Source organism: Vipera ursinii (assembly GCF_947247035.1).
Source record: "Vipera ursinii genome assembly, chromosome: 1".
In the NCBI taxonomy this organism is placed as follows: Eukaryota; Metazoa; Chordata; class Lepidosauria; order Squamata; family Viperidae; genus Vipera; species Vipera ursinii.
In genome coordinates, this window is record NC_139512.1 from 66146967 (window position 1) to 66401049 (window position 254083).

At 39.4% G+C, this 254083-nt stretch overlaps 7 protein-coding genes and 1 long non-coding RNA gene across 13 annotated transcripts; 5 read left to right on the plus strand and 3 right to left on the minus strand.

The window, feature by feature from the left end:
• The first annotated feature begins 23769 nt into the window (after positions 1-23769).
• CHAC1 (ChaC glutathione specific gamma-glutamylcyclotransferase 1) lies at positions 23770-26700 on the plus strand. Its single transcript, XM_083365980.1, has 4 exons — positions 23770-24147; positions 24579-24614; positions 25158-25550; positions 25988-26700. Exons 1-3 carry the CDS (start codon positions 23887-23889, stop codon positions 25548-25550), a joined length of 690 nt encoding a protein of 229 aa, XP_083222106.1. The 5' UTR covers positions 23770-23886; the 3' UTR covers positions 25988-26700.
• A 1369-nt stretch (positions 26701-28069) lies between these two features.
• On the minus strand, positions 28070-123942 carry INO80 (INO80 complex ATPase subunit). 6 transcript variants are annotated; one of them, XM_083365790.1, is made up of 37 exons: positions 123520-123942; positions 107669-107855; positions 106252-106418; positions 105897-105964; positions 104176-104334; positions 103584-103704; positions 102995-103209; positions 102323-102376; positions 101066-101269; positions 99504-99699; positions 99147-99214; positions 98425-98634; positions 98018-98098; positions 96985-97080; positions 96684-96743; positions 96340-96482; positions 94884-94968; positions 94457-94574; positions 91738-91823; positions 90065-90232; positions 88639-88772; positions 88186-88253; positions 87065-87158; positions 84988-85165; positions 84134-84271; positions 76542-76767; positions 74372-74499; positions 71858-71952; positions 69280-69352; positions 68247-68405; positions 65413-65515; positions 61676-61764; positions 60534-60689; positions 59133-59292; positions 57414-57629; positions 56695-56889; positions 28070-28316 (listed from the first exon to the last, which is right to left on the minus strand). In XM_083365790.1, the coding sequence occupies exons 2-37, from the start codon at positions 107809-107811 to the stop codon at positions 28171-28173; spliced, it is 4800 nt and encodes a 1599-aa protein (XP_083221916.1). In that variant the 5' UTR covers positions 107812-107855; positions 123520-123942; the 3' UTR covers positions 28070-28170. The 6 variants fall into 6 exon arrangements, 5 of the variants coding, with proteins under 5 accessions (XP_083221916.1, XP_083221914.1, XP_083221915.1 ...); XM_083365788.1 differs by lacking the exon at positions 28070-28316 and adding an exon at positions 39719-40045; XM_083365789.1 differs by lacking the exons at positions 28070-28316; positions 123520-123942 and adding exons at positions 39719-40045; positions 123234-123299.
• A 2528-nt stretch (positions 123943-126470) lies between these two features.
• EXD1 (exonuclease 3'-5' domain containing 1) lies at positions 126471-165652 on the minus strand. The gene is given in 13 exon segments (XM_083366053.1): positions 126471-129886; positions 129888-130036; positions 131396-131587; positions 135918-136061; positions 136411-136491; positions 136632-136736; positions 137162-137248; positions 140549-140616; positions 149482-149612; positions 151912-151975; positions 155547-155615; positions 161928-162096; positions 165577-165652. Coding segments are annotated over 12 exon segments (1371 nt in total). The 5' UTR covers positions 162061-162096; positions 165577-165652; the 3' UTR covers positions 126471-129738.
• A 4748-nt stretch (positions 165653-170400) lies between these two features.
• Positions 170401-200411, plus strand: CHP1 (calcineurin like EF-hand protein 1). Its single transcript, XM_083365992.1, has 7 exons — positions 170401-170694; positions 179494-179566; positions 188449-188529; positions 189187-189314; positions 196913-196974; positions 198074-198196; positions 198927-200411. Exons 1-7 carry the CDS (start codon positions 170628-170630, stop codon positions 198978-198980), a joined length of 588 nt encoding a protein of 195 aa, XP_083222118.1. The 5' UTR covers positions 170401-170627; the 3' UTR covers positions 198981-200411.
• Positions 189668-194236, plus strand: LOC310632452 (uncharacterized protein; the record flags this gene model as incomplete). Its single annotated transcript, XM_083349673.1, has 4 exons — positions 189668-189815; positions 191187-191220; positions 192683-193652; positions 194068-194236. The coding sequence occupies 4 exons, from the start codon at positions 189668-189670 to the stop codon at positions 194095-194097; spliced, it is 1182 nt and encodes a 393-aa protein (XP_083205799.1). The 3' UTR covers positions 194098-194236.
• Positions 200412-204378: 3967 nt separating the features above from the next.
• LOC310645708 lies at positions 204379-220995 on the plus strand. Its single transcript, XR_014493568.1, has 4 exons — positions 204379-204599; positions 208014-208135; positions 209178-209260; positions 212861-220995. It is a non-coding gene; the product is annotated as an uncharacterized lncRNA (long non-coding RNA).
• Positions 220996-223057: 2062 nt separating this feature from the next.
• On the minus strand, positions 223058-233614 carry OIP5 (Opa interacting protein 5; the record flags this gene model as incomplete). The annotated part of the gene is made up of 5 exons (XM_083355111.1): positions 223058-224390; positions 225537-225618; positions 227745-227864; positions 228965-229031; positions 233341-233614. 5 exons carry the CDS (start codon positions 233612-233614, stop codon positions 224253-224255), a joined length of 681 nt encoding a protein of 226 aa, XP_083211237.1. The 3' UTR covers positions 223058-224252.
• A 378-nt stretch (positions 233615-233992) lies between these two features.
• Positions 233993-252094, plus strand: NUSAP1 (nucleolar and spindle associated protein 1; the record flags this gene model as incomplete). Its single annotated transcript, XM_083355235.1, has 12 exons — positions 233993-234085; positions 235436-235498; positions 236684-236857; positions 239285-239423; positions 240503-240598; positions 242936-243045; positions 249411-249476; positions 249564-249754; positions 250102-250286; positions 250580-250693; positions 251118-251208; positions 251564-252094. 12 exons carry the CDS (start codon positions 233993-233995, stop codon positions 251649-251651), a joined length of 1410 nt encoding a protein of 469 aa, XP_083211361.1. The 3' UTR covers positions 251652-252094.
• Positions 252095-254083: the final 1989 nt, after the last annotated feature.

A 254083-nucleotide genomic window follows, 5' to 3' on the forward strand; every position in this document is an offset into this window, starting at 1 on the left:
CCCAAAGAACATGGACAACGGTTGGGGAGGGCTGATTTAAGCAAGGATCTGTAAAGTGATTTTACTGATTCTTTTGCAAAGAGTAGAGGTACTGTTGTTGTTGTTATTAGCTGCGAAGTCGTGTCTGACCCATCACGACCCTATGGACAATGTTCCTCCAGGCCTTCCTCTCCTCTACCATCTTCTGGAGTCCATTTAAGCTCGCGCCTACTGCTTCAGTGACTCCTTCCAGCCACCTCATTCTCTGTCGTCCCCTTCTTCTATTGCCCTCAATCTTTCCCAGCATTAGGCTCTTCTCCAGTGAGTCCTTCCTTCTCATTAGTTGGCCAAAGTATTTGAGTTTTAGCTTCAGGATCTGGCCTTCTATCTTAAAGAAGCAGCTGCAGAAACTGAGATTCTTCAGATATTGTTGCACTTCAACTTCCATCAGCCCTAGTCAGCATGAAAAACAGGGCAAATGAAAGCTATACAAACAATATTTGAAGGATCCTAGGGTCTCCATTCTGGCTGGAAAATATCCGTATTACTGCCCTAAAGATGCATTTTGTCTTAGTTAAGTCAGGAGAATTTTTGTAAGGTGAAACAATTGATACAAACTTTAAGGGATGCCTTCTCCTCTATAAAGGGACGCGGTTGCTCAATGGGTTAAGATGCTGAGCTTGTCGATCAGAAGATTGGCAGTTTGGCGGGTCGAATCCTGAGTGCCGCGTAGCAGAGTGAGCACCTGTTACTCGTCCCAGCTTCTGCCAACCTAGCAGTTCGAAAGCACGTAAAAATGCAAGTAGAAAAATAGGGACCGCTACGGTGGGAAGTTAACAGCGTTCCGTGCGCCTTTGGCATCCAGTCATGCCGGCCACATGACCATGGAGACGTCCTCGGACAAGCGCTGGCTCTTCGGCTTTAAAACGGAGATGAGCACCGGCCCCTAGAGTCAGAAACGACTAGCACGCATGTGCGGGGGAACCTTTACCTTTACCCTTCTCCTCTATAACTCTTGCTTATAAACTGAGATTTACCTCAAAAGCTTTTTGGGCATGGCACTGTTTAATATGCCATTAGTCTCTTAAAGTCGGGGGAGCCTAATTTAATCTCTGAGAAATCTGAAACAAATTATGTTTCAATCTCTGCCTAAAATCATCCCTCAAGAAATATCTCACACAACATATCATCTATCCCAGGATGTAATCCTGTTGCATTAGTCAATTGTTCTTATTATCAAGAAATTTCTCCTAGTGAAATCTACATGATAATGTTTTATCTACTTTCTTTGCAGTAAGCAATAGGAACTCCGCAGAGCTTACTTCTCAGTAGATGTATAAAGGATTGTATTGTTAGCAATTTAAGCCCTTTATATCTAATTCTACTGTAACGCTCTCTACATGGGGCTGCCCTTGAGATCCACTCGGAAGCTTCAACTGGTGCAAAGTGCAGCGGCACGGACACTTTTGGGAGCCTCCCGATACTCCCATATCACACCTCTCCTCCGTGCGCTGCACTGGCTTCCAATTGCCTTCCGTGTGAAGTTCAAGGTGCTAACAATGACATACAAAGCCCTACATGGCATGGGTCCGGACTACCTACGGGAGCACCTTCTGCCGATGTCAACACCCCACCGCCCTGTGCGCTCCCACAGAGAGGGCCTCCTCAGGGTACCACCGCTCAAGGAATGTCGACTAGTGGCGCCCAGGGGGAGGGCATTCTCAGTGGGTGCGCCAGCCCTCTGGAACTGCTTACCAACTGAAATCCGGATGGCCCCCGACCTCCGCACCTTCCGGCGCGACTTAAAGACTTACCTATTCCAGCAGTCCGGCCTGGCCTGATAGCTCTGACAGCTCTAATTGGGGTCCCAGTTTGTTTTGCTTTGATTATTGTTTTTCAATACTGTTTCATTTTGTTGCCTGTCCTACTCTGTACACCGCCCCGAGTCCCTCGGGAGAAGGGCGGTTTATAAAAACAAATAAATAAATAAATAAATAAATAAATAATTCTGCTTTCTGTGCTGCAAAGAAAAAGGTTCTTTTTCTTCTGTCAGACAGCTCTTCAGCTATTACTGAATCTTTTGATATCTTCTTATAGTTGTCCTTCCTCTTGAAGGGATACATATTCCTTCAATGTAAACCTTACTGAACACAAGGAGGTTTATTTCCAAGTTCATAAACCTATATAGTGTAAGTTTGCCGATGTAAAACTGATGTTTGACATCCAACGTAAAAATATCCTGCAGAAAGATAACTAATGGACTTGTCCAAATGAGCAATGTTTTGCTTTGGTCCTGAAAGCAAAAAAAGCTAACTGGCTAGGAACACCCTAGAATGCATTACTTTGCCAAAAGGACTGTGTTCATTACTGCTGTTCTGTTCCAGTTGAAAATAATCCTTCAATTAAAAGGAGGGGGGCCTGTTTCTAATGTGATCATAAAAAGATTTTTCCCCTTCTTTCCTTTTTTCTCAGGCAATGTATCATGTAATAAGGAGAAATATTCCAGATTCAAACATCAATTCTCTTTTTTCTTGCAGAGCAGCTACTTCTGAACTTCAACCTTGACTGCTAAACCCATACTAACACGGCCTCTCAATCAGCAGGAACCGTTTCTGAAGTGTGATCTTTCCCTTTTTGTATCATAGTTTGTGGGCCAATAGCCATATCTGACATTTTAACCAAACTAAGATCACATTCACAAATGGGATTGAATGATGGGAAAAGGACAAGTCACAAAGGAGCTACTTACCTTGTGCCCCTCCTCCTCCTCCTAGCATTCCCCATCTTCTCCATTATTCAGTTCACCTTTATGTTTTCCTGAGCAGTTTCAGACACAAAGTCCTGAGTTACAGCTACCCATTATTTATTTTCAAAGAACAATAAGAATAGCAATGCAATCTGTATGAACCCTGCTGCAAATGGAGATTATGCCAAGACAAATACTTTGCTTTTCAATTTAATAGCTTCACATTCATGCCTCAGATAGAAGTATCTGGTCAATATGAGTGGGGGATGCTGAGCTTGTCTATCAGAAGGTCGGCAGTTTGGCGGGTTGAATCCCGAGTGCCGCGTAACAGAGTGAGCGCCTGTTACTCATCCCAGCTTCTGCCAACCTAGCAGTTTGAAAGCACGTAAAAATGCAAGTAGACAAATAGGGACCACTACGGTGGGAAGGTAACAGCGTTCCGTGCGCCTTTGGCGTCTAGTCATGCCGGCCACATGACCACGGAGATCTCCTCGGACAAGCGCTGGCCTTCGGCTTTGAAACGGAGATGAGCACCGGCCCCTAGAGTCGGAAACGACTAGCACGCATGTGCGGGGGAACCTTTACCTTTTTAAGAAAGATGTCAGCAGGCATAATACTGGCTCTGAGAATGCTGAATGCAGCTGGGTAGTGCAGGGTAGAGTCTATCAATGCTGTGAGGAAACTTCATGCATTCTTGGTAATAAAACAGCATCTCATTAAAAACAATTGCTTAGAAGAGCCTAATACACATTCAGACTTTAAGTGCTGAAATTAAAGAGGGGAGGAAAGTGTACCTGTAAACATCTGGGAGCTGTTATTTTAACCCAGAACTTGTACAATATGTACAGCTGCAGGAAGATAGAAGCCTTGATTAAAATATAACCATAGCCATGAAATCTCTGAAATGCCTCACTCTCAGCTCCTGAGCTTTTCCACAGAAACAAACTTCAGAGGAAGCCTTGGATCTCGAGTTACCAGCATAATGTGTAATTGTCCTTAATGCCTTCACTGTCCTCAGCAATTTTGTGGTGGCCAGTATTTTATGGTGAGGAAAAGAGCAGAATAACATTGTCTAAATCATGGCATGAGGTAAAAATGGAGTTGGGTGATACTGAAGTTAGGTAAACATAAAGACTATCTTGCCCACTAACTGCCATTTCACAATAAGAATATTAATCACTTCACTGAATTGTTCTAAATTAGTTTTTCCCCATCAGTCTGATGCATGGGAAATTCTAGAGTTATTAATCTAAAAGCATCTCAAATTAAATAACAGATTTCAAATATCAGCAGAACATGTTTGGAGACTAATTATCATTCTTTCAATATAAAACTTCCTTAAGAAGATTGTAGAAATGCCACGGACCTAATACATCTTAATTTCAGAATAGCAATGCCAAAATTACCTCCATGACATTGTGATTTGGATAGCTTAACAATTAAATGGATGCATAGGCAAAAAACAGGAAGAGTCTAGTAGCATTTTTTTCTCTACATACCGTATCTCTTTTTTTAAAGGCATCAGCTTTTGTAAGCTGTGGCTCGTTTCATCAGATCCACTGTCTACCATACAATAACATGGATATCCTCTTACAATGCATACGTAGCTGGCTCAGAAATGTACTCATCTCAATAGTTCCTCATCAAAGAAGAGGCTGAGGGGATTTTTATTAAGATTTTTATATAAAATTTTAAGGGGACCAGGGAGGGGGGAGGCTTTAGGGATCCGGAATGAACTTGGGGGAGTTCGACCTGGACAGCAGTCCAGACCATCGGATGGTTGCGGAGAGGGGAGTAGGGGTTTGGGGGCAGACTCAGCTCTGAGTGCGGAGGATCTTCCTATCCTGACGGTGATTGGGAGGGGCAGAGTGTGTGGGAGCAGAGGGCTCTATCGCTATCGGGGAACGGGCCACTGCTGTCTTCAAGTGGTTGCCTGTTCCCGACCTCGTTGCTCTTCTCACCTCCCCGGGGGCATTGGATTGCAGGACCCTGGGCTCAGGTTGGTTTATTTCAATGCCAGGTCCGTGGTGAAAAAGGCTCCCTTCATACATGATCTTATTGAGGAGGAGAACGCGGACCTGGCCTGCATCACGAAGACCTGGTTGGGCCAAGAGGGGGGTGTCCCCCTCTCGGAACTATGCCCACCGTGCTTCCGGGTGCTTCACCAGCCGTGGGCCCAGGGCAGGGGTGGTGGGGTGGCGGTTATTATTAGGGAGAGTCTTTGTCCGTGAGTGGCCACTGTCCCTCAGATAGGCGGGTGTGAGTCTCTCCTTTTGAAGTTGGGTCTTAGAGTTCAGTTGGGCCTATTGATTACGTACCTGTCTCCCAGCTGCGTGTCATCGGCCCTGCCCAAGCTTCTCGATGTCTTGCCCGGGTTGGCGATTGAGTTCCCCAGGCTTATAGTTCTGGGGGATTTCAATCTGCCCTCCACAGGTGAGGCACCTGAGTTGGCCCGGGAGTTCATGGCCTCCATGACAGCCATGGACCTGACTCAAATAATTCAAGACCCGACCCATAATGGAGGGTACACACTCCACCTGGTTTTTATCTCTGGGCAGTGGATTAATGATCTGGGTAGAGGGGATTTAACTATCCAACCCCTGTCATGGTCCGATCATTTTCTTCTCTGGCTAGACTTTCAGTACGCCACCCCCCTGCCACTGGGAGGTGGAACCGACCAGGTGGTTCCGCCGCAGGCCCCTTCTCAAGAAGCCTGCTCTGGACCCGGCCTCCTTGAATAACTATCGTCCTGTCTCCAACCTTCGCTTTGTAGCGAAGGTTGTTGAGAGTGTTGTAGTGTGTCAGCTTCCGCAATTCCTGGATGAAACAGACTATCTGTACCCGTACCAGTCTGGTTTCAGACCCAGTTACAGCACGGAAACGGCATTGGTCGCACTGGTAGATGATTTCTGGAGGGCCCGGGACAGGGGTTGCTCCTCTGTCGTGGTCCTACTTGAACTCTCAGCAGCTTTTGATACCATCGACCATGGTATCCTGCTGCGACGGCTCGAGGGGTTGCGAGTGGGAGGCACTGTTTTACGGTGGTTCTCCTCCTACCTCTTGGGCCGTTCGCAGTTCGTAGTGGCAGGGGGGCAGAGATCTACCCCGAGGCCCCTTTCTTGTGGGGTACCCCAGGGGTCAGTTCTCTCCCCCCTCCTTTTTAACATCTATATGAAGCCGCTGGGTGAGATCATCCGTGGCTTTGGGGTGAGGTATCTCCAATATGCAGATGATACCCAGTTGTTTATCTCCACCCTGAGCCAACCCAGTGATGCCCTTGACGTGATGTCCTGGTGCTTGGAGGCGGTGTGGGTCTGGATGGGAAGGAACAGGCTCAGGCTGAACCCCTTCAAGACCGAGTGGTTGTGGATACCGGCATCTTGTATTGTCTAACATGCTCCATCTCTTTTGATGGGGGGGGAGCTATTGCCCTCCTCAGAAATGGCCCACAACTTGGATGTCCTCCTGGATTCACGGCTTAATTTGGAGGATCATCTAACTGCTGTGACCAGGGGGGCCTTTGCACAGGTTCACCTGGTGCACCAGTTGCGTCCCTTTTTGGACAGCGATGCCCTATGCACGGTCACCCATGCCCTTGTCACTTCTCGCCTGGATTACTGTAATGCTTTCTACATGGGGCTGCCCTTGAGGTGCACCCAGAGGCTTCAACTGGTGCAAAATGCAGCCGCGTGGGTGCTTATGGGAGTATCTTGATACTCCCATGTTACACCACTCCTGCGTGAGCTGCATTGGCTTCCGGTTGCCCTCCGGCTGCGATTCAAGGTACTGGTAATTACCTTTAAAGTCCTACATGGCTTAGGCCCGGGGTACTTGCGAGACCACCTGCTGCCAATGTCTACTTCCCATCGCCCAGTTCGCTCCCACAGAGTTGGCATCCTCAGGGTGCCATCGGCCAGGCAATGCCAGCTGGCAACCCCCAGAGGGAGAGCCTTCTCTGTGGGCACGCCGACCCTCAGGAATGAACTGCCTCCGGAGCTGCGGACGGCCCCTGACCTTCGATCCTTCTGCTGCGACCTGAAGACATGGTTGTTCCAACAAGCGGGCCTGGACTGATCACGGTTTTTTAAATTTGGTTTTTATCGACTTAAATTGTCCTTTATTTTTTATTTATTGTTTAATTCTTTTTTAATCTTTGTATTCTATGTTTTTTAAATTTTTTATTGTTGTGAGCCACCCTGAGTCCTTAGGGAGAAGGGCAGTATATAAATTTTAATAATAACAACAACAACAACAACAATAACAATAATAATAATAATAATAATAATAATAATAATAATAATAATAATAATAATAATAATAATAAATAAAATAAAAAAACTAGAAGATGCCACAGGATTCAATAATTTAAGATTAAATTTGGAATAATTGAAGGTTGGAACTCATTCCCAAACGGACTGAGAGGAGGAAAATATCTATTTTTGCTTGTCTGGAAGTTTGAGTCTTAGAAGAATTGTGCATATATAGTAAAGCTACTTTCAAGCAAAAGGGTAACTCAGCTGAATTCAATGCTTGCCCCAGGCTAAGGTTCCTTTGGGAGACTGTCAAGGATCATAACATGATGCAATTCTGACTCTATTGTGTCACCTGGGATCAGCAAGCAGGACAATCATCCATATGCTCAGGCAACACATTCCAAGATTGCTGTTATGTAATGCTATGCTTGTTTTTTGTTTGTGTTGTGACTGATGTTCTATTATGAGCATACTCAAAGTTTAAAGTGTCCTGCCACTTTAAACCATCAGCTTCCAGCTGAAATGTTGGTGGAGTAAGGGTAAGACTGCAAGGAAGGAAAGAAATAAGGATGGACAGATGACACTTGGTTTCTCAGAAGTTCATTAACATGCAAAACCATCAAGTGATTATTATTTTTTTTACAACACGGGAGTATAATTTAAGGGGATGGCTCAGAATGTAGGACACAGGCAGGAACCCAGCTGTGTTTCCAAAACACCATGCATTCATTGACTGTGGAATAAGGGAGGCGATCTTTGTCCGTTGGGGTGGGCAATTAATTTTCCCAAGGGGCCCCATGAGAAACTGGGACTGTCGTAGAGGGCAGAACCAATAGCCTGAACGTAATTCCGCTCAATATTAATTTTATCACTTTATTTAAAAAAAAACCCAGTAAATTATATGTTTTTGATTAGCTGCTACTGGTAAGAATATGTAGTTACGATGTGGCTATGAAAATGCAGAATAGGTCAAACAGAGCAATAAAAAAATAGTAAAAATGCCGATCGCTATATCTGTTTCATTTCATTTTTAACATACAATTAATCTTCACAAAAACAATTCTGAAAATGTTCATGTTTTGCAGTATGCTAAAGACCGGCAATTAACTTTATCCAAAAAGGAACAGCCTTCAGTCTGTGTATTTCATTCTGTACTTCAACAATACATTCAACTGCTTCCTGTTGCTCTTTGTCAGAAATGTTAGCCCCCGCCGTGGTTGGAATTGAGCTCCTTCTTGGTCACTTTGGCCACCAGTGCTGACATGTTGGGGGAGGAGGGGGCATAGAGCCACTGCTACCTCCTCAGGCTGGTCCAGGTGAGAGGTGAGCGCTGTATAGGTGAAAAAAAGAAATTTCTCTCCTTGCCCCCTCGTGGCTATCAGTACAGAGTTGGACCCAACTCGGCTACTTCTCCCACGCACCCACCCCTGCGGGGTGCTTATTTACATTTGATTTCTAATTCCCAATTGACTTCACGCGTGCTGGACAGGGGCAACCAAAGGTTGCCAAGGTTCTCCAAAATGATCTCTACTGACCCCCCCCTCCCCCCAAAGGTCGATGGGGCTTTCCAAGAGGTCAGTGTTGTTATTATTTTACTCATTGTACTGTTAGTTAAAGTAATACTATTTTAATATAATAATTGTTTGCGGGGGGTGTCGAACAATTTGAAAATACCTAAAGGAGTCAATGAGCTGGAGGTTTTTAAGAAGAGACTGGACACCCATTTGTCTGAAATGGTATTGGATCTCCTGCTTGAGCAGGGGGCTGGACTAGAAGACCTCCAAGGTCCCTTCCAGCTTCTATTCTATTCTATTCTATTCTATTCTATTCTATTCTATTCTATTCTATTCTATTCTATTCTATTCTATTCTATTCTGCTGAAGAATAGGAAGACCTCTGTTCTAGGCAATATATTGTTTTCTTTGCTAGTAAGAGCTGAAAAGCTTCATGGCTTACTTTCATGGCTCACCATCCTCCCACCAAAGTAGAGTTAAATCCTTGTGTTTTGCTTGCCACTACAAGAGAAAATGCTACTGGTTACCTCCCCCTGCCCCCAAATTTAAAACAGACTCCTCCAATCTGTGGACCAGCTAACTTATCTACCTGCTTACTTGCTTCCCATATTACATTATTCACCATACTGTATACAACTAAACTTCACCATCCTACTAAATGCAAGTCAACAAAATGCTGGGTTGGCAGTAGGGAACAACATCAACAACAACAATACAACAACAACAATAATAAAGTTGGAAGGGACCTTGAAGGTCATCTAGTCCAACCCGCTGCTCAGGCAGGAAACCCTATACCATTTCAGACAAATGGCTGTCCAGTCTCTTCTTAAAAACTTCCAGTGTTGGAGCATTCACAGCTTCTGAAGGCAGGTTGTTCCACTGGTTAATTGTTCTGTCAGGAAGTTTCTCCTTAGTTCTAGGTTGCTTCTCTCTTTGGTTAGTTTCCATCCATTGCTTCTTGTCCTGCCTTCAGGCACTTTGGAGAATAGCTTGACTCCCTCTTCTTTGTGGCAGCCCCTGAGATATTGGAACACTGCTATCATGTCCCCCCTCATCCTTCTCTTCATTAAACTACTGTAGCTCAGGGCTAGGCAACCTTGGCTCTTTTATGACTCGTGCACTTCAACTCCCAGAATTCCTGAGCCAGCTATGCTGGCTCAGGAATTCTGGGACTTGAAGGCCACAAGTCATAAAAGAGCCAAGGTTGCCTAGCCCTGAACTAGACTTACCCAATTCCAGCAACTGTTATTCATACATTTTAGCCTCCAGTTCCCTGATCATCTTTGTTGCTCTTCTCTGTACTCTTTCTAGCATCTCAACATCTTTTTGTACCACAGATGGTCCTCGATAATCTATGATACAAGATACTTTAAGATACTTTAATCTGTATTTTGCAAGCCATGCATTCTATGCAGTCTTTTTACACTTTGGTACACAACTAGTTGGCATCATGTCTACATAATTCTTTTCTCCAAGACATTCTGGATCAACCCTGCTAAGCTTAAAAAGCCCATCATATTAACTCTGTGTCCCTTGTTTTCTCCTGCACACAACCCAGTCAGCTGAGTGCCTTGGCAAGAGGTCAGTCGAAGCTGAGGCCACTGAATTTGAAGTGTGATGCCCAGTTTTCAAAGCCAACTCCCAAGAGCTACATGGTAAGAGATATTCAGAAAAACAGACTTTGTATATGTATATCTTTTCATTAGATATATAACCAATCCTTTTTCAATGTGTGCATGTATATGTAGGGAAGGTGGCATAGCAAAAGTTGTAGTGTCTCCCCCAAAGCTTCCTCTTTCAGTAAATAAACAAAGAAATTAGGTGGCTTAGTTTTAGCTAAGAGCAGGCTCCATGACACTAAAGCAATTGGGACTTTATATAATTCTGGAATGTGCATTGATGGTCAGAATGCATATATTTCTGGACTGTTATAGACAAGCACAGTCAAGCATGAAGATTCCAACTCCTTGAATTGTAATAATTTTGGACTTTCTTCTTCTTTAGCTTGACTCTATCTCCCATTCCACACCCCCACTGCCAGTCAGAGATGAAACACATTTCTAACAGGTTTCTCGTACAATTTTGAAGAAAACATGGAGAACTCAAATACCTATTCCATTTCTTTTTCTATCTACAGCAACTTCTCCATGATGGTGAAAGCAACACATTGAGCATTTAGGGATATCAACACAAATGGTGCATTATTATTGTTCTCTTCATGTCATTGATTTGTGTTTTTCCCCTCTTTCTTTTTAAAAGCAGAAGAAGTGACCATTGATCCTCAATCTAGAATTGAATAATATTCTCCAAACACAGGTGAGAAGCTCAGATCACTTAGAAGAATTTAATATACCCAAAGGAGATGTTATATGTGATAACTTAGGCAACCTTTTCCTATCCACTTCTTTTAAACAACCAAGATGCCTATAATCCTCAGTAAAACAAATCCCCTGCCTTGCGTATTTGGGCTGGGGATTGTGAACCACAGTATAGTCCAGAAATGTCAAACACAAGGCTCGGGGGCCGGATCCGGCCCGCGAAGTGGTTTCATGTGGCCCGCGAAGCCATCCTGGAAACAGTGAGAGAACGGCCCCCACTGCCTCGGCCCTGGCCCAGAGACCCTCCTTCTGCCAGAGACCCTCAGATCTGTCCCACTCCTGCCCAGGCCCCCATAGGCACCCTTGATGAGAACAATGTAGAGCTGGCCACGCCCACCCAGTAGGCCATACACACTGTAGCCACACCCACCCAGTAGGCCACACCCACCCAGTAGGCCATGCCCACCCAGGCCATACCCACCCGGCCCCCTGAGGGCAACCGCAATGCTGATGTGGCCCTCAATGAAATTGAGTTTGACACCCCTGGTATAGTCCATCATATACAAGGGACATTAGCTTCAAGAATTCAGGTGTAACATTCACTGATGAAAGCGAAGAAGAGGGCAACCAACAACAAAGTAGATGGATTCAGTTGCAGTGGCTATGTACACCATTGGGGGTCCTGAAAGAGCAGGTTAGGGATAGATCATCATGGAGAAAATCTATATTAACTTGTCTGTTTGTATCCCGCCTTTATTATTTTTACAAATAACTCAAGTCAGCGAGTATATTCAAGACACCTTCTTCCTTTTCTTTTCCTCACAAAACAATGTGATTACTAAGGATAAAAAAATGACTTACTGACATATAATCGATCAATTAATCAGTTCAGTTATGCCATCCAGTTAGACAATTTGTACTTATCTGCAGTAATTTCATTTTCGGAAAAGCTTTGAAAGTACAATTCACAACTTCTAGTTGCCCCATGTACAGTACCAAGGTAATCAGAAGCCTCTCTCCTGAGGATAAGACAACATTTCTAAAGTAAAAATGACAGCATTCTTCCTGAGCTCCAACTTTCAGCTTTAGTCAACTCTAAGAAAGTATAGTTATACAAATTATATAGTAGCTTAAGATATATGTGCCTAATTCTAGCCCTCTTCTTAATTCTATAGTTAAGAAAGGGCATACATGAATTAGCTGCAAGATTTTCTGAACTTCCAGATTGGTTCAAGTGATGATGTTTTGGGAGCAAAACCCCTCTCTTCTCTCTTCGGCCATCTTTAACCCCACCAAAAGTTTTCTGCAATGAGTACTTTAGGTTCTACTCCAGGTTTCCACAGACTGAGGAAAGAAAGATAGCCTGAGGAAAGCAATACCATAATGTTGCGATGCAAGTCCTGCCCATTTCTATGTCTTGTGAAGTACCGCCGCCGTGTGTGGAGCGAGGAGCGGCGTCTGCCTCCCCGCTGCCAACCCCGGGCTGCGCAGGAGGATGGCACCCCGGGGCCTCCGGGGAGGGTACGTGCCCATCGTAAGCTGGGCAGCCGCTGGGTCTCGGAACGTGCGCTTCTGCCCCTTTGGGCCTTCGGATTTTCTTCCGTTGGGTTTTCCCGCTGTTCTTTCCCCGCCAAGCGCCCCCTTCTTTGTTGACTCAGCCGCGTGTGGCAGGTTAGCCGTGCCTGGGAACCTTGCCTCCGTTAAGCGGGCCAGAGGTCGGCTCTGCTTAAGGTAGAGCTGCAGGGCGCTCTGAGCCACAATAATTTTTAACTTTAACTGGGGTTTTTATTTTTCTCTCAGGGATTGATTTAATCTTTTTAATTGTTTTTAACTTTTGTATTGATTTTTCTTTTAAATATCCTGTAAACCGCCCTGAGTCCTTCGGGAAAGGGCGGTATATAAATCCAAATAATAATAATAATAATAATAATAATAATAATAATAATAATAATAATAATAATAATAACAACAACAACAACAACAACAACAATAACACCCATGCACAAAGGGGGCAGAGCTTGTGATTTAACTACACAATGCTGCTTCCAGTATTCTGATAAAAGCAGAAAGCTCCTACAAACAACAGTCCCTCCCCCCACTCCTCCTCTTCTTCAGTACTCTTTCCATAGACCATGCCTTGAACACTCCAGACCACTAATGAGCCTTTAGCAGCACAAACATCACCTAATCCATATTAGAATGACTAGCCCTCCTTGCTCTGGACTGAAACCAGTGGTCCACCTTCAACAACCACTACAACCAAGTACACGTAAGCCACAAGAGGTCATTGGTGCTCTCTGAGCTTGCTTGTTTTCTCGCTGATGTTTCATTACCCAAACTAGTGCTAGTGCTAGTAATGAAACATCTGCAAGAAAACAAGCAAGCTCAAAGAGCACCAAGTACCCTTCATGTCAACCTGAGCTACAGATCTTCTCCTTGATTAGTACATGTAAGTCATGTTAGCTACTAGCTATCATCTCCTTGTCAATGCTGCTTCTTCCCAAAATCCTTCTTGGTGAGCATAGAGCCATTCCATATCTCCAGTCTCCCACACACCCACCCACACCCACACACCTTTTGTGAGAATTATTTCCTATCAGAGTCTACTCTCAATTTCCTATCAGTAAAACAAAGGCAAGATGATTTGTTTGGGTGTCTGTATGATGAGTCAATATGTGAAGATCCAGCAGGAAGCTATGACTGAAAGAAGGCTCATCGTAAACGGAACCAATAAGAAAGAAAATACGCCATGGTGAGTACAACCAACATTAGTGGGCCTTAGCAAGAGGTGACATTTTTTTCCTTCCAATAGTGGAGTCTTTGGCGCTCTTTGAATTTGGTTGTTTGTTGCAACCCTTGTCATGAGAACATCAGAATAGCCCTGTTGAATCCAGTCAAAGGCTTATCTTGGCCCACCTTTCTTACAACAAAAGCCAACCACATCTCTATGAGAAACCGAGGAACAGAACTCAGTTTCTTATGTTTGGTGGCATCATTAAGATTAGAACTGTCACCAGCCTTCTTCCTCGTGAATTTGCTCCTTCAAAGCTATCCACGTTGGTGGGCCATCTCTATCTCTTGTGATATCCCACCCACATTGGGGAACCTTTTTCCTGGTGTAAGCTGAGGCAGACCTTAACAGACGATCTTAACAGACGATATAGCCAATTTTCTGGCCTCCTTCAGCTAACAATATATTGAAAATTATTTCCTTATAATGAAAGTAGTATTTCAGCCAGTTTGCACCACTTCGGCAGAACCAGTAGCTAATTTTTTGTTGCCCAGGCCCAGAATGGTTGTTCACATATTTGAATCCCACCACTGGAGAGGAGTAGATGACAAACAGAGCTTGTTCAGCTGTACTTTATGTCTCTAATTGAGTCCAACGTCTCTCGCTGTCAAGGAGCTGGGCCCAGGTTTTCCAGACTGATGCAACCTTTAAGTCATTCATGTTACTAGTGACATTTATGAAAATGAGCCATAAAAATGTGACATGCCAGAACAATAACTCCCATTCTCATTATGCAATGGCCTATGGTTTTGTGGCTATGCAAGAGCATCTCATTATTTTTAAAGAAAAAATAGATTAAAAAATAACAATGGCAACAAACTTAATTTAACAGCATAACAATACAGGTATGATAGATATGGGTTTTTTAAGAGAGAGAGAGAGGGAGGGAGGGAGGGAGGGAGGGAGAGAGAGAGAGAGAGAGAGAGAGAGAGAGAGAGAGAGAGAGAGAGAGAGAGAGAGAGAGAGAGAGAGAGAGAGAGAGAGAGAGAGAGAGAGAGAGAATGCCTGGAAATTTATATTACAAATACATCTCAGAAATTTATCAGGTTTTGAAATGGATCCTTTCCGTCAGTTAGACATCAGAGGAAACACTGATTTTGAATGTGATCCAATATTTGCAGTGCTTTGCAGAGAAGTGAAATGTTTCTCATTGCAGGCTCTGTTGTGTCCAGTACTGTGGTTTAGATGCCACATAACAGCCTTAGAAAATATGATTCACCCTACCAATAATCATCTGTTCAGAAAATGGTTGTCAAACTAGCAAGATACCACAAACGCCACCAAAATGCAACAAGCTGTAACATTCTGGTCCTTTGAAAGGAAAATAATATCACTGTATATTTTAACAATGGCACAAAATCAAATATATTCACAATTCAAAGTCTCCAAGGGCAAAAGAAAAAGAATATGAGTTTTATTTATTTATTAAATTTATATGCTGCCCATCTCACTTACAGGCAACTCAATTACTGTATTAATATTTCCCAATAGCCTAAAGCATGGTTGCTTAGTAACATGTCTGAACTTAGCCACATGTGTGAACTATAAACCGTTGTTGAAGCCTTAGCACAAGGTACAATCCCAGACAAACGTGTTTTATTTAATAGCTTATTACATTATGATTAAATTGTAATTGCCAATTTTAAATTATGAATAAATTTTTATTCACAATATTGTGGCTTAGCCCTACAACATTCAAAAGTTGAACCAGCTGACGAAAAAGTGATATGGAGTTTTTCTGAGTCTCAAAAACCTCCTTTCAGGGCAAAATCACCCTAAAATACCACGTCAATAACTTGTCAGCCCATCAATGAATTGCTGCTGGCTAGTAGGAATCAGAAGGCATGATCTGAGATTTATGGTAATATATGGCCCCTGCTTAGAAGGGACGCGGTGGCTCAGTGGGTTAGGACACTGAGCTTGTCGATCAGAAGGTCGGCAGTTTGGCGGATCAAATCCCGAGTGCCGCGTAACAGAGTGAGCGCCTGTTACTCGTCCCAGCTTCTGCCAACCTAGCAGTTCAAAAGCACGTAAAAAATGCAAGTAGAAAAATAGGGACCACTACAGTGGGAAGGTAACAGCGTTCCGTGCGCCTTTGGTGTCTAGTCATGCCGGCCACATGACCACGGAGACGTCCTCAGACAAGCGCTGGCTCTTCGGCTTTGAAACGGAGATGAGCACCGGCCCCTAGAGTCGGAAACGACTAGCACGCATGTGCGGGGGAAACTTTACCTTTACCTATGGCCCCTGCTTATTTTATTTGAGAGATAAACATTAGTTTCAGTGCCAGACATTTAACTGGCAGAGTTATAATTTCAAGCACCAGGCATACTGCTTTAGTGAAAGAAGTTTGCCGTTTCCATTTAATATAAGAGGGAGGGGAAAAAAGGAAATAGAAGCTGATTGTTGTGAAGGAATGTATGTGTGGCCTCAGGAATGGGGAAGGAATGAACAAACTGTGAGAAAGAAAACCCAGTCCTAAGGAAGAGGACTGACTGAATTTAGTATAAGGTGGGGCAGAGAGAAACTCTGACAGGCTTTCAAGATGATGTTATTCTACAACAATAAAGAGCATTCCCAGAACCCCCTCCGATGCCTGTGCCTTGAGCCTGCCTTCCTTGAAGGGCTGACAACTATATATTATCCATCCCCTCCTCCAAATATTGCCTTTTTAAAAAAAAATGGAAAATACGATAACCTCACCCATGTCAGAGGCTCGACTACCTTTCTATAAAGATTTTAGGAGTTTGCATGAATTACTTTAATTATGATGATGTTTACTCAGGCAATACAAAACTCTTTGCTTTATCATCACAATTTACATTTGGGCCATACCTCAGTTCAGTTCTACCCTGTCTAAGCTGTAAAACTCTAAATGACCCCTCGATGCAGCAAAAGAAACAGGGAAAACCATACTGTGGTCATCCAGGTTTTAGTAGACTACAGTATATGTTACCTCTCCAAGATGAATTTTGTTGAATTTTGCCTTTTCATCATAATCATTTTCTTTGCCTTTTTCCCCAAAATCTGCAATGGGATTTCTTCAATCCTGTGTATGTAGATTAGTGAACAAGCAGCAAACATTTTAGTCATTCAGTTCAACAGCCACAGAGTCACCCAGATGACCCAAATGAAGCCCTTTCGTGTTTCTTAGTTGCTCAAATCGCTAATGTGAGACAGGATTCATTGCAAGAGCTCTGTTTTTAATGCCAGAGGAAGATAGTAACTCTGAGGAGAGATAAAGCATTTCGCCTCATTGCTGTGTTATCAGAGCTATCCCCAGAGAGTGTGAATGTATCCAATAATTTTCCAAATCGCAGTCATTCCTTGGAGTATCCATGATTTTTGGCATCTTTTGAAGTCTTCCATGAAAATGGCCTATGTGCTATAATCCTGGTCCATGGGGTCGCGATGGGTCGGACACGACTTCCAGCTAACCACAACAAAAAGCTTGCAAATAGCATTTGTGTTACACACAAGCTGTTCTCAAGATTTTTCGGAAGTGGCAGGTGAAGTTTTATGAACACTGCTAGCGGTGCTGTCACAACAACAACTTCTGAAATAATGAGGCTTCATGAGCTTAATTTAGACTGGCTCCAGAAAGTTTTATACTATGGTCCAGACTCCAAACAATGCCAACCTAGAAAGTAATTTTCAAGACAAGTACATTTATGGAGAGTTCCTTAAAAAGGCTTGAACATCCCATTGAAAGCTGGCTTAAGACAAGCAAGCCACCTTGAGGTTAGTTGGCATTGCACCTTTCCCAGTGTGTGGTGTGTTGTTTCAGGGATTTTGCTTATTTTTTTTATCTGTACAGTCTTTTGGCTGCAGCATCTTCCAAGACAGAAGACATGTTTTCCAGCTTGCATAGTTAACAGGGCAGCAGAAGTTGAAATGAGATCATTGCCTTTAATACAGTTTGTTCCTGTGTATCACCTTTGCTTTGCAAATGACCTTCTAGCTTGACTATGACTCATCACTGAAAGAAACCATACCTGGGCATATGCACTGGTCATCTGAGGCTAACGGACAATATATTCACCCTGGAGGCTGTTTACTAAGCTAGTGCAGTGGTGTTATTTGTCCATATAATTTCTGCCTGGAAAAATAATTCTTTCTTATGCCCCCCTCTTCCTCCCTCCCTCCCTCCCTCCATGGCTCTGTATCTATCATAAATCTTATTTCAGACACTCTTAAAATTAACTTTTGAATCCATTGTTCCAAAATATCTATGTGCAATGTTAAAATATTTTGTTCGATTCCATATTAGTAAAGTCAAAAGTAAGTATTCTTCACCTTTAACTGTAATCTTTAGCTCCTTCTTTCCCTCTAAGTGTCTAACCTTCAATGTCCCACTCCATCGTTGTTTTTTTTAAGAATTCCAAACAAAAGCACTTTTCCAAAGAAAGGATTCATATGATTAATTCCAGAATCTTATTTTAGTTGGGAATTTATATACAAAACAATTCTTTCTTTCTTTTTAGTTGCTGGTGAAATAAATTCTTCACCCAAGTTTTTATAAATTAACTATTTTGTCTCTCTTTTTCTAATAGTGTTTCATGTAGGCAAATTATATTTTGTTTTTAAATTTGGAATAACATTTTTTTCCAGGAGAATTTGCTACATTTATATTCCACATTAAACATTCCTAATCCATAATCGAGCCAAAAAATTAGAAAAGTCAATATATGTAGGACCTAGTTCAGTATCACCCCTTTCAATTTCCTGTTAAAATTTTAGGGTAGTCTCCTCCGCAATTGTTTTTATTGGGTATTATTACAGACTGTACTGTTATAGATACTAAGTTGATGTTGAATTTAATTACGGCAGCGAGACTTTTAGTAGCGCAATATTGGAAGAAGGAAGAACTGCCGACTATAGAAGAGTGGACTTTAAAAGTTTCTAACTTGGCGGAAATGGCAAAGATTTCAGCGTATTTGAAAGACCAATCGCAACAGAGATACATTGTGGAATGGAGGAGATGGATTGAATATATCCAGAATAAATATGGGACTAAAAAGTTTCATTTAGCATTTGAATAAGTAGTGGATCTATATGATGTATAATTAGTTAGTAGTTATTTTATTAATATTTTGACGATGGAGAGTTAAAGTGCGATAGAACTTAATGTTTTATTGTTGTTAGCATATTCTAGATTATGCTTGTTTGTATTTTTATACCCTGTATTCAGCTCTGGGAAGTCGGGGAGGGGGGAGGGTAGGGTAGGGAGGGGTTGGGGAGAGGGGAGGGGGAGGAGGGGGGGTGTTGTATCCAAAAATGTACTGTAAAACTTTTCAATAAAAAAAATTAGGGTAGTCTCATCTGACCTCTCTGTCTGAAACTCCTTAAATTCTAGAATTTCCTTTGCTCTCTGGATGAAGTCAAAACCTCTGCACATTAAAAATAAACACACTTTCTAATTTATCTCATAGAAATGGAATAATTTTTTTTATTAGATTCTAACTGGAATTTGTTTAAGAACAATTACATCTTTATTATCAATCTTCAGCCTTGTATTAAAATGCTTCAAAACCTGATCTCGTGACTTCTTCCTGGAAAAAATCTCTTGGAACATTTCTGATTTTCACAAATCATGTATTTATCCTATATACCTTATCAATTTCTTCCTATGTATCCTCCTTATCTCAATAATTTGCAAAACTTTTAATAACATTTTCTCTAATATCTTTACCAGATTCCTCTGAAATTGCTCTAAATCTCAGGGCTAGCGGCAGCAGCTAGCGCCTGTGCAAATGCGGCCACTAGCGTGCATGGGGGTTGCACGGCTCATTTGCATATCCACATGGGTGCTAGCAGCCGTAGCTAGCACCTGCATGCATGCACAAACAGGGCCACTAATGCCATGCAGGTTGCACAGCTCTGTTTGTGCATGTACCCAGGCACTAGCAGTGGTGGCTGGCACCTGCATGCCTGCACAAATGGGGCTGCTAGCGCCGTGCAGATGCATGTGGCCCCGTTCACACACAGCTCCATTTGCATGCATGCACGCGCACACACAAACTTCCCAGCTGCTCACTTTCCCTCTGGGCTGCCAGCATGAAAACACTGATGACCACTGATCTAGAGAGCAAATTGGTGATCTCATGATCTTTCCTTACCCAGAAAGTTTGTGCTGACCAGAATTGTCCTTCTGGTCGCTGATCTCCACCATAGTGCTGCCCTCATTCTTTCAGGGATATCTAGTGCACTACAGATCCTCATCTGGAAGCTAAAGATCCACTTAACAAATGTGGCAAGAAAAGTCATAAAATGGGGCAAAGCTCATTTCACAAATTTCTCACTTAACAACATAAATTTTGGGTTCAATTGTGATCATAGGTTGAGGACTACTTGTACTACAGAACTGTAGGCTGACTGGTAAAATAAATTAGCACTGACATGTCTGAGCATTTTGGTTATTCCCACTATAGTTAGATTTGCAGAAGCTCTTTTCTCACAGGATCTTTTCCACTGCCATTTGTGAATCTGTCTCTGAGCCCAACTAGAATCAAGGAATACAGAGGCTGCTGCTCCATCTCACAACTATTTTGGCTGCCTGCTTACTTAAAGAAAGTTGGTGGAGGAGAAATAATAACGTCCCAGAACTGGCCATGGTCTTCAAATTAGGCAGAAAAGCTTCAAATTAGGCAGGAACCTGAAGGTGCCAATCCCAAGTGCTGCTCAGCATACCAAATATTTGAAACACATCAGAACTGCCTACTTTGCATGATATAAGCAGATGAGATACAAGAAGTCAATGTGCTGAATTCCACATCACAATCACAGCTGGGAAAAGGGAACACATGATACCATATCTCTCCTTTAATTATCTGCTGAGGATAAAGATTTAATGAGTCTCAAAGGTTCTCGCTTTACTTAACTGGTTCAGGAACGTTACACATTCAAATTTAGTTCTCATAAACATCTCTATGAGGTAATTAAACAGAGAAAAAGAGAGTGATTTCTCTCCAAACGACTCTGGAAGCGTTGGAGTATACCAGTGATTTGAAAGTAAGTCCGCAATTTTCAAATTAAATAGTCCAACTTGAAATGGAAATATAACTTCTGAAATATCTTGGTTTAATTGCAATTTAATGACTGTTAAACGGCTCATAAACACTTATTTTTTTTTGAATGACGCATTTAAAAATGATTCAGAGCTCATTTGATTTAATGGGCTCTGAATTATGTAAAACATACGTGACATCCTTGTTACATCTGCTTTGGTGTCCAAAGCTAGCTCCTTGAGATTAAACAAGTAAGAATAACATTTTGATTAATTAAATTAGGGAAAGTTTAACAAAGGGATTGGTAAACTGGTATCCTTGAGATTTTATATTGCAACTTCTATCAAGTTTAGGTAGCATGGCCAGCGACAACAGATCATGGTAGATGTAGTCCAAATATATGTGAAAAGAAAGCTAATCTACAGTATTGCCTCCTTCTCAGGTAATATGTATTGGCTATGAAAATTCAGACAAGGGCAATCTGAGTCATAAAAATCTTCATAGTGATAACCAGCACCTAAATTGGACCCAGAAGCCCAATGGCAGCTCAGCAGAGGTTATTTTACCTTCTACAGCTAAACAGTTGTATTTTGCATCAGATGCAGTTTCAGATAACCTTCAAGGGCAATTTCATGTAACTAAATTCTAGTAGTCTAGCCAAGGGGCGATGACAAAGGCATGAATCATTGTTGTCAACATTTCCTGGTCCAGAAAAGGCCAAAGCTATCAAAGACTCTCTTGGCCATAGACTCTACCAGGAATGATGGAGTCCAGAAGAAGGCTTAGTTGTTTATGGCCTTCTTGGAGGGAAGTGCAGGTAATCCTTGACTTACCTTTCATTTATTGACCTTTTGAAGTTATAACTGCACTGAAAAAAGGGACACAATCAGTTTTCACATTTACAGCTGCTGCAGCATCCCCAGGGTCACATGATCAAAATTTGGGTGCTTGGCAACTGGCGTGTATTTGTGATGGTTGCAGTGTTCTGGTGTTACGTAGAACACCTTTTCTGACCTTCTGATAAAAATCAATGGGGAAGCCAGATTCACTTAGCAACCATGTTACTAACTTAACTACAGTGATATCACTTAACAACTGTGGCAAATAAGGTCGTAAAATGGGGGAAAACTCAATTAACAACTGTGTTGCTCAGCAACAGAAATTTTGGACTGAATTGTGCTCGTAGGTCAAGGACTACCTGTACAATTTTGTCAAGAACTATGGATGAAACATCCTGGTCCATGAAGCTTCTGTATACAAGAACTTTGTCTTGTCACGATTTAATCTCACTCTGTTGTACGACTATAATTTTGATGAATTTAGGTGCATGGGGCCCAGCAGCTCCTTGTGTAATTTTAAATGCACTCCTACGCTAAATCTGTGCCAATGGGTTTATCTATTCTTTGATAGTGCAGCAGTCGGTAAGCACGGTGTATTGTAAACATTTTGTTCAATCCATCAAGCAAGCTTTACTAATCACTCCCATAATTTTTTTGTTAACGTGTTCAGGTTAATTTTTGACTCCTTGCAACTGCCCTAACTAGTCCATGCAGTTTTCTGGACAAGGTTTTTCAGAAGTGGTGGGCCATCACCTCCTTCCTAGAGCTAAGAGAGAATGATTGGCTGGAGGTAGTCCAGCTGCCTATGTGCCTAAGGAGGGACTAGGGCTTGGTTTCTAGCCTGGTGCCTTAACCACTAACACCAAACTGGCACCCTACTAATTGCACCTTGTAAAGCTGAAGTGGAAAAGTAAGAAGGGTGGTACAAAGCAGAAGGCAGATGATGATGCTTTAGGGATAGGCGGGCTCTAGGCGCCCTCCTAGGTATGTATTTTTTAACCACACCCTTCTCAAGAAGCCATAGGCAGGTCGCTATGCTATCTAGAGACAGAATTTGTTTGTTTTGTACTATTTATATGGATGCCGATTTGACAGACAAGTGGGTGCTAAAATCAAAAGAAATATTATGGGAAAGAAAAGAGAAATGACAGCTGATGATGGATATGCTTCATGTCTTTCCCTCCTTCCCTCCCTCCCTGACGGCATTAGTGGGTGGGCTGGAAGTAGAATCTACTTCTTCAGGATCCTTTAACTCCTTCATTTGTCTTTAATCTCTTGGCAGGTGGTGGGGGGGGGCAAAGATTGGTCACATGGGCCTGATCCTTTGCCTAAATCTGAGAAAAGCATGCGGACTAGAGGGCTGAGGGGCCACTGCTGTCCTCACACGCATATATATTTCTACCTTCACGATGAGACCCCTTTTCAACAGTGGTTCAAAATGAATATTTTGATATTATTATTATTATTATTATTATTATTATTATTATTATTATTATTATTATTGTTGTTGTTGTTGTTGTTGTTAATAATAATAATAATAATAATAATAATAATAATAATAATAACAATAATAATAATAATAATAATAATAATAATAATAATAATAAGAAGAAGAAGAAGAAGAAGAAGAAGAAGAAGAAGAAGACGTTGGAAGGGACCTTGGAGGTCATCTAGTCCAACCCCCTGCTAAGGCAGGAAACCCTATACCATTTCAGACAAATGGCTGTCCAGTCTCTTCTTAAAAACTTCCAGTGTTGGAGCATTCACCAGTACCGCTTTCACGATCGGGAAGGAATCCACTTCAGTGTATGCATTACATCTGTATCGGCATACGTGAGATGTAACGCTTATTTGCATTCACACCTTCAGGAAAACTGGAGCAAATCATAATCTCGAAATGCCCGACAGAGTCAATATAAACGTATCTGCATGCCTTACGACCAACCCACAAAGCCTGTTACCTCCGACCGAACCCTCCCCTCTTCTTCCCACCAAGCTGCGCCCGAGGCGAGAGCAGCCTGACGCAATCAGCTGCCTCTGTTTCCCTCGAAAGCTCCTTGGCAAGTTGCATCATCTGGGTTTTTTTGAGACAGTGGACCAGAGAAAAACCAATCAGCGGGCGCGCTCTGCTCATACGTGACAGACCGCTTTGACCAACCCGATCTTCGTAAGCCGTTCTCAAGGCAGGACTATTTGCTTCTGAAAGCGCTGATTGGACAAGAGACGGCGGGAACCGTCATACCGTGACAACTGGGCGGGGTTTTACCGGCAAGCTGGTATTTAAGCGCTGGAGACCTCGGCAGTAGTGCAGTTCCTGTTTTCGCTTTGGGTGTGTTTGGGTGGTCGGTCGCCCCTCCCTGTGCCAAATCCCAGACTGAGTTTATCCGTCAGTCCATCCCCGGAGATCAGATCCACCAGCGCACCTCCTCCTGCGGAGTCATGAAGGGGGATTCGCATTCTCGGCACCTTTCCAGCGGACCGGAGCATCCGTCCAGGCTTCAGAAAGACGAAGAGGAAGAGGAAGAGGAGCCCCCTGGTGCAGAAGAAGGCTCGCCCAAGTCTCCACTCTGGGTCTTCGGTTACGGTTCGCTGGTTTGGAGACCTGATTTTGAATTCACTTCCCGCAAAGTGGGCTATATCCGGGGCTACAGCCGCCGCTTCTGGCAAGGAGACACCTTCCACCGGGGTAACGAAAAAATGGTAAGGGCTGCCCTTTCCACGTGGGACTGAGTGGGCGGAAAAGTGGATGATCCTAAGTTGTTGTTGTTGTTGTTGTTTTTAAAGGGATGTTGTGCTTCTCCTGGGATGAGAGATCCCACCGGTGTAGTGGAAGGGATGATTGGGTGGGTGGTGGAACTGGAAAATAAGAGATAAACCAAGAATTTGGTGTTTCGGGGAGTTAGAGGGGGGGGGGAATTGTAGGTTCAACTGAGTCCACAGAGGTGAAGTCTATTGATTACCCTTGGCTTGACATTGTGCAGAATTTGGAGAGCCCTCCAATGCTGAGGTAGTAGGGAACGGCTGGACTGCACCAATGATGCTTCCTTGAGATGGTAGGACTTGTGCTTCTGATGTTGGTCTGCAAAACAGTACTGCATATTAAAACTGCCTCTTTCTCTCCCTTCTCTTAGCCTGGAAGAGTGGTCACCCTTCAGGAAGATTATAATGTAAGTAGTCTGTACCTGCATTCTTAAGCATGCCTATCAAAAGTTCTTTTTGGAGGGAGTGAAGAGGGCTTAAAACCAAGTAATTATTTTGAACTACCCACCTTTTGCTGTAGGGGAAAGGTGGAGAAGTGAATTGTATCATTGCAGCTGGAGGCTTGGTAATTCTGTTACTTGACATGCAGCTGTAATTATCCAATTATCATTTGGATGAGTGGTTATTTGATCAGTAGAATAATGCTTATCTAGGAGTCCAGCCAATGTTTATGAATATAATTTAAATGATAGAAAGCTGAGATCTTGACAGTTTTGGAGATAAGGTAGCACTGCTGAAAAGAATTCAGCACATGGCTAAGATACTGTGTTCATCCTGGCCCTTTTGCAAAAGTTAGTAGTATTAATTGCTCTGTAGATAACTCATTTGGAAGGAATGAGTAGCCATTTCAGAACTTTTTTTTAATCACAAACCTGACTTTTAGCCTAACTAATAATTCTGTTTAACGAAGCAGACATCTAAATAAATTGTAATTTGATTTTTGATTGCAGGGGTGCACATGGGGTGTTGGCTATGAACTTCATGGGCATCAAATTGCTGCTGTCCTTAAGTATTTGAACATGCGGGAAGCCGTGCTTGGAGGCTATGACACCAAGCTGGTAAAGTTTTATCCCCAGGAAGAAGAGACAGATGAGCCTGTTCTAGCCCTTGTTTATATTGCAACACCCCAGAATCCCTCCTATCTGGGGCCAGCATCTGAAGAGGACATTGCAGCTCAAATTATAGTCTCCAGTGGGCGTGCTGGCCACAACATTGAGTACCTTCTGCGGCTGGCAGAATTCATGCGCTACTGTTGCCCTCAAGTAGAGGATGAACATTTGTTCTCGATTGAGGAAGCCCTGATCTCTACCCTGCCCTGTTTATATCCTGCTGAGGACCCCTAGGTACAATGAATTTGACAGTATTCACGAAAATGATTGGATGGACACTTTTTAATCACGGTCATGACTGAATACGTGACCTAATGCAACTGAAGCCAAGTTTAAAAACCTGTAGATGTATAGACAGTGGGAGAGAAAAGTAGTGGAGCAACGGTGATAGAACTACGGTTTAAGTAGCATTGGACTCCTGCCTTGAGTAGAGATTGGAGACATCCATTGCTAGTCTACCAGCTGCCGGCAATACAAAACTGGTTGAAAAATACTTCCCAGTCTGACTTGTACACTACAGAGATTAAGTCCTACTGAATTTAATAGGGCCTACTTTCAGAGTTCATGCAAGTGGGACTGTGGCTGTTTGCACTTATTCACAGTGTTCTTTGAATTGTTGAAGAGAAAGGGGGATGAAGATAAAATATGTTTTCCTTTGCATGTTTCTGCAGCCCTCTTCATCCAAAGCAAGGCCATGACTATAATGCTATGGGCTTTGTTCTACCTCACAAGCTGATGCACATGTGAAGTTGTGAAGATTCTCAAAGGTTCCTCCAGCCTTGGTCACAATATCCTCATGTTTGCTCGTATGCTGGGCTTTTAGTGGAAAATGAAATTGATTTTAAGACTTTGGTGGGGCCAAACCTCCTTGGACAGTTAGTGTACTATTTTTATAACTTGAAACTGTATTTATTGTAATGAAGATGCATATTTCACGGAGAGAAATATCCAAATGTCCTGCAGAGCGGGGCAGGTTGCTAGCTTGAAAGTTGGCAGGGGAAATTGGGTCTTCTGGTTTTAGATATATTTTTTTTCCTCTTAAGAGGGGAGCTTCAGACCAGGGCAGCTGCTACAGGGTTACTTGTTTGAGACAGCTTTCTGTAAATAAAACTGTTGCACTACCTACACACAATAGATGCTTTTTACACTACAATAATATTTTGTGTCTGCTTATATAACTGCAGGGTGTATGTTTCTTGGCATACCATGCTCAAGTACTGCCTGCATTTCAAATAACGAAGTGGGCATTTAATGTCTGGTTCTCCAAAAATCACAAGAGATCAAAGTTTCTGAAAATATTAAATGTGTTCATGGAAAGAAAGATCTGTGCTGAATACTGTAGTTTGAAAGACACGATTCAATAAAGCCAATAATTGCTTTCTGATACAGCCTTTGGGAGAGACTTCATTCTGGAATTACTTTAACAGATCTTGGAACAAAATGGAAAACTACTGTTAAAAGGAACTATATCTTTTACGTATCTATAAATAAACTGAGTCTGAAGTTACATGGTTTGAATTTTTTTTCTTTGGTTTTCCATTTGAACAGTATTAAAACTATTTGTCATGGGATTTCATTTAAATGTATAGAAATGGAATTAGTTTAACCACAGCTGTTGCAATTACCTTCATAGTGAATAACTCAATGTTTATGAAACTATTTCCAAAGCTTTGCATCAAGAGTAGCCAAGTCATAGCTTTACAATCTGTTAGATTCTGCAACTTCCTATAGTTTTTGTGAACAGAATGTAAGTGAATCACTAAATGATTCTAGTTTTGAAAAGCAGCATGGTCAAGCTTGCTTCTAGCTGCATCATCACTAACATGTCTATTAGGGCAGGGGTCTCCAACCATTTTGTTTTGGTGGCCAGGTAGGAGAGGGAGGAGCAGGCGCCTTACCTGTGTAGGTGCAAATGTGAATGTGGCCATATATGCTGCGCACGTACAAAGAGGCTGCAAGCATGCACACCATGTAAATGGGGCTGCGAGCATGCATGTGAGGCTCTCACTGACAGCAGTGCCTGTGAGAGGCTCACAATGCTACCACCAGTGCAAGGCTCGTGCCGTGGCCTGCAGCGATGCCACCCCCAGGTGAGGCTCATGCTGTGGCCCACAGTGATGCTGCCTCGGTGTGAGGATTGTGCTGCTGTTCCCGTGCGGGGGTCACACTGGCCCACCTGCCGCTTGCAGCGCTGCCACCATCCATGCAATACTAGCAGTACTGCTGCTGCTCTCACAACACTTGCAGCAATGGTGGCACAAGGTGTGTGCGTGTGTGTGTGCCCAGCTACTCATGTGGCCCAGCGGCCAAGAGGCCGTGGCCTGGTACTGGGCCGTGGCCCATAGGTGGTGGACCCCTCTGTATTAGAGCTATGCAATGCTCTGGAGATTATCTGAAAGATACTAGTTTAAGTAGCACCTTCTTGCACCTTTAAAGCAGCTGCATCTTCTCCCAGAGTTCTGTAGCTCTTGTTGCAGTAGTCTGCACTGCAGTAGCATAAATACATCTTGTTTACGCCGACTTTGTGCTCTCTAGATGTTTTAGACTACATATGAATTTTCTAAATTGAAACCTTGAAAGGCTGATCAGAACAAGTGATGAAAATAGACTCCTTGTACATGCATTATGGCCTGTGGGTAAAGCAGCCACATTTTTGCTATACAATCGTAACACCTGGTGCTTCATTCAATTTTGGAGCTACAGTTAATCCTCAATAGCCCTTGGCTGTGCTGCTGCTGGTTGATCACCTGCCCTTTCCAAAGTAGAGACAAAGCTGCCTCCTTTATGTGGCTGAAGTACCATTTGAATTTCCAATTGCCATGGCATTCTTAATGTTAACTGGTGGCCATGCTGGCTAGGGATGATTGGACGTTGGGGTTGAACTGAGGTTAGGCACATTGCTCAGCCTCAACTGAAGTCTTCCAGAAGAAAACAGCAAACTGGTCACCCAGGGACACCTTACCCAAAGGAGCTGACACTGGCAGCAAGTGGCATGGAGCCCTGTAAACAAAATAGAACCATCCATGACTGTTTTTATTCTATCAAAAAGGCCCCCTCCTTTTAGAGCATTAATAAAGAGTTGGGTTTCTTTGCAGTGGCTTTAGCATTTTGAATGTTGGAGGCAAGGACAGGAGCTGCATTTTGCAGGTTCAGAGTAATAGCGTAGAGAAGTCATGCTCTGAGACCCATATTGCAATAATGAGGTCTGGCTCACTAGCTCATTTTGGTCCCTAAGTGCCCTATGGCAGACCTGCTTCAACCAGGATGGCTTATATTAAAAGAAAGGAGGTCACTGGTGTGCAATTTCATACTCCCCCTCCCTCTTTACACCCCCCCATTATGTTTGGATGTCAATTATAATTCGATGGAATGATCACAAGGTTGGGTTCTTTCAGCCTTTGCCCCAAAAAACTTATGTGACCTCGATTATTTTGTTTACTTTTTCATACAAAATCTTTCAGATGTTTTACACACACACACACACACACACACACACAAAATATCTAGAGACTGCCCATCTCCCTCATAGTTGCATTCTCAGGATTCCAACAAGTCCTCCAGGAGTCAGTCATTTGAGGACAGAGGCCAAGTTTAATCACTTAATTTTATCCTGACAAGGATGCCAAGGAAGGTTTGCAGGAGGGCGACAAGGAATTTCCAAGAAACAAGGGTGGGGAGAGGGAAGCGCCTTGCTGTGCATCTTCCTGCTCCTGTGAAATGTGATACATCTGTTTTCCCAAACTTTAAATGGTGGACCCACAACGAGCAACTGAAATCACTGTAGAACAAGTGATTTCAATTACATTTACAGTATTTATAGTGTATAGGCAGAAAATGGGTCTTCATTCCTTCTGAGGTAGGTAAAATGAGGACCCAGATTGTTGGGGGCAATAAGCTGACTTTGTAATAATGCCACTTGGGGGGGAGGGGCGAAAGCCCTAATAAGCAGGCATATACATAGAATGAAGGCTATTTCTAAGCACATTGGTTTGTGCTTTAGATTGTAAGCCGCCCTGAGTCTTCGGAGAAGAGCAGGATATAAATGGAATTTTAAAAAAAAGTTTTCAAAAGAGTTAAAAGCATACAATTCACAAGCTCCAGCACTGATATGAACAGCTAGTCAGCCTATTAAGGAATATTTACCATGAAGATGCTGCAACAGACAAAAAGCTGCCAAATTGGGGAATGAGCAAACACACAAACAAACACTTGAATAACAGAAAAAGAGGTACACACACAACTACAACATTCTGCCCAATAATAATGCTTATATATGTGTGTGTGTATACAGTATATATGTGTACGTAGGGGTATGTGTATATGTGGGTATATACCACATACTGTGTATGCAACCTAAACTTAAGAGGATAGAAAGGAGTAAAAACTGCAGGGAAAAATTGAAAAAAACTAAGACTATATAGGAAAAGAAATATATAAAGAAGTGACTTCCAACCTTATCACAAGTATAAACAAATTTAATGACTCTTCACTCCCTCTAAGGCAGGTGACTTCGAACTTGGCCCTTTTATGACTTGTGGACTTCAACTCCCAGAATTCCTCAGCCAGCATGCCTGGCTGAGGAATTCTGGGAGTGAAGTCCACAAGTCATAAAAGGGCCAAGTTTGAAGACCCCTGCTCTAAGGCATTTGTCTGTTCATCCCATATCCCCTCTCTTTTTTGCAAATAAATTCATAAAACAACATCTTCTCAGACCCGGTATGAGCAGAAAGTGCATTGGATTACAGAGGAAACAACATAATTGTTTTAATCTTGATCATATAAGACAACTTTATATTTCTTCTTTTTACTTCTAACAGTTATCACCGTTCATTTACTATTGTCATAGGATTTGATTTAATCTCTTCTTTGTCCTACTGCAGAGTTCTTTAAGATTTTAACAAGCATCTTTTGTAAATCCAGTAGGAAAAAATATATCCAGGTCATTCTTTTGGTTTTTCATTTGTATTTCCTTTTTAAATTTTAAAGTCTTAGACAAATTCTTTGATACATCCAGCAAAACACTTTTTTTCTAAGTTACTCTGTTGCCTGTAATCCCATTGTCAACACTACCGCTATTTTGTCAGCTAACTTGTTTCACATCTGTCATTTCTTCAATAGTAACTTTTATACTGTACATAATCAACCCAGATGAGCTGACATCATTACTGACATTGTTGATATTGTGGCTACTATTTTCTGATTACATTTTCCAAAAGTCATCTTCAATATTTTCATTGTACAGTGGTTTTGCAGGTTATACACCTTTCGTCTACCCAAATACTTTAGTCTCCTCTAGTGTCCAGTTGTTGAAATCATGAAGTTATTTCTTTGTTTTGTCCTGTAAAAACCAAAATTTATTTCCAAGAAGCTATTTGTGCTTTGTAATTAATCCCAAAATCATATTGTAAAAGTTTCAACATTCCAATTTTACCTGGACCTTTAATCTGTTTACAACTTTATAAGCTCAAAAATTTGTTTAGCCCTTTGCTTCTGCCAACCTAGCAGTTCGAAAGCACATAAAAAATGCAAGTAGAAAAATAGCGACCACTACAGTGGGAAGGTAACAGCGTTCCATGTGTCTTTGGCGTCTAGTCATGCCGGCCACATGACCACGGAGACGTCCTCGGACAAGCGCTGGCTCTTCGGCTTTGAAACGGAGATGAGCACCGGCCCCTAGAGTCGGAAACGACTAGCACACATGTGCGGGGGAACCTTTACCTTTACTTTATTTCATTAAATATTTTTTTAAAATTCTTAGGCTTATGATTAAAATTTTCTTTCAACTAGGATTGATGGCAGACTAACTTGGCATTTCAGATTTATCAGACCAAAGGTTTAGAAGTAATGAGCAATTTTAGAGTGATCAGAAAGTTAGATTTGCAAACTTAGTTTCTTTTAAAAAGCTCTGTCATAGTTATAAGCAAGATAGCTATTTCTGCCATTTCACAATGCTCAAATCTGTTTAAAACCACTACCCTGTAGTCTCCTCATGAGGAGCAGCCTTCTGGAGCATACATGAGCGATTTCCCATGCTATCTTTATTCTCAGATGGTCCACAGAAGAGTTCTACTCAGCAGTTTCTTGTTCTTCGTTGTGGTCATTGGTTCTTTGTTGTGGGGCAAAATTCACATAATGAATGTCTCGCTTAACAACAGAATTTTGGGGTCAATTGTGGTCATAAGTCAGGGGCTAACTGTACATGTTCTTGTAATTTAAGAGTGATAGAGAATGTCCATGTTTTATTCTAGTATATCTTTTATAGAAACTACAAGCCTATCTAAAGTACATTACACCTTTCCTATGTTTCACCATTACACCTTTTCTTCCAGGCCAATCAGTTTTAGGATTCCCTACAATTATCAGACAAAAATTGCTTCATTACATGTTACATCACAAGATGTTGTGTGATAGCAAGTAGAGCCCAGCTCAAGAATATCTAAGCCACTTTTTTGAACCAACCATTTGACTGTGGACTATTCAAGTACAATCTAATTTTTATCCTGTCTTTGAGTGCTTTTATCCTATAAATATGTTTGTGTCTGGTTATATATACAGATTGTGCTGGTGTATTCTTTAATAAGAGATTCACTGTTTTTATATTATTGCTCAGTATTATTAAGCACTTTATCAGCCTGGGCTTTAGCTGTAATAGCAATATTTTATTTCAAGAACTCCTCCACATATCCTGCTTATTCTGGTGTAAAGATGTCACTCCACCCATTTGTTGAGAATATGAGTGCACAATTGCATCTTCAACCCATCCCTGTCCACAGTGAAGGCACTTTCTGTCCATCTTTTCTTGCTCCAAAGTTTTTCAGCTTCTGCCAGCACAAATTGTCCCAAATACTCAGTCTATAGTGAATTGTTGTGTGAAGTAAGCAAGTTGTGGACTCAACCTGCTCCTATTGGTTACTTGAAGCTAAGTGGGTGTCCCCCACCGCCAGTCCCTGACCTCAAGTTTTCAAGGCCATTTACTTTTTGTTAAGGAAAGACTTAGGCTCTTCCAGTGGCCAAAAAGCCATTTCTTTTCTTGACAACCCATTTATGGCAACAAACTTGGGAAGAGAAGGAAAAGGGTTCCTTGGATACCAGGTCTCTTGGCATAAGAGGTTTTAAAACTTATTTTCTTCTGAAAGTTATTATTTTAACTAATAGAGCTGCTGCTGCGCAGACACTTTCCATTCTTTGTTTGTGCCAGAACTAGTTCCAAGAAAAACTTGTTTTTTTATAAGCTTTTTATTGTTTTTCCCCTTCTACATACATATGTTAATTTTTCAAACAGCATGTGATCTGAGTTCATAAAACCAAGAAAAACTTGTTTTGTCTTGGAATAGGAACATTGGAGGACATCTGGTTTTTGTGCTTTCCAAGAACAATTCATTCATACTGATCTCAAAATGTTTGGGTGGTGTTGTTTTTTGCTACCATTCTTGTATTAAAGTTGTTTTTCCAATAACTATTGCTACTATTGCAACCTTAGCTATCTATAAAATATTGGTGGGAAGGGAGCTTCATCTGTTCTTTCATGATATGCACATGAAGAAGAGGATCATTTCCAAAATATAAAAAAAGAATTTGTATTTATGAGTGGATTTAACTTAAAACAGAAGCTCCCAAATCCTCTCTTTGAAAGAAATTGCTAGAAAAATGAAGCTACCACCTTACTTTGTTCTAAACCAAATGAATTAAAATAATATACATCCATTTACCTCTTTTGAAGATGGACAAAAAGGAAAACAAAAGATCTACTCATGCATCTCCTACCTATACCCAGGCGACTTGAGCAAGGATGGTGTTGAATTCATCTGTATGATTTCTGAGCTCAAAGATTGGGCAGTCTACTGGGCGGACAATGGACAAGGTACTTTTTTTTAACCTATCTGCCCATCCTTTTCTGAATGCAATCATGTGTGTTTAATAGATGTGTGTATTTTATGTTTGATCATTTTTGCAATAAATAAAAAGGCAGTTTGATCTCTAGTATAGGTAATCCTTGGGACCTATACAATTGGGACCAGAATTTCCAGTTGCCAAATATTGATCACATGGCTGTTTGGGTGCTCTGAGAGTTGTATGTGCAAGGACTGGTTGTAACTCATTTTTTCCCAGTGCCATTGTAACTTCAAATGTGGTTAAACAAATGATTGTAAGTGAAGGACGACCTGTATTGTTGCAAAACAGCTAGGAGTTTTACCAGATCACGCACAAAACAAAGTATGAAATAGTAGGATTAATCAGTTACTACTGTGAATTAATTCTAACAAAATCAGAAGCAAACAGCCTGAAAACAAAATTTGAATTTGCTATGAATGGGCTTGCATTTGATAGTCATCTCCTCCTCCTCCTCTTCTTCCTTCTTCTTCTCTCCCCCTCCCCCTCTCTGCATCTTTGAATGCATACTTCTGCTTCCTTCTAAATTTAGTGTTTGTCAAGAGAAGACTTGTATCTGTCATAGCCCAATTCTTTCTGAGGTGTCATTGTCCATATGTGTCCAAGACCCTATAACCAATACTCAAAGAGTCCTGCAGGGTCCCGCACAAACTATGTAAATGTTATGTAAATAAAATTCCAAAAAAGAGGGAGAGATCAGTGATCAATCTTAAGAGCTGGTATATCATGGCAGCACCAATATTTGTTCCATGCATCAGAAAGAAGGGATGCCATAAGCACTTACAGTGCTGAATTCCCAATGACAGAACATTGCTATAAACAAGAATGGGAATAAATATTTACCACAACTAAGCAGCAAACCTAAGATTGAATGAAGGAGATATATCTGAGATAACAGGAAATGCTCTAGAAGTACAATCTGATTAAGTGATGAAAAGAATAAATAGCCTGGGGAACTAAGGGGCCAGTGTCCTGGCAATGCTCTGAATCTAGAACTTGAGCTATGCCAGCCCAGAGTTTTACAAAATTTTAATTTTCTTACAGACTCGGTAGTAGAAAAAGAAATATGCAGATATGAAGACAAATTGTTCCAAATCTGTTTAAATCCTATTAAATATTTCTCAGCACTATTATTAATAAGGAAATGGGTGATTAAGATATAAGATAGATAGATAGATAGATAGATAGATAGATAGATAGATAGATAGATAGATAGATAGATAGATACTCCAGGCTTACTCTCTTATTTAAAAATACCACTTTTCAAATGGTAGATTGCAATAGCTAGTCATTATATGTTCACATTTTCCATCTACTTTTGAAGATTATGGGGAAGAGTTGTCCACTCCAGGTGAAGCAATAAGGGGAGGGACCCTGAAGATGTGGAGGCTGCTAGCAGCAGGTGTGGAGTCTGTTGCTGCAGTGTTGATTACCTGATCAGTGTTTGGCGGTCAGCAGTGCAGCATAGCAGCAACAGATGAAAAACCATGTGTTATCATGTTATATGCTACGTATGACACTGGAGAGTTCTTACCAACTCCTCTCCCCCTCAGTTGACATCTTAAAACAGTCGGGGTCTGCCATATTCTATAAAATAATTTTGCAGACATGGAGCCCTCAAAATGCATCTCCAATCCATCACTCAACTATATGTATTGGCTTTGGCTTGGCTGTCATTTTACTGCTAGATTTATAATTGATGCTCCATTAAAAATGTATTTAAATTTAAACTTGCCAGTTGAAAGATGATATCTGAATTGGCAGTATAACTCAAAACTGTTTATGAAGTATGAGAGAGAAATTAGAAAAATGTTGTGCCATGCTAATTCAGCTTGTAAAATCTCACCAATACACCCAATTGCTACCCACAGCTGGTGCTTCTTCCACTTTTAACATTATGGATGCCCAATAATCAGATTCCATAAGCCAGCCATTGCAGATTATATTAAATATATAGTCTTCTTTTAATGTTTCTGGGCCATAGTTAGCAGATTTATTTAGGATCCCACTTTCTAGACGTCTTTTTTCCTTCCCCCCTCTATAGTAGTATCATGATTGGAAGAATGAGTAATGAAACACAGTAATATGCTGTATTTTTTTTCTCTTTTTGCAAACGTAACATAAATCTCTTCATAGCCATGCTTAGTAAGAGATACAGGGGAAGCTTTACAGGTTGTGTCTGATTATTGCATTATCACTTTCATTTCCTGAGGCCTTTTATCACAGCTTGTAACAATTAAAATAAGGAGAACAATATACAATATACTTCCTAGTCCAACAACTGAAGAGGTAACCTAAAGCCAATGTCTTCATTAGCATGTAGAGATACCAGACATTTTGAGCCTTGGTAGCACTCTAGGCATGCTACACATATGTTCCAAAGGGCCCATTGAGTGTCATATTCAAGAGTTTCTCATAAATTGAAGGAACATTGTCTGGATATTCTTCTTTTTTATCTGTAATTGTCTTAATTTGTACTTTATGAAAAGTTTTGACATTCGCAATGTCTAAGGAACCTCTTAAAGAAGGTGAGACAGTGTAAAAAAATGGTCTGTGACTAAAAGTAAGATTATGTCAACAGGCAATGCCAACCCAATGCAAACAGTTAAAGAAATTGAAATAGTTTGAAGTTGAAAGACAGACTTTGTCTTTCTAGGTTCCAAAATTTACACTGTGGTAATAGATATCAAATGAAGAGCTGTCTGCTACTTGGGAGAAAGACTATGAGAGATGCAAACAAGCTATTAAAATACAGAGAGATCCCACTCACAACAAAGTTATGAACTGTCAATGACATAGTTTTCCCAACAATAACATATATTGTTTTGAATGCTGGAATACTAGAAAGACTGAATGAAGAAAAAATGATATCTTTGAATCATGTTGCTGAAGAAAATTTCTGACAATAACTTGGATCAAAAGAAGAACAAATAATTCAATATTAGATGAAATAAAACTGAAAAAGTGCTCATTGGAAGCACTAATAAAGACTCTAAAGCACGGGTGTCAAACTCAATTTCATTGAGGGCCGCATCAGCATTGCGGCTGCCCTCAGGGGGCCGGGTGGGTATGGCCAGGGTGGGTGTGGCCTACTGGGTGGGCGTGGCTAGAGTGCGTATGGCCTACTGGGCGGGCGTGGCCAGCTCTACATCATTCACATCAAGGGTGCCTATGGGGGCCTGGGCAGGAGTGGGACAGATCTGAGGGTCTGTGGCAGGAGGAGGGTCTCTGGGCCAGGGCCAAGGCAGTGGGGGCCCATTCCCTCACTGTTTCCAGGATGGCTTTGCGGGCCACATGAAACCACTTCGTGGGCCGGATCTGGCCCCTGGGCCTTGTGTTTGACATGTCTGCTCTAAAGCTTAAATATTTTGTACACATAATTCAGAGTCATTAGAGTAGACTGTGATGCCTGGAAAAACAAGGACAATTTTGAAAAAGATTGACAGAAGACAACATGCCTAAGGTATTAGATAAATGGCACAAGTATGAGCTTTTAATAACTCAAGGAAGAGGTTATGACAGATAAGCTAATGAAATAGTATCCCAATGGATCACTAAGATTTGGAAGCAACTTAATGATTGAAAAACAACAACAACATAACTTGACTGTTTTGGGTTTAATTTCAGCTTGTTTTTCATAATCCAGCTCACTACTTAGCAACGTTTATAAGTACTAATTGCTTCCTTGGGGTTAGAGGGTATGGAACATCATGAAGGAATTCCATCTCAGATTTCTGAATGACCTCCCCCAGCAGGTTCAGGTAAACACTATTGAGGATAAGGTAGATTCTTGTGGGACACCATAGGTGAACAACCTAGATGTTAAACAGTAGTTCTCCAGCATCACCTTCTGGATACATCCCAACTGAAAGGGATGTAAAATAGTGAACTTAAGGTCATCCCTGCTAGATCACCAGAAGAATACTATGGCTGATAAAAGGCCACCACGGTTCATAGGACTGAAAGCCCCCATGAGGTTAACTAACTAAATGTAACTAACAGGGTTACATTTTCTCTATCTGGTTTCCAGCATAGATCATTCACTAAGGCAAGGGCTTCCATAGCATCATGAATAAATGAACCAGGAAATTCTTCAAATGCAGTAGAAAACCCTTCAAACCCATCAAGCACATGGGTTCGACCAATTAACTTGCCATCTAGTCCTCCAGAGGTTTATATCAGATGCCAGTCCATGACTACCTAGAGAGTAATGTTTATGATACCATAGAGAGCTCCCCTCTTTCAGAACACTAGCTCTAGCCCAGGGGTAGGCAACCTTGGCTCTTTTATGACTCGTGGACTTCAACTCCCAGAATTCCTGAGCCAGCATGCTGGCTCAGGAATTCTGGGAGTTGAAGTCCACGAGTCATAAAAGAGCCAAGGTTGCCTACCCCTGCTCTAGCCAAACAGGATACCTAATTCAGTGTATGCACCTTGCTGTGTGTGGGACAAAATACCAGTCAGTGCAAGTCCATGATTCTCATGAGAAATGTGAAATCTTAAGCCACACTTGATTGGCCAAGCTCAGAATGGGCTTTTAAGTCCAGAAGGACAAGACTGAGTAATCTACCTATCACCATTCTGACTAGCTCAGGAAGACAGACAATTGTGTAATGAGTGAATTGTACACTAAGCGAATCTTTATATTGTCCCAGCCACAGTAATATTTAAAATCAGTACATTATTATTTCAAACGTTTGATTAGGGAAATGGCATTCCTAAAGACTACAGCCATGCCATTTTTCCCACCCGCCAGTCCTCGCTTGCTGTGAACAAAACATATCTACATATTCCCCTCTCAGTCAGATCTCTGTAATGCATACCAAGTCAGCACTTTCATCCAGGAATAAACCCTGCACAACAGATTTTTTTTTACCAGCAATGATCTGACACTGAAAAACCAAACTTTCATGCAGTATGACTCACTTCCACTGTCACCTTGATTTCCCTGACAACTAACAGTCAGATTGCACAGAGTTGGTGTAGAAGTGTCATCACCATGCATTCTTCTTCAAAATGGTTGATACATATTAAAATAAATGAATGTTTGTGTTAAACAGCAATTATACTTAGTATAATTATATAAACTATACTAAAAGATAACCTTGGCCTTAAGGAGGATCTCTCTTTCTCTCTGTCCGAGGAAAGCAGCAGATACAATTTTAGATGAGTGACAAATGCATAAAATAGATGGTCTCTTTTTATATTTCGCTTCTGTATAATACCCTAAAAAAGAATGTAATATCAAAACAGAAGATGAATTAAATGCTGTAGCCTCTAAACCCAGAATAGATATCTTCCTTCAATTGCTACCATGAATTCTTTTACTGTAAAGAATCCGGAGGCCTGCACCAGTGCATTAGGTTGCAAGAGAAAGCATGGCCAAATATTTGCATTTGCTGCAGCAAGACAGGGGCATTTTCCTGTGCACACACACACAAAGTTCCCCAAGTTTGGAATTGAGGTTGGGAGGGGGGAAATTTCTTACACTCCCTTGTCATCTCTCCAGTTGCTCATCCATTCTGCCAAGTGAATGGCTGGGCTGTATGTTTATGCTTTGCAGTTCCAAAAATGTACTGCCAGTACCTTGAACTTTGGAGAACTAAAATAAAGGGCAGACAAACTCGGTGACAGGGAGATGTTTACTGAGCATCTGAGACTTTCACCCTCTCCTGGGGACACCAAGAACAAGACATTTCTCCCCTTGGTATTAGCTATCTGTTCTTGTTTAAAGGGATTCAGTACTTTCCATAAATGCAGTGAATTCATCTATTTGTTGATCAATATTATGCTTGCAAAGCAACACAGGAAATAAACAATGAACAGATTTCACAAGTGCTATTGATCAAGACAGCTGTTACTGAAGATGGGGTGGGACCCCCTCAATAGAAATATATTAGTACTGTTGGGAGAAGCAGATCTTTTTAACATCAATATTTTGAACTGAGCATCAGGCAGAGCCAGTATGGTGTTAAGAGATTTTACCGAGCCGCTAAAAGTAACAGTGCAATCTTACAGCATGTCTATTCAATGTCCTAATTAAATCAAGTTTACTTTTTAGGAAGTATGCTGTTAATTACGGCCCATATTTAATTAAATCACATTAGAACAAACTAAATACGTTCTTGTCCTCTTAAGGTAAGTTTTAATCTTCCAGAATTAATTTCTGAGCATTAAAAACAACACATTCAAGACTAAAACTATACCTTAAAGAACACAAAATTGCTGCAGAAATCAGCCCTTTTCCTTGAACCCTCCCTTCCCTCTCTGTAAGAAAGGCAGAAGAACTTGAGTAAGCTCATCTTCTAGCTACTCCAACTGGAGTAGTCAGTAGAATAAGATACTTGGAATTGTGAGTTAGCGAGAAATGGAAGGCACAAAGCCTCCCAATCCTGCAGTAATGCCTAGTACAGTTTTCCTGAATTCTTGACATCACTGTAATTTGCCTCTCCTTGTTTTTCTCCCAGAAGTGCTTAATGATATGGAATAGAAGCCGAGGAGTGCACTTTGTCAGGAAAATGAAAAGTTGAATAAACCACGACAGAGGAAGAGAACAGAGTTATCTTTTAATGGATGTTATAATTCTGTATAAAGAGTGTTTCTCTACTTCTTTTCAAAAACCAGGGAACCGAGAGTTGTAGTCCTGCCTTAGGCGCAAAGCCAGCTAGGTCAATCACTTTCTCTCAGCCCGAGGAAGCAGACAATGGCAAACCACTTCTGAAAACCTTGCCAAGAAATCTGAAAGGACTTGTCCAGGCAGTCTTTGAGAATCAGACATGATTGAATGAAATAAATAAAAAAAGTACGGTGACCAGGTATCTGAACAGGCAGAGAAGGACCTGGTGAATGGGAAAGGAGAACAAATGGGAGAAGACATTAACTGTTTTAACTTTCTTGGTAGCTGCAACAAACATTAGTGGAAAACTGCAAAAAAAAATATGGACGTAGTCTTACATGTATATAAAACGACTTTTTCCAGCACCAGAAATATTTTTTTCCAATTGACAATATTTTCCCAATCAATATTTATTTTCAAGAACACAGGTTAAAGCTTTTTGGATTAAAATCTGGTGGAACATGCAAAAGATATTTAAGAAAAGGATAAAGTTTTGTCCGCAATTGTTTTTATTGGGCATTATTACTGATACTACTGTTGTGGACACTAAGTTGATGTTGAATTTAATTACGGCAGCAAGACTTTTAGTAGAGCAATATTGGAAGAAGGAAGAACTGCCAACTATAGAAGAATGGACTTTAAAAGTTTCCAACCTGGCGGAAATGGCAAAGATCTCAGCGTACTTGAAAGACCATTCGCAACAGAGATATATTGTGGAGTGGAAAAAATGGATTGATTATATCCAGAATAAATATGGGACTAAAAAGTTTCATCTAGCATTTGAATAAGTATTGATGTGATATTTATATTGCTTGTAGTTATTTTATAAGAGTTAAAGTGCGATAGATTTAATAGTTTATTGTTGTTTGCATAAGGTAGATTATGATTGTTTGTATTTTTATACCCTGTATTTAGCTCTGGGAAGTCGGGGAGGGGGGAGGGGGAAGGGAGGGAGGTGTTGGGGAGGGTTGGGGAGAGGGGAGGGGGTTGGGAGGGGTTTTGTTTTGTTAAAAGAATGTATTGTAAAACTTTTCAATAAAAAAAAGAACACAGAAATCATTCAGAATCAATAATGACACCTTTTCAAATTTCACCATAGAAGCATATGACAAGTCATGTGGTTTATATAGATCCCAGTGATGATAAATATAAAGTCGTTGCCTGGAAGCTGGCAGCTAGAAGCAGGAAATAAATAATGCAAATCTAAGCTGTTGAGTCTGTTGATGGTTGAAAGAAAAAAAAGCAGACAATTTACAAGGATAGGGTTAGGGTCTTGTTTTTTTTTTTTATAAGAATGCAAATGTAGTGAAATATTCTGTAAAGGCAGTTTTTAGGATAACTTGTGCCATTAGATGGTAAGTTAAAATGTTGGAAATGAAGAATGAGAACTTTGATTTTTGAGTAATTTTTTAAATACAGAAATACTGGAGTGTGAAATACATTATCATACTCCCCTCGGAGTACCATTATCAACAAACCACACTTGCAATGTTCCATTAGTTCATCTGAGAAGCCGATAATTTTCAACTTTCTACTCTGGTTGAGCATCACTAGATAAATTCCTAATAAATATACGAAGGTTTGGATCACATAGAGATGTTGCACTTGATTTTTTATTGTCTCTAGCTTACTGAAATTTTCTAACCAACAGTTAAGTTTCATTAACAGGATATACTTAGTCTCATTAATTTGGGGTATTTTATGTCTTGTTTACGTAAAAAAGCAGCTGTTTATGATTGATTATCCTCCTAGCGAGGCTTACGATTCAGGCATAATTAAATAAGAAAGTATTAATAAGGGTGTGAGATCTGTGATAACTTATTTAAACATTGTTCCATAACAATGTTCAGCTTCAAAATTCATTCCATACTTATGTTCCATGTTTTTATACTAAGGAGACATAGATAATGTTTCCTTTTCCAAATGATCCCCACAAAAACCTTGTGATATAGGATGTGCGGAGTAATAATGAGTGGTTTTAAGTCACCCAATTAGTTTTTGTGGTTGAAGGTGGAGATGAACTTGGGGCTGTCTTTTCCTAAATTAGCACTTTAGCCATTAGATTACTATGGCTAAATTGATTCTACACAGTATTTTATAATAATTAAAAATTAACTTCCATTCAATTTTTCTAAGCTGAATAAAGTTGATTCTATAGAACGGTGGTTTAAGCAACTCAGAAATTAATAACACGTACTTCTAGGATTGTTTTCCCAATTTCACTTTGATCCCAGTTTGAAGATTTATTATTCCTAGAGGCTTTTTGTATTATTTCACTGCACTCCCAGAAAATAATTTCTTGTTGATTGTTTTAGTGTTTGCATTTACATTCCTAAATTCTCTCCAACAGCCTTTTCAAATATGATGTAATTAAAGTTGAGATCATATCAAAGGCAGTTTCGGTCAGGCAGGGAGTGCTTTTACCGAGGATCAAGGATAGATATTTTTCTAGGTCACCGAAACATAGACTTCATGTATTAGCACTTGGATGATTGATGCAAGACCTCTACTTGTCTAATAGCTAATAACACACAGTTAGTCAGAATAGATGTGGTTTTGCCACAGACTTACCAACCACTTTATTTATGTCCTAAGACTAATCAACCTTCTGTGTGCCTTTTCAGCACCTTCTCATTTTACAGAGGGCCTCTTCCTTATAGTAACGAGACTGGCCTTTTATCAGGCTGGAAAACAACATCTTCTGTGAAATCTCGTATTGTTGCATTAAAAAAAATTGAGAACAGGAAAGCGGAATCTGGGAGGACACAAAGGGCTGGCTTAATTGAAGGTTCATTTCTGAAACCTGGAAGAGCTGTAGAAGCTTGACGGTCTGGATCGAACAATATCCAATATAGTATAAATCATACATTTTCTCCCAATGAACTTTTAATTTTCTGATCATGAATAAGAGTTATATTTTTAAACCCGTACATTTATAGCATATATATTTTTCATTTCTCTATTGGCATGTCTTTCGACACATTGTGCAAGAATCCTCTACTGTGGGGAAAGGGAGGGAGAAAAAGAAGAGGACAACCAGAGACATGGTGGATGTGCTCAGTCACCATGGTTACCCCTATTGTTAATCCCTATCCTATTTCTGTGATGCGATTCCTGGTGGCTGCCAAGTGGTATTTTCCTGTGTTACAAAGTGATTGTTTTATTCTTCTGGCTTTGTGGTTCTTTTTCAGTCATTAGCCAATACAGGATACATCCAAAAATCAGGGATGGATTATGTCTCGATAATGTCTTCCATAGGCCAGCCTGTGAATTCTGCCTCACATTCTCTGTTGCAAGGCCTAAATTAAAAAGCAGTGAAAGCCAGATTTATCAGACCTTAGTGCAACAGTCTTTCATGGGACAGTCCAAATTCCCCCGTAATTTATCCCATTTAAATCATAACGTTAAGCAAATAATGCAAATTACTGTGTATCAACTGGATCACCTTAATGATGATGTCATAATGCAAATGATACTAAATTGCTACAATGACTTATTCAATTCAATTTACTGGGCACCTCTTCTATCAGTTAGTCTATTATAAATGGTGGTTTTACTAGACAGGAATGTGAAATAAACCCATGGAAAACAAATAGGGCCGGAATAGCCCAAAAGGAGAAGGCAGGAGCTGCAAAGATTGTACCACCAAATAGGTCATGTAGACTGGCTGATTGGCTTAAGTTGCAGGGAAACACCTTTCTTACTTCATAGAAGGGGAGAATAATTGAAATGGGACAGAGGAAGAGATGTTCCTCCACTGTTTCCTCAGAGGAAACAAATGAAAGGCTTCTTCTACTCTGCTCTGAGGTATTAAGAGTTGAGAATAACATAATACTTCAAAGTAGGGGAGGCCTGATGTCTTGTGATGACCTGGTGTCATGTGATGAAGATAACTTAATAGAACAAGGCAGAAAATGTAGACCTGACAGGGACGGCATTTACCATTTTGCTTTGAGGAATCTCTCATTTTAAAAATCAAGCAATGTGGATAATTATGCAGGACCTTACTACAACTTGGTAGAAGAGGTCATGGAGTAAGTAAGGAGGATGAGGAGGATCCAAACATTCAGATGTCAATGGAGCCTAGGCCTAGAAGGGTATTATATTTTTCCCAAGCTTGACTCTAGGGATGAAAAATAGCAACCTTCCACAGCAGCAAGGAAATGGTCCTTTTCAATGACGCCCCCAATCTGGTCTGGAATGCCCTCTCCAGGGAAATACATCAGATACCTACTTTACCTTGTATTCTTCCATAGCATATATATTTGTAAGTTTTTTAGATGTGTGTGTATGCACACACACACACACACAAATTGAGTCCAAATATAAGCTACTTAAAGGAAATTCTGATGCCTGCATGTGGCTCCAGTCTGGAATCCTACTGTCTGCATGAGAGAAAACTTTGATCTTACTACAGTATCATCCCATGGGGGTTATTTAGAGATCCCCAGGTTTTGTTTAAACCCATATCTGCTACTATCACCAGCAAGGTTAGGATGGTTCTTTTGACTTTTATAATGAAGGAGTCTGCAATTTGAGCTGACATTTCCAACCCTCATCCCCATTTGCTTTTCTTCCCTATACTTTTCTGCACAAGAAATTTTGTCTGATTTAAGTGACTTCCAAGACTGAAATTCAATCAAGGAGAAAAGCACAATGGAGAACAAAGAAAGTCACATGCAGTCGATAGGATTTCATAAAATTGCTCTCCATCCCAGTTCTTGTTTTATATGTGGATTAATCATAAGGACTTATTGCCGTGTCTTTAGTTTGGCCTTCACACACTGGTTAGGTCAGGGGTAGGCAACCTTGGCTCTTTTATGACTCATGGACTTCAACTCCCAGAATTCCTGAGTCAGCATGGCTGTTTCAGGAATTTTGGGTATTGAAGTCCACAAGTCGTGAAAGAGCCAAGCTTGCCTACCCCTGGGTTAGGTTTATTTATTTATTTATTATTTTGACTTCTATACCGCCCTATTCCCATAGGACTCAGGGCGGTTTACAGGGCAATTAAAACTATACAATACAAAAGTTAAAATAAATTTAAAACAAGTAATTAAATTTAAGCCCAAAAATTAAAACTTTAAAACCCAATTAAAAAGCCCTCAGTCTAGGCCAGACAGCTCAAAGAGCCAAGTTTTAAGGTCCCGGCGGAACGAACAGAGTTTGGGGGCAGTCCTAAGTTCCATAGGAAGTTGGTTCCAAAGGGCAGGCGCACCCACAGAGAAGGCCCTCTCTCTGGGAGTCACCCACCGGCAGTCCTTCACCGGCGGTACCCTAAGAAGGCCCTCCCTGAGGGAGCGCACAGGACGATGGGGAGGGAGTTGATGCCGGCAGCAGGTGTTCCCTCAAATAATCCGGACCCAAGCCATTTAGGGCTTTATAGGTCATCACCAGCACCTTGAATCTCACCCAGAGGGCAACTGGAAGCCAATGCAGCTCGCGGAGAAGAGGCATTACATGGGAGTATCGGGAAACTCCCATCACAACTCACGCGGCTGCTTTCTGCACCAGCTGAAGCCTCCGAGTGGTCCTCAAAAGCAGCCCCATGTAGAGAGCATTGCAGTAGTCTAGCCGGGAGGTCATGAGCGCATGGGTGACTGTGCGTAGGGCATCTCGGTCCAGATAGGGCTGCAACTGGCGCACCAGGCGAACCTGGGCAAAAGCCCCCCCTGGCCACGGCTCCTATATGATCTTCAAAACTGAGCCATGAATCCAGGACGCCCAAGTTGCGAGCCCTATCAACAGGGGGTAACACCTCACCTCCCATCATTAACGATGGAACAAACTGGTTAACCCGAGATGCCGGTATGCACAGCCACTCAGTCTTGGCAGGATTGAGACGAAGTCTGTTTCTCCCCATTCAAACCCAGAACAAACCCAGGGCATCACTGGGTTGGTTCGGGGTGGAAAGAAAAAGTTGGGTATCATCAGCATGCTGATGATACCCCACCCCGAAACCACGAATGAGCTCGCCCAGCGGCTTCATATAGATGTTAATGCTTATTCCCCAAAGGGACACCATTTCCTGCATTCACTGGTATTTCTGATCACTGATATATGCTTGGCAGAATTGCCCATGGTTTGAAGTTTGTCCTGCCAACACAAAACCCAGAGCCATTCTCAGATAAAAATGATTCAGCTTTGCAATCTCAGTAAGATGCAATGCAAACAAGGTTTCAAAAGGAAGCAGAAAGCAACAGTAACAACATAACTAAGAGGATAAAATAAATGAAACATTTAGACTAGATACTGATTGACTAACTATAGTTACACTGAATACTGTACCTAAAACTTGTCAACACCAAAAGCAACCTAGACTTAAAGCTGGCTCGAGAAGTCAATACATTATTTATAGACTGAATATATATAATTACACATTGCATGGGTTGCTGGGAGTCTGACCTACTGCTGGCAAACAGTTTAAGGACAAAGCTGTTGCTGCTACTAGTGCAAACTAGAAAAGGTATTACAAGTTCACAGAATATACTGAGTCAGGAAAAACAAGTATAGCTATAACACTATTTCTAAAATTAGAGAGCAGCAATCCAAGCGAAAGGAATGAAATAAAACAATAGCTTGAAAACCCCTACACAATGTTTATACTTTGTGCACTTGGGATGAGCAAAAGCACAAGTTTGTCAATGGCAATTTGCAAAGGCTGAATCTGCCAAGGAGGCAATCAGTAGTTTCCAGGCTAGAAAGGATTATGGTCTTGTTTGGTTTAAAACTCTTTTCCTGAGTAATCCAATTTCTAAATAAGATTTTAAGTATGTGCAGTGCCTTGATGTGAAATCTGATACCACCATTAAAAAAACAAAGATTCCGAGGAAAAAAGCTATTCTAACCTGTTTTGAAAGGTTCTCCAAGAATCCATGAAAACAGCCCAAATCATAAATTATCATTATGATCCTTACAGTCTAAGCAATGTATAAGAGCCCTAACAATCCTTATCTGCAATTTAGCTTTCCTAAATTGCACCCTCTAGGTCTATCAAAATTATATTTTCCAGAATTATCAATCTAGCCCTTTTGTGTAGAGATGTAATCTCCACCATCTCAAAAGCAAGAATATGGGGGAAGACTGCTAAGGGTGGAGTGAGGTGGGCCAGTTGATTAAGAGGAACTGGGACTTCCTCAGGGTGGGCAATGGTCAGGCCCAAATGCTTTTTCGGCAGTTTCTGTGTGTATTATCAAATTTTGATGATATGATTGCTAAAAAACCAGCAGAGAATCAGTGTAGATCAGTGGTGTCAAACTGCCGGCCTGCGGGCCAGATGCATCATGCCAAAACCGTGCCCACCCCATTGCCGGCAATGGAAAAAAAGTCGCGATATGTCGCAACACGTCACGTAACGTTGCGAGTTTGACACCCCTGGTATAGATGGTGAACTTCACATTTTAACATTGGCTAAATAATGAAAGAACAAATATCCATAGTCACCAACCCCCAAACAATCATCATCAGTGTGCTGCAGTTGCCAAAAAAAAGCCAACACAGTGCTAGGCTGCATTAACAGAGGGAAAGAATCAAGATCACATGAAGTGTTAATACCACTTTACAATGCCTTGGTAAGGCCACACTTGGAATACTGCATCCAGTTTTGGTCACCACGATGTAAAAACGATGTTGAGACTCTGGAAAGAGTACAGAGAAGAGCAACAAAGATGATTAGAGGACTGGAAGCTAAAACATATAAGGAACGGCTGCTGAAATTGGGTATGTCTAGTTTAATGAAGAGAAGGACAAGGGTGGACATGATAGCAGTGTTCTAATATCTCAGGGATTGCCACAAAGAAGAAGGAGTCAAGCGCCTGAAGGCAGGACAAGCAGCAGCGGATGGAAACTAATCGAGAAGCAACCTAGAACTAAAGAGAAACCTTCTGGCAGTTAGAATAATTAACCAATGGAACAACCTGCCTCCAGAAGCTGTGAATGGAAGTTTTTAAGAAGAGACTGGGCAGCTATTTGTCTGAAATAGTATAGGGTTTCCTGCAAGAGCAGGGGGTTGGACTAGATCAGGAGTAGGCAACCTTGGTTCTTTAATGACTCATGGACTTCAACTCCCAGAATTCCTGAGCCAGCCGCCATGCTGGCTTAGGAATTCTGGGAGTTGAAGTCCATAAGTCATAAAAGAGCCAAGGTTGCCTACCCCTGGACTAGATGACTTCCAAGGTCCCTTCCAACTTTGTTTATTATTATTATTATTATTATTATTATTATTATTATTATTATTATTATTATTATTATTATTATTATTATTATTATTATTTATTATTATTATTATTATTATTATTATTATTATTATTATTATTATTATATTAACAACCTTGCCTGCTTTGATTTTTGCATCTTGAAAACACGTTACACGTGATCCCTGGACAGCAAAATGGTTGCCTTGCCCTTAGAATATTTTCACAGTTTTCTGTGACAATTCACTGAGCTGTTTATGTTAGAAGCCTTGCCTGGATGTCACAAGTACCTGCGTGAGAAATGGAAGGTGTGCATCTCCAGGCATTCCATTTAATGTATTAATCCACGCTAGTCATCGAGGTATGAGGGAATAATTGCAGTCACATGAGAGGTTTTGTATCATTTTAAAGCAATTACAAACACAGAGGTCTTAACACTCACAGCATTGACACTCAATGGTTCCTTTTAAAGTAATAATTCAAAGGAATTCCAAGAGTCACCAAAGTGACAACTGCCAATTTACATGGTAATTGGACATCAGGAGAAGATCTCTTAGGCAGAAGTGTGATAATATCCATAAAAAGAGGTGCATGTGATATCAGCATCTGATTTATACTAAATAAGTAAGGAAATACAAAGATGGCATTTCACTCATGTTTTAGCCAGCAGTAAATATCTGAAACTAATCAGTAAGGAACACAAATCCTATCACTGCTTCCATCTTCAACAAAAACTTTATAGAACAAGGCAACTATAATGGAATTTTATTTTTTTCTATTTATTATATCAAACTAAGATTTATATATATATATATATATATATATATATATATATATATATATATATATATATATATATATATATATATATATATATATATATATATATGTATATATATATGTATGTATGTATGTATGTATGTATGTATGTATACACACACACACACACTGGACATCAGACCTAGTGGCTTTTACTGTTTTGCAATAGTCAAAATTTGTTGTTTCTGGAATGAAAGTAGTATCCTGTACATAATCAGAAGCATTTGTTTTTAAATAGAGCTTACTTCCTATTAAGTGTAGGACTACAGCCTAAATTTTATGTGGTTATTTGGAAACAGCAAGTTTCAAATAAGCATGCTTATGACTAGGCTGTGAGCCATACATCACTCAACTTTTCTAAAAGAAGACCAACATATTAATGTTTCCTTTGAATGTTTTAACAGTGCAATCCTAGATATATAAGTTTAAAAATAATTCCCATTAGTTTAGAACTTAATTCTCAAGAGTATTGTAATTTACTTTTGCCTATTTATCCTGGCTAACAATTAAATCTTTAATTCAGTTTTAACCTTAATGATTAAAATATTAGGCAGCTAATAACCCCCAGCATATTTTTTTTAAAAAGCCAATATTAATGGGCAGTAAAATAATTTAATAATTAAAAGCCTGGTAAAAAAGATGCATCTTTATAAATCTTCTAAATGCTAAAGTTAGGACAAAATATAGTTCCAAAGAACTGAATAACTTAGGAATAACGCTGAAGTGTCAGAAAAGTAGACCTGTGCAGATCGGCAATCTTCAAAGGGACTTAATAATGTTCCCAATGGAAGTACCTTAAAATAGTTAAGTCCCAGGCAAATTAGGGCTCTATAACACTGTGCTTGAAAATTAGTGAAGTTTTTTCAAGACAGGTATTAATGTTGTACATTACAATAAATTAATACAATAAATACTGTAATATTACCCCTTAAATCTTGCATAGTTAGCAGGCAATCTTTTGTAATTTGCATCAACTGCAGCTTTCAGTATTATCCCACAAAACAAGTAGAGTGTGATATTCAAGATGGAATATAATCAAATATACTCTCACCAGTATGATCGCAACTGACACTGCAGATGTAATTGTGCAAAAGATAACCAGGTATAGGATCGCAAAATGACGAGTGTCTACAGCATCCAATTGCTATAATGGTCATCATATATTCTTCTCAAGCCCACACCTGCATTTTCTTTGGGCAGGCACATGGATGTGACGCTCAACATACCAAACTTAGATCTGCTTGGGGAATTAAGTTCATTATAGCTGTAAGCCAGTTTTCAGCAGTATATTGTATCCAGAGAACTCTGCCTGAGGCTACGCAGCATCTTTTGTGATACTAACCAAGGTATATGCTCTATTTATCCATTTTTTAGCACACTGGCTGAGAATAAAATAGAGATGTTGGATTGCAAGTTTGATAATTTTGCTTGGGATTTTGCCCTATAATTATTGTTAGTTTCCCTGAAAGTAGTTTCCCTGAAAGTTTTATTCTTACTGCACATAAACAATCAGATTATTTAAGTTATAATCAAATACATCTGAAAGACAATAATTTGGGGAAGGCAACCGCAAACTCAGAAAATAATTTAAAAACCCAGTAAATTAAAGGTGGGTGCTTAATTCCTGAAATTTTGCTTGCTGCAGGTACTACCAGTTACGTTCAAACCAAAAAAGTAATGAGGCATCTACTTAAAAAGTCTACAATAGAGCTAAAAGATTTGTAGCTATTTCAAATAATTATTAAGAATCTTTTCCTAGCTATACCAATTTCCATTAGCTAACTTGGATTATTCAAGATTAAAATAATGGTAAATTCTACATGCTCATATATCACATAATCTTACAATGATAGGAATATAAATTTAAGAAGCTAAATTCCCACAAGTACAAATTTTGGATTATACACACAGAAGCCATGAAAGGCATCAGATGTTTCTACAGTTGGAGGAAATGAAAAACAAGCATCTAAATTTTGCTAGAAGTGAAACCTGACATGCTATTGGACACCAAACAATAGAGCACTGAAACCTCAAGAATTTTACTATTAGGAATTGTTTCTGCTTATCAAAGTTGACTAAGCTCAACTGCTTGTTTCTTGTTCTATCGCCTGTAACAAGTCTATACAATTCTGCCCCATCTTCAGTTTGACAAACCTTCAAATACATTGTTGACTTAAATTCCACTTGTGATCCCCCAAGACACCCAAATTATTTGCGCTTGTCCTGCTGTCATTATATCACTAGCCAGACCCTCTGCGGATTTCAGACATCCAAAAAATTAGCTACCCAGTCTGACCGTTGCCTAGTCCTAGAAATAGAACACAAGCAGAAATATTTAATGAAATCATTAGGCAGACAGTCAAAGAGGGGAAAGTTCACTCAAAGTAGGTTATATTAGTAGGTAAGAGAGACCTGAAGGCTACTATATACCAAAACAGTTGCCAAGTTAAGATTCAGAGATTTACGAACAAAACTCATGTTTAAATCTTGATTGCCTGGTGCAGAAATAGTAAACTTTAAACAACTGAACAGTTTACAAGGAAAGACAATAACCTAAACGTTTGAAATGGCTGAAGGAAGAGTAAAAAGTCTAATACAGGGGTGTCAAACTCAATTTCATTGAGGGCTGCATCAGCATTGCAGTTGTCCTCAGGGAGGGCAGGGGGTGTGTGGCCTGGGTGGGCGTGGCCTACTGGGTGGGCATGGCTAGAGTGCGTATGGCCTGCTGGGTGGGCATGGCCAGCTCTACATCGTTCGCATCAAGGGTGCCTATGGGGGCCTGGGCAGGAGTGGGACAGATCTGAAGGTCTCTGGCAGGAGGAGGGTCTCTGGGCCAGGGCCAAGGCAGTGGGGGCCGTTCCCTCACTGTTTCCAGGATGGCTTCGCGGGCCGCATGAAACCACTTCGCGGGCCGGATCTGGCCCCCGGGCCTTGTGTTTGACATGTCTGGTCTAATACCTTGATGTGAAGATTCCTTTAGTTTGAAGGGATGCGGCAATGGGTTAAGGCTTCCATTGTCCAATAATTTTGTGCTGGTATTCCTTTCTCTAGGTCAGGGGTAGGCAACCTTGGCTCTTTTATGACTCATGGACTTCAACTCCCAGAATTCCTGAGCCAGCTGGCTCAGGAATTCTTGGAGTTGAAGTCCATGAGTCACAAAAGAGCCAAGGTTGCCTACCCCTGCTCTAGATATATTACAATAGATCATAACATATATTAAAATGAACTGAGGAACCTAAGGTGATAACAAATTTATCTCAGCTATATTTTTCATTATAGTACTAGTACTTTTAGGCTGTCTTTTCCAGGTTCATCCTGGGTGCAAAAGCCAAAACAAAATCCAAGACTCGGATTGAAAGCGAAATTAAGAGGGAAATAAAACATTGCTCAGCTCTCTGAAAAAGATGTCAATAAACTAAATGGTGAGTCCAGAATCCTCAAATAATAGGAAAGCCTTTGCTATTAATTTTAGGATGTTGTGGTCCGGGATGCCTGCAAAACACTTAATTAGAAGAAATCTTTGTAGTAACTGATCAATGTTCTGCTTATTTACTCTCTGAAGACATGTGCAAAACAGTACATTAGTTGGTAATTTGCTCATTATCATGGGTCAGAAAAAAATGGTAACCCTTCTCCCCCAAATTCAGTCTTTGGAGAAGTATAAACATCTGATTTGTACTGTTTAATAAAATGCTGCTGGGGCTTCAGGGGGGCACTGAGGTTTTGCTCGGGGGCTTCTTGCAGCCATTTAGCTGCAGTATCGGAAGCAGGCCCAACATTGTGCAGTTCTGGGCTGCTTACTGCCCCACAAGTTGCAGGGCAGTTCAAATGGCAGTGATGTGTGTGTGTGTGTAAAGATAGGGAGAATAGATAGAGTTGAAGAAGAGCACTCCCTGATCTTACTGAGATTTGGGGATGGGACCAAACCCAGAATGGTATGAATTCAGGTGGATCCCTGGCTAATGATTGGTGGAATTTAGTTAACAAAGATGGGGAGTGTTGTTGCTAAACAATGTGGCCATGTGAAGTCACGTTTACAACCTCAATGCTTAGCGACAGGCATTCGAGTTCCAATTGTGGTTGTTAAGTCGAGGACTACCTGTGCAGATTTTAGTACGAAATAGAAAAATATGAACTTTTGATTTGTGGCTTTGATGACTTTAAAACAGGGGTCTTCAAACTTGGCCCTTTTATGACTTGTGGACTTCAACTCCCAGAATTCCTCAGCCAGCATGCCTGGCTGAGGAATTCTGGGAGTTGAAGTCCACAAGTCATAAAAGGGCCAAGTTTGAAGACCCCTGCTTTAAAACATTAGATAATAGACAAAAGAAGCTATTTTTTTGTAACTATAAAGAGATAATCTGGTAATCAGACTTTTATTTCCAATTTCCAAAAGAAACTGGAAACTTGTATTTTTTTTCTTTTCTTGTTGCATTTTCCTTTATGCCGGTTTTTACTATCCTTTTTTACTTTTAATAAAATTTATATAAAACTGTGATCTAATAAATCAATATTTTTATTTTTTAATATACAATGATGCAAGGCCATTGAGAGAGGAATTTAGCATGATCTAAATATTATATGTGAACTATTTTGCTCCACCATTATTTAAAGAAACTTCTATTATTAGTTATTTTACTTATTTATAAAATTTATTGGCCACCCATCTTACCATAGAGTAACTCTGGGAGGCTTAGTTACATAAAATCTAAAACATAAAAAGTTAAAAACAAACATTAAAAACAAAAACACATGAGGGATTGGCACAGCCACGTCTTTAGGCCCTTACAAAACAATAGGAGGGTTGGGGCCTTAAAACTATGAGAGGGAAAAATCATGGTGCTGATTGGCATCCTATTCAGTGATATAAGTTTCACTTTTTTGGCCCTTTATTTGATGTTTCTAATGATACTTTCTTAATAGTGTATCCAACTTTTTAAAAATGAGCTTATGTATAACAGCAATGTTGAAATCTGATAAAGATGCTGCTGAATGTACAAGCTATTGCCTGTTTTGTTAAATAGTGGTTCAAAAATTCTGAGAACTGCCTTGGGTTTGTAGATTACAGACATCATCATCGTCAACGTTTGTTTTGTGCAATCTGGCTTTATAAAATGCGTCAAACATTGGGTAATATTAAACCACTAAATGATATTATGGTCATATGTTTCAAAAAAAAAATAATCTCCAACTGGCACTGGATGTAGAAAAGGCAGGGTATAGTGGAAACATCTGGAGCACATTTTTGTTAAATATGGATTTCTTTATTCACTGGACTTAAAAGCAGCAGTCTAATTCTTCAGCCACGATTATTACAAATAAAAATTATTTCTTCACTCCTCAGTGGAACTCTGTCAAGATTGGGGCAAAGGCCACGTGGGTCATACATATGTTGATATATTGAAGAGATTGACCAAAATTATTTTGTAAAGCCATTCTCTGTTTTTCTAATATGTATTATTAATTCACTGATTGTATTTTCTTTGGGAGTTTCTGATATTCTTTTAAAATTTATTCTGTGTTTTAAAGCAATGCAATAATAAGACAAATGGTTAGCTTTGGGAAAAGGATAGCGCTCTTCAAGGCGATATCTGAAGGGTTGTCATTGTTGAATATTAATTAGAAATTATTAAGTTCAAAAGCAATTTAAAAGGGGGGGACTCCTCTTTGCTGGATATGTTTAAGTAGAGCTGAGAGCTATTTTTTCAGAGATACTTTAAATTGGATTTTACAAGAGCACTTATGCAAAAAGAACGTACACAATCACATTAAAAGATTTAACAATGAATGCTAGTATTTCTAGTACTCCTCTAACCGCTCTAAACCTCTTAAAGCTTTAAAACTGGGGAACCCCCATACTGAATATCATGTACCTAAGATGAGCAGAGAAGAAAGTCACCAATGGGCCTGGAGTCACAGGTCATTCCATTTCACCAACAGTAAGAAATAGTCTATGGTCTCTTATACTCGACTAAAATATTCTTCCGCACGTGTGTGTGTGTGTAATGAAAAACATTTACAGAGAATATTGCTATATTTACCGGATCATTTTCTCGTCGGAGACAATAAACCACAGAAGCAGAATTTACATAAAATTAGCTTGCTCCATTTTATTTAAGATTCTTTTCTCCAGTTAGTAAAAGAAAGATGTGTCTCTTTTTATACATATATACAAGTTCAGTTATAAAAATAGACAGCACATTCAAAGAGGGGGGAAAAAAAGGCTTGGCATTTTTCTGATTCCCTCTAAACACTGTATATACACATGTGAATCTGAGGGTGGCGGGTAAAATCTTCATGATTTAACTTAAATATCCCTCCCCACCCAATTAATCCCTCCAATTTTATTTTTGTTCTTAAATCAATCTAACTGAACTCATTTCTGCTATTTTCAGGTGTGCAAAATCAGAAGCAAAGTCAACAGGAAGCACTTGCTCTACACTGAGGGATGCCAGGCAAGGTGCGTGAGACTGAAAAATCCTTTGCTGACTTAGCTAAGATCTTCACCTCGTAACCTGGTTCTCCCTTGAAAGGTGAAATGCCCAGAAAAAAACAACAACAACCACTTACTGTCAATATGAAGACAAGAGAACTGCCTCCCCTCCCTTCATCTCAGTGCAATGAGGACCATAGACATATCATGCTAAAGTAGAGGGTTCATGTGCATCCAGAATGGAGTACCAGAGCAGAGTTGCACAAATGGCACCATTAATCTCTTACAACTTTGCTAGTTTTACAGAGTTTTCATACGGCGCCAGATCACCACAGTGGAACAACCCAACCCTACCGAAGGATGTGGACACTGTTGACAAATAAGACCAGCTATATGCGCATACACATATGATGAATTGGAATGAAAGACGTTTTTCCTTTAACTAGGACCAGAAGGGGAAGAAAACAGCATCGCTCATCTTGTGTAGTTACAGTGAACAGTGGTACCTAAATCATCGTCCAAAAGCTCTTCTGTGGCACAGTGAGAGGAAAAATAGTGATGTTTTCTCTCTCCCAGGTTTATTCCTGTTTGAAGTCATTCACAAATCCATTTTAAAACCTTTAAACCCGTATCAACGAATTTGGGGGCGAGGGAGCTCAAAAGATGTTGATGCATCTGACTCCTGCATATTATGACCTTAAAAAGTTTTTTCCAATCTACGATTACAGAGCTGGCAATGCCATTACAAAGAGCTCTAACCTGTTTTACTGTTGGGCTGACTAATAAAACAGTATTCTAGTAATCCAGAAGCATGATATTGACAAAAGAGCCTTTTTAGGACACAGTGCAAAACTCTCCTGTTACCTGAAGTCTATTCTTTACGGTACCTCACTATTCATCACATTAGAACCATCCAATTATTTTTCCACAGCTTCTTCCAAAAGACGCAGTGCGGAAGGTTCCTCTGAATCTACAGAGCACCTCCAAAGTTTATATGCTGATCTCTTTTATTTTAAAACCAAGCTGAATTCCATGAAACCTGAAAGATGAGGGCAGAGAAGGTGCTGGTATGAGTAGGAATGAAGGGGGAGATCTTGCAGCCAGTCTCCTATGGAAGTTGGATTCTTTCCCTGCATGATTTGTAAGATGCTACCCAAAAAGAAAAAAAATCCTCAATGGAAAAGTTAAGCCCAAGCATCCCTGTGTGTCAGACCCTCTTCCTCACAATTCTGCAAAGGGTAGTAAATCTGGACTATGCATGAAAGTGCACATAAAACACCTCTTGACAAGTAGTGCAGTAATCTTCACACCCACATGGGATGAAAACAAGGCATCATCTATATACCCTTTTGCTGGTAGGCGTGGGCTACTTTGAAAGCCAATATGAACACATATAGGTTCCAGGGATTCAAAATTACTACCGCCCACCTGAAATATGGGTTCCTTTATATTGTTTTCGAATAGGGGTTTCTGGTGCCAAGGAGCTGGCTAAGCTTAAGTTCTTAGAGGATCCACAAACACTGTTTCCTTTGCTCAAGGAGGAAGAGGCGCTTGATAATCCAAAATCTGAAAGTCCAGCAGGTCGGATAAGTGGAGTCTGGAGAGGACTACCTGAAGGTATACCTAGCCGGGGGAAAAAAAACACACCACAAAGTAGTAGTAGTAGTAGTAGTAGTAACAATAAATACTTCCTCAACAGATTAGTCCTGAAACATAACTATTTAAGTGAGCACAGTAGTAAACCTGCGGGCATTATAATTAACTATGACTTTTAGTGAAAAGAAAGATAGCTTCTAACAGTTGAAGGGGGGAAAAAAACAAGCAGATTTCAGAATAGTTAAGTGTGAGGCTTCTGAGCCCGTTCATTTTAACGCAATTTAAAAAAAAATACCACAAAACAAAATGTTGTCTGTTCATCCGTCATCTACCTCTGTGACAGAAAATATCATTAGTGCAATGTGATTCCACAATGGGGGTGCTTTCCCATTAAAAAAAATTTGGTAATAAAAACCAAATTGGAAGACTAGGCAGTTGTACCCAACTGTGTATTTCTCTGGAATCAAATATAAATTTTACATGATATTAGGGATTCCTTCAGGAAGACACGACTGGGTCTCCTCTGACAACTCCACAAGAGCAGAGCCTACCTTTAGAAACGTTGTACCCATATGCTGCATATGCTGCCGCTGAGGCCGCAGCTGCTCCTGCTTTAGCCCCCGCCATGGCAGCTGCACTTCCTGCAGTTGATTTCCGGCTCCGACCTTTTGTTGCACTTTTGGATCCACTGTTTGAACCTTTGGGCCGACCTCGACTTCTACCCGAATGACCTCTTCCTGTTACAGGCAAATCTTGTACTGAAATTCCTTAAGGGAAAAAAAAAGAAAAGAAAATGTGTAAACATCTAGCACTATATCAGAACAGAACAAGCATAATTAGATTTTCCTTTATGGATAAACAGTGTATAATTTATTAAAGATATGTCATTCTCCAAACCAGCTTATTAGCAGATATACCACGTTCTTAGATAAGAAAATGTTTGTGGCAGGAATGCTTCCTTCATGCCTGCACTCTCTATTTCCATTACGAATTATTGTTAAATTTATAAGGACAATGAACAAATGTCTTGTTTGCCTGAGTTATCACTGTAATATCTCATAATATTCCATAAATATTTTATATCAGCAGCTCAGCAGCCATCCCACCATCCCTTACTGTTATTTAAGATTTGTATTCAAAATTAATGAGTTCTGTGCATAAAAGCTTAGTCAGTCTGCTTAATAAGTGTAGACTTAAAAGAATCCAAAATATTAATATTCTTTTCAAAAGAACAGGCTCAATAAAAATACTCTCTTTACTAACTTATCTATACCAAGTCTCAGCTGTTATAAGTAACCCCCCCCATCCCCAAAATACTTACAGCCATATCATGGCCCAATAAAGATACTGACCCAGATGTCCCAAGTTTCAAAAAGGGCAAATGCCACATTAGGAATCATTTGGAAAAGGACTGAAAATGAAATTACTGTCATGCCCTTACACAAACAGCTATGTGCACAGTTCTGGTTGTTTATTTGAGAAAGGAACTAACAGAGGTGGTCGACTCCTTAAGTAACACCAGCTGCCTGCAATTAGTGCAGGTTCGAGTCCCACCAGGCTCAAGGTTGACTCAGCCTTCCATCCTTCCGAGGTAGGTAAAATGAGGACCCAGATTGTTGGGGGCAATTAAGCTGACTTTGTAATAATGCCGCTTGGGGTGTGTGTAAAAGCCCTAATAAGTAGGCATATACATAGAATGAAGGCTACTGCTAAGCTTGTAAGCCGCCCTGAGTCTTCGGAGAAGGGCGGGATATAAATGGAATTAAAATAAATAAAATAAAAATAAATTGACACTGGTGAGAAAAGGCTACCATGGTTGGGCACTTCAGCTTAGCAGAAAACTTGGCTGAGCATATGATTGAGGTGTATAGAATCATACACAGCATGAGAAACAGGACAGAAAGGTTTTTTTTTTATCCCACCCCACCCCATTTAAAACATTTGGACTAGATGATATTCAAGGAACAGCCCACAAAAGAGAGATGTGGCAGAAGGCACCAATAATGTCTTAGCCAAGTTGAAGAAACAATACAGCTCCCACTTCTCAGTCACTGTAGACACTTGTATTCTGAATTTAATTTAAAAGTAAACAAACTCAAGCATATAGATAATTATTCAGGACATACAGTTTTACTGACCTAACATATCTGAATAAGACATTCTTTTCTGGATTGCCTCTCGTCTAATGGTTTGCAAATCTCAGAACAATATGCAATGTATGGAATTTGCATCATGTATTTCCTAGGCCAAGGTTGCAGATAAGTACTAACCATTCACATTATCAGAGACAGAGCCAGTGATGGAAGCTGGGGAATTAGTAGCTCTTGACTGAGGTGCAGAAGATGCTGGATCGTCTACAATTACAAGCATGTCATTGCTGCTCTCATCAGGGGGGATGGAATCCATGTGCAACTCACTGTTGATGGAAATCTAAATCATACACAAACAAAATTCTGTACGTTAAGTTTAAATGACATTAGTAAATGAAACATGCTTCCTGATAACACATCGACTCAAAGCTTCTTGCAAAAGCCTCTGTTCCAAAAATATCCCTCTGAGCATCAATGTTTTAGCCTAGTTTTGCTTTCCTTAGGCACTACTTGTATCTTCTTCTCAATGAGAAGAAGTGTATTACCTCCTACTTTCAAAGAACACAGATAAGCTATTTTGTAAGTTATTTGTATATGCTCTGTCTCTGACATTCGCTATATTTGAGACGGGCAGATTATAAATGGGAAAAAGAAACAAACAAATTCACTTCTGGAATTCCAAGAGGCCATAGCAACATAACGTACTGGTATGCCGCTTCATAGTACTTTACAGCACTTTCTAAGCGATTTACAGTGTCCGTATATTGCCCCCCAAAATCTGGGCCCTCATTTTACTGACCTTGGAAGAATGGAAGGCTGAACTCCTGGCAGTGGGCAAGAGTTAGCCTCCATACTGCATTCCAACCACTGCACCACTATGGCCACGATGGGTGCTTTCATAATGGTTCTCCCCGGATGGCGGGGGCTCACTACAGGGATTTATGTAAATCACACAACACACATTCATCAGAAGACAAGCTAGTGGGCTTGCTACCCATCACCTGTTCTATCACGCCTGCTTACCTCTGCTTTTGTTTCTTATTTTGTGTTTCTTCCTAAACTGGCTGCATAAATGTTTATTCTACTACATGTGAAATATATGCATTTTATTTATTTTATTGAATTTGTATACCACCCTATTCCCGTAGGACTCAGGGCGGTTTACAGGGCAGTTAAAACCATGAAATACAAAAAATTAAAATCAATTAAAACAAATTAAATTCAAGCCCCAAGAGTAAATCTAAAACCCAGTTAAATTAACAACCCCACAGTCTGGACCAAACAGATCAAAGAGCCAAGTTTTCAGGTCCCGGCGAAATGAGCGAAGGTCGGGGGCAGTCCTCAGTTCCGTGGGTAGTTGGTTCCATAGGGCAGGCGCACCCACAGAGAACGCCCTTCCCCTGGGAATAACCCGCCGGCATTCATTAACCGGCGGTACCCTGAGAAGGCCCTCCCAGTGGGGGCGCACAGGATGATGGGAAGATGATGCCAGCAGCAGGTGTTCCCTTAGATAGTCCGGATAATAAATAGATACCTGATAATAAATTTATTGATGAAGTCGTTTCCTAAAGAGATCCTTACCTCACTGAAAGGGCTGGGCATGGCAGACTCTACACTAACAAAAGACTCATCGCCATCAGCTGAAAGATTTGAATTATCTGCAGATGGAATAAACGGGACCACAAGATTGATGCCTTCTTTCCTTTTTCTCCCATCTAACTCATCTTCCTTCTTTTTCTGCAGTTAAATTAAAAAAAGAAAAAGAAATTATGAAGCTTGGAAATATACCAGAGCCCTAGAAATTAAGCTAACAATATTCACCAACTCAATACAAAGCAGTAAGATTAAAAACAATATTGCCTGATATGTGACTTTCATATTAATTTAAGAGTCCTGGTAGATCAGACCAAATAATCCATCATGTCCCACATCCCATGCTGGGATGAGGTACTACTAGAAAAGCTACTGATAGTCCATGAAAAAACAGACCTCAAACTTAATCCTTAGCAATTGTCCTTCAAGGGATATAACCTCTAAGTGTGAAAAAACTTGTATCATGATTATTAAGTACAGATAGTACTCACTTAGCACCCATTTGTTCAGCCACATTAATTTTTGCCTAACGACCACATCGCTTAGTGATGGAAATTCTGGTCCCAATTAGAATTGTTAAGCGAGGATTAGATTACCTTGCCAATTCCATATCTTTGATTATATTATATTATCATACAATTTACTATTACAATTAAGTTACATTATCTAACATGTTTTTTATAAAAATATTTGCATGAAAATAGCTGCACTTTTATAACAAGATACTTTGTTTGCTAATGTAAAACTTTTAGTTAACTCTAAAGTTGGGCAAATTTTATTTAAGAAAAATTCCACTTAAACAGAAAAATTGATCTTATTGATAAATCTTCCCCCCACTGTCTCTTACTGTCTTTAGATTACAGCGTTAACTGAATTATAATGACCAGATACTCACCCCTTTCTATGAAGGAGTTTAGCCTTTTATAAACCTTGAGGTTTGAGTGCATGTGCAATACATGAAAAACAATGTTTTAAAAACTATTGGTGGTTTCCATCACTTTGTGATTTTACATCAAAATATATTCTGGTTGCGTTGCTGGCTATTAAGTGCAAGCAAAAAATGAATCTGAAGACAAAAATAACATTTAATGCTATAAATATAAGCAATGGAGAAGGAATATTCAAAATACCTTTTCAGCATACTTTTCCCTTTTACGTTTACGCTCTTTGACACGATTTGTTTCTTCCTGTTGCCGTTTCTCCTCTTGACGTTGACGCACTGTGTTAAGAAATATAGGAAAAGATCATAAACAGCACATATGCAAATATACCGTATATACTTGAGTATAAGCCAACTCGAGTATAAGCCGAGACCCCCAATTTCACCCCCAAAAACTGGGAAAAGTTGTTGACTCGAGTATAAGCCGATCCGCCGTTCTGCAAGCCTCCGCCGCCGGCGGAGGCTGGATCCGCACTCTGCAAGCCTCCGCCGCCGGCGGAGGCTGGATCCGCGCTCTGCAAGCCTCTGCCGCCAGCAGAGGCTCGATCCGCCATTTTGCAAGCCTGAATACACAGGAATACCCTGTGTGGCCGCGGCTCTCGGGGAAGCCCTGGCTGTCCGCTTCCTCGCTCCACGCTGCCATTCGGGGCCCGCACGTTCCCCGGGCAAATCGCGGCGCCCAGCAGGCGAGGAAACACGCCCGCTCCAGTCGCCCCCCCTTCCCTCAGGAGACGCGAAGCAAGTGACCGCCCGGAGCTTACCGAGGACTTGCGTGCGGCCGAGGCTTCGGTGCTTCCAGGATCGCGCGCACCTCTCCCAAGCCGTCGCCGTCCGGAGACCTGCCGAAGTTTGGGGAGGTTTGGGGAGGTGCGCGCGCACCTCCCCAAACCTCCCCAAACGTCGGCAGGTCTCCGGACCTCCGCGCCCTGCCTGCCTGCTTCTTTCCGCTGTGGAAAGAAGCAGCCTGCCTGCTTCGTTCCGCAGCGGAAAGAAGCAGGCAGGCTGCTTCTTTCCGCAGCGGAAAGAAGCAGGCAGGCTGCTTCGTTCCGCAGCGGAAAGAAGCAGGCAGGCTGCTTCGTTCCGCAGCGGAAAGAAGCAGGCAGGCTGCTTCGTTCCGCAGCGGAAAGAAGCAGGCAGGCCTCTGTCGCCGGCGGCTGGATCCGCGCTCCGCAAGCCTCTGCCGCCGGCTGGATCCGCGCCCTGCCGCCGGCAGAGGCTTGCGGAGCGCGGATCCAGTGGGGGGGGAAAGCCCTTTAGCAGGATTTGCCTGCATGCCGGCAGAGGCTGGATCCGTGCTCCACAAGCCTCTGCCGCCGGCTGGATCCGCGCCCTGCCGCCGGCAGAGGCTTGCGGAGCGCGGATCCAGTGGGGGGGGAAAAGCCCTTTAGCAGGATTTGCCTGCATGCCGGCGGAGGCTGGATCCGTGCTCCACAAGCCTCTGCCGCCGGCTGGATCCGCGCCCTGCCGCTGCGGAGCGCGGATCCAGCCTCCGCCAGTGGCGGAGGTCTAGGGGTAGTGGGGGGGGCTCGCGGACATAGATGGGCTCAAGTGGAAGCCAAGCAGCCCTCCCGAATCTGGGCTTCTGGACGGAGCAGCCGGTGGTGCGTTTCAAAAAGCCAGATAAGGCAGACAGGGAGATGAAGAGTTCAACCGAGTTTCCTCTTTTGTTCAGGCTCCCCGATCAGACAAAGAACTAGCCAGCGGCAGGTTTCTCCCCTTTTCCCTCCCATCTCTCTTCCCCCAACCCTTGGGTCCCACAGCAACTCACGAACTCCAGCCGCCCCTTCTCCTTCGAAAGGTCTAGATCCCGAGATAAGATATATACAGAAATATACATAAAGAGAGACGGACGCAGGCTGTTGGTTTCTCGCCTCATCCCACGCACGCACGAGGGGGAGAAACAACGCTCTAGGCGGCAGAGTCCTGGAGAAGGAAAAATCGGCCGCAGCCTCGGGGTAGGCTTCTCCGGGGGCGCCACCGCGATTCTGCAGGGGCCAGGTAGGGAAAACGGGTGCCGTTGCAGCGCCCGGCGAGTTTAAAAGCAGCGGGTGCAGATGCCTGAACAAAAGAGGAAACTCGGTTGAACTCTTCATCTCCCTGTCTGCCTTATCTGGTCTTTCAAGAGGAGGGTATTCCTTTCACTTCTTGAACTTTCCCAAAGACTTGCAAACTTTTCCAACCATTACTTCCAAGGATCTTTGATTTTTATTTTTCCCCTTGCAACCTAGAGGAAATGAAGGTGAGCTGTTGATCTAAGTTTCTCTCTTCTTCCTTTGTAATTAAACTGGAAGTTTTACGTGTGGAAGGGGTAATCTGATTTTTCCTTCTCCAGGCCTCTGCCGCCCAGAGCGTTGTTTCTCCCCCTCGTGCGTGCGTGTGTGTGTGTGTCAGACAGAAACGGGCGGCAGAGGCCTGGAGAAGGAAAAATCGGCCGCAGCCTCGGGGTAGGCTTCTCCAGGGGCGCCGCCGCGATTCTGCAGGGGCCAGGTAGGGAAAACTCGCCGGGGAAAACGGGTGCTGTTGCAGCGCCCGGGGAAGCGTAGCCTGCTTGACCCATGGCCTCTGAAATGTTCAAAATCCAACTTTTCTGCTTTTTGAAACGCACCACCGGCTGCTCCGTCCAGAAGCCCAGATTCGGGAGGGCTGCTTGGCTTCCACTTGAGCCCATCTATGTCCGCGAGCCCCCCCCCACTACCCCTAGACCTCAGCCTTGGTCCCCTGTCCGACCCGGAGGAGTATTTTTTTAAAAAAAAACTTCCATCGGGATTTGTTCCTGGAGTTTAAATCCTTGCAGTCCGAAGCAAGAGAGAAAGCCGCGACCTCCTCCTGCGGGAGATTCTCTGCCGGCTCCGAAGAGCTCGACCACCAACGCCGGGGCAGCAGAGGCTTGCAGGGCTGGCAGAGGTGGCGGCAGTCCAGCATTGTTTCTCCCCCTCGTGCTCCCCCTCGTGCGTGTGTGTGTGTGTGTGTGTGTGTGTGTCAGACCCGCAGGAATGGCTAGTAAAGGTGGCGGCAGTCCGGCATTTGCGTTTCTCTGTGTGTCAAGCCCCGTGGGCTCGACACACAGGAAGGGGGGGAATGCCGGAATGCCGCTTCCCTACCAGCCATTCCCGTGGGTCTGACACACACACGCACGCACGAGGGGGAGAAACAACGCTGGACTGCCGCCAGCTCTGCAAGGCTCTGCCGCTCCCTTCTCTCAGCAGCCTGTTCCGAACGAAGGGACAGTTCTTTTTTTTTTTTTGTTGACTGGAGTATAAGCCGAAGTGGGGGTTTTTCAGCCCAAAAAGTGGGCTGAAAAATTCGGCTTATACTCAAGTATATACGGTAATTGTAAAATATTAGAACACAGTGTAATGTTTACAAAGCAGGTCTGTATTAGTTCTTTAACTGCAATTATTTATCCTAGTTCTTTAATTACATCCCTTTCAAATATAGCACATCCCTTCCTCCAAGAAAATGTTTTAATTAGCTGATATGAGATGCAAAATGCCTCTCGCATAAACATTTACCAGTATGCAAGTGATAGAATGGAATTATAGTGACAGTCTTTTTTTTGCTACAGTATTTTTGGTTTCATTATAAATGAAAAACTGTTATTTTTTCTGTTTTTAATGTTTTAAAGGAGAAAAATGCCAATTTTCATGTAAGAATCATTCTTGCTGTATTGCATTGTTAAGTTTTAGCTAGATAAGGAGCAGCGGCAGCAAATGTCCTCCTTTTTCTCACATTCTGTTTCAAACGTAGAAATTTTCCATGGTAGTGCGTGAATGCAAATTTTGATCAAATGCCAAAATAAGATTTAACTTTGCAGCAAATTAAAGTTAAATTAATCCACCTCAAATTCTAGTACTTGTTCAAAACACTAAGCAAAAACAGCAACATTGTCATGCAGATGTATTAGGAAGGAAAGAGGATTTAGCATACATTTTTTTTCAAGTTCCTCATCATCCAAAAGTAGACTAACAACTTCCTTTGGTTTCAAGGTGTCTGGTTTGAAATTGCCACCCGAAATCACCATCTTTTGAATCTAAAAAAAGAACCCAGGGTATTAATATTGGAGACAGTGTTTGAATTGTAAGGGATTATTGAGAGACCACAACAGAACAAAGCACCTTTAAAAATGTATTGTAGACTAAACTGGTATTTATGAATACAGAATTTTCTGTGGGCCAGTCACTTTCTTGCAGCCCACCTCACCTCACAAGCTTATTGTTGTGGGAAAAATAGGAAGATGGAGGAGTGTTGGATATATTCACCACTTTTAATTATTTGCAACAATAATAGGTAAAGGTAAAGGTTCCCCCGCACATGCGTGCTAGTCGTTTCCAACTCTAGGGGCCGGTGCTCATCTCCGTTTCAAAGCCAAAGAGCCAGCGCTTGTCCGAGGACGTCTCCATGGTCATGTGGCCGGCATGACTGGACGCCAAAGGCGCACGGAACGCTGTTACCTTCCCACTGTAGTGGTCCCTATTTTTCTACTTGCATTTTTACGTGCTTTCGAACTGCTAGGTTGGCAGAAGCTGGGACGAGTAACAGGCGCTCACTCTGTTACGCGGCAGTCGGGATTCGACCCGCCAAACTGCCGATCTTCTGATCAACAAGCTTAGCATCCTAACCCACTGAGCCACCGCGTCCCTTCGTAACAATAACACAAGGTTACAAATAAATAAAATAAAAATAAATTTGAAACAAATAAAAATATTATTACTATTATGATTATCAATATGTTGAAAAATGTTTTCTGTACTAACATTTTCTAACAGTTAAAACAATTAATCAGTGGAACAACTTGCCTCCAGAAGTTGTGAATGCTCTAACACTGGAAATTTTTAAGAAGAGATTGGACAACCATTGTCCCAAATGGTATAGGGTTTCATGCCTGAGAAGGAGGTTGGACTAGAAGACCTCCAAGGTCCCTTCCAACTCTGTTATTATGTTAAAATCAACTGCAGCTTGATTATATGATCCAAATCAGTCTAGCACATATTGAAATATGCATATAAATATCCATGACTAAATACAGGCTCAAATAAAAATAAAAGGAGACAGAGAATTGAGAAGTCAGTAACAATTGTGAGACCATTGTGACAAACCCAATGAACAGGAAGAAACAAAATATTCTGGTAGTTGGTAAGAGCTCCTTCTCATTACTATAATAATGTGAGTCTGTAATTTCATTCTAGTCTTATGAAGAATCCCACTTTAAAGGAAAACAGGTATACAACACAAAAACAATGGGACTTTGATGTTCTGAACAACCTACTCATTATACACATTGGATTGTAGCTATCACCATTTCCCATCAGCACATCCATTGGTTATTCTGGCTGAAGGAAACAAAGCCTATAGTTCAATAAAACTGAACTAAATCTGGAGTAGTCTGAAGGGTACAATTCAACCACCTTGATAAAATAAAACATTTTTCAAATTGGTGAGTGTCAAAATTGGAGTTCAACCTTAGAATGTTATATATATATATATATCAACTTTTCTAACAGATATATAAAATAGAACTATATTAAAAATGTTAGTAATAGAGAAAGAAATTGGTCATTACTGGAGATCACACCTTGTTTCTCTTGTTCTGAACTTGCCTTTTTCTTACTTTACATATACAAGCAAATATTTACATACACACAAAATGACACAGCTGTTTTTGCACATGTATAATATATATTGTTTAAGACTTAAGATAGCTTATGCAAGAGAACTAGTTTGGTGAAGTTAGAGCCAGAAACTGGGAGAGTGTTAAGTTCTAATCCTGCCTTGGGCACTAAACCAGCTGGGTAACTAGGTCAGTTACTTTCTCAGACTTATGAAGAAGGTAGCGTCAAAAATCTTGCCAAGAAAGCTGCACCAATTTATCCAGGCAATTGCCATGTTCATTATGCAAAGTACCCATATTTATTCTCCTTCTTGTTTAGTCAGAGCAAATCTTGCTGGATCAGTGTTGTTATAAATCTCATAGTATTGGCCATCTTCAGTGACTCACTCACTTATGGTAACAAAGAGAGTTATCCTGCTTGTGCCACATGTCTTCTGCTGGCATCTGCACTGTGCACAATTCTTTCACAACCTCTATAGAAAGGCCTCTTGGTAACGCAGTGGATACTGCTGGACAATAATACTGCCTCACACTTGCTGCTTGAAATCTATAAGTAACATTAGCTTTAATAGCATAAATGAAAGGCTCCTTCACCAAGACCATGAAAGAGGTATATATAACAGATGCAACATGAGCTAGTAACAAACTAGGATGACTCGCTTTATCACCAGCTGAGCAACTCACTCTGTAAAAGCAAAGCTGCCATGAAAAAGCCATGAAGAGCCCAGGAAACCTAGTAAAATCTACAACTGAGAAAGGAGGAGGAACAGATATACCCAGGGGCAGTTGACCATTATGGGAAGAACAGCTTGTGGAAAGAATAAAATGGCCACAGGGTCCTAAGCCTAAGATCTTGTAACTTGCAGTTATCTGCTACTTTATATAGAGAGAAAACCCTCTACTAGGAAAGCAAGGGCTCTACTAACTCTAATGATAACCAAAGAAAAGCCAGAAGACTTTGTCAAATAATAGGTTTCTGCACAGCAGTTTATGTAAGTCAGAACTTTTAAATAAACTATACTTTTCTTTATAACGTGATTGTCTTTCTATCAGACGTAAGTTTTTCTCCACAGAGACAAATGGCTTCCATTCTCAATACCCACAATTCCACTTCCCAGCTATCTCATATATAATTAATATTCTGGTCTCTTACCTCACTTTTTTCTTTAGCCCTTTGCAAGATGCGCTCCTCAATAGTGCCTTTACAAATCAGTCGATACACAGTGACTTGTTTTGTCTGACCCAACCTGTGAGCTCGATCCATAGCCTGTTGATCCACTGTTGGATTCCAGTCACTATCGTAGAAAATGACCTGTCAGGACATTTTTTTAAACAAGTTACATATACAAAATTAACTCAATATTACAGTTTGCTACAGGGATTATGTTTATAACAGTTCTTTAAAATGAATCATAAGGATACTGGCCCATTCAGTGAGTTTTTAGGACAAAACTTTATTGTTTGATACAAGGAAGATGCAAGTTGCTACCCATCTGTTATTTCTTCTATGACATATTTGTCACTTCAGAAAAAAAATCAAGGTAGATCTGTGATTGTTGTCAGCAAAGAACTTATTCTATCAGTTCAAAAACATGAAAAATGGAAGAAAAAGAAGAAGAGCATTTGGCTACATGATCTGTGGTGTTCACTTGCTGGAGAGAAAGATCACGAGAACATTACTTATCTCTTCACCTTGAAGAAATTAGTTGGATCTAACCGTACAAATAAACAAGAAAAAGGAGTTTTTATAGCTGACTCTTACGATATTAAGCATTTTGTTACTACACTGACTCTACAAGTTCTGGGAGAAAATATTGAAAAATATTGAAAAATTGTTCCTTTTCTCATCACAAGCAAAAATAAATCTTATTTTGCCTTAATGTAATTTGTAACAGTGTAATAGAGATGCTGGAGAAAAAAGTGTATTACTGAGAAATGGGTAAACTGAATGCATAGACGTCCTCTGCAGGGCAGTTCTTTTTTTAAACTTCCCATTTTTGTATTGGTGTAATTTGATACTATAATTCACATAAAGCTATAATAGAAATAATGTACTACACTAATGAGACAAATTCCAGCTCTTATGTGGAAAAATCTAGGTCTGCACCCTTAATTAATGGGATTTCTTACTTTAATGTAAATTGATTGCAATTATCGAATATTATAAAGCCAATCTGTTTACTTACTGTATCAGCAGCTGTAAGATTAATGCCTAAACCACCAGCTCTCGTGCTTAGTAAGAACACAAAAATATCATTCCTATTGAAACGGAAAAGAAACATAGCTGTAATCACTTTATTGCACAAGCATTATATCATGATAGTCAGAAATCAAAATATTATATATATTCTTTGAAAAACTGTACTTTAAAGGCTAGAGTTCTAAATACATGTAAAGAATCACATTTTGCATCAATATGTAAAACAAAGATAGGTAATGGTAAATTCTAAGGACAAGAGGCCCCACATTTTAAAATCACGCTGCAGCAAAATGAGTATTTTCAACAGTGCAATTCTTTAAATTTTGAAAAACCAATTAGGAACTAAAACTTCCAACAGAGTGAACGCATCTATTCTGAGCAAACATTCTCTCCATCTCAAATAACCACTTAAAGCAGGGGTGTCAAACTCAATTTCATTGAGGGCCACATCAGCATTGCGGTTGCCCTCAGGGGGCCGGGTGGGTATGGCCAGGGTGGGCGTGGCCTACTGGGTGGGCATGGGTAGAGTGCGTATGGCCTACTGGGTGGGCATGGCCAGCTCTACATCGTTCGTATCAAGGGTGCCTATGGGGGCCTGGGCAGCAGTGGGACAAGATCTGAGGGTCTCTGGCAGGAGTCTCTGGGCCAGGGCCAAGGCAGTGGGGGCTGCTCCCTCACTGTTTCCAGGGTGGCTTCGTGGGCCACATGAAACTACTTCGCGGGCCGGATCCGGCCCCCGGGCCTTGTGTTTGATATGTCTGACTTAAAGTAATAGGTTTAAGTCTTCCTGTGATATTCTGTCAAATTTTAATGAAGTTCTCAGACATCAAACAGAGGTTTCTCTCTCTCTGTACAACAAAAAATTTATGTACAGATATGCTTTCATTCCACTATAACACAACTATCCTAGTCCAGTATATTTTAAGCTGCCTGTATCTGGAAGACTGGATTCCCTTCTTTTATTTCCCATTCTTTTCCTTTGTTTTACTCTTCACAAGGAAGCATAAGAACTTTCATTTGTTATTCTGAAAGATCCATATGGTAGGCAACCAGCCAATGGAGGCCATGGGGGCTGCGGTGTGATGGCAGCACAGGTTGATGCTCCCCATAGCTTCCATATCTATAATACCTCACTAGGAGGAAAGACAGTAGACCTGGCAAATGTTTTCACATTGTTTTGTCTAAGAGGATAGCTTGTACTGTACACATGGGAATAGAACACGTCTAGTTGGCAGAAGTACATGTAGCAGTCTTCTGAGATGCACTTAAGAGTGAGCATTACCTATACTGTTCCAGGTCTATTGCCTGTGGCAATAGCTACATATTACAGCAGTCCTCCACTTATGACCACTTTGATATAAAATTTGGAACCAGAATATCTATGTAACTGGACCCGATTTTATCATCATTTTTACTGTGGTCATAAATCAAATCACAGTTGTTAAGCAAAGGAATAGCACTGGATGGACATAATTTATCAGAAAATGATTATAGGAAATGGACATTCTGTGTTGTGTGCAGAAACCATATGGAAAATATTTGGGGATTGTTATGTATAAACAACTGCTTATATATATTTTTTATCCTTGTTAAAGGATATCTTTGTTACATTAGATTGAAAGCATCCTAATGCAATGAATAACTATTGCAGTGTCTTTCATTAATTGCTTTATAACTTGAGTTCCCATAATGAAACATTTTTATTTATTTATTTATTTGGGGGGGAGGCTTTTAGTGTTGTAGGCAGCACAGTGACATTGCAGTGATATCAACAGAGTGGCCAGTCTGAAATGTTGGCTACTGTGTTTCCACGTTATTTGTGCTTCTGATGGAAGATTCAAGACACAAAATATTGTAGATATGCTAAGCCAGACCAAAACACATTTATTTTTCTTATTTCAACAGAAACAAAAATGGGGCCGGGGGGGGGGGAGAGAAATGCACTATCCAAATGAATTGTCATCAGGTTTTTGTGGCAAGCTCAAAACAACAATCTCAAATCTTGAAATGGGGCATTTCAAATTTACAGTAGTACTAAATTCAAATGTTCTTCATGCCACTATTTTAGTGGTTATGCAATCACTGGATTGGTTTATGGACCTTGGCTGCACGATTTTTTTTTAAAGTTATAGCTCTGTAAATCATATTTTTGCTAACATGCTGACCTTCCTTTCTTCTCAGAGGCTCTCAATAGTCACAATATTCATGTTTGCTGTTAGAATGATTGATAATGTAATAAAAGTGGGGAATCAGAGAAGCTCTTTATGTTAATGCAGGGGTAGGCAACCTTGGCTCTTTTACGACTGGTGGACTTCAACTCCCAGAATTCCTGCTGGCTCAGGAATTCTGGGAGTTGAAGTCCACCAGTCGTAAAAGAGTCAAGGTTGCCTACCCCTGTGTTAATGCAATAGAACAATGAGCTTTGGCCCATTCGGCAAACTGGAAAAAATCTCAATACAAGGGCAGGATTTTATGTATGGGTGGAAACTTCTTCCTTGGGAGCTAGATAAGCACTTGTCAGCACACATTATTACTATATTTAAATGGGAGGAGGGGGAACATACCTGTTCTGAAAGTCAGCTACCATATCTCTTCTTTCTGAAATTTTCGAAGAGCCATCTAGCCGCATGTATGTATGCTTCCTATAAACCATATATTCCTAAACAACAAAAAACAAGAAGCTCCACTGCATTTGAAATTTGTAGCACTTATAGTTGTTCCTTGAGAACGGAGTTGCATGCAATATTATGAGTATCTACGCTGCAAAATGAAACCTGGCTGCCAAGAACACAATAGGTTTTTTTTGTATTTTATGTACTTCAAATGTATGATCATAGAAGATGAACATGTTCTATCGACTAAAAAAATCCTTCAATGACAAAACCTATATTAATGGTGTTTAGGGTACATTTTAAAAAAAATTAAGGTCAATATTATGAGATACTGAAACCAGAAACCCAAAAAGAAAAACAAATTGTTATTTAAAATCAAAACTACAAGATTGGATTGAATATGATGTTTCCCTTCTAAAAGTAGATTTGCTTTAAAATTATCCATTTTAATAATTAACTTTGCTTACAAGTAAAACAGAATACTGGATATAGAATTTTACTGACATTCCCAATTTCTGCCAATTGAAGCTGCTGTTTAGTGCTACCATTACTAAGGACCCACACCAGGTACTCTTGGTGTCTCTTTTCCTAACATTTGAATAAAAATTAGTCATCTTCTTGTAAAGGTCAAGGTATGCCTATACAATATTTGGTTACGGGAGGACCCAACATACTGGCTAAGTACCGTATTTTCCGGCATATAAGACGACTGGGCGTATAAGATGACCACCTACATTTCCTGTTAAATTATAGGGTTTGGGCTATACTCGCCGTATAAGACTACCCCTCTTCCAACGCACACTAAATAAAAATTAAAAAACATCAGATTTGATTTTAATATGGTAATTTTAATTCAAATGCTTATGACATGCAGGTGCTTAGTAGGAAAACTGTCACTTATAAACATAAGGCTGTTTGTCATCAAACATGTAAACATAAAACAGTGCAAGTGGATTAAACAACAACAACAACAACAACAACAACAACAACAACAACAACAATAATAATAAGTTGGAGGGGACCTTGGAGGTCATCTAGTCCAACCCCCTGCTAAGGCAGGAAACCCTATAAACCCTGTAAAAAATCACAGACTGCAGCTTCTTCTCCAATTGGTCCTGCTTTCCCTGCGCAGACTAAATGGGAGATCCGCTCCAGGTTTTCCAGCCAGCCCTGTCCCTAAATTTTCAGCACCCGGCGTATAAAAAGACCCCTGACTTTTGAGAAGATTTTCATGGGTTAAAAAGTAGTCTTATACGCCAGAAAATACAGTAATTATTTCAGATCTTTGCACATCACCTAGCAAATAAATATAAGTTTACAAAACCTATAGGGTTGCCTGATTACATAAAGACTCTGTACAACATGCATTATTAAAAACAGAAAGAACCAGTATAACAAATAAAAGAATTAAGGGCTCCAAAACAGAAAAAAACATTCAAATTAACATGTGGACGCCGATAAGCAGCTCATCATACACCCTAAACCACAATCAGGTGGAAAAGCCAAAATTTAATTTTAAGCAGAATCAGGGCAGAGACCAGATGGATCTCCAGGGGAATAGTGTCCCAGAAGGCAGGCACTGCATGACATTGTTTAATTTTACAGATTCCAAAAGATACCAATAAAATATTAATAGCATGCTTCTATTAAAATCACTTGAACCTCTTTTCACTAAGCCTGTTGAGTAGAAGCGGTCACTGTGACACCAGAAACACTAATTTTGTAAAATAATAACATCCATCTTAAGTGGAAAAAAATTGTTTACTGAGGCAGCTAAAACACTGAGTCATCCTCTGATCCACTGGGAATGACAAAGACAATAAAATCTGTACACTACCCACATATTCAACTCAAAGACAAATACCTGAATTTTCATCAAAGCAATTCTTTTAGAACATAATCCATTGCCTCTTTAGTAAAAAGAAAACATTGGATATATGAAACATAATTACAGATACAGGTCAATTTATGACAATTCAGCCCAAAATTTCTGTTGCTAAGTGAGACAGTTGATAAATGAATTTCGCCCCATTTTATGACCTTTCTTGCTCCAATTGTTAAGTGAATCACTGTAGTTGTGAAGTTAGTAATATGATTGTTAAATGAATCTGGCTTCCCCATTGACTTTGCTTGTCAGAAGGTCACAAAAGGTGATCACATGACCCTGGGACCCTGCAACCGTCATAAATATGGATCAGTTGCCAAGAGTCTGAATTTTGATCAAATGACCACAGGTATGCTGCAATGGTCATAAGTGTGAAAAACAGTCGTAAGTCACTTTTTACAGTATCGTTGCAACTTCAGTCACTAAATGAACTGTTGTAACTTAAGGACTACCTGTACTATTAATTCCATTGTAGTAGCAACTAACTCTCTCCCAGAAATAAGACAGCTCTGCTAATAAATCACTGTGCTTTTTCTTAGCCGTGAAGTCTAACATTCCCACTGTAGAGGTGATATGCCTACCTCCAATAAGTCAATCATCCGTGTCATCTGAGAGTAGATAAGGACTCTGTGTCCTTGAGATTTTAGCCTTGTCAATAGAACATCAAGAGCATAAAGCTTTCCACTGTCTGTGATCAAGCTCTCTTTGTCTAAAGGAAGAAAGGAAAATACATCGATGATTTTGTCCGGTTACATACACTGCAATTAAGTTTACAAAACTCATGTCTTAAATCTGGAGGCAGCCTTCAATGAGCGAAAAAAACCTTCTATTTAGGGAAGGCTTTATCCTTTTGACCCTATTTTATCTGCTTCCAGTAAAGAGGACTTCTGTGTAGCTTTTCGGTGTAAAGATACACATTATAAATCAAAGATCTTTTGTTTTCTGTACAATACTTGTAATAGTTGACAAAGAAAATCTATCTGCCTTATTGACACAGATTTGTATTATTAAGTAATGACTCAGTCTGTCTTTAGTTCATTCAATGGAAGAAGCACTTTAGCTGGGTTTAATGAAACTTGACTGTGATATTAGGGGGAAATTAGGCTGTTACTCTTTGTGCAAAAAACACCATTAAGAATAATGTAAAAATAGATAGTCAAAAATGCTAAAACTTGGCTTCCAACAATTGCCTTCCTCTCATAGTGGTCTGCAGGGCACAATGAGGTCAGTGAGGGACTAGCTAGCTCTCATAGTAAACAGCCAGTGAAGTTGGTGCTTTTTATCGATGCAAAAAGGACTCAGACACTTCCTGCCATTTAATCTAAGACCATTTTTCTTTCAAAGAACAGGAAAAGCTTTAAGAGATTCCCACAGTGATCGTAATAGGGAACAGTGATTGAGAGAGAAGGGCAGAGTTAACTGCAACAGCAGCTGTTTTGCTACTCACTTGGATAATCACTGCAACTTTGCAGCTTGGGTTAAAAATCTACACTAAATTGTTCTTTAATTCAATTTCAAAACCAAGCACAATCCCACTGATATCAGAATTTTATTCGATACTATTTCTTTCTTAATAGTTCTTTATAATTGTCAACAAACATCTATAAATTATCTCCACATCCATCAACTTGTGCTAGCTTAGTATTTTTGCTGTTTGCTTTTCTTTTCTCTGCAGTTTTATTATTTCAGTTTTGTACTACACATATGTTTTGAAATATCATGAGAAAAATATGACTGGAGAATGTTTATTGAAAGTTTCTGTTTTACTCAATGAAACAGAAAATAAGACCTTCCAACATACACTATTTAGTGTGGTGTACTTATGCCTTTTAATAGAATTTGTTAGGTGGAAAAGGTGCTACCAAAGGTGCCTGATATTTTGCCTCAGTTTTAAAAAAAACACATCTAAAATGTGCCAGCAATAAACTGGAGATAATTCTGTGCACCATTTTTAAAAATTTTCTTTTTTGATTTTAAGACACATTTATTCCATTCTTGGTTTTACATCTATGATCATTATTCAAACCCACTTATTCCAATTGCTGGAAGTTCATCTTTATCAGCTACTATATATTCATTGGTCTGCAGTGATTAAAAAGCTGCAGGAGTAATTTGACATTACAAAAAACATAACATAAATTTATGAACATTTCAACCTTTGATTTACTAACGGTGATATGTGAATGTGCATCAAGAAACATCTCTTTTCAAATTCATTGTGTATTTGCTCAAGACAATGTTTATCCTATATACAGCTTTGAGTAGACTTTGACATGGAAGGACAGAATGCAGATGGCAAAATAAATAAAACGGAATGTAATGAACTGCATGCTGCTTTACTTATTCATCTGCACATACTGATATATGTGCAGGTTAGAAACAACGTACACCTTTATTTGTTCTATAGATTTATCTGCCAATGATTAAGGATATACCAAAATCTTTATTAACCACAACTTCAAATAAAACTAAAATGGCAGGGACAATTCATCAAAATCAAGCCAAAAAAACAGGGAAAATTGGAACACAGAAGAGTGAAAAGAAAAAAAAAGTTTGTAGTATCATAATGGTAATGTCAGAAGAGAATAATGTGTCAAGTTATTTTGATATTTTACCTATCCTTATAAGAAGCCTCCCCCTAAAAAAACATAATTCATTTCCTAACTCAGTTATTGTTATGGTATAGGACGGGCAATAGTTTCTTTTCTTAGCTATAATAATATACACTGAATTACAAAACTGCAAAACCACCTGGTATCCTGATGAAAGACCAGCCGTTTTGAGGTTTGAGCCCCAACAGTCCTCCTGGGGGTACAGGAAACAACTGAGAGCATCGTTTTAGCCAGCAGGTTGCTAATTCAGGAGCTCCATAAAATACACATTGCTTTGCTTCCAGAGTTCCTCCTTCTTTAAGTGCTTTACGCTCATACTCTGCACTGCGATCATTGCAATAGAAATCCAATGGAACAGCTGTTACCTGTGAATCAAAAGGCTAAAGTTATTCTAGATTTTTATATATATATATGTGTGTATATATATATATATATATATATATATATATATATATATATATATATATATATATATATATATATATATATATATATATATATATATATATATATATATATATATATATATATATAAAAAGACTGGTCCTTAGAAACAGAATGCAGAAGTAATTATGTGATAATTGAAATGCTCTCTAGATCTTTCAAGATGAATAATTCAAGTGAGAGCTCAAGCAAGAGACATTACAAAATATTAGACTAAGGCTTGATAAAGGTGTTTTTTTAATGGAATTCTTTATTTGATGCTTATGAGATTTCAGTATCTAATTAAGCAAACAGAATCCCAGATTATATATTTCTTACTCATAGGTTTTATAATATACTGAAAACTACCAATAAAGGTTAATATTTGTAGCTCAGGGTTGAAACTACAGAACGAAGAAGAGTTTGATGAGCAACATATTAAATAGTAAAATAATAACATAAAAAGAGATGTAATAAAATCAGAAGAAAATTATTTTGAACATGAAAGCCGATAGTGATGGAAATACTGAGTAAAATTGCATAAAGCCTATGAGGAAGAAAGGTTTCAAGAATGACATATGTCAATCACATTGTTTTCTGAGGCATGTCTTGTTATTCAACAAAGATTACTTAAGTGATTTAGGATCCTGAATTGCTCTGGTCAGTTCTCAGTAGGACCATAGTCTCAATATGATATAATTCAGCTTACAAAAACATGCCTTACATAACTGTGATCTGAGCTGAGTATGACACAGTCAATAAACAGCAAGAAATCTTTGTCTTGGCTGCAATGAACTTTCTAAAACCCGACAATCTTATGAATAAAAAACTTTTGTAAATAAATATTTTGTAACAGCAACACAGTCAATATTATTTATTTATTTATTGCCAAGTGATCATACCCTATTATGAAATCTTTGGGGAAGTACTGATCTATCTCCTGTAACTTTGCAAATACTGTTTTAATCAACCTGTTTGGCTCGTACCTTTATCTTCCAAAAGGCACTGAAAACCTGGTTATTCTCCCAAGTCCCAGGGTAGGGTGGTTACAAATTTTATGCCATTTCATTTGGGGGACAGGGAATCTGTTTCTTTATTTTATTGTTCTGACTAATTATGTAAAGCACTCAAAATCATATGGAATCAGCTGTTCTTTAAATCTATGTAATAAATAAGTTGGAACAGGATTTTATCTTCCTGTACTTACAACTTTCTTCGCTGACAACTTCAGTGTAAATTATTTAGCTAAAGTAAATGTATTGCCAACACAGGAATCTAACTTTATATCAAGCTAACCATCTTGGACCATCTCCATTCTTTTAATCTTTGGCTAACATTCTGCTTCATCCAGATAGCAGCAAACAGCGAACTCTCCAAGTGGCTGAATAGTCTCCAGATAAGGAATATGTTCCAGCAGACAAGATTGCTTGTATTTAAAACACACACACACACACACACACACACACACACACACACACACACCCCTCTCTTATCTCTGTTCAACAGGCAAAACAGAAAGTCTGTGATATCATCCTGTACAACATGTTATTGTTCCCAAACACATATATTTTCAAAGCTGAAGGCCAAAACAACAACAAGATGGATATAAGATGCAATGACAATGATAAAGAGAACAGTGGAAATTGAAATCAGAATTAGAATCTATATTTATATATTAGCCAAGCAAATGCAGGATATGTTTCTCATATGAAAATCTGTTATTCATCAAAAAAACAACAACAATGGAGTCTCTTGTTTACATGTCAAAACAGATATATAAATACTTTAAATTAGAATGCTATTTTTTTAAATTATTCCATTTTGCATACAACAAAATAACACTCATGACCAGAATTAAAAGAATTTATCACATATCATTCAGTTATTTGGATAAGAAGCCTTCTTAAACTCACTGAAACATGTTATGAAGAGAGATAGAAGAGGCAAGCATTTACTGAAAATTAAAATAAAGAGCCAAAGTTAGGTGGACAATTTTTTCTCCTATTCCAAATAATGTATGGCAAAGAGAAGCAAAACAGAATGCAGAAGAGAGGCTCACATGTGAAATCGATAATTGAAAAAGTGATCCTGCCCACTAGCAGAATAACAGACTCCCTGGCGATCTTCTAGACCAGGGGGGTCAAACTGCCGGCCCATGGGCCAATCACATCATCAGGCAGACGCGCCCACCCCATTGCTGGCAATGGGAAAAAAGCTCCGATACATTGCACAACGTCACGCGACATCGGAAACCCTATAACATTTCAAACAAGTAGTTGTCCAATCTCTTCTTAAAAACCTTTAAAAAACTACTTACAACCATTAATGAAATTCATTCTACTAACAGAGCTTCCTTCCTTCCTTCCTTCCTTCCTTCCTTCCTTCCTTCCTTCCTTCCTTCCTTCCTTCCTTCCTTCCTAATAAAAGATTTCTGTTGCTACCTTCCTTAAACATCTCTGGGTGGTTCATGACAGCAATAAAACCAATAAATTCAAAACATAAGCACGGAGCAATAAAATGGTAAAACGATAAAACATCCCATTAGGATGCTCAGGAGCAAGCTCCGATTATCCTTATTCCATTTTTCCTTCCTGTCCTGTCCTATCCCAATGCCTTAGTAAAAAGCCAGGTTAAAAGGGTGGGATCTACCAAATCATGTGGAGGAGGGCTGTTCCATAGGGCAGAGGCAACCAGGAAAAAAGGTGTACTTCCAAGGTTCCATTAGGTAGCAGAATTTCAGGGAACGGATCTGGAATACTCCTACCCTATCTTTACCTCGAGACAATACGTTTAACTGCACTGCCGGGACTACATAGTACAAGAAGAAATACTGATGCTCCTTACTTTCCTGAGAAAATGCAATACCATATCTACCAATGAATGAGGCAGAGTATATAAACAAATTTTCATTAAAATTGAATATAAGCTCCAAATGACTGCTATTCTCTATCAATAGCTGTCATCTGCAGGCACAGTTAGCCATGATGGTGCCAAAATAATATGTATGTCATGACATCGTGCTGCACTCTTATATTTGCATTGTAACATTGATTACAAGTATGTAAGGACAAAGGTTGTATCACTACACTTTGGTGTATCCTACACCTCTGGATACCAAGCAGTTTCTAATAAAAATCTGTACTGTACTGTTTACAATGTATGGCTGTGAAAGTTGGACCATAAGAAAGCTGAGCGCCAACGAATTGAGGCCTTTGAACTCTGGTGCTGGAGAAGACTCCTGCGAGACCCTTGGACTGCAAGGCGATCCAACCGGTCAGTCCTAGAGGAGATCAACCCTGACTGCTCTTTAGAAGGCCAGATCCTGAAGCTAAAACTCAAATACTTTGGCCACCTAATAAGAAGGAAGGACTCACTGGAGAAGAGCCTAATGCTGGGAAAGATTGAGGGCAATAGAAGAAGGGGACAACAGAGAATGAGGTAGCTGGATGGAGTCACTGAAGCAGTAGGCGTGAGCTTAAAGGGATTCCAGAAGATGGTAGAAGACAGGAAGAGCTGTAGGAACGTTGTCCATGGGGTCGCAATGGGTCAGACATGACTTCGCAACTAACAACTGTACTGTACTGTACTGTACTGTACTGTACTGTACTGATCTCTCTCTCTTTCTCTCTCTCTCTGTGTGTGTGTGTGTGTGTGTGTGTGTGCGTGCATGTGTGTGTAATGGGGAGGAAACGGGACACAAGAAGAGATTTCAACCGAACTAGTCTCCTGAATAGAGAAATTCAAAAAAGGTCACAGAAGAGCTAGTTTCTGGTGAAATATGTCCAGACTAAAACATGTACGCTATGCTTTATGTTTAGGACAGAAGTGATTTTCTTTTTGGCAGGGAGGGGAATTCAAGGCAGTCACAACACTTAAGGGGATGAGTGACATGGTGGCCTAGTAGTGAAGACACTCGCCTCCCACTCGGAAAGTTGAGAGTTCGCTCCCAGGTAGCGGCAGATGTTTCTCTCCTAAGGCACAAAGAAAAAATATCTGCTGCAAACTCGGTGTAGGCGTCAGGAAGGGCATCCGGCCAATAAATGCTCGCATCCATCCAGCTGCCCTGACTCTACCCGGGATAGGGAATACAGAGTTGGGAAAAGGGAACATAACAGTTACGGGGAAGGGAAGTATAATGCTGGGAAGACCAAAGTGGTGGTGGGAAGGTTGGGTACATCATGCCAATAGCATCTAACACATCTAACAATACCATGGGGGCGGCAGCTAAGGGAGGGGAAGGCAATTAATTTTCCCAAGGGACCACATGAGAAACTGGGACTATTGTGGAGGTCTGAACCAACAGAAATGTGAAGGGGTGTAGGCACGCATGCACATACTTAAAATTGAAAAAAGTAGCAGGCGCCTTCAAAATAAAAGCCATGCAGTTCTATTCTGTGCAAGGCATAGACTTAATTTACATTTGGTTTCTAATTTCCTATTGACCTCACATGGACTGGAAAGAGACAGCCAAAGGACCGGATGTGGCCCGGTGACCATAATGATCTCTTTGATCTAAGGGAAAATAGGGAAAGGCAGGTTCTGGAAAGTTATATTGATTCTTTAAGCACAGCATATCCAACCAATATGACCACTCTTGATTTTCCCAGACTTCTTTTCCCTTACAAAAAGAGTTCTAGGAAAATAAAATGTGTGAGAAACAAACTCAAAATAACATGATTGCATTAGTTGAAGCTGAGAGGAGCTTTAACAGACTTTGAATATTTTGTTGATATCTTAACCACTTTAAAATACATTCCAAGACTCCAAGTAACATCCGTGTTCTGATTTTGAACCCTACTTTGACAACCCTACTTTGAAGGGTTGAGAGCTGGGAATATTAATGTGGGCACTGACCATGGCCCTTGCAAAACAGAACACAGAGATGATACCACCCCTTGCCCTATTATGATCTCTCTGTATTTTGTTTCGGCCAAAGCTTGGAGCCACCCAAATATTCTGGGATTTTGTTCTGCTTAACTATGATCTCCCTAGAATAGTTCAGTACAGCTTTCAAGTTACAATACGTTTAGTTTTGAGCTTGAAAAAAAACCATCTTTTTCTTTGTGAATACTTCTACTCCACAGCAGAAACTCTTTCTTAATACTTTGATGAAATGTAATCAATGTAAATCAGTGATATTTGTATCATGAGACTCAAAAGTAATCTAAGTCGGACACAGATAAGTTACTGAGACTTCAAGTCTAACTTACAGTACATTTTAACTAGGTATGGAATTATTATGTTGTTTTTTTTGGAGAAAAAGTTTGGACGAGTATTCAGATTGTGATGGGACCCGAAGGTAGTTCAGATGCACATAATATTTGCACGTGAACCCAGAATTAATGTAGTTCATGAGCCCTTAGCCATCTGACTAATGAATTGAGTCTGAATGAGCTTCCTTTTACAACCTGCAACTTAAGCCCCATCTCTAACAGAAAAATTGTTAGGATGCAGAATTGAATTTATTTTTTATTAGGAACTAATGTTTAAAAGCAGCTAATAAAAATAAATTTAAAAACATAACTTAAAGCAACACAACACAATAAACAAATACACAATTATGGATCCATGATATTAATATTAAAGTTAATGATTACTGTCAAATTCCCAATTCTTTACATATCATACTACATAACTTATAGCTCCCAAAATAATTTCTTCACATATTTTTTTTTCTAACTTTGGAAAAATAAACGTTTTAGTGTGGCAAATTACAGTGAACATATCTTACATATTAAAAGCCAAAGTCATCTACGGGTTTGATGCCCTTTTTTTGTTTCCTGATTTTAGAAGCATAGATTAGTATTATGGATCACATTTTATTCAACTTTCTCATTACTGACAGCTTGAAAGCAATTTCTGGAGAATTTATAGATATTATAGAAATAAAAAAATATCTTAAAGGGAATTTTAATGAAAAGGATGGTGAGAAAAAAATTACTTCTGGCTCTAAACCCAGAACTGAAGAAAGTGCATAGCATCTGGCAATACAATGCAATACTGCCATCTACAGCTAAGAAATTAGAACTTCAAAAGGCTTTCATAAACTGCATTAAGATCACAACTTTCCAACTGAACAATGTGACCTAATTATTCACTATGAAAAAAGAATCAGAATAACATTTCAGCATGACAGTTTTTTTCAATATATGTGAATGAACAGAGATTATATCTGAAACAGGAATGCTCAAATGTTTGCTCAAGACAGGACATAAAGAACAATACACGACCACTCATTTAGCGACCATTCAAAATAACAGCGCTGAATGAGTGATACCTATGAATAGTCCTCAAAGTTAACCAGCTGTCCCAGCACCACTGCAGTCATTTTATCATGATTTGGGTGTTTAGCAACCCACTTGGCCTTATGATGGTTACAGCGTCCTGTGGTCATGTGATAGCCATTTGCAACCCTCCCTGCCAGCTTCCCACAAGCCAAGTCAAAGGGGAAGCTGGCAAGAAGATCACAAGTTGCTCAAATCCTCATCCACCTGGCCAGCAGCCACCTCCAGCCATCATATACCTCAAGGAGCATTCACACCCAGTCTGGTTGTATTTGGGTGGGGGGTGGGAGGCTTGTACACCCACCTCCCTTCTTCGTTCCATCCCACTCATGGGTCCCCTGTAAACGGAGCTATCCTTCCAGAGCAGATTAAGAACTTCAATTGTATTGATGTAAGGAGCTAACTAGGTACAATGTTAAATGCTACAGTCATAAAAAACTATTTTAGAAATTGATTTAAAACTGTTATAACAAGAAAACAGAGATAACATATAAAATGATTGATTGGTGATAACTGAACAAAAACTAGCTTTAAAAAGGATCCTGAATCTTATGGAAATCTGTGTGGATTATTTTCCTATTTTGAGGAAGTTAAAAACTTAAGATACTTAATATAAACTCTTATATGTATTTGCAGATGTGCATAAAAACATGGCCTTAGTCATAGTCTTTACAAATGCTAACTTTACATATGAGCAAATGAGCAACGGGCAAATTTTAACTGAGCTGAGTATCTCAACAAAAGTATCAAGGGTTTGTGAGATTGTTGTGAAAAAACTCAGCCTATTACAGAAGGACAGTACAAGTCTACAAGACCCTTAGAAAACCACACAGTAACCTGTGTATGGCCCATCTGAATGGATAATCAGAGCAGGAAGAGGAACATAAAATGGCCACCAAAATGATCAAAAGAATGAACCAGCGGTCTTTTGAAGAACAGTTATAAGATTAAAAACACTGAACGTAGACAATTCCTTGCATAGAAATATTTCAAAATGGGTTAAAAAGGATTAACAAAGACTTACCTGTGGGCTCACAACAGTCAGAAAGGGCGGCAGCTCTGTGATTTGACAATACTGTTTCCATGAGGTAGCTGACTGTTGATGAATGATGTAATCCGAGTGGCCAATTACTGCTTTACAGTGGCTTGTGAATACAAGGCCCTAAAAAAGATAAAATTTAAAAAGGTTTCCAAGATTCGGACAATGTTTTGCCACAGCAATTCTGGTCTAAGAAATGACAAAAATGAGCAACGATCAAAGATGTTCATTTGAAGTAGGAAACTTCTATCTTGCTCTGACATTCTGAGGTCCCCAGCCTCCGTTTATGTTACTTTTTTATAACAGATGAAGAGCTCCAAGAAATGGAGTGACGTTACAATATAACATTCCTAAAAAAGTGGACCTGTTAGGAAAGGTATTAAGATTCTTTGATACAAAAGCAATAAATTCTTTATTTAAGAGACATATTTTCAGTACATATGCATTAAAACAGATAGTAGAGAGTTATGGTTCTTATGTCGTTCCATCTGCCTTGGCTCCCTTGCTCCATGCTGCTAGGGACCATGACACCTAGAAGGTGAACAATGAATATTGAAACAAGAGTTGTTTCACCGTAAGCACTACTTAGATATACTCAGTCTGTACAATGAATAAGATGGCAAACTAAACTATCTGCAACAGCTTTTTTTTTTTAGTTTATCATGCTGAAGTTTCCTAGAGATCAGATTATTTAATTCTGAGACTGCTGGAATGCCTTAAATTTATGAGTAGGAAAAAATTTAAGACTGTTAGAGGATACTCCCTTATTAGCAGGAATTCCTGATGGTTTGCTGAAGAAAAACTATTTTTCCTTGCACAGAAATGAAGATGTTACACACCTGCAGCAAAGTGCAGTTGTGCAAGTTGGGTGGGGAGAGCGGGAAGCTGACATCCAGCAGAAAATCTTGATTCTTCAGATACCGAGACTGATACTGGTTTTCTTTTTCTGGCTCTTTCCAGAATCGAAAGTGGTGGAGCCTGTAGGCGGCTTTCAGAGACAGGAAAAGAGCTAACCATCTGAAGAAAAAAAAAACGATAAGAGTACACATTCATACCTTTTGAACAGGAGTGTAGTAGTCCTTGACTTACAATCATTTGTTTATTTTTTTTTATTTTTTTTATTTTAATTCCATTTATATCCTGATTTATGACCGTCTTTCATACTTACAACCATTGCAGCGATCAAAAGTTGGGCACTTGGCAACTGGCCTGTATTTATGACAGTTGCACTGTCCCACGGTCACGTAATCACCACTTGCAGGGCTAGGCAACCTTGGCTCTTTTATCACTCGTGGAATTCTGGGACTTGGAAGTCCACAAGTCATAAAAGAGCCAAGGTTCCCTACCCATTTGTAACCTTCTCAACTGGCTTCCAACAAGCAAAGTCAATAGGGAAGCCAGATTCCGTTAACGACTGCATGATTCCCTTAAAAATTGCAGTGATTCGCTTAACAACCGTGGCAAGAAAGGCCATAAAATGGGGCAAAACTCACTTAACAACTGCCTTGCCTTGCAACAGATATTTTAATTTAATTTAATTTAATTTTAATTCCATTTATATCCCGCCCTTCTCCGAAGACTCAGGGCGGCTTACAAGCTTAGCAGTAGCCTTCATTCTATGTATATGCCTGCTTATTAGGGCTTTCACACACACACCCCAAGCGGCATTATTACAAAGTCAGCTTAATTGCCCCCAACAATCTGGGTCCTCATTTTACCTACCTCGGAAGGATGGAAGGCTGAGTCAACCTTGAGCCTGGTGGGATGCGAACCTGCACTAATTGCAGGCAGCTGGTGTTACTTAAGGAGGCATTAGCCCACTGCTCCACCAAGGCTCTTAATAATTTTGGGCTTGAGCTATTAGTAGTTACTGTTGTTGTTAAGTCAAGTACTAAATATATGCAAAAAGGGGGAGAATTGCTTAATGAAGCACTATTTTTAAAACATGAATATGAGAGAACAGTAATTTTGGCATAACTTTTCACCATTCAATCTGTCCTCCTTTAATTCTAAAGCCCAACTCCACACACATGAAATGTTATACGCATGTCTTATAAGCAGAAAGGTGATTTTAAAACTAGCAAGTAGTGAATGATCAATATTGTTTAGCTAACAAATGGTTCTACAGAGAACAGTAAATCTTTGATAAGAAATAGACACAGAATGGTTTAGCTTGATGCAAGCAAAAGCCTGGAAGCTTAATTATTTAAAAAGAAACTATGCAGGATAGTTTCTTGCTTGTGTAAATTATTCCTTTTTTGCTAAGATCTACAGGGACATTAGTACACAATTGGTATAATTGGGTTACATTCATACTGCACACTTATTTGTTCAATTTCAAGAACTGTTCATTCAGATACAATTTTTTAAAGTACAGGAAATGAGGGGTAGAAGTTGTATCTAAAAGGTAAAGGTAAAGGTTCCCCCGCACATGCGTGCTGGTCGTTTCCAACTCTAGGGGCCGGTGCTCATCTCCATTTCAAAGCCGAAGTGCCAGCGCTTGTCCGAGGACGTCTCCGTGGTCATGTGGCCGGCATGACTAGATGCCAAAGGCGCACGGAATGCTGTTACCTTCCCACCGTAGTGGTCCCTATTTTTCTACTTGCATTTTTACGTGTTTTCGAACTGCTAGGTTGGCAGAAGCTGGGACAGGTAACAGGCGCTCACTCTGCTACGCGGCACTCAGGATTCGACCCACCAAACTGCCGGCCTTCTGGTTGACAAGCTCAGCGTCCTAACCCACTGAGCCATCGTGTCCTTATAAGTTGTATCTAAGTATTTGTAATAAATATTGTTCATGAAATGGGTATTTCTGCTCCCTCCCCCGAAATTGCAACAGACTCTATTCGTAATTTTTTAAAAATTCATTCTTACACTTACTTAAACCAAATGTGCTATTAGTTCAAGATTTCTCACCTCGCTAGGTGTCCTTTATGCATCAGGTTTGCCAATTCTGCTGGAGAAACATCAATAAACCGTAGGAAAGAGAAACAACTCCCTTTCTCAGCACCTATTAACATATAAATAACAAGATTAAAATGAGTTGCTGCAAAGAACTGATGCCACGCTGACTTTATAAAAACTGAGATGTGGAAAACACAATTTGGGCTTGTATATGAACATCTGCATCTCTCCCTTGTTTCAAATTCTTTATCTTTGGTAATTGAAACAATTTATTGCTTGAAAGACAAATAAGATGCAAGAGGGAACATTAATCACAACCTTGTCCTGTTCCAATTACAGGTAGTCCTTGTTTAATGGACCATTTGCAGTTGGGACAGTGATGAAAAAGTAAGTTTGCCACTGATCCTCACATTTATGACATTCTCAGATCGATAAAGCAAAAGAATGATGAAGGAAAACCACAAGCACAATTGTGGCTTCACTTAGCAACTGTTTCACTCAACAAGAAGTTGAGTTTCTGGTCCCAATTACGGTAGTTAAACAAAAAGTAGCTGTAGTGTACCTTTTCTCTAGAGCAGAAAATCACATGAGCCTGAGGTTATTATGAAAATTAATGTTTTCTGAAAAGCAGTGATACTGGCAGCAGGAACATTTAAAACAAGAAACAAACAGGAAAAGTTCATTGGTAAGGAATAATAGAAAATGGTTAAAGAAGGAAGAAGAGGGCCAGCGAATAAGAACGAGATGCATGGAAGAATAACAACGTGTTTAAGTATTTCCTCATTATCTTATTTAGCACTTCAAAAAATAACCTCAAGAATAATTTTGATCTTGAAAGAATTTTAAAAAAAGAAAGTTGTAAATATTGAAAGGAAAATTAGTATGAGGAAAATCTTGAAAAGGACAGAGATAACATAAAAGACAACTTTTTAAGATTTAAGTAATTTGAGTATTTAGAAATGCTAAAGTAGAAGTCAGTTCAATTATGAACTAAGCTAATTAAGATGTTTATACCATCATTGTCTATACAATATTAAATATAAGTAAAGAGAAAAAAAGCTAAGTTATTGTCATTTTATGTAAAATGATACGCATTAAATTCATCCTAATGTTCTTCTAGTACTTTAACTTACCCCTTCTATGGAACAGAGATTGCTGGATGTAGTCTGGCGCAAAAGGAGATAATAAAAACTGCAACCACCTGAAATTAAAAAAATTAAAATCTGAGGATGTAAATATTGATTAAATTGAATTCAAACTTGCTTTGTCACCTACCCTTGCTCTAAGAATTCAAGGATATTGTTGTCTTTAGGCTGCTAGCCAAAATCATTCTCTTGAGAAGCCCAGAATTATATACTATACATATTGTATTCCTATACAGCTAAGGTGTACCCTAGGTATATACCTAAAGTATATACGTAAGGTATATACTGTACTCCTATACATCTAAGCCATGAGCCATTTTATCATAACATTAGAATGGGCTGAAGGTACTACAGATGACTTCTTAAGAGCAATAGCTGAAGAGGTTCCCCTGACTTCATCAGTTGCATTGAAAAAACTGAATAGAATAGAATACTGCTTACCTGTCTCGTGAATGGTTAAACACCCTGATCTGTCCATGGCGATAGAGAAACTTTGAAATCTGATATGGCTTTAATGAAATGTGAAATGGAGACCATGTTTCTTGTCGCTCAAAGAGCTCTGGATGATTGCAGACCTGTACCGAAATGTAATAATTCATTTCCTTAATGGAAAAAATAATATTCTACATATCTGGAAAAATACAGGAACAATTTTCAAGGTTTAATCTTTTACCCTGCTTTTCCTCAAAACAGACACATTAGCATATGTGTCTTTCTATCCTCATAGTTACCCTGTAAAGCAGATTAGACTAAGAGACAGTTATTCTTTCATCAGTCTTATATGCCACTTTAGTCACAAACTACAAGTGGCATACATACCGTATCAATAAAAAAGGAATAAAACAATGCAAAGCAACATACGTAACCCATATTTATGTCTAGTATGAAAGGTTTCATACAAAAACTTACAAAATCCTGATAAACCTGGGAATTCTTTAATTTGGGGGGAATGTTGTTCCAGAGAAGGGGGCCATAATAGAGAAGGTTTCACTTTTGCGGCATTGAAGACAGACTCCCTCAAAGTAAAGTCCCAAAGAGAGCCCTCTCTCCTGATCTTTCTGGAAGGGTAGATACTGCTGTGAGCAGTAAGATATTTGAGCTTTGGAAGTGACCACCAGTGCCTTAAAGCCAAGGGTCAACCTGTACAATTCACAGAGTAATAGTATTAACTGGCTGAAGCAAGAAGCGCCTGCAAGTTCTTGAGTCTCTGCCTTCTGGACACTGTAGTTACCAGATTGATATTCGGGGGCAGCCTCATACACAGCAAACTGAAGTGATCCAACTGAGAGGAGCCAAAGGATAAGTAACGATAGACGGGGCCTCCTGATCTAGGAATGGCTGCAACTGAAATGCTGGAATGCGCTGCGTAATGGTCCCCGTGGCTACAGTTGCTACCTGCTTTTTAAAAAGGAGCTGAGTCCAGGAGATTCCCAATTATGAACCAGTTCTGAAGAAGGCAATGCAATCTGTCCAGATATTGGGCCACAGTCACTCAGAGAACTTCACAACCAAACTGAAATCTAAATCTGAGTCTTTTCAGTCATAGATCAACATTTAACCACTATTCTACACTGACTGTTGTAAACAATTTGTAAACTATAATCTGCAACATACATTCTTTTAGAATAGCACAGTTGCCTTTTCCATACTCATATATTATCTTACCAAAACACTCTTATTTTCCAACAGACTATACTGTACTACTACAAAATGACAAGGTTTACCTTTGCAAATTATAAAATAAAGGAGGAAGGGCTTAAGTAAGTTAAGCAAATGCAACCTGTTAATCATGCATTATGGAATATGGGTATACAGCTACGTTTTCTTGAGACAAGCATTTCAGGATAATAGGTTTTCCTAAACTCACCTTCCTGAACTGCATGACAAGGTTCATGAGGCTACTAGTAGTGTTCTGAGCTTGCTGAGTAGTGCCCATGGAGGATTGTAAAAGATCATCAATTGAAATCTTATTCTTCAGAGCTTGATATAATAATTTCTGTCGACTGGTCTGCTGGCAATACATAAGAATCTCGATCTAAGAGAGAGGAAAATAGATTAAGCCATTGCCAATAGAAAATTATATTAAATCCCAGTTCACAAACACAATCCATAAGTAATCTTGGAGAATAAAGAGGTTTTTCCCAGAAATCTTCATTGTAATGTCAGGGATGCAAAATAAATATTCTTAGCTACAAATATTCAGATAGGAAGAACCCCTGTCAAAAATCTATGGAATATTACTATATAACATGAGATGTAAAAGTTCTCTTTAAAAAAAACTTTCAAAATTACTTCTTCACCGCTTTGTATGATTTAGCCTAGTCTAGAAGTGACACGTTTTTGTTATGGATTTGTGCATCATACTTTATGTTCATCAATGATTGATATATTTTCTGAAGATTAAAAATAAATTGACTCAGAAAAATACAAATATTATTTGTACTGTTCAGAACTGCATACAGGTATAAAGCTCAGGAATATTCTCAGCTATTGATACATGGAACTGGATGGAGATTTTGCTCATTTGATTAATTTTTGCTCCTTTTCTTTCACACAACTTTTTTTCTTACTCTTACGATTTATTTTTCTTGTTGCTTAATTTGCAGTATTGGTTTGCTATTATTCTTATTACAAATTTTACAGCCTTGAATCCTTGTCAGAGACTAACAAAGTATTCCGGCATCCTGTAGAGGATTTTGTATGAGGTTTAAGTCCAATTTGGGAGATGGTCAGCTTGTGTCAACCTTGCCCCACTTTGCTATGCCTCAGTAGAACAAGTGCAAAAATCCTACATCAAATGCATTCAGTTCATGGGTCAAGAATTCCCCAAGGATATAATTTATGGAATAATCCTCATGCATGACATTAAATGATCAAAACTGTGCATATATTGGATAATTATGTAAAATATTATCATTGCACTGCAATGATAAATCACTACAAAGAAAAATCAAGTACTTAACAAACACTCACAAACAGAACTACCACGACCACAATCATATGTGAAGCACTGAAATGCTTCCGGGTTGAAAGTATTAGCCGGTGGCATCCCTGTCTTTGACTTTAAGGTGTTTATTATTCTGATCTATTAATTTTATGGTCAGATATATTTATTTATGCAGACACACGAAGTCTGAAAGTAGAGAAATATTATTTCTCTAGAAAGGATGGATCCCGAGATGCACTTTGGTCAAATGAAGTAATTTTCACCCATTTTCTTTTCTTTATAGCAATTCCCAGAGCTCCCTGGAACCAGTTTTCGGGGAGTACTATAGTTCCCTAGAGTACTATAGAGAAAATATAAATTAAATGCAATTAGCTTTCCCTTCTTCTTTTAAGAGAGCAGATTATTTAGCTAAAGGGATAGCTTTAGCTGAAGCAGATTATTTAGCTGAAGGGATGTCCACCTTAAACCCAATAAGATATTGAAAAAGCATTTTTAAGAATGCAGATTTCACATCAGTTAGAAAAATTACACAATGGTGTATAAGGAAAAAAACTCAAGAGGACAAAAGAGTTTATTGTAGTTTTGACTGGCACCTTGTCTGACAATTCGTTTTCCACATCTTTCTTTATTCTTCTCAACATAAAAGGTTTCAAGATCATGTGCAAACGTGACAGTTGATCTGGAATTGAGAGGAAAAATAATCCATAATCATTTATCTAATGTTAGTAATGCTCTGTTACAAATGATGATTCAAAACAAGGAATCTTCCATAGTTACATAATGGCACTTTATTTAACTTATGAATAGAACAATAGTAGAGCAACTGGAATTAAAATGGATGGAAGAAACTTCAACTATGTCAGCTATGTGTTACCCCCCGTTGATAGGGCTCACAACTTGGGCGTCCTCCTGGACTCACGGCTCAATTTTGAAGATCATATAGGAGCCGTGACCAGGGGGGCTTTTGCCCAGGTTTGCCTGGTGCGCCAGTTGCGACCCTATCTGGACCGAGATGCCCTACGCACAGTCACTCATGCGCTCGTGACCTCCCGTTTAGACTACTGCAACACTCTCTACATGGGGCTGCCCTTGAGGACCACTCGGAGGCTTCAACTGGTACAGAATGCGGCCGCGCGAGTTGTGATGGGGGTTTCCCGATACTCCCATGTAACACCTCTACTCCGTGAGCTGCATTGGCTTCCGGTTGCCCTCCGGGTGAGATTCAAGGTGCTGGTGATGACCTATAAAGCCCTTAATGGCTTGGGTCCGGGATATTTGAGGGAACACCTGCTGCCAGCATCAAGTTCCCTTTGTCCAGTGCGCTCGCACAGGGAGGGTCTTCTCAGGGTGCCGCTGGTAAAAGATTGCCGGCGGATAACACCCAGGGGGAGGGCCTTCTCTGTGGGTGCGCCTGCCCTCTGGAACCAGCTGCCCGTGGAGCTCAGGACTGCCCCTGACCTGCGTTCATTCCGCCGGGACCTGAAGACTTGGCTCTTTGAGCTCTCTGGCCCAGGCTGAGAATTTTAACTGGGGTTTTATTTTCAGGGATAATTTAATCTTTTTAATTGTCTTTTAAAATTTGTATTTTGTATTGGTGTGATTTAAAAATGCCCTGTAAACTGCCCTGAGTCCTTCGGGAAAGGGTGGTATATAAATCTAATAAAATAAAATAAAATTAAATTATATTGACGATTCTACTTTGATATCTGGAAGTGAGGAAGACTTCAGGAGCAATCTTAAGGAATCTCATGGCGAAGGTGAAAAGGGGGGGTGTCAAGACTGATTTGCACTTTCACCTGTATTCCGCTTCACTCGCAGCTTGACAAAGAAAAGGGAGGAGATGGGTGGAATGCGAGGGGAGGGGGAATTGCAGACGAGCATCATTGGTTCCCATGGGACAGGGCTCCAACCCAAGGATACATCAAATGGATGGCCTAGCGTGGCTCACTGGTTCCCATAACAAAATGAACAGAAGTGATTGGTGGACTAAATGGACTGTGTGTGACCCATAGGGAAAGGGGGAAATTAACTATGCTAGCTTTTGTGCAGGAAACCGAGAGTTGGTTTCGCTTTATGGTTTATTTAGTAAAGTTTATACTCTTAATAAAATAAAGTCCCAGAAGTTTCTTTTTCTGGATCCACCAACTAGACAGTTGGCAGCGGGGTACAAAAGTGCATCTGCTGCTCAGCAATTTTTTTAAAAAAGTCCCAAGCTTATGTTGACTGGTAATGCCAACACAATGCATAGTTGGAGGAAAGAAGCTGAGCGACTAACAACTTTACCTTCCTAGAATCAAGTGTTCATAATGATTATAGCCAGTGCCTTTTTTGTTAAAAAAAAAAAGGGTGCCGGAACTCACACACATCATACAACCCACCTTGCCTACCCTACAAGGTTCCATCCAAAAAAGGTGCCAGAACTCCGTTCTGGGCGTTCTATGACCAAAAAAGCCCTGATTATAGCTATGAAAAAAAGTAACAGCTACAACTTGGGCTGAAAATGGGAAGATCTTGTCAAAACTTATATAGACAAAATATTAAGGTGTGGAGATATCACACTGACAGTAAAGGCATGTGTTATCAACACCATGGTTTCCCCAACTGTAACATGGTTGTGAACAGTGGACGATCAAAACAGCTGAACAAAGAAAAACAAATGCTTTTGAATTGTAATATTGGAGAAAATGATTGACAATACTGTACACAGCAAGAGCAAATAATTCAATATTAGCTTAAGTAAAACTGGAAGACTGCTTATAGAAAGCATTAACAGTGAAGGTGAAGCTTAAGGATTTTGGACACAGAAAAGGGACACTGGAGAAGATCATATACTTGAAAAAAATCAAAAGCAGTTGAAAGAGAGTCTGATAGATAGTGGATAGATATTCACACTGATGGCAAAAGCACGAACCTATAATAATTTAAAGAAGCTCTAATAATCTTGATGTAATAATGTCCATTGGGTAATGGTCAGAAGTGACTGAACAACCGTCAACAACTTACGATGGGGCTGTGAGTCATAACCACCAAATATTACTTTAAATATTTGCAGCAGTAAATTTTCAATACTAATTGCCACAGAAGGTGAATGGAACAGTACTATTACATAAATGCCCTGGTTGTAAACTTTCCATGGGCATCTAGTTGGCTACTGAGAGATCAGAACAATGAGCTGTCTGAGCCTTTAATTTGATTCACTGCAGTTCTTCTAATGTTCTAAGCATTCTATAACATCTGGCTCTAATACATGTGGGCAATTCTGCTCAAGTTATAGAATTTGAATGCAAAGTATACTGAATCGTGCGTACTCACTCTCATCAATGGCAGATTTATTTTCCGCATGGCTTTCAATATCTTTAGAAAACCATTCATTGAACTCTTCATGGGAATCAAACAATGTTGGCATAATGAAATGAAGCAAAGCCCAGAGCTACAAAAGCAAAGAAAACAGTAATAAATATCCCACTAACTAATATATCTTAAAACTCATTTCTTACATATACTGAATAGGTTCAAGGAACTTTCTTTCCAAAAATGTCAACATGGGTCATCTGGACTGACAATTCAGAAAACCTTTCAGTAACGATGACAGTGAAGACTACATCAAAATCTGATTAACAGATTGAGGAACGCCATTTTCTGAGTAAACAGAAAGAGGCAGGCAAGACTATAAGTTATATCTGTGAAAACATTAGATTGCTACTATTTATAGAAACCAATGAGAACAAAACATGCATACCTCAGCCATAGTGTTTTGGATGGGGGTTCCAGTTAGCAATAGTCGGTTTCTACATTGGAACTGAAGTAAAATTTTCCAGCGGACGCTAAATATCAACAGATTTTGAAGAAACTGATTTAGCAAATGGCAATAAAGAAACAAATTGCTACTTTTGTTTTTATAATGTTAATTCATAAGACTTCTAGGAAAAATAAAATACTATACAGATTTTACTGCCATTTAATCTGTCTCTAAAAGCGCTTCTACAATGTGACACGATCAATTTATAAGCAGTTTAAATATTACTACAAATAATACTATTTGTTGAAAGAGCCAGCTTGGGAAACCTTAAGCCACACAGCTGATGGCCCTCCTTCTTCTCTGTTGACCTTCTCCTGCACATGCTACTTCCTTGGACACCTCTGCTTGCCCAGAGAAGAGCATCTGATAGATTTTCAAAGCCACCGCCTAGACCAGGGCTTTTCAACCAGTGGTATGGGTACCACCTGTGGTACATTGGCACCTGGCAGGTGGTACGTGACCATCCTAGAAAAGTGGTAGCAGGGAATGAGCTGAACCGGTAGCAGCACCGCACAAGCCAGAGCGAGAGATGGCTGGAGTTGCAGGGCTGTCAGGGCTCAGCAGAAGTGCCAGGATCAGAGCCAGGCTCCAGCTGGAGCTCAACAATGATCCTGCCACTTCTGCTGAGCCCAGAAGAAGCACCGATCAGCTGGAATGTTGCAGCATCTCCAGGGTCTTGTGATTTACATTCAGATGCTTGGCAACTGATTCATATTTATGACGGTCACAGTGTCCCAGGGTCATGTGAAGTGACCAAAACCCGCTGCACCCAGCGGGGGGGGGGAGTAAAAACCAAACCCCCCCCTCCCACTGCCAATCCTCAACAGAAATGCTCACAACAATGAAAACCTCGGACAGGAGGAAGAACGCCGCCGGGGGGGCAGGCAGGTGTCTTGCTCGGCTGTGGCTTGGGAGGGGGCACTTTTTCAGTGCCATTGTAACTTCAAACAGTCACTAAGCAAACTGTTGTAAGTTGAGGACTACCTGTACTTTATCACTTTTTTCCTTTTTTTTGGTCATCAAGTTTTTGACCCCTTGCTAGGCGGCTGGTGGTACTCGAATGTTGCCATATCCTAAAAGTGGTACAATGGGCGAGAAGGTTGAAAAGCCCTGGCCTAGACAATGGGAAATAGGAGAAACCTGGTTGTTGTAACTTCTTTGTTACTGGAAATAGTCCTGGAGGGGCCCATGGAACCTAAATATACTTGGTGCTTCTAACCTAACCACTTACAAAAAAAAATTACAAATCCTGAAATCCTCATAACTATGAATAAAACAAAAATACATTTTAAAAAGTGATAGCATTTTAAAAAGTGACGCTACAATTAATTACTGCAACTTAGCTTCCTTTTTTTCACTGGTAAAATAGTTTAACTCTTTCTACTACATAAAATACCTGGAACTACTCTTGAGTGCCTGTGCTTCGTCCAGCACCATATATTGCCATTTCACCCGCTGAAAATACTTGACATCTTGGACTACAAGTTGATAACTGGTGATCACCACATGAAAAGAAGCATCCTGAGTATACAAAGTCTTCTGCAATCAGGGGAAAAAAATGAAGTTTTAATCACCTTAAAGATAAGTATTATTATAAGAAAAAAGATGTAGAGGCAAGTACTGAAGAGAAGACAAACATTAAGATAAAAGTAACAAAACTTATGATTAAAAATATTCCCAAATTCTATTACAGAAAGACAAGAATACATTAATTCATTAGATAAATGGGAGTGATAGTACCTGACTCCAGAATTTCCTGATCACTTTTCGGTCATTGGGATTCCCCCAATATGGTAGCACCTACAACATATAAAAAACACTCCATGTAAGTACTTGTTATTTTTATAGAAGTCCTTTAGTTCTTTCAGACTTTTGCCATTCCTTGTGAACCAGATTCAGATTTCTGGTCTTTTACATAAGGCTTCCGAACTTGGCAGTTCCTAACTCCTAGAGTTAGGAAAGTAGGAAGTAATATAAATCTACAATTTCTTTTAAGAATTTAGGAAAATTGAATTTATGGAATGATCATGTCTGCAGTCACCTTAAATCTAGGAACAAATCTGGCGAACTCCTGATGCCAGTTGTTTAATGTGGAAGCTGGTGAAATTATTAAAAAGGGCCCCCAGATGTTCTCTCTCTGGAAGGAAAAAAATCTTAATTAAAGAATGTTTAATACACTTTAAATAAATATCAAATATGATGAGTAAAGAAAATATACAAGTTGTAAAATTGCTTTGTATTATACAGGTGTTTTGTATGTTGTTCAGAAGCACACATACTAGGGACATAACATATACATTGCTTACTGACATGCCTTTCCCAAACATACTATGGTAAAGCCAAACAAGCAAAGTAATGCATGCAATTTATATTGATTTCTTTATTCATAAAATAAGACAAAAAGGAAGAGCAAAAGTGCCTGAATAGTTCTTTAAACAGAATAATTACTTTGAGGTATTTATTTTATTATTTTATTTTATTTTATTATATTTATATACCGCACTTTCCCGAAGGACTCAGGGCGGTTTACAGGGTGATTAAAACGAAAAATACAAGAGTTAAAAACAATTAAAAAAATTATATCAATCCCTCAACAAACAAAAACCCCAGTTAAAATTAAAATTAAAATTAAAAGGGTATGGCAGTAACAAGCACGGATAGCAACCTTTGCTTTTTGTTTTCAATACAAAAGTTGTGCTTGTGTAACTCAGGATATCAAATGTGGTACAAGTGTGGCACAAATCCCTTCACAGGCAACCTGGGCTTGCAGTTCTAAACAGCCAAACCAAAGGTAAAAGAAGAATACTTTGAGTCAGGCTGTAGTAGAGATGAAATCTGGGGAGGGTCAGTTAGCATCAGGAAGCATAAGAGATTTTGAGTACCAGAAAAGACTTTGGAATGCAAGAAATGAAAGCCTCAATTCAATTATGCACAGAAAGGAAATGTTATTACACACACACACACACACACACACACACACACACACACACATTAAATACACACGGGCCTCATTTCAATCATGCAGTAAGTGCTTACTTTCAGCCAGAGGTTTAAAGCACAAAGAATCCACTTACCTCAGCCAGATGTGCTAATAAGGCAATACTCTGCACAGTTTTACCCAGCCCCATTTCATCTGCTAGGATACCGTTGATGCCCTGAAAGAAACGAAACTGAAAACTTCAGTCTGGGTAAGGCATAAAAATAAGCATATATAATACCCTAAAATCAATTCAACATTAAACTTCATTTGTCTTCCAAAAGCATGAAATCAGTTCTGGAAAGTTCTGTAATATTCTCCTTTCCATAAAAAATATACCAGAAAGTATCTCTGAAAATATACCCGTATTCATTTCCATAGATGACATTTTAATTTTAGGAGCATGGACACAATATAAGTAACCATAGTTCAGCCCTTCTTTTTGGAGCCATGCCAAGAAGTAATTTGTTTTAAAGATTTTGCTTCAAGGGAAAAAAATCACACCTGCTCATACAGGTTGGCTAGCCAGTTCATGCCTTTCAACTGGTAACCTTTTAATTTGCCATTGAAAATGGTAGGCTGTGGAATGTCCTCTCCTGCCCGGATGGAAGGGTTGGCAAGGCTGTAGCTCTCTCCAAAGCCAGTGCCGGATTTATTGGCAGCTCGAAGCGCAGCTGCCCGGCTCTCCTTAGCATCTTCATCAAAAGACCTGGTCTACACAAAGGGAGGAGAAAACGGTTAGAAGGGTAATCTTACACAAAATGAACAAGTCCGAATCCCAAACTTACAACTGAATAAAGACACATAGGACAAGATACATCTTCTTTCATTTGTTAACATGATCTCATACATATGAGAAGAGTAGAACTAAAGTAACAGAAAATAATACAGTCTGCATATGAGAAGAGTAGAACTAAAGTAACAGAAATTAATACAGTCTGCAATCTTCATCTTAAGTTTTACTCCTGATTCAATTTCTGAAATACTTGAAGTACCTTATCATGACTATTCCTCATACAATTCCATGGGAATAACATTCACTTAATATCTATGCCATTCAGATTAATCCTAATAAATACATTACCTAATTATGGACATCTTTATTTTTTTAAAAGAATAAAGCTAGTAACTTACAAGAAATATTGAAAAGTTGCTATGCCAATTCCAGACATTTTAAAATTTAAAATACTTTCCAATTCACATTATACTTTATTGTACACACTTACTTGGGCCTGATGAATTCGAAAAGCATCTTCAGCATTTTTCAAAGCCTGAGCCTTGTAATAGTTACTATCTGATAATAAAGCAAAATTTAAAAATGAAACAAGGATTCCATTACAAAACTCTACTTATAAGCAATTCACAAATTTCTGAAAAATTAAAAGTTTGAAATGAAGCTGAACACTCTTCACTTACCCAGAAAAGTGCCTCTCTTTGTCTTGCTCTTTGTGTCTTTAATTAAGGGTTTCAAAGAGGCACTTCATTTGCAAGCAATCAGCCCCAGTTCGTAATTCAGGGAAAGCATGCCATATAGTAATGATAGGATTGTCCTAAATCTCAGTAGAATTTAGTTTCATCCTTACCATAATCCTCTTGAGTAATGTTGACAACAACTCCTCCACCAATATCAATCTGCCTCTGGATAGAACTGTCTTCAAGTTTCCTTAGAATTTCTTCCTGAATTCCATCATGTCCTGTATCTCGTTTGCGACTCATGAAGTGGGCATACAACTCGGTTTGGGTTATCAGGAAGTTAAGTTTTCTCTGCTGCCTTTTAGCCTAAAATAATTTATAAGTAAATAGAATAAATACTTTCACCTATAAAGATTCGCATAGAATAGATTCACAACTGAGGAACTAAAACGATGATTTCCTGAATGATGGCTATTTATGTATTGAGTAAAAAATACAACTTCCAAAATATCCAATAGAGCTGTATCCAACCTACATGTTCTTGCTAATTCAAAGAAAATAACTTATTAAAATAAGTATTATAAAATAGATCAGTTTGACTTTACAAAAATCAAAAGATGAGATGTGAACACATTCAAAAATTACAACAACTTTAATAGATAATAAAACATACAACGAATCTTGTATTTTGATCTCTCAGAGAGGAGAAAGGAAAATTCTATTTTTCAATTAAAGGAGAATCCTAGTGTTTTAAATGTAGGCTCAGCTTGGAAAATTATGTCACACAGGCTAAAACAACATATAATTTGTTAGGCAAACTTTAAAAAGAATTTAAATTAATATCAAATTTATGATTTGGATAATATTAACCAGAACGTTGTAGTCTAGATTTGGAATAGTCAATAGGATGGTCATAGGCAATAATTATTTGCATGCACCTTCCCAGGTATCTGTATCTATTCAGAGGTACCTTGCCCTGACTTCATGTATTTTTAGATTCATTTAATTTAAAAAGAAATTAATAAATGGGCAACTAGCAAGCTGGAAATTAAATCCCTAGCTTCTAACATCATCTTTATTTACAGAAATGTTTTTGGTTCTTACATAGATCACTTTAGAGAATAAAAATGGTAGATGGCTACATCTGTCCAGAGGAGGGAAAAAGTGGGAATGTTTGAGAGTAACCCATAGAGCTAGGAAAAAAAAGCAAGTTTATCAGTTTTTTTTCTTAGTAAATGGCTGGTCCATAAAAAAACAAAACTATACAATAACCATTTTGTGACAGCCTTCAGGACCAGCCCTCAGAATTTTAAAAGTGCCTAGCAGCCTGAAATATTGCCTTTCCTTCCTCTAGAAAATTGATTTCAAAATTCAGAGTTAAATAAAAATTAGATAATCCTACACAAGGAAAAAAAATGGATACGTTACATTTCAATGACTCTGTAGGACAACAAGAGCAATGTTGGCAAAAAGTAAGATGTCTGGTAGCGCCTTTTCTGACTAACATATTTCATTAAAAAACAAACTCCAATGAGCTGCAGCTCATTTCATCAGAGGCATGCACATCAGTTGCATCTGATGAAGTGAGCCTCTTAATGAACTCTGTTAATCAGAAAAGGTGCTACCAGATCTCTGTTAGTCAGAAAAGGTGTCCCAGTCTCCCTCTGATTATCTGCTGCAACATCTATTTTGTTAATATCTAGGTTTCTTTCCCTAAATGAACTATTCTTACTTCTCTCATCTCCTCATCCAATTTGCGTTGTTCCAATGCTTCTTTCTCTGCTCTTTTGCGGTGCTCTTTTTCCACTTTTTCATATTTTTTCCAATACAAAAGCATCTCCTTTGTAAGTCGACGTGCCCTTGGTAGAGTTTCCTTGCAATTCTTTTGGGCTTGAATAGCTGCTCGACGCACCTCTCTCATACACTGGTGAGCCAGCTAAAACAGAAAAGAAAGGGGGGGGGAATTAGAATTAGGCAAAGAGAGAAAAACCAGGAAGAAAAGTTTATATTCTCAAGTCCTGCACCGGAAGCAGTGTTCTTGATTATCTCCCAGTACCAAAGCCGAAATTCACAAATGCTGCTTTAATAATACTTTGCTCGTATCTTAAATACTTTCTTTGTAAATGAAATCCATTTAAGATAAAAACAGAAATCTGTCCTTCTGACAGAAATGATGCTTTCTTCTTATTGGAATTAAATAGATTATGGAAGTTAAACTGGGAAAAACTGAGTACAGATATAGCTGTTATTATTATTCCTGTTTAAATATGACAATTACAGCAAATACAGATTCTTAGAAAATTAATGTCTGGGTAAGGTGATGAACTTGATGTGTGCCAAAAAAAACCAAATTCAGTCCAGACAAGACACTATAATTATCTTTCACTCTTGAGGCTCCAAAGGAACAGATCCTAGTCCGTTCAATTTTCAAAGAATTACAGGTAGCCTTCACTTGTTTAGCCAACTTCGCTGTCTGCTGTTCTCCTTCCTAGCCCAATTCAAAATGTTTGGTGTTTTTTTTAACCTTCAAGGAACACTGTTCCAAGAACTGTGATTCCCGAAGCGATTTCCCTTTGCCTCCACACAAGCCTCTCTGTATACTAAGGTAATTATTAAAGTCCATTTCTGGATTCCCTGCCATCTGAGGTAGGCTTTTATAATGCACAACTGTGAAATGTTCTTTTTTGGTCATTATTTTTTATTTTTAAGTTTAGAAAAATAGCTTTAGTCTTTAAAATTCTGATGATTAAAAATGTTTTAATTGCATTTTTAAGACCACAATCAAATTCCAACTAACGATATTAGACTCTTATCAACGCAATACATTTTCCTTCTGCCTGGAGGAATATATCACTGTGCCATTAATACCAAAAAATAGGTAATTTATGGTAGCTGAAGGACAAGATATAAATTCTCTTAACGTTAAAACATTTTTTAAAAAATCAACGTATTTCAGTGCCAGTACGGTACAAAATGTTGCATAGTATACCTTTCTGCTATTGCTCAAGAACAAATTTCGGGCAGAGACTTTCTGCTTATATGCCTAAAAAAAAAAAAGGAGGGGCGGGGAAAGGATACATTATTATATCATACTATAACAATTATTTTTTTCACACAACTAAAAATACCAACTAGAAATATCAAATGTGATAGTCTTGCTTCAAAGATGTAATGATATTCATTTGAATTTGTTATTTAAATCAGGGGTCCCCAACCCCCGGGCTGCAGCCCATTACCGGGCCGTTACTTATTTGGAATTGGGCCATGCGAGCGACTGGTTGGAGCATGTGCTTGCGCAACTTGCTGCATGAGCGGCAGGCTGGCCCACTGTTTGTGCAAGTCGAGCTGCGCATGTCGGCCTGCAACTCAGGCAAGGGGTGCATGCACTTGGGACTGCTGCTCATGTGGGCCAGTTCCCCTTCCCACTCCCAGCCGGGCTGCCCAGCTGCAAAGGCTGGGGACCGCTGATTTAAATCACATCAGCAACTCAAAATAAATGTTTTCTGCCTTCCTCTCCTTTTGCTTCCAACTGTTCACTATGTATGCAGAACACGTTGATTCAGAAAAAAAATAATTTTATATCATTTGCCATTGAATGTAATTTTACCTCATATGATTTCTGTATTCCTACTAGTAGTACATTTCAGTTTGCAGAGCCTACCTTGGGCAGCTCCTTTTTAGCAATGCTCAGCCATACTTTCCTCCGGCGAGCATTTAATTGTTCAATGGATAAATGCTTTTTCTTAGACCCTGGTGGGGGGGTGTCCTGAGAAAACTTGGCAAAAACTTTGATCTGGTGGTGATGGCGTCGTGGTGACTCCTCAGACGAAATGTCTTCATCCCTTCTTTTCTTTTTTTTCACCTTTTTCAATTTTGCTGGAAGAGGGCAGCACACAATATAATCAGTTTCCTTCCATAATCATTTGAATTCATAGCATTAACTTGCAGCTTATGAATGTATTCCATCCAATAATACATTTGCCCAGACTAGGTCTGAGGATCTTTTACCAGCTTCAGTGTGATTTAGTATGTCCAACTCAATCTCTAGCATTTGAAAGTTCTTTTTCACTTTACATGCAAGGTTTTATTAAGATATTGATAACTGCTTTGAACCCCCAGTAATAGTAGCATCTATAGAAGGTATGGAAGTAAGAGAAAGGAATATACAGCTAGTAAAATTTCACAGCCTGGTGGCAAATACGTGATACAAATCAATGCTTAGAAACGAGTGAGTTAGCATAAAGATGCACCTTTTAATTTTTTTTCCTCTTTCAACTTCTTTTTCTTCGGCCCTATGAGATGACGCTGTTGCTCGTAATAAGGGTCATATGTAGACAGCAAACCTGTACTGTAATACTGATACTGCTGTAACTGAAGCAGACATAAAAAAATTACTTTTTTAACATTAAGGCCTAATTAAGTAAGAAATATAGCTTGGTGGAAAGTTCAAGTCACTTCAAGATTGTTTTTAACGTTTGATAATTATTGAGTATATTAACATGACACGCTTAGCTATAAAATGGTAAGATATAATACAAAATCTGAGGAAAAGAATAGAAAGAAATACAATGCCTTTCTTTTAGTGAAAAGGCTGGTTTTTGTAAAAAAAAAAAGAAAAACCAGTTACTGTATAATATTGGGCCAGGGTCCCTCTCAACCCAACCTACTAGACAAGACTGCTAGGGGGATAAAAATGTGGGATAGCCCCATCTATGCTGCCTTGAGCATCTTAGAGAAAGTGTGGGATATAAGAATATATCTACATAAGCAGGCACAGCCAATTAGGTCTACTCTCCACTATAGTTTGCAGTTGATTAATTTCTTTCTGGCGTTTTTTTTTACCTCTTTATCTTTGCTGTATTTATTTTGATGCAGTTTTTTGTACTTGTGCAATCGCAGCATATTGTGAAGTTCTTCTCTTGAAAGAGTGAATTCTTCTCCTTCCCCATCTTCATCAGCTACTGATTCACTGTCACTGGAGTCATCACTCAGGAGAACGCTCTGCCAACGAGATCATTTCAATTTTCAACAACAGTGAGCAAAATGACCAGAACAGGAAATAAAAATTTCTGAAACAGGCCAATGGGATTAAAGCTTCTGAAAAGGGGGGGGGGGGAACCTAACAACATTTATACACATAGAAAAGTTTCACGGTTTAGCATTTCCTACTGTATCTTCCTCCACCACAATATTAACCATCATGAAATCTTTTGAGGCTGCTTCAGCGAATGGTGCACACATAACATTTCTGATTTCTTCCTTTACTGCTTTCATGTATACATTTTCTCAAAATCACTGCCAGATAACCTTCATTTTAGCCTTAGGAACATCACATTTCTGTTATCAGTAAAACATTTCTTGCAATGTTTTAACAGTGACCTGTTCTATATGGTCAGGCAAAATAGACTATGAAATTGACTTGTTGAAATTAAAAATAGTATTAATCCACACGTCTTTCTGGCCAACAATGGGTATGGACTCTTTTCTACAAATTTGCATTGGCATACAATGTTAGTAAACTCTTGACAGATCTACCCTATATAGGTAGTCCTCAACTTATAACCATTTGTTAACAACCATTTGAAGTTACAACAGCACTCTATGGCCAGCCCTAACACTTATAAGCATCCCCATAGTTACATAATCAAAATTCAAGTGCTTGGCAACCGGCAAGTATTTACAAGGGTTGCAGTGTTCTGGGGTTACGTGATCAGCATCTGCGACCTTCCCAGCCAGCTTCTGACAAACAAAGTCAATGGAGGAAGTTGGATTAGCTTAATGATTGCACGATTCCTTTAGCAACTGCAGTGATTCACTTAAAAACCGTGGCAAAAAAAGATTGTAAAATTGGGTACAATTCACTTAATAACTGTCTTGCTTAGCAACAGAAATTCTAGACTCAACTGTGGTCATAGGTTGAGGACAACTTATAATCATGTAGATGTTCCTCACCCTCAAACCCACCCACCCACCAACCAACCACCCATTTACCTAAGCTACAAATACATTGTAGAGAATCAGCAAGCTATGCTTTCTTTAAGTAGTGGTGGAAGGAGCTGCTATCATCTGGACTGCAGTGGGAAAGGAACAGAGAATAAAAGGGAGCAATTACGTTGTTCACTTCTGCATATGGAACAATAAAGCTGAAAGAATAACATGGCCACAGACCATCTCACTGCTGCTTGGTAAACCCATTAGATCAGCAAAAAAGGAAGGAAAAGATGGGGATTTTTCACCTCAGGTTTAGCATGGCTGAGTACAATTAGATGGAGGAGTAAAACCAGGAAATGGACACTAGAAAACCTGGGGGCGGGGAGTTCTGAAGGAAGCTAACATATCAAAACTGGACGCTGTGCATTACAAACCTTGAGAACATGAGTAGAATTAATGGAAGATTAAAAAAAACCTTTAACTTTTACCACTTATAAAATGTAAGAGCATTTTTTATTTTTTTTAAAGAAAATGTTGCAGTTTTTAATAGATTGTAAGTTTATAGATAGATCAGAATAACGTAACAGAAGGATCACTAAGAATAGATTTGGATTTCAGTAACAAAAACTCACCTTTAGCCATTTTCTGCTTTTCTTCAATTTGGAAAAGTTATATAGACTCCCTTTTTCTGTTTTTGGCTCTGTTTAAAGAACATATCAAAACACTTATATTGTGCAAACAGTTCAACGTAATGATACTTTCAACAGAGAAAGCATTTACTCCAAACTGAATTACCATTGAATCATTTTGCAATCTGAACTACAAAAAAAAGGAATCTTCTGATTATGTCTGTTAGCCTATAAGCAGGTCACATTTTCGATGAATTATTAATCAAACCCAATTGCTCCTGGATCCAAGTGATATGCAAAACTAGCCCACATAATTATTATCCAAGGCAAACTAAAATTATTTTTAAAACTCTCTTACCAGATTGTAGCACTCCATTGAGTGAATGTGTGTTTAACATTCCTGAACTTCCTGCTCCGGAAGGTTCTCCAAGCAATGAGGTTGCAGGCTCTTCTTTCACTTGCATCAAGGGACTCCCAGGCTGAGGAAGCAAAGGATTGTCATCCAATCCATCCTCACTTTCATCACTACAAGAAAAATAGAAATATACATTTTAGCATAATAACAGGGTTAATGCTGTAAAAAATAATTATGCTACAGAGCAACTTTTCATTTTCCTCATCTCTAACACCAGGAGGTGGTGAAACTGACTTCAAATCCTGTGGATACACTGATGTAATGCAGGTATTTTGGTAATAAAATGGAGTGGTTTGCCATTTCCACCTTCTTGGATGTTTTTTCAACTTTAGGTAAAGGTTCCCCCGCGCACGCGTGCTAGTCGTTTCCAACTCTAGGGGCCAGTGCTCATCTCCGTTTCAAAGCCAAAGAGCCAGCGCTTGTCCGAAGATGTCTCCGTGGTCATGTGGCCGGCATGACTAGACGCCAAAGGCGCACGGAATGCTGTTACCTTCCCACCGTAGTGGTCCCTATTTTTCTACTTGCATTTTTACGTGCTTTCGAACTGCTAGGTTGGCAGAAGCTGGGACGGGTAACAGGGGCTCACTCTGTTACGCGGCACTCGGGATTCGACCCGCCAAACTGCCGACCTTCTGATCGACAAGCTCAGTGTCCTAACCCACTGAGCCACCGTGTCCCAATTTTTCCAACTTTAGTCTAGCCTAAAACCCTGATATTCTCTATGGTTTCCAAATACTAACAAAGCCCAATTCTGTTTAGTTTCCATACTTATAATTGTTGCCACCGCCTGACACTCTATCCCAAGGGTACTGGTGTGGGGCCCATTGGGAACCTGGTCTTGCAAGCGGCTGGCAAGCATGTGAAGCTCCATTTGCATGTGCAAAACTATCCCCACTCCCCACTGCTGCTGGTTCATGGATCAGAAAAGGTTAGGGACCACTGCTCTAACCCTAGACGGATATAATGTATTAGATGTCTCATTAAGATAAAATCAAGTATGATTTTATAAATATTAACATATTTAAAATACTGTTATATAAAGTACATTTTTCCACATTCGGTATTGTATAGGAATTTAAGTTCTGTATATTTTTAATTTTCTTCCATTTTTTCTAAAAATCTTTTTTATTCTTCCATGATTTCAAATTTTCCAGTTCACATTAGAAAACAATTTATGACTCTGGCAAACTTAGTATGTATATTTTAAAATACCCTATGCTTTCAGAACTAAATGAAAAATAAATACATACACATGGAGCTCATTTGCCCCCATTACTGAAACTTATGTTAGGAATTAAAATAGTTGGAATATGAAATGTCTGCTTTTTTAACTGAGCCCACATCAAAACGGTTTTGATACCTGGATGCAGTCCTATTGAAAATGGCAGAAGTCTGTCGTAAAAAGTGATCCAACCGCAGAGCTTTCTCCAAATACCGCAGATAGAGAGGTGTTGCCAGCTCTGTGCAGTTGCCATCCTCTCCTGAACCCAGCTCTGAGGCCATAGAAAAAAGTCTCTCTTCATGCAAAGATGTCTCCTAACGCACAGCTGTTTCAAAACAGAATGTAGTAGTTTAACATATCATTCCTATTTTCTGAATTTTTTTTCAGTGGTGGGATAAAATACATTATTTTCCTACATCACATTTCACACACGGCAAGCCCAAACAGAATATAGTTAAGAAATCAGAAGTTGCAGAATTGCACACTTATTCTACATAAAATTAATTCCACCTGAAAGAGAAAATATGGAGAGGGTGCTGGAATAGGCAAGTAAATTACATCCTCCCCACATGTATTTTCCTGAAGAAAAATTATTAATATCCAATTATTTATATTCTCGTCAAATCACAAATTATAACCCCATAAAATTGTTTGCCATATCGTTTAAATGCATAGTGTGATTTGTACATCTCCCTACACAGGGGTTGCATCCTATCTATTTTAGGCTTATCTTTTGCCTCCAGTATCACAACAAACAAATCTGTGCTTTAATGGAATTGCGTTCTAATCTCTGGTTCACATAGTGTGGTGGGATGGTTTGTTGTCACTGTGTGTTGGGGGGAGAGAGCACGGGGGGAGGTTCAGCTAATCTCAATGTACACATGTTGTACTTTGACAATAAAGGTTTATTATTATTAAATACATTTCTAAAAAGTCTCCTATACTACCACTCTTTCATATGCCACTGACAGCATTATCTTGATATGGATCGCAAGTGAATTTCTGAATCCAGTTGCAATGGCTAATGACAAGGACCTAATTACATGAAAACAAATAGTTATAGCAGACTGAGGATGTGCATAGACAACAAAAGCTAGTCTATAATATTCCACTGTTGGATGGTTACCAAGTATAATCTATCTCATCATTAACTCAGAGTCAAAAAGACTCTATGTGCATCTCTTTTGTGTTTTTTCTAACCCAGGGCTTTTCAACCTTTTCACCCATTGTACCACTTTTAGGATATGGCAACATCCGAGTACCACCAGTTGCCTAGCTCCAGCCATCTCTCGCTTAAGCTTGTGCGGTGCTGCCACCAGTTCAGCTCATTCCCGTCCCCCGCTACCACTTTTCTAGGATGGTCGCGTACCACCTGCCAGGTGCCAATGCACCACAGGTGGTACCCATACCACTGGTTGAAAAGGCCTGTTCTAACCAACTGAATTTAGTATAATAAAAATGAAACCAGACAATTGACTGAATAAATAGTGGATGGTATGATACAATACAATAAACCTGTTCAGATTAAATTCTCCCTGAAAAAAAATCTGGTATCTTTGGGTAATCTCAAAAGTGTTTTTCAGAATACAGGTAGACCACAACTTACAACAGTTCATCTAGTGACCATTCAAAGTTATAATGGCACTGAAATAAGTAAGCTATGACCATTTTTCACACTTATGACCATTGCAGCATCCCCATGGCCATGTTATTTATATTTGAATGCTTGACAACTGATTCACATGTATGACGCTTGCAATGCCCTGGGGTCATGGGATCACCTTTTGCAACTTTCTGCCAAGCAAAGTCAAAGGGGAAACCAGATTGACTTCACAACCGTGTTACTAATTTAACAACTGCAGTGATTCAGTTAACAAATGTGACAAGAAAAGTCGTAAAATGGGGCAAAACTCAAAAAATTTCTGTTTAGCAACATAATTTTTTGACTCAATTATGGCCATAAATTGAGGAACACCTGTAATATCTAATGCCAAAGCATGGGCAGGATATGCAAAAATGTTATTTTTTTAAGAAAACATTTCAGGAAATATAGATGAATTTTGCCATATGACAAATTTATTTCAAGTTTTATTATTCTTTACAAAATTGAAGGCCATTCTGTGATGACTTCTCTTAATACAAAGAAAAGGCAAATCTGTCTTTTTCATTTTCAAAATGATTTCTTCTATTTCTTTTTTCTTCTCTCATGATATATACTGCATTTTACATGATATATATATTGCATTTTTACAAACATTTTCTTCACAGTATAGTGAATTTCTATGTATACTTTGCTTTAATATGCATGTTGTTTGTATGACCTTTCCTTAAATACATGTTATAGTACGTATTAGTGAAATTGCAAACTAGTCTAAACGCGCTAACAATTTTACATATATCGTATATAACAGGGGTCAGCAACCTGAAACAGTGAAAGAGCCACTCGGAACCGGTTCCCTCACAAAAGGAAAAACTGGGAGCCGCAAAAAAATGTGTTCACATGCGCGTACATGCGCGCATGCGCAGAACAGGGTTTGACTGAAGAGTGGAGCCAAGGCGAGATATGCACCTACCCTGCATATTTGAATTGATTGGTTGAACTTTTTTAGTCCCACTTTTTTTTTTTTTGGACTGCACATGGCAGAGGACTGGGAGCCGCAGGAGACGGCTGAAAGAGCCGCATGCGGCTCCGGAACCGCGGTTTGCAGACCCGTGGTATATAACATACAGATGGTCTTTTGTTTAATTGTTCAAACCTGTGACAAACCTGGTTTAACAAATAGTAGTTAAAACCAGTCCTTATGGTTAGAGCTGTCGCAAGCTGCCCGCGGTCGCATAACTACAAGAAGTAGTTGGCTCACGATATTGCAACCTCCCCTCAGTCACATGATTACAATTGTGACTTTCCCTGCTCCTAAGCAAAATGAACGGGGAAGCTAGAACAAAGTCACAACTCACAATCAAGTGAGATCCTCACTTAACAACAGCAATCAGGACTGCTAGAACTGCAACTGCTAAGCAGTGTAGACACATTGTTTTCTGACTTATGACTGAAGTCCCGATTAGCGCCATTAAGCAAGGACCACCTGTACCGACAGCAAATAATAGAATGTGTATAAAACTATTCCTCTGTCTTTCACTGTTGAACAAGGGATGTGATCTTCCAACAGAGTCTGAAGAAGATGAGAAACGAAACGTCTTCTAAGAAAAACAAGAAAATCCATTTGCCTCATGAGAAAACATCTTTGGGACAACTACGACCTGGATGACTGAGAATCTCCATAGTCAACAGAGTCCTATGGAAACCAAAGGCTCTTTGGAAGTTTCCTGATGCTATCACTAATGAAAAGAAACTGGTCTCCCAACAAAGAGAGATCACAACCCAGACTACAGACAACCAGCTTGTACTTTCCATATTTATATAAGAGCCAGTATAGTGTGTTTCGAAGAGGCAGAGGTCAAATTGCCAACATTTGCTAGATTATGAAGAAAAAAAGGGAGATCCAGAAAAAAAAATCATCTTCTGCGTCATTGATTATGCTTAAAGCCTTTGACTACGCAGTTCACAACGAAGTGTAGCAAAGTCTTAAAGAGATGGGAGTACCAGACCTTCTTACCTGTCTCCTGAGAAACCACTATGCGGGTCAAGAAGCAATAGTTAAAACTGGACATGGAACAACTGATTGGTTCAAAATAGCAAAAGGAATATGACAAGGCTGCATACTGTCACCCTGCTTATTTAGCTTATATACAGAGCATATAATGTGAAATGCCAGCTGGATGAATTATAGGCTGGAATTAAGATTGCCAGGAGAAATATCAACAACCTCAGATATGCAAACAATATCACTTGATGAGGGTGAAAGAGGAGAATACAAAAGCTGGCTTGAAACTCAACATTAAAAAAACTAGGACCATGGCATCTGGTCTCATCATTTCCTGGAAAATAGAAGAGGGAAGAAATGGAAGCAGTGACAGATTTTAGTAATGTATGGATGTGAGAGTTGGACCATAAGGAAGGATGAGAGCCTAAAAATGTATGCTTTCAAACTGTGGTGTCCCTTGGATTACAAAGAGATCGACTCAATCAATCAATCCTAAAGGAAATCAACCCTGACTGTTCCTTGGAAGAATAGACACTGAAGCTGAAGTTTAAATATTATGGCCACCTAATGAGAAGAGAAGACTCATTGGAGAACACCCTGATGTTGGGAAAGAGTGAAAGCAAAAGGAGAAGGGGATGACAGAGGATAAGACTGTTAGATAGTGTCACCAATGCAATGTACATGAATTTGGGCAAACTCCAGGACAGTAGAGGAGGGGAGGAAGGCCTGACACTCTATGGCGAAGAGTCGAAAAAAACTTAGTGACTAAACAACAACAAAATAGTGGTTAAAATGCTGAAGCAGGCACCAGGTGCCCCAGGTTCTAGTCCCTCCTTAGGCATGGAAGGGGCTAGGTGTCTTTGGGCTTCCCCTAGATTGGGAAATTGAAAAATGTCTATCTAATAACCCCTAACAGGACCAATGTGGCAATTATGGTCTATAATAGTCAATAAAGAGGCAAATAAAGTCAGCAAAATCAGATGGCAGTTACGACTACTATATTGATGTCTGGCCCTTTTTTATATGTACCGAGGTCACATGCACATAAAAGGGATGGGGCTTTGATTGTGTATGAGACTCATTGGAAAAGGCCCTGATGTTGGGAAAGAGTGAAAGCAAAAGGAGAAGGGGATGACAGAGGATAAGACTGTTAGATAGTGTCACCAATGCAATGTACATGAATTTGGGCAAACTCCAGGACAGTAGAGGATGGAAGGAAGGCCTGACACTCTATGGCGAAGAGTCGAAAAAAACTTAGTGACTAAACAACAAAATAGTGGTTAAAGTGCTGAAGCAGGCACCAGGTGCCCCAGGTTTCTAGTCCCTCCTTAGGCATGGAAGGGGCTAGGTGTCTTTGGGCTTCCCCTAGACTGGGAAATTGAAAAAATGTCTAACTAGTAACCCTTAACAGGACCAGTGTGGCAATTGTGGTCTATAACTGTCAATAAAGAAGCCTTCATCCTGCAGAATCAAAAAATAAGATATGCAGCAAAATCTGCAGTTTCAGACAACTGAGCAGACTTGGCCATTGCACAGCAGGAACTGAAAACTCTAACTTTCATAATTTTGTTTCTACCACAAACTAAAATGTATGCTAAAATGTTTTGGTAAAGAGAAATTTTGAAGGAATTAGTACTATGCACACAGGGATGGATAATCAGAAAAGCGAAGATAATACACAATCAAAGCCCCATCCCTTTTATGTGCATGTGACCTCGGTACATATACAAAAGGGCCAGACATCAATATAGTAGTCGTAACTGCCATCTGATTTTGCTGACTTTATTTGCCCCTTTATTGACTATTATAGACCATAATTGCCACATTGGTCCTGTTAGGGGTTATTAGATAGACATTTTTCAATTTCCCAATCTAGGGGAAGCCCAAAGACACCTAGCCCCTTCCGTGCCTAAGGAGGGACTAGAACCTGGGGCACCTGGCGCCTGCTTCAGCATCATGAATGTCCTTGCTATGGGCTGACTTGGTTATATTAAGCCATAATATAATTTGATTTTCAGCTAACGTATGTTTACAGACTATACTGCATTTTGCTGAATAAATGCATCAAAATGCAATTTATTTCACAGATTGTATATCAACAGGTCATTAATAAACAATAAATAAATCCAGATTGGATCTGCACAGCGAATAAACCATAATTGGCAAGTTAATCTAATGTAATCATTCAGAAACCATGGCTTACATGTTATGGCACAGGATGTGTAAACTAGAGACACCAAATTTGATGCAAAAGTCTAGGGAGCAGCAAAGAAATACGGAAAACTCTGGTTTTTGCTGCCATCTCAAAGGTCATTCAGAACTGTTTAGGCTAGATGCGGTAAACCTAATGTAAACCAGGTCTCTACTGGAGTTCCTTGTGCAGATGGTTGGCCACTGTGAGAACAGACCATACTCTTATTAAAATATTTAGCATATGACGCAGTGCTATACTAACCAAGCATTTGGTTCTAATTAAATGCGAAATTGCATTATGAAGGCTGTAGTGCCTTTCAAAATATTAGCAGGTAACGGACTACCCTCACTTCAGGAAGTGGGATATTCCAGAACAGGGGAGCTGCTACTCTCTTGACCCAGACGTAGTAGGCAGACAGATGCCACTTGGTTCAGAAGGTGGAAAGGACCTGAGGTATAAATTAACACCTTGGACTCAGAAACGATCCAGTAATCACTACAAACCCCATAGTACTAATTATTCTATTATATCACTGTTGACCAACCAGTGAACGGCAGCTTTATTTTGTATGTATTAGCTTCCAACGAAAGTTCAGGGCAGCCCAATGCAGGATGAATGACAGTAATCTGACTGCAAAATATACACAAAATCAAATGACTGTTTCAACCCCACAGAAATTTGGACTACTTGCTCATTTTATATCTCCCTCAGTATAAAATTATTTTCTTTCTTCTTAAAGAATTTTTTTTTAGCAAAGAACTATTATATTTCTTCTTTGGAAGGAAAGACACTACAGTTAGAACATTGTCTCAAGACTTTTACTCTCATGCTGATAGCAATGGCTTTTATCTCAGTTACCAAGTGTAGCAAATTAATATGAATAAAGTTCTATAATTCAATTGAAAATATCTGTAAATTATTGTGTGCTCAATCATCTTTCATAAATGCTCAAGACCCTATTACTGGCATAACAACAACAACAACAACAACAATAATGGAAGGGACCTTGGAGGTCTTCTAGTCTTCTATTAATGTTCTTTAACAAACAAACAAGCACCTATAAGCTAACCAGGACCAAACATCAGCGAATCCAATTCTTATCTAAGCCATTCATCCCTCAACAAGGCACAAGAACCTTGTTAGAACAAAAAGCTGGCAATCCAGTTAATTTTAGCTTCAAAAATCACTTTCAAGGTTTCTTTAATAAAAATTCTGAGCAGTTGCAACTTTCTCTGTTAGAGTTAGTAAAACAGGATCTTTTCTCCAACTGATTATTCACTTCAACTGCCTAAAAGAAGGGACCCACCACTGGGCAAAAAACATACACATGCACAATACAAGGTATCAGAATTTGGGTTTTACCCAAATTGTATCTGTCAGTGTGAAAAAAGGGAAACTTTAAAAGAGCTTAGAGCATTAAGGATGACATCTGAATGGGAGGTCAGGATAATGCCTAACTAATAGTGATGTTCCATGAGGAAGTATTTATCAGGTGTGGATAACCAGACTCACATGTGTAGATTTTGAGCTAACTACTTTATTATGTTCTGCTTACAATACAGGAATCTCTCCAGTCTGGCAGTCTACTCCTGGGAACAAGTAGACAAGGCTCCAAAGTACTTGTGGGGGTCGGACCAATCTCTTGTAGCAGTGCAGTGACTCCAAGATAGCTTCATCCCTCCTCCCTGCCAGGCTGAATACTTCCCCACAATATTAGAATAATGATGGCAAATTTGTTGGACTTGGTGTGTTCAGAAAATGCCTAATTTGACTCTGCTGACACCCCCTTCCACCAGACAGAATAATAATAAGAGCAATAAATTACATTTAAATATATTATTTAATAAATAGATAATAGTATTTTTCCCCAAAAAGGACTACCCCAGGTAACTCCAGGTTGTACAAGGCCTGGAAACCTCAAAGAATTGTCTTGTGTGGCTTTGCAGCCTCCAAAAAAGAGCAAGGAAACACATCCGAATTTGGAGATTCCAGAGGCTTGGTGAGAGTGGGGTCCTCTCACATGACTTCCAGAAAGTCTGGTGGCCTGGCATGTCGCCTTTGATACCCATGTCATAGGTTCATCATCAACATATTAGATACAAGCCAGATAAATGTGTCATTCTTAGATGATGGAGACTAAGCACAATAGCAAGCAACTACAGATAAATAATGTGGTAGGCATTTAGTTAAACAGAGTTCTTAAGGGACTTCCGGTGGCTCCGCAGCGACGGAGGGAGCCTTCCCGGGCTGCCCGCGGCTCAGCTGTTGTTTTTTCGCCCGAAACAGCGTCGATCAGCTGTTCGGGCGAATCCGAAGCCCCCTCCTCGGGAGAAGAGGAGGGGGCGAGCTCCCAGGTAGGGGTAGAGTTCTCCAGGGCCGCCTGAGCTTATGGCTTGGGCGGCTGAAGGATTGAACTCCCCCGTAGCCTGGGCTGCTCCCAGCTGGCCGTCGCCTCTGCTCCTGACTTCTTGGAGCAGAGCCAGCCGTCTGCGACCACCCCTGCCTGAAGGAATGACTATGATTTAAAGGAGCAGGCAGAGCGATACAAGAGGAAATGGTAAAGAGGATTACTATGTTTTACTCTCCAGCTTGATGGACTTTTTTGGATTACAAATCTGAAGTGAAAGTGCGTCATATTTGGTAAAATATGGCGGCTAAACCACCCCCTAAAACTCTTCGGAGTGCTGGAACTTCTCCCGTGCAACAATCATTATTGCAGGCGCTGCATCCTCCTGATGTATTGACATCAAAGGACTTACAAGATGCTCTTGAAAAACATACCCAGGTAATTTTGGAATCAATTAATATTAGATTTGCACAGATGGAGGAGAAATTGGAGAAATTGGAGGAGAGAATGGAGGAGAGGATGGAACAGAAGCTCAAAGCGATGAGGGTAGACATCTTGACTTCAGTGTTTAAAGTGGCTCGGTGTGTGGAAGAATTGGAGGGAAAGCTAGAAGACTTGTCTCAAAAGAATGCTATATTAGAAGCAAAACTATTGGAGAATGAAAATAAAATGGAAAAGGAACTGTGTCTTGCTCAATATTTCCAGATGCAGTTTGCCATTAGAATTAGAGGTTTAAAGGAGAATACTAAGGAAGATCTAAAGCAGCTGGTTTCTGAGGCTTTTGAAATAGTGTTGAAACAGCCAGCATCTGAAATAAAAGGAGGAATGGACAAAGTGTTTCGTGTGAATTCATGGATTGCCAGACAGAGAAAGTTGCCTAGAGATGTGGTGGTATATTTTGCAAAAAGGGAAACTAGAGATGAAGTTATACAAGCTGCTTATGATACTAAAGTTATGATTGCTAATCCAGAAGTTTTGGTCTTAAAAGAAATTCCTCCAAAGATTCTAAGGAGAAGGAAGGATTTTACATTTCTTGTGCAAGAGCTCAAGCAGCGAGATATAAGGTTCAGATGGGAGATCCCAGTGGGGTTGATGGTGACGCACGAAGGTAAAAAGTACCGTTTGGTTACTGTGATGCAAGCGCGTGATTTCTACAATAATGTTTTAAATGCAACGCCATTAACACTTTTGGAAGCTGGAAAGGGATCTGGAGAAGGAGTGCATCAAGAGGCCGAAGATGGTCAGATAGAAGACAACGGTGTTGGAGGAGATCAAGATACAACCTCGTCGGATGAATCTATAAAACAGAGGGTGACGCGTGCTGCTGCAAAACGATCTAAGAAGAGAAAGTAGCAGGAATTGCAGAAGTCTATGGAACTTTTACGATATAGTCAAGTAGTCAAGTAGGGGAGGGGGGAAAAGATTTGGGTGTAGACGCAATATATTTTTATATTTGGTGGTTCTGTGGAAAGGGTGAGCTTTTTTGGATTGTGGTACTGGAAGAGGAACGGCCGATTACAGAAGAGTTGACTTTAAAGTTTTTTGATTTGGGATCCTTGGTTAATTTGGAAAATTATTTGTAAGAATGTTATATCATGGAATGGATAAAATGGATGGAGTTTATTTAGGATAAGTATAGGGTTGAGAAGGGGTTTTTTTCTTCTTTTTCCTTTTTTTTTGTCTTTAATATATATTTAATACTATTAAGGTTTGTTCCATTCTATATAAGCTAGAGAGTGTCCTTTTCTTATTCTAGTTTTTTTATACATATATTTAATATTGTTAAGGTTTGTTTTATCCTATATAAGCTAGAGAGTGATGGATTTTAGAATTTATAGTTGTTAGTATATGGTTGCTTAGGTTTGCTTTTTTTTTTTTTTTTTTTTTATTGAAAAGTTTTATAAAATACAATTTTCCTTTAAAAAAACCCACCTTCCCCCTCCCTCCTCCCCTCCCTACCTCCCCCCTATCTCCCCCCCTCCCCCTCCCCCTCCTCCCTCCCCTACCTCCCCCCCTCCACTTCCCCTCCTCCCCCCTCCCCCCCCCCGACTTCCCAGAGCAAAATACAAGGTATATATCTAAAAGGCAATCATAAACAATCATATACTAACAATTATAAACTCTAAAATCCATCACTCTCTAGCTTGTATATAGTAAACCAATCCTTAATAATACTAAATATATATAAAAAACTAAAATAAAAGAAAACTAGCATCATTCCCATCTATATTCTTCCACAATTCACTATTACCTTAACATATTCTCATTTGCACATTAATAAATAGTTCTTACACAAATTAACCCACATTAACCCACAAAACTTTCTTCCTCTTCCTCTGTAGTAAGTTGTCCATTAATTCCAAATTAAAAAAAAAAAAATCTATTACCATACATAGCATCCCAAAACTTTTTTTTTTTTTTTTAAAAAAAAAAACACAACTACCACTTAACTATAAATATTTTGTGGAAGTTCCATAGATTTCTACTGATCTTATTTTTTTTCCTTTTTTGAGCGTTTTAAGGCAGCACGCGTCACCCTCTGTTCTCTAAGATCATCCAAAAGAGTTGCAGCTTGAACTCCTCCTGTACCCTTCTCGTCTATCTGTGCATCTTCATCCTCTTGATGTTCTCCTTCTCCAGATCCCTCTGCAGCTTCCAGAAGTGTTGATGGGGTTACTTTCAAGACATTATTATAAAAATCATGCGCTTGCTTCACATTACTCAAACAGTACCTTTTGCCATCATACATGAAGCTCAACCCAGCTGGGATCTCCCATCTGAACCTTATATCTCTTTGCTTGAGCTCTTGCACAAGAAATATAAAATCCTTCCTTCTCTTTAAAATCTTTGGAGGAATTTCTTTTAGAACCAAAACTTGTTGACCAGCAATCACAACTTTGGTATCGTAGGCAGCTTGTATAACTTCATCTCTAATTTCCCTTTTTACAAAATAAACCACCACATCTCTAGGCAACTTTCTCTGTTTAGCAATCCACGAATTCACACGAAACACTTTGTCCATACCTTGTTTTAATTCAGATGCTGGATGGTTCAATACTCCCTCAAAAGCCTCAGAAACCAGCTGCTTTAAATCTTCCTTAATATTCTCTTTTAGGCCTCTAATTCTCACAGCAAACTGCATCTGGTAAAATTGAGCCAAGCTCTGTTCACTGTCGATTTTGTCTTTTAAATCTTCAATTTCCAATACTTTTGCTTCTAATAAAGCATTCTTTTGAATCAAATCTTGCACTTGATCATCCAGCACCTCCACACATTTAGCAACTTTTTGCACTGAGGACAAAATGTCTACCTTCATTTCTCTAAGTTTCTGTTCCATCCTTTCTTCCATTCTCTGCTCCAATTTCTCCAGTTTCTCCTCCATCTGTAGAAATTTAACACCCATTGACTCCAAAATTAACTGGGTATGTTTTTCAAGATCCTTCGATGTCAATACATCAGGAGAATGCAACGCCTGCAGCAATGATTGTTGTTGCACCGGAGAATTTCCAGCACTCCGAAAAGTTCTAGGGGGAGGTTTAGCCGCCATCTTTTACTTACAATTGTGACGCACTTTCACTTTAAGTTTTAAGCAAAGTCCATCAAGCTTGAGAGTAAAATAAAATCTTCTTCATCTCTTCATCTTTCCCTCTTGTACTGCTCTGCCTGCTCTTTCCCTTTCATAGTCTCTCCTTCAGGCAGGGATGGTCGCAGACGCCTGGCTCTGCTCCATGAAGTCCGGAGCAGAGACGCTAGCCAGCTGGGAGCAGCCCAGGCTACGGGGGAGTTCAATCCTTCAGCCGCCCAAGCTCCAAGCTCAGGCGGCCCCGGAGAACTCAACCCCCACCTGGGGGCTCACCTCCTCCTCTTCTCCCGAGGAGGGGGCTTCAGATTCGCCCGAACAGCTGATCGGCGCTGTTTCGGGCGAAAAAACACCAGCTGAGCCGCGGGCAGCCCGGGAAGGCTCCCTCCGTCGCCGCGGAGCCACCGGAAGACAGGTTTGCTTTTTTTTTAATATATATATATACCTTGTATTCAGCTCTGGGAAGTAGGGGGGGGAGGGGGGAGGTAGGGGGGGGGTTAAAGGAAAATTGTATTTTAAAACTTTTCAATAAAAAAAAACAGAGTTCTTAAGAACACAAGGTTTGGGTTCTAAAGGAATATTTTATTTGCTTCTTTTTTCCCATTGGAAAGAATTGATAGTCAATTTAGGATTTTTGCATTCTGGCAATTAACATGCTCCGAACACGTAAGAGAAATAGGCAATTGTTATGGGAAATATAACAACATTCATTTTCCTTGACTTAAGAAGGCAAGTAACGAAGTTGTTCTGTCTGAATTTAATGTAACATCCAAGAAGCAATTCCTCTTCCCATCCCTAACAAAATATCTATCTTAATATAAGCAATATTTCACAATATACTCAAAACTAATCTTTTCCAAGCATTTTCTATTATGTCTTCTAAAGTAAACATTAGATATTGTTATTTAAACTGAAATGTCTACGTCTTGTGCATCCACTTTTCAATCATTTTTATAAATGATTTATGTTTTTCATCCAAGAATATTTGAACAACCTGTAGAGAACGCTGCTGTGCAGGCATGCTTAATACTGTACTTATATTAAGGACCCAACAGGATTTCGGCAGCTGCAAATGAGAATATTATGGTGGTGGAAGGAGGAGACATAGCAGGCATTACAAATACAGTCCATCATTACCCTACATCAGAGGTGTCAAACTGCTGGCCCACGGGCCAGTTGCATCATACAGAGGCCATGCCCAGCTCCGGCAATGCAAAAAAAAGTAATGATACATTGCGGCACATCATGTGATGAGTTTGACACCCATGGACTGATTTTTTTTGCAACTTATAGCATTGGGTAAAATATCACCAAGCTACAGTAACTGTTTTAGGTCGATTATATTGCCAAGGAAACGTGTCAATGCTACTTTAATTAAAGTAGTTATGTTTCTGTTTTTTCTTTTATTGCTAGCTGTATATAGCACTTTAGCTACACTAATGTCAATGTCCCATAGCAGCATACGGCCATTTGTATATTTAGCTACACTAGGGTTTTATATAGAGAGAAACCTCAATCATACTTCATTCAGGGAACTCAATTTTCCACTTTCTTATGATAGGCTAAATCATGAACCCTGAGTGGTGTTAGTATAACATTTTAGCATAAAGCATGACTACGCAATATGCTGAACCATAAAATATCTGTACAACCTATATTTTGGGGGGCATTCACATATCATGGCAGGCCATGTTACCATTCTGTATTTACAGTCAGCACCATATATAAAACATTCAAAAGCTTGTAATGCTTTGACAGAATTTCTATAAAAATATTATTTGGAAGTTCATGTGACTTTTTACTGAATTCTAGCACAGGTTCAGGAAAGGAAAACTGCAAGCCTCAAGAAAGAACATGCTGCAAAGCATCTAATTCCTACCCTAATTCATGATCTGAAATGCATTCAATTGTGTTCAATTATGGCTCTTTAAAATTTCCAAAATATTAATATTGCTAAAGGAATGTATTTGGGGAAAGAACCCCAAAATTTAGGAGAAATGAAACTATATGCATGATTGCTGAATTCTAAGAAATATACCATCTTTTTTATTTTTGGATGTTTAATAGAAGCAGGCAGACAAAGTTAAAATGCAAACAAAAGTCCATCAATGTTATAATAAAACAAAGGAAGAAAGTGGGATATGAAAGTGGATTATTTTCTTCCTCTGCATGAAATACATTAATTTTAGAATACTGAGAAAGGATACTGGGACAAAGCTTCTAAAAACACATTCTGCAACAAGGAAAGTTGTATAATCAATCTTATTTTCTGCATATGAAATGCTGGCATGTCTACATTTTAGATCCTTTTGTTTTTCTTAATTTCATGGATTTCAAAAAAATTGGAGCCAACTTCTCTTTCATGGCAGAAAATTTTTATTTGATGCATTTTCAAATACAGCTCAGTTTCTTTCACGTTTAACCATTTTATGAGTTCAGAATAAAATATGAATATTTATTTTTATTAAGTTTTATTATTTATAAGGCACCCTATCTCCTATGGTATTTCTGAGAAAAACTTTTTCTTTGTGCTTTCATACATCCTGTATTCCAAAAAATTTAAAAAGGCAAAACAGCATATTTGAACAAGAAACTCAACGAAAACCCTAATATGTAACTGGAAAGGTTACAAGTGTAATAATGAATTAATGCATTTCCTTTTCAGTATTGTAAAAGCCATTCAGTTTTGAGGAAAAAACACCAGTGTGTTCTGTCAGTTAGACATAATCACAAATGCTTGGTATGTTTTCTTGCAAAAATAGGAGGAAAGTATGTTGGATGTGTTCATTGCCTTGAGTTATTTCTAAAAATAATAGACAGCATATAAATAATCAAACAAATAAAAATAAATAAATATGCATTGATATGTGACCAATGGTACGTCAATCATGTAGAAGAATATCTAGCTAAGGAATAACACTGATGATAAATACATTTTTCTCATAGATTTTTTATTACCATACAAAACACCACATCTCAAATAACATTTCTAATTCAACTTCATTGAATAAGGTGCTTCAGTGCTTAATCAAACTAAAATTGATTTAATATTATGAAGGATTTTATTAAAGCCAATAAACACTTCATTAGGTTTGTGGAAGACTTGGGAAACACTTCAGAAAATGTGCTTTGGAGAGCATGGGAACAAAAACTTGAGTACCTTTCTGTAATTTTATGATGCAACCACATCTTTTTTGAGATCACAGTGCTGAGTTTGCACTTCAAGCGTTCTGAATCACCTTTTTCAAATAATTTCTCAAGTGCAGCTTTACTAATTCTACTTTACATACCACAGTTTCAACTCAAATTTGTTTAAAGATCAGAAACACTGAAGTCCTACAAATCAACTTACCGCAAGAAATCTATCTGATAATGTAGAGGATGCATGCAATAAGGGGTTAAAAAAGTGATCAACTTCTACTGTGCTGTATGTTATGCTGCAGTGTTTGGTAAACTCGTGTGTTTAATTATAAATTATACAGTGTCAATTATAATTCAGAGGCAAAATTGCTAGCCATTAATCTCTATTAATTAGCTTGCAAAAAAAAACGTTATTTTGCATAATAATCAACGCCAAAAGACACTAAAGCACCATCTAATTCGTGTGATATATTCCACGGAGCATTTTTCTTAAAGGTATCCTGATTTATATAATAAACACGTACGGATTTTTCTGATTAAGAAGACCTAGATGCAAACTGACACTCCGTGCTCACTGCTCTTTGATGTCATTATCCTTGACAAACGGCCATACCTGGATCTCAGATTCATTCAACATTACCAACATGAATCTCTGCCAAGTATTCCCACAACTAGAAATCCTGTATCTTAGAGGACACTCGATGAAGCCAGGCGGCTTCCTCGTTTTCTACTGCCAGGCGCTGAGCAAGCGAGGTGCGCACGTGTGACCGTGGACTGGGTGTGACCAAGACACAGACAGACACAGAACACACACACACACACACACACACACACACCGCATGCTGCCCGAGGCCAGAAGGTAGCGAAGCATCGCCTGAGGAATCTCCCTCGCCCTTCTGAAGCCTTGGGTGGGAAAGGGGAGACCGCTGGAGTACAGCACCCTCCCCACTAGCGCCCCCCCCCCAAGGAAACATCCTGTCCCTTTAAGAGTAGGCCCGGCTGCCGGGGCCACTGGTGAGGGACTGCGAAGGAGTGGTGGGACGGGGGCTGATCCCGCGGCCTGGTCTAACGGGTCCCTGCTTTGGTGCCACCTGCCCCGGCCCGCGAATCACGGCGTCTCACCTGTGCGCGTAGCTCGGCTTAGGCCGAGAGTAGCTCCCCGAGTTGTCCGCCCCGCTTTCCCTTCCCGGCCTCTCGGCCCGTGCTGCGTTGGCGCTGCCTGTGTCCTGCCGCGGCGCCCTCGACTTCTGCTTCGACAAGATGGCGGCCGCGCTATTGCTGCTGAGAAGGAGGCGGCGGCTGCGGGCGCTGGGACGGCGGCGGCGGCCACTTTCGCTCACTGAGAGGAGAGGAGCAGGGACACGGGGAGCCATGGCGGGGGGGAGGAGAGGCGCCATAGCCAGGCCAGAATAATCGAAAGCGGCACCCCCAGCTAGTGCTCCGAGCCCAGACACACAAACATTCCCCCAATGGGCTTCGCCGCAACTTTCGTGCGGGCCTTAAGTTCATATCCCGCCTTCAGTCCCCGTACAGAACCCAAAAGAAGTAATCCAGAAACGATTCGTTTATCACTCGATTGGTTGAGTCTGAGAGTGACGGAAATTGCCGAGTGCTTTCGGCTCCCAGAAACTAGCGTGAGTTAGCAATTCTCGCGCGAAGCTCAAATAAAGAGTCGCGAGACTGATATGCCAACGGGACCTCCCTGGAAGTGACGTCTTGTTTCTACTAATCTTAGCTAGACATAAAGGAGTAGTTGTGGGCCCAGGTAGGCCTCAACTTTGATTAGGATAATTAGGTTTTCAATTATGGACACAATAGGTTTACGAACACCTTCGGAAATCCACTCTTCCAGATAACTGGGCTTTTCCCCCAGCATTGTCGCTTGCCCATGGCTGTAGATGGCTACTTTAAAGCTTAACCGTGTCAGACAAACATACCTGGCACGTTTTAAATTGTATTTTTTTTTTCTGGCAGCGTTTGTTCCAATTCAGTATCGAGATTATTATTTTTTTGGAATTGGTGAAAACTACAATATTATTTTCATTGTAAGGATACCCTCGGAGACTAAAATTAGCTTTGGGGATTTTTTATTTTTTTTTTGAGGTGGAGATGTATTCAAGTCAGCCTTGATTTTTTTTTTATTTTAATTCCATTTATATCCCGCCCTTCTCCGAAGACTCAGGGCGGCTTACAAGCTTAGCAGTAGCCTTCATTCTATGTATATGCCTGCTTATTAGGGCTTTCACACACACACACACACCCCAAGCGGCATTATTACAAAGTCAGCTTAATTGCCCCCAACAGTCTGGGTCAGGGGTAGGCAACCTTGGCTCTTTTATGACTCGCGGACTTCAACTCCCAGAATTCCCGAGCCAGCTATGCTGGCTCGGGAATTCTGGGAATTGAAGTCCACGAGTCATAAAAGAGCCAAGGTTGCCGACCCCTGGTCTGGGTCCTCATTTTACCTACCTCGGAAGGATGGAAGGCTGAGTCAACCTTGAGCCTGGTGGGATGCGAACCTGCACTAATTGCAGGCAGCTGGTGTTACTTAAGGAGGACATTAGACATTGGCATCTGCTTAGCTAAGTCTCTCAACTTACTGGGTGACATTTTCAGAAGTGGTTTGCCATCGCCTTTTCTGGACTGAGACAAAGTGACTGGAGTAAAGTCACCTAGGGGGCTTCATGTGGGAGGTGGACTAAGACCTCAAAATATTCCAGTTTCTAGCCTAGTACCAAATAGGCCTTGGATGTGTCATCATTATATTTCTTGGCATTAATAAGGGGTGTATCATTACAGGAATGACATGAATAAATCCCAAATTACTGTTGTGCCATAAAATTGAATTCGGTAGGTAGACCTCCATGATGTTGGTCTCCAAATGGGGCCTTTGGGTCAGTGCCACCATTCCCTTTATAATCAAATTTATCTTCCTTGATGCTGATGCTCTTCCTTTTACTTTTCAAGAGAGTTATTTTTAATGAATTACAGAATAAGAGAGTTGGAAGGGACACCGGAGATCTTTTAGTCCAACCCCCTGCTTAAGCAGGAGACCCTATACCATTCAGGATTAATGGTTGTCCAATTTCTTCTTTAAAAACTCAGGACACAGCACCAACAACTTCCAGAGGCAAGCCGGTCCTCTGATCGATTATGCTCACAGACAGAAAATTTCTCCTTAGGACCAATAGCAGATCCCCTGCCCAGCCTGCTCCCTCTCTCACCATCTTTTAGTTATAGTTTGTATTTTTATAGTGTGTATATGTTTGTATGGTTTTATTGCTTTTAATATTGTAACCTGCCCAGAGTCACCTTGTTGCGAGATGGGCGGGCAAACAAATTTAATAACAACATAAAAAAAATTAAAGAAGACATTCTTTGTTTTTCATGTCCTGAAGAAAATGGTCTTCTACTAAAAGTGTCCAATTTCAATCCATTTCAACTTGCAGATACCTAAGGTATTAATTTGTACATGTTCACGTTTTACATTCCATGTTCCTACTGTAATTCTTTGCAGTTTGAGATTTTCTTTTCCTGCATGGTAACATCAGCAATCAGATAGCCATAGTATTAGTACTCCAAAAGATACTCAGCACTTCCTCAGTAGCATGTTGTGTGGCACCAGGAGTGGGGGATGGCAACATCTAGCACTGTATCAGTCATTTTATATTTACTACTCATGTGCAATATTAGCATGTGTATCATATAAGCAGACCATACTATCAACAATTTGGGCAAAAAAGATAGTGTTTACCTTCTTTCTTAAAGTTTAAAAGATGGCTTGGAAGATTTAGATTTCCTAAAGCTGAAATCTTAACAGTCTGCAATGAACATTGTATTTGGGGATATGTTTGTCTGCAAGATGTGCATAAAATGGACACTCTGCCCATTTAAAAATGAGTGCTAGCTACTACTTTACCACCTCTAAAATTATAATTCCCAAACTATATTCACTCACACACAATAACACATAGAATCCATTGCACTACTTCCCTTGGAAATCAGCAATTTTATTACTGCATCCATACTACACAAATATTTTAACAAATCTAAAGTTTTATTTTAAACAGAACATCCCAACTGTTGGAATGAGTGCAATGTTGTTGTTTTTAAACAAATTAGAACGGATTATAGAAAGAAGAGTAATGATGTAACTTTTTTTTTAAAAAAATGCCAACAGCATCTCTGTGTTTTTGATGGAGCTTTGAAAAGTTTTGCAGAGAGGGTGCTGGAAAGTTTTTCGGATGTTGAGATTGGTATGTGGAAGCGGAGTGTTTAGCGAAAGCCAAGAGGGAGACAGGCACAATAAGTTTGATGAGAGGCTGGAGATTTGGTGGAGAAACAGAGAAGTGGAGAAGTAGAAAGGCCAAAAGTCTGAAGAGTGGAGAGATCAGAAAGGGGCAGCTGGAAGGTGAGACAGAGAGGAGTGGGTGATTTATGACTGTGTGGCTTCCCTGGACTCCCCTGGACTCTCCTAGACTTCCCCTGGACCTTCTGTGTGCTGTGAGTTGGAGCTAATCCCTAGCCTGAGAGCCCAAGAGCTGCAGCTCTGAAAGATGGCATGGATTCTATGATGGAGACGGAGCTGACCCGGCCTTTGTTAGTAGCTGGACCTATGATCTGTGGCAGGAGCAGGATGGGGGTAGTGCAGCCATCCTTGCTCTCCTTGACCCCTCGGCAGCTTTCGATACCATCGAACATGGTATCCTTCCGGAGCAGCTTCGGGGGTTGGGATTGGGGGGCTTTATGTTATCCTGGTTCACTTGTGGCCTCTCTCAGTCGGTGTTAATAGGAAGTGAGAGCCAGCCCTCGCGCACTGCTGCGCAGGATCCCGCAGGACTCGGTACTCTCTCCGCTTCTATTTAACATCTACAAAAAAGCTGTTGGGCGAGATCATCATGGACTGAGATGTCATCAATATGCTGATGGTACTCAGCTGTATGGCTCAGCCTGTAGTCAGTTAAGCAATGCTGTGACCTTCCTCTTGTAGTGCCTAAAGACTCTTAGGGGTGGATGGAGAGCAACAGGTTGAAACTGAACCCTGGCAAGACCGAGTGGCTCTGGGTTTGGTGTTCTTTGGCCCACGGAGAATTGCCACCTTGGGTCTTGGATGGGGTGGTACTGCCCCAAACAGACTGTGTGTATTATCTGGGGATTCTCCTGGACTCGCAACTCCTGCTCGAAGAGCATGTGGAAGTCACGTCATGCCCAGGACTTCGCACAACTGCTAGTTATGCCGTTTTCTAGACCAACAATCCCTACGCACGTTCACTCATACCCTAGTCACTTCCCATTTTGATTATTGCAATGCACTCTACATGGGGCTGCCCTTGAGAAGCATCCAAAAGCTCGTTGGTTCAAAATGTAGCAGCTTGCATGGTTTTGTGCAGAACTCGGTGTACACATGTCAGCTCTCCTATGGGAGCTGCACTGGTTGCAGATTTGCCTCCGGGTGCAATTCAAGGTGCTGGTTGTCACCTTTAAAGCCCTTATGGCTTGGGACCAGGTTATCTGAGGGACTGTCTCTTGCTGCTGGTCACATCCACCCAATCCACTACAGTTGGAAGGTGAGGAATGTTGTGGGTCCTGTCCCCTACGGAAATACATCTGGTTGGACCCAGAAGAAGGGCCTTCTTCATGGTGGCTCCCTCATTCTGGAACATTATCTCCCCCCCACCCCGAGACTCTTTCGTAAAGCCCTGGAGATGTGGTTTTGCCAGTAGGTCTGAGGAACTCAGAGTGGGATGGAGTCCATTAAATGGCTGATTTGACTGTGTGTTATCACCAAATGGGATGGAGGGGTTATTTTATTATTTATTTTTTTCTACATTGTGTTGTTATTGTCTGTAAGTCATCTAGAGTTGCTGTGAGTAGGCAGCTATATAAATTATCTAAAATAAATAAGTAACTTTATAGAGGTTAAATGTATCTGTACTTATCACTGCTGTGAAGAATATCAGAAGCCATTTCTTTTATATATTTTTATTTTACATTCTTTTCAATTTTTCTTTTCTTGTACTTTTTGCTTTTTCTCTGATTCCCCCCCCCTTTCTTAAACTTTCTTACATTATATGTTTGTGTTGATTTTTATTTTTGTGTTTAAAAGTTTTAATAAAAATTACATATGGAAAAAAGAAAGAGTACTGCATTTGTTTTTTAAATCAGAGGTTCTCAACCTTTTGGGCACCATGGACTGAATCCATGGAGACAGTTTTTTTCCATGGACTGGAGAGTGCGTGATTTTGTGTGCTGCCTGCATCCCGTGGATGGGGCTTTGCTTGTTTGTGCGGACTGGTTGCTGGCATGCTGTGGCCTGGTACTGGTTCATGGACCGGGGGTGGGGGACCCATTTTAAATCATACCTTCAAATTGATAAATCTGTACTTGCTCAAGTACACCTCAGGCAATAGCTGGCCAATTTTTAAATCTGCTACAGTGGTACTATATTTTTTTATTTATTAAAGAAATGTATATGGCTGCCCAACTCACACATGGTTATTGGGTGGCTTACAACATTAAGAACCCAGAATCTTAAGCAAACCCCCCCCTCCAATTACATGATTATACACCTTTTCTTTTTAAACTTGGACCACATATTCCATACTTACTGTTGCTCACATTAATTATAACTATCCAGAAGAAAATGACGACATAGATAACTTATTAGAAAATTACAAACTACAGTTATCCATGCCTATACCCTGTGTAAATAAAATAGTTATCCTAAGCTGATAGTATTCAGTAAATACACTTTCAATTATATAAAATTAACAAATGGAACAAAAACAAGATTGAAAGCCTTTTCCTATCATGCAATTGATGAACAATCTATCTGATTATTAAACTGAAAAGAGTGGGCCCTGAATCTCCAGCAAACAAATAGTCAACGAATAGGATCAACTGGGTTACATGAGAGGCAATTCTGCACTGTAGATAAAAAATACTGAATCCCATGTTTGTTGTTGTTCCAAAATGAAAGCCCTCATCTTTAAAAAATGCAATTTCTATTCCTGGCCTCTAGAGTTTAATGATCTTAGCTGGCGGTTAAATCTGGAAGACCCCTACTTTTTCCCCGCTTAGGAAAACCAAAGACGGTGGTATGACTTGCTGGATGAGATTCCAACAGGTTCTGACAGGGATTGGCAAGATAGCCCTTAGTAGGCAAAGGCAACCTTATAATTCGAATTCAGGTGTATTATTCATTTTTGAGGTAAAAAGCTGGGCATAGTTTATCTATTCATGCTTGTCATCTTTCAAAATCTGCCTCATTTTTTTCTGGAGAAAAACTGAACTTTCTTTGTGGTTATTTTCCCCTTCACTTTAGCCTCTTTCAATGTCGGTTTACATGAAATGTCCCCTTTCCATTTTAGAGTCTATCTCATCATCACCAACTATAGGCTTTTGGTTAACATGGTTATATATCTCTTCTTTTTTAAAGATTGCCCTGGCTATTAGAACCCCGGGCAGTATTGTTTTAGGAAATTGTTCACTCTGCCTTTTTTCCTCTTATTGCCTCCACTTGTTTTCTGATAAGGAAACCTTCCTCACTCAGCTGGAACTTTTGCACTGCAGTTTGTCTTCGAATGTTATAAAGATCTGCCAGTTGCCGTAGCTCTTCTGGTAAGTCCGTAGAAGACATCTGATTAACACAGGAACACAATAGATGAGAGCAGCACTTGATTGTCATTATTTCTTTGAAGTACTATGTCGTATCTATGAATGAGGTAAATATAAAGAATACAGCACTTTGCACTGAATTTAGAAGTTCCCTCATTTCTTTAAGGAAATTTTTTTATATTTTTGTTTGAGGAATATTAGTATGTTTGAAGGGATTTTATAAGGCTGTGCAAGGTGTTTGACAAAGGTAATTGGCAAAGTTTGTTTAAAGCCCTATTTTCAAAGCACTAAATCAGCTCTGGTTTTCAATTATTGGCTACACCCAGCCAGGTTTTTCCATCCCAGCATTAAAATAAGGTTTGCATGGATGCACATATAATAAGCAAAGTTCAAAGCTGCAGCTGCTTGCAGACTACCTGTTTTGAATCCTTTGTACACACTGAGTATTTATTGCATATTTTCAATATGAAATTCACAAATATTTCCCAAAATACTAAGGCAGTGATCATTAGGTATATTACAATATCACTTGTTCCTTGCATGTACACTGAGAGCTTATGCACTGGAGGCAAATTCCTATTCTACTCTACTCTACTCTACTCTACTCTACTCTACTCTATTCTACCCAAAGGTAAAGGTTCCCCCGCACATGCGTGCTAGTCATTTCCAACTCTAGGGGCCGGTGCTCATCTCCATTTCAAAGCCGAAGAGCCAGCACTTGTCCGAGGATATCTCTGTGGTCATGTGGCCGGCATGACTAGACGCCAAAGGCGCACGGAGCGCTGTTACCTTCCCACCATAGTGGTCCCTATTTTTCTACTTGCATTTTTACGTGCTTTCGAACTGCTAGGTTGGCAGAAGCTAAAAACTGGTGTTGTACCTATTCCGATACTACTATTATTTTGATATGAGGTGAATACTTGTTAATACTTCCAGTTGTATTTTATATTTTAGATATTAACCTTGTTTGGCATCAATTCTGATTGATTTAACTTACTATTACATTTTATTTAATGTTAATGAACTGCTCTTTTACTAATGTCCTAGAAAGCAAGATATATAATAAAATAAATACAGATAAAACAAATACTTTTCACAATTAAATATATAGTAGGAAGAAAGAATCAACAATCATTTTTAGTAGACATGTTCTGCTGTATGAAAATTCTGAATTCATATGAATATGAACATCCAACTCAATAAAATGTAAAGCATGTAGTGAAGTTTTGCAACAGCAATTCTTCCACATAATTAAAACAAAAAGACAAAACTTCATTAATGCCAGATTCAGTGCCAATAAAGTACTTTAGTGGTTAATAGCTAATAACATTAATAAATTAGATGATCCTACCCAATAGTGTACAATTGAGATGTAACTTACCTTGATGCTCCCCAGGGGGTCTGCAGATCCTTGCCGAAATGCATTCAAGTAACTATCTATTAATGTTGTTAAATCAGACATAATTTCATCAAGCAACAGCAAACGGAGAGGGAGGAGATACACTGCTTCCATGGCTAATATATTCAACAATACAGGTGGGAGGGGTCGCATAAACCAGATCTCAGGATTTTCCTATATGAAAAAGTACAAAACAGTATTTTCAGTATTCTTCAAAATTGACTTTGTTGGTAGAAGTGCAGATATAGTCTAATAGAAAAGAAACAAAAGAAACATTGAAAGAATTTTCACTCTGTATTAACTCAGTGGTTAGCCTGGATGACCCATTTACTCTCAGTCTTATCCTAGATGTTAACAATATTTATCTATTTATTATTTATTGGTTGTATAAAAATACATCAAAATCTGCCAAAGACTTCTAGTCTTTGATTTCATCAAAATATGAAAACATTTATGAATGTAAAATTCACAAAAACCTAACAATAAAACTATCTGCTATGAGTCACAGATTATATCAACGGAAATAGAGAAGTTCTATTTCACCCAATTTCCAGAATGTCATCAGGATAGCCACTAAACTATTAAGAGCCCATATTAGGGTTTACTTTGTGACAATAAAGCAGCAGAATGTCATTATTTCTCTTCCATTATTGAATTCATCAGCAGCTGCCCAATGGCCCTCCTGAGGGCGATCAAGTCTTTGCTAGGCAGGAGTAGGCAATGGGTTCTAATGTATTAGGAATATTCTGATTATTTGGTGGATAAAGTCACACACTCCAATTGGCTGGGTTCATCTGAGATATTGGGGAAGTCTGATATGATGTAGGATATGTTTGAGTTGGTGAACCTTGAAAATAATAACAACAATAACAACAACAACAACAACAAGACCTGGCAATGGCTAAGAGCAGGAAAGTTGAAGAAAGAGACTGAGGGACTAATTCTGGGTGCACAAGACCAAGCCTTAAGGACAGATGCATACAAAGTCAAAATTGAGAAGACAGCAACAGACAGTAAGTGCTGCTTATGTAAAGAAGCTGAAGAAACAGTGGTAAGCTGCTGCAAGAAGATTGCAAAGACTGACTACAAGCAGCGGCATGACAAAGTAGCAACAATGGTGCATTGGAAGATCTGCAAGAAATATAGTTTGCCTGTAAGCAAGAACTGGTGGGATCATAAAATAGAGAAAGTCATAGAAAATGATAAAGTTAAACTGCTCTGGGACTTCAGAATTCAAACAGACAAGCACTTGCAACATAACACCCCAGATTTAACAATTGTTGAAAAGAAAGACAAAAAAAGTCTGGATAGTGGATGTGGCAATGCCTGGAGACAGCAGAATAGATGAGAAAGAACTGGAGAAGATAACAAAATGCAAAGTCCTACAAATAGAAAGACTGTGGCAAAGGCAAGCAATTACCTATAGTAATAGGTGCCTTGGGTGCAATCCCAAAACAACTGGAGCACCCATTGGCATTGACAAATTCCCTATTAGTCAATTGCAAAAGGCAGCCTTACTAGGAACTGCTTCCATTTTGCGATGATATCTGTAATACCATCAAACGTCCACATCTGCCTATCCCAGTTCCTTGGTAAGGACTCGATAGATAGACACAGTCTGAACATCTGGCTGACTGTGCGAATAATAATAATAATAATAATAATAATAATAATAATAATAATAATAATAATAATAATAATAATTACATGGGGTAGCCATGGGACTACTTTAGGTGATTCACAACCATAAAAAAGTTTAAACCAAGCACAAGTAAAATAATAGAATAGAATAAACAAGGAATAAGAAAACAAAGAAAACACATTGATATGACTAGTAAAAAAGATGGGTGTGTGGTGAGCAGACAGTGCAGGGGGTGGGGAGAGAGAGGTAGAGCCTGCTGTAAATCTAGCAGCCACCTCCAGACTCGAACTCTCCCGTTGGGAAGAAATTGACATAATTCTCTGCACTATTATTTCAGCCACTTGTCTGCTGTACCGAGGCTGTTCCTGTTGTCAACCTCTGGCTGAAAAGCCCAGCCAAGAAAAACACCAGAGCCATCAAGTCCTCTAATGTAATCTTTACTGAACAGAATCATTTCAGTAGGTTCAAAGTGAAAGCTAGTTCTGAAGAAAAAGTGGGAAACAAGTAATTAACTCTCTGACAGTTCAAGTCATATTGTCCAATACATTTCGCAGTAATTATTATGGGGAGAAACTTTGGTTCACCAAAACAACTCTTCCACAGCTCCGGCTTTCTCATGATGATAAGAACACCTGTGGATCCAAAGCATTCCCCGTCTCCCTCCCCACTCTGTTGGCAAGCTAGAAGCACAGAGTGGGCCTAAAGGCAGTAGGGTCCATAGCTTGACACCTGTCTTGATAAGGCAGCTAGGGAGATGACTGTAAATGAGTTTATGTGATGGTATTGGCCTCTTTGAGGGACATGGTGGTGCTGTTAGGCTTGAAGGAGGCTGTGTCATGTCCCTTCCTCAAGAGGCCATCTATTGCCCAGTCTCCAAACTTCCCTTTTTAGGAATGGTTGTTGAGAAACTGAGGATCCTATAGCTGGAATTAGGAGCACTGAGTTAAGTGATTGTGAAGGTATCACAATCACTTAACTCAGTGCTCCTAATTCCAGCTATAGGTATCACAATACTGATCACAATCAGTTCCGGTCAGTGTTGGGTGGGGGACAGAAGTTACCTCCCTTTGTGAGGTGCCATAGGGCTCACACTCACTCCTCTCTTGTTCAACATGTACATGTTTAAATGTTTAAATGTGTATTATGTATGTGTACACTTTCTGAGAGCAAGCAACTGAATTTCATTTTTAATGTGTGCCATTGTGCCCACAGTAAAAAATGACAATAAAGGCTATCCATCCATCTATCTATCTATCTATCTATCTATCTATCTATCTATCTATCTATCTATCTATCTATCTATCTATCTATCTGAAAACACTGGCTGAGGTCATTTATTAGTGTGGGCTCCACTGATAAGCTGATGATATCTAATATTATTATTTGACCCTCAGTCAGCCAAGTGAGGCTATCAAAGCCCCATCCCTGTGCCTGGATGTGATGATGCAGGACTGGATGGGAAGAAACCAACTGACTCAATCCTACCAAGACCAGGTAGGTATGGTTGTTGAGACTGGCTAGATCTGTGGGAATTTCCATCTTTACTTCTGAATGGTGTAGCGCTATTCCTTCAATCAGGAGTGAGGCACAACTTGAAGGTCCTCTAAGACTCAGAACTCCCCTTGAAGGTTAAGAGGACCTCGATGCTGGCTGTATTCTTTCCTGAATTGAGTGGCCCTTCAGATGGTCAATCATGCTCTTGTCACCTCACAGCTCAACTACTGCAATGTGCTCTGTGTTGGGCTATCTGGAACATCGTATGAAAACTTCAACTGGTTCAGAATGTAGTGGCCGAAGCAGTGATGGGCTTGCCTTGTCAGGCCCACATGGTGCCTCTGCTGCTGCACTGATTGCCAGTGTGCTTCCAGGTGAGAATCATGGTGTTTGTTGTCAGTTGTATAGCCCTACATGGCATAGGGCCAGTTATTTAAAGGAATGCCCATCTCTCATGGTTTCTACCTAGCTGGGATAGTCAAACATAAGAGTGTGTGCTCCAAATCCAGTCACTTAAACAATTTCATCTTTCAGGATCCAGGAATCACATCAAAATCTAATAAATTAACATTAATACTGATCAGATATTTTCTTAACTAACATCAAAGTATGTACATTTATGCAGCAATGAGCGATAGTGAATTTAATAAAACTTGCATCAAAATAAGAGTCTGTTGGATTGCCTAATATCCCATATTTGCACCAAAAATTAGAATTCAGGTGGTCCTCAATTAACGACCATTCATTTAGAGACCATTTAAATTATATATATTTTATACATTATAACGGCAATGAATGAGGGGACTTGCAACTGATCCTTGAAGTTGCAGCCATCCTAGCATGCCCTCATGTGGTCATGATTCAGGCACTTGCCAAAGGCTTACAATTAGGATGGATGCATTGTCCTGCGACCACGTGATTGCCATTTATGACCTTCACTGCTGCTTTCTGACAAGCCAATTCAAGGGGGAAGGATGCAGGAGGTTGCTGTCAGGGATGGTGCTAACGGTGGTGGTGCAATGGACTGTAGTGAGACAGCAGTTTCCAAGGAAGACAGTAGCATACTCCAAGTGGGGGGAAGTAAAGGAGGGGGACAATACAGTGTAGAAATTAATTAATTTCATTTCGAAAGGCTACAAAATATTTCACACTACACAACATAAATTCTACCTTGTTATCTGCAACGTCTAGCTCTGTATGAAATAAAGAAAAATCACGGATAAGTATTCAGGATAAATATTAAGTGTATGCTATTTTAGGCATAATTTCTGTTACAACCTTAAGAAGGTATAAAATAGATCATGGGCTATAAGCAGATCTGATTTCCTTCCGCTCACATGATGATGCCGTCAGAACTAACCATCTTACCTCAATTGCTTGCTGTTTGTATTCCAAGAAAGAAATGCATTTGTCAGGCAGCCTCAAATACCGCATTAAACACTCTTGTAAAGTGCTGATCCTGTGTGGAAGGTAGCCACCTGTTTCCACTGAGAACTGTAATACATCAGCAACCTATGGGAGAAAAAGTGAAAGGATCAATTAGTCACTTCTGACTAATTGAATATAGAGAATTATTCTTCTGTCACTATCGTTTTAATATTAATCCAACAAATAGCTTTTTGTAGATTTAAGAATATTTTTCAGCAAATCAATGGTATGTTACTATGGTAGGAAATAGAAAGGCAATAAAAGGCTGTTAGATGTAAATATCTTGACTGAGAAACTTAAGTTGTATGGGATGTTTTATGCATATATATTAAGGACAGAAACCTTTCAGCTACGGTATTACTTTATGGGGTAGTAGTATATTAAGCTACTTTCTCTCAAATCTGGTTACATACAAGGGTATTTGACAAGCTACCTGTGTATCAAAGACATTGGAGAGTACAATTCCATATTGGTGAGAAAGACAATCTGAGAGCCAACGGCAATCATGGATAACCTAAGAAATATGAGGAAGAAGCAATATTATTTTGATTAATTAATGTAATAAAATTAACATATTTTCTGGCCTTTTAAAAAACACAATTTCATGTTTCACCTCCATATGTTATTGGATATCTGTTCTACATAGAGACATACTTTCAAAATATTCTTGTCCTCCAGTATCATGTGTAGTCCATTCTTGAACACTTGAGCTCCCAAAACAAAAATGTCAAATAAGAAAACCTGACGTTCTGTTGCAACCTATAGTAAATATGTACAGGAAAAAAAATAAAATTATAGATCTGCTGAAATTCAAATATTAATATTAGAATATGGTTAGAGTATCAATATTTTTGACTTCTCTTAATTCTAAAGATGTCACAGTGGCATTAAACTCATTTAAATTGATGCAATCTGATATGGATAGATTCTAACTAACACCTTCCATAATATCTTGATGTTTTAAAGCAAATTACAACCAAAACACCTAGTACTTTCTATAGAAATTGAGAATTGTGTGAAGGGCACCAGATATAAAAATAGCAAAATATAAAACAGCAAAAATGAGGAATTATACCAAAAGGCAAAGATAGATTATTTTTATTCTTAGACCATTTTTGCTAATAAGAAAACTATTTTTTTATATATTTACATTCCAAACTGCAAGGCATATTATGTATTCTTACTTGTAACCAAGAAAGTTTTCCATGCCGACACAAATTGACACCCTCTGCTGCTATACTACATACCCTTTGATTTTTGATGTGCATCATCTAATAAGGAAACAAAAAAATATAGTTGAATATGGAAGACATGTAAAACAACATGAAACTAGTTGTTGTATACAAAGTTAAACTGCTTCATTTAGATGTAGGAAGATAAAAGGTTGATCAGCACAGTGTGTGACAATGTCCTCTATGTACCAGATCCATACTTTGGGTTCTATGTGTAGGAGTGCTATAGATTCTAGACAGATCAGTAGATAAGATGACATTCATGAAAACCAACTAGCAGTCAGAAGACATGATGAAAACTCCTTCCTTTCACAACATATGGACAGACTTAATCATAATTTCAACTGGGAAACTGTGAGCATCCTAGATCAAACCTAATTCAAAAATGCTAGAGAATTCCTGGAAGCCTGGCACTCAGAGAAATCACTCATCACATAGAGATAAACAACATCTACATCCATTCAAAAGAGACAACCCAAAAGGAAACAAGAAAACCAAAACACCTCCTCACCAGCAATCAACACCCAGATGAGAGATTAACACCAAGATAAACACTAGAACAGCAATCAAGGTAAACAATATCCCAATCAAGGAACCACCAACTCAGACAAATAAGCTAACAGCAACCACCAAGACTGCTCCCACCAACATTGATAAGGCAAGCCATTACTATATAAAAGGAGAGCAAATTCCACTGTCTTCTAGCACTGATAACGTTACCTAGTTTGGTAATAAAATGTCTGCAAGAAAACAACCAAGCTCAGAGAGCGCCCAGGGCCTGACATGCTATAAGCAATTAAAAAGTGTGCCATAAATAGTGTTATCTTACAACAGCTGGGTTTATTCTTAATTTAGCTCCATAAATATGGCAACCTTTTGAAAGTGGGGGGGCATAGGGAAGAAAACTTTGATCCACTGAAGGATTCTTCTGCTGCAAATGGAGAAGTTGCAATACAGGGAAAATCAATACAGATTTTGCCACTGTTCAGGAAAATTCCATGACTCTTTGAAATAGTTGTTCAGTGTGACTGGATCACACACTGAAAGCCTCACTCATAAAGCCTCACTCATCCACATAGCAGAAGAGTAATGGCCAGAAGTAGAGCATCAGCTTGCTGATTTCACCATTTCCTAAGGATGCTCCCTAAGGTAGTTCTCAACTCACAACATAGCAGACCAAAGGACAGCAGCATTCCAAGCTCCAGATCAAGACATCACTAGTATCTTAAATGGGACTCAGAGTGCAGCCATTCTTCAATTCACCAAGCCTGGATGTACAGCTACACTTTTCACTTTAAACAAGAGGGGTGGTGACTATGGGAGCAGACCATGCTTTAGCTGTGATGGCCAGTGCTTTTTTTTTTTTTTCATAGAACGCACCAGAACAGAGTTCCGGCACCTTTTTTTTGATGGATTTTTCCAAGTTTTAAAAATAACTTTTGAAAATTTGATGTTTGGTCCACGTGGACTTGAATTGCCTGGTTGAGCGTAGTAGGCTGGCGGCAAAATCATTAAAACGGTGCGTGCGGGTTGCTTGTGTGTCGAGTCCGATGTATGCGTACTTCACGCTGGTTGCGATGGTGCTGCTCGGCTTGTGGCACTACTTGGCTTGTGATTGGTTGTGTGGTCACGCACTGAGCGCTTACTGTGGGAGGCGACTGTTATGTTTCGTTACACAACTGACAAGTGTGGGTATGTGTACAGTAATTGACTGTACGAAATCGTTGGTGAATTGAAAATCTTTTTTAAATTTTTAGTGTAAAAGTGTGACCGCAAATTTTTTTGTTTAAAAAAACCCCAACTAATTACTTCTCAACCACTGGTCCTGCTAAGAACTGAATATATATATATATATATATATATATATATATAAACACTCTTGTAAAGTTGACTAGTTCCTGTGGATAAGCCCTGAGTCGGGCCAAAACAGGAATGAAAGAGTTAATTAGCAAGGTCCATTCAAAAAGCCTTGACAAATACTTAAACATACATTTGCCTTGCCTTCCAGCTAATAAAAGAGAGAAAGAACCCGTGGCTCAGGAAGTTAAAACACTGCCTGATATATATAATCAGCCCAGGTTCGAATCTCAGATAAAGGGTATGACTAACTGATGAGAACATAAAGAGTTCGAAATGATCATCTTAGCCTCCCAAATTCTTTATTAGCAATTTGAATAATTTGCACAAATAATGAGCTGTCATAAGTTGACTAGTTCCTGTGGATAAGCCCTGAGTCGGGCCAAAACAGGAATGAAAGAGTTAATTAGCAAGGTCCATTCAAAAAGCCTTGACAAATACTTAAACATACATTTGCCTTGCCTTCCAGCTAATAAAAGAGAGAAAGAACCCGTGGCTCAGGAAGTTAAAACACTGCCTGATATATATAATCAGCCCAGGTTCGAATCTCAGATAAAGGGTATGACTAACTGATGAGAACATAAAGAGTTCGAAATGATCATCTTAGCCTCCCAAATTCTTTATTAGCAATTTGAATAATTTGCATATATATATATATATATATATATATATATATATATATATATATATAAAATAAATGATTAACGAGATGTGAATTCCAGCACCATTTTTCTTACAAAAAAAAAAAAAAAACACTGGTGAGGCTAGGAATTCAGCTGCTCCTTAGCCTGCCCTGGCCAGTCCAGAAACAGACTTGTTTCTTCTCAGCCGATGATCTATAGTACCTGATTAAACTGACAAGCTGCGACCTATTTCTGGCAGTCTCTTCCCTGCTAGGTAGGCATGGAGCGAGGAGTTTCCTATTCTCTCTGCTGTTAACAAAATGGCAGCTTCTTTTTCCTCCCTCTTCGTCTCCATCAGATCTTAAACTTTAGATCTCTGAAGGCACACTTCAGTTTTACTCTTGGTCTGCAACAAGGTAAATCTTTCATGCATTTTATGAGAAAGAAATCTAAATTTCTACCCCAACACAATTTTCTGAGTAAGTGGATTATTTGAATTTTGGATCCCAATTAGGTGATCTGGAGGGAAGACTGGAATAATTTGGTTACCATATTTAGGCTCAAATATCATTCAAAACCACAAACAACCATGCTTTTCCATTAATTATAAGCACAAAACCCTAAATTGGAATTGCTTTTTCCTATGATTTTTTTAATGTATGAAATTTACATTTTAAAACATAATGCTATTTTCCCCATTTTTTACTTAAGATTTTTGTATCAACATATAAAAGGGCTTCACTAATTGCAGCCCTTGAACAAATCGTCTTGAGATATTCAGGATGATTTGAGTTTAAGACCCCTGGGATATAGCAAAATAATAAAACACCCTTGAGAAGAAGCAACAACTTCTACTTACAGCAGAACCAAATGTCTTCTGGAATTGATTGATAACAATATATTCTATGTTTTCCCCGTTATCTTCATCTGTAATACAATTAAAACAACCTCTGAAAGTGTTAACCTTATCTGTAATCACTATATAAGGTATAAAATAGATATGATGCTACAAAAATAGATAAACTAAGATTAATAATTCAAACCAATCAAGATAAAGCTGGTTTTTCAAAGCATCCTCACATAGGAGGCCTCTAAGACCAAATTATTCAGTTGGATTTCTGGTAAGCAGTATTTTGCTAGCCACTTAACAAGATAAAGAATCCTTTCTTGTTTCAAATGATACCTATTTTGAAAAAAGATGCTAATTTGGATGATTGGCAGAAGGGTATTAATAAATTTATCTGGGCGGGGAAAAAATCAAGAGTTAAACTTAAGATTTTACAAGACGCACGGGAAAGAGGAGGACTTAAGGCGCCTAATTTGAAATTATATTATGATGCGGTGGTTTTAACACTGGTTAGTGATTGGCTTAATTTAACAAATAAAAGTATACTTCATCTTGAGGGATGGGACTTATTATATGGGTGGCATTCATATTTAATTTATGATAAAAAAGTTGACAAGGCTTTTAAATCTTATATTTTAAGAAGTGCTTTATTGCGTGTCTGGAAAAAGTATTATTATAAGGTAAATTATAAAATACCAATCTGGGGGATTCCTGGACACGCGATAGTGTATCTATGGGTGTGAATTTGGATATGATTTCTTATAAGGAATTACTTAGATTGGTAGGGAATGATTGGCAATTAAAGTCGTTAGCTGAGTTAAAACAAGAAAATATTGTACAGTCCTGGTTTCAGTATGCTCAATTGCAAGCTAGGTGGAAGTTAGATCAAAAGGCTGGTATTACATTAATGGATGAAAATTTGGTAAAACAGATTAAAGATCAAGATTGAGCGCATATAAAGAGAATTTATAATGCTTTAATAGAATTGGATTCGGAAGCGGAATTAGTTAAAGATTGCATGGTAAAGTAGGCCCAAAATATTCAAGAACCGATCCCTAGAATATGGTTAGAGTATAGCCATTAATGATCCCTCTACCAAGCCACCTGGTTTTAACCTGCCTCGCACTGTCTGAATGAAATTTAACAGAATTAGGTGTAATGCTGGAAGAAGTGCTTCTGCCCTGTACAGGGAAGGATGGCAAGATTCCCCTTGTTGCGATTATGATGCTAATATACAAACTACATTGTATGCACAATTATTAGGCAAGTTGTATTTTGGAGAATTAATTTTCTTATTGAACCAGTATAGTGCTCTTGGTCAATCCAAAATGTTAATAACCCTCAAACCTGAATATTTAAGGAAGTAAAAGTGATGTTTCGGCTTTCTTAGGAGAATATCTATGTGGGCACAATTATTGGGCAACTATTAAGTGTGCAGAATGATTATACAACTAAATGAAAAATGAAATGTTACCCATCTCACTTGTTTATTTGCATCTATTAAAGTGAGAATAAACAAAAAACTCAAAATGTATAAACATTTCTGACATTTCAAAACAAAAAAATCAGTGACCAATATAGCCATCCTTCTTTTCAATAACAGTCATAAGCCTTCCATTCATGGAGCCTGTCAGTTTCTTGATCTGTTGAAGATCAACATTTTTTGCAGCAACCCTAGCCTCGCAGACACTATTCAGAGAGGTGTGCTGTTTTCCTTCACCATAAATCTCCTGTTTAAGAAGGCCCCACAAGTTCTCAACAGGGTTTATGTCAGGTGAGGAAGGGGATCAATATTCTTTCTTTAAGGCCTTTACTGGCTAGCCACGCAGTTGAGTACTTTGATGCGTGCAAGGGAGCATTGTCTTACATAAAAATCATGGTCTTCTTGAAAGATGCAGACTTTTTCCTGAAGGAAGTGTCTTCCAAAAACTGGCAGTAGGTTTAGGAGTTGATTTTGAGTCCATCGTCAACCCGAGAAGGTCCAACTAGCTCATCTTTAATAATACTAGCCCATACCAGTACCCCACCTCCACTTTGCTGGCATCTGAGTCAAAGTGGAGCTCTGTATCCGTTACTGATCCAGCCACGAGCCCATCCATCTGGTCCATTAAGAGTTACTCTCATCTCATCAGTCCATAAAACCTTTGAAAAATCTGTCTTCAGGTATTTCTTGGCTCAGTCTTGCCATTTCAACTTATGTGTCTTGTTCAGTGGTGATCGGGTTTCAGCCTTCCTTACCTTGGCCATGTCTCTGAGCACTGAACACCTTGTACTTCTGGGCACTCCAGGTAGGTTGCAGTTCTGCAATTTAGGATGGGACCAATGGAGAATAATGGGTTCCTGGTAGCTTCATGTTTGATTCTTCTCAAAACTTTGGCAATTAATATGTGTCTTTTTTATCAAGACTTTTCTTGCAACCCTATTGACTATTTGCAACAAAATGTTTGATGGTTCCGTGATCACACTCCAATAACTTGGCAATTCCAAGACTGCATCCCTCTGAAACACTTTTTACAATTTTGACTTTTCAGAGTCAGCTAAATCTGTTTTTTGGCCCATTTTGACTGAGGAAAAGAAGCTGCCTCATAATTTTGCACACCTTGATATAGGGTGTTGATCTCATTAGGCCACACCCTCCCTCATTACATAAATAAACATCACCTGATACGCTTATATCCACTAAGCCAGGGGTGTCATGCCGAAACCATGCCCACCCCATCGCCGGCAATGGAAAAAAAGTCACGATATGTCGTGACACATCACGTGACGTTGCGAGCTTGACTAAGCATTCAAGTTTATACAGCTTGGAGGTGGAAAATATGCATGACGATGATACAATCAAAATACAACCCTGCCTAATAATTGTGCACACAGCGTATTACACATATTGCCCACAATATGTAATCTCTGGTTCCCTAGACCAGCCCGAAACAAAGCCAGAGGATAACTGAATTGGACATTCAGTTATGAGTCTACTGCTGTATCCCCATAGATGTTTTGTATATAATTACATGGATTGTGTGTATATTTTTACTTCTCTTTTGTCATGTTACCATTATACGTTAAATAAATAACTCCTAATATACAATTTTTGTACTGAAAGATTCCATTTGGCTTTATTATTCAATCTATATATATCTATGAACAATTTTAATAAATATACGTTTTGTCATTTGAGCTACTATGGGTGGTTGTATAGGAACATTCCATATCTCTTTCTTCAGTTACAAATGGAGTCCTATACTTATAAAGTATTAAAATATATCTTTATTTTTTCCCCATGTTTTAAAAAAATACATTAGGTTCCAATCCTATATTTAATAGTATACAGTGGAAGCCATGGTAGTTGAAAATCAATGTCCTCTTTTGCTCTGATGGACATATTTTATGCTAATATGAAGTTAATATTTGAGATGTTTATATATTCAATTTATATACTTGCCCATCTCATATTCATGACTCTAGGAAGTTTACAATTAAAACATAAATATTACCAAAAATAAGTCATACAAACAATAAAAACATATATACTACTAAATTATATTATACTGTTTTGTTTGTTTTGCAACCTAAGCTGAGCATCATTGTGCAGAAATTTGAATCAAGGTAACTCATATCCACCAATTTATAAAATGCATATAAAATCTGGGACTCAAATCCATTAACTTATATAATGTATATAAAATCCAGGACTTATTACTTCCATGTAATTAAAATTTTAAGCATCTTCACACCAAGTTGTTACCACTGCAGCATCGTGGTCATCTGTGGTCATGTGATCGTGATTTTTGATGTCCCCTGCCAGCTTTTCCAGAAACAAAATCAATGGGGAAGCCGGAAGGAAGTCAGAAATCACCCCCTATGATGGTATATTGTGGGCAGGATTCCCAGGAGGGAAGGGATGCGTTCCAAAGTAAGAATAGGATAGGATACGATAGGATAGGATAGGATAGGAATAGAATAGGAATAGAATAAAGAAATAGAATAGAATCTGGAAGACCTTGGAGGTCTTCTAGTCCAGTTTCAGAACCTATACCATCTCAGACAGGTGAATGTCTAGTCTCTTCTTAAAAAACTCCAGTGATGGAGCGCCCACGATTTCTTGGCGTAAGCTGTTCCACTGGTTAATTGTCCTCACTGTCAGGAAGTTTCTCCTTAATTCCAGGTTGCTTCTCTCGTTGATCAGTTTCCAACCATTGTTTCTGTCCTTCCCTCTAGTGCAGGGGTGTCAAACTCAATTTCATTGAGGGCCACATCAGCATTGCGGTTGCCCTCAGGGGGCCGGGTGGGTATGGCCAGGGTGGGCGTGGCCTACTGGGTGGGCGTGGCTAGAGTGCATATGGCCTACTGGGTGGGCGTGGCCAGCTCTACATCGTTGGCATCCAGGGTGCCTATGGGGGCCTGGGCAGGAGTGGGACAGATCTGAGGGTCTCTGGCAGAAGGAGGGTCTCTGGTCCAGGGCCAAGGCAGTGGGGGCCGTTCCCTCACTGTTTCCAGGATGGCTTCGCGGGCCACATGAAACCACTTTGCGGGCCGGATCCGGCCCCCGGGCCTTGTGTTTGACATGTCTGCTCTAGTGCTTTGGTGAATAACGTGACCCACTCTTCTTTGTGGCAGCCCCTCAAATACTGGAATAACTGCTATCATGTCTCCCGTATTTCTTCTTTTCTTTAGACTAGCCAAACCCAAGTCCTGTAGCCGTTCTTCATATGTTTTAGTCTCCAGGCCTTGCTCTTCTCTGAATTTTTTCCAAATTCTCAAAAATGTTTTTGTAATATGGTGACCAAAATTGGCTGCAGTATTCCAGGTGTGGTCTTACTAGAGTTTTATAAAGCGGTACTAATATTTCACTAGATCTTGATTGTATGCCTCTCTTTATACAGCCTAGGATTCTATTAGCTTTTTTGGTTGCTGCTGCACACTGGTGTCTCATAGTCAAGTGATTGAATAAGAAGCAGTTCAGTTCAGTTCAGTTCAGATAGTTTGTGTGAGACAAAGTGAATGCAGATAGCCCCTCCATAACATTTATCAGAGTTTATGCTTGATATAGACAATAGGGTGCTTCAGTTTTGCAAGTTTCTGTCTACAGATGTGGAACAGTAAAGTAAGGAGGAATCAACTCTTTCTTTGTTTGGTGGGCCTGACACTTCTATTCCCATTGCTTTTGTGCCTGCCCATGGTCATTTTACTTCTTTATGTAGGTAAGAAATATTTCTGAGATCATGGGTTGTCTACTTTACAAATAAAAGTCTTAGAGGATCCCAGCCACCACATTGCTTTTCAAATACTTAAACATAAAATTAGAAAATCAATAAAACTTAACCCAAGATAAACAAAGAACCACTTCTGTTTCTGCCATCAAAATCCACCCTATCATAAAGCTTACAATAAAGCATTCCTTAGCACATGTATTAGTTCTGTATTATATTTGGACATTCCACGGGGGATCAAGTCACACAGTGTATTCTCCCCAACAAAATGTATTAATGATCACCAGTAGTAAGACAGTAGGACCATATGCTGTTTTTCTGTTGCAGCCCCTATGTTACAGACAGCTACCATCCTGAGGTGAGTTTATGGCAGTCCCAGTAGCCTTCCAGAAGCTAGTAAAAATAAGAATTTTTCAGTGAGTATTTGAGGAATGGTGCTTAGGTATTATAAGTATTGATGAAATGTATTATTAAGGTATTGCTGTTTTAGTTTAAATATTGTTTTATTATTGTAAACTCCTGGGAATCCAAGCACATTATTGCAGCATGTGTATCAATATAAATATATGTATATGTGTAGATAAATATCTCAAAAAAATGGAAAATCCAATATGCCTTTTAGCAATATGTGAATGCAATGTATGTTTGTTGAATAAAAAGAAAGATTATAAAAGATCGTATTTATAATACCGTATTTTCCGGCGTATAAGACGACCCGGCGTATAAGACGACCCCCTACTTTTAAGAAGATTTTCAAGGTTTTGTCTTATACGCCGGAAAATACTTACATGCCCTGCCCGTCGCAGAGGAGGCGAAGGCCCGACTGGCCCCGCCGGCCCTCCCACTGCTCCCGTGCTTCTGCCGGCCCCCGAGGCGCAGCGTTTCCCAGGCAGCAGGCAGCGCCGGAGACCCCTCCTGCTTCCCCCCCCAGGCCTTGAACTTCTCCCATTGGGCGCAGGGCGAAGCAGCTCCACCCGCAGCCTCTTTTTTAGAACTCGTGTGCTTCCCTCTCACTGTCGGCCGAGGCATGCTCGGCCCGGGCTCCCAGTCCCTCTTCCCGGCCGGCTTCCTGCCCTGCCCCTCATGGAGCTGGACTGGGCGTGCAGCCTCTCGGTGTGGCTGCTTTTCTTGGGCAGCCTGGCGGTGCGGCTCCTGCGCTCGGACCTGTTGCTGAGCCGGCGGCTGTTGCTGCGCGTGGGGCTGCTGGCCGTTTTGCCGCTGCCCCTCAGCGCCACGCTCACGGCGACTGCCTGCTGGCTCAGCTTCTCCTGACCTCGGTGGCTCGCACTCCTAGTTGCAGCGCATTGGAGTAAGCGCCGGCAGAGGCTGCTCTTTGGTCACCCACTGGGAAACTTGCTAAACCGGGAGAGCGACTGCCGCGCCCACGCCCCACCTGGGACGCCGTGCCTGCCTGCCTCTTAAAGTGCTCACCCTGCATCCCTCTGGCCAAGGCAAAGGCGGCTGATGAGGACACCGACCTCGCTCCACGGGTGGCGGGAAGAGCTGCCACGTCTGGGGACTCCTCCTCCTCCTTCCCCCCTCCCGCCGCCCTCTCGCCTCACGAAACGGCCTCTTAGTCCGGCGCGCAGCTCCGATCCCGGCCACCAGGACAGCACCGCCCGGTGGAAGCGCATCCCCGTGGGGGGGAGAGCAGTGCTGGTGACAGGTGAGTCCGGCGGGCGCGAGGCCCTCCCCTCGGGCCAAGAGTCAACGGGCAGCGCCGCCTTCACGTGGGGAGAGCCGCCCGACGCTCCCACCCAGCCGTGTCCCGGAGCCGCGCCGGAGTTAGCTCAGTTGCGCGGGGTGGCCTGGCTTTGCAAGAACGGGGACGCTCGACTGATTTGTTTTTTTCCCGGCGTATAAGACGACCCGGCGTATAAGATGACCCCCCCAACTTTTGAGAAGATTTTCAGGGGTTAAAAAGTCGTCTTATACGCCGGAAAATACAGTATGACTAGGAAAAAAGAAGCCAAGTATGCGCTAATTGGATGTTTTACTTTATCCCGAGTGCCACGTAGCAGAGTGAGCGCCTGTTACTTGTCCCAGCTTCTGCCAACCTAGCAGTTCGAAAGCACGTAAAAATGCAAGTAGAAAAATAGGGACCACTACGGTGGGAAGGTAACAGCGTTCCGTGCGCCTTTGGCGTCTAGTCATGCCGGCCACATGACCACGGAGACGTCCTCAGACAAGCGCTGGCTCTTCGGCTTTGAAACAGAGATGAGCACCGGCCCCTAGAGTCGGAAACGACTAGCACGCATGTGCAGGGGAACCTTTACCTTTACCTAAAGGTAAAGGCTTCTTTGAGTCAAAATCAACATTTGATGGCTATATACGCTTATCAATGTGGTGTTTTTGGGAACAATTAAAAAATGGTTTACGATTCTCTTTTTCTGGGATGTTTTTTCAGCTTCCCCATTTGCCCTGTAGCCTTGGGATCTCCTTATGCTCTTTCATCAAATGAGACAAGATCTAAGCCAATTTAGTTGTGAGGACCAAGCCAGATTCAAAGAGCCTGAGACTTCATAGGCCTATTACCATAATAGTCACAAACACCAATTATTCCTTCAACTTAAAATCAACCAGAGATATAAGATTTTAACATGGGGACTGATTGGAAAAGAGAAAGAGGGGGACCAAATGGCTTTAGGCTTATAAATATCCATTACTAGTTTTCTTTTCTAATATTAACTTTTCTAACATTTGTAATACAATTAGCTGCATTGGCTTCCGGTTGCCCTCCGGGTGAGATTCAAGGTGCTGGTGATGACCTATAAAGCCCTAAATGGCATGGGTCCGGGATATCTGAGGGAACACCTGCTGCCGGCATCAAGTTCCCTTCATCCTGTGCGCTCCCACAGGGAGGGCCTTTTCAGGGTGCCGCCGGTAAAGGACTGCCGGTGGGCAACACCCAGGGGGAGGGCCTTCTCTGTGGGCGTGCCTGCCCTTTGGAACCAGTTACCCATAGAGCTCAGGACTGCCCCTGATCTTAGTTCGTTCCGCCGGGGACCTGAAGACCTGGCTCTTTGAGCTTTCCGGCCAGGACTGAGAATTTTAATTTTAACTTATTGTAATTGGGTTTTAATTGGAGCTATAGGCGTTTTATATTTTACTCAAGGATAATTTAATTATTTTAATTGTTATTAACTTTTTGTATTTGTAGTGTTATTTTAATTACCTTGTGAACCGCCCTGAGTCCCATGGGAGAAGGGCGGTATATAAGTTCAATAAATAAATAATAAAAAAATAATAATCAAAGAGCTGTGTCCTTGAATCTCCACCTAGTAGCTCTTAAGTAATGATTGGAATAAACGTGGCAGTAACTTTTTTTCAAAAACAGCCAGGGTTGGTTAGATGTTGCTACCTGTTGATACCTTTTAAGTCCATCTAAAACTTAATATAACTGTTTCTTCCTGACGTGAGGAAAACTTAATTTTTGTTAAATGGAGGTTTGCCACCAAATTTCAGTAATACGTGATCTTGGGTGTCTCTGGAGGTTTCTAAACACTAAGACGATAATAGAAGTGGTATCAGCAATCCATGATAAACCAAATTGACAAAACACAGGTAATATCCTCAGACAAATGCAGCCATTACATATTTGTACCCCTTTATTTGCATGCCATTGTCATCACACACTTTTTATCATTTGCCATCCTGTTCCATGGATGCTCATGCTTTGTGCAGGACATAAATGATTTCCAAATTAAGTACCGAAGTGAATTTTTTGATAATTACCAGGAAACTTATACTTAACATTACCCAAACAGAGTTGCTGGCTCACTTGGGAAACAACATTAGCTCTCTGGGTGTTTTGATCCAGCAGTGATTCTTGGTCGATTTCAGACAACTTAGTAAGTGGAAATTCCCTGCAGAAAATATTATTTGAATTTCATTTAATAAAAGTTAAATTGTTGTCAGGATGCTGGTTACATTTTAGCCAACCCAAATTACACTGTTTTACGTACAGTAATGAGTTTTATCAAATATGCTTTTGGCTGCAGATGTTAATTGTTCTTTAAACCTGCCTTTATCAGCTAATTACTCAAATGTCATTCAAAAGAGAAAAGTCCTTTAGCTTTAACTGAATGCATTACCAACGGCAAGGTCAATCATAAAGATTATGATACAAAAAGAAATTTAATGCATCAAATAAGGCAGCATCTGAGGCATGGCTAGTGGGTAATGGAGCAAAAAAGCTAGATCTAAGGAATTGAACTGTAGTACTTATATAGACTTTGTCCCAAAGACAAAGGAATGTAAAATAAATGGCCACCTATAATTTTCTTATTTATATTTTGTTTTTTGGAAAAGATAAATTCAGTAACTAAATGGCAGTTTTAATGCAACCATCAGTTAAAAGTTGCCTACAATACAAAGTCTTCACAGTCATAGCCACTCCTTCTCTGGAACAGCACTGCTCCCAAGGTTAGATTGGCTCCCATCCTTTTGGGGTTTTTTTAGAAAGCTATTTAGTCTGCTATTCCATGGAGTCCTAGAAGCAGAGTTGTGATAAGGACGACCCTTGTACTATCAATCAATTTTAATCAGAAAAATTATATTAAAAATAGCAAAAAAAGGAAAAGTAATAATATATAGATTTGTATCATTTGTTGCCACATTTTCATCACAGTAAGACCAAATTTAGCTATAGAATTGGTTTATAGAATAATTATCCATCCTTCCTGGGTTGACCTTCCTGGACACTGAGGGATAAGATGTAATTATCCCAAATATTCCTATAGAAGTTACAATATAAGAGTTTACAGTGAATTGCTTTTATTTTTCCATAGATCTACATGGGTGGGTAAGCTTCATTATAGGTAGTCCTTGACTCACAATCACAGCTGGGAATCAGAATTTCCATTGCTAAGCAAGGCAGTTGTTAAGTGAGCGGCACCTGATTTTACAACCTTCTGCAGTTGTTAAGTGAATCATGCAGTCATTAAACAAATTTGGCTTCCCAGACTTTGTGCGTCAGAAGCTAGCTGGGGAGGTCACAAATAGCAATCATTTGATCCTGGGTTATTGCAACTGTTGTAAATACTGTACATGCGAAGTGCCTGAATTTTGATCACGTGATGTTGGAGATGCTGCGGTAGTCATAAAATGATGAATAGTCATGACTCACTTTTTTCAGCGCCATTGTAACTTTAAATGAATAGTGATGTCGAGGACCACCTATAGTGAGGTTTTATAGTACTATCCTACAAAGTGAAGATCTTCCTGTTATGGTTTGATTTCTGTTGTTCCTCCTTGGTGGGAGCTAACAGTATACAACAGCCTAATCAAGGAACCACTAAGAACACTCCCACCAACACTGATAGGGTAAGCCACGCTGGCTGAGAATTCTGGGAGTTGAAGTCCACAAGTCATAAAAGGGCTAAGTTTGAGGACCCCAGCACTATTATATAAGAAGAGAGCAATAGTACTCCCCTTCTAGCACTGATGATGTTACCTAGCTGGGTGATGAAATGTCTGCAAGAAAACAACAGTGCTGAGAGAGCACTAAGGGCTCCACAGTAAGATGGGTGTCTTAATCCAACATTTGTGGATTCAATCATGATTAAGCAAAACAAGGCTTAGCACAATGCCTGAATCTAGACTGAATCTCTACTTCAGCTAATTTCATTATTTCTGACAAGTATAGGGAGGAGATGAGCTCTAAAATAGGATGCTAGGAAATTGACTTCTTAGCCAGAAATTTACATAATTTTGGGGTGAAGATCTTGAAAATACAATATTTAGAGCAGCCTCCTTATTGATATTAAAGTAAAGCAGGTTCATGACAAATACATATTTATAGTATGATAGTATATAATAGCATTTCTTTGGCTGGAAATAATGGCATAGCACTTCAACACTTAATTGGAGAAGGCTATATTACATATAATAGATACACATATTGTATATTATAGCATTTCTTTGGCTGGAAATAATGGCATAGCACTTCAACACTAAATTGGAGAAGGCTATATTATATGTAATAGATACACATACTATATATACCTGAACATTATCAAATAATAGTGGGCAGCCTTAATTTCCTTATGTTCATGGTCCACTGTTTGATAGATCACTAGTATACAAATAAGATTTTCCACTGACAATACTTTTCCTAATAGCCAGGATCTCAGTAATTTCTCATAACAAAAATCTCATGTGTACCTGGATCCAGTAGGAGTGAAATTTCTTTCTGGAGCAGATTGTTCTAAGTCATCAAGCAATTCCACTGAAATATAAAACAGCTCCTATTAAGGATTTAAAGTTCAACCAGGAACTATACTTAATAGCCAGACGAGATAAGTTAAAAGTGAATACAGACATAGTAACAAGTAAACCTGCTAGGATTAGAGCATGATAGAAAATAGGTTTAATCAAGTAGCAACAAGCTATGAAATATGCATGTTACATACCACAACAGGATTACATAATTTTACATGTAAGCTTTATGCAAATAGAATATAGGCTGCAAGGGTTTATTCTAAATTAACTCTCTTAAAACCAACCATTTTGGCTTTGTCGTCAAAGAAACTCTTTGCAATAGCAGCTTGTTGTTTAAGATTTTGCAAATATGGCAAATTCAGAAGAGTGGAACTTTTCAAGGTTTTGAGATAGATTAGAAATAGCAGACAGGGAAGAGAACAAGCAAACATGTTTCAAAAAAAACTACACGCAGGTCATTTTCTGCAGCTTATATACTCAACACAGTCCTAAATATTTTTCCCCAATAAACTGGCTCTTACTTTATTAGCACAGATAGGATTAAAAATGTGAAGAAAAAGACTTCCAGCGATACCTCAATTTTGGACACTTCTCACTACTACTATTATGATCCATAATTAGAACACGGAACACAGAACATAGAATACTAGGACTGGAAGGGTCCTTGGAGGTCTTCTAGTCCAACCTCCTGCTCAGGCAAGCAACCATTCCAGACAAATGGCTGTCCAGCCTCTTCTTGAAATTCTATCTGCTGACCTGAACCAGAAACAAAAGTCACTCTCCCACCCTCAGCTGCTGCAGGTCCAACAGCAAAGTTCTCTTATTTTATTTATTTATTTTTATTTTTATTCCATTTATATCCCGCCCTTCTCCGAAGACTCAGGGCGGCTTACAAGCTTAGCAGTAGCCTTCATTCTATGTATATGCCTGCTTATTAGGGCTTTCACACCCCCCCCAAGCGGCATTATTACAAAGTCAGCTTAATTGCCCCCAACAATCTGGGTCCTCATTTTGCCTACCTCGGAAGGATGGAAGGCTGAGTCAACCTTGAGCCTGGTGGGACTCGAACCTGCACTAATTGCAGGCAGCTGGTGTTACTTAAGGAGGCATTAGCCCACTGCTCCACCAAGGCTCTTCGCTCCTTATGCCATCTAAAAAGAAAAAATACCCCCTTCCCCATCAGCTGAGCCCTGAGGCTTTGCATATTTGATCTAAGGTACAAAAGAGGGAAATCCAAAACCGGCATTTCCTTTTTGGGATCAGAAGCCAGAAGATGAAAGGAATGAATGATACAAGAGTTCTACGTAATGTGAAAAATTGATTACAGCAGTTTTATAAACTATACAGGTAGTCCTCGACTTACAACAGTTCATTTATTGACCATTTAAAGTTACAACAGCACTGCATGTGTTTCCTACTTAGCTTTTAAAGTTACAATGGTTGTAACTATGTTTTTGATACTTACAACCGACCGTTGTAGCATCCCCATGGTCACCTGGTCAAAATTCAGATGCTTGGCAACTGACTCATATTTATGACTGTTGCAGTGTCCTGGGGGAGGTCGTGTGATCACCTTTTGCGACCTTCTGACAAGCAAAGTCAATGGGGAAGCCAGATTTGCTTAACAACCTTGTTACTAATTTAACAGCTGCAGTCATTCGCTTAACAACTGTGGCAAGAAAAGTCGTAAAATGGGGCAAAACTCACTTTACAACTCCTTTCCTTAGCAACAGAAATTTTGGGCTCAATTATGGTTGTAAGTCGAGGACTACCTGTAATGCAGTTAATTGCGAAGAGAGCACCAACCACTTAGGTCAATACCAGCTGGGAATCCTGATACAAAATCCTCATACGAAAGTGCTCTTAGCATGCATAGTATTAGGCCTAATTGCTTTGACAGGTTAGCTTTCAAATCCTGTTCATCTGTGAACATTCTGCTTTAAAGGAAATGAAGATTAACAGAATCTCAGTAAACTTTAGAAATAATATGTGGGAAAAACAGTCCAACCTATCAAAAACAGTACCATAAAAAACAGATTAGAAACACACGTTCAGATAGGCAAGAAAATGATAAGTGAGCACCTGTCCACCCTAGATGAGTTCAAATCACCAGGACCTGATGGATTATACCCCAAGGTTCTCAAGGGACTGGCAGATGTGATCTCAGAACCACTCAACTATATCTTTCAACTATATCTTTCCTGGAGCACTGGGAAATTACCAGGGGACTGGAAAAGAGCTGATGTAGTTCCCATCTTCAAAAAAGGGGAAAAAATAAATCCAGGAAACTACCGACCTATCAGCCTGACCTCAATATCTGGGAAGATTCTGGAAAAGATAATAGAATAATGAATCAGTGAACACCTAGAGGCAAAGTCATTACTATGCTGTGGATATAATTTACTTGGACTTCAGTAAGGCATTTGATAAAGTAGATCACAACCTACTACTTGATAAGATAAAAAATGTGGGTTAGACAGCATCACCACCAGATGGATTCGTAGCTGGCTGACCGAATCCCGAGTGCCGCGCCTGTTACTCGTCCCACCTTCTGCCAACCTAGCAGTTCTAAAGCATGTAAAAATGCAAGTAGAAAAATAGGGACCACTACGGTGGGAAGGTAACAGCGTTCCGTGCGCCTTTGGCATTTAGTCATGTCGGCCACATGACCACAGAGATGTCCTCAGACAAGTGCTGGCTCTTCGGCTTTGAAACGGAGATGAGCACTGCCCCCTAGAGTTGGAAACGACTAGCACACATGTGCGGGGGAACCTTTACCTTTACCTTTTATGTTTAATGAAAAGAAGGACTAGGGGTGACATGCTAGCAGTATTCCAATATCTCAGGGCTTGCCACAAAGAAGCTATTGCCACAAAGAAGCTATTCTCCAAAGTGCCTGAAGGCAGGACAAGAAGCAACGGATGGAAACTAATCAAGGAGGGAAGCAGCCTAGAACTAAGGAGAAACTTCCTGACAGTTAGAATAATTAATCAGTGGAACAACCTGCCTCCAGAATGCTCCAACATTAGAAGTTTTTAAGAAGAGACTGGACAGCCATTTGTCTGTAATGGTAGGGTTTCCTCCCTGAGGAGGGGGTTGGACTAGATGACCTCCAAGGTCCCTTCCATCCTCATCATCCTCATCATCAATATTGGAACTTACCCAGTAGACCTTTATTATAGTCTTACAAAGTGTTTTGTGAAACCTGTATGAATATGTCTATAGATTCCAATGGATCCAAAATATTTTATATATAATTAATTCTCAAAAAGACCCAATTCAATAAAATCAAAGCAATATAATTGCAATATTTCTTGAGAAATAGTTTTATAGTAATTCTTTTCACCGTTTTGTTCTAAGGCTTAAGATAAAATTAACGATCTAATGAAAATGTATTCAAAAATATATTTAAAACTTTTTTCATACTTCAGTCAGTATCAAAGAATATGTGGTAAATATTGTCAGCTGGAAATTTGAGATTGGAAAAGATTCCTAATTAATATGAGGTCTTGAAATTATCAGTTTACATTATATAAAATATCAAATATTTTCTAAATGTAATTGTAAAATATTCTCACCATTAACAATTTCATGGCCAAAGAACTTCTTTATTCCAGGCACACTTCTGCCGTTTTCCAAATTCTTAACTGAAAGAAACAAACAGAATCAGCGTCATCTCTTTAGATAAACAAAAAAATTGGTTTAATACTAAAATTTATTACAATAAGAATAAAATATTTTTGAATACTGTAATATAGGCTAGTATTAGGATGTGACAATGCTCAGAAATAATTATTTCCTCTATAAATAGTTATACATAGTTATAACTTACTCAGAAATAGTAAGTTCCCTTCCATGAACTTCTATTTTTTAATTAACTAAATATACACTAATATTACTTTTGATAAAGCTGTCTTCTTTGCTAGCAATCTTTTACGTACCAGTTCTAAAACATAATACATATTATAACAAATACATTTAAATAAAATACATTGGTAAAGCTTTGGAATCAATATGAAGAAAAGTATAACTAAAATTATTAGGAGACTAAAATAGTTAAAATGTATTTTTCAGCTTAGAGCAAAGGCTTGTATGGTGAGACAAAGGTGAAAAAAATGAGGTCAAAAAGAAGTTTTTTTCTCTTTCAATGAAACGGAGGGTCATCCATTGAAATTAAATATGTGGAGATAGTAGATCAATAAATAGTAGCACAACTTCACTCAGAATATAGTTAATCCAAATAATTCACTGCATCAAATATGGTTGTAATCACCAATTTAGATTGCTTTTAAAGGAGGGTTAGATAATTCCAAGAATAGTGGCCCCTCAATTTATACTATCTTCTAAATCATAGATACCATACTTTAAATACCAGCAACAATGATAAAATGCAGTTACCATCTGTTCTGCTTGAAATATTCCCACAGTAATCCAACTGGTTGCTTTATAATATTAGAAGATACTTTGGCTTGATTCTGCAGGGTGAGTATATGTCTATGGGGGTCAGCTTTTATTGTTCTAAAAGTATAGTAGTGAATAATTTGAACTCTACTCTTAATATTTCTGAGTTCTAAACAGCACTTGCAGATTTCCCTGGAATTTAAAATATTGATAGATTAATCCAGAAATAGTTGTAGAAAAATGTAGAAGTACTGTGTAACTCTTAACTTGAATGTTCGTCCTTTGTCTTTACCCTTGCTATCACAGAATCAGTGGACTTTAATGTGTTTTCAGCTTCAGAAGAGCAGGCTGCAATCTGCACATCAAATAAATCAGAAAGTATTTCCGTTTATATGCATCAAATTAAGTTAACTGAAGGACCGCCTTCTTCCATATATATAGTCTTCGTTAGGATTTATGTTGGAAGGAATGTTCTGTGCCTCTGAGATTTGACAGATGACTACTAATAAAATCACCTCTTTTCTACTGGCCCTAAAACTATAAAACTTCTTGCTAAATTTTATTTTCAAGCACATTTAATTATTATATTTGTGGTGAGAAAAACCCAGTCTGTTGTTTCAAACTTACTATTTATATACTACTCTTCCTTAGAAGCCTCAAAATAATTAAGCATAGAATAATTGTAAATAAAGCCAAAAAGGCAGCAAAGATATAAAAATTAAATCAAGGTTAATATTTAAAAAGCATTTAAAATGCATTTAACATAATTACAGAATTTTCTTTTAATCTGGAGAATTGAGACTTATTAGATTTTGTATATTTATTTTATGCATGTTTTAAAATACATAACAGTATTTACTATTATTAAGTACCTTGAATGTTCAGCTATAAAGGGTATACATTAAAAAAATTGCTTGAACTCACTAATGTTTTCATTGTTAAAGCAACACGCTGTTATCTTAAAAAAAATCAAGTTTTTATAGTACTTCTCTTTTCCAACAAACTAAATCCTTTCCTGAAATTTATTTATTTAGCGTATGGCTGGTCACACACAGAATTAAAAGCACTTCATATTTACAAGTTAGAACAGTTAAAGCATTTTTTTTAAAAACAGAAGCAATTATAAAACCTAAGAGGAAAACAGAAATAACATTTCAGAGTTTAATGTCGAGTTTGGAGATCCAGTCAGTAGCTGCCGTTGTTACGCAGAGGAAGTCCTTAAAATCTCCTGGGTATCTTCTATTAGTGCATTCCCTCACTATATGTTGGATAGTCTGTCGGGGAGCCCCGCAATCACATTGTGCTGAAGGTGTCTTTCCCGATTTATACAGAGAATCGGTACAAACCCCATGAGTCGTTCTAATTCTATTGTATGTCACCCATATGTGTTGGGGTAGATTAAATCCTGGAGGTATTCTATTAGGATTAATATGCTCAGAAATATCTTGGGAGGTATAGCTACTCCATGCTTCCATCCACTTTTGTATAGTGCTCTGATGTTCGGCCAGCAGCTTAAGTGCTGTGAGGAGTGGTGGATTTCTTGACTTTAATTGACATCTTAAGAGATCAGAGGTATAGGCATGAATGGGTAGAGAGGAGTTTAGCAGGATCTTATTATACTCCCGAATGAAAAAGAAGCTTAAGCTGGTAGACAAAGTGCAGCGGGAGGAGCTTTTTATACACATATTGTATGTAATGACTCATTCCTATCAAGGTGTGAAGTGAGTACTTTGGAATTTATCAATAGATGGCAGATACTGAGTAATTTGGAGGCACAGATTTTAGCCTCCTTCTGCTATTTAAAATCTGAGTGTATTTTTGTTTCTTAGGTTCTGTTGAAATTCAGTCTTACACATACATGACGACTTATTTATTCACTCTTGCACAAGATACATATTGACTAAGGATTGTGCAAAATTTAGAAATCTCAAGCCGTTTGCCCTCCAATGTGCTACTAATACATTTATCATAGTGACTATAAAGTATAACTTGAAAATAACTGCTATGAACTTTAAATCATGAAATGAATTCTATTATGAAGTATTAATGAGCATTAAGTAAGGAGTTATTTGAATCTAATCAGACTGATAACACTCAGATGCTGGGAGAAAATTTCAATGGACCCAGAGGGGTAACTATTGCTAATGTGTTAGCATCAAAGGAGATGGATTATAAAGATGGAATGTTGCTAATATAAAGAAATAAATTTTTATTGATGAGTTAGTGACCATACTAGGAAACTGTAATAACATGAACTATTTACCACTGAGAAGTTTCAAGAAGTTCATGAAACATATTTTGGTTGGTTCTGGATGGGTTCTGCTACAGAGATTAAGAAGGCTAAGTTTTCAGCTTGGTGGTGTTTAAAATTGTCCAATATTTTAAGTTCATATCTCCAGTTAGAAAGAATAAGCATTATTATAATTTATCCAATTCTTTTGCTAATCATCCTATATCAAACATTCATAAAAATTACAGCAAACAAATTATTAGGAAGAGAGGAATGTTGCTTTGCTAGTATATCTGCCAAGAGCTCACACCACAAGTATAATAGCTTCGAGTACTGGAGTTATTCATTTCCTTCTCAAATTTCAGGTCTCTCTAAGAAGTTGGAATTCAATCCAGCATTTTTTACTTTCTTTTTTTTTGTATATATTTTATTGATATTTTTTAACATAACATAAATCATTCAGTAATTTGTAAACAGTATGTTGTCTGGGTAACATTTATAAGACAATCTTTAACAATTGATTTCTATAATCTATATTCAATATGTTAATTTCATTTGATTTCCCCTTTCCCCAAAGTATCTTTCTTTGGAAAACATTTGATTAAGACAATTCTCATTATTTTGATTAACAACAATTAAGTATATAATTTTTCCAATAATCCTATTTGTCATTTTAGTTACCTTATCGTAAATCCTGTTACCGTGCTTATTTCAGCTTATTTTTCCCCCCAAATTCTAAATATTCTTACTAGTGACAATTTTTCAACAATTAACTACATTTACATTAGTGGATTTAATTCTATTTTTTCATATAAGCCCTCTCATAAAAGAGGAGAGAGACAAAAAAGAGGGGGGAAAAAAGACAAAAGCACTGAGATACAAAAAATAACATACAACTTAAAATATGTATCCCTCCTAATTTAATATATATTTATTCCCTCAATTTCTTATTCTTTTTTACCATAGCTGAGTGTATTTAATCTATTTAAAACAGGGCTTTTCAACCAGTGGTACGGGTACCACCTGTGGTACATTGGCACCTGGCAGGTGGTATGTGACCATCCTAGAAAAGTGGTAGCGGCGGAGGGGAATGAGCTGAATCGGTGGCAGCACTGCACGAGACGGCTGTAGCTGCAGGGTTGTCAGGGCTCAGCAGAAGCACCAGGATCAGCGCCAGGCTACAGCTGGAGTTCGGCACTAATCCCGGTGCTTCTGCTGATCCCGGAAGAAGCACTGATTGCAGCATCTCCAGGGTCTTGTGATTTACATTCAGATGCTTGGCAACTGATTCATATTTATGATGGTCACAGTGTCCCAGGGTCATGTGAAGTGACCAAAACCTGCTGCAACCACCCAGCAGAGGGGGGGGAATAAAAACCTCGGACAGGAGGAAGAGCGCCGCCGGGCGGGCAGGCATGTTGCTTGGCTATGGTTTGGGGTCATTTTTTTCAGTGCCATTGTAACTTCGAACAGTCACTAAGCGAACTGTTCTAAGTTGAGGACTACCTGTACTTCATCACTTTTTTCCTTTTTTTTTGGTCATCAAGTTTTTGACACCTTGCTAGGTGACTGGTGGTACTCGGATATTGCCATATCCTAAAAGTGGTACAGTGGGTGAAAAGGTTGAAAAGCCCTGATTTAAACTTTAAACATTCCATTCAGTAGATCTAATCATCTAATCCTTTAACTCTCATTCAAAACATATTTTTATGCTTTTCTTATCATCATCACATTTAAATAACTAAAACGTTTGCTTTGTTTAAATCATTTCAATTTCTTTTTACAGAAAAGAAAAAAAGCACATTGTATTTGTTAAGAAAAAATTCATCCCTCTAAGAATAATATATTTCAAAGTTTTTCCATTTCTTTAGCCATATTCAAACAAACGTTTCTTATTGTATTTGTTAACAAAAAAAAGAAATTCATCTCTCTAAGAGTAATATATTCCAAAGTTTTTCCGTTTTTAGCCATATTCAAACAACTGTTTCTTTTTTAAGTATTCTCTCTGATAAGTCCCATCATCTATTTTCTTGATTTCTATTTTAATCTTTTTTCTCTGGCCATTGCCTTTCTTAATCAATGTATTTTGCTGCATCATTTGTTTCCCTGTAAAGTTTTTTTCCTCATTCTTTTCCTTATCTTCAAAGTTGCTTGAACGTGTTGAAATATTTCCCATTTGAATTAAATCATGATTTTTTATTTTATACAGTTCCATCTTTAAGTCTCTATCCTCAGAATTATGTTCAGTCATCTTGGAGTGAAATTAAGTTGGAGATAAGTTGATTCATACTCTCAAGGTTGTTCTGTATTTCTTTGTAGTTTAAAATCATTGTCCTTTGAAATTGTTGCTGCTTATCATGTGTTTCCTTTAAAGTATTCATTACTTCAGATTTGTTACTCTCACTTTGTTTACACAGCTGCATTTTCTAAGAACTTTGAGGGTCAGAGAGAAAAAAAAATCCTCACCCACCAGTAGGTGTCAGTGTTTGCTCATTTTTTAGGTCTTTCTAGTCTTTTTTTCCCTCTCTCTAAAGGGTAAGTTTCGCCGCTTCCGGTAACCAAAAGGAGGGAGTAAAATCCCCCTCCTTTCCCCCCCCCCCGGAGATCTCTTATTTTTGGGACTTTCTTTCAGGAAAATAGGTAGGATAGGATAGAGAAAATCAATATTCTTACCCAGATTCAAGCATGCTGTTTAAAATCCGCCTAGTTTAAAAGCTTATGACTTCCGTTGTCACCAGCTATGGCTGAACATGAAGTTAGCCAGCCTTTTCTTCTGTTGGTTTCTGGGAGGTTTCTTCTGGACCGTTCAGGGAGACCGCTGTCTCTCCTAAGTCCCTGGGATTTCCTTCCTTCATGCCACCCCTTTAGGGTGGGTTCTGGCCCCTTAGGGTTCCCAACAAAAAGAAATTTCAGCTGAAGGGTTTGGCATTCCAAATCTTCAGACTGCTCACTGGAAAACAGGAACTGTAAGTCCCAGCATTTTTGACTTTCACAGCCAATCCAGATTTGAACTTTTAAACAAGCTCTAGAGAAAAAAGTTTGGAGCTTGAGCTCTAAGGAAATAACATTAAATCAAATGTTCTGGAAAGTGAGACATTAATGTTGGGAATTTGGTGATGGGGTAGGGAGATACAATTACAAATATAATATTTATTCACATACTTCATCTTTTTGATAACCTGTGACCAAACTATGTTTTTATTCCACAAGACAATCTAGAATGACACTTTATCGTATAGAAATTAGTCATATTGACAGAGAAAATACATCAAATCCCACTACAAGTTTCAGTATAAATGCACTGAATTTTTTAAAAAAGCAGCAATACCTCTGTTTAGAAAGATACACTGACTGGAATCCACATGTTGCAATATTCCCTGGAATGTGCCACATTTCAATGTGATGTGTACAGTTTTCCCCAAAACACGATGAAGAAAGTGATGATCACAGCTAGGATCCATTGTGGATTTTCTCCTGCAAGGAATCGGGCCTTCAGCCTAAATAAAATAAATAAATAAATCTTTGGTTATTTATTGAAATATGTAAAAATACACTAAGGAGATTATAAAATTAAAACCTATTCTGCATAAAGTTTAATTTCTTAGAAGTAAGTTATACATTGTCTGGCTTTTAATTAATCACATAATTAAACAATAACAGAAATGCAGACTAATAAGTGACCTGTAGAATGATCTTGCATATAAAATTCATTATAAAAACAGATGACTCAAATAAGTCATCAATGAATGATACAATTTAAGTCAAAAATCTAGGTCCATATAATGATTATAGATCCAGGACAACTGGGAAAAAACAATGTGATTATTTAAGAAAAGACAATGTCTTCAGTTTTTAAGAAAAAATATGAGTTTGTGGACATGTGCTTTGTCTGAACTATAAATAAACCAGTATATATGTATTCCACAATTTACAACTGCAACTGGGACTGGCAATCTAATTATCTTGACTTACAACCATAACAACTTACAATTGGATTTCCAGTCTCAAATTCTTTTCCTTATCCCTGTTGAAAAGACTAGTTTAAATGTTAAGAAACAACATACAGTATACTAGCAATCTGTTTCTTTAAATCAGGTGTCGATAACTTTAAGAATTCTTTTATGCCTGGCTGGTGCTGTTCTACTTCCAAGTCCAATTCAAGGTGTTATCACCTTTAAAGGTCTCCATGGCATAAGACAGGTTACCTGAGGAACTGACCCCAATTACATCAACTTGTCCCACTTAGTGAGGTAGCGAGAATATGTTATGGATTCCATTGGTTAAAGAATTTCAATCGACAGAGCCTAGGAAGAGAGCCTTCTCTGCCGCTGCCCCTGCCTCACCTCTGGGGGCAAGCTATTCCATAGGCAGGGACAGTGGCAGAGACCTTCTAGAAGAACATGAAGACCTGGCTCTGCCAATTGGAAAGGAAGAGTGGCATGCAGCCCAGGGGGCACTTGAGAGCACTCCCTCTCCCTCTGCCTCCCTCTGCCTCTGTTTTTCACTGTTTTGTTTTTAATTATGTCTTTTTGAAATGGTTTTATGGTTTGCATTGGTAAACTGCCTAGAGCAGAGGTAGGCAACCTTGGCTCTTTTATGACTCGTGGACTTCAACTCTCAGAATTCCTGAGCCAGCATACTTGCTCAGGAATTCTGGGAGCTGAAGTCCACGAGTCATAAAAGAGCCAAGGTTGCCTACCCCTGGCCTACAGTCATTTGGATTATGAGATGAGCAGTGTCTAAATTTCATAAATAAAAGTGCAATGTAGTAGAAATAACAGAGATATAGCAAGACAGAGCGAGCAAGAGAAAGAGAGTCTGTAAAGACACTGTGGTTTATAAATTAATCTACTCTCTCTTACTGGGGTAGAGAACTATCAGCACATGGACTATGTCCACTGCGCAATTTCATTTACTCACAAATATTCCTTTTTATTTATTTATTTATTTATTTATTTATTTATTTATTTTTTATTTATTTTATTTTATTTTAATTTTATTGGATTTATATAACGCCCTTTCCCGAAGGACTCAGGGCGGTTTACAGGGCATTTAAAACAAGGAATACAATAAAAAAAATTACATCAATCCCTGAAAAAATAAAAACCCCAATTAAAATTAAAATTAAAATTCTCAGCCTGGGCCAGGATATGTTGATATCCTAAGGAGGAAACCAGCCCTGTCAGTGCCAAATAGCTTCTGGCAGTGCTGCCTTATTGTTGGACAAAGCAGGCAGCAGAATCCTCCTCTTCCTTCTTAGTGAGCATCTCCCTGTTCACTTCTCCACTGCTTTGCTTGTCTTCATCTTCCACTATCCTGTGCTGCATCTAGTTTTGCATTCTGTGAATCAGAAGCAAACTTAATAGACATTGTTACTCTAGTCTAGACTATTTATAGAATATACTGTAATATATTGTACTGTATACACAATGTATATATTGCAATATACTGTAATATACTATTATATATACATATACATACTATTCTATACTGCTTATAGACTATACTGTGATACTGTACTGTGTATATACACAAATATACTGTAATATACTGTAAGTAATACACATGCACACACTATTCTATATTCCTTATAGAATACACTGTTATTCTATTCTATACTGCTTATTCAGGGAAACAAAATATGGCTGTTTCTCATACCGCCCTGAGTCCTCAGGGAAAGGGCAGTATATAAATGTAATAATAATAAATAATAAAATAAATATCTATATAAGCTGAAATGACGATCAGACCTTCATCAACTCTGCAGCTGAAGAAATGTTGAAGAAAGATAGTCATGCAGTGTCTCTCTCATTTGTTGATGAAGATACCAATTCTATTATTTACACTTTCCTTGTCCTCTTTGGTTCCAGAAAAGACATTGGTTTTTTTCCTCTGGTGCCTTTTCTCTTCAAGGTTTCCTATAGGGTAATCAGCTGCTTCACAGCTTTCTTTTTGAATGCAATACTAAACACTACAAACTGAGAATATGAGTTTATATTTCCCAGAAATTCACTATTATTATAGATTTAAATCCCACAGACGTGGGCTTTAAGAAGCAGCAGAGCAACACAACTTTCAAGACTTAGGCCACAGCACTTATGAAGACTCAAGTCTATAGTTGATAAAATAATATAACTGAGTATGAGCGTCTTTTTACATTTGTGTTTAGTTTTCTTTGTACTTGGTGCTTTAAAGTTCCAACTAAATAACATATAAAAGGTATTATACTATTGCTTTTCTTGGGGCAATCTGTAAATCTATAATTTGATGTTGGTTAGTAAAACATGTTTTTCCCCTTCATCTAAAGCCATTAATAAAGTCTCTAAAAGATAAAAAAATAAAATTATTGGAACTATGTTACCATAGAAAATTTGAGTATACCTTTAAAATGAAGAGATAAATCATCTACAGAAACTCAGACCAAGTCTCCCCTTTTAATAGAATTTAACATTTAAGCAATGTTATCACATCTAACTCCATTACCATGAAAGGCAGCATCATGATTATATCTGCATTTTGCAACACAATTAAATCTCTCTCCTAGATTTTAAAATTTACATATAAATGCAGAGCATCTGATTCAACCAGTGTGGCTAGTTTCTTGATCCCTCAGGCAGGACTGCAAGATAGTTAACTTTATGGATGGTCTATTTTTTGAAAGGTTTATCATTCCATTTAAACCAGTTCTGTAAACAATGAGAAACCACCTTTCAAAATAAGAAGTTGTTGATTTTCCAGTGTTTTCTTTTGACTTTAAAATCTGGTCAATCTATATGGTAGGTTTTTTGGACACAAGTGCCACTCTGAAACTAGAAAATGAAACAGTAAAATATTTAAAGACAACAAAGAACACAAAATATGATGATGATGATGATAATAATAATAATGATAATAATAATGATAATAATAATAATAATAATAATAATAATAATAATAATAATAATAATAATGATAATAATAATAATGTTGGAAGGTACCTTGGAGGTCAACCCCCTGCTCAGGAAGGAAACCCTATACCATTTCAGGCAAATAGCTGTCCAGTCTCCTCTTAAAAACTGCATTCATAGCTTCTGGAGGCAGGTTGCTCCACTGGTTAATTGTTCTAACTGTTAGGAAGTTTCTCCTTAGTTCTAGGTCTTTACATAGTAAAGCTGAATTACAAGAGTACAAATATCTCATTGGTACTCAATTTAGTATATTCCTAATGTACCGTATTTTCCGGCGTATAAGACGACTGGGCGTATAAGATGACCCCCGACTTTTGAGAAGATTTTCAAGATTTTTCGTCTTATATGCCAGAAAATACGGGTACATGCCAGTTGCCAAGTGTCCGACACAAGCTCGATTCAGCCCCGTCTGATGCAGATGGTGCAAAGCCGCCCTTTTCAAGCCCAAAGAGGCTTTTCCTTCCACCCACCCTTTGGAATACACGCAAGAGCTGCATTCACACGATGTGTTCTTCCAGGCCAGACTCTGCAAACGGCACGGCAGAAGCCGCAACCACCGCGGGAACTCCGAGTCCCCACCTTTCGGCAGCCTGCACGGCCGAGCGCAATCCGGCTTTGAGAGTGCATTTGCAGATGGAGCAGCCGCCACGTCTGCAGCCAAGCCCCGCCTGGGAGATGGTCGGCCAGGCGGCCCTGGAAGACACGCTGGAGAGCCAGGCTTGGGGCGGCCATGCCGAGGCCGGCTGGTGAGGGCCGCTGTGTGGTCTGCAGGCGAGAGGGGTGCCAGGCCGCCAAGTACCGCTGTTCAGGCTGCCAGGAGAGATAGTGGGTAGCAGGGCGCGCTCTGCTTATGCCCAGATGCCGCTTGGGCGAGGGGGAGGGGCTTCCTGCCGCTCCCCGGGTCTGGCATTTGCAAGGGGGAGGGGAAGGGGCTTAGAGGGTCTTGGGGGTGGGAAGGGAGGGTTACGTTGGAGGGGGGACTGGACTAAGGAGGCTTGAAGTTGCTTTGCAAGAACGGGGGCGCTTGATTGATTTATGTACTATTATCCGGCGTATAAGACAACTGGGTGTATAAGACCCCCGACTTTTAAGAAGATTTTCATGGGTTAAAAAGTCGTCTTATATGCTGGAAAATACGGTATGAAATTTCTTACACAATTTCATTTTTAAAACAAGTTAAGGCAAATGAGTTCTAATACTTTCAGTTCCATGGATCTTCCCTTCACTACCAGCCTCAATAGAAAGACATTTAGTCTCCATTTGGAGGGACATCTTCAGCGCAGTTTGAATTGTGTTCAGTTTGTTTGGAATGTGTGTGTGTGTGCATACACACATATACATACATACATATAGACACACACTCTCTCTCTCTGTATGTGTGTGTAGTACTATAAAAAATAACAAATAAAAAATAGGATATTTTATCAAATCAGTAATAGTTAAGTTACTACAAAAGCTACATCTAACTTACTTAGATGTTTTGTATCTAACATACAAAATAAATAAAAACAGATTCAAGTAGACAAAGTTTTCAAATGTGTATAAAAGTAAGCCATGTAGAAGGATCCCTAGATCCTTAACATGGTACATCCAGTGCTATTGTTAAGTACATTTTGTTAGAAGTCAGTCCCATTAATGGAAGTTACTATTTAATGCAGACATTTCTAAAACTTCTTGGAAAAAAATAACCAAAGAAGTTTTAAAAAGGACCATGGCTGCTCTTCCATTTACTATGCTTTACATTTCACACAAGGTCAAGCAGTAATGCTAAAAGACAAGAAAATTAAAGAAATTAATAAAAAAATAGGTACAGGTCTAAATTCTAAAACTCATTCCACAGAACCTATAGCTCTGTCCTTCTAATAGTAGAGAGCATATTTAACACAAGATTGAACTGTTAGGCTCTTGGTGTTTTCCAGGTTTGGCTGTTTTCCCACAGATGTTTAATTACCGAGCTAAGTAACATCATCAGGACATGGTGGAATAATCTTGCTGGTTGGTTATACTATATATAGTAGCTTATCAGCAAACCTCACTCTTCCATGCCCTGATGTTACCTAACCTGCAAAAGAAACATCTGCAAGAAAACAACCTAATTTAGAGAATACCAAGAACCCAACAGTTGTGTTCATTCAAAATCTTTCCTTTTCAGAGATTCACACCCTCAACACTTAAGATCAACTCAACTCTGTAACTTACTTTTTCAACTCATTCTCACACACACACACACACACACACACACACACACACACACATATATATATATATATATATATATATATATATATATATATATATATACTGAATTGAAGCATCACACTTCAATTTTAGCATGGTAGTTCATAAAACAGGACTTATTGCTTACCATGTTCAGAACTGTTACTTGTGGTATATTCCACAAATCATTTAAGACTTAAACTTAATGTAATATACGCACCTTGCCATACACTGATATTGTCTAGCCAAGAAAAAGGAAATCAGAATCTTCCTGATTTTTATTGCTACCTTACTCATTTTTTTCCTGAATGGTGAGGTTTTCATTTCTGATCACATTTGTTCTTTCTCCTCCTTCTCCTACCCTTTATGTTAAATTGTCTTCAATCCACTCCTAGCCTGTCTGCTTGGTGTTTGCACATTATTAAGTCACATAAACCTCTACCAGTTTTCCTGCTACTAAACCAGAACCTCTATTTTACCAGACAAATGAATGTGCCTGCATCCTGCTTCAAAAGGAAAAAGAACTGGCACAGGTAGTCCTTCATTTATGACCACAATTGAGTCCAGAATTTCTGTTGCTAAGTGAGAGAGTTAAGTGAGCTTTGCCCCATTTTACAACCTTTCTTGCCACAGTTGTTAAGTGAATCATTGTAGCTGTTAAGTTAGTAACCCGGTTAAGTGATTCTGGCTTCCCCATTGATTTTGTTTGTCAGAAAGTCATACAAGGTTATCACATGACCCCAGGACACTGTAGCCATCATAAATATGAGCCAGTTGCCAAGCGGCTGAATTTTGATCACACGACCATAGGGATGCTGCAACAATCATAAAGTGTGAAAAATGGTCATAAGTCATTTTTTTCAGTGCTGTTGTAAACTCTGAATGATCAGTAAACAAACTGTTGCAAGTTGAGGACTACTTGTACTAAACAGCACTTCTAAGAATACTGCTGGAGCCAAATGGCATCCATTGTAATAAAGATGTGTTGACTGCCCAGACAAGCCCCCACAGTTTGCTTGGAAAGATTTCAAAAATCTTCACCTTCTTCCTAGGACCGAGAGAGAAAGGCTAGCCCAAAGTGATCCAACTGTTTTTATCCACTGGCAGAACTAGAACTCATAGTCTCCCAGTTATTAGCCTGATCCCTTAACCACTACACCCAGCTATCTCTCAATAAGGATTGCCAAAGACCCTTATTTTTTGACTGCTCCCTACTACCTCCATATGTCTTTCTAAATTAAGCACATTAATCTTCACGGCATTTCAGGGACCAACATCATATTGCTCACTCTCCTCTTCCATTGTTTGCGACTGCTAATATTACAGTCACTTTCAGCGTTAAGTGCTCAGTGACCTAATCCAGATGAAATAGCAAAAGCTTCTATTTCCTCTACATAGGAGCTATCGAAAGGCCTAACACAGTGATGGCGAACCTTTTAGAGACCGAGTGCCCAAACTGCAACCCAAAACCCACTTATGTATTGTTGGGTGCCGAGTGGGCGTGGCCCATTGGGTGGGCATAGCTGTGGTGGTAATGGCAGACAGGGTGGGACTAAAAAGTTCAATCAATCAATTCCAACTTTGCAAGATCTTTTTTTTCCCCACCAGAAGTTGAAACTGAATGATTGAAACTTTTTTTTTTTGCACATGGCAGCGGAGGCCTCAAGCGAAAAGGTTTTATAAAACCCAGCTGAAGGCCTAGGACTGGGGCGACGGTGCGCATGCCCACAAAGAGGGCTCTGCGCATGCCATAGGTTCGCCACCACGGGCCTAACACATTCTGAAATCTGGTTTGAAAGAGCTGCTCCTCACCCAGAGTAATCTAAAAATCCTGTGGGGCGGGGCACTGGTTATCTAGGATAGCCACTCCTTACTAAAACTGAAAGTAATTCCCTTTAAAGACTTAACCAAGGATTGTAAAGTAAGGAAAAGTGTTAGCCTGCTTTTTTAGAGCGCAAGTGCTAGATTAGAACATAAAATTACACAGCCAAAGCTGATTTTTTTTTCCTTCACGCCCGGAGCCTCCGCTATGAATCAATCCAGGGGTCTTCAAACTTGGCCCTTTTATGACTTGTGGACTTCAACTCCCAGAATTCCTCAGCCAGGCACGCTGGCTGAAGAATTCTGGGAATTGAAGTCCACAAGTCATAAAAGGGCGGGCCAAGTTTGAAGACCCCTGAATCAATCGATCAGATCTCAAGCCATTGTGGTCATATGTGGATATAGCCACAGCTCTCAGAATTTCTGCGTCTCCTCGGTTGAGATCCACTGCATTTGCTGGCAACAACAGATAGGCAGGCGGAGTAAACCGGGAAACCATATTAAAACGCTTTAGAGCCCGCCACTACAATCCTCGCAATACTACATCCTGTGTACTGGAAGGAGGAGGACGTAGCAAGAAATAAACAGACATGTCACCACGTTAGGATCCAAGGAACACCCAGCCCCACCCTCCCCCCCACTATAATCGTTTAAAGGGGTGAAAGCTAACTTGACCTAAGACACGAAGCAACTATAACCGGCGCTGTGTGCTCCGCACTCCGTAGTTTTCGGGGACAAAGGTGAGAGAATCACTCTCACCACAACGCCTGAACAGAGCTCAAAGGTGGAACCGATAAACGACCAGAAACGCGAGCGTCTCCCTCTGCGCAGAAGCAAGGAAAGAGGGAGGGGAGGGGAGGGGAGGGGCGGGGACGGGGCGGGAAGTGGGCGGGGAAGCTGCGGACGATAAAGAGGGGGGCGTCGCGCCTTCTGTCAGTTGCATCGCAAGGAGCTCGTGCGACGTCTGCGCCGCTGATTGGTTCCGGCGCCGGCTCTAGGCCAAGCGACTGGGGCTTTCGTTGACGGTTCGGGAAGCGGCTGCGATGGGCTCTCGGGCGTCTACGCTGCTTCGGGACGAGGAGATCGAGGAGATCAAGAAGGAGACGGGCTGTGAGTACCGACAGAAACAATGAGTGGCGGCAACAACGCCGGCCGATGCGGAGCGCTGACCTTCGCCTTTGGGATTCTTAGCCGGGCGAATTTGCTTGCCTTCGTGGCTGAATAGCTTTTCACTGGCCCGACACGAGCCCTTCCGCGTTTTCGCCTCCTCGGACGGAGAGGGCCGGATTGAGCGAGGTGGCGCTGATGATTTATCCCGGTCGTGACCATCACTCCGCTCGAAGCCCTTCCACGGGTCTCTGGGTCACCTTGGCTAAGTGCCTCTCCCGCTCCCTAGCCTGCGCCCTTTGCTCGACCAGGGCCGGGTATCGGTCGTCTGAGTCGGCGCGATCCACAGCATCCCAAAGCCTTGCTTATAGGGAACAACGAAGTTGCCTTCGTATGCCTTATATCCGGTCACAGGACCCCGGGAGAGCTTGGCCTTTGGGGGAAACGACCCGCTTTTGCCCCACTTGGGAGACGGCTAGAAAGGGCTGTGTGAAAATGCATCCCCGGACCTCGAGTCGGGCAGAAATTGGTGGCTCTGATGGCCATTCCCTATTTTGCTGCAGTGGTTGGGCTTGCTGAATGGGACTGTCCTTGCCGTTTTTCATGTAGTAGGACAAGTTAAGAAAACCAATTGGTGGATCCCTCTCGCTTCATTTCCGTTTTTATCAAGGGTCGCCTGCCTGTGGGAAAAACAATTGGCGATCACTTTCCTTGATAGGGAGAGGAGCAGGATTGTGCAAGTATAGGTGGGTGCTTTAAACAGTGAGTTTCACACCTATTAAGTTGCCTAACGTGGTGACATGTCTTTTTTTTCTTGCTACGTCCTCCTCCTTCCAGTACACAGGATGTAGTATTGCGAGGATTGTAGTTGCAGGCTCTAAAGCGTTTTAATATGGTTTCCCGGTTTACTCCGCCTGCCTATCTGTTGCCAGCAAATGCAGTGTATCTCAACCGAGGAGACGCAGAAATTCTAAGTTGCCCAACTACCGGGTCCTAGGCATGGGAATATTTTGAACCTGTAAAGTTTCAGTCAAATCAATTCTAAAGGTAAGACTTGAAAGGGTGCTACACCTGTGTCCAAAAATAGCCTAGCTGACAAGTCACAGGTGCGGAGAGGAGGCTCACAGCAAAGCTGGAGGGAATTCTTCTGGTGCTCCTGCTCAGAACAACCTCTCTTCTTGCCTGGGGCTTGTTATCAGACAATTTCTAAAGATGGGCTACTGAAAGATCAAGCTAAGAGACTGGAGACAGAGCAGATGGTTAGCATAAGAATGAAAGAACTGGTACTGCTCAGGAAAAGATGATCAGCAGTGTAAGAAGGAATTGGGGAAACTGTTTGAGAAAGTTGTAAATGTGGAAATTGTGTGAGGAGGACCTGAAGCCAAGGACAAATTGAGATGAAAAAAAGTATGAGAAAAGATTAATGTTTTCATACATGCCCTGTATAAAGGTGCTGTGATGATTTTGTATATGAGGCATTTCCAGCAATTTAAAGTGGACAGAGTGGAAGATAGGAATGGCTAATGAGAACAGAAACATTCAGTAATCTCCATGTGATGCCTCTTTTTCCTCTCGGCAGACCCAATCCATTTGTGATTGCTTTGGATTTCTGGGCTTGGTTCCAAGCAATGGAGGGGAATAAAGTCTCCCTATCCCAGCAAATAAGGGAAAGATCTGATGCAATAATAGTAAGCTAAAAGAATGCTGCAGCTTCCATGTTCTTTTTGCCTTCTGATGTGAGGAGCCTGGAATTCAGAAGGGGGTATCTGCCAGACATTTCCTTTCTTTCAACCCTCCCCATATGAAAGTTGTGCTGATAAACAACAATAAAGTTATAATTAAAATGATGGCCCAAGATCTCCAGTCCTTTCGCCGCGGGCCTCAAAACACTCCTTTTCCACCTGGCTGACCTAGACTGACAGGGATTTTAATTATATTTACAATTCTAACTTTATTCTTTAATTTATTTTAATTTATTTCAAATTTTATTTTTAATTTACTGTACAGAGACCTTTAAGTTTTGATGTTGTTAGCCGCCCTGAGTCCCTCGGGAGATAGGGTGGGATATAAATCCCATAAATAAATAAATTGTGTTCTCTCAAAGGGAATTCAAGTTCTGTTTTGTAAGCACAGGTCTAATGTTTTTTTTTCTACAGAGGATTACATTCGTGTATATAAATAAGGATCTTGTGTGAGATCCCACAAATGTTTGGAAAAAATCAGTCAAGTATCACATGTACATAGCTCTACAGAAGTCAGGTGTCCAGTCGCTTTCATGCCAAAATCACATTAGGAAACAGAATAAAGGAAAAGGGACAAGGTTACAGCAGGCCTAGGTAACTAATAGGAGCTGAGCAGATCTTAGCTTTTAACAAAATTGTCCAAGCACATTGTCATTGAAGTTTTCCACGTAGTGCCCATAGCAAAAATTGGGTTGACAAAAGCAAGAAAACACAACTTTAAAATTGGAATAATTAAGTATGGTTTTAAGCTGTCTCATCTGTGGCCTGGGAATGAAAGGAAGACAGTATCATGTAGAAATGGATTTTTTTTTAACCAAGATATATTCATGCTGTGAAGAGGACATGAGGACAAGCCCTTTGTTATACAGAAGCCAAATTATGTTTATATGAACACTTACTCCTACTATGAAAAAGTAGTCCCCCTTGCAGCCAAAGGATATGTTATTTTCCGTTTAACAAAAAAGTCTTTTCCTATTGTATTTCAATTCTTTATTATGTTATTAGAGCAAGTATAGCAGTTCAGTTACTCATCTAGTCATTTTAGAATAATGGAATGTGATGTTAAGGGAACAATTCTGGAAGGTTTTTAAAATTTGCCTGTTTTGTTTTTTGACATACAGTAGCAGCCTATTTAAAAAAAATATGTAGACATCTATGAACATAGCTCTAAATCATTCTCCCATTGCTGAATTACTGTCACTTGAGGATTTTTCATTGTTTAAGACTCATATGTAAATGCCATTTTGCTTAATTTTAACTTTGTTAGAGGATTTTTATGCTGCTTTATTATAAGCATTGATGAATGTTTTTAAAATATTTCTGTCTATTGATTGGTAATGATAATAAAACATATTGGGAGGAGAATAATTCACTCTTATTTCATTGATTCATTAGTTAATCATTAAGAATAGATTTGTGTTTCTTACTGTTTTGTGCATTTTTACCTTTGTTTAAGAGCATTATTTGTCACCGTGATACCCTGATCTTTTTAAAATGACGAATATACAGTTACCAATTCAAAATGGATATTTATATGAAGTGCTTTTTCTTAGATTGTATGCAATGCTGTAATAATTTATAACCAAGTCTAACAGAATAGTTCTGTGAGTACATACTGAGAAATACCATAGAATCTAATTATATTTAGTCATACCACAATAATATATTAATCTTACATATTCTTTCATTTCTATTTCTCCTCCATAGAATTAGATCTATTACTATATGAATCTTTGTTTTTATATATGTAAAATACATGCATACTATTGGCAAATTATTTATAACTATAATTTATCCTTGACATAGCCTGGAGTAAATAAAGCACAATTAGAAAAAATAATTTGGAATTTTTGCCTCCCTCTGCCTATCCTCCCATAATTCTATGAGAGCAATGAGAGGTTTTAGCATAGGTTTAATAACTGTACCTCTGTACCTTTAACTTAAAATATGCTGCAGCCTTTATCTTACGAAGATGAACAACCTGATAACATTGTAATTTTTTTATGGTTAAAGAATTAAAGCTAAAAGAGCAAGTTGCCTGGGGCCCCCTATTAGTTTTGTGGAAGAGTTGGGTCCTAATGTGGATTGTCTGTTATCAAAAAGAGTGGGGTTTATTATGCAATGTCATTTAATAATAGAGAAAAGATGAGTTAGATAGTTTGAAGTTACTTGCAAATGTTCAGTATTTTGTCCATGTGTGTGTGTTTGGTCTGATACAGTTTTATGTTAGAGAAGAATGTACAAACTGCCAAACTGAATTAGACAAAGGTGTTTATAATATAGATTTGTTATTCCAACTGTTACTTCTAACTTGAGACCTACAAGTTGTGTTCCTCAGTAGTTGATGACTCTTAAGTGAAATACTACCTTGGTTATTAAATATCAATAATGATAGCTAACTTATAGTTACTGAGTAGTATAGGGTTGTTTTGTCATAAAAATATAAGAACTTAAAACAATGAATTTATAAGTTAATAGTGTCCTTGTATAATAGACTGATACAAGCCTCTGTGCTGAGGTGTATGAACAGGGACAATTCTCTGTTACTGTACTTAGGATATAAAAATCAGAATCAATATGTAACACTTTGGTGTTCATTGAAGTGGATGTATCTGTTTAATTGATAATGGGGTAGATTAAAACTAATATTTTTAGGGGTTCCCTATGCAGTCAGATTGTATTTGCAGCAGTTTCAGTGTTGATCTTGTTTCAGAACAGCTAATCAGACTTTGTCTTTTCATTTTTTAATCTTAATTCCTCCTCACCTGCTTTCACAAACTAATTTTCATACTATTTTCCTCCTCCTTAATACTTCCCTTCTAAACCCTTTCTCAGAGACCTATTGTAATAGGAGTCCTTGGAATAAAGAATGCTAAATTTCATTATGGTACAAAAGTTCACAGCAGACAATTCAATTTTCTCAATTAAGAAGCTGAACTTCCTGGTTGTGCAGGCAAAAAGTCTGTCAACGACTGCTTGTGTGCTTAGCGACTGCTTGTGTGCTTAGTGTGTCTTTTTTCCAGTTCTTAACTACAGCATATATTAGAGTAATTCTTTGGAAATGTTTAGTATATTTTGTTGTAAAAAATATACTTCACTTATCATAGGGATACTAAATCAGTACAGATAAATTAACAGTCGAGTAGGAAAATCTTCTAAAAACTTGGAAATTTAGAAGATATTGCAAATTCTCATCAAAAAATGTGATACATTTGGTTGTTATGCAATAAAATTTATTTCTTTTAATTTTTAAATAACTGTTTTTCACTACAATAGAAAATGATCAAGAAACTTTAGGAGCTGGGACTGTAGTCTTTTCATTAACAGTCTGAAACTAGGGACTGAATAAGTAATAAGATACAGGTGATTGACTAGGTAAGGGATCTTGGCATAATGGTTGATCATTGAATATTTGGTCAGTGTTATTACATAAAAAACCTAATTCTATATTCAAGGTCACTAGGAAAGTAATTTTCTACATTGTGAGATCCAAGGTTAAATATTATGGCTCAGGACAGGAATTCACATAGTGCTTACAGATGATTATTATGTTGATAAAATTGGAGGAAGGAATATCAGTTTGATCTAGTAACAGGCTAAAAACCAGGAGACTGTGAATTCTAGTCCCATACAATGGTGGTGTGCCATTGAGAGACCTATTCAATGATGGGTGTTTATACAAATTTGCTGAATAAATAAATTTATAAAATTTGTAACAAATGACACATGGGTCAGGACTACTTTTATTATAACATCTGTAGTAAAAAAAATCTTGCAAATCTGATTATGCTCCCCCTCTCTCTTGTATCTTCCTGTCAGTTAGGGAGGGGCCTGTCTGAGACATTTATTCACACTCATTTCTTGACATGGTCTGGAGGCCCCTCTTAACTGTCTGTTGCTCTTCCTTCTGTCCTTCAAGGCCATTCTCCATGCCTTCTACATACGTACATCTCTTTGATCTCCTAGACGAAAAGTGTGATATAAAGCTACAACTTAATTACAATTAAGTATTTCACACATTGTATAGACCACAGATCTGCAACCCGCGGCTCCAGAGCCGCAGGCAGCTCTTTCAGCCGTCTCTTGCAGCTCCCAGTCCTCTGCCATGTGCAGTCCAAAAAAAATAAAATGTGGGACTAAAAAAAGTTCAACCAATCAATTCAAATATGCAGGGTAGGTGCATATCTCGCCTTGGCTCCACTCTTCAGTCAAACCCTGTTCTGCACATGCACGCATGTACGCGCATGTGCACACATTTTTTGCGGCTCCCAGTTTTTCCTTTTGTGAGGCAACTGGTTCCGAGTGGCTCTTTCACTGTTTCAGGTTGCTGAGCCCTGGTATAGTCAAACTGTCAACACTGAACATATACTGTTGTTTTTAAAAGATGGTCAGGAAATTCATAGAGGATAGGACTATGTCATTATGGAAATATATTGCCTCTAGGATCAGAAACAATATCTCAGTACAAGTTACTTGGAAACTGGGAGTTGGCTGGCATATAAATTTAATAAAGTAAATCAAAGAGACAGGCAGTTAAAAAGTATGACATATGAATGAATGAGTCAGTGAATAAATGAGTGGAAGAGTGTTGTGTCTTGTGGATTTTCTGTAAGCACCCTTTTGGTCACCTTCACATTGGCATCCTTCAGTCTCGAGAGACTATGGTATGGTGCTCTGGAAAGCGGTCCTAAAGCAGCATCTGGTGTGGCTAAAAAGGCTAATTCGAGAGTGACAGTCCCTTCCACACTGAGGGCAGATACAATCTGTCCCCTGTCCAGCCCCCAGATTTCGCTGGTTCCGGGACTACCTCTTTGTCTCAGCCTGCTGCACAAGTGTCTCTTCAAATTGGAGAAGGCCATGCTCAGCCTCCAAGCTGAGCGATCAAAGGTCAAGGTTTCCCAGCTGTTACTGTCCATGCAAAACTGGAGTGTCCTCTCCAGAGCACAAGGCCTGGGTAGATTAATATGGAGGATAGACTGCTACCCAAGCAGCAGATGGAATGGCGAGGCCGATACGATTACTTCCAGCTGCATTGCAGGAGTTACAAGAACGTGATTATACAGTCACGAACTGGTTCCTGGACTCCAGCTTCAGATTTTACGTCGAGGTTGTCTCCTGAAGCCTTGTCCAGTAGTAGATATAGCCACAAGGCAGTGGAGGTTTGAAATCAGAGTTTCCCTTCTCCTAGAAGATGGTTCTGCTGTTTTTATCTGCTGTTGGGGCACAGAGCCCTCTTCCGCCTTCAAAACCATTGACCGTCTTCTCCTGTAACCCTGGAAAGGGGCCCTTACGAGGTGCTACCAGCCAGGCCAGCTGGACCAAGGTTTTTTAGAGAGTTATTACTCCTCCAGTGGATCACGTTTTGTCAGAACTCTCTGCTATGACCTGTCTGTCTTGGGTGGCCCTGCACGGCATTGCTCATAGCTTCATTGAATTACTCAAGCCCCTTCTCCACAACAAGGCAGTAATCCATGAAGGTCACCTTAACATAGTTAATTTTGTCACTGTCATTCGTCTGCAACTGTCAGAACTTTTGCTATTGAAATTAAAGAACCAGCATAATCATTTAACAAGTAACTACTGATAAGCTGCCAGTTCTTGGAAGTCGTTTAGTCAATGTGAGAGATGCTCCTGTTGATTTAGCACAGGCATTCTGCTTTATTGGCATATATCTATGGACACAGCAATCTTTATTGGCATATATCTATGGACATGGCAATCATTTTTCAAATTGGCAGATAATGGTTGCCTACTTGCTTTATATTATTCATAGATATTTTGATATGATTTGATTAGACAGAATAGAAAAGAAGATGAATGGAGTGTTCATGGAATGGATATAATGCTATTCCTTTAGTAATAGAAGCCTTCTTTTGAATCTGTCACAGATGTTTCTATAATGCCAAAATAGAATATAAAAGAGTTGACTGTTATCTGCATAGTTTGACTTCAGTTACCTTTTACCTGATAATTTGGATTAGAGGAATATTGTCAGGGCAATGTCTTAGATGAAGGTTCAGAGGAAAGAGAACTACTGTAACTATAAATGGTTTGAAGATTATATTAGTATCCAGTAGCATGATCCAGGCTCTCTTCTACTGAGAATGAAAGAGTCATACAAAGTGAAAAGCCAGTATGAGCCGCCTGCCCCAGACAAGGTGACTTCCTCTACCTCCAGCAGAGCAAATTGCCTCAAATGCCAGTTGCCTAAAGGTAGCCATGCAAGACACTCCAACAAGAGGGGCTAAAACTGAGTGAGGGGAAGGAGGAATATTCTGCAATTCTACATTTAAAATCTAAAGCATATATCAATTGTGACTTTGTATTCACACACACCACAATACACTGCCAAAATCTAAGGTAGCCAACCATAGGAAAGGATTTTTAAGATGTGCAAGAATTGCAGGTGAGAGGAGAAAGTCCTATTGTTTTGGTATATCACCTTGATAATAGGTAGTTCCCACCCAGGTTTTTTTTAATGTTCCTTTCTTTTCGTAGGTTAAAATATTTTCTGAAATTCTAATAGCCTTCTGCTTGTTGAAGAACAGCGTCTTCATCATAATGTTATTTATAAATAATGTTTATACATAGCAAAAAAGCATTGTTTCTGGGCAGCAGTGATTGGTTCAAGGAAAGGCTACTGTACTTTTGTGTAAATTTCCTGAAAGAAAGCAATGTGGTGTCTTCAACAGAGTTCCATTTATAAGGAATAAAACTAAGCCAAAGGAGTCATTTCCAAATCAATATAGCAGCTAAGGAAAGGAGAGTATATTTTGAATCCTGTGCTTTTCTAACCATGAAGAGTGTAGAAAATATTAGGAATCATAGAACTTCCAAATTTGTCTTGATAATAATGCTTTCAGACGTGAATTGCAAACATAATTTTAAGTAACACCTGGTATTCATTAGCTTTATGTTCTGCAAGAGCAATTTTAAGATTTCTTTGTTAAATTTGGAACATTACAAAATCCAAGTTTCGAATTACTGTTAAATAACTCTTTATAGGATTAATTGTTGGTATTTGTTTAATTTAAGCCTTATTTCTTTGTTTTCTCTACAGTTTCTCATAGTCAGATTACTCGTCTATACAGTCGGTTTACTAGCCTGGACAAAGGAGAGAATGGTACCCTAAGGTATGTACTCTTAGCCAATTATTCCCTTAACTTTCCAATTATGCAAATGGTCTTTGCATTTCTCTCCCAAATTCTTGTCCCAGATTCAGATTTTCTTCATTATGATCTATCCCTAACCTGATCTTCAGCCATTACAACCTTGAACCCATTGCCACTATGACAGAATCTACCCATCCATCTTGCTACTGCTGTTTTTCTCTTCCACCTTTCCCAGCATCAGAGCCTTCTCCAAAGAGCTAAGCCAGAGGTCTTCAAACGTGGCCCTTTTATGACTTGTGGACTTCAACTCCCAGAATTCCTCAGCCAGCATGCCTGGCTGAGGAATTCTGGGAGTTGAAGTCCACAAGTGATAAAAGGGCCAGGTTTGAAGACCCCTGAGCTAAGCCTTTGCATAATGTGTCCAAATTATCGTAAATTGAACCTGGTTATTTGTGCCTTGAGTGATTTGTTCAGTGAGCCATTTGTTTCATTTTCTTGGCTGTCCATGGTATTCTTAGCAGGTTTTTTTTAAAAAACATTGATATTGTTTCCGTCCTGCATCTTCAAAGTCCAACTTAGTGTGGTGAAATCTCCAGCCAGAGTGGGGGAAGATATGAAGATGTTGGCTAGCTTAGAGGCCTTGCATAGAGGGAGTGACACAGACCTGAACTCCCCCCAAATCCCTGAAATTTTTATTTGGCTGTCGCCAAGAGAATGCAGTCAGTCTGGCGAGATTCTTGCAAGGAGGTGACCAAGAGTAAAGACGCAACTCTGATCAGCTCACGGTGTTGTTCTGGTTCCTTGCGTTTGACACTTTCAATTGCACTGTCACAAGGAATACTATTTGCTTGCAGTATTCTAATCTTTCCAGGTACAGACATATTACAACAACTTTTCCTTGACTTTCATGGTTGGTCTGCCAAGTGCTACACTGCAGTATATTTCTTGACTGTTTCTTTATGTTTGTTGTCAGTTGCGAAGTCATGTCCGACCCATCGCAACCCCACAGACAATGTTCCTCAGGCCTTCCTGTCCTATACCATCTTTTGGAGTCCATTTAAGCTCACACCTACTACTTCAGTAACTCCACCTCATTCTCTGTCATCCCCTTCTTCTCTTGCTGTCAATCTTTCCCAGCATTAGGCTCTTCTCCAGTGAGTCCTTCCTTCTCATTAGGTGGCCAAAGTATTTGAGTTTCAGCTTCAGGATCTGGCCTTCTAAAGAGCAGTCAGGATTGATCTCCTCTAGGACTGACCGGTTTGAACGCCTTGCAGTCCAAGGGACTCGCAGGAGTCTTCTCCAGCACCATAGTTCAAAGGCCTCAATTCTTTGGCGCTCAGCCTTTCTTATGGTCCAACATTCACAGCCATACATTGCAACTGGAAAGACCATAGCCTTGACTATACGCACTTTTTTTGGCAGGGTGATGTCTCTGCTTTTTAGTGTGCTGTCTAGATTTGCCATGGCTTTCCTTCCCAGGAGCAAGCGTCTTTTAATTTCTTGGCTGCAGTCCCCATCTGCAGCGATCTTGGAGCCCAGGCAAATAAAATCTGTCACTACCTCCATTTCTTCCCCATCTATTTTCCAGGAATTGAGAGGGCCGGATGCCATGATCTTGATTTTCTTAACGTTAAGTTTTAAGCCAACTTTTGCACTCTCCTTCACCCGCAACAATAGGCTCTTTAGTTCCTCTTCACTTTCTGCCATTAGAGTAGTATCATCTGCATATCTTAGGTTGTTGATATTTCTCCAGGCAATCTTAATTCCAACTTTTGATTCATCTAGCCCTGCCTTTCTCATGATGTGCTCTGCATATAAGTTAAATAGGCAGGGTGACAGTATACAGCCTTGCCGGACTCCTTTCCCAATTTTGAACCAATCAGTGGTTCCGTGTCCAATTTCTCACTGTTGCTTCTTGACCCGCATATAGGTTTCTCAAGAGACAAATAAGATGGTCAGGTACTCCCATCTCTTTAAGAACTTGCCACAATTTGTTGTGATCCACACAATCAAATGCTTTAGCATAGTCAATGAAGCAGAAGTAGATGTTTTTCTGGAACTCCCTAGCTTTCTCCATGGCCTAGCGTTTTTCCCTACTTTCTTTAATTTAAGCCTAAATTTTGCAACAAGAAGCTCATGGACTGAGCCACAGTCAGCTCCTGGTCTTGTTTTTACTGACTGTATAGAGCAGGGGTCAGCAACCTGAAACAGTGAAAGAGCCACTCAGAACCGGTTCCCTCACAAAAGGAAAAACTGGGAGCCGCAAAAAATGTGTGCACATGCGCAGAACAGGGTTTGACTGAAGAGTGGAGCCAAGGCGAGATATGCACCTACCCTGCATATTTGAATTGGTTGAACTTTTTTAGTCGCACTTTTTTTTTGGACTGCACATGACAGAGGACTGGGAGCCGCAGGAGATGGCTGAAAGAGCCACATGCGGCTCTGGAGCCGTGGGTTGCAGACCTGTGGTATAGAGCTTCTCCATCGTTGGCTGCAGAGCACATAGTCAATCTGATTTCTGTGTTGACTATCTGGTGTAGAGCCGTCTCTTGGGTTGTTGGAAAAGAGTGTTTGCTATGACCATCATATTCTCTTGACAAAATTCTGTCAGCCTGTGCCCTGCTTTATTTTGTACTCCAAGGCCAAACTTGCCTGTTATTCCGGTTATCTTTTGGCTTCCTACTTTAGCATTCCAATCCACCATGATGATAAGGACATCATTTTTTTGTGTTAGTTCTATAAGATGCTGTAGAGCTTCATAGATCCGGTCAATTTCATCCTCTTCAGCATAGGTGGTTGGGGCATAGACTTGGACTACTGTGATATTAAATGGTTTGCTTTGGATTCGAACTGAGATCATTCTGTAATTTTGTGGATTGTATCCCAGTATTGCTTCTCCTACTCTTTTATTGACTGTGAAGGCTACTCCATTTCTTCTGAGGGATTCTTGCCCGCAGTACTATACCTGATGGCCATCTGAATTAAATTCACCCATTCCTGTCCATTTTAGTTCGCTGATTCCTAAGATGTTGATGTTCAGTCTTGTCATCTCTTGTTTGACCATGTCCAGCTTGCCTTGATTCATAGATCTTACATTCCAGGTTTCTATGGAGAAAAAATCTTTAAGCATCGGACTTTCCTTTCACCACCAGCTGAGCGTCCTTTCGGCTTTGGTCCAGTCGCTTCATTCTTTCTGGCACTACTAGTACTAGCCCTCTGCTCTTCCCCAGTAGCATATTGGACGCATTCCGACCTGAGGGGCTCACCTTCCAGCATCATATCTTTTTGCCTTTTGGTACTGTCCATAGGGTTATCATGGCAAAGATATTGGAGTGGGTTGCCATTTCCTTCTCCAGTGGATCATGTTTTGTCAGAACTCTCTGCTATGACCTGTCCGTCTTGGGTGGCCCTGCATGGCATAGCTCATAGCTTCATTGAATTACGCAAGCCCCTTCGCCACGACAAGGCAGTAATCCATGAAGGGGTTCTTTATGTTGGTTACTTGAAAATGAGGAAGATTTTACATAAAACTACGCTTTTTATTTCAAATGTTTTTACCTTACTGTGGGTCAAAAAGATTTAAGCTGAATCGTAATAACTAAATAGCAGTTTCAAAAGAAAACTTAATCTGCTGGTGGGAACAAGAACATTCCTATTTTTGTAAAATGTTTTTTTTTAACCAAATCTTCTCCAAATGCCTCATTTCATCATTTTTGCCCCCTTCTGACTAGCATTCCAAAATAGCTTGCAAATTTCAAAGATATCTATATTCTTAATACACATAGCCTGTGAACAAGGCATTTTAGTTATGGTAAAATCTACTGTCGGAGTAAAAAAATCTCCATAAATTTTTTCAAGGAGAAAAATCTATCTTTACTGAAAATTGTAATGAGGAGAGGCAAAAATAGTATTTTGTCTGGAAGTACATTGATAATTTCATGCCCCAGAATTGCCAATCTAATTTTTTGTGGACTAAAGTTTACTGTATCATACTGAAAACTGCAATAATAATAATAATAATAATAATAATAATAATAATAATAATAATAATAATAATAATAATAATTAATAATAATAATAATAATAATAATAGTAGTAGTAGTAGTAGTAGTAGTAGTAGTAACAACAACTTTGTCACTTTGAATATACACCAATCGGCATACATCAAAATGAAATTTTGTTGCATACAGCTCTCAAATGAGATATTCTACAATCTGTAGAGCCGCCATGGTGGAGTAGTTAGAATGCAGCACTGCAGGCTAATTCTGCTGACTGCTAATTACCAGCAGTTCTGCAGTTTGATTCTCACCAGCTTAGGATTGACTCAGCCTTCCATCCTTCCAAGATTGATAAAATGAGAACCCAGACTGTTGGGGCCAACATGCTGACTCTGTAAACTGCTCAGAGAGGGCTGTAAAAGCTGTATGAAGCAGTATATAAATTTAAATGCTTTTGCTATTGCTATATATAGAATTCAGACTTGAAAATGTAGTGTTGGAATCAGATGCAAGAAAACAAAATTCAAATCCTTTTAATCAGATCCTGTGAGGGATTTAATTTAATGAGACAGGTAGACATAAGGAGAATCTGGCTGAGCTGTTCTCTGAGGATTTTTCTCTCCCTCTCTTCTGTCATCTGAGCTTTGATAATCATATTTTCAAATCCCTTATACAAATGTGGAACAGTGCAACAGAACCTTGTGGTATGCCATTCATCTCTTTCCACAGCTCAATTGATAAAACTTTTTTTGGGATATGATTATTTAGTAAGCTCCATCCACTGAATGATTGTCTACCTAAGATTTTATCATACTTGCTCTTATAATCTTATGGAAGACTTTGATTTTGCGGAAGACAAAATACCCTGTGCCCACCACATTGGCACCATTTGCATAGTCAGCTCTTTCTCCTGGGTCATGTCCAACAAGCAAAAGTGAAGGAAACAGTATCTCTGTCCCAGCTTCTTCACTCTCATAGCTTTTGTTTCCCTATAGATTATTAGAAAGGGATATTTTCAATACGCTTGAAAAAATCTTGGGACTTTCTATCCCAACCCAAGAAGCCACTACACCTCTCATAATAGACTCCCCAACCAATGGATTGGTTATAGAGAATGAACATTAGATAATTTCTAAAATAAATTTAAATTCTTCAAAAATAGAATTAAACTTGCCATGCATTTGGGTTTGTTGACAGTTTTAACATCTTCGTATTCTTTTAAACTGCTATCATTGCTAAGATTCAAAAGGAAAACAAGTTAATGTAATACTTTTCCTCGTGATTATTTTATTCAAAATGCATATGAGGTGTTAATGTTTACAAATGAATACTATTTCAGTATAAATAAATAATACAATATGGTGGCTTTACGTGGATTAAGTAAAATGTACTTTAAATTAAACAAAAATTCTACTGATTTCATGGACACATGCAAGTAGTTTTTATAGCAGTGTGGAAGTTATTTCCCATTTTCTTCCTAGATCGAGTGTTTTTCCAGTCTATCCTACCCTCTGTTATTTTCTGATATTCTCTCTAAGTCTTAATCTACTCAGGCTAGTTTAGTTTTCAAGATAAAGCTAGATTGCTAAATGCTGCCACCTAAGTGGGATTTTTTAATGTGTATTACAGTACACCTGTTTATTTCAGAAAATTAAAATTATATATGTAGTAAGTGTCCCTATCATGCACATTGCTCAACAGTGTTTAGTTTAACAGGTTTTTCCACACTGAGCTATGGGAAGGTGTGGCATAATTTATACTTTTCCTATGGAAAACAGTAGTTATATCTGGTTGTGCTGAAAATGTCTAGCTTAATCATATGAGTGCTTTTATTGCAATATCTCATAGTCTTTTATGCCAAGAGATAATTTTGCTATTTTTATAAATTATTGGTTACTTCGAGTCTGGAAGCCACTTAGTGAAATCTGAAAGAAACTTAATATTTAATATTCGAACATTTAAACACTAGTTCAAAATGACCATTATTTTAATTTTGATTAATTCAGAAATATATATGCCAAGTAATTCTTATGACAACAAAATTTTGTATTTGGCATCCTCTGTGCCTCTAACTCTGTGCAGTTAGAATGCAATCCTGTATGGTCCACCATTCTGACAAATGCAAGTTACGGTTTGTAGATAATTTTTATGTTGAAATGTTTTTGTTGATTCATTGGAATATTACTTTCTTATGACCTAGATCTCATACTTCTTTCATTCCCCCAGATGGGGTGAGGCAGTAGACTGCAGAAACTTACATAACAAGCTTATCTAAGTTCTGTTTGGAACTTAGAGCTGAATGTATTGTGCAGTAGCACTTCCAATTTATTAAGATTGCATTTATTGGTAATTCTTATTGTGTTACTATTTTAATACTTAGAATGTTACTGACTTTGAAATATTTTATGTGTAATATGTATTGGGAAATTGTTTACTAAAGGACACACGTGTCTATTATTTGTCTATTGAGACTCTAGAAAGAGTACAGAGAAGAGCAACAAAGATGATTAGGGGACTGGAGGCTAAAACATATAAGGAACGGTTGCTGGAATTGGGTATGTGTAGTTTAATGAAAAGAAGGACTAGAGGTGACATGATAGCAGTGTTCCAATATCTCAGGGGCTACCACAAAGAAGAGGGAGTCAAGCTATTCTCCAAAGCCCCTGAAGACAGGACAAGAAACAATTGATGGAAACTAGTCAAAGAAAGAAGCAACCTAGAACTAAGAAGAAATTTCCTGACAGTTAGAACAATTAACCAGTGGAACAACCTGCCTCCAGAAGTTGTGAATGCTCCAACACTGGAAGTTTTTAAGAAGAGACTGGCCAGCCATTTGTCTGAAATGGTATAGGGTTTCCTGCCTGAGCAGGAGGTTGGACTAGATGACCTCCAAGGTCCCTTCAACTCTTGTTATTCTGTTCGATTTGATTCAATTTATTTTTTCAGCATTCTTTTCTATAAAATACCTAATTTAAACTAAGTACTTCTTTTTTGCTTTTTCATCATGATCACAACAGATATATATTTCTTTTCCTTCTGCCTTAAGAAGTTGATATCTGCCTTCTCCTTAGTCACCATTATGCCAAATATGTTACTAATGATAGTTATAAATTAGTAAAGTATCTCTTCATGTTTCCTAGCATTATCCGTAATTTTTATTTTTGTTCATGATCTATTCTGAATGATAGCAATTAAAACTAAATATTCAAGATTGCTTCAAAAGACAATTGTTCTTGGGTAGAGCTTACCTGATAGTGTTGCTGTGGCATATAAGCAGAAGAAACGAACATTTCCTGTAAATTCCAACCTAATTCAGTATAAAAAGGTTTAATTAAAATAAGATTTGCATTTGAGTATTCATTTACTTTTATGACTTGTGCAGGTTTTCTAGTTAACATTCCTGGCAAATAATATTCCCCTCATGGGTAAAATGGCATGTTTAAAAGTGATTGACAATGACAAAAATAGATTTTTTAAAAAGTGTAGTTAAAATGAGGTTAATGTTCAACCTAAAGCTCAGCTATAAAACATACAATATAGAGACAGATATCCTGTTTTAAAAGCTGAATCTGAACAAAAAGGAATAAAAAGTTGATGAGCTTATATATATTATATATAATGCAATAGTATTTTGTATTATATATATGATAATATATAATATGTTAGATTCTAATATTGTGCTATAGGTTTTGGTTTTCAACTTTGTAAATCACTAAGAATCACATGTGTGAGACGGGTGGCTGTAGAAATTGAACAAGCTTTTAAAAATGGTAAAGTTGAAGCAAAAGTAACTGAGCATGGTGGATTTTTTTTAAATGTGCTCTTGGCTTTTACTGAAAGGTGTTAATGGAGATGGCTATCAACTCTACAACGAACCTGGCTGCAGCCATCTTGCTCATTCTAGGTTGCCACATGAATGGGAGGGGTGCAGAGTACCTTTGGTAGTCTAAGCAATTCTGTGTCCTGTGAGAACCAAGGTCATTCTATTTGTTATGTTAAAGAGTTGGGCGTTTTGTTAGAAAGCCTGCCAAACTATTCTATTGGGGAACGAGGATGATTGCATAGCACTGGGGTGGGAAGTTTGACTTTGTAATGGTGTAACTCTTTGGATGGAATTTCAGACTTGGTTTCACTTTTCATCCTGCTAATATTCTGTATCCAATAAACAAGCTCTTTGAGGAAGCTTCTAGCCTCGGAGTTCATTTGGCTCTAACTATCGCAACCATGACAATGGCATTTGAACAAAAAAGTAAGATTAAGAGTAGATATATGGTGCATAACAAAGATATAGATAAGTGATAAGTGAGGACCCAGATTGTTGGGGGCAATAAGCTGACTTTGTAATAATGCCGCTTGGGGGGGGGGGGCGAAAGCCCTAATAAGCAGGCATATACATAGAATGAAGGCTATTGCTAAGCACTTTTAATTTGTGCTTAGATTGTAAGCCGCCCTGAGTCTTCGGAGAAGGGCGGGATATAAATGAGATTAAAATAAAAAAATAAAAATAAATATTAAATAGTGTAGCAACATGAAAGTTAATCTAAAAATGACCATCTTGCATTTCTTTGAAGATGGACCTTTTTATAAACTTACTCTGTAGTTTTATTGTAGTGGAAATTGCTCATATTTAATGTAGATTTTCTACTTGGTAAAAATGTATTTTTAAATCGATACTGAGCTAATGGGAAAGCTAGAAGATTCCAAATTAAAGAAAGTATCATATTATTCACTTCAAAATCACAATACAAATACATAGATATTTTATTAAACTTGGTTCAGTATTTCATGATTTCACAGCACTGATTATTAACTTGTAGTGCTATAAGCACTAAATATATACTAAATTAAATGGATACTTTTAATTACCTTGGTTAAGAGCTAACATTCATTTATTTGATATTGTAGCCGTGAGGACTTTCAACGCATTCCAGAGCTTGCTATTAACCCATTGGGGGACAGGATTATCAATGCTTTTTTCCCAGAAGGGTAAGTTTTATGTTATTTAGGATTAGGTTTAGGTTTGAGTTCAATTGATTCCATGACGATACTACTACATTTAGATGGATAGACTTAAAAGATAATCTGTAAGGTTTCAGATTAAAGACTTGATCTTCAATATTATTTGGATTAAATTCAATTCAATAGTATCTGTAATCTTCAACTGCCGCCAACTGCATATGTTCAAAAGATGTAGCAGTTAAATATCCCGATACTTGAGATTTCTGTTAAGATTCTAAATTGCTATATCTAAGGTAGCATTTGTATAGTGTAGCATTGTGTTATTGTTTGATAATACATTATTGCACTATAGGACTTCGCTATGTACCCTAAAATCTGTTCCATAGGGAGACATTTTGGAAGAGCTTTCAAAAATCTATGTGGTAGGGTGTAGGGGAGAAGGAAACGTAATTGGATGATGAAACCTTGACTATTTGCTAATTAAGACTACCCTCCTGATTTAGAGAGAGGAAGAAATTTGCTATAGCAGTTCACTACTGTTGGTTGAACAAGCGCTTTTCTAGCCATTGAAAAGGGAAATTAGAATAATTCAGAATGTTACACAAAAAGTAGCAATAATTCATTGTTCATATTTATTTGAAGCATTGTTAAAATAATCTAACGATCAGTATTGTATGCATGTAGAGAAGATCAGGTGAATTTCCGTGGATTCATGAGAACTTTGGCCCACTTCCGACCCATTGAAGATAGTGAAAAAAACAAAGACCAGAATGGGCCAGAACCTCTTAACAGCCGGAGCAACAAATTGCACTGTAAGACATTTTTTAATGGTAATTCACATGAACCGCATTGTTTGTATTGTACTTCATGGATTTTATTTTAAGATTTGCCCTCCTTTCTTTGGTCTTTAAACAACTTTCTCGTGTCTGATATTTTGTAACCTTCAATTGTGTAAAATGTGTTTCATATGACAAAACGTGGGTAACACAGGTACCTCAAAAAGACTAACCTATAGAATGCCGGGACCCATTACTCCTGAGGGAATTAAATTTGGGGAATTTCTTGCTGCTTCAGCACCAGTATGCTGCTGCTGTTCACGCTGCTGCTATCAGCCACAGTCATATGTTCCCCATTTTCAATACTACTGACAGCTTCCCACAACTTGATGGGTAAATCAGAAGGAACTGATACGACTGCTGATGCTTCTACACTCCTTGCCCCCATCCCACTAGCAAAGTCTTTGATTATGGGAAACTTGCAGTCTTTTCAAAAAGCTTTGGAGGGCCTCCAGGTTGTGTGCAATTTGAACAAAGGTACGTGGGGCCTTGAGAAGAAGGCCTGGTGTAGCCAGTAGCTGCCTCACAAGGAGTCTTGCTGGGTACATCTTGTCAGCAGTGGGAGAAAGAAGACAGCAAGCAGGGTAAGCTCAGTGTGGGGCCAACAGAGGTGGCAGAGTGCAGGGCAGACAAAAGGCAACAAATAGAGGGAGATAGGCAGAAATTTATTTATTTATTAAATTTGTTTGCTACCCATCTCACTGCAAGGCAGCTCTGGGCAGCTTACAACATCCAAATCATTGAACTGACCCTGCAGTCATGCAGTAAATGTGGACAGGCTGCCAAACACCCAAGTTTTGATCACCTGCACTTTACTGCTGTACTTACATGATCTCCCTCCCTGTATCCTGGCTGAAACTTTGTGCCTAGAACCATTAAAATTTCCTTGTTCTTGCATTCAGTAAGTTTTCAGTACAGGTAGTCCTCGAGTTACGAGTATAATGGAGCCTGCCCATTCCACTTGTAACTCAAAAACTCATAGAGTGAATCTTGTTTGAGGTACGAAATCACTCCCTTGCTTGTTAAAATGCAGGCGGCTTGTTAAGTGAATATGAGGTGTATCAGGGTGGGGAAGGCCATGGAGGGGCTAGGGCTGGAACAGGCCCTCAAGGCCTCCCTGGCCCACTAAGATACCGCATGCTTCCCCCTCCCTTCCTGCCGTGCTGGAGTCACCTGGAAAATATCCGTCTCCTCTCTGTCGTGGTTTCTGCTGCCACCCAGATTTGAGGCTGGGGAACACTTCCATGACACACACATACACACACACGGTGGCCTGATCTTCTGGAGGTTGGATCCAGCCCTTGGAGGACTGCTCCAAGCTGCTGTCACCCAGAATGTAGCTCTGGAGGTATGCAGAAGTCCTCCCCCCCAACCTCCATTCCTGGTGCAAATGGCTAAAAAAACACCTCCAAGGCTTGGATCAGGTGTTTGGAAGTTCTGTTTTGGGCAGCAGCAGCTTGGAGCACTCCTCCGAGGGTGGGATCCAACCTCCGGTGGCATGCAAAAGCCTCCCCCAACCTCCATTCCAGGCCATTTGGAGGAGGGCTCCAAGGCTCTGGGACAAACAGGGTCACTTTCTCCTCCAGTGTGGCAAGCTCCGGCAGGCTGGACACGGGTGCGAGGGGGCCTGGCCTCCTCCCTCAGTTGAAGGCTTCAGGCTTGTCCTCAGGCAGAAAGGAGTTGGCCAGGAGCAGGAGGAGGAGACAAGCACCTTTCGCATAGAGAATGAAAGTTTCTGAGGTCTGTGATTTGGCGCAACTTCAAACACTCGTGCGAGATCACGGACTCCAGAAACTTCCATTCTCGATGCAAAAAACATTTCCAAGCCGACTCTCCTCTCCTTCATAGGGAAAGAAACCGTGGCAGAGAGGATTTTTGCAAAGTAAGTGAGTCCGTCGCAGCAGGAAGAGAGGGGGAAGCAGCTGTGAGGATTTGGGGGGGAACAGGGTGAATGTTGCAGTGTCACTGAAGTCACTCGTAAGGGCGAACAATTACCTTGGTGCTGCAATATTCGTAACTTCGGGACTTGCTTGTAAGCACTAGGGAGCGCTCATCACGTAACTTTGAATGAGCGTTAAGTGAACAATCGTAGCTCGGGGATTATCTGTACTTTGCCCTCTTTCTACAGTTCTTGCCTAATAATTCTGTTTTCTCAGTCCTGGCAGTTTTGGACAGTACTCACTGATAGGTCTCTGTTGTTTGTCCTCTATTAGCTCTTATCAAGTCACTTTGCTTTGTCTTATTTTATGGAAATATCTCCTCAAAATTCCTATTATACCTTTGCACGATCATGGAAATGTGAAAAGCTGCCGTGTTCCTCAGAATAGTTGTCATGGGACATGGGTACCGTATATACTTGAGTATAAGCCGACTCGAGTATAAGCCGAGACCCCCAATTTTACCCCCAAAAACTGGAAAAAGTTATTGACTCGAGTATAAGCCGAGGCTGAGAAATGCAGCAGCTGGAGGCTGGATCCCCCTGCTGAGATGAGAGAACGGGGTGGCAAGCCGCCGAGAGAATGGGGCGGTGGAGTGCTCCGCCGAGAGAATGGGGCGGCTTGCTGTTCTCTCGGTGCAGCACGGCAGAGGCTGGATCTCGCGAAAGAAGTCTCCGCTGAGCGAGAGAATGAGGCGTCTCGGCGCCCATTTTCTCGGTGAAGACTTCTTTCAGGGGATGCAGCTTCTGCTGCCCCTTTCTCTCAGCTGCCCAGTGGAACAGCTTGCCACCAGAAATCAAGAGTGCTCCATCACTGGAGGTTTTTAAGAAGAGACTGGACATTCACCTGTCTGAGATGGTATCGGTCAGTGGTGGCGAAACTTTTAGAGACCGAGTGCCCAAACCGCAAGCCAAAACCCACTTGTTTATCACAAAGTGCCAAGGCAGCATCGGCATTCTGGTGCCCTCAGGGGAGGGGACAGGGAGGCGCCTCTGAGTGCCGTCTCTGGCACGAAAAAAAAGGGGGAGCAAAAAATGGGCCACCGTACCGCAAGGCACAAAAACGCCAACCGCCGTGCCGCAGGGTGCAGATACAAGGCACCGCATCACGTGAGAACGGGGCTGGGCTAGTGAGTATCACGCAGGCACTAGCCCCGCCCCCTTTGCAGCATGTGCCTGCTCGTGGCCCCGTGCGCGCATGCACGCATGTAAAATGCTTCCCCCTCCCTTTTCTTCCAGTCCACCAACCAACAAGGACCTGCTGCTGGCAGCGGTGGTGGCGCACGTGCCAACAGAGAGGGCTCTGAGTGCCACCTCTGGCAGGCGTGCCATAGGTTCACCACCACTGGTATAGGTCCTCCTGCTTGAGCAAGGGGCTGGACTAGAAGACCTCCAAGGTCCCTTCCAGCTCTATTCTATTCTATTCTATTCTATTCTATTCTATTCTATTCTATTCTATTCTATTCTATTATTCTATTCTATTCTATTCTATTCTATTCTATTCTATTCTATTCCATTCACTTTCTATATTTCTATTCTATTCTATTCTATTCTATTCTATTCTATTCACTTTCTATATTTCTATTCTATTCTATTCTTATTACCATTCTCTATTCTATTCTATTCTATTCTATTCACTTTCTATATTTCTATTCTATTCTATTCTTATTACCATTCTCTATTCTATTCTATTCTATTCTATTCTATTCTATTCTATTCTATTCACTTTCTATATTTCTATTCTATTCTATTCTATTCTATTCTATTCTATTCTATTCTATTCTATTCTATTCACTTTCTATATTTCTATTCTATTCTATTCTATTCCATTCACTTTCTATATTTCTATTCTATTCTATTCTATTCTATTCACTTTCTATATTTCTATTCTATTCTATTCTATTCTATTCTATTCCATTCACTTTCTATTCTATTCTATTCTATTCTATTCTATTCTATTCTATTCTATTCTATTCTATTCACTTTCTATATTTCTATTCTATTCTATTCTATTCTATTCTATTCTATTCACTTTCTATATTTCTATTCTATTCTATTCTATTCCATTCACTTTCTATATTTCTATTCTATTCTATTCTATTCTATTCTATTCTATTCTATTCTATTCTATTCACTTTCTATATTTCTATTCTATTCTATTCTATTCTGTTCTGTTCTGTTCTACGTTCTGTTCCAATCCATTCCATATTTTCTATTCCATTCTGTTCCACTGTCAGAGCCCATCGGAGGCAACCCAGTCAGCCCAAACAGGAGTTACACTAAGGCTACGCAGCCTCTCCTCTCAACCTGAACCCCTCCTTACCTTTCCTTTTATCTGCATCCTATTTTTAACTGCCGGCTCTGCCCTGCCCTATTTTGTCCTTGAGCACTCGTGAGCTCATCAAGAACAGAAGGTAACCGTGGTTGGAAAGGCAGGGCAAGATCTGCAAGATCCCCATTTGCATTTGACTTTGCCATCCCATCTGGTTCGAGATAACACACCACACACACACACACACACACACACACACAGAGAGAGAGAGAGAGAGAAAGAGAGAGAGAGAGAGAGAGAGAGAGAGAGAGAGAGAGAGAGAGAGAGAGAGAGAGAGACGCACACCTCAGCAAAAAAGAAAGAAAGAAAAAGAAGTATTAGAAGAGGCAGAGAGCCCCTGTGGGTAGGAGTGAGGATGGGGAGAAACAGCAAGAAGACCGGGTGGGGTGGGGTGGGTTAATCACTAAACCTTCCAGTGTTTAACCAAAGCAGCTTTTGCATTTGTCAAGCTCTGCTAGCAGGGCACTGGACGGGCCTGGCGGAGCTGCTGAAGGTGAACGGGAGAAGGTGAGTCTTCGCCGAGAAAATCTCAGCGCCCATTTTCTCGGCGAAGACTTCTTTCGGGGGATGCAGCTTCTGCCGCCCCTTTCTCTCAGCTGCCCAGCTAAGAGAAGGGGTGACAGAGGCTGGATCCTCCGAAACAAGTCTCCGTGAGACAAGAGAACAAGGCGTTGGAGCGCTCCGCGAAGTGTGGGGTGGGGAAGCTTGCCGCCCATTCTCTCAGCGACGAAGACTTCTTTCGGGGGATGCAGCTTCTGCCGCCCCTTTCTCTCAGCTGCCCAGCTAAGAGAAGGGGTGACAGAGGCTGGATCCTCCGAAACAAGTCTCCATGAGACGAGAGAACAAGGCATTGGAGCGCTCCGCGAAGTGTGGGGTGGGGAAGCTTGCCGCCCATTCTCTCAGCGACGAAGACTTCTTTCGGGGGATGCAGCTTCTGCCGCCCCTTTCTCTCAGCTGCCCAGCTAAGAGAAGGGGTGACAGAGGCTGGATCCTCCGAAACAAGTCTCCGTGAGACGAGAGAACAAGGCATTGGAGCGCTCCGCGAAGTGTGGGGTGGGGAAGCTTGCCGCCCATTCTCTCAGCGACGAAGACTTCTTTCGGGGGATGCAGCTTCTGCTGCCCCTTTCTCTCAGCTGCCCAGCTAAGAGAAGGGGTGACAGAGGCTGGATCCTCCGAAACAAGTCTCCGTGAGACGAGAGAACAAGGCGTTGGAGCGCTCCGCGAAGTGTGGGGTGGGGAAGCTTGCCGGCCATTCTCTCAGCGACGAAGACTTCTTTCGGGGGATGCAGCTTCTGCCGCCCCTTTCTCTCAGCTGCCCAGCTAAGAGAAGGGGTGACAGAGGCTGGATCCTCCGAAACAAGTCTCCGTGAGACGAGAGAACAAGGCGTTGGAGCGCTCCGCGAAGTGTGGGGTGGGGAAGCTTGCCGCCCATTCTCTCAGCGACGAAGACTTCTTTCGGGGGATGCAGCTTCTGCCACCCCTTTCTCTCAGCTGCCCAGCTAAGAGAAGGGGTGACAGAGGCTGGATCCTCCGAAACAAGTCTCCATGAGACAAGAGAACAAGGCGTTGGAGCGCTCCGCGAAGTGTGGGGTGGGGAAGCTTGCCGCCCATTCTCTCAGCGACGAAGACTTCTTTCGGGGGATGCAGCTTCTGCCGCCCCTTTCTCTCAGCTGCCCAGCTAAGAGAAGGGGTGACAGAGGCTGGATCCTCCGAAACAAGTCTCCATGAGACGAGAGAACAAGGCATTGGAGCGCTCCGCGAAGTGTGGGGTGGGGAAGCTTGCCGCCCATTCTCTCAGCGACGAAGACTTCTTTCGGGGGATGCAGCTTCTGCTGCCCCTTTCTCTCAGCTGCCCAGCTGAGAGAAGGGGGTGACAGAGGCTGGATCCCCCGAAACAAGTCTTCGCCGAGAAAATGGGTGGCAAGCTTCCACCGCCCCATTCTCTTAGCGGAGGCTTGCAGAGGTGGAGGCGGAGCTGCGCGCGCAGCTCTCCAAACCGCCGCAGCCCGTTTGGAGAGCTGCTGCCTTCGTCCATGTTTGATGAAAGCAGCAGCTCTCCAAACGGGGGTAGAAGTTCTTTTTTGTTGTTGTTGTTGACTGGAGTATAAGCCGAAGTGGAGTTTTTCAGCCCAAAAAGTGGGCTGAAAAATTCGGCTTATACTCAAGTATATACGGTACTTAAAGAAGACAAGTAACTTCCCAAGAAAGTAAATGCAAAATGGAAAGTTAGGTCTGAGGCTAAGAGATAATCCATTACTTTTCTTTCTTCTTTTTCCTCCTACCCATAGCAATCCTTGCTTTCCTCTATCTCTTCCTAAAATCATAATGCTTTGAATGCTTATTTGACCAATTTCAGTGAAGTTAGTGAGATTTAATTCTGGTATACAATTCTCACATAAAATTTAACCAAATTTTTATTTGGTTCACTAGCATCTGTCTTTCTCGCAGGGCATATCCCAAGCTAAAAGGAAAGAAGCAGCCTTTCCTCCTTTCGCACAATTCTTCCTAGATGTTACAGGAAATAAAGGGACGTGAGAGCAGATAGAGAGGAAGTATGCCGGGAGGGCAGAAGAAAGAGGAAAAGAGTCTTATATTTCGAATTTATTTATTTGTTCAATTTCTATGGCTGTTCAGCTCACTCAATGACTTTGGGAGGCTTATAGTTCATAAAACATATTATTCCAGCAATTAGAAGCTTTGGATATATAAAATACGATATTTATGAGTTGCCATTTCTACTGTACAGTAATATTCTTCTGTGGATAATATCAAAGTATAGAGTGCTATACAATTTAATTATTCTATACTTTCGATATTATCCACTGAAGAATATTACTGTAATGTAATATTGAAAGTATATCAAAGTATATAGTAAATGAATTGAAGACCTTATCAAAATTGCAAAGGAAATGGCTGCTTTCAATTTCATCAGAATCAACATAAACATTGGGCATTTATTAAACTTTTAATTCAGCAACTTAATTTATTCTGAAAGCTGAAATTTTCCTTTTGAAGATTTCATTCAATGTGTTTATATAATCACCCTGTAAATGTATGTTTATGACAAAACCTTATGCCGACATTTAACAATGTAAATTACATATAAATTGTCATTGGAGAAATACAGATCTGTATTTATTATTGAGTTTACATAGATGTGATGTCCATTAGCAACATTTAAAGATTAAGAGAATGCCTTTTTATTATGATCCTGTATATGGGTCTGAATCCATACTGATTATGTGATGTAGTTTGTATGTGGCAGATGTAGCAAAGACGCTAATCTTGTTTCATTTTATTTTCTAGTTGCTTTTCAATTATATGACTTGGATAAAGATGATAAAATTTCTCGAGATGAATTGCTTCAGGTAGAGTAAGATTGCATAATCTATAAATAACTTTAATCTGATTGAAATTACTTATTTTATCCTTTTAAAAAATTTTGTACCTCTAAGTAAGTGGTGTCAAACTCACGTCATGTGATGTGTCACGACATATCGCAACTTTTTTTCCATTGCCAGCAATGGGGTAGGCAGTTTTGGCATGACGCATCCAGCCCATGGACCAGCAGTTTGACACCACTTCTCTAAGTGATCACAAATGGTAGTCATGTAATTCTGGGATGATGCAACCAGTTGTAAATATGAGTTGGTTGCCAAACACCCAAAATGCACTCACCTAATGTCCGGGGCATGGATACAACAGTGTAATTTTGAGGATGGGTTGTAACTGTTTTTGAGTCCGTCGTAACTTCAGACGGTCATTAAGCGATCAGTATAATAGTTGGGCAAGTATTACCAGTATAGTAGTTGGGTTCTACCTACCTCTTGTTTCTTTGGGAATTCCTTCTCACATTTTTAGTCTGGTAAAGTCATGTTTATAATTTTGATTTTGTAATTCCCTGTGTTTTTGAATTTGTTTCATTTTTTCTGAAACTGTTCTAAAGATTTTGCATTCTTAGGTAAAAAGTTTCTGCTAATTATTCTTTGTGGATAAGGAAATAGTGAAATCCATTCCTCTGTATAAGGAAATAGTGAAATCCATTCCTCTGTATTATAGGTAGTGTGCTATCCTCCAGATATGCTAATTCCCATCTGCTGAAGCTAGGGTGGTGAAAAATGAGAAATGCAAGTTCATTGTGCCTACACTAACTAACTTTGAGAATTGGTGTTCAAGCATTGGAAAGTTTATTTTATAAATATTATTTATTACTTTGATTGAATTTTCAAGGTAACAATACCTCTTTAAATGGCTTATTTTTGAAACACCGGAATCTATTGATGGTATCAAATGGATGTGGGCTGATGTCCTTTCATCTAGAAATGAGCTTTTCATGTTCTACTTAAATTTATGTACTTAAAATGAGTGGTAGGCGGCCTTCCAAGCAATCAAGTTGACTCTTTCTAATAGTTTGAATTTAAAACAAAACCTACTTTCTCATTGTCTTTGAACTTTTGTCCATTACAGGTCTTGCGGATGATGGTTGGTGTAAATATCTCTGATGAACAACTTGGTAGTATTGCTGATAGAACAATCCAGGAGGCTGATCAAGATGGTGACAGTGCAATCTCCTTTGCAGAGTTTGTAAAAGTTAGTGACAACTTTCAAATCAGTAAATCTGAAGTGTTAAGGGTATATCTGCCATTCTGTTTTATAACAGTTGGAAGAACATTTTCATCTAAAGGTTGTCCAGATTGTTCCCCCCCCCCCTTACATACTATTAATACTCGGCCACATTTATTTTACTATTTATTTGTATACAGTGCCTATTTCCTACAGGTCAAGGTGGATATTAATAGCACAACAAATATAGAAAAGATATATAAAGAAATCATAGCCAGCTAACTAAGGCATCTTTCTATACTAAGAACATTTAGGATAGCAGTCTTTTTCTGGATGATTTAGAAGGTATTTAGATGGGATATTACCTATGAATTCTGGGTCCCAAGAGAACACCATCTGTAGAGACCACGGGCTCAGCCCTTCTCAGTCGCTGTCCTGCTTCTTCAAAACAAAATTCTCTGAAAATTTCAGGCCAGTCCTGATGCTCCTGAGATGTCAAAAAGCAATGAAAAGTTATTTATTTTCAGCTACTCTTTGCAAATCCAGTGTAATGAACTCTCTTGCGGACAGATTGGATAAATTTGATGGACTGTTCTTTAATTCTGTCTCTAAATGGGGCTAACAAATACATGCATTTATGCAGAGCATAAGAAACATTTCCAGTGAGAAAAACAGAAGGATCCCTCTGTGGAATAGCAAGATTAAACACGATGAAATAAAACTGGAATATTCTAACTGTGTTCTTTTTTTTTTACAGGTTTTGGAAAAAGTGGATGTAGAACAAAAAATGAGTATTCGATTTCTTCACTGATGAAACAAGGGCAGTTTATGTTATCCTAATATTTAAAAAATGCAGCTTATTCACTTTACTCCTGAGTGTTGCTATTGGTGCATGTGAGGTGTGTCTCCAAACTTTTCCTAGTTTGTCCATTAATAAGAACATTCCTTCTGCATCAGAACAAAGGAACGTGGCTGCAATGCAGCTTGGAAATTGAGCAGTGACTTGGCCTTTTCCTCAGCTCTTGAATGAATTCCTGACCATAAATTGATTTCTCCTCATGTATTGTAATCTCTAACATTTTACAGTTCTAATGAGAAATAGAAGAGGGCAACTCCCACTGAAGAGCTGAGAACTGTTCAAACAAAACACCTGGTTTAATAGTATTATATGTTGTAATAGCAGCAACTGCCTCTCCCCCCCTCCCTTGATTTCATTTAAATAGATGTTTGTCAGTCTCCTTAAAACTTTTAAAAAGTAAGAATAACAAGGCCAATAGCTAAAATGGTTATAGCCTCCCAAATGTGTCAAATGTTATTGTCCACAGGAAAGTCGGACATCTGCCAAGAATGTAATTTGCAGTGTAGTTCACTAGTATAGACTACTGAGTAGAAACTTTTCTGTTCTCTTAATTTCTTTTTGTGGATGTATTTGATCTAAAATACTTGTGCTTTTTATTATTTGTTGTTAAGGAAATATTTGCAGTACCTTTCTGCAGCATAACTGCAATGAAAGTCATCTTTGTGCTACTGTCTTTATTCATACTGATTATCCTATATGAGCCTATTTAAATTTTTGGCTTTCCAATATGCATGCCAAAGCTCGAAACTGAGAAATCAGCAGAAACAGAAGAGTTTGTAGGAAAATCTGTTGATTTTTTTTTTTTGCACCTGTATCGACAGATTAAATAACATATTTCCAAAATCTCAATACAAAATCTGAATGGATACAATACAATGAACACAATAAATAAATTCTCTAGGTAGATTGCCTTTAGTATAGTAAATAGCACTAATTATAACTTGACTAAAAAAAAGTTACATAATTTTTTTTGCAGTGTTTGCTAAATTCTAGTAAGAAGCACTGTTCAAATGCTCCTGTCTCCCATAATGTCAAATGCATTTGTATTTAATTTACCTAAATCTTGTACAATTCAGTGATCTTTCTGAAATACTATTTTACATATTGCAAAGAGAAATTGATGCTTTTGCAGATCAATAATTTTAGTAAGAGAAACATCCAGGGAACAATAACAATTCTCTCAAAGAAAAATATCTTGATTCATATAACACAAACATTTTATAAAGAAAAGAATATAATACCGAGATACAGAATTTTATGGATGAAATGTATATATTTTCAAATAACCTTTCTTCCTTTGCCTGCGTACTTGTAATCTAATATTGTTCCTTGTAAAATCTGTTGTATTCAACAATCCCTAAATAAAACCTAGAGTCTATCTGCTCCAAATGTAAGTAGATTATTTTAAAGATGGAATATGTTTATTTGATTTTTAAAACAGCCTTTTCAAGATAATTTAAATATTTAACCTTTAAAAGAATCTTTTAAATGTACAGAGGAAAGCTCTGATAGTATGGTGCAGCAATAGAATATAATGCCTTTTTAACAATTTAAGATCTTCATTTAAAAAGAGTACTCAGCAGTGCCTATGAATTTGAGTTCATTAGTTTGCAATATATTTTTGTTGAGTACCAACATTGGTGACAATTATGTTATTAATTATTGTAATGGAAATGGGCATGTTTGAATTTATCTGTGTTTCACATAGTGTCAGGAATATTTGAGTTTATCTGTGTTTCATATGGTGTTAGGAATGTTGGGGAGAAGGAAGAAAGGAGAAGGCTGAAATGTTATTGTAGAAATTCAAATTATTTGGTATGGATGAAGTCTTTTAAAGTAAAATGGTTGAGTTAACTCTTGATTAAGACTTCTTCATTGTCATTATTGTATTCCAATCTGTTATAGGAGTTACAAAAACATGCAGGAGGATTTTAATTGTAAACATTTAGTGTCTAAAAGTACTAAAAGTGCCTAAAAGTATTACAACTGATTTCAAGCAGTGTTACAAAGATGTATTCTTTCTATTGGATATAATATTGGCTGAAATGCCCACAATTACGCCTGCATAAAATATGTAAAATTTCCTAGAGAAAATCTGCAAGAAGGAATGTGTATAATTTCCACACAAACACCCCTACATTCCAAGCAGTCTGTTCTTAGGATTGTGGAGAATTTTTTTTTCAGCACTTCCTAATCTCAAAGAGAGAGAGAAATGTTACTTTTCTTTGCAATATTCCAACTTTCTATTTTAGCCGTTTAAATAAAAAAGAATTCCCAAGTAAATCCTATTTCTCCAAAAATGATGAGAGGATTCGGGCTATAGTTCCTCTTCAAAGCATGCACCACTGGCCTGTGAGCAACTTTTTGCCAGCTTAGCCAGGAACCAGTTGCACTTTGGCCATTAATTGAGTTAGTTGTCAAACATCTGAATGTAAATCACGTGGCCATGGGGATGCTGCAAGAAGAAGAATAAGTGTGGAAAATGGTCATAAGTCATTTTTTCAGTGCCTTTGTAACTTTGAACGGTCACTAAGCAAACTGTTGTAAGTCAAGGTCTACCTGGAGTGCATCACTGGACAAATTGGCAATACCTGTGTTGTTTTCAGAAATGATTCACTATCTGCTACCCATGGTTGCCGTCAAAGCCTCTTGCCTATCATTTACTTTGTCTTCACTGTGTCATTCAGAACTCTTGGATTCACACTGTAAATGTGCTTATTTTAAACATTATTTTTGATTTGGAGGATAGAAACAAGACCACCAAATGCACTTGTTTTAGGGTCAGTATCAAACACATTTTTATATTTATTTGTTGGAGCTGCATTCTGCCTTTCCTTCAGGAACTTAAGTTGGCATATGTGGTACTCCCTCTTCCCATTTTCCTGCAATAACAATTCTGAAAAGTCGGTTGGGATGAGAAAATATCTAAAATCATCCAGCAAGTATCCAAAGCTGATACTGAACTGAGCCTGAAGGCCGTTACAGCACATAACCACTATACCACACTGACAGTCTGCCTTGTAAGGATATCAGTGAAACATATACTATTTATGATCAAAATGCATTTTAAGGGAAGCAAATATTGTAAGAATATATTCACATGTGGAATGCTGCACAATCTGTCCTTTACAACTATTACATGTGAAATTCATTTATTTTGAATTACCAGGTGTGGTTGTGACTGGATTCATATGAGATACTAAGCCTAAAATCCAGATCAACAGATTAACCTATCTGCTACTTTCACATAAAATGTTATGTTGGGAAGATGGCTTAGTTCTCCCAACATTCTGAATCATAAATTATTCAACCCCATTTTGATCCATGCATCAAACTCTTTGAACAACATAACCTTTTTCTATATTAACAGATTTGCTATTCTGTTTTTTTCCCACCAGAGAATATATGAAGAAATTATTTTGCAAAACCAACTGATCTTTTATTTTTTTGTCAGGCAGCAAAGCACAAGACAGTCTACATATCAAAGTCATGTACACTCACAATTACTATAGTTCAGTGGACAGTAGCACACCTTTGTCTTGTGGAGAAAAATACTTCTTGGATCCCATCTTAACTGAAAAATTTCTAGTAGCAAATCAGGACATGATATTGTGAGCTCTGCATGCCCCATATGCAACACTGTTCTGAAGGCAAATGAATAAAATCCTATATCTTTCTGTGAAGTGACTAAACTTTGAAAAAGGTCCATGTTTATCCAACATTAAAATACAGGAATCATGGTTTGAAAACCAACTCTTAATTTCAAGATACACCTAATGGGGATTGCTGAAAGTTTCCCCATTAGCTTTCTCGAAGTTCTGTAAAAGATGGAAACAAATTCAATATCTTGTTTTTATTATACAGTGATTATATAGCTAGTAGCATTTTCTTGCCAATCTTTTATATGACCTGCTGTTGTTTTATGGACCCATGCCATGAAGGGCTTTATAGGTAATAACCAACACTTTGAAGTGACCCAGAAGCAATCTGGCAACCATTCACCTTATATAAGAGAGGTTATTATTTCTATGATTTAAAAATGTATTACGACTAATATTGGACTTACAACTGTAATGGAGACTGGAATTTGTACGTTGTGATGGTTGTAAGTTGAGACACCCATTGACTTGCTTGTCAAGAGATGGCAAAAGGTGATCACATGACCCAGGTAAAGGTTCCCCCGTACATGCGTGCTAGTCGTTTCCGACTCTAGGGGCCGGTGCTCATCTCTGTTTCAAAGCTGAAGAGCTAGCGCTTGTCCGAGGACGTCTCTGTGGTCATGTGGCCGGCATGACTACACGCCAAAGGCACACGGAACACTGTTACCTTCCCACCATAGTGGTCCCTATTTTTCTACTTGCATTTTTACGTGCTTTCGAACTGCTAGGTTGGCAGAAGCTGGGACAAGTAACAGGCGCTCACTCTGCTATGCGGCACTCGGGGTTCGACCCGCCAAATTGCCGACCTTCTGATCGACAAGCTCAGCATCCTAACCCACTGAGCCACCGCGTCCCTTTTACACATAACCCAGGGACACTATAATCATCATGTCCATTATGAAGCGTTTGAATTTTGATCACATAATCATGGAGATGCCACAATGGTCGTTAAGTGTGAAAAATGGTCACGTCACTTTTTTTCAGTCCTGTTGTAACATTTGACAGGTCACTAAATGAACTGTTGTAAATCGAGGACTACCTGTATGTGTGAACTTACATTCGCCGTGATCTCACACAATAGTTTCCGTATGCTACAATCGATGGCTTCCAAACCACGAACGTCTTCACCCCACATGCTGAACCGTGATCCACATTGCGATTCGGCGTTTGAATCCAGTCGCCCCACCCCACCCCACCCCCCACAAAATCCGAGTCAGGCTTTTTCAATTCCAAAACTGGGACTACTGGTATGAGAACGTGGTGCGCATGCGAGAGTGGCTGTTGAAGTGAGCGCAAAATATGCAAATGCAGGCATATCTGCGGGAATAGCAGCGCAGGCCCAGTGGACTAACGCTCCTTCTCTGCTCCGAGTCGCTTCGAATATAACTCGGCCGCCACTATCCCGCAGGTCGTTTCTTCCTCGAAGGCGTTGGGAATGGCTGAACAGACCAAGCCACGAACCTCCAACCCACCGACGCGGCAGAGCAATTCCAGAAGCAGCAAGGCGTGCCCCACCCCTTCGCTTGGCCAATCGGATTTCCGGGTTTGCGGAGGCGGCGCCGGATTCGGTCGGCCGTCCAATCAACATTAAAAGCGGGAGGTGACCGATAAGAGACCAGGCCAATAAAGAAGAGCAGAGGCGTCGGGAACGCGATCCTATCGCGCGGGCTCCGATTGGACGACTTCAAGCAGGGAGGGGAAGATGGCGGAGTGAGGGGAAGAAGTGGAGCCAGTGCCGCTGCGGGCTGCGGCCCAGGGGGCCTCAGCTGCGGTGAGAGACCGGGAAAAGCCCAAGCTCTGCGGCGAAGAGAAATTGCGAGCGCTGGACTTTGTTGGACGTTAAACCCGACTCGGCGCGGGAGTTGTTTCGGCCCGGCCTCATTCGCGGGGTGAACGGGGATCTGCGCCCAGTGTGAGTTCGCTATCGCGCCCTTTGATTAGAACTAGTTCCAGGATTATCGAACCGACCTTTTAGCTTTTCTTCCGACCTAGGCTCCAAACTGCTCCCGGCTATTTTCCTCCATGGTTTAAGGCAGCGTTTCCCAACCTTAGGAACTTGAAGATGCGTGGACTTCAACTCCCAGAATTCCCCAGCCAGCTATGCTGGCTGGGGAATTCTGGGAGTTGAAGTCCACGCATCTTCAAGTTCCTAAGGTTGGGAAACGCTGGTTTAAGGTGCCAAACGTAATGGGCGCCAGGGTAGCATCTGACAGACGAAGCTTTTTTTTTTTTTGGCTTTTGCTTTTGCTGGAGCTGGAGAGGAAAACGGAGCTTGGTTGAACGTGGCCCTTGCCGGGTGCCATTGAGCTCTGCAACTGCGAGGAAGGGACCGCTAGCCTTTCCGACTAGGATAGCTAATGAAAGCCAGAGGGGTGGGGTGTGGGGAGTTTTTGTTGGATCGCGCACGTCACGCTTGGGCAAGCTTGATACAGGTAGTCCTCGATTTACAACGGTTCGTTTAGGGACCAGTCAAAGTTAACCACGGCGTTGGGGAAAAAAGTGACTTATGACCGTTTTTCACATTGATGACCTTTGCAGTATCCCCATATTCATGTGATCAGAATTCGGACGCTTGACAACTGACTCATATTTCCCATGGTTGCAGTGTCCCAGGGTCTTGTGACCATCTTTTGTGACCTTCTGAGAAGCAAAGTCAACGGGGGAAGCCAGATTCACTTAACAAACATGTTACTAACTTAACATCTGCAGTGCTTCACTTAAACAGCTGTGGCAGGAAAAGTCGTAAAATGGGGCAAAATTCACTGAAATGTTTTAGCAACAAAAATGTTGGACTCAATTGTGGCTGTAAGTCGAGAACCACCTATAACTGATTTATTGGTATAAATACATTGATATGTGAAACTCCAGACTTTTTTTGGCTTTCGCTTTTATCTCTACCGATTCAAGGTTCACAGGAAGGCTTTAGTTGAGACTTTCTCTCCTATCCCAGACTTTTGTTTTATGTCTTATTTTCTTGCCAAATTGATATATTTTTTTGTTCATGGTGTTTTGTATAGTGACTCCTCTCCTAGTTTAATATTGATAAGTGTGGGCTGTTCCTTTATTTTATGAAACCTGATTAGTGGCTATTCTTTTGTTTTCTTTGGATTCAGAATTACACTTTGTTACAGCCCTGCAATATTTTGTGATTTGGAATTGGAATTTAGGATGGGGATGGGTAGGAAGGCAAAATGTAGGCAGACATATTTTTTCAACTGATATTTCAATGTCATGTCAGTGTTTTTCCATTTTGAATTCCTGTTTTCAATATAGTTTCTAGTAATATGCATATTTATAGGAGTAACACATAGTGATAGGAACAATGAGCTTATGTGTAAGGAAGTCAGTAATGACTAGTTTTAGAAAATGCTGAAACATCTATGAAATAGATCTTGTTGGATGTAAGAATTGTTGGAGAATTCTGCAGATGGCTGGGAATTGTATTTTGAATAGATTCATGTGCACTGTATTCATTAGCATGTACTCTGAAAGCAGCTGCATCTATTGAAGTAGATAGTGCCAAAATATATTTAATGAGTACTTCTGAATTTTATTTATTCAACTGCTGAAATATCATTGAATAAAGGAAACAGATGCAGAGAAACAGGACTTATATGCAGTTATTTTTACTAGTCTTACTAATGAAACTAAAAACTGTAGTTGTCTGGGGGGGGTTCATTGTAGAGATCAGAGCAGTGGACAATATTCTAGATCAAGGGTCTCCAACCCCCAGTTTGTGGACCAGTTCTTGGCCGTAGCATGCCAGCAACTGGTCCGCACAAACAAGCAAAGCCCCATCTGTGAGATGCAGGCAGCACACAAAACCACACACTCTCCAGTCCGTGGAAAAACCTTTCTCTACAGAGTCAGTCCCTATTTTTAATGTGGTTACTTTAGTAACACTCTAGGAGCATTATAAATATATTTTGTAAGCTTAGTCATGGAGAGATTTAACTTTGAAACTGGCCAATAAGACTATTTTATGTGTATTTGTTATAATATGTGTAATGAATAAATTCCTTTTTAAAAAAAATTAAAATAGTCTTTTGTAAAATAATACAAGTGGACAACTTTCTATTTTATGTTACTGTTTGGGCACAAAAATCTCAAAAAGGACTATCCTGGTAAACCTGTGTTTACACATAAGTTGTTGGACAAAGACTGGGAAGGCCGAAATTCTAATCTACCCTCAAAAATTAACTAGATGATTTGGGGCCATATATTCTGCCATAGAGAATAAAATTAAGGAGAAACCACCCCCCTTGAACTTCTGAAGGAAAGTTGAATATGAAACTAGTAGTTCTGTAATTATAATATTCCACTCTGACCATTGCTTTTTGGGGGACCTGACCCAGTAAACCATTTAGGGAGGAATAGTCAATGGTAAATTTGGCTTAGGAATGTGTATCTATTTTTTAAAATAGTGTACATTTTAGTGTGGCGACTTACGTATTTGCTAGATTTATATGCTACTGTTCTTTTAAGAGCTCAATATGGCATACATAATATTTCCTTCTCCAGTTTTTCCCAAACTTAAAGGTAGGCTTCAGAAACTAAGGATGTATTTGCACTGGGAACTAGAACTCCTCCCCCCCTTCAGTACAGCTCCTTAATTACTTACTTGTCCAACTTCAGAGACAAATGCAAACACTACATAACTGAGATTAGAAAATTCTGATACTGTTGCATGAGATGAAGGTGAAAGAAAATACAAGCCAGAACTATTTATGCAGACTATGCTAAGATTTTAACAAACCATTATTTACCAATTGCATATTCAAATTATGGATAAGGATATGTGATTGTATATTTCTGGTAGGATGATGGTGTTCATATCAGCTCTCGGGAACATTGATGAAGATGCTATCCATTCAATCAAGTCCGATTTTCGAAGATTCTATGAACCGGTTCTCTCCACATTTTCCATCTTTCCAGCTTCTTTCAGTTGTTTTATGCTCTGGCTAGTGGTATCTAACCACCATGTTTTTGGTGACATCGTTTCCTTTTACTGTTGACTATTCTGAGCATAACTGCCTTTCCAGTGAGTTTGATCGAACGACATGACCAAAATAAGTAAAGTGGAATTTTATGATTCATGTTTGTTTTTTTACAGTCCAGTATTGGCTTGTTTGTCACCTTTCTGCTTATTCAATTCTGTTCGCATTTCAAAGGTTCAATATAAAGTCAAAACTTGTTCATTATGATTTTAATGTATATCTATTGAGATGTGCTCCAATATGAAGGAATACCGTAGAGGTCTTTAGTGGTTACCAGATAGGAAAAACAGTATGTAAAATGTCTTTTAATATCTTGTTCTCGCCTCCAGGTTCATGCCTCTCCAGATCTGTGCATATATCATAGTGATTGGCAGTCAAAACTTGCATTAACTGAAAGCTACAGGCAAAAGTTCTTGGTGATAAAATGATCATTGCAGCATGAAATGAAAGGGTAAGTGCATTTTGTCCATGGAATTGTGTGGCTTGCTTCTTTATGATTTGACAGCTCCCTAAGATTCTGGGAACAGATATATCTATCCCAGAGTGCTAGAGGAATTTGCTGATGACATGCCAAACTTTTATGTATTATATTTGAGAAAGTCTAGCAAAGTGCTGGATAAAATTTGCTCATACCTTCAAAGAAAAAAAAGAGGAAATGTCAGAATGGTCAATCTTCTTGTTAAGCGGGGAGGTTCTAGAGCAGATCTGAAAGAGATCTGTAAACATCTTAAAACATTGCAGTAATTATGAAATCATAATGCATTTTTCAGAAATCTTGTCAAACTAATCTCTCATTTTTTCATTGGCTAATTTTAGATTGGAAAATGAAATAGACTAGTATGCCTTGATTTCAGTGAAGTGTTAAGTGAGGTACCCCATGTGATTCTGCTTTAGCGTGTTACTACTGTATTGTTTAGGCTGGATGTCATGAGAAATAAAAGAATAGCTGGTTTGAGAAATCACACTTAAACAGTACTTAATTAGTAATTCCTCATCAAGTTAGGAGTGAAGTATTAAATGGAATGACTTCAATAAGGAAACAGAGAATGCCTATCAAATTTCCAGGTGAAAATTAGATAGGATAAATTTGATAGCAAATTCCTTCCTCTCCTTTAAAAACAATAGGTTAGAGAAATGAATAAAAATAACAATGAAATTTAACAGATGCAATGCATATATTCCAGAAAAATAAACCAAATGTACAGATATAGAATGGAGGAAGTACAAGTGAAATTACAAATAGCTTAAAATATGGTCTGTGAACACATTCCTCCATAACAGCAGTCCCCAACCTTTCCAGCTCGGTGGACCACATATATGCACTCGCCCACCACTTCCACGGCCTGGTTCCCAATGGGCTGTGGCCCAGCACTGGGCCGTGTATCGGGTGTTGGAGTACCCTAGTCTATATTAATATCTCATTTTTTAGAAGTTGATCTTAGAATATCTTCATTATGACTTTTCTATAATTTATGAAAAATCTATATTCGCAGAGAAATTGTAATGGAATTGGAAGCAAGCAAATGTCCCTATCGTCCAAAAGGGAAGAACATCCAGGAATGATTCGTCACTAAAGGTAAAAATTCCTTCAAGCTAACCTTGCTTCTTGGTAACGTTATGGACTGGTTGTTTTCTTGGCATGATGTGGAAGTTGTTTGCTGTTAGCTTCTTTCAGGAGATTTTTAAAACCTTCCAGTGTAATCTGGACCTCTGGTATTATCAGCAGCTTGATGCTGGTGCTGATACTTATTTTATTATATTTGTTTGCTCGCCATCTCGCCATGAGGTGACTGAATGGATTACAATGTTAGAAGCAGTAAAATCATAGTAGACATACATACATACATACATACATACATACATACATACATATATATATATATATATATATATATATATATATATATATATAGGAACAAACAGCCACATGCTTCTCCCAGAAGAAGGAAGCTGAAGCCACCAGCCTGATGATGACGGATGGGATTCCGTCGAAACGTTGCTCCTACACCTTTAGTTCAACCCAAATGACCAAAGATCCATATATATGTATATGTATATATATATATATATATATGTGTGTGTGTGTGTGTGTGTAATAATAATAATACAAATTATAATTAAAAGATGGTAGGAGAGGGAGCAGCATACATGGGGGGGGAGTGGGATCTGTTATTGGTCTATCAGCCACCTCCAGCATGATACTGTCCATTGGGGCCCCAGGCCAACTGGCAAGCCCTTACAGAAGGTCAAGAGGAGCTCACTCCGAGGAGCAAGATGTTCCAAAAGTCTGTAGCCATGGTAGAAAAGGCTCTTCTCCTGGACCCCACCAGCCAGAATTACTTGACCAACAAGATCTCCAGTATGCCTTCTCTGCTGGCACTGGTGGGGTGGGCTTGTCCCATTGGGATGAGACAATACCTCAAATAACCTGGACTCATGCCTTGAAGGACTTTAAAGATAATAGCCAACACCTTGAAAACCAACAATCAGTGCAGCTCATGGAACAGCAGTGTAACATGGGCCACTCGAGAGGCCCCATATTTTGCCTGAACTGACGCACTCTGCACCAGTTGTAGCTTCCAAATGCTTTTCAAGGGTAGCCCCATGTAGAGCGCATTGCATTAGTCCAGGCTTCAGATTCATTTATTTATTATTTTATTTTATTACATTTATATACCGCCCTTTCCCTGAGGACTCAGGGCGGTTTACAGGGAATTAAAAACCAAAAATACAAAAGTTAAAACCAGTTTAAAAAAGATTAAATTTAACCCTGTGCAACTAAAACCCCAATTAAAATAAATTAATCCTCAGCCTGGGCCAGAGAGCTCGAAGAGCCAGGTCTTCAGGCCCCGGCGGAATGAACGGAGGTCGGGGGCAGTCCTCAGCTCCACTGGCAGCTGGTTCCAGAGGGCAGGCGTCCCCACTGAGAAGGCCCTATCCCTGGGCGTTACCCGCCGGCAATCTTACCGGTGGGACCCTGAGCAGACCCTCCCTGTGGGAGCGCACTGGACGAAGGGCACTTGATGCTGGCAGCAGGTGTTCCCTCAAGTACCCCGGACCCAAGCCATGTAGGGCTTTATAGGTAATGACCAGCACCTTGAATTTCACCCGGAGGGCAACTGGAAGCCAATGCAGCTCGCGGAGTAGAGGTGTTACATGGGAGTATCGGGAGACCCCCATTACAACTCGCGCGGCCGCATTCTGCACCAGTTGAAGCCTCCGAGTGGTCCTCAAGGGCAGCCCCATGTAGAGAGCGTTGCAGTAGTCCAAATGGGAGGTCACGAGCGCATGAGTAACTGTGCGTAGGGCATCTCGGTCCAGATAGGGACGCAACTGGCGCACCAGGCGAACCTGGGCAAAAGCCCCCCTGGTCACGGCCAGAGATGGCCAGAGCTTGAATGCCTGAGCTCAGATACTCAAAAGACTCTCAGATCTTTAAGACTTGATTTTTAGCAGTGTGAAAAGGCCACTTTGTAAAAAATCTGTTTTAAATTAAATGCTTTTAAACTAAAGGCAAATTATATCAGACTAATCATTATTTTTCAAAACAGTTAATAGTCTGATAGATAAGACTACCATACCTTTGATATGCGGTACCCTTTTTTCAGTAAAATTTCCATCAATTCTCCACAATGTTCTTTTTATTAGGATGGTTAAATTTTTAGTGTTTTAAAGGCTTTTACCTTTACTTAGAAATAAACAAGCTTGATCTATATCAATATCTTATCTAGATCTATATCTTTAATCTATATCTTTAAATCACTTAAAAGAGTCCACCCTCTTAGTTGGTAATTTGTCAGGAATTCTATTGTGGTAGATTCCCAACATCGACAGAATGGGCAAAAATCATTTAGGGAACTTTTGTTTTTGTGAATGAAGTGAATTTTAAGAATCTCTATTATCTATTAATAACAGTTTATTTCTATACCATGTAGGCCTAAAACAATAAATGGATATAACCTTTCCGAACAAAATATCACCCACGAAGGTTTAACACTTGCCTTTTATGGTCTTGCTTGAGTGATATGTTGACTATAAATGCTAAGCACTTTTAATTTTTCTTTTTTTTTGCATATACAAATATTCTTGTTTAGGTGTAAATGGAAGTAAAACATTTGAACACACTTAACAATAAGTACAAAAAGGAGTACTATGCCTTTATAGTTATTAAACTTCAAAAGTTTTTGAAGACCATTGAGGGAAATAAAAAAAGTGCTGGGATGGAAAACTAGTATGTCGGTTTTGGAATTGGTTCAAACTGTCATTTGAAAATGCATCATTTTTCTGCAGTCTTTGCTTACAATCTCACAATATAGGTTATATTGAAAGTCAACAGTCTTTAATATTGTTAGTGGCTTACAGACTGCTATCATTTTCATTAAAAAAAATTCTGTTGTCTTTTATTCCATAGCAAGCTTTCAATTAAATAGCATTAATTCCTAAAGTACGCCTCTCCTGCATTCCAAATGATAAGCCTTTTGGATCTCAATTCAGTTGTTCTCAGTAGATTATTTTAGAACATTATACCACTTTATGTTGTACATTTATCACAATATATTTCATATGCAAATAATGTTTCTACATTGTAAACTGCCCAGAGAGTACTATAAAGTGCTATGGGGTGGTATATAAATCTAAATGCTATTGCTGTTGCTACATGCAATAGATATAAGATTTATTTTCCATAGTGACTTTTCATGGCATTGTTTTCCAGTGATATTTATGTATCAAGAGGCAAACAAGAGTCTTCAAATTCTAATTTATAAAGTAGTCTTGCAGTGTATGGGAAATTAATGAGCCTTAAAAGTGAGCAGAATGTGACCATAATTAATGGCACAATACCCCAGTTGTTGACATTATCTAAAATTCATCTGCAGATTATTTTCTAGAGTTAAAATGCCAGGTTTTTACCAAATGAAATATTGTTTTCAGATTCATTATATTAATTAAGAGCCAGTTTAGTTGAGAGCTGGCTTGATCTAGTGGTTAAGGCTCCAGGCTAGAAGAGTAGGAGATGGTGGTGTGCAAGTCCTGCCTCGTCGATGAAAGCCAGCTGGGTGATCTGAGGCCAGTCATTCTCTCTCAGCCTATCTCACCTTACAGGGTTGTTGTTGTTTTTTTGTAAAAATAATTAAGGTGGGATATAAATAAATAAATTGTGTGTGTTTGATTCCAGGTCTTTTCCTTTTGATCCAGGGGAGACTGTTTCTTAAAAGAGTTGCTATTCACGAATGCCCATCTTCTGAAGAAAACTCTTCCTTTATTTCACGAAATGGAAATGAAGAAATGCTGCTTTGATTCTTTTACAGCTCCTCATCATAAAAAATTACCACATGAAGCTGAATTATACAGATGGAAAGTACAACCCTTGCAAGAAGCAACTAAAATGAATATATAGACTTTCACGTAAACCAGGCCTTTGCTTGTGGTTTTTGCCCTCTAAAAGTGATTGTGCATATAATACAAGCAATTGTCAATTCTTGTTGACACTTTTGATTCATTCGATATATTTTAGTAAAATAATTCACCGCAAAAATCTTTGGAGAACCTAACAAATCGGTATGTTCTCGAAATATTGTCTCAGAAATCTTGATGAAAAATTGTGGCAGAAGGAACAGACTGTCCATACGTTGTAAAAGGAAAAAAGAGAAATAGTTTGAAAGATTTTCCACTAAAAAAATTCCTTCCTAAAAGAGCCAGTTTATAATTAGATTTTAATTGAAGATTTAAGCAAATCTTGATACAACTGTGTAAAGTTGCATCAGTCAAGTTATGTACAACTGAATGTACTTAAAAGCTGGAAAGTGGGGATATTAATAATATGTCTCAGAAAATGAATGCTGGAGACTTAAAAGTATAGAAAGCAAGCCTTGGGGCAGTAGAATTTACTTGGTATCCCAATTCTTTCCTAAGGAATTCAACAATAAAAGGTACAATGACTTAACTATCCAGGCTTTTATCTGAAAGGAACAACAATGCCAGTATAACCTTGTAACGTAAAACTTTCCACTGCTTAACATGAACAAAAGTTAGACATGCTCAGGAAGGGCTTCTTATTTCTCAATACGTTACCCAGAGTTAAGGTGGATATTGTGTTCTTCTAAACTTGTTTGCAGAACATTCTTTGCGTTGTGTTTCTACAGACTGTTTCAAGCTGGGATAAACGTTGCTTTTTGCCACAATGGGTGCAGAGGCCTATGCCTTCTTTCCTTACTGAGCCATGGAGCACCTTATTTCAGTTTTGTTAAAATGTTAAGTTAGGTTTGCTAATAGTTTTAACAATATCCTCAGCTAAAGGAAGTACATTTGATAATTGTTAGTCATAGCTAAGAAAGTTGAATGCTTTTGGCTGATTGAGGGCACATGTTATTTTCAGAGGTAAAGTAGTGGCTGATAGAAGAACATTTGGGATGCTTGTATGTTTTAAATAGTTTTAATAAGGGGAATGTACCTAGCAAAGCATTTTGTATTTGGTTGTCATCATGTTGTGTTTAGCTTATATGTGATAAAAGTGCAAACATTTATTTTTTTGCTTTTTTGAATACAAATGAAGTACAGGTAGTCCTCATTTAGTGACCACAATTGGAACTGGCATCTTGGTTGTTAAGCAGAGCAGCCACTAAGTGAAACTGATCTGTCATTGTGATCTTACTTCAGCTTTCCTTTGCTTTACAGACCTGCGAATGTCATAAATGTGAGGATTGGTTGTAAAGTTACTTTTTCATCACCATTGTAACTGTGGCATGGTTAGTAAGAACTAAGTACGGACTTACCTGTACAATTGTTTTTTTAAAAGTGTTTCAGTAGAACACTTTCAGAGGGCTTAAAATCTATAGCTACAGGACAAAAAATGAAATATTTAATAGTCAAAAAGATGTGAAACTTAGCAATTTATTCATACAAAATTTAAATTTTAAAATAATTTGGTTCATCAGGGTTTTAGAAGTAAAACCTATCTTAATGAAGCTGTTCTCTGCAACTCTTACTAAAAGTTGGAAAGCAGCATGAGTTTAATCAGTTTTTTGGATTTTGTTTTAGCTATTTATACCTCAGAGATATTTTGTGGGGAAGATAATACAGTACAATGGGACAGAGTGGGAATGTAATTTAGTTTCCCCAAATTCATTAGAAAATGTTCATAGTATTTAAGAAGAAAATCACTTCTTTATCCCCTTTCTCACGAAATGCCACTGTAATAATGTATCTCTTTCTGTTGAATACGACTGCATTAAGAGTAAACCTAGCATTTGAGAAAAAAAACAACACTGCTCTATATGCCCGGGAAATCATTTTACAGTGTAGCTGTCCATGAGCATCTCCTTAACAGTACTAGTCACAGGCAGTATTGCCTTTATTTTTTAGTTTTACATACTCATCTGTTGTCCACCTTGGCAGGAAATCTTTCACATCTGAAAGATGAAGCAAATATGGGGCATGTGCAATAGTATAATATATACATATAAATATATTTTAATACTTGTGGACAAAATGTTACAAGTTGTTTGAGAACAACAAAATCACCAATGTCTTCCATTTTAAAATGTGTATAGTTCCATAAGCATTAGTGCTTTGTAGCAAAACTGTAGTGCCATGTTAGGATCAGTGCATGAGCCTAGTAGTACTTTTTTTACAATTTCAGAGTGACAAATTAATGAAGCTGATGATGTAACTTATAGGCAACTGACATGGTTATGGTCATGGTCTAAAGATGCAGTGTCCTTTCTAGGCAATGGTAGAAGAAACTGATGCATAGAATCAGTGAGATGTGAATTTCATAGTGATTGCATGAAAATAATTTTTAATCAGCCAGGTATATTTTGAGTGCACTTAAACTGCATGTAAAACCCTAATAGAAATAATAATCCTTAAAAAAAACCCTTGTGAATCATGGAGTATTTTGCTATAATGAGAAAAATAACTCATAGTGTAACTTCTTAAATTTAGGGACTAGAATAAGCATATGACTAGTCTTGCCCATTCATGCTTTTTTCCATGAAACGTTTTGGTATGTTTTGAATGAGATTTGTTGGTTGTTTTTGTGCTTGCAGTAATACAGGAATGGGTAACCTTTTACAATGTAACTGTTGGTTGTAGAAACTGAATGATAGATTGGGGCTTGCATATATCTGCCAATGGGGCAGCTATTAATCAAGAGTAGCATCTTGCAAAATTGACTAAAGTAGAAATGCTGTCACTGTACAGCTAATTTGAATGCACCTCAGTTATTAGCATAGTTCATTATTAAAATCTCAAATTTTTGCTTACTTCGCTAATTTAGGTAAAACATTTGCTGGAGTTTTCTTACTAATTATTTGGTCACATTTATTTCTTGCATCCAAATATCTATCTTTATATTACACTAATTAATCTTAGTAGGGGTTTTTTCCCCTTTTCTGAAATTACTGCTTCAGTTAGGTAACTCATTTACTTAAAACCTAATTTTTGGTTCAAACAAGTCAAGTTTTAAGTTATAAAACTAGTTCTTTGTAGATTATTATGGTTTAAATGCTACTTTTAGCTTAAAGGGGATACTGCATCTTTCTTTCTTTTTTAATCTCTATAAATGGCCACCTTGATGAGAGAAAAGATGTCTCTGATTTTGTATTCCTTTATTGGCAAAACATAATGATAATTTAACTATTAAGCCAGAGAACTGCAGAATTACTTTTAAAGATCTCTATTTTCTCATGAAAGTGGCAAGGTGTGTCGTTTGGAGATGAATTGTGAAGGCCTGAGCTTTATCGGGGTTCTCTTGTGAACAGCAGTATAAGTGAATGAAATGGGGCTGATGATTGGGAGAATTGATGGAAAAATACCTCTGAAACTGGAATGCAAAATAGCACAGTATGTAGGGGGAAAAATCCCTGATGCAAATAAAGCCATAAGATGACAATAAATAGAACTTTAGTAGCAATAACTGTTTGCATGTAATAGGACCTAACTTGCATTGGCAAGAATTGTATAGTAGAATAAATGGTATTAACCAAATAGGTTTGCTGTGCTCTGTGTTGCAGGAAGTTGAATTTCTCATTAAAAGGTTGGTAAATTCCTTTCTACCACAAAACTATGTGCTTGTACATTACAGGGCAAAGAAAGCTTGGCAAAAATTCCAGAATAATTTTATTTTCCAAAATTGATGTAATTAGGAAAGAGGTTTATTGTGTATGAAACTGATGAGAACTTATACAGAATGTAGATAATTGATCATCATTTCTGAAGTAACAAAGAATCCTTGAGGCTGGGTTGTATCCAGGGGTACAATTTAGGGGTTTGGGGAGCCAAATTTTTGAACCAAATTGTGAATTTCCCTGAAAGCAGTGTATGCTTGTATAATTGTTTTATTCATTTTGTTTTGTAAGCAAATCTGATGTGGTTTCACTTTAAAAAAAATTATAAAGCTACTTGTAGACTTGAAAGTTGGAGAGCAAGTTTCAGTTCACTCTGCCTGGCAAATTCTTAGCCTCATCATTCTAGAGAGTGCAGTTTATACCTCTTTAAAATTCAGTTGCACTAACTTTGTATGCACGTGCATACTGAAGACCAAGTAAACTGTAAATCTAATGCAGAAATCTGCCTTAAGCAGGATTTGATTGACCAGATTCATCTGCAAGGCTGGGACATATATTCAAAGAAAGTGGCTTTACTTTTATTTTTGTTCTACATTCTATGGTATGGTTTATTTATCTACACGATAGTTTTAAAATAAAATGCATATACACAAATGCATGCATGTTTATACACATTATATAGAAGAGTTCCCCAACCTTTCCAGCTTTGTGGACCAGGGAGAGGGGATGGTTCCGTGCGAGCAGCCAGCAACTGTGCACACGCAGCTCCATTTGCACGAGCAGCATGCACGCACACCTGCCGTTCACACAAATGGAGCATGTGTGTGCATGTGCACTTGCCTGCTAACTTGTGCAAGAGGGCGTGCTTGCGCGCTCACCCATCGCTTCTGCAGTCCAGTTGCAAACAGCTCATGCGCCCACAATCGCGGCCCTGAGGTTGGGGACCCCTGTTCTATAGAACTTTCTGCTCTGTACGTATTTATACTGATCAGTGAAAATTAGCACAAGTTTCTAAAATGTTCAGAAGATTAATCAAATATTTATGTAGACAAATAATTGATATATTTAGTTGACTTTTGGTCACGAAAAATATAGGAAGCATTCATTAAACTAACAATTTTTCTAACCCTGGAAAATTATTTGCACTTTCTGTAGTTGCCTACGTGATTATTTAAATAGTTGTTGGCAGAATCCTAAAGGTATCTCATATCTGTATCAATGCAATTTTGACTGCTCACATGTTTTGAGCAGCTAATTTGCAAATCTTTTTCACTGTTGGCTAAACTGGTGCTAGGCTAAAATTATAACACTGCTGGTAGAAAATTTTACTTTCATAATCTGAGTCGTGAACATGAGGACTCAGGATTGCATGCAAGACTTGAATGTGGTGCTATTCTGGAAGAACTAGTTAAGACTGTTGTTAATTGCTTCAACATCTGAATCACAGCCTCATCCTAGAGTGCATTACTGTCTTGATCTAAGTGATAAGGGACTATAGTATTTGAATTACTGGAAATTTAATACTGAAATACAATTCAGATGAGAGAAAATTCTTAAGTGGCTCTTCATTGTACTTACGGTAATCTGCCTATTCTCTGTGTAGTTTCTCCTTTCTTTGATTGTAATAATTATCTTGATAGCTCTTAATTTTTGACTGCAGTCTCATTGAAATATTACTATTCTTGATGAAAGACTCCATAGACCTTGCATTTCATCTGTAAATATTTTAGTATTTTTTAAAATTATTTTAATCAGCACCTACTCTCTAAATTTTATGATAAAATTCCTCTTAATATAAACGTCCCTTTGGATTTTTAAATTTTCCTTTATTTTGCACTTTGAAAAACAATAAGTCATGTAAAGAATTCAAGCACAATGTTGACACACAGGTGCCAAAAAATAGCTCTCACAAACAGGTTTCTGGAAAATAGATTGCAAGTTCTTTGATGGTTCACTCAAGATTTAGAGAAGCTAAGCTGGACCGAGATTTTGCATTCAGTTTGTATGCTTGAGATGGGTTACGAGAGGAGCCCATATGTAGAGAAGGAGGGGAATTTAACTTTCCCAGGAATGTGAAAAAAATGGTAGTTGTGCATAGCGCATAGCTTTGGGAATAAATATATTGATGTATCTCTTAATAAAGGGGGATAAAAGATAAAGGCTTATTATTGGAATCCAAAAATGATTAAACAATGAATGCACGTTGGCTATGGGAGGATTAGGGTGACTATTTCTTGCATTCTAGAGAAGAAAGCTATTATGTAGAGAGGAACTGACTTCATTCTAGGAACATGGGAAATGAATGATGGAGGCTTTGAATCTGAGCACTTGCTAGCTGGTTTTAGATGGAATTTTCAAGTTTTCTAAGTCACAGCACAACCAACATTCCATGAAGTGTAGTATTTCTTAAGGACTGGATATTTCAATCCTTTTCCATGCAGGTGAAGACAGATGAGGTTACAGAGTTATCAGAATGGAATACTTGTGTGGGAAAAACCACTGGCACAAGCACATAGACTCACAAACCGTCTTTTTTTTTAGAGATAGTATTCTAATTATGCATGATTAAAATGTATAGTGTTATAGCTATTATCAGTAAATTGATATATGCATTTATACATTATGAAGCAATAGGAACCAATATACCAATAGCTTGAATTTACTGCTTTGATTCTCAGTTTTTTTAGACAACATGCTGCCTCTTTAGTAAAGGGGCAAAATGTACAAAGAAGGGATGAAGCATGACGCCAAAACTGTGTATTAGAAAAAGGAATCAGTAGAATAAACCCTCTTGGCCTCTTACCAAGTTCATAGCAGCTCATGAGCCTACATAATATGAACATGGTTAATGGCAAGTTGGGTTTCTTGGTTGCTGCAGTTGTACAAACAAAAAAGGTGCAGAGTTTCAGAGCGCAGAAAAAGGAATGCATAAATTCCAAATGGGGCAATAAAAATGATCTAAGGAGTTTAGGGTTTGTGGTTATTTTTAAGTAGAGATAGTAAATATATCTAGAGCCTGTTGTGGCTAAAAAACAATGAGTAATTAAAATGAGTAAGCTGTCCATATTTTTCAGGTATTAATTCTAAGACAGGTGTAGCTTTTCAGGTTTTTTCCCCACCACTTTGGCAGCTGGATTAAAATGAACTGGTTTGAAACCAGCAATAATGATACATTATGAAAATTGGAAATATTTATTATTCATTCAAGCTATATTTAAATAGGGGGTAGCTGTATTGACCTGTTAGACTGAGGATTAATAAGAGTACTCAATTTTGAAAAATTGGTGCAGCAGAAGATGTAGATAATAGAAATATTGTAGCAGCATATCTGTTGCAGCACAGTCTGTGTTGGCACACACTTTTCCTATTAAGATGTGCTAAAAAGAAATCTTGACTTTGAATCTTTAATTATACTAGTTTGCAAAAAGACAGTCTTAGCTTATCTGAAACTAGTGTTTCTCAAAGTTCGACCTGTTGTCTAGGTATAAACGTTTATTAAGGTATATTAATGCATTTTTTGTAACTTTCCCAGTTACACATATTTCTAACCATATTTTTCTGCACATCGTTTGCGGGTAATGAGTAACTTCATATTACTAGACATACTGAAGTTGTGATTGAAGTCTTGCAAACAATTTTAACAACTGAAATAAACAGTTTCTCATTTCTAATTTTTTCCCTCCAAAATTGATTTTTCTTAGATTGTTTGCAGGTATTTCAGCTAAAGAGTAGGATTTAAGACTGGGCTACTAAATGGATATACTTTTTTCAAAATAAAATGTTATTCTAGTGTTTGAAACCTGGGAAGAATGGGTATCAAAAGTTCAGTCTTGAAAATAACCTACAAAATTATTGGCAGATTGGTATCCCTTTTACTAAGATAAACTCATCTGGATAAGAAAAGACAAGAAAGAGGCTACATATAATCTACTCCCTTACGTACATTAAGTATCAATATGAACAATTTGTCTATGTATATACCTAATATTTTCCAGATGGCAGCTTGCTTTTATATCTATGCATATTTGGGGAAGGGAAAGAATGTGTTAAATGTATTCTTTTGACACTGTAAACAATAATTGTTGAAAAATGAGCTTTGAAACTCTGCACCTGTATATAATTTTTTAGCAATAAAGCAGCATGAGCTGAGAATGCACTAAAATGTCTGTGTCATTTCTTTCTAAAAACACACAGTTAAATGTACAATATTCTTTTTTCCCTTCACTATATAAGGAAATGTGTTTTATGTTAAAGAATCATTGAGTTGTATATTTTAAACTTGTTCAGATATTCTTACGTGTATCCTGTTGTTAGTTGCGAAGTTGTGTCCAACCCATCGCGACCCCATGGACAATGTTCCTCCAGGCATTCCTGTCCTCTACCATCTTCTGGAGTCTGTTTAAGCTCACGCTTATTGCTTCAGTGACTCCATCCAGCCACCTCATTCTGTCGTCCCCTTCTTCTGTTGCCCTCAATCTTTCTCAGCGTTAGGCTCTTCTCCAGTGAGTCCTTCCTTCTCATTAGGTGGCCAAAGTATTGTTTCAACTTCAGGATCTGACCTTCTAAAGAGCAGTCAGGGTTGATCTCTAGTACTGACCAGTTTGAACGCCTTGCAGTCCAAGGGACTCGCAGGAGTCTTCTCCAGCACCATGGTTCAAAGGCCTCAATTCTTAGGTGCTCAGCCTTTCTTATGGTCCAACTTTCACAGCCATACATTTCAACTGGGAAAACCATAGCCTTGACTATATGCACTTTTGTTGACGGTGATGTCTCTGCTTTTCAATGTACTGTTTAGATTTGCCATAGCATTCCTCCCCAGGAGCAAGCATCTTTTAATTTCTTGGCTGCAGTCCCAATCTGCGGTGATCTTGGGAGCCCAGGAAAATAAAATCTGTCACTACCTCCATTTCTTCCCCATCTTTTTGCCAGGAATTGAGAGGGCCGGATGCCATGATCTTGGTTTTCTTAATGTTTAGTTTCAACCCAAGTTTTGCACTCTCCTTCTTCACTTGCAACAAGAGGCTCTTTAGTTCCTCTTCACTTTCTGCCATTAGAGTGGTATCATCTGCATATCTTAGGTTGATATTTCTCCCGGCAATCTTAATTCCAACTTTTGATTCATCTAGCCCTGCCTTTCTCATGATGTGCTCTGCATATAAGTTAAATAGGCAGGGTGACAGTATACAGCCTTGCCGGACTCCTTTCCCAATTTTGAACCAATCAGTGGTTCCGTGTCCAGTTCTCACTGTTGCTTCTTGACCCGCAAATAGGTTTCTCAAGAGACAAATAAGATGGTCTGGTATTCCCATCTCTTTAAGAACTTGCCACAGTTTGTTGTGATCCACACAATCAAAGGCTTTAGCATAGTCAATGAAGCAAAAGTAGATGTTTTTCAGGAACTCCCTAGCTTTCTCCATGATCCAGCGTATGTTGGCAATTTGATCTCTAGTTTCTTTACCTCTTCAAAATCCTACCTGTACTTCTGGTAGTTCTCGATCCACATACTGCTGGAGTCTAGCTTGTAGGATTTTAAGCATAAATTTACTAGCAGGTGAAATGAGTTCAATGGTGCAATAGTTTGAACATTCTTTGGCATTGCCTTTCTTTGGAATTGGATGTAAACTGATCTTTTCCAATCCTGTGGCCACTGTTGAGTTTTCAAAATTTGCTGGCAAATTGAGTGTAGCACTTTTACTGCATCGTCTTTTAAGATTTTGAATAGCTCAGCTGGAATATTGTCACCTCCACTAGCTTTGTTATTGCTCAGATTTCCTAAGGCCCATTTCAACTTCACATTCTAGGATGTCTGGTTCAGGGTGACTCACCACCCCATCGTGGTTATCAGGCACGCTAAGTTCGTTTTTGTATAGTTCTGCGTAATTTTGCAACCTTTTCTTAATCTCTTCTGCCTCTGTTAGGTCCCTGCCATTTTGGTCCTTTATCATGCCCATCTTTGCATGAAACGTTCCCTTCATCTTTCCAATTTTCTTGAACAGTTCTCTGGTCCTACCTATTCTGTTTTCTTCTATTTCTTTGCACTGTTCATTTAAGAAGGCATTATCTCTTCTAGCTATTCTCTGGAATTCTGCATTCAGTTGGGTGTATCTTTCTTTCTCCCTTGCCTTTCGCTTCCCTCCTTTCCTCAGCTATTTGCAAAGCTTCCTCAGACAGCCATTTTGCTTTCTTGCATTTCTTTTTCTTTGGGATGGTTTTAGTTGCTACCTCTTGTACAATGTTGCGAACCTCCATCCATAGTTCTTCAAGTACTCTGTATTAGATCTAATTCCTTAAATCTATTTGTCACCTCTACTGTCCATGGGATTTTCATGGCAAAGATATTGGAGTGGGTTGTCATTTCCTTCTTCAGTGGATCACATTGTCAGAACTCTGCTATGACCTGTCCGTCTTGGGTGGCCCTGCACTTCATAGCTCATAGCTTCATTGAGTTACACAAGTTCCTTCGCCACAAGGCAGTAATCCATGAAGGGGGTATCCTCTGTACAAGTACAGAAATGTTATTCCTAGCGTATGAGTTAACCTGAAGTAAAAAATGATGGTTATCAAAAGAAAGAATAGCTCCAGATTGCCTCATCTTCGTGAGAGACAAGCTTCTGAATGTTCACAAAAAGCAGATGGAAATGGCAAGAGTTTGTTGCCTAAAATTGGTTATCTAAAGATAACTATTACATAATCATTACAATTAATCAGAGCTCCAATATTCATTGGAGTAACAGTTTTTACTTCCAAACTATGCAGTAATAAGCGAATTACCTCAGGGTGTTCTGCAGAAAAAACTCCATTTGTTTCTACTGACTAGATTGATATTGATCAATTTAACTCAAAGGAAACAATTTTTTATATTTTGCTGATAGAAATCCTATGTATAGTTTTCCTGAAAAAGTTTTACTACAGCCACTGCAACCTATCTCAATCTTGAAAGTACAATAACCAGGAAATTGAGTTTTCTGGCCCCAAGCCTTCTGACAAAAGGAAAACACAACAAACAAATTACAATGCACATTAGTGATTTCCTAAGTTTCCCCCATAATGAAAAAATGTTTCTAATAAAATGCTAATCTGATATTTCAAATGTTTTATGTTTTGACCAATTTTAATGTTACTGAACACAATTTGTAGCTGGGTCCTGAGGCAACATATCTTTCTCAGATGTAAAAAATAAGTTCTAAAGAAATGTACAAAGTAAATGTTTATTTCTTTCAGCTAGAAGTTTCCAATATTTTCACAATGCAATCTTAGGACGGTTATGCAATGTTTTAAGGTTTTTGTGAGTATATAGAAATATTTACACGTAGGAGTTAAATGATTTGGGATAGCTGTTCATGCTCAAACACTATTATGTCCTTGTAGTGTGCTAGGAAGGGAAACCACTGTATTACCAATTTACCAGTGTAAAGCCATTTTAATTTACATTTTCAATTATAAACACAAGTAATGGTAAAAACAATTAGTTGAGATAGGTAACTCTAAAAAGTTAATTGTTCAGCTTTCTATTTGTATATCCATATGGTCTTCCTTTACAGCTCTCCTCCTCTGATTAGTCCTTTGTTGATTGAATTCTTCTAGTTTCTTAATTAGCAATTCCATGCTCATGTGAACTTTTATAATACTCTTTTTTAACTACAAACAAAAAACTAAGTGTAAATAGAATGTATCACAGAATATCAAGCAATCTGACTTTTTTCAAATACTTTTAAAATGACCAATGTTATGTTACAACTTAAAAATATTCATATAAGCAGTACTGCAGAAACGGAATCCTTTCTTTTAATACCCTCAGTATTCAAACTGCATAGTAGGTAGTATGAGAAGTTTAGTGTTAAAGGCTAATTTGGTAAACTGAAACAGGGCTGAGCAACATCTGGGAGGAATGCAATTCAGCCATCTACTTTTCTAGGCCACCTAATGAGAGGGAAGGACTCACTGGAGAAGAGCCTAATGCTGGGAAAGGTTGAGGGCAAGAGAAGAAAGGGACAACAGAGAATGAGGTGGCTGGATGGAGTCACTGAAGCAGTAGGCATGAGCTTAAATGGACTCCAGAAGATGGTAGAGGACAAGAAGGCCTGGAGGAACGTTGTCCATGGGGTTGCGATGGGTCGGACACGACTTCGCAACTAACAACTTTTCTAGGGTCATTCACGGAAGCAATGTTACTAGAAAAGGCGTTTACCCTGCCAAAGTGTTAATGGTTGGGAAAGGAAGTGAGAATGCTCTGGGAAGCACATCATTCTTTTTTCCATCCTTAGTCCATTGGAATCAGTCTTTAATTTGGGGATGGGGGTGAAAGTCAGCAAACTGTGCCACCATTTCATAAAGATTTGCCATAACACTGCAACTGAAAGAATGTAAATGGGCCCAAAGGATTTCCAATCCTGAACTAACATTATGATTCACATTATAGTTACACAAGAATCGTTAGATAGTGGACATTGCATGGAAAAGTGAACAGTTGATTTGCCATGAAATCACAATTAGCTAGGTAAGCCTGGCCTGTTTCAACATGATCCATGCCGTTTGAGATCCACTGTAGCACAATCTTTTCCCACTACATTTTGGGTTGTTGTTTTTTGTAATGCTGACATATTGACACATGGAACAGTTTCTGCTCTGTCAGAGTTCGTGGCAAATCTCAAAGAAAATAAATAGGAGACAGAGTGCCTTGTATTATTCCTTATAATAAGGCATGGTATAAATATAAATCAAATAAATGCAAATCCAATCTATACCGATATAAATTAAAAAAAATTAAAGCCAGAAAACACTTACTTTCTCTGCACGTTCCTTTAGGCTCACAACAGGACAGGTTACTTTTGAAGCTTCTACTGTAGCGGTAGTTTGTAGCAAGTAACTAAAACCAATGTTTTAATATTGACTCATTAACAAGAAAATAAACAATTTACAATGTGTAATTCAGCCTGCCCCAAGATGGTTTGTAAGTGAGTGGACAAAGAATGGAAACAGTCATTGCAATTGAAAAATCTTTTCACAATACTAGACTTAAGAACCATACTATTCCCTGAACATGGTTTCCTAAGTTTAACAAATTTAGCAATTTATTTATTTAGCAGAACTATTCATTGGTATCTAATCAATGAACAACAGTATTGTTTATATTAAAAAAATCAGATACTGTACCGGTATACTCTCTCAGCTTACAGCTGGTCTAGCAAGATACATCTACGTCATTATGGTTACTATTACTCAGGTCTTCACCAATACAGTAATACGTAATAGTTTTGTTTAATATACCCATATAAATGTACTGACATTATTACAATATATTCTGATAGATTTCACTTTAAATGACCATATATAGTATTTAAAGTCCTAATTAATTATATATATCTTTACTCTGATGCTAAGGGAAACAAAAGCCTTGCTTTTGAAATTGATTGCATGGTGTTCCAGACATTTCCAAATCCTGAATGGCTAGTGTTGGATCTGACAGATCCAAATTCAAATGTCTGCTCAGTGGTTCAGATCTGGAGGTGATTCTGGACTTGTAACTGTTACAGCCTAACTGTAATTCTGCTTAAGGGAAGGTGCATGCCAGATTCCTAGAGGGACTTTCTTGGATAAAATGGAAATAGAAATAGAATGAACTTAGCTTCAAGAAGCAAAAACAAAGTTTAAGACATCTTGTACATAATCATACATAAGATAAAAGTTTTCCCAACTTAAATTTAGTATAAAAACTAGAACATAGAAAGATGGCTATGGTTAAAGTGCTAATCCCTGAGCCAGGAGAGAAATACATTGGCACATTTTCTGACTGCTGAGCCATATTCTGTCACAGTAAAGAACCGGCAACTGATGCATTCTTAACTGTTTTAAGTAAAGTGTTTCGCAAATTCTCTAAATTTTACTCCCCCGTCTAACAAAAACCCACTGCTATCAGAGAAATCAGCAGCTGCCATCCTTAAATGTGGAGAAGGGTTAGGTGACTCACAGAGAATTCTTGAAATGGAACATTCAGTTATCTGATTAACAAGCTACAGGTACATACAGTAGGTGCTCTGAGTTTGTCACCTATTAATGCAGACTAATCCTGAATAGAAATCTAATGCTTTTTTTGAGAGAGAGCATTTAGCTGACAGGTCGCAGGCATAAAGTAGGGACACAAGGTAAAGTAGAAAGGAGTAGTAGAAAGTAACGTGGGGTTTATCCTTACTAGCACTGGAAAGGCTGGTAACAAGTCCAATTGTGAATGGTGGCACAAGGAAATAGCCCATGAAGCCATAAAGCTAAAATGGCACTGTCCCATTCACAAAGTAATAAAAGCAGAAGTGCAAGCACATGAAACCCGCTGTTAATAAAAGAAGAAAATGACGTAAGGTATCCAGTGATGGTTTAAACTACTTCTATTTCTAGTCAAATGTCTAGCACTGGTGCATGCTGGGGCCTCTGTCTCGCCTGCGGCCATATGGCCAAAGCAGAACCAGAGCAGAAGCATATCCATAGATGATTAAAGTAACCCAGGACTATTCATATCTAAGAATATTAGCAACCATATTGTCAATGAAGTATGCTAGATAAGATCTATCGGAAAATCTGTATCTGAAGATGTAAAATATGACTTTAAAATTTGAACAGCTACAGACAACTCTTATATAACTCTGTTTTGGGCTGGGTATGAGATGGAGACAACTTCCTAAGCACATGATATCAAAAAAATCATTACCAGTTAAGATGAACTCTTGGTGAGATGAACATTGAAAAAAAAATGATTTTGCTACAGAATAACTGAATATTTTGATAACAGCCGCACTGCATATATAAGATACTTAACAGCCCAAACAAGCAAGACTGTGGCCTTTCTGAAACGCTGCAGATCTTAAGCCTTCTAGATGCCTTTTGTTAAAGACTTCAATTCTGTATCTAAACTTGAGCACATTTTATATCAGTCAATAGATTACCCTTTACATTAAGACATATATATCAACACAATCCAATATGCATTTGGAGAACACTAACCACGTGATATTGTCCTTAAAAAGGCAGAAGAGGCCTCGCAGGTAAGCCAGTGACTTTGAACTATAGAGGATAAAGCCAATATCCAGTTGACAGGACTGACAACGCAATGTGTTGTAAGTGCTAGAAGAAAAAGAAAACACGAAATTGGTTAAACATTGCAGATCATGTTCCCCATTGGGGCCCTAAGTTAAGTGGCAGAGCCAAGTCTGTAGGTTCTTCCAGAAGATCGGGAGCGTCTGGGCCACAGGTCTGCAACCCGCGGCTCCCGGTCCTCTGCCATGTGCAGTCCAAAAAAAAAAAAAAAAAAAGTGGGACTAAAAAAGTTCAACCAATCAATTCAAATATGCAGGGTAGGTGCATATCTCGCCTTGGCTCCACTCTTCAGTCAAACCCTGTTCTGCGCATGTGCGCATGTACGCACATGTGTACATATTTTTTGCGGCTCCCAGTTTTTCCTTTTGTGAGGGAACCGGTTCCGAGTGGCTCTTTCACTGTTTCAGGTTGCTGACCCCTGGTCTGGGCCGACCTCACAACAGGGGCAAGATGTTCCATAGGGCAGGTGAAATGGCAGAGGCCATTCTCCTGGATCCCTCCCGCTGAAATAATCAGACTGACGGGGCCCCACAGTACGCCTCCTCTGCTGGCACGGGTGGGGTGGGCCAATCCCTGGACCCATGCTGTGAAGGGCTTTAAAGGTGATTACCCATACCTTGACTTGCACCCAGAAGCAGACTGGCACCTTGGTGGAGCGGTGGTGTTACATTAAGAATATTAGCAACCATAATGTCAATAAAGCATGCTAAGTATATGATCTATGGCAAAATCTGTGTCAGAAGATATAAAATGTGACTTTAAAAGTGGATTAGCTAAAGACAATGTTTATATATGGCCATTTTTTGGCTGGATATGAGATAGACAATTTCATGAAGACATGACATCAAAAAATGGTTACAACCATACTGTCAATGAAATATGTTACCTAAGATCTATGGCAAAAACTTTATATTCAAAATCAGATACAGCATTTGAAATTTAAGCATGTTATTTTAAATATATGTAGAAAAAAATCTAGTGTAAAGACAAAATGCTTTCCTTCTCTTTGGTGTGTGTTTTTTAAAAATCTACATGTATTTTAAGATTACGTTGTTGTCTTATGGGCATTCAAAATACTTAACTAAATCACAAGTAAACACTGGAAAGGTTTTCAAAAAGATACCCACCAACCAATGAGGTCTCCTTCAACACAGACCATCAAGTTGTCTTCCACAACAACATCTTTTGTGACCTCTGCAGAAAATAAGGACAGCACTGGAATATTAGCAATAAAAACTTTTGTCTTAGTAGTTTCCCACAAGTGGAGAATCCACGTTTTTGGATCATTGGTTGTAACAAGAATTGACCAACCACCTTATATTTTGATATTAGCAATAAAAAAGGTTCCCCAAAGTATTACTTTTTAGTTTAGGCAACTATCCTTTTCTGCTTTTGCAAAAAACAATCAATCAATAAAAGCAACCCACAATCTTTCTAGCCTCTTTGGTTGCAAGAAAAGAGACAGTAGATAACACTCACCCTCATGACCTTTGGATGTAATGGGGGGGGGATTTATTCCTGAATAAATATTCCCTTCCAAATGTATTGAAAGGCCTTTCAATAAAAAATAAAGTGAGAGTAACTACATACAAGAAAAGATAGTCCAAAAAATCCCAATCTGCAATTCCTATTGTATCTCTAAACAAATAGTCTGCTCTCATTTATTACAGTAATTTATGTTACTTGTACATCAGACACTATGTGAGTGCTTGGGCCTTCCAGTGCCAAGGTTTTTCCATATCTGGCCCTGGATGAGATGACATTGCATCAAAACTGAATTGGGAAGCAATCTGGGGGTTTCCTCTTGCACTCTTGCCTCCTCCTAGAAGAGCAGCTGATAGCCATGGTTAAGAGGGCCTTTGCATACCTTTGGGTTGTGCACCAACTGTGCTCATTCCTGAACTGGGGGGGCTCTGCTCACTGTCACTCATGTTCTCATGGCCTCTCTTTGGATTATTGCAATACACTCTACATGAGGCTTCCCCAAATAACATTAAGAAAGTTCAGCTGGTACAGAATGTAGCTGTACAAGCTATAAATGATGCCAGCTATTTGGCACTTATAACATCATTGTTTTGTAGGCTGCGTTGGTTGCCAGTGGGTGTCTGGGTACTATTCAAGGTGATAGAATCGTAGAACTAGAAGGGACTACCAAGGTCTTCCAGTCCACCCTCTGGCCAAGTCAGGAGTCTTTATATCATCCCAGACAAATGGTTCTCCAATCTTTTCTTGAAAACCTCCAGTGATGGAGCACCCATAGTTCTAGGAAGCACGCTGTGTCATTGATTAATCATTCTATCAGGAAATTCCTTTTTATTTCCAGATAGGACCTCCCTCCGGCAATGTTTCTTATCCTGGCCTCACATGCTATGGAAAATAAATCTGCCCTCTCCTGTGACAGCCCTTCAAGTATTGGAAGACTGCTATCAGGTTTCCATTAAGCCTTCTCTTTGTTAGGGTAAAACATATGTAGTTCTCTTAGCTGTTCATGGCATGATTTAGCTCCAGACCTCTTATTATCTTTGTTGCTCTTTTCTCCACTCTTTCTAGGCCTTTTTATATCATAATGACCAGAACTGGACATGGTATTCCAAATGTGGCCTCACTAGTGCAGTAGAGCAGTGCTATCACTTCTCATGATCTTGATGCTATCCGTTTGTTGATGCAACCTAGGACTGCAATGGCTTTTTTGGCAGCTGTAGCACTCAGCTGACTCATAATTAAGTGGTAGTCCACCAGGACACCTAGAGCCCTCTCACAGGCACTACAGTTGAGCCAGGCACTGCCTAGCCTGTATTGTACATCTGGTTTTTCCTAAGTGAGGACTTTGCTTTTTCACTACTGAAACTAATCATTTTGGATAGGACACAATATTCAAATCTGTCAAGTTCCTTCTGAATCTTGAGTCTGTCTTCCAAAGTATTACCAATTTCCCCCAGCTTAGCATCATCCACAATTTGATGAACCTTTCAATTCCCTCACCTAGGCCTTTTATGAAGCTGTTGAAGAGCAATGGGCCCAAGACAGAACCTTGAGGTACCCCACTGCATGTTTCACTTCCCGTAGATCAGACATGTCAAACACAAGGCCCGGGGACCAGATCAGGCCCACGAAGTGGTTTCATGTGGCCCGCGAAGCCATCCTGGAAACAGTGAGGGAATGGCCCTCACTGCCTTGGCCCTGGCCCAGAGACCCTCCTTCTGCCAGAAACCTTCAGATCTGTCCCACTCCTGCCCAGGCCCCCATAGGCACCCTTGAGGCGAACAATGTAGAGCTGGCCACACCCACCCAGCAGGCCATACGCACTCTAGCCACGCCCACCCAGTAGGCCACGCCCACCCAGGCCACACCCACCTGGCCCCCTGAGGGCAACCGCAATGCTGATGCGGCCCTCAATGAAATTGAGTTTGACAACCCTGCCGTAGATGTAATTACATTGAGGGCTACACACTGTCTATCCCACATTGTTCTATCTTATCAAGTAGGCTGTGGTCCATTTTATCAAATGCCTTATTGAAGCCTAAGTATAATATATCCACAGTATTTCCTTGGTCCACTAATTTAGACACATCATCAAAGAAGGCAATAAGATTTATTTGGTATGACCTGTTTTTAACAAACCCATTTGACTTCTAGTAATTACCTAGTTCATTTCTAGATGCTCACAAATCTGATTGATCTGTAGCTTCCCGGATCCTCTTCCCCCCCCCCTTTTTTTTTTTGAAAATTTGAATCACAACAGCTCTTTTCCAGTCCTCTGGCAGTTCCCCTGTGCTCCAGGAGTTCTGAAAGATTGTTTTCAGTGGTTCCAAGATCTTATCTACCAGTTGGTGTCACCTTTAAAGCCCTTCATGGCTTGGGACTAAGCTACCTAAGGGACTATTATCTCTCAGTTTTCTCTACCTATTCAATCCAGTCCATCTATACAATTTGATCCAGCAGAATTGGCATGGTCCAGGTTCTGTCAGCGAAAAAATGTCAGCTGATGGGAAATGAGATGTGACTTTTCTGTGGTAAGGTCTGCCCTCTGGAACATACTTCTTCCTGAGATTAACATGGCCTGACCCTACTGCCTTTTGGAAGACCTTGAAACCTGGCTTGAGGCCCAGGGTCCTGATTGTGTGTGTTTTCTTGTTATGTTGAAACCTATGGATTATCATATATTTTGGCTGCTACTTTTTTAAAATTATTTTCATATTGTGTTTAACTGGTTAAGTATTTTGATGATTACTCATTGCCCACTTAAAAATGAGCATTTGTACAAACTGAATAAAAATGTATAATGGACCATGTATCAAGCTAAGATCAAAGTATCAAAACATACTGCACATTCCAAATAGTAAGTTGTAATAACCAATGCAGTTACACATACACATTACTGAACTAATCTATAATAATAATAATAAAATAATAATAAAATAATAATAAAATAATAATAATAATAAAATAATAAAATAATAATAATAATAATAATAATAATAATAATAATAAGAAGAAGAAGAAGAAGATGAAGAAGAAGAAGATGAAGAAGAAGAAGAAGAAGAAGAAGTTGGAAGGGACCTTGGAGGTTATCTAGTCCAATTCCTTGCTCAGGCAGGAAACCCATTTTGGACAAATGACTGTCCAGTCTCTTCTTAAAAACTTCCAGTGTTGGTAAGTATCTTCTTCAGAATAAGCATGTTTATGAAATAAAACATGCATGCCTATCTATCTAAAGAGAAAGAGTCCTTTTAGAATCCTTTGTTAAATTTAGGGATGCCCAAAATTTAAATGTGTCTAAATAATTAAAGTAGGGTAGCAAGAATGTTTGTCCCTCATCCATATTAGTGTTCAAAATACAAGTATTCGTATTTAGTACTACTTATAATTTATGGGAGTTATATTATCAGATTAAGGACCTATTGTTTTGATCTGAAGGAGACAACCAATCTGATCATTGTGATACAAGAAGTTGTACAGTTGAAATTCCACCATTCCTATCAATTACATTGATGGTGAAATGGTCAAGTAGCTAAACAAGCATTTTGGAATGCCTTCACTAGTATTGCTTTTAGATCTATACAGGGAGAGCCAGTTATCTTGCATACACACCCGTTCATATTGCTGAATATAATCATATACTAGTTTCTGAGAAAATCAATTTCAAGGCTCAGCCATTAATGCTTATCCAAATTCTACAGGGGGGAAAGTGACGAACAAATCACCATGCTAATTAGTCAGAGGAAAACACGCCTAAATAAAATACCATGTTTTGCTCTTACACACACACACCCCTCCACTTCCTGGAGACAAATGGCCACGGAACATTTCACGCTTAACAAGCACACCTGTACGTCCTCGTCAGCGAGAGCCCCATAAGCATCCTTGGTGCAGAACGATTCGCATTTTCCTACTACCTTACTAACATTCGGGGCCCCTCGAAATTTCGCCGATTAACAGCTACGTACTAGGAGTTCGAATTTAGCGCTTTCATTCTCCGTGGCAAAACATCCGATCAACTCACTGAAACAAACAAAAAGGCGGAGTTTCTCCTCCTGCGCGCACAAGTGGAGCGAGTCTCCTAAGACGACCCGGCAGCGCCGGCACTGATAGACAACGCAGTCCTCCAGCCTGAGTCCCCGAACGCCCGGAACTCGCTCCCCGCGGCTCTCCCGCTTCGCTGGGCTTTGCTGGGCTTGGCAGCCGGGCCGCGTCTCGGCTCCTGCTTGCTCTACTGTGATCGTGCCGCCCACCTGGGGCTCCTCAATCAGAAGCCGAATTTTTTTCCGTACAGACATCAGGCTTCCCGCCGAAGATTTTAAATCTTGGGCTCCTGCTTCCTACCGCGCTGATTGGCACCCCCTTGAGCTGGTGTGGGCGATAAGCAAGGACGGCCCCTTCTCCCCGTTCATTGGCGAAGGCGCCTGTTCGTCTTTCGCTTTTATCCAATCGAGTTGCGAGAATTCGAGCTCGGCAGCTTTCTGGCGAGTTTGTAGGGTAACACAACGGCCCCTTTTTATTTATAAGTGTTTTTTTTTTCATCCTGGGATCTGATTGGCTTTTCTAGCAAGGGCTCGACAGAGATTTCGCCAGGATTGGGACGTTTGAAAATAGAGGCGGGACCGAAGTGGCGCGGCGGTTGAACCTTAGAGTTGATTGTTGGGCGGGTAAGAGTCATGGAGACGCTCTCTTCGTCTCAATTGGAGGCGCTCAAATACAGCGAATTGCAGTCCTTGGCCAAGTCGGTGGGGTTGAAAGCTAACCTCAAGGTGAGCTCTGGGCTGGCCAGGCGGGTGGGGAAGCAAAAGCACTTTGGCGTAGATAGTAGCGAGCCGGGAGAGCGGGTCCCTGGCCAGCCCTTTTAAGTAAGGGACGTCTCGATACCTTCACTATAAGTTGCCGCCTCGAACTAAACCTTGGAAATGGGCATAACCCGAATCGTGGATCTTGCCGTTGCAGGATTATGATTTTGTGACTTCGGTAGACCAGCGTTTCCCAACCTTAGGAACTTGAAGATGCGTGGACTTCAACTCCCAGAATTCCCCAGCCAGCTATGCTGGCTGGGGAATTCTGGGAGTTGAAGTCCACGCATCTTCAAGTTCCTAAGGTAGGGAAACACTGCGGTAGACTACTTGGCTTTTATTAGGCTAGTAGCCCATTCCCTAAAGCAGGGCTGAACAAGTGTGATTTAGTACAGATAATCCTCGATTTACGACAGTTTACTTAGTGACCATTCAAAGTTACAAGGTCACTTGGGAAAAAGCGAGTTATAACCATTTTTACGGTTATGACCGTTGCAGCATCCCCACGGTCATGTGATTTACATTCGGTTGTTTGACTTGCATTTATGAGGGCCATGTGATCACCTTTTGCAATTTTCTGACAAGCAAAGTCAATAGGGAGACCAGATTCACTTAACTGTGTTACTAATTTAACAATTGCAGTGAATCAGTCAACAAATGTGGCAAGAAAAGTTGTAAAATGGGGCAAAACTCAACCAATTTCTCACTTAGCAACATAACGTTTGGGCTCAATTGTTGTAAATCGAGGACTACCTGTACTGTATTTTTCAAACTTGACAACAATAAATTATGTTGACTTCAATTCCCAGAATTGCCCAACCAGCATGGAGAATATCCATGCTTCTTAACCCTTGCCATGTTCGAAAAACATTTAGTGTAATCTCTGATTACTTCTCTGCCTTTGACATAAGAACTGATGAGAATCTGGGTGTGATGGTAGATGGGATTTCACTTGTCCAACTAAAATGTGTAGTCATCACTAGCTAGCCGATATGATTTGTTTTTTTCAAAAAGTTTTCCAAGGGCTGATTCAACTGTGATCCCTACACCTTTTGCAAAAGGACAAAGATGCTGCTGGAATTAGAGATTCTGTGCCTTCAGCTGGGTGAGAGTCAAGAGCTAGAATTGTGGGAGTTATGATCAGAAGATAGGCCTGAAGCTCAGCTAAGAAGCACCAAAAAGAGAGGGTAAAGGGCAGGGTTCCCATCCTTGAGGCAGCTGAAGTGAGAAATATATCACAAATGTGTTACAGGTTTTTACACCTAGCTGCAGTAACTTGATTTATAACAGCCCTTTTTGATGATCATTTTCTCTTAGGCACCCAAGCTGTTAAATGCATTAAAGAATCACTTCTGTGAAGAAAATAAAAATATAAATATGGTAAGGGCACTTTTTGACAATTTCATTAGCATTTTATCCTCTAGCAATGGTATTTTAAAATAGAGTAAATCCTGTTTCTTTCATATAATGAAAAGCCTCAAACACATTATTTAGCTGTCTGGCTATGGATCTGGTAGAAGTAATCTCATATTTCATCTGATTTTCTTTAGCATAACAGTTTTGGGGACAAACTACTATGAACAAACAGCTTTTAGACTGTTGTTAACCAGGGTGGATAATCAATGATTTTTTTTTAAAAAAATGGATTTTTATTTTTTATTTTTATCAAATTCATTTTAATAAAGTGCTTTTGGAGTAAAATCTGTCTAAAGATAGTTTTCTATTTAAGATACATTAAGAATTTAGTTTATTCAGCAAGAAATGGAGTTTAGTTACGTAGCGTGAGGCTGTATATTCTGCAATATTTACATTTTAGTAAACTCATTCAATGAATCCAAGCTCTGCAAGCTGAGATAACATGCACTGCATTGATGCATTCACTCAATTTCACAGTAACCATGAAATAAATCATAAAGTTCAGGAATGTTCTTTTATCCCATTGTTTTGCAGATCTATGTACACTGCAAACTGTATGATTGAAGAGAATGCATCTGTACCAGGCTCTTAAGTGTTTTAATTAAATAAAAGAATTTGACTAGTTCTCCAACTATGTGTGATTAACCTATTAAAATCAGTTCTGATATCGCTGTTTTACTAAGCTGACAACTTATTCTAAATAGGAAACCTTCATTTTGTTTACAAATAATAATATACAGATTTTAACTACCAGCAAGAATGAGTTCTTACATTTAAAGAGCACCTGTCATTTCAGATCCATCATGGCAGCGCTATTAGCGGGCATCCACTCACTTGCTGCCTGCCATGTCCCTCACCTTGTTGTGTCACTGCCGCATCACCAGCCGTCCCATTAAAGTGGATGGGACTGTTGGTGACTCAGCGATGGGTCAGGAGGAGCCACTGCAGGAAAGAGATGACAGTTGCTCTTTAAAAATTATGATTTAAATTGAGTTGCTTTAAATCAAGCCTTTTAGTGATTTAAATCATGATTTAAATCAACTTGATTTAAATCAAATCCACCCTGTCGTTAACTGAATAATACCTTATGGTTTGTCTCTGAAATAAATATGAAGATGATAATAAAATGGCTGAGTTTCTTTTCTGTAGGGTATCAAAAAGACATCCCCATCTACAGATATTGAGGAACAGAATGGCAGTCAAATTTCCGTAAATACATCCACAATCACCAAAAGGCATAGAAAACAGAAAGAAGATAATGCCCAGCAAACTACAGAAGAAAATCTTAATGAAGAAAAAATAGAACTCAATTCAGAGAAAGAGGTGATACTATTTATATGAAATTGTAAGATATGCAAGTTCCTAGTTCTTACGTTTGGTTGATTATTGTGAATATCAAGAGCTGGCAGTCTACAATCGGTTGTAGATTTGATGGAAATTATAATACAATATGGGAAAGTTTTGGGCTTTAAGGTGAATAATAATAAGACTAAAATTTTATCTAAAATATGACTAAGAATGAGAAGGATATGTTAGTAAAATTGACAGGTTATGAAATTGTGAAAAATGTTAAATTTTGGGGGTATATATTACAGCTTCTAATGTGAAATTATATAAGAATAATTGTGAGATGTTATGGTCAAAAGTACAAAAGGACTTAAATAATTGGGAAAAATTACAATTATCTTTGTTGGGAAAAATTGCAGCTGTTAAAATGAATGTTTTACCAAAGTTTCTCTTTTTGTTTCAAATGATACCTATTCTGAAAAAAGATGCTAATTTGGATGAATGGCAGAAGGGTATTAATAAATTTATCTGGGTGGGGGAAAAACCGAGAGTTAAACTTAAGATTTTACAAGACGCTCGGGAAAGAGGCGGACTTAAAGTGCCTAATTTGAAATTATATTATGATGCAGTGGTTTTAACACTGGTTAGTGATTGGCTTAATTTGACCAATAAAAGCATACTTTATATTGAGGGATGGGACATTATATGGGTGGCATGCATATTTGATTTATGATAAAAAAGTTGATAAGGCCTTTAAATCTCAAATTTTAAGAAGTGCTTTATTGCATGTTTGGAAAAAGTATAAGTTAAATTATAAAATACCAATTTGGGGGATTCCTGGACACGCAATAGAGGGGGTATCTATGGGTGTGAATTTGGATATGATTTCTTATAAGCAAATACTGAGATTGGAAGGGAGTGACTGGTAATTAAGGTCACTAGCCGAGCTAAAACAAGAAAATATTGTACAGTCTTGGTTTCAGTATACTCAATTGCAAGTTAGGTGGAAGTTGGACCAGAAGGTTGGTTTGACGCTGATGGATGAAAATTTGGTAAAACAGATCAAAGATCAAACTCGAGCGCATATAAAGAGAATTTATAATGCTTTAATAGAATTGGACTCGGAAACGGAATTGGTGAAAGATTGTATGGTAAAGTGGGCTCAAAATATTCAAGAACCTATTCCATTGGATGTGTGGGAGGTAATTTGGGTTAGAAATGTAAAATTTACTCAAGCTCAAAACTTAAGAGAAAATTTTTATAAAATGTTTTATAGATGGCATTTGGATCCTAAAAAGCTGTCTTGTATGTATTCCAATTTACAGCCCAAGTGTTGGAGATGTGGTAGTTTGGATGCTACCTATTTTCATATTTGGTGGACTTGTAGAAATATAAAAGCTTTTTAGATTAAAATTTGGTGGAACATTCAAAAGATTTTTAAGAGAAAGATAAAGTTTACTTCACAATTATTTTTATTGGGTGTTATTACAGACTGTAACACTAAAGAAATTAATTTGATGTTGAATTTGATAACAGCTGCAAGGTTACTGGTAGGGCAATATTGGAAGAAGGATTGTCTGCCTACTTTAGAGGAATGGACGCTTAAAGTGTCAAACTTAGCAGAAATGGCTAAGATTTCTGCTTACTTGAAAGATCATTCACAAGAGAGATACATTTCGGTTTGGAGAAGATGGATAGATTATATTCAGAAAAAATATGGCACTAAAAAGTTCCATTTAGCTTATCAGTAAATTCTAGATTGTTATTGTTATAATTTAATTTTTTTCTAGAAATTGGGTATTTTAGAGTGTTGGTAATTATGTTAAAAGCGGGTTAAAGTGTATTATGTATTTGGTTTTTTATACAGTTGATTAATGTTAGTTAGATTATGATTATTATATATTTGTAACCCTGTAATCAGCTTTGGGGGGGGGTTAGGGGGGGTTGGGAAGGGGATAATATTGTAACTTTTTATAAAACTTCAATAAAAAAAGAGCTGGCAGAAGAGTATAAAAATAGAAATTTATATCTCAGTAATTTATGAATTCAGTAGACCTTTTTGACTTTATTATATTAGTGATCTGTTCAATAAAGCAGGACTGAAGAAACGTGATTTAGTACTGTGTGTTTCAAACTTGACAACATTAAGATGTATGGATTTCAATTCCACACATTGTTTAATGGAGCATAAATTTTGCAATGCTATGTAATTTATTTTGCAACACTTATTCTACTCTTTGCCAGAAAATGGAAGTTTCTACTGTATGTATGCTTCTGAAACTTTTCTCTAGCCTTGACATTAATAGTGTCCCTTTTTTGTCTGTATATTTATATATTATATGGAACTACCGTAATAACAGGAATAAGTGTACTGAATGGAATAGAAATTGTATATGAGTACACTTGCATAAATATGTTGCCTGTATGAGAAAATTGAGGTGAAACTCCATTATATCCTTCCAGGATGCAGGATTTGGAAAGATACTGGGGATAAACCAAAATGATGTATCACAAAGCAGTGGAACAGCAGGAAAGTTAGAAGACTTTGTCACTCCAAGTCAACAAAAAGAAAGAAGTTCTACTAGGCAAAAAGGAGTCGAAAGTAATTTGCATTTATAAATGGAATATTTGTTTTGCTTTGACATTTAGGACAAGTTGTGGACAACTTATTTGATCTTTGTCACTAGCTTTTGTCATCTGTAAAATCACAGGATTTTCAGAAACAGAACATAGTTTGGAGGAAATAATATCTGAATATTGAACGTTGCCTTGTCTAACAATCCAGCCATAAAGTTAAACGTGATGGAAGCTTGGATACTATAAATGACCAGTATTTTGTGGTGTGTTTTAGTTCTGACTAAATAACCCATATTTCAAGCAGGATAGCATCTACTACAAGTAGTCCTCACTTAACTATTAGTTCAGTGACTTTGAAATTATGACTGCAGCTGAATGGATGTTTTGACCTAACCTTGAAATTATGGCCATTGCAGCACCCCCACCCCACAGTCACATGATCAAAATGTTGGTGCTTGGCAGCTCGCCTGCATTTAGGGCCTCAACAAGTGTTTCAACTCCCCCCACTTGCCTATCCCTACTGCTACCAGCTGACTTGTTTTCTTCCCACTGATGACAAGGCATGCCCAGCTGAGATAGCTGCTGATTCTTTCCAAGGCCAAAGACATGTAAGGTGTTTGGCTAATGAGCCAACTGGAAGTGTTGCTAAGTGGTCCCTTCACCTGATGTTTCACCTAATGACTGCTTTGCTTAGTGATAGAAATTCCATTCCCAATTAGGGTTGTTAAGCATGGACTACTACTGTAATTGCATAATAACAAACTCCTTAAAAGAAGAATGTGGCTTTGTATCCTGTACCTCAGACATGTCAAACTCGGGACGTCACATGACGTTGCGTGACATATCGGAGCTTTTTCTCCATTGCCAGCAATGGGGTGGGTGCAGTTTCCTGATGATGCGTCCGGCCTATGGGCTGGGAGTTTGACACCCCTGCTCTACCTTTTAACTCAGTAGCTTGAATGAAATACTGCTGAATTAACACATGAACTGTGATGTGTGATGGAAATATGCAGAACCAAGTTTGACCAACTTAGAACTTGAGAAGTTTATGAATCTTTTTGATTGTTTCACAGAGATGCATCTAATCTAATATGTTTACCTCAGGTAAAACTTTACTGGATTCTCTTTCTGGAAAGAAAACTACTAGCACAGGAAGTAAATCTAAATTGGGAAGAATAGGAATAATTTCTACCACCCCAGGTATGTACGTTAAGCATAGTGACTGTATGCACAGAATATTTACTTGTTTATAAATGAAAAGACTGGAGATAAATGGTGAAATATATTACATTGGAAACTTTTCAGCAACAGCCAGGACCCCCATCCCCCCCAAGGTATTAAAACAATAGTTACTTTATTCTATAGGGATTGTTAATCAGTGTTCTGTTTAAAAATAGATTATATGTGTATAATATGTAAGTGCATGTGATTGCACATTATCCTTTATCCTTCCATTCGAGACAGCAAGAAATAATTTGCAGATAGGGTGGTGAGCTGAAGAAAAAGATATTGAGACTTCAGAAAAGAGCAACAAATATGATTAGGAGACTGGTTGCAATAACTGAGTATGTCTAGTCCACAGATCGGTAACCCGCGGCTCTGGAGCCGCATGCGGCTCTTTCAGCCTTCTGCGGCTCCCAGTCGTCCGCCATTAGCAGAGAGAGAGAGAGAGACACACACACACACACACACACACACAGGCACTTGCGCTCCCCCGCCTCTCTCTCTGTATGTATAAAAAAGAGAGTGGCCTCACGCTGTTCTCCGACAAGCTTATTACGTAGGGCTCCTGCCTTTGCTGCATCTCCGCAGAAAGCAGCATCTCTCTCTCTCTCTCTCTCATACACACACACACACACACACACACACACACACACACACACACAGAGAGAGAGGTGGGAGGAGAGGACTGGCAGATCAAGGGCAGGAGAGCCAGCCCAATAAGAATGTGTGTCAGCTTGTCGGAGAACAGCTTGAAGCCAGCTTGCCAGGTGAGCAGAAGATCAGAAAGAGGGGAGGGAGGGAGAGGAAAAGGGAGACAGAGAGAGAGAGAACTCATGCACAGCAGCCTCTACTTCTTTTTAATTAAATTCTTCAATAAAGCTCCTCCCGCACATGTGCGCGCGTGCAAGTTTTGCGGCTCCCAGTGTTCTTTTCTCTGGAAAACGGGTCCAAGTGGCTCTTTTGAGTGTTTAAAGTTGCCAACCCCTGGTCTAGTCTAACAAAGAGAAGGACTATGGATGATACAATAGCAGTCTGCCATGGTGGCGCAGTGGTTAGAATGCAGTGTTGCAGGCTAATTCTGCTGTTTGCCAGGGGTTCAATCCTCACTGGTTCAAGTTAACTTAGCCTTTCATCCTTCCAAGGTTGGTAAAATGAGGACCCAGATTGTTGGGGGCAATATGCTGACTGTAAACAACTTAAAGAGGGCTGTAAAGCACTGTCAAGTGGCATGTAAGTCTATATGCTATTGCTGTCTAAGGGACTGCCACAAAAAAGAAGGGGGATCAACCTATTCTCCAAAGCACCTGAGGGCAAAACAAGAAGTAACAAATGGAAACTTATCAAAGAGATCCAACTTGGATCTGAGGAGAAATTTCCTGACAGTGAGAACAATCAGTGGAACGGCTTGCCTCCAGAAAGAGATTGGACAATCATTTATCTGAAATGGTATATAGTCTCCTCTCCTGCCTGAGCAGGGAGTTGGACTAGAAGAGTTCCAAGGTCCCTTCCAACTCTGTTAATATGTTATTTCATGGCGGGGAAAAAGAAAAAAGAACACTGAATATGAATCAGAGGAAGAGAAGAAATAACTGAACTAATATATATATATTTAATCTTGACAATATACAGGGTGTTGTCATCAAAGTCAGGACCCACAGGCAATTTATTGCATAAATTACATTAAATGTTCAAATTGGATGCCATTTCATTTTAAATGCTTTCTCATTCACTTTACACATGACATTTGAATATTACAAAGTGTAATTATTTTTGTAAAAAAAGTTAATGAAATGTGATTGGCCTATGATAGCAGCCCTGAACCTTTTGGGTACCATGAACTGATTCTGTGGAGGGCAGTTTTTCTGTGGACCGGGGGAACCTGGCTTTGCGTGCTGCCTAGATCCCTCATGTGTGCATTTGGGGCTTCGCTCACTTCTAGAGACCAGTTCTTGGCAGGCTATGGACCAATGCCCGTCCGGGGACTAGGGGTTAGGAACCCCCGGCCTATGGGACCCAACATTTGGTATGCCTTATATATTCTATAGCTTCATTTAATTTGGAATTAGTAAGAGAACTGAAATGAACATTATTCCAAATTAAATGTACTCCTTTATTTTAAAACATTAATTTGCTGCATTGTAAGTCTTCTCTGGGTGTGCCTTAAAACATTTGCCCATGAACCTGTTACTTCAAAAAAATAGCTGACTTTTCTTGTTTCAGTATCAGATAAATATTTAATATTAAGCTGTATGTTTCAATGAACTGGCAATGAAGACAAGAAAAATCTGAGTAATAAACTTTTCAATATTGTAGATTTTAAGAAAATTCATGAGGCTCAGTTCAAGAAAATGTTATCTATTGATGAATACATTGAAAGGAAGAATAAAATGTGTAATTTCAGCAATTCAGTTGATGAAATCAAGGTAAGCGATCTTTCTCCTACCCCAGATATATGAAGATTGAACTGAATGAAATTACAGTATGTCTCTTACTCAGTCTTATTTAAAAGAACATGTCTATAGATGCCTTTAAAAAAATAGCCTACCTTATTTTTGGAGGTAATCTGATCAATTTATTCTATGAGCCCCTCAAAAAATGGGGATAGTTATGTCATGGTCACATTTCCCATTTACTGGAAATATTTAAACCCTGGCCAATTAAATCAGACTTCCATTCTTCAAAGGTTATGTCCAATGATCTGTCTAAGGGATTTATTTGTTCACAGTTCTCAAAGACCTGTTCTCCAATAATAACAATAAGACAAATCATATTTTTGCCTAACTAGCAAATGCCAAGTGGTGTGTCCTGCTTACGTATATAACAAACAGGGGAAAAGCCCCAAGATTGCTTTGTGTTGCATAGAAAGCCTGGCTGTGGAAATATAACACGCACACCCCTACCCTGTAGGTTTAGGGCAGGGGTCGGCAACCTCGGCTCTTTTATGACTCGTGGACTTCAACTCCCAGAATTCCTGAGCCAGCGTAGCTGGCTCAGGAATTCTGGGAGTTGAAGTCCACGAGTCATAAAAGAGCCGAGGTTGCCTACCCCTGGTTTAGGGGAAAGCCATTAATTGTGTTCATAATAGCAACTCAAGTAGCTGGGATAAAGGATGATGAATAAGAAGGAATACTAATTTCACTTCTTCAAACATATAGTTGGTCCAGAAATTAAGGACCATACAAAGTTGTGGCAAACATTGTTTAACATTTCAACTAGTGATTCTACATATGACCAGACATTCAATGAGCTAGGGTAGGAATTAGGTCCTGGTTATCTTACTCAGTTTGGTGGACGCTTTTTTAGCTATCATCTATCAGTCTATAATAACTAACCTTTTGTGGAGATCCTGTTATGAAAATGCGTGACAAAAATAATCCTAACTATACTGAGAGCTTCTGTATTTTCTTGGCTTCAGAGATGAGTAGATGGAATGAGAAGGAGGTTTTCAATCAAGGCACTAAGCTTAAAAATGTCTGAGTGAAAGGTATCTCTCATAACCCTTGTCTGATTTTCAACAGGAAGTGAAAACGTGTCTACATATACACTTTTTGGTTAGAGTACTGATTTTTTTCCCTATTTTCCCATAAGTGTGGGATCTGCTTTTTTGTTTCTGACCTACTGAGTGTTGATCTATTGGTTGTAACAGGAAATGCCTGATTGGCTTGTTGCCCAAGGTTGATGTGGGCTGAGAAAGAATGACTGACCACATTCACCCAGTTGGCTTTCATGTCTAAGGCAGGGCTAGAATGCACAGTCTCCTGGTTTCTAGGCTAGTGTCTTAACTATTAAACCAAACTGGCTCTCTAGTTAGAGTATTGATATACAGTTTTTCTTGTTGGAGCTATTAACTTGGGAGATCTTTAGCGTTGTTTTCTTGCAGATGTTTCATTACCCAAAGTAGGTAACATCAATGTTACTGAGGAATGGGGTTTGCTCTCAATTTATCTACTGGCTTGCCCATGGGTGTTGCTGGGCTGCGGCTTTAGTTGGGCTGTTGAACTACTATTTGGCAGTTCTTTGATTGGGGTATTGTTTGCTTGATTGTTGTTCTGAAGTTAATCTTGGGGTTAAATCTGTGCTCATCTGGGTGCTGATTGCTGGTGGGGAGGTGTACTGCTCTTTTTGTTCCCTTTTCGGCTTGTTGATTGTCTCCTTTAACACAGTATGTAGATGTTGTTTAGTCAGTAAAAAAAAAGACCAGGAGCTAACTGGCTCAGATCATGAGCTTCTCATTGCAACATTTAGGCTTAAATTGAAGAAAGTAGGGAAAAACACTAGGCCACTCACGTATGAACTAAATCATATCCCTGATGAATATACAGTAGAAGTGACAAATAGATTTAAGGAATTACATCTGATAGACAGAGTACCTGAAGAACTATGGACAGAGGTTCACAACATTGTACAAGAGGTAGCAACTAAAACCATGCCAAAGAAAAAGAAATGCAAGAAAGCAAAATGGCTGTCTAAGGAAGCTTTGCAAATAGCTGAGGAAAGAAGGGAAAGTAAAGGCAAGGGAGAAAGACAAAGATACACCCAATTGAATGCAGAATACCAGAGAATAACTAGAAGAGATAAGAATGCCCTCTTAAATGAACAGTGCAAAGAAATCGGAAGACAACAATAGAATAGGTAGGACCAGAGATCTCTTCAAGAAAATTGGAGATATGAAGGGAATGTTTCATGCAAAGATGGACATGATAAAGGACCAAAATGGCAAAGACCTAACAGAGGCAGAAGAGATTAAGAAGAGGTGGCAAAATTACACAAAAGAACTATACAAGAACGAGCTTAGCGTCCCTGATAACCATGATGGGGTGGTCACTGACCCCGAGCCAGACATCCTAGAAAGTGAAGTGAAATGGGCCTTAGGAAATCTGAGCAACAACAAAGCTAGTGGAGGTGACAGTATTCCAACTGAGCTATTCAAAATCTTAAAAGACGCAGTAAAAGTGCTACACTCAGTTTGCCAGCAAATTTGGAAAACTCAACGGTGGGCACAGGATTTGAAAAGGTCAGTTTAAATTCCAATTCCAAAGAAAGGCAATGCCAAAGAATGTTCAAACTATTGCACCATTGCTCTCATTTCACATGCTAATAAAGTTATGCTTAAAATCCTACAAGGTAGACTCCAACAGTATGTGGATTGAGAACTACCAGAAGTACAGCCAGGATTTCGAAGAGGCAGAGGAACTAGAGATCAAATTGCCAACATACGCTGGATCATGGAGAAAGCTAGGGAGTTCCAGAAAAACATCTACTTCTGCTTCATTGACTATGCTAAAGCCTTTGATTGTGTGGATCACAACAAACTGTGGCAAGTTCTTAAAGAGATGGGAGCACCAGACCATCTTATTTGTCTCTTGAGAAACCTATTTGCGGGTCAAGAAGCAACAGTGAGAACGACACGGAACCACTGATTGGTTCAAAATTGGGAAAGGAGCTCGGCAAGGCTGTATATTGTCGCCCTGCCTATTTAACTTATATGCAGAGCACGTCATGAGAAAGGCAGGGCTATATGAATCAAAAGTTGGAATTAAGATTGCCAGGAGAAATATCAACTACCTAAGACATGCAGATGATAATGGCAGAAAGTGAAGAAGAACTAAAGAGCCTCTTGTTGCGGGTGAACAAGGAGAGTGCAAAAGTGGGCTTGAAACTCAACATTAAGAAAACCAGGATCATGGCATCTGGTCCTCTCAGTTACTGGCAAATATATGGGGAAGAAATGGAGGCAGTGACAGATTTAATTTTCCTGGGCTCCAATATCACCACAGATGGGGACTTTATCTTTATTAGACTTATATACCGCCCTTCTCCCATAGGACTCAGGGCAGTTCACAAGGTTTTTAAAATAACAATTACAAAAATTAAGAACAGTTAAAATGATTTAAATATAAATCATTTTATATTTATATTCAAAATTATATTTTGAATAAATATAAAACCCCAATTAAAATCCAATTAAATCCCCAATTAATACTCTCAGTCCAGGCCAGAAAGCTCAAAGAGCCAAGTCTTCAGGTCCTGGCGGAATGAGCAAAGGTCAGGGGCAGTCCTAAGCTCTACAGGCAGCTGGTTCCAAAGGGCAGGCGCACCCACAGAGAAGGCCCTCCCCCTGGGTATTATGCACCAGCAATCTTACCGGCGGTACCCTGAGAAGACCCTCCCTGTGGGAGCACACAGGACAAAGGGAGCTTGATGCCAGCAGCAGGTGTTTCCTCAGATATCCCGGACCCAAGCCATTTAGGGCTTTATAGGTCATCACCAGCACCTTGAATCTCACCCGGAGGGCAACCAGAAGCCAATGCAGCTCGCGGAGCAGAGGTGTTACATGGGAGTATCGGAAAACCCCAATCACAACCCGTGCGGCTGCATTCTGCACCAGGTGAAGCCTCCGTGTGGTCCTCAAGGGCAGCCCCTTGTAGAGAGAGTTGCAGTAGTCCAATCAGGAGGTCACAAGTGCATGAGTGACTGCGCAGGGCATCTTGGTCCAGGTAGGGCCGCAACTGGCGCACCAGGCAAACCTGGGCAAAGGCCCCCCTGGTCATGGCTCCTATATGGTCTTCAAAACTGAGCTGTGAATCCAACAGGACGCCCAAGTTGCGAACCCTATCGACGGGGGGTAATACCTCACCCCCCATCATTAAAGGTGGAATTAACTGGTTAGTGCAAGATGCCGGTATGCACAGCCACTCAGTCTTTGCGGGATTGAGACGAAGCTTGTTTCTCCCCATCCAGACCCGGACCGCCTCCAGGCAACGGGACATCACAACAAGGGCATCACTGGGTTGGTTCGAGGTGGAGGAAAAACCACGATCTTGCCCAGCGGCTTCATATAGATGTTGAACAGGAGGGGAGAGAGAACCGACCCCTGAGGAACTCCACAAACAAGAGGCCTTGGGGCGGACCTCTGCCCTCCCGTCAACACCAACTGCGAGCGGCCCAGGAGATAGGAGAACCACTGCAAAACAGTGCCTCCCACTCCCAACCCCGAGACGCCACAGTAGTATTCCATGGTCGATGGTATCAAAAGCCGCTGAGAGATCTAATAGAACTAGGACAGAGGAACAACCCCTCCCGGGTCCGCCAGAGATCATTCACCAGCGCGACCAATGCCGTCTCCGTGCTGTACCCAGGCTTGAAACCCGATTGGTACGGGTCCAGATAATCAGTTTCCTCCAGGAAGAGAGGAAGCTGATGCGCCACCACACTCTCAACAACCTTCGCCAAAAAACGAAGGTTGGAGACCGGACGATAGTTGTTTAAAATCGTTGGGTCCAGGGTAGGCTTCTTGAGAAGGGGCCTTACCACCGCAGCCAAGAAATTAAAAGACGCTTGCTCCTGGGGAGGGTAGCTATGGCAAATCTAGACAACATACTAAAAAGCAGACACGTCACCCTGCCAACAAAAGTGCGTATAGTCACGGTCATTATTTTCCCAGTTGCAATGTATGGCTGTGAAAGCTGGACTGAGTGCCAAATAATTGAGGCCTTTGAACTATGGTGCTGGAGAAGACTCCTGTGAGTCCCTTGGACTGTAAGGCATTCAAACCGGTCAGTCCTAGAGGAGATCAACCCTGACTGCTCTTTAGAAGGTCAGATCCTGAAGCTGAAACTCAAATACTCTGGCCACCTAATGAGAAGGAAGGACTCACTGGAGAAGAGCCTAATGCTGGGAAAGATTGAGAGCAATAGAAGAAAGGGAGGTGGCTGGATGGAGTCACTGAAGCAGTAGGTATGAGCTTAAATGGACTCCAGAAGGTAGAGGACAGGAAGGCCTGGAGGAATGTTGTCCATGGGGTTGCGATGGGTCGGACACGACTTCGCAACTAAGAACAACATCAACAATCTATTGATAGCCAATTTATCAGAGTGCCATGTTTAGAAGAATTTCATAGTGGTTTTGGACTTGGCTGGTTCTACGATGATCAGTTTCTCAGTTGAAACTATGGTTAAATCTGTCCACATTTTGTGAAATTAAAGAATTTTCATCATGTCTTGACTGCTAGTTGGTGTTCTGCTAGTCTTCTGCCTGTTTGTCCCACATGACGGCTGTTGTAGTCTTTACATTGTATGTTGTAGTAGATGAATCCTGTTTTTTCTTCTGGGACTGCTGGGTCTTTTGGTTTACTTAGGATGTTTTAGAGGCCTGTAGTTGGTTTGTGTGCTGATTCCATATGGTTGTAATAGTCTGTTGGTGCTTTGTCAGATGTTTTTGATGTATGGCAGTGTTATCTTTGGGTAATGAAACACGCAAGAAAAATAGCCAAGCTCAGATATTACCAAGATCTCCTCATTTCAACCCTCAGCTACAAATATTCTCCTTTATCAGTAGCTATTAACTTTGGAAGTTATGTTTTGGACTGACCATAAAGTAATTGAGATTTTCTTAACTTCAAGTGGTTTAAGTTTGCAAAAATTTAGAAAACTATTTTGGCTCAAATTCTAGCTTATGTTAATGTCACTTTTTGTTGCTCTTCATGGACCCCACTTAGTTTCTAAAAAGCAAGGGAACCTTCCTAATGACTACACTGAGCTCAGGCTGAACATCATAAGGAACCTGTGGCTTAAAACAAATATAAGTTCTTAATTAAAGTTTCCATTGTTTCTTGTAGTGATAGATGAACTGGAGTAAAGAAGAAAAGCAGTATTATTTTTTTTAAGTTTTTGCTTCTGTTTGACAATTTGTTCATCTCTATGTCTAGCACTGGTTTTTAAAAGCATCCTGGTATTTTATTATGAGCAATTGTTAAGAGGGGGAAAAAATCCTAGGTCTCTAATTGCAGATCCTGGCTAAGAAGAATAAATCTCTGAAGACTTCTCAGAAAGAAAATCTAAATACCAATTCAAAGGTAAGGATAAATTTTCCGTTAATAACTTCCTTTCAACTTCCTTTCAACAAAGCACATGCTAAAATGTAGACATGTCCCTCATCTTAGCAGGTATGTTCCAGTTCCAGAGGGGCTTTATTAAGTCCCACTTCTCAAAAGAATAGGCTTTCTGCCATAGGCACTCCAATAAAACTGCGGCATTCAAAACGCAATTCCTCTGGCACTGCAAATAAAAGTATTCTATCTCGAAAATCATCCTTCAGTTCAAACAGCCTTTCTACAACTAAAATGAATGTCAGGTAAGATGATATGTGGCATTAAATAAAAATAGCTTACATGTGGCAATGTGTGAATTACCAAATTTAAGGTCATAGAATCCAAATTTATACATTTTCATAAACAAAAATACAAGTGTTTGGACTTAGGTCATTTTTTTTTTGCATTTCCTCAGTAAAAATGAGCTATGCATTTGAGAGAATGAGATTATATGTAGAACGTACAAAAAGTTTTTAAAAGAATTCTGAGTTAATTCCAGTGTTTTCTGTGACAGGATATTCAAATGTTTCAATATTTTTATATGCTCCTAGTTGTTTGGATGAAGTGTATATAAAATTATGAGCCATTAAATACTATATGTTTTTGTTAGGTTTTCTGAATCTACAAAAGACAATGAAGAGAAACGTTCCCTTATCAAAACTCCATCTAGGAAATCTTCATTTCTGAAAAACTGCACTCCAGATAATCAGAAAAGCAGTGAATGTATAACTAGCAAAGACTTCAAAGAAGGAGCAATGAACTGTCAGACAACAGAAACTTCTGTTACAAATTCTGGTAACTTTTCCGAAGAACTGTATAATTACTAACATGCACTTCATTTACATGTGATTGTTGTGAAGGATATTTATGCAGAATTTTTACACAGTCAAGACGATGTTCCTTTTGTTTCCAGTATGTATAATATTCTAATTGGCACCAAGGGTAAAAACAAGGCTATATTCTAGCATTCAAGTGTTATTCCCATTTTTAAACTCAAAAGAGTTTTTGTTATTCCCATTTTTAAACTCAAATGAGTATGATCTTGTTGCTTATTAATTATCACTACATTGATTTTCTCCTATTTATAGCTGTCACTCCTTTCAAGTTTATAAATCAGACTCTAGAACCCACAAGCACCAAGAAACCAGTATTTGATCTCCAAGCAAGTCTATCAAGACCACTTACTTATCAGCCACACAAAGGTAGCCATAGTTTTAAAAATAACTCAAGTGTAAAAGAGCATGAAAATATTACCAGTTGCAAACAAATTGAGTATTTAGTCACATACTGTCTGCAACTTGCCTTTATTTTTTCAAAGGTAACTTATACATATAAATGTACATTATTCTCAAATTAATTTTTCATGTGTAATTTGACATATTAATGGAAACTAAGTTAAAACAAGCTATTCCTTGCTTTTTGAGTTTGTTCTTATCTCACACAAGTATATTTTTGGCTGGTTTGCTGCTAATAAAGTATCTTATTTTTTGGCTATATATATTAGCTTGCCTCACATAGGCAAACTTTTCTCACAAAAGAAATATGGGAAATATTTGCTATTTTACTTGATGCAGCAGATGAGAACAGGAAAGAGACAAGTAACACATTTTCCTTACATCAATATAGGAAAACTGAAACCATGGGGCAACCCTAGCAAGACTCCCCAGAGACTATATTCCCACAAGAAATACTACAAAGAGCCACCTCTTCAAACCAGGCAAGTATATAATGTCAGTTCTTAAAAGCCCCTGTCAAGTGCTAGGATTATTCTGTTGTCCTCTGCTTTCATTAACATTTGGGTAATCTTGAAGTTTATACCTTTTTCATTTTAGAACTGTAGAAATTTGATCAAATGCAGAGCCTTTCTTAAAATTCTCTATAGTATATTCCTTAAGAGAGGTTTGATGGCCCTATGCCAAAAATTAGATCACATAAGAGAAAAAAGGCAAGGATTTCTGTCAAGTAGCTAAAAACTTAATTGCATGAAGTGGGAATAATAGAACTAAGTTTGCCTTCGTTTTACTTACTTGTGCATTAATGGTAACATTATTTTGTCATATTTTGTTTAACAGAGATGAGAGACGGAAGAAACATATACAAGAAAGAAAACAAAGAAAAGACCAAAAGCTTAGCACATTTAGGGGCCTGACAGTTATTTAAAGCTGACTTTCAAATTGTTCTGTAGATAATCTTAATACTGAAAATCTTTACTTTCTTGTAAATAATTCTAGTCTTTCCTTGAGCTACCTAGTCTGAGTAATCTTAATATGAACATAGAACGCTGGCGCTACTAAATCCAGTTATTCGGTAGCTAATGCTATTCTTAGAAAACTTAGAAACATTTCCAAAAGGTTAGCTATCTTTTCTTCTCTCAAATCTGCTTAGTATATGCCTTAACTATATCCTAAACTGTCTGGAAACATTCTCTTCTCAACACCTGGATCAAAGATTATTGTATCAAACAATTCAATCTTCTGGATATACAGCAAATTTTAAATTCATTTAATGAGAATTTTTTTTATAAAAATGTCTTAATTTACTCCTAATTAAAATAATTGTGTTTATAGATAAAAGTTCATTTTAATTTTATTACTACTGGTATACAGCTTTGTCATATGTTGTCAACTTTTGTCAGTCAACTTTCATTATACATATATTCTGATGATTAGATTTTTCTTTTTAAAGTAGAATTGTTAATTTAATTAGCAAGTCAAAAAGAAAAGCTACCAGAAATAAATCTATGATAGAAATAAAAACCCATGTTCTATACTCCAATTGGGGAAAATAGGATAGTATACACTGAGATGACTTAAATTTTAAATATCGTTATTTCTTACTCAAAATTGATCAATTTCTTAAACTGGTACGGTTTCTAAACTGATTTCAAAATACACACATAGTTATCCTAAACTTTTTTCCTTATACAATGGTAATTAAAACATGAACCCATTTGGGTTTTCAATGTTTCTGCATAAATATCACCTAATATATATGTTCTATATACAAGTCCAAACAATAGATAAACAAATTAGCAAAAAATATTATCCCTATTCATTTATTTATTGAAGAAGCACCACTGTATATTAAATCCTGTTAGGTTCTTGTACTATAATCATAAAATAATACTTTTCAAACAGTAATTTATCCACATTACTGGCACTTGTGATAATGGACTACATAGCTTACTCAATAATGCTTTTTTCTAATCCTTTGTATTTCTACTACACATCTGGGGCAAATCATTAGGAAAGGAGCTGAAGTCACTTATACAACCAAGGTTAAGGTGAAATCTGGAGAGTTGTATCAAGCAGTACTTAAAATTTTAACTGGTTGCTCATACCCAGTTTCTTCAATGGTATTACCGTATTTTCCGGCGTATAAGACGACTTTTTAACCCATGAAAATCACCTCAAAAGTTGGGGGGTTGTCTTATACGCCCAGTCGTTTTATACGCCGGAAAATCAGTGTCTGGCAGGGCAGTCCTGTGCACGCGCGCACTCCCCAGCTGCTCCTTAGCAGCTGGGGAGTGCACGCGTGTGCAGGACTACCCTGCCGGCTCCCGCCCGACGCCCTTCCCTCTTGAGGCAGCATCGCTCCCTGGCTCCTAAGGAGTCCTCGGGGATGCTGCCTCAACTGTCCTGCATTGCTCCCATTCGTCGTCCTTTCCAATTCTCCAAATCCTCCTTTGCTTCATGAATTAAGGCTAAGCAACGTGGAAGGGAAGCGGTATTAATTACACATTAAGGCACCCAGAGTGATGCTCGTCTCTGCCTCATTTTATTTCAACAATCTGTTTGGGGGGGGAGGGGTAAGTATTGAAAGGTCATCCCATTCACCAATGGTTTATTTGGACACGAATCTGCGTATAAACATAAACCCACCTTATCCTACAGCAGTTACAAGCACCCAAAGGAGGAATTCAACGATTATAGAGATCTCTCCAAGGGGGAAGAGAGCAACATTAACCCCTCCCTCCCTCTGCCCTTGGACGCGTGACTACTCTTCCCCCGCTAGCAAAGAAAGCGCTCCTGCTCAAGTAAGCCCGCCGGCAGTTGGAAAGGGAAGAGTCGGAGGGGCATCGAAGGCAAACGCACGTGCAGGCTGATTGGTGACTTCTTGCGCAGGCGCCCGAAGGCCGGAGCCAAGTAGGCCGCGGGGCTTTTTGTCAAGGAAACGCCTCTGTTTACAGTTGTTGTGTCCTCTGCTTCCACCGCAACCGCCTTCTTTTCTCTCCCCTTAGAAGACTTGCACGTTTTTGCTGTCCACATCTAGTTCCAGGCAGGCGAAGAGTCATGCCTGTACGCTGGAAGGTGAGAGGGCGCTGCCGTCGTGTCCTCGGCGAGAGGCTCTCCCCTCTTTTCCTAAGAAGCTTTAAGCTCTAGACAAACGCTCGGCTTCCGTTCTTTATCTCTCCTCTCCTCCCCCCGCGCATACTTGGTATTGGCCGTTGTATTATGGTTGTTTGAAGAGAAGCGCCCAGTTGCCGCTTCGGGGGTTTGTTCTGTCTTCATCAGGAAATAATTCGGGTCGGCAGCTGCTGGTTGTCTCGCAAACCCTCGCAGGACTTCCCTGCCGGCTCCCGTCCGACGCTC

Excerpts from the sequence above, each read along its gene's own strand:
- INO80 (XM_083365788.1), bottom strand. The coding sequence starts at position 107,811 with ATGGCCTCAGAGCTGGGTTCAGGAGAGGATGGCAACTGCACAGAGCTG. Across the intron at positions 91,824-94,456 it reads TAAATCTGCCATTGATGAGA|ATCAACTGTCACGTTTGCAC; the intron begins GTGAGTACGCAC and ends TCTCAATTCCAG. Across the intron at positions 60,690-61,675 it reads GGGAAAAGTATGCTGAAAAG|AAAAAGAAGGAAGATGAGTT; the intron begins GTATTTTGAATA and ends ATTTAACTGCAG.
- CHAC1 (XM_083365980.1), top strand. The coding sequence starts at position 23,887 with ATGAAGGGGGATTCGCATTCTCGGCACCTTTCCAGCGGACCGGAGCAT. Across the intron at positions 24,148-24,578 it reads ACCGGGGTAACGAAAAAATG|CCTGGAAGAGTGGTCACCCT; the intron begins GTAAGGGCTGCC and ends CCCTTCTCTTAG. Across the intron at positions 24,615-25,157 it reads CCCTTCAGGAAGATTATAAT|GGGTGCACATGGGGTGTTGG; the intron begins GTAAGTAGTCTG and ends TTTTGATTGCAG.
- CHP1 (XM_083365992.1), top strand. The coding sequence starts at position 170,628 with ATGGGCTCTCGGGCGTCTACGCTGCTTCGGGACGAGGAGATCGAGGAG. Across the intron at positions 170,695-179,493 it reads GATCAAGAAGGAGACGGGCT|TTTCTCATAGTCAGATTACT; the intron begins GTGAGTACCGAC and ends TTTTCTCTACAG. Across the intron at positions 198,197-198,926 it reads CCTTTGCAGAGTTTGTAAAA|GTTTTGGAAAAAGTGGATGT; the intron begins GTTAGTGACAAC and ends TTTTTTTTACAG.